Below are 261,627 nucleotides of genomic sequence, written 5' to 3'. Positions count from 1 at the left end.
AGAGAGGGGGAAGCAGGCTCCCTGCTGAGCAGAGAGCCTGATGCAGGGATTGATCCCAGGACCCTGAGACCATGACCAGCCAAAGAAGAGGCTTAACACACTGAGCCACCCAGGCACCCCAAGGTACGAGAATAATATATGTCAATTACTTTCCTATATGCCATCAATGAACAAGTAGAATTTGAAATTAAAAACACAGTACCATTTATATTAGCACTCCCCCAAATAAAGTACTTAGGTATAAATCTAACAAAATATAAATCTAGCCAGGTGATGGGTATTAAGGAGGGCACGTGTTGTGATGAACACTGGATGTTATAAGCAACTGATGAATCATTGAATACTACATCAAAGACTAATGATGACTAACTGAACATAATAAAAAAAAATCTATATGAAGAAAACTAAAACACTCTGATGAATTAAAGAACAACTAAATAAATGGAGAGATATTCAATGTTCACAGACAGAAAGACTCAATATTGTCAAGATCTCAGTACTTTCCAACTTCATCTCTACATTCACTGCAATTCCAATCAAAATCCCAGGAAGTTATTTTGTGACATTGACAAACTGAAGCTAAAGTTTATATGGAGAGAGAAAAGGCACAGAATAGCCAACACAATATTTAAGGAGAAGCACAAAGTTGGAGGACTGACACTACCTGACTTAAAAACTTAATATAAAGCTACAGTAATCAAGACAGTGTAGTATTAGCAAAAGAAAAGACAACTAGATCAATAGAACAGAATAAAGACCCCAGAAATATACCCACATAAATATAGTCAACTTATCTTTGACAAAGGAACACAGACAATACAATGGAGCAAAGACACTCTTTTCAACAAATGGAACAACTATATACCCACATACAGAAAAATAAGTCTAGACACACACTTTATAACCTTCACAAAAATCAACTCAGAATGGATCATGAACCTAAATGTAAAATGTAAAATTTTAAGACTCCTAGAATATAACATAGGAGAAAACGTAAATGACCTTGGGTACAGTGACGTCTTTTTAGATACAACACCAAAGACACAATCCATGAAAGAAACAATTGATGAGCTAGACTTAATGAAAATTAAAAACTTCTCTTTGGTGAAAGATCATGTCAAGAGAATGAAAAGACACTTCATAGACTGGGAGAAGATATTTGCAAAGACATATCTGATAAAGGACTATTATCTAAAATATATAAAGAACTCTTCACACTCAACAATAAGAAAAGAAACAACCCAGTTAAAAATTGGGCTAAAAATCCTAACAAACACCTCATCAAAGAAGATATCCAGATGGTAAATAAGCATAAAAAAATGTGCTCCACATCATAGAGCATCAGAGAAATGCAAATTAAAGCAACAATGTGATACTACTCCACACCTATTAGGATGGCCAAAACTGGGAACACTGACAACACCAAATGCTGATGAGGATGTGGAGCCACAGGAACTCTCATTCCTTGATGGTAGGAATGCAAAATGGTGCAGGCAGTTTGGAAGACATTTTGGCAGTTGGATGCTGCTTATAAAACTAAACATATTCTTAACCATACAATTCCACACTTGTGCTCCTTGGTATTAATTTACCCAAATGAATTTAAACTTATGTTCACATGAACACCTTGCACACAGATGTCTATAGCAGCTTTATTTATATTTGGCAAAACTTGGGAAACAATCAGGATGTCCTTTAGGAGATAAATGGATAAAGAAACTGTGATACACCAGACAATAGTATATTATTTAGCACTAAAAAGAAAGGAGTTATGGAGCCATGAAAATACATGGAGGAAACTTAAATTTTTGTTACTGAGTGAAAGAAGTCAATCTGAAAATGCTGCATACTGTAGGACTCCAGCTATGTGACATTCTGGAAAAGGCAACACTATGGAGACATTAAAAAGATCAGTGGTTGCTAGGGGTTGAAGGTATTGGGAAGGATGAATAGGCAGGGCACGAAGGAATTTTAGGGCAGTGCAAATAACTCTGCATGATGCTGTATTAGTAAATACATGTGATTATACAATTGTCCAAACCCATAGAATGCATGACACCAAGAGCAAACCCTAATGTAAATTGTGGAGTTTGGGTGATAATGATGTGTCAGTGTAGATTCACCAATTGTAACAAATGTACCATGTGATACAGCGATAGTGGGGGAAGCTGTACATGTGTGAGGCACGGGTTATAGGGCAAGTCTCTGTATTTAGGTTCAAATTTATTTGAACCTAAAATTGCTCTAAAAATAAAGTCTTATTTTAAAAAAATTTTAACTTAGACTCTGAAATCAGATCTGCGGGACTTCAAACCAGGCTGATATGGCCTTGTAACCCAGTGCCTCAATTTTCACATCTATAAAGCAGAGATTATACTAGCATTGACCCACAGAGTGGTTGTGAATGTGTATAAGACAATGCATGAGAAGTACGTAGCCTCGAGCCTGCTGGGAAAGGGAGCTTTAAGTTACTTAAAACTAGTCTTTTGAACAGTCTGAACCTGTGAGGAACAAACAGGAAGTGGCTTGATCTTCCTTCCACACTGGCCTTCCGGTACGTTCTTTCACATCATCCTTCCCTTGACAACATCTTAGTGAGCCAACCCTCCTCAGTTTTCCAGGCATTTTTATTTTTATTTTTTTATTTTTTTTTAAAGATTTTATTTATTTATTTGACAGACGGAGATCACAAGTAGGCAGAGAAGCAGACAGAGAGAGAGGAGGAAGCAGGCTCTGTGATGAGCAGAGAGCCCGATGTGGGGCTCGATCCCAGGACCCTGGGATCATGACCTGAGCCGAAGGCAGAGGCTTTAACCCACTGAGCCACCCAGGTGCCCCTTCCAGGCATTTTTAATGGTAAGAACAAGCCTTGTTTCTGTAAAGATGGCTCACTTTCAGGGGTTCAGCCCAGTCCACTCCAGTCCAGTCCAGTCTCAATCGAAATTTGAATCTCACATCCAAGCCAAGCTCTGCCCTGGCCCAGACAGGCAGTGGGGATGGGCATCATGGGTACTTTTCCTAGTTCTCTCTCTCCCTTCCTCTCCCTTTCCCAGCTCCTTTAGGTTTGGGACAAAGGAAGTAGAAGCTTAAAGGAAGGGAGCAAAAATTCTTTTTTCTTTTCCACGTAACTAGTTCTGCTGCCACGATCTTCATGTGGCAATCCTCTAAATGCCGGCTCTCTTAAGGACCATGTTTTGTGGATTCTTTAGAGGCTCGCTGGGGACATACACGCTGCATAGTGTCTTAATCTGAGAGATCGTTTTTGGGCAATCTCTTGCTCCTTCTCTTTGCTATTAATCTCCAGGGCACTCCCTCTCCTTCCTGATCCATACCTCCTCTTTCTCTGTCTTCCTCTGTGATCCAGAGGCTGACTCCTGGAGACTACACCTTTTGGGCTTCCTTAATGATTTCTGGGTTCAGCCGATGGAGGCCCCAATGGGAGAAGAGAAGGTGAAAGGAGAGAGGGATTTCCTACTCATCTTTGCCTCAGGGATGCCCCCGGCAGTAGTGTGGCCCTCATGATCGTAACTTCAGCTGGGCTGCCCCACTTCCTCGGCTCCAGCCCTCACTGGGCTCAAGTCATACGATTTCATCCCCTTGAACTTCATCCTCAGAGCACGAAGAGCTCCCTGCTGTCACCAGCCCCAGGTGCCCAACATCCCACCTGAAATGGCACCTTCAGAAAAATTCTCAAAAAAACAACACATAGACTGAGAGATAGCCATCAACATCATAGAAGTCTGACAGAGGACTGGTTTACAGAATACATACTTAACCCCTACACACCGATAAGAAGAAGACATAACCTAACATAAAAATAAACAGAACACTTGAATCGACACTTTACAAAAGAGCATATCAAAACAGCCTCTTCCAGGGGTGCCTGGGTGGCTCAGTGGGTTAAGTCTGCCTTCGGCTCAGGTCATGATCCCAGGGTCTTGGGATCGAGCCCCGAATCGGGCTCTCTGCTCAGCAGGGAGCCTGCTTCCCCTTCTCTCTCCGCCTGCCTCTCTGCCTACTTGTGATCTCTGTCAAATAAATAAATAAAATCTTCTTAAAAAATAAATAAAAATAAAAACAGAAAACAAAACTACCCTCTTTCCATGTGTTCCATAAACATATAGAAAGGAGTTCAAACTTGTTAGCCATCAGGAAATGGCAAATGAAAAACTGCAATGTGGTATCACTGCATACTCACTAGAATGGCAAAAATAAAAATGGTGGAAAATGCCAAGTGCTGGTGAGGATGTGGAGCAGCTGGAAACCTCCTACACTGCTAGAGGGGTTGCAAAGTGGTGTGAACATTTTAGGAAAGTCTTTGCTGTGTCTGATAAAACTGAACATACACAAAACCTATACCCCTGCAATTCCGTGCCCAAAAATACATCCAGTTAAAATGTATGTTCACTATGTTCACTACTCATTAAAGTCCCAATCTAGACACTACACACATGAGTATTAACAAAAGAATGAACAAATGAATTGCGGTATAGTCATTCAGTGGAATATGACACAGCAGTGAGAATCAGTGGTCTATAATGGTAGGCAACAACATGTATAAATCTTACATATATGGAGGGTGCCTGGGTGGCTCAGTTGCTTAAGCCTCTAACTCTTGATTTTGGCTCAAGTCATGATCACATGGGTTGAGAGATCAAGCCCTACGTTGGATGCCCCACTCAAAGGGGAGTCTGCTTGAGATTCTCTTTCTCCTCTCCCTCTACCCCTCCCCCTGCACTGTCTCTCTCACTCTCTCAAAATACATAAATAAATCTTTTAAAAAAATTTCCTTAATAAACAATGAAATCTGGAACACCAAGAAGAAATTTAAAAAATAAATAAAAATTTTTTAAAAAATTAAAAAGCAAAACAAAACAAACAAAAAATCTCCTTTAAAAAAAACCCAATATAATGTTGAGTGAAAGAATGCAGATTAAAAGATGTCTTACATAATTACATTTATACAAAGTTTAAAAATAGGCAAAACTAATATCTGTTGAAAGTCAGGGTAGTGGTTATTAAGGATAGGATGGGGCCAGTGCATAGCGACTGGAAGGGAATAAGAGGGACCTTCTGGGGAGCTAGAAATGGTCTGTTTCCTGATCTGGGGGCTGACAACACATCTGTTCAGTTTGTGAAAATTCATTGAGCTGTATAGTTATAACATATGTGCTTTTCTGGAAGTATTTTATTTTTCAATAAAAAGGGACCCTGTTCTTTCCAGTAAATGCTGTCCTAACAATTGGACATCCATTTGGAATGAACCCCAACCCTCCCCTCACACCATATTTTAGAATTAACAACAAATGGACTGTAGACCTAAATGTAAGAGCTAAAACTATGAAGTTTTGAGAAAGAATGACAGGACAATAACTGTGTGAACTTGCACCAGGCATAGACTTATTAGCTACAACACAAAAAGCACCAAATACAAAAGAAAAAAGATTGATAAATGGGACTTTATCAAAATTTTAAGACTTTAGTTCGTCAAAAGACACTTTAAAAAATGAATAGACAAGGTACAGACTGGGAGAAAACATCTGTAGAGTACATATCTGACAAAGGACTTGCAGCATTTAAATTATGCAAAGAATTCTTTAATCCAATAAGAAGATAAACAACTCAAAAATTGGCAAAATATTTGAACAGATACTTCACCAAAGATATATAGATGGCAAATAAACAGATGAAAGGATGCTCCACATCATTAGTCACTAAGTAAATGCAAATTAAAACCTCATGAGATACTACTACACACCTATTAGAATGGCTAAACTTCAAAATACTGACAATACCAAGTGCTGCCAAGGAGGGGGAAGAAATGGAACTCTCATATACTGTTGACAAGAATGCAAAATGATAACAACCACTTTGGGAAAAAAATTGGCCAGTGTCTTAGGAAGTTAAACATACCCTTACCTTATGATCCAGAATTTCCACTGCTAAATATTTATACAAGCGAAATGAAAACATACATACATACAAAGACCTGTAAGTGAATATATATAGCCATGTTATTCATTATCACCAAAAGTAGAAACAATCAAAAGTCCTTCAACAAATGAATGGATAAACAAAGTTACATCCATACGATAGAACGCTATCCATTGACTAAAAAGGAGCAAACTACTGACACATGCAATAACATGGATGGATCTCAAAAACATTATGCCAGGTGAAAGAAGCTAGATGCTTCTACATGAAAGGCTACATGCTCTATGACATCATTTACATGGTGTTCCAGCAAAGACAAAACTGTAAGGACAGAATACCTGCCATTGGTCGCTAGGGACTGGAGGTAAGAGGGAATTGGCTGCAGGGGGTCATGATGGAACTTTTGGGGGCAATATACATGTTCTATATCATGTTTGTGATGATGGTTACACGACCGTAAACATTTAGGAAAGCTCATTAAATGATGTATCTAGAAAGGATGAATTTCATTTTACATAGATTTTACCTAAGTAAACCTGATTTGTACAAATCCCTTCATGCTAACCATCTTGGGCAAATTTCTGCTGGGACCCTGACCAACAAACACAGTTCCCTCACCTCCTGCACCTGGTGGTCTCTTCGGAGCTTCTGCTGGAGTCCCCTTGTTCCAGGAAACCACTCCCTGAGATAAGGCACCTTCAAGATTCCTCGAGCTGGACACCTTCTATGGCTATCCACAGTTTCCCACTATATCCAATGGCCTGAGTTTGGACTGTCCCACCACTGCCTGTTGCCCTCGCCCTGCAGTCTTGGGCTGGTCCAGCCAGTCTCTCAACCTTGGAGTTTTCCAAGAACACCATTCCCTCTGCTCATTTCCATTTTCAGACACCAAAGCACACTTATCAAATATATCAGAATATCTTCCACCAGGTACAGCTTTATTGATTGCACCCAGTGGGCAAACATTTAACCAGAAAATGCAATGGCCATCTATCTCCCCTTTTGGCAAGCACCCCAATCTCTAAAGAGTCTCTTGGCACTACTTAACATGGTTTGAGGGACTCCTCTCAGCACCCCCTGGCCAGGTGATGACCCTACCACTCCTATCAAATCCCTCCCTGACCCCATTTCTCTCAATTCTCTATTGTTTGTTGCTGGTGCCACAGGGACAAGGCCTGCAACACCAGTGTAGACTTAGCAAATCTCAGAATGGATTTCTGGTAGCTCTTTGGTGCTCTTTTGAAATATGGGAGGTGATTCCTTCCTGTTGTCCCCAGCTTTGGGGCCTTAGCCTAAGTTCAAACACTCCAGGGAGCACCTTCCCTTAATGGTGAGTTGTGTGCCCTCATTTGCTCCTACCTGTTGATACGTGCACAGAGGCTGGTGTGACACAGTCAACAATTGTTAAGCAGTTTTCAAAAATAGCTCGTTGGTTGGTTGAATCAGACCAGACAGCTTTTTCTGGTGAGCTGGCCAGGGAATAAATAACCACAGTGCACCTGAATCAAATCCTCCCCGTTTCCTGCCCAGCTTGGAGGGCTCGCGAGGATGAAAGAATTTGTGTGTGTAACATCTCTAATGCGCCCACGGGACAGAGAGAGAAAGAGACCCCTGATTCATGCAGAGCATACTCTCCTAAGAATATTTATCCTTTGTGGTCACAAGAGTATAATCCTGGAAAAGCTGGCTTTTTATGCCATGGCAACATTACGGGAGGACTGACATTTTTAAGAGTCTCATGCTCTACCAACTGAGCTAGCCGGGTGCTGACTGGCATTTTTTAAGCTGAAAACATCTGACCACTGGATCCTCCATGGAAACTGCTTTTAGTAGGGTGCTGGGAAGAGAGAATTACCAAAAGCTGGACTTTGTTACTTAAAATCTTTGTCCCTTGCTGTAGTGCCAGAACCAATGCTTTCTCTAGTGGGGTTGGGCAACCAGCTTCTGGTCATACACCCAAAGATTGTGGCCAAGCCAGAGAGAAGGCTGAGAACAGGTGTGGCCACTCAAAGAAGCATCCATTCAGAACCCAGGTGCTGGAGTTAGGGAGAGTGAACTGAATGCCCATATCTTGAGGAGCAGCGAAAGCTTTTCTCAGAACCACACATTGGTAGCAACACCCAGCTGCCTGGAGATCCCGAGAGTCTATCAAGTGAGTGAGAGAAGCCTCAGTGGGATTCACAGAGTGGCTGTTTCAGCCACACGCACCCATCAGTTGACTTTTGTGCCCCGGACACCTTTCCCTTCACAGCTGAGCTGGAAGTATCTGTCTTGTTCTTTCCAGGTATGACCATTGGTCAGATATACACAGCATCCTTAAATGCTTTTAAGGTTCATTGGTAGGCTGATCCACTTACAATTTTCAAGTATTAATAGAGAGCTCGTAATGACCCAAAATAAAACTTCTTCCTTGGCCAACCCTCAGCTTCTCTCTGGCTCTTCCTGGAATTGGAAGCTGCCTGTTGGCAGATGGGACAGACTCTCTGCCATCAATGCTTGTCCTCAAAATTCCTGCTGCTTCCTCCCAATTAGGACCTGGGCTTGTCCCAGTCAACACATTTGCTAGTTAACCAGTTCTCGACAACCTCTTGTATAACTAGCCATTTTGATATAAGACTGAAGCTTCTCTTTAAAGTGTAAATACTTCCTAGTAGGAGATGAATTCCAAATGGCATGTAAAATCAAACAGCTTAAACCCATAGGGATTATAGTTCGATTCAGTTTCCATTCCCTAGGATTTCCAAAGCCAGGGAAGTGAGGACCAGTCCAGGGAGAAAAATGACACATTGCCTCTCCAGTGGCTGATGCAAAGCCCTCTGTGTTGTCCTCTCCTCAGCTACTGGAGTAGCTTTTGGTTTGGTTTGTTTTTTTTTATCACTGGTCTGATCACACCCCACCCCCTCCATCCCTAATTTTGGAACAAAGTCCAACCATCTCAGTAGCGCATTTGAAACTGTTGACAAGCAGACTCAGGTATGCTGATCCAACCCAACCATTCATCCACGCCCTGCTTACGTCCCCACCCTTGCCATGCATGCCCACCAAGGGAATAAAATGTCACTCAGGAACTGCCCATGAGGTGAGTGCTTTCCTGGGCCCTCTGCCTCATGACCACTCCCCTCTATCAGCTTTCTCTGTCTCCCTGAGCCCCACTATTAGTTCTTCTGGCACCCTGCTTTGAAAGGAATCCCTTCAAATTCCCTTGGGATTAGAGTTATGCCCTTTTTTGTGTGCCTACAGCATCTAGTACATTCTTCTGTGAAGCCTGAGTGTCAGCTGAGGTCACCCCGTCCTTTGAGGTTCACAAAAATTCTCTTGTGCCCCACCACACATTCTATCCAACATTGGACACTCTCCCCAGGGGGTTGTGTCCACACCTGCTTTATTTATTTATTTACACATTTATTATGTTTACTTAAATTCAATTAATTAACATATAATGTATTATTAATTTCAGAGGTAGAGTTCAACTATTCATCAGTCTTATACAACACCAGTGCTCATTACATCACGTGCCCTCCCTAATGCGTCACCCAGTTATCCCATCTCCCCACCCCCCACCCCTCCAGCAACCTTGAGTTTGTTCTCTTATGGTTTGTCTCCCTCTCTGATTTCACCTTGTTTTATTTTTCCTCCCTTCCCCTATGATCCTCTGTTTTGTTTCTTAAATTCCCCATATGAGATCATATGATAATTGTCTTTTTCTAATTATTTAGCTTAGCATAGTTCACCCATGTGGTTCCATCCACGTCATTGCAAAGGGCAAGATTTCATTTTTTTGATGTCTGAGTAGTATTCTATTATACATATATACCACATCTTCTTTATCCATTCATCTGTCAGTGGACATTTATCTCTTTCCACAGTTTGGCTATTGTGGACATTGTTGCTATATAAACATTGGGGTGCAGGTCACTGTATCTGTATCTTTGGGGAAAATCCCCAGCAGTGCAATCGCTGGGTCGTAGGGTAGCTCTATTTTCAGCTTTGTGAGGAACCTCCATACTGTCTTCCAGAGTGGCTGTACCAGCCTGCATTTCCACCAACAGCGTAATAAGAGAGTTCCCCTTTCTCTGCAGCCAGCATCTGTTATCTCCTGACTTGTTTAATGTCAATGTTAGCCATTCTGACCAGTCCACACCTGCTTTATAACAGGGCCCTGATTTCCTGATCCTGAGCGGTGATTCCTCCTGTCACCTGCTGGACCCGTTCTTCCTCTGTCCTGTGTGGCCCCAGCGGTGAAATACAACCTCCTCTCTTTGGTTTTCTTCACTCAGGGGATCTATGCCTTGTAGCTGTCTTTGCTGAAATTGTGGACCAAGGTCAGGTTTATACTGCATTGTTTATCTGAAATTCAATCCAGATCAAATGTAGCCAGTGTCCTGTTTCTCCCCCCACTAAATCTGGCAACCCTGCTCCCAAGGGATGCCAACATCCCCTCGTTTTAGTTCCTGTGAGGAAGAGAAGTTCCTCCTGCCCGGGAGGTACCAGGAGGCTACTCAGACTTGTTCTTTCTATACTTCTTGCATTCCCCTTCTGGATGACCGACCCACAGGTCTGAGGGCATATGATCATTCTCTCTGGAGCTTGCGTTCCAGTCTCCGTTGTGCTGCAACTAGGGCAATGAGCTAAACTCCCATGTCCACAGACAGGACACTGTTGAGAAGCCTTTCGAAAGCTGAATAAGACCCATTTCCAGCAGATGAGAGCTGAGTCACTCAGTCTGCTCACCCTTTTTTAAATGAGGGCCTACGTGCAACCTAGCAGCTTTCACAAGCGTTATTTGGGGTCTGTAAGTTACACAGAGCCATGTCTGGTTCCATGGATGATATGCCATGTTTGGCAAAATGGTGGCCCAAACCCTTGCCTCAGCTTTGGGGTGACTTCAGGCCTGACCCAGCCCAGAAGCTTTTCAGAAGAGGATTTCATAACCCATCACCAACACGGTGTATTAAAAATGGAGTTGGCCAGCTCATTGTTTATAAACAGAAATTCCCCAGAAAGTTCTGTGTCTATGTTAAGGTTTTAATGTTATCTTTAAATAAACAAACAAGTAAATAAATGAGTAAATAAGTAAGTAAATAAATAAAGTGAGAAGGCGCATAATTCTCACTGACTTGTGCTACTCCTGAGAATTAGCCTCAACTTCCAAATCATTATTCCTGGTCTCAGTTCCCTCATCTGTCCAGTGAGGATAAATCATAACACTGGCCTCATGGATTAGGGGCTGGGTGAAGTGAGAAAATCTCTCTGTAAAGTGCTTCTTTAAGCACTGAAAATAACAAACACTCAGCAAATGGTAGTGGTTGTCACGGGGAGGACAAAATAAGGCCCACCACCACCAAAGATGTCCATACCCTTGGTCCCCTGTGAATTTGTTAGATCACAGGGTAAAAGTGGTGTTGCAGATGTAATTAAGGTTAAGGACGTTGAGATGGGGAGATTATCCTGGATTTTTCAGGGGGACCCAAAGTCATCACACAAATCCTTAGAACTGAGGAACCTTTCTCATTTGCAGTCAGCGGAAAGCTGTGCCTAGGGAGGGAGGCACAGAGAGGTATAATGATGCTGGCTTTGGAGATGGTTAAAGGGACAAAGAACTAAGGATTATGGCCAGCATCCAGAAGCTGGAAAAGGCTAGGAAATGGATTATCCCCCAGAATCTCCAGAAAGGAATGCAGCCTGCCAAATCCTTGGTTTTAATCCACTGAGACCCATGTTGGACTTCGGACTTGCAAAACTGTTAAGGTAATAAATGTGTCTTGTTTTAAGCCACTTTGCTTGTGGCTATTTGTTATAGTATCCAAAGGAAACTAATACAATCAAAATTATTATTAATAGGACTATTATCTCTTTAGAGATCAGAGCCACATATCATATGTCTTTTGGACCCTCCAAGAAATATGGATGTGCAGTAAATATTTATCTGACTGAAAGAGAACAAATGTCATAACACAGTGGTTGGGACTACAGAGGTGCCAGAAAAATGAAATAATCAGAGTGTTCATGACAATTTTTAGTTTTTTTGAAAAGACTTTCTCTGGTGCATGCGTGCATGTGTGCACACAGTCTACCAAATAAATAAATAAAATTTTAAAAAAAGAAATATCACAGAAAGGAGTAAAATAATTCAGTGTCAATGGCAAAAGAATTTTCAGAGTAATTTTCAATTTAAATGCCCAACAATAGTGTGCTTGCTCAGTTGTAATAATCCAGAAAATAGAATACTGTGCAGTCGAAAGTATTAATTGTAACTTATCCATGTAATAGCATGGAATTTTCATGATATTGAATGAAGAAAGTAAAATGTATGACTATATGTTGGAAATAAGCTCATTTTTCTAAAAAAAAAAAAAGAAACTAAGCAGAGGCATAATACATACACGGAAAAGCCTCTGGAAGGGTAAATATCAAAAGCATTGGGAGGGATTTGTGTTTTGGCTTGTTGCTTCCTTATATTTAGAATGTTTTCTACTACGATCTGTAATACTGTAGATTTGAGGAAGCATTTAGTACAAAGGGGCAATCCCTAAGAGCTACAAAGAGAGGGTCAAGCAAGGTCCCTTGGTATGTGGTGGAGAGGAGGGTTCCTACTGGAAGAACTGTTGGAAGCTGGTCCAGAAGGGAGGGGCATGGAGCATTCCTTTTTGGGTCTTCTGTCCTGGGCCCCCTGAGTTGGGAAAAGGAAATGATGGAGTGTCTGTGGCACATCTTGCTGTAATTGGTGTTACGGATTGTTCTAAACCCTGAGCAGAAGAAACTCCGAGAGAAGGGACATCTCCGCTGCCCCTTTTGGAGGCCAAAATGCTGCAACAGGGGTGCCAGGCTGCAGGAGTGTGTCCCTGAGGGCTTTCACGCTCAAGCGCCTCACTCTGAAGAGCTTGGTTTAGTGATTTTCCCCCTTAAAACGTGCCTATGTCCTTGTGTTCTCTTCTCTATATCCACTCTGCCTCCTTCAGCTGATACTTAGGTCATCTCCTTGCTATTCAGATCATACCCATTCTCCTGGAGATTAAGTTCCCTGTGGAAGCAGCCCGATCTGCAGATTGTCACCATGTTCCAGCTCACACACAAGGGGACTCCGTTTCCCCCAGCCCCCAACACCCAGAAATAGGAGCCAATGCATGGGGGCACTGAATCTGGTCTTCTCAGGCTGTTCTGAAGGAATAAAAGGGACCCAAAGTCCCGAGGCAGAGCTTGTAAAAGGATGAAACTCCCTCTTCCCTTGGTTTCAGAGGGCCCCTGCAGCAGCCATGGGATTTTATAGTTCCCTCCTCCACAGAACTCAGCAGGACGACATGGACTCTCCCTTTATTCAAAAGATAAACAGGCTTTACTTGTCTGGGTTGCCTTGTCCTCAACAACTACCACCAAGGTAGGTGAGAAGTCTGGTGCCACTCTAGATGCCTCTCCCCATCCCTAGAGTCAAGAAGAGCCGCTGGGTGGGGGAGGGGTAGTGCGGGTGGGGAGTGGCCGTGGTGAGTGTAAACAGATTGCTGTTCAGGCTCCTGGGGAAGTGCTAAGTGGTCATCTCCTGCCGCTGTTGATTACTGTCTACCACCATCTGCCTGGCCCTGTAGCACAAGCAAATGGGGCTACAGCTTGGCCAGAATCTCAAGCCCTTGACCCTCACTTAGCGGAGGAGGCTATGCTACATCAGAGTCACCATTTGCACAAGCTGCAGTCTGCTGGGGACCTCATGTGTCCTGAGCCCTGTGCTCCAACAACGTCCTGGGGTGCAGTCACTCCGCACCTCAGAAGGCCAGCTGTGTCAAGTCTGGGGAGAGTCATCACCGCCTGCCCAGAGCTCACTCTTTGCATCTTAGCTGTGTCACATCCCCTGACTGCTTCTCACAGATCTTCTGCACCCCCTCCTACAGTCAGAGTACTCCCTTCTGCCACCGATGTGTCCCCCACGACCTCTAAAGGCTGGAGGAGTCTACCTGTCCAACGGCTGGGTGGGCATCCAGGCTGGATTGTGTCTCCTAGTCTCAAGGGGGAAACTTTCTATATCTCCTGGTTAAGTTTGATGTTTGCAGTAGGATTTTTTGTGGATACCTTTTATCTGATGAGAAATTCCCTTCTATTCCAAGCTTATATACAGTTATCATTAGGAAGAGGAGTTGGATTTTCTGAAATACTTTTTCTTCACACTGTGAGATACTTATAGGACTCTGTCCTTTATTCAGTCAGTGTGGTGAATTACATTGCCTTCTTAAATGTTAAACCAACTCTATATTCCTGGAATATCTTTTTATATATCAAGGACTTGCGACAACGATTTGTAATTTTATTTTTCTGTGACAATCTTGGCAGGTTTTGGTTATCAAGGTTATGCTTGCTTGATGGTAAATTGGGTACTATTTCCTCATTTTCTATTCTCTGGAGGAATTTGTATGAGATTGGTATATTTCTACCTTAAATATGTGGAAGAATGCACTGGTGAAGCCATCTGGACCTGAAAAGTTTCTTTACAGGAGTGTTTCCTAATTATACATTTAATACTTACAAGATTATTCATATTTTCCATTTCTTCTTGTGTCAGTTTTGAAAAGTTATTTTGGGGTATGATTTGTCGCTTGCATCTACATTTCCAGATTGATTGGCATAATTTCGTCCATAAAATCCTCTTGCTTTCTTTTCAGTTCTCCACAGGATCTTTAGCCCTGTTTTCTGTTGTGTTCCTGGCAGTGGTAATTTGTGACTTTCTTTATCTTTTGCTCACAAAGCAAAGAGCTATCTAGAATCCTCCATCAGAAATGAGGTGCTTCCCCCCCCACCACCCCAGCCGAAGCTTTGAGTTCTGGTGGCACACAGCCCTCTACTGTCAGCCCCCTCTGAGGGCTGCCTTGACTGAAGAGAACCTCCTTACCCAAGGCCACACACTCTTACTAGGGTGGCAGGGAGGCCACAACTGATCAACATGGGATAGAAAGATCCGGCCCCTAGTCCCAACTTGGGACAACTCTTCAGTCATTTCAGCTTCACACTGGCCTGGATGTTTGTCTGGGGATTCTTTTGAAACTAAATTGCAGCTCAAGTTTTCCCTCTGCCTGATCCTGGTTTCCTACCTGACCTTCCTTTCCTCAGGCCTGGTTCCCGAAAGCACTCCCTAATAAATCTCTTACATGCTAATCTTCATCCCAGAATCTGCTTCCTGGGAAACCCAACTTGCTGTTGATTTTATCACTCATTAAACAAACAAACAAACAAACAAACCAAGAAAACAACTATAAAAACAAACTCTAGCTTGTTAATCACCTCTAATTATAAATTTGTTTTCTGTGTAGTTATTTTCTGCTATTATATGTGTTATCTATTTCTTTTTATCTTCTTTTCTTCTTTAATGCTTACTTTGACTTTCTTTTTTCCAACTCCTTGAGATGGCTGCTCAGCTCATTAACTTAGAACTTTAAAAAAATGTGGTAAAATTTATATAACATAAAACGTACCTTCTTACTGCCTGAAGTGCACAGTTCAGTAGCTTTCTGACATTGACCTTGTTTTCCAACCATCACTACCAGCCATCCACAGAATTCTTTTCCTCTTGCAAAACTGAAACTCTGTACCTATTAAACAACACCTCCCCCTTCTGTTCCCAGCCCCTGGCAACCACCATTCTACTTTCTGTCTCTATAACTAGGACTACTCTAATTCTAGGTGACTCATAGTGCTGGAATCATGCAGTATTTGTCCTAGGTCATTAATTGCTAGCTTTTTTTCCTTCTCAAACATACCCCATTCAGCATAGCTGTAGTTTCACCTCATAGGTTTTGTTCTGTCCTATTAATTATCATTCCATTCAAGTTATTTTCCAATTTTCATCATGAGTTCCTCTTTGACCTTTGGAATATTTAGAAACATATAACTTAATGTAAAATTGGGGATTTCTAGTTGTTGATTTCTGGCTTCACTTACTGTGATTAGACAATACACTTAACATGATTTCAGTGATGGGAGATGTGTGAGATTTGCACTGTCCCAGATTATGATCATATTTAGCTACTATTTCATGTGCAATTAAAAACAATACACATTCTGCAATCTGGGAGTGTGGAGTTCTGCATGTATCCATAGAATCATTTGCTAAATTTGTTGTTTTAATCTTGAATATTATTACTGACTTTTTTTTTTTTTTTTTTTGGTCCACTTGTTTTTTCAGTTACTAGGAGAGGTGTGTTTCTCTCCCAGTATTGTGGGAAACTCATTTGGCTGCATGTTTTCTTTCATTTTTCCTCTGTCAATTTTTGTTCCACAATTTTGAGACTATGTTGGAATTATTATGTCTTCACAGTGGATGATCTTTCCTCATTATGAAATGTCCTGTAGTGTCCCCAAATCATTATTATCATTGTTGTTTTGTACAGTTCTTTGTACAGATCTTCATTTACCCACATTCTGTTTCTTTCTTTTTTTTTTTTTTTGAAGATTTTATTTATTTGACAGACAGAGATCACAAATAGGCAGAGAGGCAGGCAGAGGGGGTGGGGGAAAGCAGGCTCCCTGCTGAGCAGAGATGCCAATTGGTGCTTGATCCCAGGACCCTGAGATCATGACCTGAGCTGAAGGCAGAGGCTTAACCCACTGAACCACCCAGGTGCCCCCCACATTCTATTTCTTCTTATTCTTTCCCTGAATCTCTATTCTTTCATCTATGATCATTTTCTTTCTACCCCTTAGTAGTTACTGCAATTCCCAATAGTTTCTTTAATGCCAGTGCCCTAGTGAAAAACTTAGTTTTCACTTGTCTGAAAATGTCTTCATATCATCTTCACTTTTGAACAGTATTCTTTCTGGACATAGAATTCTACGTTGGCAGAAATTTATTTTCAGTACTTTGAAGATATGCTTCTATTGTCCACTAGCTTTCATTGATTCTTTTGAAGAAAATAAGGCTTTTATCCCTCAGCTGCTTTCAAGATTTTCTTGTTGGTTTTCAAGATTCAAGTAGGTTGTGTCTAGGTGTGGTTTTCTTTTCATTTATATTGCTTGGGCTTTATAGCTCTTCTTAAATATGTGGCTTTCTGTCTTTCATCATTTTTGGACAATTCTCACCCATTATCTCTTTAAATATTATTTCTTGCCTTCATTCTTTTTCTTTCCTCCTTCTTGGACTCTAATTATATATATTTCTATTAAATTATTTTCCATATTTTTATAGGAATTCTATTTCTATATTTAAAAATTTTTTCTCCTCAGCCCATATATATTTTTTCCTAACCTACCTTCACTCTCATTTATTTTTAACTATGTCTAATCTTTAAACTTAACTCTTGCCTTGAATTTAGCTACCATACTTTTAAGTTCTGAAATTTTCATGGGTTGCTTCCAGGATGCTACTGAAAATATTCACCTTATCACTTAATTTCTAGAACATATTAATATCAGTTATTTTAGTTTTTCAGAGCCTGATAACAGCAATGTCAGGATCTCCAGTGGATCTGTTTCTATGGTCCACTTTTTTTTCTCTTCATGTAACCTTGCCCTTTTCATACCTGGTTATTTTTTATTGAATGTTGGACATTGTTAATGATAGTTGCAGAGTAAATTTGTGTCCCTGAGTGATATCTTTCTCCAGAGAATATTTACTTGTGCTTCTGGCTGACATCCAGGAGGAGGCAGATTACTTAATCGAGTTGGGGTTGAAGGGTTAAGTTGGTTTGAAGCTGGGCTTCAATATTAGTCTCAGGATGAATTGAGGGTAATCAGTTTGCCTTGGACCGAATGGCTTTCTGGAGCAAGAGACTTTCAGTGCTAAAGCTAGGACAGTCCCAGACAAACCAGAAGGGTTAGTCATTCTAGGTAACTCTTCAGAGCTCCAAAGTGAAAGCCTGGAATGCCCACCTGGACTCTTCCTTTGTATATCCTCTACTGCATTTTGTCCCCCGTCCTATGAGACTGCCAATCATTCTGTTTAATTTCTTAGGTTCTCGGTCACTGTTGATCAGCTTCTCAATCTCTCAGCTGCTTGTGAATTGGCAAATGCATCAAGAGAGAAAGAGGCACTAAATGTCACGTTTATCCTCCTGTGTTTCCTTCTCTCCAGGATCTTGACCTTACAAGTCCTAACTGTCTTGGGATCACTCTAGTGCTTTCAAGCAAGTGTTTTATATATTCTTGTCTACTTTTCCAGTTATTCTTAATGGAGGGGTTAGTCTGAACCAGCTAGTCCAACACTGTTAGAAGTATTGGTGTGCATAGTTTAAAGGCTTTTAAAAATACTTCCAAAGTGCCTTTCAGAAAGATGGCAAAAATCTTTGCTCATAGTTGCAGACAAGAAAGTCTGTTTCTCCACATCTCACCAGCACTGGGTGTCAGCAACTGTACCAATGGCATCTTATCTTCAACTCTTTTAAAGTATACTACTTTTAAAACGGCATGGAGTTTTAGATGCTACCTCTCTTTGACCCCAGAGAGGTGGAGCCTTACTTCTTATACTTATTGGCCATTACTCAAAAGAATGTTTTTAGTGTAAATGTTCACTTGAGCCATATATATTAAACATTGCCAAACAGAACTGATGGGTGGAAATTGGAAAGCTGTTGATGAATTTACAGACAGTGATCTCTCTGTCACAAGTTCACCCAGTGACCTGATTCATTAAAACATTTCCAAACCATCAGTGTTCACTCCTTGTAAGGACCCCAACGTCAGTGTCTTGAAGGACAGATGTGAGCTACTTATTTGAGCCTGTTGGGCCCAATGGAATCCTGACCACAAAGACTGGGTCCTGCATGAGGGGGTGCCAGATTCTGAAGGAATCAAGGACTCTGTAGTAAATGTAGTGGCAAAGGAAGAAGCAGGGTCAACACTCAAAATCCTGTGGGGAAATGACCCAGGCCCAGAGTGGGAAACTTTGTGGTTTCCACCGGTTTTCCACTTCCATGGCCATCATCACAATGGGCAAAGAAGCGCGTTGCTTTTGCGAGATTATTTTGGCCAGACTGCATCTCGTGCCAAGCAAAGAGAAAGAGACCTTTCTGTCCTCAATCCCACAGCAATTCTCATTGGGCTTTCTTGTGGGCACAAGGACAGCAGTGCTGGGGCCAGATCTGGGCATCCCAAAATGGGAGGTTCCAAGAGGGGTTTTCACAGTTAATGACCCCCCAGGTAGCTTCCATATGTTTATCCAGTCAATGTGTAATTGGGAGTTCCTGCTTGGGGACTGGAGTCTCTGTCGACAAGAACTTGAAGGCCAGCTTCCCACTGGTTCTAAATGGGCTTTTATAGCAAAAACTCCAGATACAGGGCTTTTTTCAAAGGCTTTATACAGCAATTAATGGCTGTAAGCAAATACCCAAACCTCAGATCCTGACCGAGTGCCAAATTCTTCACTGCGAGGGGGAAACTCTAACAGCACTGTTTGTTCTCTTAAGTTGCCCTAAACAGGAAATATTTCACAGCTGTAAATAACTGCTTTTGAGGGGGAGGGGAGGACAGGTGAGCCACAGCAAGATATAGTTGTTTTTGTTGTTGTTCTTTTTTTTTTTTTTTTTTTTTGTAAGAAGAGGAACAGTAAACTTATTATGCCTCAAGAAATTTCCAAGGATGTCCCATATATTCCTTGCAGGAAATACGCTGTAATTTTCCTGACTTCCATGCCAATTTTCCTCACTTTTTATTTTAATGATGGAGGCTTGCGGCGAAGCCATGTTAGTGCGCGTCTCTGTAACATTTTTTCCATATTGTTATTTGGAGCCTGGCTTTCCCAGCATACTTCTTTCCACCCACACACATGGTCGCTTGCAACTGGCTGTCCAGACAGTCTACATGGGCAGGGGGGCCCGTGACACTGGGGCGGGGGTGGGGAGGCCCAGGCCTCTGGCCACAGTGGCTGAGACGTACAGAGCAGGACAGACTCCCACGGGCCTGAACCCACATGAATGGACATGGGGTGGGATATCAGACCCCCGCTGTCTTCATTATTAAATAAGGCTTCCTTGTTATCTCGCCAGGAAGTGGAGAACGTTCTGTGCTGCCCGTTCTCAGCCTGTGTGATGGCCCCTGAGGCGCACGGGCAGTGCTGGGGGAGGTGGTGGAGACAGATGGGAAGTAAAGAGTTGGCAGAGAGTGGGCGGTGGGACTCCTGGGTAGTGACACGTTTGTATTAACTGAGGACCTCACCGGAAATCCTTCTGGCTTCAGGCACTGCTGTCAGGACCAGGGCTGTGGACATGGATGGGAACTTTTGCCAAGACTTAGTGTTTTGGGGTTCCGGGTCATTGTTAGAATCCCCAGTTCCTGTTGGATACTGAATACTGTTGGCTAGACTCCTGGGGATTCAGGGGGCCGGGGTGGGGGGGAGGTCTACACAGGACCACAGGAAAATAAAAAGGCTACTACTTGCCATGGCTTCTAGACTGTTTCCTTTGTTGAGGTAAATAAGAACTATCCAGCCCCAAGCCCTGGGGAATGTGGAGTCCCGGTGTAGGGTGTGGGCTCCTGTGTCCTCACCTTGGCTACTGGGCCACTGGCCTTCCCGAACTTGGTGTCCTCACCTGTGGCAAGGTGGCTGTGCCCACACTGTGAGGAGTGAGCAAGCATCAAGGAAATAGCCCGGCCCCCAGTCCGTGGCCAACAGATGTCGCCTGTTGCTACTGGTTCACTTCTTCACACGAGAATCAAGAATACGGCCTTGATTGGACACGATTCCTCAGAGGTAGGAGAAGGAGGGAGGAGAGGGGGAGAGGAGGTGGGGAAATGTGGAGGCGGGACCAACACAAACAGGGCTGGTGGGGCCCCCAGCGGCTGCTCCCTGGGAACAAGAGGGAGGAATGAGAAGAGCCAGTCCTTCCTGCCCGGTTGGTTCTGGGTCCAGTTCTGAGTCCTCACTCAGGTCTACTCCTTTCCATCCCTTTTCACCGGCTCCTGCCCTTCAAGCCCCAGATGGGTGGGGTTGCCCTTCATGCCCTTTGCTCTTGTGGGCAGAGTTCTTCCAGAACCAACCTGGACTGGCCTGGCAGATACTTGGCCCTAGACCTTGGCCACGTGCACGGACAGTGACCACGGTTAGGCCCCCGGGCTTGTGTGGCAGAGCAGGTGCTCTCCCTGCAAACCTGGGTTGTGGGCAGTGGGGGCTGTGCCCACGTGGGCCTGGACTGAACACAGCCCTGGGGGTTTAGGCCCAGGCCAGTGCCCAGCAGAAGGAGGGGGTTCAGGAGGAGCAGGGAGGGGGAGGGAAGGAGCAGCAGGGTGAAACGGGGGCCTGAGGTGTGCAAGGAAACTAGCAGTGGATGGAAGGAAGGAGGTCCAGATAACCCCCAAACTTGGCAGCTGGCCTCAGCCTGTCCTGTAAGGGCCCCAGGTGTGCACTGGGCTGTCCGCCCACCCCCTTCCTGCCCATGGAAAGCCTACCCAGAATCTCTGTGTGTGGTCTCCTCACACCCACCCGAGAGGCCCATAACCCGGCCAGCAGAGACACCTCGTTCAGCCCATTGTTGCTGTCTGCAGGATTGAACCTGGCTATCGCATACCTGTGGCACTGAGCCCTGCCTCTGCCCAGCAGTTGGGCACTGAGCTGGCAGCTGGGCTGGGGGGTGTGGGGGGAGTGTCTGTGGACAACAGGTCCCTGTCCCTGCCAAGATGACAGCCTAGAAGGGAGATGAATGACAGCAGACAGGTTCACTAGACAATTTCAGAGCATGGGCAGAGCCATGAGAACAAGAAACAGAACAATAAATAGGACAGTGGGGTGGGGGTGACCTTGACCTAAAGTTTGGCCTGGGCTAAGATGGGCATGGTGAGAGGGCAGAGAAGGGGCTCAATAAGGGGATCAAGGGGGAACTGGTGACAATGGGCAGGACTTGGAGCCTCAGCCTTTTGCAGGGAAACTGCCTTCTCCACCTGTGCCTGTCTCCTGGTACCCACCAGGTGCTCCCCTGCAGGGACTGGCCGGCATCCTGGTCCAGGATACAATGATCCTGATCAAAGGGGAATAGGAGGCCTTCTCAGGAAAGGATGAAGAGAGGATGCTTGAATCCAGGCCAGTCTCTATACTAGACTATATTAAGCCCAGTGACCTGATCAATGGGGACCAGAGTGGTGGATATGCATTCTTAAAGTCTTACCCCCTCACTGAGGTCCCCAGTGCCCGATTCCTAGGGGAGAAGAATGCATGAGGCTTCACCTGCCTCCTCTGAGGCCCCAAATCCGTGCCCTATGAGGCATAGAGACACTAAGAATGAGGTGCTGGACTCAGAAGGAGCGGGGGGGGGGCAGTCATCGAAGGACGAGGACACCACATGCCACAGGTGACCCAGCACCAGCATGGAAAACCCTGTCCCAGTCTTCTTCCTGGGGAGGGGCCCAGGAGCATCCCAGTGGTCTTGTCTTGGAGACCCCTAGCCCTGTCCTGTCCTGCTCTCTGCTCCTTAACCCCCCAAGGGTCTGGTGGTCTCTTTGTGCCCTGTTCCATCAGGCTCTTCATCCCCAAAACACAACCTGGACCCCTGGGCTTTCATCCAGTCTATCCTCAGAGACCCCAGGCCACTTTGTTAGGACCATTGATGTACATTTGGGATTGCTCCGGGGCCCCACTGTAAGAGTCACTGGACTTTTGCAGTGCAAGGTAGGAGTGGGTACAAGGGTCCCGAGAATTCCAGTTGTGAGTGGGCAGCCATTGGTGGGCTGACCCCAGCCAGCAAACTCCTCCAGTTGTCCCCGTAGCCCACCTCCCTGTCCTCTCGTCCAGCAGGCCAGCCCTGTTTTGGTATATTCTGGTTTTCCAGTTTCTGCCCCGGAGTACCACCGCCAATGCAGATCCAGGCCTACTTGGATCTGGATCCCCAGCCTCTGAGCTAGCCCTGGGCCCCCACTGAGCTCCAGTTCCCCTGGTCCTCTGCGGGGCTTCTGACGCCCTCCTGCCTCAGCAGCCCTGTGCTCCTGCCCCAGGGTGGTCCTGACCCAGCTTCTGCCTGGATGGGCTGCAGGGCAGGCTCCCACGGTCCCCTGCCACGTCCCTGCCCTCTGCCGGGGAGACATGCCGGGTGGCCCTTCCACCGTCCTCCCCCGCCCGGTCGGTGCTCTTGTGAACAGCAGGCTGGCTATGACTTGCCTGCAGCCAAAGGTGGGCATTCTTGAGCCCTCGCTGCCCTCCCCCCGCCCCCGCATCATTCCCTGAGACAAACTTGTGGAGCCTCAGGTAGAAACCAATAGGAGGACGATCCCCTAGACTCCATGTTTCATCAGGTGTGTAGATCAAGAACAAAACCCACCCTGACTGGTTCGGGGTTTTCAGACAGTCCTGGTAAATAAATAATGATGGGTAAAGAAGGAGGGAGAGGAAAGAAAGCTTTAACTCCCCCTGTTTCTACTGAAATCTGAATCCCAAGCCAAGCTGTCTTCCTCAGCGACAACCGCTTTGAATGGGGAGCTATTTTGAACCTTAAACACTGAAGAAAGAGGACGGTTTAAGGAGATTTAAGAAATGGGAGGTGGGGGGAGGGAAATGGAAAGGTGCACACCACCACCTTGGTTTAAGGGGAAAAAAAGGGTGAGGGTGTCTCTGTCCCCCTTGTTTCGCCAGACGCTGCAAGGCAGGCCTGACCTTGACGTTCTCGCTCTGTGGCCAGGGACGTGCGGAGCCCACTGAATGTGTGTTAAAGTCTGTTTGTCTCATCGTCTGGCAATATACATGCCGGCCATTCAAAATGTGGGCGTTGATATGAATATTTGAATAGTGTTCTTAGGTGCAGCATTTGAAGCACGTCTCCCGAATTAGCTTGATTTTTGGAAGGTGTTGGGAGAGGAAGAGGTTCGCCAGGAATACGTCATTGGCCCAGCAGGAGCCCCGCCCACCCCCACACACGCACATGCGCACCGTCCCTTCCCTTGCACGCTGAGCTCCCACCCGCGAACACAGGTGCCGGAGGCTCTCCTGCTGCAGCCGGGGCTGCTTCACTTCTGCCGGAGCTCATTCTACCCTTGGCGGCCGGACTTGCCCCCCGTGCCAGAAGGGCAGTAGGGTGCTGGCTGACCTCGCATAACAGCCTTGAAAACAAGTCCTGTTTCCACTTGAGAAATTCATCCATACTGTTTTAAGTTTGCTTTTCATAACATGAATGATGCCACCTTATTTACAGAAACGCTAGAAAATGAGAAAAGCAGTAATTGCAGAGCAGCTCCCATCCTTCCATTCGGATAATCCGCAGTGTCCTCCAGGGATATGCACAGACACCCGACCAACCGTTTCTAGTCATGATGGCTCTGGTCTGAATGCTTGTGTCTATCGAATTCCTAGGTTGAGACCAAATCCCCAGGGTGATGGGATTGAGAAGCCGGGTCTTTGGGGGGTGATTAGGTCGTGAATGGGAGTTGTGTCCTGACAAAAGAAACTATGGGGAGCTCCCTCGTCCCTTTCACTGTGAAAGGACACGGTGAGAAGTCACCATCAGTGAACGAACCAGGATGTCCTCACCAGACACTGAATCTGCTAGCACCTTGACCTTGGAATTCCCAGACTCCAGAAATGTAAGAAATACCTGTTGTTTATCAGCTACCCAGTTTGTGGTATTTTTGGGTTATAGCAGCTTGAACAGACTAGAACAGCCATGTAACAAATTATTCCCCAAATTTAATGGTATAAAACAACCGTTTATGATTCTGTGGTTTGGGAAGGGAATTTGGACCAGGCACAGTGGGGATGGCACATCTTTGCTCCCTGATGTCTAGGGCCTCCTCCGCTGGAAGACTGGAAGCCTGGGGGCTGGAAAGTCGCAGAAGGCTCCTTCATTCCCTCACATTGCCAGAAGTTGCTGTTGGCCTCTTCCAAGTGTGCTGGACTTGATGGCTGTGTTCAAGGGCATGTATTCTGAGAGATGGAGAGAGCCAGGTGAGAACGGCTTTTCTGACCCAGCCTCAGTAGCTACCTGGCATCACTTCCAGCACATACTAGTAATGGAACCAATCACAAAGACCTGCCAGGTTCAAGGGCAGAGGACATAGACTCTAACTCCAGATGGGGTTCTGGAAGAGCATGCAGGAATATTGCTATTGCCATTTTGGGAAAATCCAATCTGCCACATTAAATTTTAAAAATATTCATACTATACATACAATTTTTGCAGAACATTTAGTTTGCTACTTTTTTTTTCATTGAGGTATAACATTTGCATGGTGACGTGCTCTAATCTCAACCATGCAGCTTAATGATTTTGTTAAGTGTAGACAACTATGGACCCAGCACCCAATCAAGATAGAGAACATTCCCAGCAGCCAGAGGTCTCCCAGGGCCCCTTGCTTGTCAATTACCCCCACACCCTCCCAAGAGGTAGGTATCCTTTATTCTGACGTTATCACCAAAGATAAGCTTTTTTAGCTAGTGTTTTTCCCAAATGTATTATTAATGGCTTCCCATGCCAGCATTCACTTTGGAAGGCTACACAGTTCACAAATTTATTGAAATATTATATTTTCTTTAGCCAATAACCTGTGGTTGGCCACTAGGGTTTCCACGATTTCCACCAAGTAAAATCAAATGATCCTGGGCTGAGAACCTGCTCAATGCACTATTACCCTTGACCCAACTCATGAAAAGCTGGATGCCCTCACCCCAGCCCCAGACCTTTTGGGAGACTTCTCTGGGGTTGACCAGAAAACTCTGGTTATGAATGGAGAGAAGGCTTTTGGCCACGTGGATCGACCATCTTAAGGTTGGCCCGAATGACCCAGAAGGAGAATTTCTATCTCTGCCACCATTTTAGCATCTCTAGAGTAACGGAGCATGAACAGCAGCCCCGAAGGCTGAACATACGGATTTCCACTGTAGCTTGCTGGTCCCCTTTTCATACACGCTCTCCCCTGTTTCTCTGCTTGCTCGGAGTGGATGGCATTTCCTACCTGTGTGCATCGCTTTCCGAATGCTTATGCTGAAATATGCTTTGTAATTAAGTGGCAATGTCTCTTGCCTTATAGACTGTCATTGTCTGAGGGTACTAAGTGTTTCCTCTAAGCTGTCATCTTATTGCCCACAATCACCAAAGATGACAAGGAGGGGAAGGGAGGACGTGAGGAAGAGGGAGAAGCAGGGGAGGCTTGGCAAGAGGAAGAGGGGGCCATTGTTCTCATTTTGCTGGGAGGGAAGCACAGGTTTGTGGAGTCATCTATCACCATGTTACATTTACAAATAAAGACATCAGAGGCCACGGGTGCTCAAACACAGGGTGCAGACTCTCTGTCTGCAAGTCATTTTTTTTTTCCTAAGGAAAATTAAATTCCAAAAATATTTGCACTGGCTTAAAAAAAAAAGTTACTCTTCACGTCTCCCATTTTTAGCTACATTCCTCATTTGTATTCGAGTTCAAGCTTCTCTTTAAAAAGTTGAAATAGGAACGGAAGCGTTCCACTAATGCTGAAGCCAAAATTAGAGAAAACATCATGTAAATGCAAAGAAAACACTACATGGGAAGACAGGAACAATAGAAAGGAAAGCCCTCTCTCATCTGAGTGTCACTGAAGGCAGCCCCTCGGAAGTCCCCCCACCCCTCCCGAGTAGGGCTTGTCTGATGGATGGGAATGGAGAGACAGTTGGAGGGGTGTGGTGCTGCTCTGGGGATGCAGGTAGGGCCGGCATGAAAGGGGAGCCCAGGGGATGACCTCAGAATAGGATGAGAACGCCCCCCACACCCCGCCCCTGCTAGAATGTCCCAGGGGGCAACAAGGGGCCTGGACAAAGCAAGCCTGCAGATTTTCATCCGGATGCCGTCCTTGCAGATTTGCAAGAATGGCAAGCACCTTTCAGAGAGGCAGGGAGCAGATCCATCCCAACTAGCATCCAGAGCAGGGAAGAACAGCGGGAGACAACGCCTCTGGGATCCAGGGACCGGAGCAGCTGGCTTGACAGGTGGGCCTGGGCTCCTTCCTACCACTGAAGATACTGTCCCACTGGGGTGCCTGCTGGAGTCGTGCAAGGCCACAGTGCCACTGTGACAGGACCCACCACCCCTTCTGCCACCTCTGCCATGCTGGGCGGTCACCAGGTCCCTGTCTCCCTGCAGGGGCGACCCCGATGCAGGCACCACCTGCCATGTCACCCCCGATTCAGCTCAACAGAGGTTTGCTGTGAGTCCCCAGGTAGTGCTTTGCTATCCAGTTGTAGGCGGCTCAAGGAAGTGTCCGTGGCGGGCAGGCAGCACGGCGGAGAAGACAGGGCTGGATGAGAGCCAAGGGACCCCAGCGCTGGGTCCGAACCCTCCACTCCCAAGGTGGGGCCCATAGGCTCTACCTCTTTTTCTGTCCACCCTGTGGGTGGAGAACAACAGCTCTTTTTGGCCCAAGATCCCGCTTCTTCTTGGCTACTGGAGGACATCCTTCCAGGGGGCCTCCTCCTCCAGCCCCAGCAATTTTGAACTCCCTCCTGGATCTCGTTCACCAGCTGGACACCTGTGGTTATTTCTCTTTGCTCATGTCTTAAAGATCAAGGTCGAAAAACAGCAACAAAAAGTCCTCCCTTGACTCACTTCCCTCTAGTTACTACTATCTTTCTCCCTTTTCTAGAATATTCTTCAAGGAGTTGTGTACACTTGCTGTCTTCAATTCGCTCCTCCATTCTCTCTAGAAGGCAGCTGGGCTCTTAGCCCCCTGCGTGCCAGCGGCATTGGGTTGGGGGAGGGGATGGGGGGGCGGGGCAGGGGGGCACTGCCATCCGTGCTAACCCATGGGCCCACGCCATCCTGCTCTTTCACACAGAGGCCGACCTGTCCCACTGCTGTTCTAAGTCCCCTCCATCTCCCTGGCTCATGCAGAGACAGAGCCAAAGTCCTTATAATCATGTGAGCCGACGTGACCTGGCCCTGCTCTCCGCCCCCGTGAGATCACATCCCCCACTCTGCCTGCCTTGTGCACCCTCCGCCCAGGCTTGATGGCCTCCTGGCTGTCCCCCACCTCACCACCTTGCCGTCCCTCTCAAGGCTCTCTTCACAATATTAGAGAGCCCCTACTCAGCACCCACCTACCCACCAACCCTATTTAAGTTGCAGTTTCCCCAGGAGGCACTTCCTATCCTCTTTTCCTGCTTCATTTCTCCCCAGTCATGTATCTCTCTCTGTGTATTTCCCTTAAGTGTCCTGTTTATGCTTGCCTGCCCTGTTCGAGTGTCACAGAATGTCCACTCCATGAAAACAGGGCGTCGTGTCTGTTCTGTCCACCCCTGCGTCCCCAGGGCCCAGATGGGAGCAGACGCAAAGCGGATTCCCTCTGACAGTGAGTCAACAGCAGCCCTCCCAGCCTCACCCTGCCCGGGGTAGACCCGGGTCCGGCTCTGGATGATTCCAGGGTGTCTATCTGGCTTGGGAGAGTACACCGCAGCTCATGGTGGAACCCCCCCAGAGCAGAAGTGCAAAGTCTGCGGGGCACTCAAGTCACACACAAAACCATTCAGACTGAAGTCCGAGAGGCAGGCTGGCCCCCATCAATGAGGAGAGGATGGACAAAGCGACGGGCAGCTCCACAAGCACTTCCAAAGGGAACAGTTTCAAGGACACTGTGTTCAAAGAGGTGCAAGGGGAAACGGGTGAGACTCTTGAGGTTTTGCAAGGCTGACTCTCTTCACGAGCCTGTTGCAGAAATTAGACAGGAAGTGAAGGATGGGGGGGTCCAGGTGGGGACATGCTGGGACTGCGTCCTCCCACCACAGGCTGCGTGTGCTGGTAAGTCACTTACCCTCTCTGCACCTCAGTGTTCTCATCTGTAAAGTGGGGATAGTAATGGTATTTGTCTCCTTTGATTATTCTTTCCTTTAAATGAATAAATATGGGTAGTATACATGCATGTAAATACTTATGCACACATACTGTAGAGGGACTGATCTCTCATCTATCTCCCTACATCCATAGTTTAGAAGAATGCCCGGATGTCGTAAACACCACTGAAGTATTTGCTATTAATATTATTCAAGCTTGCAAAACTATGCCCCCCAAATTAACAACAGATTCCCTCATCTTTCATTCTAAAAAGTAGCTCATGGTTGCCTATCAGGTAATTTTTTAAAATATAGGACAAAATCAAGTTTTCACTTACGAGTCTTTAGGAATGTTCACAATTGTTTCCTTTTTAAAGAAGGTTCCGGGGCATGTGGGCGGCTCGGTTGGTTAAGCGACTGCCTTCAGCTCAACTCATGATCTTGGGGTCCCGGGATGGAGCCCTGAGTCTGGCTCTCTGCTCAGCGGGGAATTTGCTTCTCCCTTTCCTTCTGCCCCTTCCCCCTGCTCGTGCTTTCTCTCTCTTTCTCTCAAACAAATAAAATCTTTTAAGAAAATAAAATAAAGAAGTTTCCAGTCAAGCCTTTTCTTCACTCTCGATTGTGGAATGTGGTCTGCCTTTAACTGGACTCACATTAGGTGACTTTATCCAGATCCTGTCATCCCCTGTCTGGCCAGGTGAGTCAGGAGTGATGGGGGTGGGGAATGTGTTCTCAGGAGAGGGGCAGAGCCAGGGGTCAGGGGAAGGAGCAGTTGTTGGGAGGTCCTTAAATAAGTGCTGAGTGCAGGCTCAAACGGGGTCCACCTGCTGCTTCATTTTATTCATCCAACCACATTTATGTGCCTTTGCCACAGCTTTGAATCCAGCTGGACTTGGTGGAGGGACAGGCATGGAAATAGTCTTCTGGGTCCAGGCAAGATGGAGACCAAGCAGGGGCTGCCCTTGCCCCTCCCCCACCACGAGCATCAGCCTTGGAGACACCTCAGGAGAAGGAGGGAACACAAAACTGAGAAGCCCTGAAGAGACCCGGGGCTGATGGGAACTGTGGGGGGGGTGATGGGGCTGCTGAGGGGACAGGCAGAGACATCAGGGCAGAGGGCAGCAGGGGAAGGGGCTGGGGGAGAGCCCAGAAGTTCTAGTTCAGTCCCTACCCCACTTTGCCTTGCGCAGGTGGGGGGGTGAGGGGGGTAGGTGGGGGTCTGTTCCTCTGAGATAGAGACCAGTGAGACCAGCAGCCCAGTCCAGTAGCTTTGTACGAGGGAAGGTCCGGTCAGGACTGGCCCCAGTGTTGCTGGGTGAGGACCTGAAGACAACCGGGTGCTCTCAGTTCAGCCTTCCTCAGACATTCCTCACCTCCTGCTCTGCTCCCTGGGATCGGAAAAGCCCACCTCCTCCAGGGGCCAGTGACATCTAGGAGTTAAAAAAAATACTGCTGGAGCAACAGCAATTAAGGGTGGTTGGCAGTAACTCTGTGGTCTTGGGACTCATCCCTCCCCCTTGCCAATCGCTCCGGGGTTGGCCGGGGGAGACACAAACACCCAGATCAGGGTCCGGGGGGCAACTCCTCCCCATTACCTGTCCCCCAAAGAAGAACAGGAGCCCAGAGGCCAAAGGCAATACAAAGTCCAAGAGGTGTGGTATCTGCCACATGAAGACTGTGCCCTGACCACCATCACCCCAGGGAACAGAATTTTCGGGCAGACCCACAATTTTAAACAAGTGTAATACATATTCTCAGCCAAGGGAGGGAATTAATAATATAAAGCAGAAACAAGAAGTCATAAAAAGAAGCAGAAAGAAAAATATAAATATGGAAAAAAGGATAATGATAGACGGGACCTGTACACAGATGTTTTTGGCAGGATTGTTTGTGGCGGGGAGGGTCTGGCATCCACTGGCATCTGTCACGGGGGAAGGGCTGAGTCAACCGTGGAGGAGCACCTGGGATTCTAGGCCCCGGGCCCATTAGAAGCAAGGGCCTAGATGCGTGCACAGGACGAGAATTAATCTTAAGGACAAGAGACTCCATGAAAGAAACCAAAGGGCCACGGAGTAACTTGTCTTACGTAAACTAAAAATTCAAATCAATGTTGTGGGTCAACCAAGGAGCAGATGACCAAAATGTGGGCTGGCCCTACAGTGGGATATGATTCAGCCCGAACAAGAAGGGAAATTCTGACACTTGCTACGACACAGATGAGTCTCGGGGACATTATGCTGAGTGACCTAAGCCGGTCACGAAAGAACACGTAGTGTGTGATCTCATTTACATGAGATGCTCAAGTAGTTGGACTCATAGAAACAGAAAGTGGTGGGGTGGGGTGGCCAAGGGCTGGGGGAAGAGGGAATGGGGAGAGAGTGTCTAAGGGGGACAGAGGTTCGGCTGGGGAAGATGAGAAAGTTCTGGAGACATACGGTGGTGATAGTGGCACACCAGCAAGAATGTCCTTAAGGCCACTGAACTGTACACTTACAAATGGTTAAATTGGTAATATTTATGTTAGGTATATTTTACCACAATAAAAAAATTAAAATAAAAAAATCTAATAAAGAGAGCGCCTGGGTGGCTCAGTCGGTTAAACGTCTGTTTTCCGCTCAGGTCATGATCTCAGGGTCCTGGGATCAAGTCCCTGTGCTGGGCTCTCTGCTCAGCAGGGAGTCTGTTTCTCCCTCTGACTCTGCCCCTGCCCCCACGCTCTTGCTCTCTCTTTCTCTCTGTTCTCTCTCTTTCTCAAATAAATAAATAAAATTTCTTAAAAAATAATCCAGTAAAGATAACCAATAAAAAAATACTGTGTAATGCACAGACACATGCAAATAAAAGGACACGCTTTGATCGTCCTAGGATGTTGAGGGCCTCGAAGGTAAGAAGCAGTATAGAGGGGACAGGAACCTGCGGCCCAGCCCAGAGAGTGGCACCCACTGGCTCACCAGGCTGAAGGCAGCCAGCAGATGGGAGGGACAGGATCGTGTCCAGGGCAGCCTCAAGAGACCTCGGAGTGGCTTGTGTGGGATGGAAGGGGCTCCCGTGTGTTCCAGCACACCCACCAGCCCTTTCAAACTCGGTCCCCACAAACACCTTTCCCACTGTTTGGGGTTCCCCCTTCTCCTCTGCAGAGCCTGGTAGCCTGGAGTCGAAACAGCAGCTGCGGGGGGAGGCCATCTGGCCACACCCCCTCCCACACCTGTCGTCGCACCTGTGCCCACTCCTCCCCGATGGCGGCAGGGTAGGGGCGCCTCACAGCTGGGCTGGTGCACAGTAGGTGCTTCTGGTGAGTGCAATGAATGACGAGAATCAAAATGGGGGAGACGTCCATTGACCTAGGCAAATGGCAGGATGTTTTCCAGCCTGGGAGCCCCACCGAATGACTCCTCACAACCCCAGCCAGATAAATCTCACTTCCAACCGCAGGAGCCTACAAATTTCCACTTTTGCTATTTTTCAACACCTGAACTTGGTTTTTATTTTAAACCTTGATTCCACCTGGCAATGGGGACTTTCTCTCAGCTAGTGGTGGCCTTGAGCTTGGCTGGGGACCCAGTCATCCTGTGTAACCATGTGTATCCTTAGTCACTCAACGAAGCAGGAGGACTATTTGCTCTGGGAGCAGTGCTGCCTGGCCCTCTAGACCCGACTAAGCCTTCAGAAAAGCCCTTTGCATACAGGGGCTAAAACAGAAGTTAGCTATAGCTCTTCCAGGCTTGCCATCCCCGTTTCAACCGCCTGTGACAGACAGACAGGAGTGTTACCCAACTTGCAGGAACACGCTGTCAAATTCCGATCAATCAGAATTTGTACCGTGTTTGTAACAAGTGGGTCCATAAGAAGGTCCAGGTGGGTGGGGGTGGGAGGAGGTGCAGGGAACGTTCTGTCTCCCACAAGCAAAGAGATGAGAAGGTGAGCATTATACCAAGGAGGCCCCTGGTGGTTTCGAGTCAGAAGGTGCCAGGACACGAGGGGTCCTCTTTCAACAGCAATATAGGGCTGAACCGGGGCCATGCTGATAGGGGCTTCTGGCTGCCAGATAGGTCTGGGTAGTCATCGGGAGATGCATTTATGAAAAGGACACCGAATGGCTGGAAAATCACTTTGGTAAAATGGTCAGGAGCCCAGAGGTGCTGGGTGACCACACCGCTTGTCTAAGCCCTTCTCCAGGACATGTGATTGCTGCCAAGCACGCTCCTGCTCCCTGTGGCCAAGGACAATGCTGGGGCAGATGCTGAGTCTGGCTCCTCTTCCAGGGGATGAGGGAGAGAGGAGCACATTTCTAGCTTTTTAGGTTTCTACAGAAAGAAGCAGGGTCTTGCCACCACCCACCCCCTGCCAAAATGGCTGATTCCTCAAAAGTGGGAACACCATCCTGGTGCTGGACCACCATAAAATAAAAATCAGCCATGAGAATGATCAAGTGACCACTCGACGACTCTAGATGTTTCTAGACTCTGCAGGCCTCTCTTTTGCTGAGAGAGGATAATTACTCACTGTGTGAGTGTTGTTTTGTTTTATCCAGTGTTCCAACAGGTTTCTAGTTTTTAGGAGTAGGCCGTGAACCCCGAAAAGCTGCTTCCAATATCTTAGACAGTCTCGTGCGTGCCACTTGTTCTCAGAGTATAAAAATATATTTGTGCTATGAAACCCAGGGCCAGGTATCTACCTAAACCTTGGCTGTAATAAACTAAAAGTTATTTTTATAAGGATTAACGTGCAGGGCCCCAATTCTCTAGAAGATTTGCCAGAGTGAGACACTGCTCTCTATTTCACTCTTTATAATAAATGGCCAGGTGTGTAAACAACCATTTGGAGAGTTGTCCGTGGGTCAAGGCCAACTGTGGTTTGGGCAGGATGGGCAGTGACACGCCAGGAGGTGCCCAGGATTGTGGGTTTACGGTTGGGCAACTTCACAGTCCATGCCCTGGATGGTGAAACAGGGAGTGTGCTTCATTCAGTTAAACCTGGCGTCCGCCACGACACGTTGGAGACCATCATCAGCATTCAAGATGGCGGCATTCCTTGGGGCCCATGTGGGAGGGAGTTGGGAAAGATCAAATAGTGGGGAAAATAAACCCAGAGGGAATAAAGTTTGAGGTAAGTGGATTATCCTTCACTCCTGGCCTGATTTATCCAGACCACACAGAACTAGTCAGGTTCCTGGAGGCCTGGCATATGAAAAAGACTCCTGTCCTATGCTCCCTGATAATAGGCTGGCTGTCATCTCTGGGAAGCAGTCGGACCTGGTGTCCCTGAAGGCTCCAGTATGAGCTGTGGGGACTTTTAAGCAAGCCGGTGATTCTTTCCACAAGTGAGAGCCTCTGTACTTGGGAGCACCTGTCCCCGGCTGTCATGTGGTGTCTGAGAGGCGGCCTTCTGGGACAGTGCCTGGGGCCAGACACGCAACCTAGCCAGGGGCTTCGGGGCGCAGCTGCCCAAACGAGGGGCTGGCCAGCTAGCCTGGAGCCACCTCCCAGGCCCAGCTGCAGGGCTGGGTTTCCTGCAAACCACGATTCTGGAGCCGGGCAGCCAACCCCATGATGCGTGTTTATGGTTTTCACCGCACCCCAGGGAGGGCCATGGGCCTCCCCACCCCTGTGGCCTCAAGGTGGAGCGGGCCCAACATCTAGAGTTGCTATGATCTAGAAACCCCGGCAGCTGCTCGTCCCCTGAAGTCTCCCGGCAGCTTTGAGCCATCTGGGATGCTTGTTCATCTCCGCTGTAAACAGTTGTTTTCCCAGTGACTGCCCAGCCTGAGTTAAATATTAACAGAGAACAGCCTCTGCGGCTGCTCACAGGGCGTCTGCTTTAAATATTTAAGTGACTGCCGCTCTGTCCCCAGTGGCTGTTTGGCTCCAGCAGCTCTGGCCTCCCTATTTGTTGAGTAGTGTGAGATGTCAAACACTTCCCTCCACTTTTTCTTCACTCTGCTTGTGCCCTCCCCTGCCCTCCATCTTCCCCCCCCACCCCCATTTCTCTCTTTCGTTCTCTTGTGCACAGCTGCCTCTCCCGCCTCCAGGAACACTAAGGGATACAGTGGGTTCTAGGGCGTTCTTCGGTGAGGTTCTGGGGGCACGCCCCAGACTCCCCCGGGAGCAGAATAACCTTCAACCCTGGCATATCTCAGGTGCTGGGCAGATGTGGACAGACAGGGTACACCCTGCTGCCCCCTCTTAAATCTGGGTTGCTGGAGTGTGGTGTGGGCCTCTGTGCTCATGAGCCCCATGGGTTATGGAAATGCCGTCCCGACACATACAGTGCCCTTCTAAGCCACTCTCCCCGCTTGCCCTCCTCATTTCATGTGGGGGTTTGTGTGCAACGTGGCAGTTTTCTTCCAGAGGCTCATAGTGAGCTCAGCAAAGAGGATTAAGAGCTCAGATGGCCAATGAACCTCACAGGGAGGACTGTGTGATCTTGGCCCCGAGGCTGGAGAAGCTCGGAGGCTTCCCCACGAGGAGAATGGCTGAGACGGGTGACCTTGAGCGGGTGGGCATGGAGCCCCCGGGGGCCCTTGGGAGTTGGGACTGTGCTGGGTGTTCCCGTCCCTGTGTGGCATTTGGTCATAACCGCAGACTTTCGAACATTCTCCTTGAAACCACAACTTTACCTCGACTCAGCTTTGAAAACTGTCGATCTAGCCCCAAATTACCCCTATGGGGGGAGGGGGTGCAAGGCAATGAGTTTCTTCAGATCCCGCATTCCTCACTGGAGGGTTGGGATGAAAACAGCACTGTAGCTCTCTGTAGAGATGGGCAGGAAAGCCAATGGCTTCCCTTTCCCAGAGGAAGGGGCAGGAACACCGGGGTCTTGAATCTAGCCCCCTGGCTGAGGTCTGCTCTCCCCACAAGGAGCCTGAGGAAGACCTCAGGTAGAAGACAGAAGAAGGGAAGACAGGGAATTATCTTTCTCCAGCTGCGGCCAGAGATTTCTAACCTCGTTTTGTGAGATTCCCAGACAATTATGCATATCCTAGAGGCTACTGAGATCTTCTCAAAGCTTAACTAATTTAAATTCTCTTTAGTTTCTCTCAAGAGCTACAGGCAAACTCTCAGAATAAAACGAACTTCAATTCACTTCAATTTCCAAAAGAGATGTTCTTTTTTTAAACACACCTTTTAAAACAAGTACCTTTTTGTGAACGGGGAGAAGGGGTCGCCATGGCTAAGTTGCAGTTCCCACTTGGGCCAGCTGGGGCACCACCTGTGTCCTGGGACCACTTCCTGTGGGAGAAGCGTCCTTCTAAGACCACAGGTGTCACGGGCCATACAGACCTGCTTGGGAGTCCAGGGCTACCAGCTGTGTGGCATCTCATGGTCCTCATTTCTAAAGGGAGAAAATGGTACTATCTCACAGTGCTCGAAGACATTGCCTTAGAGCCTGTCCTGGAAGCACGGGGTCCAGACATGGGAAGCCAGCTGCCTACAGGCTCCAGCAACAGCCCTGCCTGCAAGCAGCCTCGTCTGGGGCAGCAGGGAAGCATCCAGTATGCACAGGGGGCTCAGCAGTTCAGGACAAGCGGGCTTCCATGCAGGCTGGCCTGGACGCAGGGTCATTAGTGGTCAGAAGATTTGAACATATGATTCCGTGTGCTGGAAAGCCAACAGATGGGTATGGACTGGACAGAGGAGGAAGAAAAGCAGAGCCCTCAGCCCAGAACATTGTCAGATGGAGGCTGGGGATGGGTAGGCCCCATCCCTCACTGAACCCCAGAGGGGCACGGACTGTGAACTGACAGGCTTGGGAGGGTGGGGGAGACAAGTGCTGGAAAGGGCAGGACTAATAATGGGAAATCTGTTTATGAAGCTGCTAAGTCAATCAGCTTCCCCACCCCCTCAAAGCACAGAGCAATCATGACCTCAGGCGAAAGCAGGCTCTTTTTTAGACAAATTGAACAAACTTCCCAAGAACTAGGTTTCCAGTGTGGGCTGATTAGCTCTAAAGCGGTGCTTCTCAAAATACATTCCTCCAGCAGCAGCAGCAGCAGCAGCAGCAGCAGCAGCAGCAGCAGCAGCACCTGGGAAATAATTAGAAATGCAAATTCTCAGGCCCAACCCAGACCTTCTGAATCGGAAACTCTTCACATTGGGGCCCATCCATTCCTGTTTTAACAACCCTCCAGGAGACTGTTGAGAGCCACTGATCAGAGTAGAGCTTCTCAACCTTAGCTGTCTATTGGAATCCTGGGAAACTTTAAAAAATGCGGATGCCTGGGCTCTGTCCCCACCACCCTCCCCCACCAGAGATTCTGATTTAATGGATTCAGCATATGGACTGGGTGGGCATTAGGATTTTTTAAAAATTTACCAGGTCCAGCCAGGATGGAGAACTGGTCCAGAATAAGGTCTTCCTCATTTAGCACATACTAGCCATCTAAGCAACTGCTCATTCCAGAGCAAAGCTTCTAGTCAACAAGCCCTATCTACTTATACAAAGCTCCCTGTCACTTGCCCCAGGCAAGGAAGAGTCCTCATGGGGTACAGACCAGCTACAACCATCAGGCACCCAGAACAATCAGCCTGGAGCTTCACTCCCAAATATGAAAGAAGGATCAAGGATCACCAGACACATAAGAAGATAGCAGCGTGAAAGGGAAATATGAACATTAGCAAGCAAAACAACCAACCCCATAGGAAAAATAAATAACTCAGGGATCAGAAGATAATTCCTAAAAATTCTAATATCCTCAGAGAGATATGAGAAGTTATTGAATCTGTAAAACAAAAACTGGACACTGTGAAAAAAATAATAATTACATAATAAAGAAGAAATCTTAGAAATTAAGAGTATTAGTCTTTAAATAAAACTTTCAATAAAATTGGGAAGCTTCCCAGATTATAGGACAAAAATAAGAAAGGAACTGAAAACATGAAGGAGAGGAAGAAAAAAAGGAGTAGCGAATCGGTCCAAGATGGCCAGCATTTGACTGCGACAGCTGGAGTTCAGAGCAAGCAGGGGACACTGAGGAAAAAGAAATGATCTGAAATGTAATAGGAAATACTTTCCCAAAGCCAAGGGGTCGAAGTCTTCAGACTGAAAAGACCTATCAAGTGCAATTCTGTATCAATAATAAAATGTTCGTATTCAGACACAGTCTCTACTAAGAAATTTGTGAATACTAAGAATAAAAAGATGCTACAAGATCCAGGGAGGAAAAAAATAAAGATAGACTGCTTGTAAAGAATGAAAAATCAGACCTCCTCAGAGAGAGAGGGTTCTAGAAGACAATGGAGCAAGGCCTTCAAAGGTTTGAGGGAAAATATTTTGAACATTAAATTCTATACCCAGCAAAACAATTTTTTAAAATATTAGGACTAACAAACAAATTGTTCAGGTGACTAAGCAGTCAAAATCTGCAACATTTTCTTACAGAGTTTCTTGAGGAAGTACTCCAACAAACAAAGATAGAAACAAAGATGGAAGACACAGGATCCAAGAAACAGGAGCTCTACCCCAGATGACAAGGAATAGCCCAGGAAGGGAAGTCCCCAGGTGACAAGGATGCAGCAGGACTTGGGAATATGGGGTCTGGATTTGAGCATGATCCCAGGAGGTTCTGACATGGACGTCTCCAGGCAGGGAGAGTCAGTGTAGTAGGAAAGCATGTGGGTTGGTGTCCAGTCAAGAAAATAAAAACTCTTCTAGATATTTCCAACAGAGTGGGGTTTGTAATCAGGGAATTGCTCTAAAAAGTATTGAAAGCAACCTAGCGTTTCCAGTCCAGCACATAAGGAGCTTGGAAGTCCTCACTTCCATCTTCATAACAAGAAAAATGCTAAACTGAAAAATCAACAACTTCTTAGATCCATTGGAATATTGAGGTCACAAGCAAACCACTGCCCCAAATCCTGGAGAGACAGACAGGCAGATACAGGGCATCACAGTTTATTGGAGCAGAAGGCCAGGAGTGAAAACCTCCATGGAACCAGTACCCAGCTAGAAAACCTAAACTTGTCACTGATAAATTGCTGGAGACTCCGTGTGAATGGAATCGAGACTTAAAAGCTTTAGGAGTCCTGGTCTTAGGGAGACTCCCATGCTTTTATGAGTCTTACCTCTAAGGTTCTTTATGGGTTCTCATGGTGAAGAGAGAGAAAAATTCCCTTACGTCTCCAACAGGACAATTGGGAAAGTAAACATCTTGAGATATTCCCAGTGCATTCTGTTCTTAACAAGGCCTGTCCTCAAGAGAAACTATTTTGCTAGAGCCTAACCAACTTAATGCTAGAGCTTAACCAATATGGGAGGAGGGAAATACCCAATTCCAGTCCCTTCAGCCTTTCTGTTTCACCTAAGATGGGGAGGGTAGGGGAACTGAGGGGCACTTGAGAAGGTCACAGCCACTGGGCATAGGCTTACTAAAAGACTGAAACTTGACCATAAGACTATGGGATGCTTCCCCTCTTCTACACCTTACCATCACATCAGCAGGACTCCTGGATAATAACCAAGGAATACAGTTGAAGGAATTGCACATCTCAGACTTTATTTAAGAAGTCTCCAGGGAGACCCCAAAACAGCAAGAGACATAAAAACAAGGACACCAGAAGAAATTTTAGCCTCAGACCCCTACAGCTACAGCAAACAATAAACACAACCCAACTTCTAGCCAGGTAAACATAAAATCTCACAGTAAAAGCCTACCCATCTCAGTTCCTTCTATCCCATACATCACGTCTAGCTTGCAACAGAAAATTACAAGGCATACTAAAAGACAAAAAATAGAATTTAAAGAGGCTGGGCAAGTATCAAAACAGACTCGGATATGGCAAAGATTCTGGAATTATCAGATGAAGACTTCAAAACTACTATGATTAATATGCTAAAGCTTCCAGTGGTAGACATGGACACCATGCAAGCACATATTGGTACTGTAAATAAAGGGATGAGAACTCTAAGAAAGAATCCAAAAGAAATGCTAGAAATCGAAACACCATAACAGAAATGGAGACTGCCTTTGATGGTCTCATCAATAGACTGCACATGGCCAAGGAGAGAATTAATGAGCTTGAATAAATGTCAATAGAATCTTCAAAAGTAAAGAGAAAAGAAAACATTGAAAGGCAGAGGAATAAAAATCAGAAATTACTATTATTCGATGTATTAATTTGTTTGGTCTACATAAAAGAAACCCCCCCAGAATGGGTGGCTTAACCAGTATTTTCTCAGGGTTCTTGAGGCTAGAAGTCCAAGATCAAGGTGTTGGCATGTTTGGCTTCTGGTGAGAACCCTCTTCCTGGCTTACAGATAGCCAGCTTCTCACTGAGTCCTCACAAAGAGTTTTCTTTATGCATTTGTGCAGAGAGAGAGAGAGAGAGAGAGAGAGAGATTTCTGGTGTCTCTTCCTCTTCCTACAGGAACAACGATCATACAGGAAAAGGCCTCCATTCTTATGACCTCATTTAATCGTAATTATCTTTTTAAAGACTCTATCTCCAAATACAGTCATACTGGAGGTTAGAGCTTTAACATAAATTTTGGGGAGACATAATTCAGTCCCTAATTCCCAGAGATCAGTAGGCATAGGCCTGGAATGGAAAGTGGGGTTATCTAGAGCTTGTGAGTACTACTGCCACTCACCTGGAAGCCATGAGCTAGCCCTTTCTGCTGCTGCAGAGCGTGGAACCCACAGCTCCTCCACTATTGCCACACCTACAACCAATCCACAGATTGTGGTCACATACAGTTGCTGCCACCAGAACAGAGCAGGGGAAATGCTTTCTCCCATCCAGCAGCCTCTAGTGCCTTTTACTAACAAAACCTTCCTGGGAAATGTAGCTCATAGACCTCCAGCCCTGGCAGTACAGATGGGAATATAGAACGACAATTTTGGAGCTGTGCCCATGGACGAATAAACAACACAAATGGCAGGATTGAAAAGCTTGAGAATTGGGATGCAGGTATCCTTTGTCAACAAGAAAAAAGAAAAGCAATTAGAATATTTAGGAAAAAACCATAAAGTTGTTTACAAAAGGGACAGTTTAACAATGAACAAACTAAAAATGTAGCTCGATCTTGAGCAACATGAATCCACCTAAGAAAAAGAATCCATTTGACCTTGATGTTCAAATCATTCTCCTTTGTGTGGTCTGGAAAAGCCATCAGACCTATAGAGAAGGAAACAACTTGTCTGCTAGGAATAGCACTTACAGGGTTATAAAAATGCAAATGTCATTTACTTGTTTTGACACATAGATAAAACTTAACAAAGAAAAGAAAACTTAATTACGGTTGTCAAACAGAATATTATAAATCTTTGATATTGTAAAAGGAGAACCCAGTGGATGGAGGGAGAGAGGGAGGAAGAAGAGGGGAGATGGGGAACACTCAGCACTGTCTACAGTGCTTAGAGGTGTCAGTGTCACAAATATAAAAACTAAAATTCATGATTTGGGGGAGGTGGGATTAGCGGAAATGAATGAAATGCTTATTTTTTAATAGTGCAGAATCAGAGGAGATCGAAGAGGACAAATGAGGAAGTAAAGATAAAACATATTACCAAGAGTCATGGTGGTGAATACATGGTGAATAAAGAAGTTTTCCAGAACAGAAACAAAGCCGAGAACTCCAGAACTACATCACAAGCAGCTATTGGTCCAGAGTCCCCTGAGGGGGTTGGCTGCCCCATTGCCTCTGAACAGTTTTGTGCTCTATTTTGTTTTTATCTTTTTTTTTTTTTTTTTTTTTTTTTTTTAATTTATTTATTTATTTGTCAGAGAGAGAGAGAGAGTGGGAGAGAGAGTGAGCGAGCATAGGCAGAGGGAGAAGCAGGCTCCCCGCCAAGCAAGGAGCCCGATGCGGGACTCGATCCCAGGACGCTGGGATCATGACCTGAGCTGAAGGCAGCTGCTTAACCAACTGAGCCACCCAGGCGTCCCTATTTTGTTTTTATCTTTTGCCATTTGTTTCCAAAGGTATTTACACAGAGTTTTGTTTCCATGACCTGTACAAGGCTGCTAGGGATTTTTCTGGGCCTGTTTGTCTTACAGTAACCACCACGAGGCTGTGTGTATCTTGACAAATTAGATGTTGTTTGCTTTACTTCTCAAATTTACACTTTTGGCCAAAGGTACATTTGCCTTCTCTTTCTCGCTGGTTCAGGGCAGGGAAGTAAGGCTGGGGACAGCTTCAGATGCCCTGGGAGGAGCAAACTGGCTATTCCTCAGACCTGTGGCTCTCTCTCCTGGGCTATGACTAGTGTGCAGCTGGGTGGCCCTGGGCCTTGTCTAGCTGAGCATGGAAGCAGGACAGCAGGGGTCCCCCTAGTAGCCCATGGAGTGTCTGATGGCACCAGCAGGAGGGGTCAGCCACCATTGTCAGACACTCACATCCCTGGTAACCCATAGCCAAGTGATCCTACCCAACCAGTACCCACTTCCCAGTTTGATGGAAGTTAATGGTGCTGTGTCCTGCACAGGCACCTTGTGGGCAGCAGCCCCAACTATCCCTTGTTTGGGATTTCCTTAAGCCCTCCACCTCCACCAAGAACAGCCAGGCAGTGAAGGGCCCGATGTTTTACCCTCTGCCAGGGAGCTGGATGCTGGGCTCCCCCTCTTCCCATCTCCAGGTCTTGCTTGCCAGGACGTGCAGACACCTGTCTTGTCCTCCAACATCTGAGTTCCAGCCCATTCCCTGGCATTTCCAGTACATTGTATGCCCTGGTCCTGACTCTGTACACACTTTGCTCTTGGTTTTTCTTATCTAGCTTTGACTCTTGAACTTGCTATAACTCCAGATACTGGCTTGATCTTTCTAGCTTTGTCTACCCATTTTTGCTTTTAAGGAGTCCATTAAGTGACCCACTGTAGCTAGGCTGTGAACAAGGGGGCGGGCAAGATATCTATGACGTGACAACTTTTGTTCTCAGCAAGCACTCATTGTGCACCAGGCATTGCTCTAGACATTTGACACATGTTAACTCCTTTACCCCTCGTTAGACCCAAATTTATTTCCTTTATCTATAGACAAGGCTACTGCGGCATAGAGAAGTGAAGTGACTTGCCCAAGGTCACACAGCTAGTATAGGACAGAGAAGGGTTTGAATTCAGGCTCTGGAGTCCAGGCTTTTAACGCCTCCAACTTACTACCTCTTCCTGAGGGTTGCTGGTGACGTTGGCCTGGGGTAAAGACAAATTCCATCACGTTGTTGTCCTACCTGTTTCCTGGAATATGGAGAAGGATACAGACTACGCCTCGGCGTCCTACGAAGGCCTGGATATTTAAATAGTATTATCTGTGTTAGTTTCTGAGGGCTGCTCTAACAAAGACCACAAACTGGGTGGCTTAAAACAATAGAAATTTGCTGTCTCACAGTCCTGGAGGGTAGAAGTCCAAAGTCCGAAGTCCAAAGTTCCTGTCAGCAGGGCCCGTTCCCCCTGAAGACCCTAGGGAGAACCCATCCTCCCTCCTTCTAGCTTCTGGTGGCTCCAGATGTTCACTGACTCACAGCTGCAGTGCTTGAATCTCTGTCTCCACTGTCACCTGGCCTTCTTCCTGAGTGTCCCTGTCTTCTCCTCTTCTTAGAAGGTCACCAGTCATGTTTGATTAGGGTCCCCCCCCCCCAATTCAGTATGTCCTCATCCTAACTTGATCACATCTGCAAAGACCCTAACTCCATATAAGGTCACGTTCACAGGCACTGGGGGTTAGGACTTCAACATATCTTTTTCGGGGACACAATTCAACCCGTAGTTCAACGATCTTTGTACTGTGTTGTTCTTCTTTATGTGCTATAGACAACTAACATAATTTCCAGAATATGCAGCAATGCCACCTGCAATACATGAGCTATGTTTTTAGAAAAATTTTCTTCACAAGCTTGTCATCGTGGAACAAGCTAACACCATTCCACTGGGGGCATATCATCCGAGAAGAGGGAACAGAAATATGGAGCCTTGAATTTCAAGACTGGGAAGAATTTACCAGTTCTGCTGTCCAGCTGTGCCCTTGGAACAAAGAGGAGGTCAGAATCTCAGGTGACCTGCTCAAGGACACACAACAGTCCTGGCCCTCGGACTCCTGTGTTCTTCACCGAATGGGCCACACTAGCTCTTGGAGGCTCTCGGATGTGCCGACAGAATCTAGTCATGTCCCTGTGCCCCCAAAGATCTGGGGAGAGTGCCTTCTGACAGTGACCAGATCCTCCCCTTCCCAGCCTCCCTGTAGGTCAGGTGATCCTATTTAGCCAATGAGAAATAGGGGGACATTTGCTTTTTCCCTCCTTAATAAAAGCTGAGAAGCATTTGATGACACGAAGAACATCATGTCTTTACTGGGGCACCAACAGCTGAGGGGACAGAGTAGGAGGGTGGAAGAGAAGCCTTCAGTACATCGTGCGGAACTGAACACACCTGGGAACTACCTACCTCCCGAATTTTTGTTTTGTGCGTGTGTGTATGAATTAACAAAACGTCTTTATTACCCGAGCCAGCATTAATGGGATCCTCTGGTAGCTGGAGTCCCTGGTAGGTCCAGGAGCCTCACCTTGACAAGAGCTCCTCCTTGAGCACCGTCTACAGTTCAGCTGGCCCCATGAGAGGGCTACTCAGGCTTCCCGGTCCTCCAGTTGGTCACTCTTTTGCAGGTTAAGCCAGCTGGCTATGCTCCCAGTTCAGACAAGATGGGAGGTATTCTGTTCATTCATTCATTCATTCATTCGTTGGTTCACTCGGGAAACATGTGTTGAATAGTTACAGTAATACATAGACAAAGAAGTCCTTGCAGTGAGCTTTGTGCCTGCCTATCACACATGCCTCACCCTGCACTGGGTGGTGTCGACCCCATTGCCTGCTTCCAAGCTTGACTTGAAGCTTCCCAAGGTCAGGGCTGTGGCTTTCCCAGGGAGTTGCAGTCTGGGGTTGGCAAGGGCAATGGGCCATAGTCAGAGCTCATCGGGGTGGTATGGTGGTGTCCAAGCAAGATACATTTGCTGTCCAGCTTCTTGCTGAACCAGGTGGTCAGTGGTCGATTGAGACATGAAACTCAGAGGCTGCCACCTCAGACTGGTGTCCCCTCAGCCTGCCAGCCCATCTGACCAGGAGGGACTTGACATCCTATGGGATTCTGCCTCTCCCACATCTCTTCCCTCATCTCCCCTTGCTTTTCTCCTTCCCCCAACACAAAGCCTTCACTTATCCCAGAGGAATGCTGAAAAAGATCCTTGGGGACATCATTCCTTGTCATGTGTGGGTTTTGTGTCCTCAATTCCAGTACACTGAAGTAAATTTACTTTGACTAATTTCTGGAATTCCTGTTCCCGTTTGGGAATTTATGTAAAAAAGGATGCCCAGGGAGTGGTCACCCCTGGAGCAGGGATAGGTGGTGACTGTAAGGGGAAATGAGGAAAACACGAGCCTCCTTGGGGGCTGCTCATGTTCTGTGTTTCAGTCTGGGGGCTGTTTACAGGGCTAGATTCAGTTTATGAACATTCATCAGATATGCATACTTGTCTGCACATATGTAACATATCAATTAAAAAGTGTTTCATGGGGCGCCTGGGTGGCTCAGTGGGTTAAAGCCTCTGCCTTCGGCTCAGGTCATGATCCCAGGGTTCTGGGATTGAGCCCCGCATCGGGCTCTCTGCTCACTGGAGAGCCTGCTTCCTCCTCTCTCTCTGCCTGCCTCTCTGTCTACTTGTGATCTCTGTCTGTCAAATAAATAAATAAAATCTTTAAAAAAAATAAAAAAATAAATTTAAAAAAATGTGTTTCATTTTTGGTTTAAATAAAGAGAATAACCAGATTTGCATTTTGCTTTGGAGAATGAAGAGAACACAAATGAGTGGTTTCCGTAAGGTCCTGGGTCCTGGGTGTTTATGTTCCTGCCCTCGTTGGGTTCCCCGGTGGCTAGAAGGAACCTGTGGGGACCCAGATGTCTTTGCGACTGTCCTTGCCTAGCTTCCTGGCGCTGCCTTCAGAGACTGTCGCTGGATCTGTCTGTTTACTGCCTGGGAATTTCCGTTTTGATGATTTTGTGGGGTGGCTGCTGCAGGGCCCTGGAGGCTGATGGGCGTGTATTTCATCAAGCACAGTAATGTTAATATCCATCCATAGCTCTGCAACATTTATATGAAGAGAATTAAAACCACAGTAACTGCCATGATAAACGTCCATACCCTTGGCTCCTACCAGACCTTCTGGTAGAACTGGAGCCTGGATCAGTTCCAAAAAGGATAAACTTAATATTAATGATAATAATACTTTGCACTTGGTCTAGTAAAAATATTTTGAATACAGCGGAGGCAAGGATATGAATGTTTGCTTGGCGCTATTTATCAGGAAGTTCTTCTGCTTGTTTATTATGTTAAGGCTTTGTATACAGAAACTATTTTTTCCTCCCTCACCACCGGGGGCCATATTTCTTGCGGGTTGCTACATCCAAAGTTTAACAGGAAGTTGCTGTTCATATTTAAATGGTATGTTTTTGAAACATATCTGTAAATAGCTGAAGACAGAACAGCTGAAGGTGTGGCGTTGTTTAATATCCTCCCTGACAGATATTTTTGCACTTGAAATTACATCTCAGGAGTTGTGAAACAGGAAATTTAAAAGCACCAAGTCCAGGAGATTGTAACATTTTAATGCTTATCCATCTTTAAATCTGTGGAGGTTCCGAGACACTCAGGGAATAGAGAATTTTTTTTTTTTAATTGGAGGGTGAATTGAAGAATTACTCTTACTTACATCTAAACATATTATATGAGTGCAGGAGACGATCTGGGAGAAGCAAAGTGAGTATATTCTCTTCTACTTGTGGGGGAGAGAGTAACTTTTTATATGCAGCATGGTGGTAATTTTTTTCTCCAGTAATTATTAAGTTTTCTTGCAGATCTTTTATTTTCTCCAGGGAACATTCCCCTGATGTATGATACAGCACCCATGGGGACCCTGGCGCCAGTGAAACCACAGCACCAGAATGATGGGTTAGAGCTACAGACACCTGAACAACAGGTCCCTTACATAGATATTGCAGCAATCCCCCTCCAGGACAGGGCCTCCAATAATGTATTATTTGTGAGATAGGATCACCCAAGGACCAGTCTGCTCAGGCTCTAACTCAGACTCCAAGATGCAGCTTCAGTTTCTTTATGGGGTCTACATTGTCATAACTTGGCATTTGAAATCCTTGGGAGTCACAGATCTTGTTACAGTAAATCTGGCTTCAGATCCATCCCAGGTGACTACGCTACCCCCATAAATCTGGTAGGCATAAAGTCTGTGCATCACAGAGACATTGTGCTGGTTGGCTCAAGAATTTGGAAGGTTCATTGACTCCAACTTAGATGTTTTCCTGGGTTAAGGAAAAAGCAATTATGTGTTTATTCTGTGGAAGCTTAAGGGCTCATAAAACTAGGGGAAAACAGACTTCTGATTTAAGATGGTGGATTTTACACATGGATTTTTCTTTTTTATTCCAAATCCCAATAAAGAGGTACAAAATGCAATAATCTTCCAAAACAGGAAGGGGGGGTTAAAGAAGGGGTTATAGGTAAACAAGACATTAAAATGGATACAGGGAGATAGAGAGCAGAGGGCACAGATAACCAATGGGGCAGAGCCAAGTATGAGTGCACAGCGACATGGTGGTAGGCTCATAGCAGTGGCCAATGCTCCCAACAGAATATGGAGAGACTGTAGGATCACAGCTGAAAGTGAAAAAAGAAATCAAAGAGGATGTTTAATGAAAGGTTTGTTAACAAGACAGTTGTGTCAATCAGTCCCTTCCCCAGACCCCTCCCCATTTCACAGGGAGATACTGATAATCAGATGTTTATCCCTAGGCAAACTGACAAACTAACCAAGCAGAGGCTCTTCCTAAAGATAGTTGGCCAAGGAGATCCATGGTGCTTAACGTAGGTATTGGTGCTTCCTATTCTAATATCCAGAGATGGTCCCAAGAGCACCAAAATGCTATTTGTGAACCCTAAAGCAAAGTCTACTGATTTGCAAGGCCCTCTCCACATAGGTTGCCTCTACTCAGGCCTTTCCTTAACTCAAGAGTATGGCCTGTTAACAGACACATGAAAAAATTCTCCACATCCCTTGGTATCAGGGAACTACAAATCAAAATCACAGTGAGATACTACCTTATATCAGTCAAAATGGCTAAAATTAACAAGACAGGAAACAACAAATGTTGGCAAGGATGTGGAGAAAGGGGAACCCTCTGACACTGTTGGTGAGAATGAGAATGCAAGCTGGTGCAGCCACTCTGGAAAACAGTATGGAGATTCCTCAAGAAGTTAAAAATAGAGCTACCCTATAATCCAGCAACTGCATTACTAAGTATTTACCCAAAAGATACAAATGTAATGATCCCAAGGGGCACCTGCACCCCAATGTTCATAGCAGTAATGTCCACAGTAGCCAAACTGTGGAAAGAGCTGAGATGCCCATCGACAGATGAATGGATGAAGAAGACATGGTATATCCTATGGTATATACGGTATATATTATATACATATGGTGGAATATTAGTCATCTGAAAGGATGAATATTTGCCATTTACATCAACGTGGTTGGAACTGGAGGGTATTATACTGAGGGAAATAAGTCAATCAGAGAAAGACAATTATCATGGTTTCACTTATATGTGGAATATAAGAAACAGGGCAGAGGACCGTAGGAGAAGGGAGGGAAAACAGAATGTCCTTCATCCTAAAATATGAACAGAAGACCAAGGATAACTAGGCCCATGGGAAAGCTGGCCATTTGAAAGAAAAAGACCAAGAATACTGAAAGGAATATCTGGCTCCCTAGAAAAAAATGATAACCCAGGAACCAGAGACACCTTGACAAATCTAGTCAGTATCCTCAGAGAAATTTAGGGGTGACTTTTCCATCCACATAATCAGAAGCTGGGGGGCAGTTGCATAGTGGTAAATGTTAATAGACCAGAGAAATGTGGAACCTACAATAGCTCTGGGAAAATCCAGAAACTGAAGAGGGCTCAGGAGCTGTAAGCATTAGTTAACTCTCAATGAAGGGATTGAGAGAGGTTCAAATGAGCAAGAATGGTTGAAAATCTATACAAGAAGTAGACAGACTTCCCAGGATCCCCTCCCTCACCCTGTTACCATCATCAAATTACCAGCATCCTCCCTTCTCAGCAGGTCAGAGCTTTCTACTATGAGAAGCTAAACCATGGAAACTCTAGACTCAGGAACACCAGGCACCAAGAAGGTAAGGTTCAAAAACTGAAAAGGAGAGGTTAGGACAGAATCCACATACCAAAGGCTGAGACTTCTCAGTTCCCTTACTTGCCTCTGCTCCAGAAACACTGGTAACCTAGATACAAAAAATGCAGGAGAGCTCTTCCACTCAGTGGCCTGGGGTGATCCCTGAAAATGGTTAGCTATTCACTTGACCCAGAAAACCCTACAAAATCATGCAAATCAAGAGGTTCAAATGTCTGTATTCACTTTAAGAACACACGTGAAACTGCCCAGGCATAAAGGGTATGCATATCTGAAAAGCCACGAAGTATCTGAAAGACGTCACTTTGCAGAAGCAGTGTGTGCCATTCCATCGCTACAATGGTGGAGATGGTAGGTGTGCCCAAGCCAAACAGTGGGGCTGGACACAGGGTCAGTGGCCCAAGAAGAGTGCTGAATTTTTACTGTACATGCTTAAAAATGCAGGGAGCAATGCTGAACTTAAGGATTTAGATGTCGATTCTCTGGTCATTGAGCACATTCAGGTGAACAAAGCCCCCAAGATGCGGTGTAGAATTTACAGGGCTCATGGTTGGATTAACCCATACATGAGCTCTCCCTGCCATATTGAGATGATCCTTACTGAAAAAGAGCAGATTGTTCCTAAACCAGAAGAGGAGGTTGCACAGAAGAAAAAGATATCCCAGAAGAAACTGAAGAAACAAAAACCTATGGCCTGCCTGGGAGTAAATTCTGCACAGAATAACTGCAAATAAAAATGTTTTAAAATTTCAGGAGAATGAAGATTTTTTTTTCCTTTGGGGACTCAGAGCAGGAAAAGAGATAAGATCTCCAGATATTGACAACTGGGGCTTCCCCCAATAAAATAGCTCAACCAGGTCACCCATTGTGAATCCCAGTACTTGGCAAGCCCTGTAGGTCTTAGGGCCTCCCTCACATGTGCAAAATATTATTGCAAGCAAGCAAGGATTACTCAACATGTGAAGAAAGCCTATAGCAGGAAAGAAGACAAGCAGAAACAGAAAGAAAAATGAAGGCTGAAAAAGAAAAAAATGCAACAAGCAGAAGAAAACTTAGAAAAATAACTGAAATCTCAGAAATAAATTTATCCATCAAGCAAGATTACTGTATGTCTGTTTTGGCTGATGATTGTGTAATAGGAACATGATTTGTCTACCCTCTTGAAGCAATTGAAAATCTGAAAAAAATATATGAAACTGACCTTCAGACATTAAACATCAGACAACATTGAGAATGATAACTGAGAGAGGGGAAACAAAAGAAGTGAGCCTTCAGGTCGGCCCAGAGTACGTCCTGGAGAGAGTTTGCACAGGGAGGAGGAACTCAGATTGGGCCTGGTGGCCTCTCTGAGTTGAAGAGACTGGGATGCAAGCCTGGCAAGGTCAAAGCAGCTCGAGTTCACTGAGCAGATATTGAAGAAGAGAGAACTGCAAGAGGTAGAGGGCTTTAGAGATCTTTAAAGACCCCCAGGGATCTTCAGGTGAGTACTGATAAGTGGATGCATGTGAGGAAATGACATGAGGCTAGAAAAGAACTACCCCAAAAGGACAGAAAGAGCAACTCTGAAACTTACTCAGGGCTGGGAATAGTTCATATTGTCACCAGCCAGAGTAGAAAATCTCATGATTCATGGGGAATTGGGTAGAGTACTCAAAAAGCTATTGTCTTAGTAGTGGGGGAAAGTTTGCTCTGGTGGGGCCTAGCAAAATATATCTTAAAACCTCTAAAATATCAAACTGTTCCCAACTAACTTAACTGCATAGAAGAACAAAGTTTAAGAATATTTATATAAGTAGGACAACATTCATTACCCAATTAGATACAACTCACAATGTCTGGAATCATCTAAAAACTTACCAAACATGCAAGAAAATATAACCCATAATGAAGAGAAAAATCAATATACACAAACCCAGAAACAACCATGATGATGAAAGTAGACGACAGTTATTGTAGACATATTCCATTATGTTCAAGGAGGTAGAGGAAAGATGTAACATGCTAAGTAGTGATATCAGAGACATTTAAAAAAAGTCAAAATTCAAAAGATTAAAAATACAGCATATTAGACACTGAAAAAGAAGAAGAGCTTGAGAACATAACAAAAAATGATCCAAATGAATAAATAAATAAAACCCTGAATGTAGCATCAGTGAACCATGGAACAATTATTGTACATATAATCCCCACTTCAGGAAGTGTTGAGAGCAGGGTGAAGTGGGGGTAAGAAACAGAAAAAATATTTTAAGAAATAATGGCCCTAATTTCTCAAACTTGATGAAAATTATAAATCCAGGGGTATCCGGGTGGCTCAGTCATTAAGTGTCTGCCATTGGCTCAGGTCACGATCCCAGGGTCCTGAGATCGAGTCCCACATCTGGCTCCCTGCTCGGCAGGAAGCCCGCTTCTCCCTCTCCCACTTCCTCTGCTTGTGTTCCCTCTCTCACTGTGTCTCTGTCAAATAAATAAATAAAATCTTTTTAAAAAAAAGAAAATTTTAAATCCACAGGTCTAAGGAAGCCATTAAATCCCAGAAATATAAAGAAAACCACACAAAGGCACATCATAATCAAATTGCTTAAAATCAGAAATAAAGAGAAAGTCTTAAGAGCATCCAGAAAGAAAATACATTGCATTTCAATGAAAGTGTTAGCAACCTCTTTTTGGAAACAAAGCAAGTCAGAGGACAGTAGAGCAACATATCTAAGTACTGAAAGAAAAAAAATTGTCAAACTAGAATCCTATACTTAATGAAAATATACTTCAAAGACAAAAGCAAAATGAGGACTTTTTTGGACATATTAAAGCAGAAATAATTTATCACCAACAGACACACTCTAAGAGTTTTAAATCATAGATAGAGAAAGAGCATGGTCCTAGATGTGAAACTGAACTTGCATAAAGAAATAAAGAGCATCAGGGCACCTGGATGGCTCAGTGGGTTAAGCCTCTGCCTTCGGCTCAGGTCATGATCCCAGGGTCCTGAGATTGAGCCCCACATTGGGCTCTCTGCTTGGCAGGGAGCCTGCTTTCCCCCTCTCTCTCTGTCTGCCTCTCTGCCTACTTGTGATCTCTGCCTGTCAAATAAATAAATAAAATCTTAAAAAAAAAAGAAATAAAAAGCATCATAAATGATACATATGTGAATAAATATGACTTTTTTAAAAAATATTATTTAATTTTTAAATATGGAAATGGTAACTATAGTTGATAAAGTTTATAATATATATAACAGTTAGGAGAACAATGGCACAAAGTTCAGGAGAGGGAGAATGGAATTATACTATTACAAATTTCTTATGCTATCCATAAAATAGTATAATATGACTTTAAGTTAAACTATGGTACATTAAAGATGTATACAATAAACCCTTAAGCAATCACTAAAATAAGAAAACAAAGAGTTATAGCTAATAAGCCAAGAAAGGAGATAAAATTAAATATTAAAAATACTCAATCCACAGGCTCTCTGCCCAGCAGGGAGACTGCTTCCGCATCTCTCTCTGTCTGCCTCTCTGCCTACTTGTGATCTCTATCAAATAAATAAACAAAATCTTAAAAAAAAATACTCAATCCAAAAGACAGAGGAAGAAAACAAGAACAAAGGAAAGATGGAACAAATAGAAAACAAATAACAAGATGATATATTGAAACTCTGTTTGGGTTTTGATATGTTTTATCAATAATCACACTAAATGTAAATGGCATAAACACCCCCAATCAAAAGGCAGAGACAGTCAAAAGGGATTAAAAAAAACAACAATTAAACCATAAGCTCCCTATAAGAAACCCATTAAACTACAGACAGGAATGAGTTAAAAATAAAAGTTGGAAGAAGGTGTAAAAGGTGAAAAACAAACAAAAGGTGTATTATTGTAATGCCAACCCAAAGAAATCAGGAGTGGCTATCAGATAAATTAAATTTCAGAGCAAAAAATATTATCAGAGATAAAGAGGGTAATTTCATAATAATAAAGGAGGCAATTTATGAAGAGTATACAAAACAAACATAAACATTAATGTACATCACAACAGAGTTTCAAAATATATAAAACAAGAGTGGATAGAACTGTAAGAAGTACTGGACAAATCCAAAGTATAGTTAGATATTTCAGCATCTTACTCTCCATAATTTACAGAACAAGTGAATGGGAAATCAGCAAAGATATAAAAGACTTGCACAAGACATTCAGCCAACATGATCTAATTGCTATTTATAGAACATTACACCTAACGAAAGAATACACATTATTTTGCAGTGCAAAATTTTGCTAATATAGGCTATGTTCTTGGTAATAAAAAAATCTCTAGGTTTAAGTTAAACAAAGTATGTTCTCTGACTACATTGGAATTAAATAAAAAGTCAGTAATGCAAAGTTGGCTGGAATATACCCAGATATTGGGAATTAAATAATGCATTTTAAAATAACCCATATCAAAGAAGAAATCCAAAGAGAACTGAATCAAAATGAAAATGCAACCCATCAAAGTTTATGAGATGCAATGAAAGCAGTATGTATAGGGAAATTTTTAGTACCAAATGCTTGCATTAGAGAAAAAAGTCTCAAATAAATTACTTCTGTTTATACCATAAGAAGTAACAGAAAGAAGAACAAATTGAACTCAAAGCAGAAGAAAAGAAACAATAAAGGCAAGAGTTTAATTAAATCAAAATAGAGAATAGAAAAACAAAAAAATCAATGAAAGCAAAAGTTTTGTTTTGTTTGTTTGGTTGGTTGGTTTTTATAGAGTCAATGAAACAGAGAAACTCTTGCCAGAGGTATCAGGAAAAAAAGGGGGGAGAAGATACAAATTGCCAATATAAGGAATGAGAGAGGTGACATCACTATAGACTTTATAGATATTAAAAGAAAATTAAGAAACACTATTAACAACTTTATGTTAATCAATTCAAAAATTTAAATGAAGGACACAAATCCTTTGCAAAACATAAGCTATCAAAACCCTGTCAAGAGAAATAAATCGCTGTAATAAACAGTAAAATTCTGATATATGCTACAATGTGGATGAACTTTGAGTATTTTATGCTAAACAAGTAAGCCAAATATAAAAGGGCAAATATTGTATAATTCCACTTGCATGAGGTACCTGGAATAGGCAAATTCATAGAGAAGAATAGAGATTACCAGGGACTGGCAGGAGTGGGGGGATGGGGGAAGGTTGATTTACTGTTTAATAGGTATAGAGTTTCTGTTTGGAATGATAAAAAAGACAGATGCATAAATAGACATAGATTGTGATGATGGTTAGAGAACATTGTGAATGTGCTTAATACCATTTAATTATACGCTTAAATGTTTAAAATGGTAAAGTGTACGTTATGAATATTTTATCACAATACAAAATTTTAAAAGAAATAATCTGACTCTGAAACAGATCATCTGACTCATAAATACATAATCTGAATATGAATAGACCTATTAAAGAAATTCCATTTGTAAGTAGAAACTTTCCCAAAAAGATGACTGCAGGCCCAGATGGCTTCACTGGTATATTCTGCCACACATTTAAGGAAGAAATAATACCAATTCTACACAAACTATCCCAGAAAACTGAAGAGGAGGAAATACTTTCCAATCTTTTTATGAGGCCAGCACCACCCTGATACCAAAACCAGGCACAGATGTTACAAGAAAATAAAAATACAGACAAATATCCTTTTTAAAAAAGATTTTATTTATTTATTTGACAGAGAGAGAGAGAGAGAGAGAGAGAGAGAGAGAAAGATCACAAGTAGGCAGAGAGGCAGGCAGAGAGAGAGGGGGAAGCAAGCTCCCTGCCAAGCAGAGAGCCCGATATGGGGCTCGATCCCAGGACCCCGAGACCATGACCTGAGCTGAAGGCAGAGGTTTTAACCCACTGAGCCACCCAGGCACCCCTGGACAAATATCCTTTATGAAAATTGATGCAAAAATACTTAACAACACTGAAAAGATAAAGTTTAAATTAAAAAAAAACTTAACAAAATTCAGCCAACTCAATCTAACAAAAAATTTGAAGTACTGCATCATTGCCAAATAGTATTTATCCCAGGAATGCAATGTTTAACATTTGAAAATCAATCAGTGTAATTCATCACATTAGCAAACTAAAAAGGAGAAATCATATGACCATCTCAATTTATGCAAAAAAAAAAAAAAAAAAGGATGTAACAGAATCCAACAACCATTCCTGATAAAAACTCTCAATAAACTAGAAATAGAAGAGAATTTCCTCAATCTCATTAAGGGCATCTATGAAAAATCTATAGCTAACTTCAAACTTAATGGTGAAATCTCAATACTTAAATCTCAATGCTTAAAACAACAAACCTATTAGCATCCAAATTCAACACATTGACAACATCAAATTCTGGCAGAGATGTGAGGTAATAAGAACTCTCATTCACTCCTGGTGAAAATGCAAAATAGTACAGCCACTTTGGAAGACATTTTGGCAGTTTCTTACAAAATTAAACATACACTTATCATATAATATAGCAATTGCACTCCTTGGTATTTATTTACCCAAACAAGTTGAAAAATTATGTCCACACAGAACTTATACATGGATCTATAACAGCTTTATTCATAATTCAAGACTTGGGAGCAACCAATGGGTCCTTCAGTAAAATCCCAAAAGATTGTTTTGTAGATATTGATGAGCTATTTCTAAGATTTATATAGAAATGAAGAGGACCCAAAATACCCAAAAACATCTTTGTAGAGAAGAACAAAGGGCTGAAAAAGCTACAGAGGAAACTTAAATACATATTACTAAGTGAAAGAAGCCAAACTTAAGAGGATACTTACCATATGATTCCAAATATACAACATTCTGGGAAAAAAAAAAAAAACAACAATGGGGACAGTAAAAAGGCAGTAACAAATGTGCCATTATGGTGCAGGATGTTGATTGTGGACAAGGCTGTATATGTGTCGGCACAGGAGGTATAGGTGAACTATGTACTTTCTACTCATTTTTGCTGTGAACCTAACATTGCCCTGAAAACTAAAATCTATTAAAAAAAAAAAAAAGAAACAAAAAGGAAAGCAGGCACAGTATTGTTTCAGTATGTTGTGTTTTCTTAGAAGACTTTGACTCACCCTCATAAAGTTGCTTTGCTTTGCTTTGCTTTTTTTTTTAGAGAGAGAGAGAGAATGTGCAAGTGGGGGAAGGGGAGAGAATCTTAAGCAGGCTTTTTTTTAAGGGAGAGAATCTTAAGCAGGCTCCACGCCCAACCTGGAGCTAGGTGTGGGGCTCTATCTCATGACCCTGAGATGGTGACCTGAGCTGAAATCGAGTCAGATGCTTAACAAACTGAGCCACTCAGCCTCCCCACAAAGTTTCTTTGATGATTATTACTTTGTGCTTCTAATAAAATAATCTTTTAAATTAAAAAACCAAACAAACCCAAATGCTTTCCCTCTAAGGCTAGGAGCAATTCAGTATGTCTGCCTTTACTACTTCTAGTTGATCCTGCCCTGGAAGTTCTCGGTCATTTAATAAGGCAAGAAAAAGATAAAGGGTATCCAGACTGGGAGTTGCGGGGGGGCTGTCTTCCTTTGCAGACATAATCATCTGCATGAGTCCACACAAGTCTATAAAAAATCTTCATGAATCTACAAAAAAGCTACTAGAACCAAGAAGTAATTATACAAAATTGTAGGATGTAAGATCAACATACAAAAAAATTAAATGTGTTTTCATATACTAGCAATGAATAATTAGAAATAGAAATTACAAAAACAATACCATCAAGAATATAAACTATTTAGGAATAAGTTTGAGAAAAGCTGGGTAAAACCTTTATACTGAAGACAAGAAAATAATGCTGAGAGAAATTAAGGGAGATTGAAACAAATGGAGAGATATGCCTTGTCCTTGGATCAGAAGACTCAATATTATTAAGATGAAAATCTCTCCAAATTGATACATAGATTTAACACAATCACAACATAAATCTCAGAAGATTGTTTTGTAGATATTGATGAGGTATTTCTAAAATGTATATAGAAATGAAGAGGACCCAGAAGAGCCAAAACATCTTTGAAGAGAAGAACACTACCTGATTTTCACCACCTGATTTTAAGACTCAAGATATAGCTACAGTGATCAAGTAGTGTAGTGTTGGTGTAAAGACAGATCAATAGAGGAGAGTCCAGAGTCCAGACATAGACTCACACATACATGGGCAATTGATTTTTGAAAAGATTGCCAAGATAATTCAAGGGGAAAAGGATATCTTTTCAAGAAGTGTCATTGGATAATTAAATATATATATGCCAAAAAAAAAAAAAAAAAGGAAAAGGAAAAGGAAAAGAAAAGAAAAGAACCTTGATCATTGGCTCACATTTGATCATAGACCTAAATGTAAAAACCTAAAACTACAAAGCTAGATGAAGAAAACATAGGAAAAAATCTTTGTGAAATTGAGTCAGGTAAAGATTTCTTAGATAAGGTATCAAAAGCACAATCCATGTAAGAAAAAACTGACCAGTTTTATTGCATTAAAGCTAAAAACTTCTTCTTTCTCTTTGAAAGATGTTAAGGGAACAAACAGATAAACCACAGACTTGGAGAAAATATTTGGAAGTCCGTATCTGATAAAGACTTGTATCCAGAACACATAAAGCAGTCTCAAAATGTGATAATAAACAAACAATATTATTTAAATGGGCCAAAAAATTTAAGAAGACATTTCACCAGAAAAAAAGGAAATATATATATACATATATGTATGTGTGTGTATATATAGGTATGAAATACATGTATATAAATAGATATATGTATAAAGGAAATACATATATATGATAGAAAATAAGCAGATAGAAAAGATGTTCAGTAGCGAAAGGTATGTTAAAATCCCTATTAGATACCAATACACACCTTTTAGAATAGTTAAAATTAGAAAGTCTGATGATTCAAAATGTTGGTGAGGAAGGAGTAACTAGAATTCTTTTTTTTTTTTTTCCATTTTATTTTATTGTATTTATTTTCGGTGTTCCAGAATTCATTGTTTACACACCATACCCAGTGTTCCATGCAATACGTGCCCTCCTTAATACCCACCACCAGGCTCACCCAACACCCCACCTCCTCCCCTCCAAAACCCTCAGTTTGTTTCTCAGCATCCACAGTCTCTCATGCTTCACCTCCCCCTCCGATTTCCCCCAACTCCCTTCTCCTCTCCATCTCCCCATGTCCTCCGTGTTATTCCTTATGCTCCACAAGTAAGTGAAACCATATGATAATTGGTTCTCTCTGCTTGACTTATGTCCTTCAGCATAATCTCTTCCAATCCTGTCCATGTTGATGCAAAAGTTGGGTATTCGTCCTTTCTTATGGAGGCATAATACTCCATTGTATATATGAACCACATCCTCCTTATGCATTCGTCTGTTGAAAGGCATCTTGGTTCTTTCCACAGTTTGGTGACTGTGGCCATTGCTGCTATGAACATTGGAGTAACTAGAAATCTCATATGCTTCTTTCGGGAATGTAAAATGTAATTTCCTCTCTTAAACAATGTAATACAGTAGCATGGGAGGGCTGTCACTTCCAGGACTAGGTTATAAAAGATTGTGACTTCCATTTTGTTAACAGACTCTCTCCTCTGCTGGCGAGTCATCATATCAAAGAGGCCTATTGGGCAAGGAACTAAGGGAGGTCTCCAGCCAACAAAGAATTGAGACCCTAAGTCCAGCCATCCTCAAGAAACTAAATCCTTCCAACAACCATATGAGTGAGTTTGAAAGATGATCCTTTCTCAATGAATCTTTAGATGAAACCTCAGTGCTAGCTAACACCTTGGCTGCACTCAGCTAAACTATGCTTGCATTCCTGACCCACAAACATTCTGAGATAATACATTGTGCTATTTTAAACCTGAAAGTTTTGGGGGTAATTGTTTACACAGCAATAGATTATGAATACTGGCAATTCCTGAAAAAGTTAAACACACTCACCTACCATATGGTATAACCATTCTACTCTTAGATATTTACCCAAGAGAAATGAAAGTGTATGTCCACATCAAGTCTAGTACATGAATGGTCATGGCAGCTTTATCTGTACTAACCTCAAACTGGAAACAAACCAATATCTATCAACAGGAAAATGGATAAACAAATTGTAGTATAAGCAATATACAATGGAACACATAGAGCAATTAAGAATGATCTATTGATACATAGAACATGAGTGAATCTCAAAGTCAAAATGCTAACTAAAAAGATCCAAACCAAAAAAGAGTACATTCTGCATGATTCCACGTATATGAAGTCCTAGAAGATGAAAACTAAACGACAGTGACAGAGAGCAGAATAGTGGTTATCGGAGGATGGGATGAGGGGGTGCAAAGGGCAGGATAGGAAAGGATTACAAAAAGGCATGATAAACTTTTAAAAGTGATGAGTATGGTTATTACATTGATTGTGGTGATGGTTTCATGGGTATATCCATTTGTCAAAATTAATCACAATGTACACTTTAAATGTGGACAATTACATATTATTGTGCTTCAGTAAAGCTGATAAAGGAATGTTGCTGTATAAATGAATATTTAGAAAACAAAAATGATTTGGAATTTAAAAATTAAAAAGCTGAAATGAAGACTTTAATAGAAGCCTACAAAGAAGGCTGGGGAAATCTCCCAATAATTAGAACCATTACAACAAAGAAATGGAAAATAGAAGTTAAAAAGTTAAAAAAAAAATCAGAGTAGACGGGAAGTAGAAGAGCTTAAATAATATGACTTTCAAAAATAGAGGAGAGTGGGGCGCCTGGGTGGCTCAGTGGGTTAAGCCTCTGCCTTTGGCTCAGGTCATGATCTCAGGGTCCTGGGATCAAGCCCCACATCAGGCTCTCTGCTCGGTGGGGAGCCTGCCTCCCACTCTCTCTCTGCCTGTCTCTCTGCCTACTTGTGATCTCTGTCTGTCAAATGAATAAATAAAATCTTTTAAAAAAAAATAGAGAAGAGTGAATATGAGAGGGGGGCAATTTACCAAAGAAACAATTCAAGAAAATTTCCTGGACACAAAAGACACGGATTTCTTGACCGAGTGGTTCACCAAGTGCCCAGCACAATAAGGGAAAACAGAGTCACACAAAACACATCGGTGGAAAGTTTCAAAACACTGGGAACAAAGAGAAGCAACTAAAGCTCTGAGAGGGAAAGAATAGGTCACATACAAAAGGCTTAGTATTAGCTCTGCATTAGACTTCTCAATAGCAATGCTAAAAGCTAAATGACAATGGAAGACAACCTTCAAAATTCTTATTAAAAATAATTTCTAACTTAGAATTCTATAGCCTCAGTCAAACTCTGAACATGCTGTTAGGATAGAATGACTATCAGACATTTTCAGACATGCAAATTTTTTCAATTGCTTATGTTTTCTTCCTCAGAAAAGGAGATTTTCTCTTCTGTTGAAGAGTTTCAGGATGGATTTGTGACAGGTACATTAAAAACTAAGCGAACAAAAGAAAACATTGTAATGAAAACCAAAGAATGCAAAAGAAGGGAAAGAAAATTTTAATGTACTCTAGGGTTACAACCATAAAAATACAAATTATAAATATTAATTTGTCCAAGAATTATGACATCATTCTTTCAGAACAGGAAGGAAAAAATATATACTTAAGGGTATGGAAGTGGAGGAAGAGAGCTAAAACCTTATTGTCCATTGCCTGAAGTAAATATTTTAAAACAAACAAACAAATCAATAAATAGCAGTTTAAGTGTGCTACTTAGAAATATAGAAGCAAATGTCAGAAAGCTAAAAGCATTGAAAGTAGTGGCTTCCAGGGGATAGAAAGGAAACTGTTAGCTTCATTTTAAGACTTGTGGAACTATTTAATTTTTTAAATCATGTAAATGTACAGCTTTTATTAAAATTAAAAGAATAAAGACATGATAGAAGAAAGCTTCCCCAAACTGAAGATAGTTATTTCCAGACTAAAAGACCCTTCAAGTTCCAAGTAGGTGAAGAATAAAAGAATTATGCCTTGATTCAGACTCAAGAGATTTCAGAACATGAAACATCAGAAGAAACTCCTAGAACTTTCAGAAGAAAAGAAAAAGTTACTCTCAAAAAAGCAAAAATAATACTGGCCTCAGACATCTTATCAGGAACTTTGTATAGTAGAATAAAAAATTCTGGGAACTATAATTTAAAACCCAATATTCAATATTCAGAAAATTGTTATGCATGCAAGCAAATAGAGTTTTAGATTTATAGTACTCAGAAAATGTATGTCCAAATTCCCTTTTCTGTTACTGCAGGATATAGTCCAGCAAAAGGCTTCAAGAAATAGTATGATTAAGAGGTTCGTAAATCATGAAGATCTAGTAAAGTCATGTTTCTTTTCTTAACAAACAAAAATTAAGGCAAATAAAAATCCCAAGAAAAACAAAAAGTTATGTCAGAACCTCATGTTTGTCTAAATATGAAGGAAACAAAAATGTGACATGAGTTTAGCAACTGACTCTTCATGGAACCTATAGTTAATAACACTGGACCCACAGAGAAGGAAATAAAATCCTACCATACTGGTTGACTTTGAACGGACAATATTTACAAAGTCATAATGACATAAACAGGGTTTATTGTTTTTAGGTTTTTAGAACCATCCTGTGAACAAAACTTGAAAAAGCTAATTATGTTCATAAAATAGTACAAAAAATGATCAAATATAGTGAGGTAAAAGTTGTCATGGTACTAGTGAAAGAAATTAATATAATGTCTGAAAATAATAGAACAAGAAATGAGATTTAGGTGGGAGATTGAAACTTACAAAGATGACCAAGAGAAAAACTAAAAATAATAATTGTTAAAATTTAGGGATGATGTAGTGTAAGTCAACTAAAGCCTCATGTTTCTTAGCAAGGAGTCCATAGCTAGTGCCTAAGTTGAATATCAAGATAGAGGTATAAGTATGCCATTTGGAATTAGGATGCTAACCATTAGAAAAGCCAAATGCAGGAATGGTTCGTGGTGGTGGCCTTTGGGACTATAATATGGTAAAAGGAAATGGAAAATGGAGTGGGTGATTTTCATTTTTCATCCCATGTCCTCTTCTACCACGCATATTCAATAAAACATTTTAAAATGCTTTAAATGAATAAAATAAACGTTGAATTATGAATACCTCCATGTTCTGAAATGTGTTGATAGTGAAACACAATTTCTTAGACCTCCAGGACATGAGCATCTTTGGTATCCGTCATCTACTTGTCATCAGGCTCTAGGATGGTGGCTTTGCTGTCGGTAGAAGGGATAGTCTCTTCATCATTAGTATTTCCTACCCCCAAATTAAGGACAAACTTACAGCGAGCATGAGATATTTCTGTGATGGCCGTGTGTGTGTGCAAACACATGTACCAGGTGATTACTTGAAAAGTGAAGTGTCTGAGTTACTAGTCAAAATTGCCAAGTTGTTTTTTAATATCCAATGTGATTCAGAAGAACTAAAAAAGTCTCAGTGTAAGTGGAATCCATTATTATGACTTGCCATGATATAACCAACTGCTCCCTATTCTGACAGATTTCTACATTGGCCTCTGGTCACAATGAGAGTCCTTTGCGGGCTGGTCTTATGAAAGAATCATGTAAGAAAGCCCCCTTTAGTTTAAGAGACTGGGAAACTCTTTTTCCTTCTGTTTCCATAACCATGTAACCACCTCTGAGTCCCAACAGACAGACCCTCTGTTGAGTTGGCTATTTGACCTTCCACTTGACGTATGGAAATGGCCTCCTATTCTCCCAGGTTTCCCTCCCTTTTAGTTGTGGGAAGAAGTTCTTATTTTGTATGACTTCTTACATGCCAAGCAAAACCTCCCGTGGACTGTGTCCAACAGCCCAGATTATGGGCACAATGTCCCATTGACTCCAAAACTGCAAGCATGTGGGCATAAGCCCCCCAGAGTGATCTAACTCCCCGTGATCACACCTACTACCTCGATAGGCAATTGCATAAGGATGGTGTGGGCCAACTGGGGGACCCCTGATTCTCACTATCAGTGAATGCTCTGGCCTTCAATCAAATCTGGTGTTTCAAGATGATGGCAGAATTTTGAAGATCACTTATATATTACGCCTGGAAAAATTCTCACCTGGCCACAAATGCAGGCCGTCTTACTACTAATTCCTACTGGCCCTTTTCAGTATCATTGTTTTTGCTACTTATACTTGGAATTATACCATGATTGCATTTTTCTTGGTTTTCATGACCACTTGGTTATTCTTTCCTTTAGAACTGGGGGCTGGACATTTTGCCTGGCATCTCTAAGAAAAGCCCCAAGTGGAGCGTATTTGCAAGGAGGTCAGTGTTCTTTGAGCATCATGTAAAGAAGCCACGTTGTGTTTATGCAAAGCGTACAAAAAAGGTAAGAGCAGAATCCCAACTATGTAAGAGAATTACCGGGGCCAGGGTAGGCTATTAATGCTGGATCTAAAAGGTGCACAGACACCCATGACCCATCCCAACTACTCCTGAGGTGCTAGGAATAATCCACAGGGTCAGAATCTGGTCTGTGTCCCCAGTGATGGCTAGCTGGGAGTCTCCCCTTGCCTGATGGAGCAGAGAGAGGGGAGAATGTCATTGCAGATGCCCTTGGCTGGAAAAGCATTCAAATGACAGGCTAGTAGCAAAAGTTTGTGACATTTCGATGGCTCCTTGCCTTTGAACATGCTCATTTGGGGATGGCCCGTTACCTGCTTGATCCATCATTTTTCTCTGGGCAGAAGCACAGAATAATCGAGAATAGAATGAATTCTGGGTCCAACGATGGCAGGTGCAGCCAGCCCTCTGTTAAGCTGACAAAGCGCAGACAATTCCAACCGTGTGGTTGACACATGACTGTGTATGACAGTTACGAACGACCAATTTGCAGGTAATTAGAAACCAGATCAAAAAGATACTTTATCATGGATTCTACTTAACCTGTGACTCAGACAGCCCTGGGAGGGTCTGCAACCTTGACGTTGATGGCTTGAACATTGTCATTATTCTATAGACCCTTAAAAGGGCTGGTTAGTACTGAACTACAGTAATAGTCTACAACAGAAAAAGATAAAGAAATTGTCCATAACCCCACACCTTTCCCCTTTACCTCAACAACCTAACATTTGAAGCTAGAAGACAGTGTTGGTGACGTATTCTCTGTCGTGCTGGACTCCTCATCGCAAAGGGCAATGTGGTGTTCCCGTGGCCTCCTGCCTGGTCTGAGCTGCCCTAACAAATCTGTTCTCACACGCCAAGTGGATCTCCTGCTAAGCAAAGCACATGGGCACTGCAGAGCTCCCAATGTCCTTACCTGCTCCATCCAAATAAAGTTTACGCAAAGGTTCTACCTTACAGGTCAGAAAGGGCGACGGATTGGAAATCCACCTTGGCTTATATAGAAAGGACAAGGGTCTTGCTGACCATCAGAAAACCATCTGGGGCAGGTTGGGGGGTGAGGGAAATAAAAGCAACAAGCAAAAAAGCAAAAACATCCTTGAAAAATCAAGGAGGACAGAGAAGACGTTAAGGGAAATGACAAACAAGAGGAACTAAGAACTGTTTGGGACGGGTGCTTGTGAGTTGGACAACTGCCCATTTTGCTGAGGGGTTGACGGTGAGAGCAGAGGGGGGTGCAGAGAGGAGGGTGAGGGACAAGCATAGCAAATGGTGCTGGTGCTTGCTGTTCCTGGCCTGGGCCCCCCCAGGGTTTGGAGAATGGGCACTTCTTAATTCTGCCCTTCCTCACCAAGGAGCCCACTGAGGCCAGGATGTGAAGGCAAAGGAGTTCTTCCCCAGGTCACCCAAGCCCTTCCAGATATATCAGCTCTCAAAACTTCCCTAAGCTGTGCACAGTCTGAGTCACCACTTTCCCCATGGACCCTGCTGCCTGAGGCCCCTGAGGGTATTAGGATGGTCTCAGACGTCCCACCTAGTTGTGAGCTCCCTTCCCCTCCGTCTCTTTCTTTCTTCTTATTTATTTTTGTTTTATTTTAATCTGTCTAGATGCCTAATGGGTCACATCTGAGCTCAGCAAGACACCTTCAGGGTTTGGGTCGCCTTGCTTCTTTGCCCCATCAGAACGTGTTCTGAATTTTAAAATAAAAACCTTAGCTTAACATTTCTTTTAAAAATGTTAGTGATACACGACCCTCCCTAATTCCAGTTGGAGTATCTGACCCCTATCCAGGGTTCCCGGATTTAGCAAAGAAAAGTACAGAATAGCCAGGTAAGTTTGAATTTTAAACAAATAAATCACTGTATCAGTATAAGTATATCCCACAGATTGAATGGGATATATACTCAAAAAATTCTTTTCGGGGCACCTGGGTGGCTCAGTAGGTTAAGATTATGTATCTGCCTTCAGCTCAGGTCATGATCCCAGGGTCTTGAGATCGAACCCTGTGTCAGTCTCCCTGCTCATCGGAGAGTCTGCTTCTCCTCCCTCTGCCCTCCACCCCGTTCATGTTCTCTCTCACTCACTCTCTGTCTCAAATAAATCAATAAAATCTTTAAAAAATTTTTTCATTGCTTATCTGAAATTGAAACTTCATTGGGAACCTAGTATTTACCTGGCCACCTGCTAATTTATCCCTCAACCATTCTATGAAAACATGTAACCCTATTCTCATATGCAATAGACACATGTAGCCACGTCTATTGCCCAGCAATTATCCATGGTATTCATTCATGGTGTGCATGTCTGTCCAGTTACGTCTCAGGCAGTGAGCTCCCAAGAATACCCTCCTTCTGAGTGATACCTAAAATGCTGCCCTCATAGTAGGGGGTTCATGGTACAGATTGCTTTTGGAAGGTGGTAAGTGCACAGGAGGGGTGGGTGCAGGGCACCCACCAGCTTCATCAGAAGCAGGGATGGGTCCATGGGAGTGGGAGGTGGCTCTGATTACACGGAATTCTGGACCTGGGCACCTGGTCATGGGAGTCCCCGTGAGTCCACCTTCTCGGAGGGTAAAGGAATTATCTCCCCAACCTCCCCCACAGGGGCTTTGCAAGCCCCTCCCAGTTCGGGAGGCAGACCACCTCCCAGGCAGCACCCCGGCATACCATGTATGGAAGCTGAGCCACCTGTCACCTTACTCTTTCCACCCCACTCCATCTTCCAGCCCAGAAAGGCCCAGCTCAGAGAGGCCAACGGAGTGTCCCCTCAAGGCGGGAGTTCTGCTCAGGCCTCTGGTCTGGCATCCTGCTCCTTTTCCACCGAACTCTGCTTACTCTTGCTTTCTTTCTGCCTGCTAGAAGATCACACACACTTGTTATTTTCATCATGTCCAAAGGGACAGATGTCCTAAAGACGTGAGGGGAGACCACACAAGGGCTCGCGCGGGCGTGTTGGGGGGATGGCGGCGGTGAGCCTGGAGAAGCAGAGTGAGGCAGCTCTCGTGGGTAATGGGCATATAATTCTGACTGCCCGTTCCCTGCGGCCTGCTGGCCTGTCAAGGGAAGAGTGCAGTGACTGACAAGAGGCCTTATTTCTGCCACTGAGAGAATGGCTCATAATTTACAGCCCGCTGAGCCAGCTTCTACCACGTCAGTTGAGCCTTCTTTTTGTAGACAGTAATAAATTGTCTTATCACCAGTGCTGACATAACATGCTCCTTCTTAAGTGCACCATCATTTTTATTTTTAAGAGAATATTCATATTTGATGGCAGAGCTCATGGGCATCTGAATGCCACCCTGGAGTGAAGACTTCTTCTTTTCCTTTTTTTTTTTTTTTTTAAAGAAAGTATAATTCAATACCCCAATGCTACTGGCAGGAGTAGGCTTGACTTCTAAACAGACATTGGGGACAGGAAGAAATTTCTAGACCCTGGACAGACAGAATGACTTATCCCTCAGCAGGGAGGTATCAAAGGATGAAAGCGAGGCACTTCTAATGGGTCAGGCCGCCCTGATTCCAGCCCCATCAGAAGGTATCCGAATTTTTAAATCAAAACCTTAGCTTGGCACTTCGTTTTTAAATATTAGTGATACCTTGCCCCAATTCCAACTTGAGAATTCAATCCCCAGATTTAGCAAATAAAACTACAGGACAGACAGGTAAGTTTGAATTTTAGATAAATAACAAATCATTAGTATAAGTATATCCCACACTATGGTTGGGATATACTTCTACTGCAAAAATTTTTTTGTTTATCTGAAATTCAAATTTGACTGGGCATCTAGTATTTATCTGTCAACCTCACCAGCGAATCCCTCAACCATTCTATGGAGACGTTTAACCCCAGACTGATAGACAATGCACGTCCTCTGATGTGGCCACATCTCTGCTTCTGGAAGAGGGTGTTAGTGTATCACTTGTCTTTTTATTCCAAAGGGGCAGTCTTGCCACTACCCGAGGGACTCACTTTTTCGAGTTCCCCGTGACAGGGGGGTCTGAAGAGTGACACAGACAATCAAGGCAGCTCCTGAGTGGGCAGCCACCCAAATTGTGCCGGCGTCAGGGGCTCTGACCTCCCTCAGGGGCTTCAGTGGGCTGGGGAGTTCGGGCACCGCGTCTTCCTCCTTCTGTCTCCTCTAGGGGGCGATAGTGCAGCCTCCCTGATCCGGGGGAGCGGTCCGGAGGGACTCCATGTGCCCTTGAAGCACAGCCCCGGGATGGGGTGGGGATGACGCAGAGGGTCACCGATGGCCAGCGACTCCCCCACGTCTGCCCTCTGTTTCAACTGACCCATGGGTAGACCAGCTTCCCTTTCCCTCAGGGCTGCTTGTGCCTTGATCAGAATCCAAGGATTTCCCATGCTCTTTGGCAGGAAGAGACAAGGACCTCTGAGCTACGAGGATGCAGCTTCCTCTCTCTGTCTTTGGTCTCCTCCTGCCTTCACAACCACCCGCTCCACCCCGAGGAGAACATTTACGAGGTCACTTAACCTCAGGGGGTGGATGGCTTTAGGCAAGGCCCTTCTTCCCTCTGAGTCCTCCCTTTTTTATCTGCAGCAAGAGAGAAAGGATCACCCCCTCACCGGGTGGTTTTAAAAACAAACGAGACGCAGATGTACACACAAGTTTTACAGAGGTCTCGGTAGATAAATGTGAGTGTTTTTCTCTCCCTCAGCCACTCCCCTCTCCCCTCTTCCTCGCCTCTCCCCTTCTTTCCTATCACACACGCATCAGGAGGGAGCCAGTGCCGTGGGGGCTGTGTGTTCCGGCTAGGGCCAGTGTGTGGAGCCTCCCTTCTGGTGGAGATGCGAGGCTAGCCCCGTGGGGCCGGCCAGCCCAGAACACATCTTTGCTAACACAGCTGCACACACATACAGACCCTTCTAGCCACATCTACATTTACAAGGAGCCATCGGTTGTCACCCTACCTCTGGTCTTAAAATCATAGCTCTTCCATGACGGGCCAGACCTGAGTCAGAGTTCTTTATCTACACTGACTCATTCTAGGTGAAGACGAATGTTATACCCATCTTATGCTTGGTCGGGAAAACTGAGGCCCAGAGAGGGTAACCGATTCACCCAAGGTCACACAGCCAGGAAGTGGCAGAGCTGGAATGAAAACCGAGACGGTCCTGTTTCAAGAATCTCTGCTCGAACCGTAGTGAGTGGTGCCTCTCATAATCCCACGTGGGCACCCCTGCTCCATTCGGACGCTTCCCCTCCTATTCCGTGGGACAGAACCCGAGCATGGCCTCCTGTTGAGGGGCCTGTTTCATGCCTCGCGTCCTCCATGAGCTTTGAGAGGCACCGTTTGGCCGTGAGCGAGAAGGTTCCCAAGGGTGAGGAATGAATTAGGTTTCCCTCTTCACGGTGGTGACCCCCCTGGGACCCGCATTGCCTACCGGCTCAGGAGGAAGCACTTGGATCCATTTTACTGGTTTCTAGTGCAAGATCAAGTTTACAGGATGGAGGGAGAAAGGGCTTATGAGGAGGCAGAGAGAAAGTGAGACTAAGAGACTTGGCTCTAATCCAGAGGAAGAAGAGTTGGACACCAAGTCATCGGAGCCACAGAGCGTCCTTGGGTTACCAAATTTCCCACTTTCTAACAATGACAACATCCAACGTCAGAGGCTGGTTTCGCTGCTGGAGTTCACCTCCGAGGGAGGAACCGGAGGGACGGCAGGCTCCCCTGAGCTGTAAGTGTGGCCGGGGCTGCAGAGGGCAGGGGAATCCCACGTCTCGCTCCTTGAGGGAACAGAGTGAGGGGCTTGTTGGGGCCACGGATCCCACGGCTGCCAGAGAGCTTGGGTGGAGAGAAAACACTGCAGGAAGGATTTTGGCTGGGTTGGTGATTTGGGAGAACTTAGACTATAAATAGTGAGGGGGATGTAAAAAGCCTCAAGGGGATTTTGGAAGCCCTAAATCCACCGCGGAGATCCAAGCAGGATCCCAGGGACCATTTAGGTTTTAGTAACATCTAAATGTAACTCGGCACGGTGCCCGACCGCCCCACGCTTCTGCTGTCACCACAGCCCTTGCCAGTGTCTGCCAAACCGAGGACACACATCTTGGGGAGGTTGGCTGCCAGCTTGCGAGAGGCAAGGTCTGCCCTTATCTCGCACGGATCACCTCACTCGCTCTCTGCAAGGAGGTACCGCTTTGACTATCACAAATGGCAGAGGAAACTGAGGCCCGGGATCATAGGCGATTGGAAGTGGCACAGCCTTCAAGGGCCAGGCTGGATCCCATGCTCAGCCCAGAGCCCACATCCCCCCCGGCTGCTGCCCCACTGTGCCTCCGAGGCCAGGCTGCCGAGACCCGTCTCAGGCAGTCCCATAGGAAGTTACACTAAAATCAGCAGAAAATCAAAGCAGGGTGTGGAAAGACATGTGAATGCCTTTGTGTCTTGCTCCTTGGGGCCTCGTGGTCACCAGCCTTCTCTCGTCTACACAGACCCTGTTTCGTTTCCTACGTTGACTTGCCATAAAAGCCCCTTTGCTCCCCTGTGGTCCCAGCTCTGTCAGCCTGAAGTCTGCCCTGGTCACAGGCCTGTCCGGCGGAAACTGAGACCCAACTCTCGTGCCCATGGCCCTGGGTCCTCTGCTGGCTCCTGGATATCTGCAATTGAGTCTTCTGGTCTTGACTCTTTCAGGACCTAATATTGAGAGAAAGATAACCTAGAAAGGGTGACATTGAGTATTATAGCCGGCTGTCACATTTGTAGAAAAAAAAAATCCAGGACTCTAAATAATTTTATTTTTAAACCTATTGGATTCCCTTCACTGCAGTGTTTACCCACATCAGACCAGCCAATCCCTTCCCCAAGGTTCTGGAAGAGGAAAATACTAGATCCGAGGTCCTATCTTATTTAAACAAGGGTAGAAACAAGAACACCAGGGCTAAAGATTCAACTTACCAGCAAGGAAACCGAGGCCCAAGGAGCCCCGAGAGATGAAAAGCAGCTACTGAGACTCAACACCCAGCCGGGCCCTGATCTGGGCATGAGAGAGCCCGTGACCAGTCGTCACGGTTGGGCCACAAAGCATAAGGCAATACAGCTAGAGTGAGCAATTCTGCCTGGGGACAAAGACAGGGAGGGCTGGCGCGTGGGAGGGGTACTTTCGGTTAAGGAAAGCTTCACAGAGGAGGGGACCTGTGGGGTAGGCCTGTGAGCACGAGTGTGTGGACAGCCAAGAAAGGCATGCCCAGGGAGGAAGTGGTGAAAGCCAAGCCGCCCGGGCCTGAATGGCTAGTTAGCTGGGAACAGCGTTTGGCCCCATGGCAGGGCAGGAAGAGCAAGAAACATAGCACTGGCTGGCGAAGGCACGAGGGCTGTGTCCCTGACTTTGGGCTCCACCCTGTTGTTGGTGGCAAAGACTTGAAATGGTCGAAGGGAACTAAGCCTCGAGTCGGTGGGTTGGGGGAACCACAGGCTGGAGCCAGATTCACCAAGTGGGAAGTGATCACGATAGCCCGGGTGGGTGCCTCGGCAGAGGACCTCGGCAGGGATGGGGGCCGTGGGGATGGGGAGGAAGGAGCAGGACGAGATGTCAGAATCTGGAGGAAACTACTGAGGGTCACCGAGGGAAAGGCTCATCTGCCAATGCCACAGGGGACCTTTGAGGGCAGTGTCTGGGTGGGGTGGAGGTGAGGAGGCTGATGTAGGTCACTCCGGGTTTAAGAGGCCTGAGACAGTGAAGGCGTTGAGCCAACAGATAAAGATGTGGGAGCCAAGATATGGCCCTCTGAAGACAGAGAAAGGCTGCAGACAGATAGAGGTTTGAGAACCTCTGAGGAGACGCTGGTTGGAGCAGTGGGATCATTCCTCCTCGCCTTCCACTCTTCTTGGGATCAAATCCAGGTTCTTTTTTTTTAAGATTTTTTTTTTTGAAAGAGAGAGAGAGCATGAGGGGGGAGGTGTCAGAGGGAGAAGCAGACTCCTCACCGAGCAGGGAGCCTGATGCGGGACTTGATCCTGGGACTCTAGGATCACGACCTGAGCCGAAGGCAGTCGCTTAACCAACTGAGCCATCCAGGCACCCCTAAGTCCAAGTTCTTGCTGGGGTTGATGAATTGTTACAGCCTAGCCTCTGGCTGTCCTTCCTGTCCCCTCTTATTCCATCCGCTCTGCCTCGCTAGGTTTCCCACCACAACACTTTCCTCCAGCTTCAAGGCTTTTGCACACACCGGTCCCACCGTCGGGTGCCCTGCAGGGAGATGAGTAACAGCTGGGTAACCCAGCTAGGGATGGGGGAGACTGAGCTAATTTCAGCTTCTCTCTCGCCGGTGTCACCAGTTTCCTTCCCGCAAGTCATTGGTGTGGTTTCTAGTTTCCCACTTAGACCTGACTGATGGTCCACTCCTCTGGGTAGTTACTGGTTATTTCTTCAAGCTCAGCTTAAAAGTCACTTCCGTCAGGAAGTCTGAACCTCCTACTTCTGTGTTCTTCTAGGATCCGAAGACCCCACAGGGCGTGGTGGGGGGCAGACCATAGGAGAGCTTGGGGGCTTCATAAGGACTTTGATTTTGCTCTGCGTGAGACTAGAGGTCTTGGGAGAACTCTGAGCCACGGAGCCGCCTATTTGACCTTGGTTTTGATGTGATCCTTTCATGTGTTGACACGAGTTTCAAGGCGGCAAGGGCAGAATAGGGGGGCATTTTAGGAGGCTACTGTGTTCCTCCAGGTGAGGGATGAGAGTGGTAGAGGTGGGAGTGGTGACAAGTGGTCAGACTCGCCTCGGATTGCCAATGTAGAAACCACCAGATTCACGGACAGCCCAGGAACGAGTGTGAGTGGAGGGATCAAGGAGGCCCCCAGGCTTTGGAGCGGCCCTTCACTGCGATGGGGAAAAGTGGGCATGGGGTTGGGGGGGGAAGATCAGGAGCTCAGTTTTTGTGATGTGCCTTAGCTACCCCAGCGGAGAAGTCGTAGGCTCTCTGGAGCTCAGGAGCGAGGTCCAATCCAGGGACACGGTGATGGGAACCATCAGCATGTTAACAGGTACCCGAGGTTACGGGAATGGTGAACATCGACAGGGGGGTGAGAGTGGAGGAGAGAGAAGCTGGAGAAATGGGGCTGGAGCACTGAAGGCTAAGAAAGAAAAGTTCTTGGGGACTGGGAGGGACAGCCACTGAGCTGGGGAGGGGTGTGTCCTGGGGGCCACGGGAGGAATGCTTGAGGGACAAGAGGTGCTCCACCTGCCAAATGCTGCTGGAGGGGCTCCTAGGACAAGGACTCGGAACGGTCCCCTGGCTTTAGCAGCTCCGGGTGTTGGTGACCGTGACAGCACGTGGTGGGTGTGACCTGACTGAAGTGAGTTTGAGACAGGGAGTTACAGGAGCTGAGACAGTGGGAGAAGGCAACTGTTTTGAGCATTTTGTTTTGCTATGAAGGGAAGACAGGAAATTGAAGGGTAGCTTCCATTTTTTTTTCCAAGGTTTTTTTTATTTTTTGAAATTTTCTTTAAAGATGGCTGGAATAATAGCATGATTGTCATGAAATAGAGATAATTCAGAGGGAGAACCTTGGCCAAGAGAAGTGTACAGAGATAATTCAGCAGTTGGCACAGGGGTGTCCCATCTGGTGAGATGGGGTGGGGTCAGGTGTGACGGGAGTAGAGGTGCTCCCCAGAAGCAGGGCGTGCCCACCTACAGTGAGGGTGGGGGCGGGGTGGGGGGGCGAGGCAGAGCCACAGGGCTGGTGCGCAGGGGTGGGGTGGGGTGGGGAGGTGTCTCCTTGGAAAGAGTTAAGAAGGAAGGAAGCAAGCAAGGAGGGCGAGGACAGGTGGGAAATGCAGAAAGAAGGTAGAAACAGCCATCGAGAATGGGGGGTTTGGGTTTTCAGCATGACTGTAGAGGTGTGCAATGGGGAATGTCTGGGGAGACCCTGGGAGGTTTTATATTTTCCCCAACTGCTGTTGGTTGGTTGATTGCCCCTGAGGGTGCAGCTGCTGATTTAGGAGGGAGCTGGGTCCAGGGTGACACTCAAGTGAAGACCAAAGTGACGTTTTCCAGGACCTCACCTGAGAAGGAAGGGGGAGGGGAAGAGAGATGGCACAAAGGGGCAAGATGGTGATGGTGCCTTTGCAGGGTGAGGAACTCCAGTAAATATGCCGCTGAGGGAAAGATCTGGGGAGAGGAAAGGAGGAACAGGTCAGGAGTGTGGGCAACCAGCAGAACAAGATCCCACAGAGGGAGGGATGCCCTGAGGACCAGGCAACAGGGGAGGCGTGGCTTTGGAGAGGGGCAGGAGGGCAGAAAAGTAACCCATGTTTGTGCCTCCTGGCCTTTGTATCCTTAGAGGAAGAGAGAAGCTGGAGGGTGGGATCTACCCTCCAGGGAGGGGAACGTCCCAGGAAGAATTCTGACAGCCAATTCTGCTGCCCTCTCCAGCCAGGCTACTGAGTTTATGTCCCCTGGGAGGCACTCTCCCCACTTTCTATTTCTACACCCCTGTTCCCAAAATGATTCCTGTCGAGAAAGGACTCGTGTCTAGCTCTTCTTCTCCCTGGCCTGTGACTGCAAACCCCTGACTCCCACCTCATCTTCTGCCTCGCTCCATTTGCCGTGACTATGAAGGGAGCCAACTTCTAATTTATTCTCACCCGGGAAGAGTACTTAGGCAATGAACCTGAAACTCAGCCTGGAGTCGGAGTGATGTCTTCACAGACGAGTAGGATGTATAGCCTGCTGCTGGTGTGCCAGACTTGGGTAAAGAGCAGTGTGGTCCTGAGGCTGAGCTTGGCACGAGGGTGGGGGGCTGGCTTTGGGGCAGCCCCCACTTCCTTCCTTCTCTCTCTCCTCTCAATAAATATTCATTTGTGGTCCGCCCTGTGCCAGCAGGATCTATAGGAAGGTGATGTAATAATAGAAGCAGAGAAGGAGATAGTAGAACCTGCCGGGTGCCCAACTGCCTTCCTAGAGCAGCCTCTTGCAAACAGATCTCTGGTGTTGCTCACTCCAGCAGTAATGTTTCCACAGGAGAAAAAACCAAGACCCCTACAAACCAACCTGGGTAAGCCATTCATGTGGTCAATGATGACTTGGCTGATGGGGTGGGCTTGTGACCCAGTTCTGATCAGTAGGGCCAGAGGAGAAATGAGCCGGGTGTCCTGCCCTTCCTTCCCTGGATGCTATCTTGAGAGAACAGTGTTCCAGTCTGGGGGAGTGATTTAGGCACAGGAGGAGAAAGCCAGGCAAAATACAGAAAAGCTATCTTTTTTTTTTTTAATTAAAGAGTATATTTATTTATTTGACAGTGCACGTGCATGTGCAGACACAAGCAAGGGGATTGGGAGAGGGACAAGCATGATCCCCACTGAGTGGGGAGCCCGATGCAGGGCTCCATCCCAGGATCCCAGATCCTGACCTGAGCTGAAGGCAGACACTTAACCCACTGAGACACCCGGGTACCCCCAGAAAAGCTATCTTGAGCCCTGACATCACTGAGCTACTGAATTAACAACATAGGTTCCACCTATCACCAAATTCCATCTTTACTGTCCATGCTCCTTTTACTTGGGTATTCTAGCACTTAAAACAAAAGACATTCCAACTGCTGCACAGAGGAGGAAATAAACAATTGTGATTTACTATCACACGTGGCTCTGGGCCTCCTGGAAGCCATGGCAAAAAGGGAAACCAGACAAATTGCAAAGCTCTCGTTAGTAGTCGGGGAAGAGCTTGTCAGGGAGTTTCTGCTTTTTTGCTCCTAAATTCCTTGTTTGACACTAAATTTCCACGTGGGAGTTTATGAAAGGAACACTAAGATACATAATTGCGAGATAATTGTTTTGCAGGAGAAGCAGTTTTTACAAGGCTCTTTCTTAAGACAATGAGGATCTAGATATAAAGGGAAAGGCTAACCAGAGAGGCAAAGAGTGGGTGGGAGTGGAGTGGGCTTTGCGCTGCTCCATTCCCTTCCCCACCTCCGATGGTCAAACAACCCCACCCCTCCCCCCCCACCCCAATGAGAGGAGTAGAGTCCAACCTGAATCAGAGCCCACACGAGGAGATGACTAGATCTATGGGCATTGACACAGAATGGGAGGCAGAGCACCAAGAAGGAAGGAGAAGGGGAAGCCCCCTGACCCACCCCTCAGAGGGAGCAGCTGCAGGTGGGATCTGGGATGGATGAAAAGGAGAGAAAAGAGGAAGTGTGAACAGAAGAAAGTGCAACCGGGGGGGCACCCTGGGTCTCTGGAAACTCAGGATCGGGGAAGTTTCTCGGGGCCTGGGGTGAAGGGGCAGCAGGTATGGAGAGCTCTGATCTTTCCTAGACCCTCCCTCATCCAGGATGTTAAAATTTGAGAAAATATGCAACCAGGCATGGCTCAAGGTTGGAATGTTTCCACGCCCACACGTGAATCCCACGGAGGGACAGAGCGTGCAGCCTTGACCAGTTCATCCCGCTCACACTGGGGCTCCTGGTGGCCAGCAGCAGCATGGTCCCCACTGTCACCACTGTTGAGGCTGGGCTGGGGCTCTGTATGCATCAGCTCCTGGGGGCCTCCCAGGGCCTGGCCAGGGGAGGGCACCATGACTGTCATTTCCAGCAGAAGATACTGAAGCAAGGTGCCTGAGGCGGCCCATGACTTGCAGTGAGGCTAAGCTTTGAGTGCAGGCTCTTCTCCAATATCCTGAAGGTGGTGCCCATCCGACGTTCTTCGAGGGAGCCCCCACCCCCCAGCCCGCCCCCCCCCCCCCCCCCCGCCGGCCCGCTGGACCAAGCACAGCTCCAAAATGCAATTTCTCAGTAAAGCAGTTGTGGCTTAAACAGATGCAACTTCTGCATCGAATTTCTGTTTCAACGCACCCCAGGAGGCTGTGTGATGCCTTGAGCTGCCCAACGGTCCTGGCAGTGCAGGGCGTTCCTTGGCCCAGCCATGTAATTCTGTACTTGCTCTGAAGGCGTCAAGTGTGGGTCCAAGAACACAGAATTCAATAAGATCTTCCCAGTGATGACCTTCTCCCTCCTCTTGTCCGATTGAGGAAGATTCTAGTATAAATACCATGTCTCTGTATTAGCATTTTCTAAAACTTCTGAAATGGGGGGGGGGGGTGCCTGAGTGGCTCAGTCTGCCTTCAGCCCCAGTCATGATCTCAGGCTCCTGGGATCCAGCCCTGAGTCAGGCTCCCTGCTCAGTGGGGAATCTGCTTCTACCTCTTCCTGTCCCTCTCCCCCATCCCTGCTCATACTCTCTCTCTTTCTCAAATAAATAAATAAAATAATCTTTAAAAAACCTTCTGAAATATGACCAGACTCCAATCACCTTTCTGGTCTTACCCTCTCTAGGACTTCTGACCTGAGGGCATCAGCCTCTCACCTCCATGGACTCTGCCCCCTCCCCCCAAGCTGTGGGACCCTCAAGGGCCATCTGGAGAGCTGGAGTGTCAAGTGAGGAGGAAATCCCCCTCCCAGCAGGAAAACCAGCCAGTTTTATTACGGATCCTATCACAATGCAAGGGCTGGTACTTCTGTGACTGAGCTAATCCTGTCACCACGTAAATCAATAGGAAACCCACAAGAGGTGATTTGATTTAGGATGTTCATTTTGGGAAGCTGGTCTTCCTATAACACCGAAGCTAAGACAGTTGCCTGGGCACTTCCACAATAAATGCAAAGTTTAGCCTGAAAGGACCAGATCGGTTAATAAAATAAATTCAGATCCCACCAAATCAAAATTCAGATGCATTTTAGGCTCCTCGGTTCAGTGGGCTGAATCCCTTAATCTACCGAATTATTATGGAAAAACCCTTATCTCTGCCTGTCAAAATCACTGCTGTCTTGGGGGGACCCTCTTGGGAAGGACGAGTTGCTTCACAATAGCTAAGATTATGTGCGGTGCACCATTATTTTGAAGACGGCCACATACTTGAGGAAGTACAACACAGGATCTGGGACAGAGCCAAGACACAGTCCAGGTGACAGGGGCCAGAAAGGTGACAGGGGTTGCCCAGATGTGTTGCTGGTAAGTTACAGAGTGAGGCTTCTAATCTAGCCCCCTGACTCAGTCCAGCGTCCCTTCTCTTTGGTCAGGTAGGGTGACCTCAGGAAGAGACAGGCTGAGGGTTCTGGCTATGTGTCTGCCAGATAGGGGTGATGTGATCTCCCCCAGGGCAGCCTCGTTTACCCCAGGGCCTGGTGTTTCTTCGGTGGGTAGGGGCGGGCATGTGTCTATGGATGCAAGGGCCTTGCATTCTGCAGTGTGGGGCAGGCCTCAAGTGTCTGCCCAGGGAGCTGACCCCACTTGGCCAGGTGAAGGAAGGCTAGAGAAATTGCATCTAGGGCAGAAAAGAGAAAAACCTGTGGGAAATCAATCCCCGGATTCCAAGAGGGGCCCCTGGTAGGAGCCCTTGTGAATAAGGATTTGGCTTGTCCCTGTCGGGCCTCCCACCACACCTCCCGTTCTCCCACCTCCATTCGGGGTGACTCACGCCTGCAGAAAGGATGAATCATGTGGGTTACGAAACCCAAGGGCTCCTGAGAGGGAGGCTGGAAAGGACCTGGGGAAGCCACCTCCAGGGATCCTGCTGTCTCCCCACCCCTCCTGGCCCTCCTTGCCCAAGATCTGTGCGTCCTGTGAGCTCTATACAAGAATTTCTTCTATACACTAATATCAGCTCGGTGGTTTTGCCTTCCCACCTCAAGGCCTCCTGGGCCCATGTTTTGTTTCCTTTCCCGTATTAATCGCGGTAAAGGCTTGCTTTCCCCATGAGGTCAGTTAGGACGGACCGTTCCTAAAACTAATGGGAGAAGAGATCCTGAAGGGGTGCTCTCCTCTCATCATTTGCTCCTTCACAGTGTGAACATTTCTGTAATTCTCCAGGGTGCACCAAATAATTAGCTAGTGCATTCTAGGCTGCTCCTGGCAGCAGGGGCAAGGATGATTCAACTCACTTTCCCACTGACTGGTCCCAGCTCCGTGGGAGCTTTTAAGAGTCTGCACAAGTGAACACCTACCATGTGACGGGCCGTGAGCTCGTAAACACAAACGTTTATGGGCAGCTTATGGCGTGGCAAGAGCCGATGTCATCCTCAAAACAGCCCGGGGTAGATCCTATTGTCATCCCCATTTCCAGGTGGAGCCCCGCGCTAAACAAGGACAGCAATGTGCCCGAGATCACGCAGAACGAAGTGGACAGCTTGGGGATTCACCTGTACCCCCTGGCTCCCAAGGTGGTCTGGAGCCTGGGGGCTGCACCCGTGGGTTTCTCCTGCGCGCCCACCGAACCCGGTTCATCTGCCAGCGGTCTCGCCCCAGTTAACGTGCCTGTTCAATCAGGCCTCCTTCTGCACCGGGTCATGACTCTCCCTTTCCGCGCGGCTTCTTTCTCTTAGAACCCGGAGCCCTTGCAAGCCCACCATCTCACCGCGGGATGAGCAAAGCCACCCGTAGAGGAGATTAAACTCGACCCGGAGAATGAGGCCTCCAGGATGCCCGACGGGTGGGAGGGCGCTGGGGCCTGGGCCCACCAGTCCGGACTCACCTGAGCTGCCCCGGCGGCCCTCGGGGCTCCTGGTAGAACGCGCAGGGCCAAGGCCGCCGCTCGGGGCCGCCCCGGTCTGTCTGTCCCGAGAGCCCCAAAAGTCCGCGAGAAGTTCCCGGGTGGGGGGCGTTCCGGGCCTCCCGCGCCGCCCGGCCCGCGGCTTGCGCCCGTCCCGGTGCGGGCCGCACGAGCGCGGGCCCAGGGGCGCCACCCGGCCGCGCGGGCGGGAACGCGCCGCGGCCGCCTCCTCCTCCCTCGCTCCCGCCCGCAGCGGCGGCGGCGGCGCTTCCCCGCCGCGGAGCGGCTTTAAAAGGCGGCACCCCACCCCCCGGCGCACTCGCCGCTCGGGCGCCGCGCGAGCCTGCCGCTGCCATGCCTCCGCGCGCGCCGCCTGCGCCCGGGCCCCGGCCGCCGCCCCGGGCCGCCGCCGCCACCGCCGAGGACGCGGACGCGGGGGGCGCCGGCGGGCCCGGGCTCCGGTCGCTCCCGCCGCGCCCCTGGCGCTGGCTGCTGCTGCTCGCGCTGCCCGCCGCCTGCTCCGCGCCGCCGCCGCCGCGCCCCGTCTACACCAACCACTGGGCAGTGCAAGTGCTGGGCGGCCCGGCCGAGGCGGACCGCGTGGCCGCAGAGCACGGCTACCTCAACTTGGGCCAGGTGAGTGCGTCCGGCCCCGAGCGCCCAAAACTTTCCCGGCCGCCGGTGGGCACGGCGCGAGGGGGCGCCTCCTTCCGGCTCGCGGCCGCGCGCGGGCAGGGGTCCCGAACGGCTCGGCCCGCGCGGTCGGGGGGCGGCCGGGGCGCCCTGCGTGGAGTCGCCGGGGGACGCGGCGCCCGGGACGTTCGGCTGGGCCCACCGGGTGGCCCGCGGGGGTTGGGGGGGCGCCCACGCAGGCCTGGCGCGCCCGGAGGGGCAGTTCCGAGGGCCGAGCGGCCCGGCGCGGGCACCTGCCCGGCGCGGCGGGAGAGGGAGCCGGTCTCGGGCGCCGCGCTCTGCCCGCGGGCGCTGTCCTCAGTGCCCATCAAGCTCTTCTTGGCCTTGGAGCCCCGGCTCCGCTGCGCCGGGCCCGCGGGTCTCGACGGGCGGCGCGGGGCTCTGGACCCTGAGCGCGCGCCAGGGCGTCCCGCCGCGAGTCGGCGGTGACAGGCGCATGGCCCAGAGTCTCGGGGTCCTGGGCTCCTTCGGTGTCGGTGTCGCGGATCGCGGAGGGGAGGGAGGGCGGCTAGGTACTGAAATCTGGAAGCATCCGTCGCCGGCTTGGCTTTGCCGGCGGCTTAGGATTCTGCAAGCTCACAGGGGGCTGGAGGCAGGGGCTCCTGCGTTGAAAACCCCTCCAGGCTCCCGGAATTTCCTTTGTTTTTAGGCTTCTGTGGCTGTTCCAGTGGTAGCTCTCTACAAACTAGCTGTATGACCTTAGGCAAGTCACTTCCCCATCTTCTTCATCTGTAGGGGCGGTGTCAGTGTGTACCCGCCACAGTTTTTGGGAAGATCCAGTGTTGGCTAGCAGCAAAACCCCAGGCCTGGGCTTGACCCTGGTCAGTGAGCCCAGAGTCCTTCCACGACCTGGGCTGTCGCTATGACTGGGTTAGCAAGAGAGGACAAGCCCTGGGCAGGAAGGTGGCATAACTCCAAAGGACCCCTGAGGCAGATCCCTTTCCCTTGCCCCAATCCCACAGAGTGACCGTGGGGCAAGGGGTTGATTGACAGCTGGTGGAGGGGCTGCAGGGGACCGAAGCGTGCTGTCCCGCCAGGGGACCTTTCAGCGCAGTTAACCAATCTCCTACATACTATACACTCAGAGGATCAAGCAAAACGACAGGGAAGCACCAGCTCATAACTCAAGCTGTAATGTCAGGCAGTGTTAAATTTAGTTTCATCATTATCCGTGACAGAAGCCAGCAAAGTGTGGTGTGGCCCTAATGTAAATGACATTTCTTCTGCATCCTAAGTCTCACACAGATGCTGCTAATGTGAGATGTGTGTAGCATCTTTTCCTTCTGGAAAAGTAGATTTCTGCTGCTGGCTCTGTACTTCATGTGGTGGGTCCTAGTGTGTCTGGGAGAATGCCGTCCTGTCTTTTGTGTGGCTAGATCTGTCCATCTGTATGCACTGTTCAGGTGTCTGCAAACGTCCTGTGATTGGAGTTTTTGCCTTTGGGCAGCACTGGCTTCTTTTCTCCCCATGGTTCCGAAATCTCCCTGGGTGATGTTCCAGACTGAGGAAAGTGGTCCTCGGGCTTCCATCCCCATTCATGGCTAAGCCCCCCTCCCGCCCCCCTGCTGGCTCCTGCTACACCTCACTGCTTGGCCCAGGTGGCCTGCTAATTTGTCTTCAGGTAAAAGTGACTCTTCAGCTGCACAGTAAATTACAAAGGGCCTCCCAGACGTTTCCACGAGAGGCACACACGCAATAGATTCCCCCTCACCGTTCCTGTCCACCAGCATCAGAAATGCCAGGGCTTTGAAACAACTTCTGTCAGAGTTGAATTTCATACGCAAAGTCTGCTGTTCTCATTTTGCCTGTGCGGGAGGTTCCTTCAGGTGTGTACCTGCCCCGACCTGGGACATTCTGGGGGAGTCTCTCCACGTCTCACCAGCTCTGTCCAGGGCAGCCGCAGGGTGGACCGCACCCAGCCTGGTCAACTCAGCCTGGGAGGCGGGGGGCTGGGGTGGGGATGCCACTATGGAGACCTTTGCAAACGGAGGGGATTTGTTGGTTCGGGATCCGGGCTGTCTCCAAGGCGTGTGTGTGTGTGAGAGAGAGAGAGAGAGAGAGATTGCTCAAGGAGAGCCCAATACTCTCTCTTCTCCCTCCCTCCCCCAAGTGAACTACTAATGTGGAAAAGGCCTGGAGCATTCCACCCTCTACCTACTCAATAAGAACTCTTTAAAAACCTTATTTGCCTTTTTCAGCCAGGAGAATTTGTGACTCATAAATAAGATGTAGATATTATTAGCTTTGATTTATGGATAAGCAAACTGAGGGGAAGCAAGCCATGTCTAAGTGTCCTTTGTGTGACTCTTTCCCCAAACCCTTAATGGGCAATTAGTGTTGTGCCCGGTACCTGCCCTGACTCACAGCCCTGCTTTTCTCCTGGGCCTTTTCGAAGCTCTAACTTCTGGCTCGAATGTTTTACCCCCTCTCGTGCAACTAATAACCCGATTCCGTGTTATTTTACATGGTGCAAAGGTAATTGAGACGGTTATTCAGGTGAAAGGTTATTCACCTTTCTTGAACATGGAAGCCTTACAGATCGATCGTGGCTCTGGATCTTCTCCTTTGAAAAATGTGTATCGTCAGGAACCAGACAAACTACCTCTTTTTCACTTCTTTATTCATCATGATAGTTGAGGTCCTAGGTAATGAACCACAATGTGAAAGGAAGGAAGGAAGGGAAGGAGGAAGAGTCAAATGTCATTTACTGATAGATGGCATAACTATGCGGATAATCCGAGAGAACCTAAAGACTATTATAAGTAGTCATAGAACTGGGCAGGATGCTTGATAACAGTAGCAACCTCTCCAAGAGCAGCATTCGAGAAGAGAAAAGAAATGAGAATACGCTCTAGCATAAAAGCCGTTAGAAACCTAGGAATACGTTTTTGAAAAAATGTGAAACTTACCAGAAGATTTTAAAATATTTGAACGATGTATTGAAGAAGTGGTCTGAATAATGGAGGGATAAGCTATGTTCATGGACGGGAGGACTGATTATCACATGCCCCTCCCCCCCATTAATCTCTGAATCTCTAATTTAGTTGACGTGCCAGCAGGGTTTTCTATGGGATATGAAATCACACAAACGTATCCTAAAATTCACATGGAAGAGTAAGTTCCCAGAATCCCTGGGACAACTCTGGGAAGGGAGGAAAGGGAGGGCAGTGTATTCTGCCAGAGAACAAAACTTCCCATGAAGCTGGGGTGATCGTGACAGTTGGACGTTGGCCCTGGGGATGGTTCCTTGCAACAGCGATGAATCAACTCAAACCCAGGCAGGTGTGGGAGCTTGTATGTGTGAACAGAACTGTTACAGATGGATGGGGAAGGGTAGGCATTTCAGTCAATGGCACCGAGAGAACTGAATCGGGAAAATAATCAGATCCTGACCTCACCTCACACTACCCAACAGTAAATGCCAGCTAGAAATTACTAGAGTGGAATACCTATATGACTTTGGGGCAGGGAAGGATTTCTTAAACAAAACATGGAAAGAACAAATAAAGGAAGAGATTGAGCCGTGAAGAGGTCTGTATAACACATCATAACAGGATAAAAGCATGTAATAGACTAGAAAAAGTATTTATGGCTTATGGCACACAAGTTAGTGCGTAGATTATTTAAAAAGCTATATATCAGGGCACCTGGGTGGCTGTCAGTTAAGCCTCTGCCTTCGGCTCCGGTCATGATCCCAGGGTCCTGGGATCGAGTCCCGAATCCGGCTCCAGTCCCACATCAGGTTCCCTGATCGGGTGGGAGTCTGCTTCTCCTTCTCCCTCTGCCCCTCTATCCCACTCTCACCCTGGCTTGTGCTCTCTCTCTCAAATAAATAAAGTAAAAAGCAATCAAATCAGTAAGTAAAAGAAACGCCAGGTAGAAAAATGGAGAAGTATATGCATAGCGAGTTCAATGCCCTGTCTGAAGCACCCACCTCAAGTTCAGGTTAGTAGTAGCCTCTTGGTGGGGTGGGGTGGGGTGGGGTGGGGTGGGGAGGGGAGTGGAAACCGGGAGAGGGAAGTCAAGTGGCCAGTAAACTCGAGAAAAGCCGCTCAGCTTCCCCGGAGGGATGGGAACATGACGTGGGGCAGTAAGGAGGGATACTGCTTCATGCCATCAGATTGGCAGATGCGGAGAGGTGTTCGTATCTAGCGCTGGCGAGGATGTGGAGCCCATGGAGATTCCGGGTGCTGCTGGTGGAAGTGGAAATCGGGAGAACCGCCTCGGAGCACAGGGGGGGCACCTGGCAGTGAGGTAGAATTCTGTCCGCGGGTCCACCTCCGGGCTTCCGCTAGAGAGACGAGTTCACGCGAGGACGCAAGGAGCCCTGCAGAGTGCTGTCCCAGAGGCACTTTTTAAATGAAGGGAAACGCAGCCTGAATATCCCGTCAGTAGAAGAATGGAGAATGAAATCAAAACAGTCCCATGATAGAATGCCGTGCCGTAGTCGGAAAGGCGTATACCGGATACATGTCTACATAGATAAATCACAAAAGTGATGGTGAGCGGAATGGTGCGTCGCAGATGCATGGTGCAGGGTATTTATGGAAACTACAAAACGCACTAAGTGGTGGGAATGCAAGTTGGTGCAGCCACTTTGGAAAACAGTGTGGAGATTCCTTAAGAAACTAAAAATAGAGCTTCCCTATGACCCTGCAATTGCACTACTGGGTATTTACCCCGAAGATACAGATGTAGTGAAAAGAAGGGCCATCTGTACCCCAGTGTTCATAGCAGCAACAGCCACAATTGCCAGACTGTGGAGAGAACCAAGAATGCCCTTCAATGGACGAATGGATAAAGAAGATATGGTCCATAGGTACAATGGAATATTACGCAGCCATCAGAAAGGATGAATACCCAACTTTTGCATCAACATGGACGGGACTGGAGGAGATGATGCTGAGTGAAATAAGTCAAGCAGAGAGAGTCAATTATAATATGGTTTCACTTACTTGTGGAGCATAAGGAATAACATGGAGGACATGGGGAGATGGAGAGGAGAAGGGAATTGGGGGAAATCGGAGGGGGAGATGAACCATGAGAGACTGTGGACTCTGAGAAACAAACTGAGGGTTTTGGAGGGGAGGGGGATGGAGGGTTGGGTGAGCCTGTTGGTAGGTATTAAGGAGGGCACATAGTGCATGGAGCACTGGGTGTGGTGCATAAACAATGAATCTTGGAACACTGAAAAAATAAAGTTAAATTTAAAAAATAAATAACCGACTAAGTAATTCTGTATTATTTATGAATGCTTACGCATATAGGAAGCATCCACATCAAATTCAGGTTAGTGGTAGCCTCTAAGAAGGGAGGGCTGGGGAAGGAACTGGGAAAGGAAGGAAGAAACTTGATCTGCAGCATTTTAAGTCTTAATATACATATATGGGTACTTACGTCTGTGTCTGTAACATACAAATTATATACATAATTGTGTCTAAGCATTTGGTGCTTTTCTTTCTATCTGAAAGTGATATGTACATATGTATATATATCATATAGTGATATGTACATATGTATGCAGATATGCATGTATGTATGCACACACATATACACATACACATATGTACACATATATGTAGGTACACATGACACGTGCAAGGGGAAGAAAAGAAAAATGCACATCATACGTACCCGTCATGGCATTCCTGGATTGTGTAAAGCCTGTCTGTGGGCGTACAGGTGCCTGTGGGCCTGGCTCAGAAGCCCCTGCTTTAGACCTCCCGAGCTGGGGCCGTCTGCTTGTCAAGCAATTCATGACCTGGGGAACCAAAAGGCCTGGCTCGGATCACAGGGCTGTTTGGACAGAGCCGGACCCAGAGCGCTGGAACCGTGGTGGCCCACCAGGCTTCTTTCTCCTGCAAAGTGTCTTGGGGTGCATGTGGCCCTCACTGCAACCCACGCACGTCACAGCCTTTGACACTGATGACTCCAAGAAGAGACAAGCTGTCTACTTCTTGTCCGACAAGACGTCCTCACAAACCAAATCACGACATCTCAGCATCTGTAGCTTTCGGAAGTGATGTTTATCTCAAAAGTGGCGCTGCGACACCGTCCTTTCCCTTGCATTTTTGCTTTGCCCGGGGTGTTGAGCTAATTTGTTGGTTCTGAATCTGAACATAAAAAGGCAGGCTGGCTGCCAGGGCCCCTGAAAGATCTAAGAGCCTGAAATGATTTTGAACTTGCCTTAAATAGTTTTGCTTAAAATAGCTACCGAGTGGGACATACCTGGCCCAGAATTTCAGGTGGGCCTAAGTAATTCACTTGTCAGCAGGGGAACGTTGTCATGCCGCAGACAGCTTGTTCTTATGATTAAAAAACAACAAAACAAAAACCAAGCAGAAGCCAGGTGTGAAAATCACGGGGCAGGATTTTTCCGACCCGAGTGTCAGGAGCTCGAGGTGGACAGGGGGAGGCCCAGAATAACAGTCACCTGTGACCTAGTTATCTGGTTTTGATTTCCGGTCTGAGGTTGCCTTGCATGCACTCTCTGAGCCGGGAGTCCTGTGCCTGGCTGGTGTGGGAGTAGAGAGGGAGAGATTCTGGGCGTGAGGTGGGGGAGTACAGACGAGACTGGAACTGTGAAGCTCGTGGTCTCCCACGCTGGCATTGGACATCTTTCTTCAGACGATGACAGCTTTAAGTGGACTGGGCTTTAGTTGAGGTGCCTGCTCTCCTAAGCCACCGGGGCTGGGGTTCTGGAAGCTCAGTGACTGTGCGTGGAGCCAGGTGGCAAGGAGGAGACTCAGAGTCAGGCCAGAGAGGGTGGCTCAGCTCACTGGTCCGCTGGAAGCGTTTGGGTTTCTCTGGGCAGAAGCCAAGGACTCACGTGAGAGACAGAGTTGTGGGTTGGGGGAGAGAGCCCCATCCGAGAAGAGCCTGACTGAGGCCTCTGCCTCGCATTGGGCTTTGGGTGGCGAAAGGGCCACAGAGGACTCTTTGCACACTGGGGAACATCCCGGGCTCTTTTGGGTCTCGGAGCCTCAGTGTAGATTTTGCCCCTAAAGTGTAGTTCCTCTGATCTTCTACAGCCCAGGGCAGGTAGCTGACATGTCTCCCCCTCCTTCTCCCAGGGCCTGGCGCGTGGACAGCTTCTCAGTCATAGTTATCCTGACTGCCTCTTTCTCTCTCTCTCTCCCTCTTCTGGCTCTTGGACTGTAACTTGGCCTTGGCATTGACCCGAAGCCCTGGCACGTGCTTGTCCCCAAGCCAGCATTTCTTGTGTTAGGTGTTCTCGCTTGTGGAGCGTTGCCCCAACCCCACAGAGAGGGGTCACCGGGCCTGTTGACCCACGACGAGAGCTCAGGTCTGGTTAGGTTCTGACTTGGGCCCGTCACAAACCAGTGACTGACAGGCAAGGACACGAACCCATCCCCTCTGACCCGCCTTCCACTGTCATTACTTTGGCAGATGGCCCTCATCCCTGTTTCTCGGGTAAGCGTAAGCCACCATGCCAGAAAGCCTTTCAGCAGTCTGCTGCCATTGAGAAAGAACCTGTGTGGAGCCCACTAGCCAGTTTCTCCTTCTTTCCACCTGGCTCTCACACACACGCAAACACACACACACACACACACACACATACACACACACACACACACAGCTGCCTGTCTTCGTTGTTCTATCCAGAACAGTTTCACTGGTGCTGTCTCCTCGTTCCATCTCTCCAGGCAGCTGGGTGGCTCAGTCTGTTAAGCATCTGCCTTCAGCTCAGGTCATGATCCTGGGGTCCTGGGATCGAGTCCCGCATCGGGCTCCCCGCTCAGCGGGGGAGTCTGCTTCTCTCTCCCTCTCTTCCTTTGCCCCTCCCCCCACTCGTGCTTTCTCGCTGTCTCTCTCTCTCACATAAATAAAAAATTTTTCAAAAGAAAATGAAACTTACACCTCTCCATTTTGGAGGAAAAGAAGAAAATGCCCCAATCCCTCCGGTCCTCTGAGGATGGATGCTACCCTCCCTTGCTCAGACTCCACCTGTGGGCAACTGGACTGGTCGCCCCTGGCTGCAGACCTTCTCCTTGCCGTGCGGTCTCTGTCTGCTGAAAGGACCATCTATCCTGGTGCCTGTGCTCGAGGCCCAGAAGTCACCCCAGCCTCCCCCACCCCCGCCTCCCCTCGCCTCCTCCTCCATACCTCCCATCTGGTCTGTACCTCGCCTGTCTCCTGGGTTCACTGGACGGATGTCAGGGCCCCCCGCCTTCTTGCTGAGGTTGCCCAGCACAGGCTGGGGCCTCTGGCTTCTCTCCCCGGGCTGTCCTGCTGCAGGGCCTCTTTCTGCCCTGCCCCCAGCTCCAACTCCGCCGAACCACTTCATGCTCCTGCTTCATTCAGGTTCTTTCTACCTAGGATGCCTTTCCCACCCCATGATTAGCCCCTTGTCCTTGCCGGCCATCGACACCCCTGCCCGATTGCCCCAGCCTATCGCCCTGATGTTGCCTGCTGGTTTGTCTCTTTCTGCCCCAGGCTCTGGGCTTCCCAGCCGAGTCAATCCACCGTCAGGCCTCCAGGCTGCTCTCAAAGATCAGTTCCAGTCCTGCCATTTCTCTGATGGTGGAGGGGTCACTCCAGGACGACCAGAGGACACACACTCATTTACTCGGAACTCGCTATGTGCTCTCACTGGTGCTGGCCCCTCAGAGATAAGAGACATGGCGGAGGTGGTGAGCTCTGGGGAAGGAGCAAGGTTGCCTCCCACATCTCCACTCTGGCTGGCTGAGCCATCCCCACACACGCTTTTTAAATTTTAATCCCTTTCTTTTTGGGGTCACCCAGCAGACAGGCTTCTCCCGGGTTTGTACTTGTGTTCATGCCTGGGGACGACCCTCTCCATGTGATGCTCTAGTCTGCTTCTAGGTCAGGTCAGCAACACGGGGAGCCAGGCCCAGCAGTGGCCCGGAACCCACCACGGCTGCCTCAGACCCGATGGGTCTTGCCATCTCATCAAGTCCCAGATCTCCCCGAGGTCCTTGTTCCTCTGCTGTTGGCGGGTTTGGAAGTCCCGGCGGTAGGCACAAGGCCCTCTGTCCCGCGGCAAAGAACAGGCCTGAATAGCCATCAGCTGTTGGAAGGGAGCCTCGGGCTCCCTGGGATGGGCTCGGCAGCTCGGGTTCCCATGGTAACCAGCCCATCAATGCCCTTAGTGTCAAGACGGTACCACTGCTGAGAGGAAGAAACAGTCTCATTGTCTCCCCTTTGGTTGCTTGGGTGCAAACCAGCCATGTCCTCTGCAGGGCCCAGCAGCCTCTGGCCCGACGGGTGGCACCCCACGGCGGCATTTGACCTGCTTGCAGCTTCAGCTTCCTACCCTTCCTTGGGGCCTATGAACTGCTGTCACTGGCTGACACCAGTCACTTACAGAGTCCTTGTTGGGGAACTCTGACCTCTCGGTGGGAAGAAACAGCCCAACTGGACCAGGCTCTTGCAGCTCTGGGTGACAAGCAGGACTGCATTTGCCACAGGGATGGATAAATCTGTGTCCCACGGTGGTGGGGGTAGGGGCGCGTCTGGAAGGGCCCTTGATTCCCAGGCGCTCTCCCCTTTGTTTCAGAAACTTGTGTCCACACCACTCAGAGATGATCTACTGTGTTCATTCAACCAGAACCTCCTTCTTGCCCATTGTGGGGGGTATGGGGGTCACACCGGTGATCTTCTCAGGCTCCCCAGGGCGCACAGTCTGGACAGAGGGTCAGGCAGGGTTAACCCTCCTGTCAGGACCCGCAGTTCCCCCTGGCTAGGAGAAGGCTCGCCTTTTTCTCATTCTCTGTCCCCCAAGCTGGGAACTGGGACACATCCACGGGCCATGGCCCTGTCCACTCTGGCCTCAACCCAGGACCCTTCCCTTTTGCCAAGTGTTCCAGCCACTCCTTTGCCATTCTGGAAATGTTCCCTATACTTTGTTCTTTCTTTTGCACCTGCTGTTTGTTGCAGTCGTTCTAACCTGAGTGCCCACTCCCTGTGTGGCTCACCTGGAAAAAGTCGTTCTTCAGAATTAGTTGGAGTGGTGTTTCCTGACCTGTCTGCTGCCCCACAGACCCAAGCACAGTGTTCTAGCCTCCGTGGAGGGTCTCAGCTGGACCTCTGCCACTCACTGCATGCACAGGAAAAGCCTGGGAGCGTCTCGTGGTCCTCGTCTTTGTTCATCTCTGCCCTCGTCCCACTCACTCACTGCCCCCCACACCACCTCCCAGATACACCTGGTGACTGTGTTTCGTTAGAAGGGGTATAAGTGAGTCACTGCCTTCCAGTACCCGCAGTGTGACTACCACTGGCCAACCCCCACATCGCGGACCCTACCGATGAGGAAGCAGCGCTCTGATCATCAGCCCAGCGCCCGGGGAGTGACCCACATGAGCCCACGGAAGCTCTGAGCTGCTTGAGTGACTTACCGCAGCTCTAGTAAACTTCAGAACAAGGCTTTCAACTTGGACCACTTTGACTGCAGGCCTTACTCACAGTCAGTGCCCCTGTCCGTGTTAGGAAAGCCTGCAGAGAGCCGGAGGCACCAGTGCAGGTGGTGGAGCTTGAGGTGGGGCTGTCCAGCTTGTAAGCCCAGTCAGATGGAGGGCTGAGCCGGGAGGGGCACCCTGGGGAGGTGTCTACTGCAGTCCCATCCGGAAGGACCCTCCCTTCTCATCGGAAGGACCCTCCCTTCTCATCGGGTCTCTGGCCCGGGGCTTCACTTCAAAGGTTTATCCCTGCAGGAGGGAAGGCTGCTCACAGCATTCTTGACTTCGGACTCCGGGAGTCTCAAGGGCAGGGAGCTGTCCTTGGACACCCTCCCCCCAGCCTGCCAGAGACCCCTGTGTTTCCCACCCCGGGATGAGGTGGGGAACACTGTGCAACCAGACCTCCGATTAGAAAGCTGGAATCCCACAAGGGGAGAAGGGGCTTAGTGAGGGCCCAAGGATATGCAGAGGGTGGCACAGCCCAGTTATAAAATTGTGTCATTCCTTACATTTTCTTGCTATTATGTAAGGGGAATCCACATACATAGAATATTTGGAAAATATGAAAAAGGAAAAGAACCCCCCCCAAATCGTTTATAATCCTCCCCCGCCAATGATAACCACCATTAGTGTTTTGGACTACATCCTTTCATTACTTGTTTTTAAACTGCATGTGTGCACGTGTGTGTGCACGTGTGTGACCGTTTGTGTGCACACGTGTATGTGTACAGGAGTGTGCAGCTATGTGTGTATGTGTGTGCACACACGCATATACCCATGAACATCTTCTGTAAACAGGCGTGTACAGTTGGGTGCCTTGCACCTCCCAAGCCTAGAACTACTTACTCTATGGTATTTTTTTTAAAGATTTTAATTATTTATTAGAGAGAGAGAGGGAGAGAGCATGACCAGGGCTGAGGGGCAGAGGAAGAAGCAGACTCAGCGCTGAGCAGGGAGCCAGACTCCGGGCTCGATCCCTGGACCCTAGGATCATGACCTGAGCCAAAGTCAGGCACTTAACCGACTGAGCCACCCAGGCGCCCCTCGATGATGTCTTTTTAAATGGCTGCTGAGCACATCGTTTAATGGCTGGTCCGTACTTACTTCATCTTTCCCCTGACATGTTAGGTCAATGGATTCTTTGCAGCTCACTGGGGAGTCTGGTCTGGAATGTGAGCACCATGCAGGGAGGCAGAAGGAGTACTCCGCCTCGTCTCCTGCTGACATGTCTGGCACCCTTGGGCGCCGTGGCCCGTCCCATTTCTCCGAGTCTCCCCATCCCACCTCACTGGCCTTGGGGAGGGTCCAGGACTTGGTACCATTTGTTCAACTCACAAGGATTTTATTGGGCTTTTTTTTTCTTGTTTTATAAAGTCACGTGGGAATCATAGCAGAGTCAAACAGTGCAGATGTATGAAGAGCAGAAATCCAAAACCTCATTTCCCGCAACCCATCTCCAATGCCCTTCTTCCCCCAGATGCCACCACACTTTTGTATGGGAGTGTCTGTTTTAGAAACACACATGTATGTGAAGGTTATATTGTTTTATATTCATGGGCTCATGCTAAATATGTTTTTCTGCACCTAGATTTTCTTAGTTCTAACCTTAGTTCTAACCATATATCCTGGAAAGCTTTTCACTCTAGTACATGGAGATCTACTCCGTTATTTTAAAATCATTTTAAACTATTTTACTGGTGTGACATTTTGTTGCATCATTAACCATTAATGTTCATTGATTTGCCTCCAGTTTTTTGTTTGTTTGTTTATTTGGGGTTTTTTTTTTTTTTGGTATTATAAACAACGTTGTAGTGACCACGCTTATTCATGCCTTTCTGTGCCCACATATGAGAATTTCTGTACGGTATATAATAACAAAACCAAATAATAGTTATAACAATAAGTAATGATCACAGACACCTATCTGGCTCTTGTTATGTGCCAGGTAATTTTCCAAGTATTTTCCCGGTATTGACTCATTTAATCTTCTTAGAAAGCCTCCAAATAAGTGCTGTTATTATTCCCATCTTACAGATGAAGAAACTAAGGCACAGAGAGGTCAGGTAAGTCATTCATGGTTGCACAGGATGGAAGTGTCAGAGTCAGGATTTGAGCCAACATGGTCTGGCTCCGGAGATTGGGGACCTGCTGAGCAATGTCCATATGCACGTGTTGTGGTATTAGATATTGGCAGGTGCCTCTCCAGGGGGGCGGTACCAACCAACCCTGCCCCCAGGAAGGCATGAAGGGTTCTTCACCCATCTTGGGTGGAGATGATCAATTGTAGTATTTGCCAGGTCCTCCAGGTGAAAATGAGGTCTCGTGGTGGTTTTAATTCGCTTTTCTTCCAATTCCTGTTAAAGTGAAATGCCTTTCCATAAAGTTATTAGTCATTTTAATTCTCCTCTGAATTGCTTATTTACATTCTTTGCCCATTTTTCAATTGGGTTATTTTTCTTTTATCTTAATGATTTGTAGGTGCTGTCCCTGTAGTGTGAATATTAGTCTCTTGTTTGTAAATACATTGCACATACTTCTCCCATCTGTCACTTCTCTTCAAACACTGTTCAGAGGGTTTTACTCGCTTGTTTTCTGAAGTAGAACCTGAAGTTTCATTTGTTTGGCAAGGCTTTGGGCTCGTCACTCGGTAGAATTCCGTGATTATAATTTGTTCGGACAGGGTCCTGACCTACAACAGACAGGCACTTTAGTGAGGGACAGTGAAATTAATGAAGAGACGGGAGCCAGGTGCTTTAGGATGATCGAGGAGAGGAGAGCTGCTTTTCACCTGGGACCTTCAGGGAAGGCTTTGAGCCACACCTCACAGGGCACACGGGATTTTTTTTTTACAGAGAAACAAGGAGTGGTGTTTTTTTACAGGTGGATCCTGACTGAGGCCATCCCATTTGCATCCTGTTGGAAAATAGCTCACCTTGTTGGCTTAGGTATAGACACTCATGGGGAGCTAGTTATCCAGGTGTGAATGGGGACGGGGAACCAACAAAAGGTGTGGAGGCCCCTGGAGACCGGCAGCAGTGGGGGAGCAGCTCCTCACCTTGAACCAAAGGCGCCAAGGGAGAAAACAGACTAGCAGAGGCAGGCTGCGTCTGGCTCCGCCCACTGGCCAGCCGCTCAGGAATCCGTCCCGGTGGGCTTGTTGGAAGGGCACAGGGGGACGCAGAGAAGGGACAATAGCCAGCACGGTAAGGATAAAGAGAGAGGGGGAAAATGGGGGCATAGCAAGAGCTCAGCGAGCACCCTGATGTCTTTAGAGGGTAGAGGAATTCATCTGCCACCTCTTTTATCCAGGCTGTTTATCGGGTGTTGGCTCCAAACCTGGCCCCGTGCAAGGTCGCGGGCTGCCAAGGTGCCTCGGGCTGCTTCGCTCCCAGTGCTGGGTGCCTCGGCGCCAGTTTTAGCTTTTGCCACGTGTCCTCTAGGAGGGTCACGGCAGAGGCGTGCGGTTTCTCGCTGTTAGGCCCCACGTACCTGGATGTGTGCCTCCTTGTTCCAATCGCCGTTTATTTAGGTGTGTCTGTCTGAAGACGGGCTTGAGCGGGGAAAATAAGTCTGCTTCTGGCCACCGTTGCCCTCAGTCTAACGCACATCTTGATCTTCTGCTGTTTTCTTAAACTTGAACAAACAAACAAACAAAAAACCCTTATTTGTGTTCCCCCTGATAAAGCTAGTTTCTGCAAAAAGAAAAGAAACCTTATTTCTCTCCTGCGATCAAAGTAACCGTTCACGACTGAGCGCATTAGCAGTCTTTTAAACACACGTCTCTTAATTTCTCGTTTGCAGGAATATGACACTATTAGCCACGAACAAGAAGCAGGAATTGTTTCAGTGGCTTAAGCAAGTTTATGTACCACGACTTTGCCCGTTCGAGACCCTCGCAACCGTTTCTTTTTTAGCGCAGGAGGAAAAAGCCCATTTGTGGGAATGAATGCTTTTTGGGTCCTGCAGGGTTTCATGTTCTTACAGAAAATGAACTCGTTTGTCCTTTCTAGGATTATTTTTTGTGGGGCTGGGGGTGGGGGGGTGAAGGTGGGGGGCTGAGGGTGGGTGGGATTTACTTTTACGAGGAATGTGGTTTTCTACCTTCCTCTGAAATCTGGCCACACCAGTTATATTGTGAAACCAAATTGGTTTCCTTCTTCCACTAAATAGTCTTCAAATCCAAACAACCCCCCAAAGGTAGCTGTGGATCCGCGAACTCTAGAAGCCTCTAACCGTCTTTATCAGGCTCATATTGGGGGGCCGCCCACATAACAGTGAGCCTTGTCTTAATGGCATCCCTATTCTAAATAGGTACCTGTCCAAAACCTAACTAGGAGAATCTTTCTACTTTTCCCTTTGGATATTCACTCACGAAGAGCTCTGGATATGGTTCTGTTCTCTTCTCATGTCAAAAGCTCAGTGGCTACATACAGCTACAGAAAAGTCTGTCTTCAAGCCAATTTGTGTGCATTACCAAAAGTTGGTTTTACTTTCCAGCCCTTGGTTCCTTTCCTGAAGTTAGTCACTTACAGTGCTTTGCACTTGGTCTGTGCCCGCGGCTGGGCCCACCTGTGTTCATCTTCCTGCTGACAGCCGCTCAGCCTCCTGCACACTGACCTCCTCGGGGGAGTCTTTTAGTGACCGGGTGCTGTCACCAAGTGCTCTTTCTGTCCCCCAAGCCTAGGGGAACCTGTGTGTGCAGTTGCTACCACTTGTCTCTGCTAGGTGTCTAGATTTTATTTGAATCGTATGGTCAGGCTGCAGCAATTGAATTGTAAGTCTTAAGGCAGGCTGGTGTTTCTGCCTGGGCCCTGGGCACAAAAGTGACGCTCAACAATCATAGGGACAATGGGTTCTGCTGCGGGGGGCCGGGGGGGGGGGTCGGGGAGCAGCCATCTGGCCAAACCTGACAAGTCCATTTCAAATGGTGTGTCCTTGTCCTGAGGTCTTTTGGGGGAAGGTTCCTTAGTGTCGAGCCATTTTGATTTCCGCATCCTCTCTCCATAGCAGTGGACAGTGTGTTGACTGCCAAGGCCAGGCCTTCCTGTGGCCAGGAGGAGCCAGTGCTGTGGCTTTCCTGGTGGGTCAGGGTGCTTTGGTCAGAGAATCAAACCAGCAGGTGCTTCCACTGACCCAAGCATGTCCCCGGTCTGCTTATCCCCCGTCTGAAGTTTCTCCGTAACTCAAGGTGCTGTCTGTTGGCCTTTATTTTTTTCCCCCAGAGGATTATGAGGTGCCCTGGAATGTTCAGCTTGTTTATCATAATTTTTAAGTTTTTTAGGTCCATCAGTGAGGAGCATGGATAAATAAATGTGACATATTTATGTAATAGGCCCTTTTTACTCAGCAAGAAAGAGGAGCAGACAAGCTCATCGACATAATACAGAGTAAAAGAAACCATGCACCAAAGAGCTATCTGATCCCATGTACAGGAAGTTCTAGAACGGGCAAAACCCATCTGTAGTGGAATAAACTAATCTATAGGGGTGGAGATGGTCTGGGAACATGCATGGGCAAGCTTTCTGGGGTGCTGGCTACATTGTATTATCTTGCTAGGGCTTTGGGTTCCATAAATATAAACATTTAGCAAAACTCAACAAATGTGCAATGAGCACTTGTTCATTTCATCATATGTCAATTTTACTTCAAAGGGGAAAAGCCATAAGCAAATACTGAACCCTCCGTAATGATGTGTATGTTGAAGTCTTTAGGAGAAAAATATACTGATACGGCAATTTACTTTGGAATGCACCAGAAGTAAGATGGATGGACAGATGGAGAGAGAGAGACATGGATAGATGAAGAGAAATGTGATAGAGTAATTGTAGTAATTATGTTAATGGTAGAATCAAGGTGGTGGGTACGTGGGTGTTTGCCATCCAATTCTTTCTTCTCTGCTGTATGCTTGAAAAATTGCCTAAGAAAATGTTGGGAGAAAAAGGTTCTGAGAGTAGTGGTGGGGATATGATGGATTTGGGAGAAATCTACTGTCCTTGGAAACATATTTATAAATCTGTGTTTGGAGATGAGGATTAAAAGCCTAGAGGTTTAGTGGGGCAAATGAGGTCATTAAAGAAAGCCCCATGGAATCTGACTTGGTTGGGGGGCGGCATAGGCTTTGTAAGGTGTTTTCTGGTCACACTGGCATCTGCAAAGATGACTGTGGCTCCTTGAGCCCCTAGCTTGTGTTTTCCAGGGACAGAAAGATTCAGCCCTGGGGAGAAGCATCCCAGTAAATGTAAATGAGCAGAGTCCTGCAGTTTAAGGACCTTCCTGCAGAGGAAAGATAAGCCCGTAGCTGATACCCCTGGCACGGCCCATGGTCATCTGGGTTGCTTGCCTTGCTCGTCTTGCTCTGCAGTGTTTTTCTAGTTCCGCAATTTGAATTATTGACTTTATGTAGAATTTTCAGCCTCCCTCGCGTTGTCGAACACAGGAGTGAGAGTTAGCAGCTGTTCGTACAGAGTCCTCATGGATGGGTGTTCTAAGCTGGCCCCTGGCCCCTGTGTTCCCCGGGGACTTGTCCCGGACCAGGTGCAGCAGAGACAACAGCCATCAGGTTCTCTTACAGGAGAACCTCTGGGGGAGGAAGCTCCTGGTCCTGCTGGTAAATTTAGGGCACGTGTGAGGAGTGGGGGTAGGGAGAGAGGAGAAGAATGAAAGCATTATTCTAAGAAGCTGCTTTTATTTATAGATTCGCCTAATTCTATTAAAATGAATGCCAGAGGGATATAAAACTTGGAACACGTAGCACATAATAGAAATGAAAGGACGTTAAGCTAAAGTAGGGAACAATGGTAAAACGAGAAGAGAGTCTCATACCAAGAGGAATATGTGACATTTTTCTGAAATAAAATCGTCTTTGAGCACATGGTACGGGAAAGTGAATTAAAAGAAGGACTTGGTGAAAAGAGGACTTGGAAGGAAACATAAAAATATTTCATAATGAAAAGGAGAAAGTGTTAAACTGACTCAAGGGGAAAACAAAGACAGAGATTGCACTAATTACATTATAGAGACAAATAAATAAAATGTCACTGTTGTAAAAGGAAATAAAACTAATTAAATACTTAATATGCGTTAAGAGGAGTTGGCAAAATAAAATGTATCAAATATGATAAAATATGTAAATAGCCACAATTTGCCTGCGCCTTATTTCCTGCATATAAAACAGGAGATTTTTGATTCCCGAGATAACACATAAATGGGACAAGACACAAAGTAAGTGTCCGCATATATTAGACAGCCCGAAATCAAACAGGCGCTTTCAAATGAATGAATTGATGAATGAATGGGGATTCCTGAAAGCCAGGAGTTTAAAAACACACACTCAAAAGGGAAAGCAATGGAACTACCCTCTAAGATGAAAATCTAATGCATTAAGGCATGTAAGAAAGTGCCAGTAACCCAACCTTTCTGCCTCAGCGATTTCTACCGAGAAAGTGGAAGTTATCAGCACCTCCAACAATCAAACGCTTGGAACAACGCCAGGCCCGAAGCAGACACTCAGTACATATTAATGCTAATAATATTATCATCGTGGTGATTATTAATACCAAAAGGGAGGGGAAATAACATGTCCTTCCAATGTCAGGCATGGGAAGCAGATTAGAGATTCAGAACTAGTAAAAGGTGACCTGGAGAACATTGCAAATCGGGTACTTTTAACCTTTCATCTTTTTGGCAGGGAGAAAATTCACTGATGCAGAAAGTTTAGGATGGGAAGGGCAGAAGTTAAGCCGGGCTAAGAAGGAGCCAATGATGGGCACCCGGGTGGCTCAGTCGGTTAAGCATCTGCCTTCGGCTCAGGTCATGATCCCGGGGTCCTGGGATCGAGCCCAGCATGGGGCTCCCTGCTCAGCGGGGAGTCTGCCTATCCCTCTACCCCTACTCCCCACTTGTGACCTCTCTCTCTGTCAAATAAGTAAATAAAATCTTTAAAAAAGAAAGCCAGGACATCCCAGGCTGTAGCCGGCAGCACATGGAAGGTGCCCTCCTCAGCTCCTGGCATGCTCAGCTGGGCTTGTCCCCACCACCACTCATGCAAAAGAGAGCCCTCTTGCTTGGAATTAATTAATGATGCTCTCCTGGGGATAAATAAAATAAGGCTTTGGATTAAATGCAACTTTCCATGTCAGTTAGCCTATGTGGGCATCTGGGAGCCACACAGAGCTTACAAAGGAATAGTCTGTTGCTTGAACATGGCCAAAGATGAGCAGCTTTCCCCGGTGTGTGTGTGCCCATTAATTACAGCTGACACACGTCCACGTTCATTCCCAAAGGAGCACTGGGTGCCTGGAGATGCTGGATTTTTTACACATTTTTCCAAACTTTTCGTAGTCTGGGCATCACTCAGGAGGGATTGCACAGAACACTGATTCTCCTAATTAAATGAACCAGAGGCATAATGGGACTCTGGGAACAAGGAGGCAGGAGATGGGTTATTTTTCCTTCTCTTGCTCCCCAACCCCCCATAATAGCCAAATTTCCCTGTGATGCATGAAGACACGCGTGTTTTTCGTTTCATAGGGCTATTTTGATCTGGTACCTCTTGCGGACAGAGCCAGTGGCAAAAATACAGACTCAGGAATTAGAAGAGGGAGGTTCTAATTCCAACACTTTTTCCTACATATGGTCAACGGTTGGTGAGTCACCTAATGTCTCTGGATGTCAAGTCGTAATATTCATTCTGTAAAGTATGTCTGTAATGATCATTACCCGAATGGTGTTCTCATCTGGCTGCTGGATCACAGTGTAGACTTAAGCCTCTGTGTAACTGGTGGGGTCAGTGGTTCTCAGGGCTGATGCAAAGCAACCTCCTTCCATGGTAGACACTCCAGCCTCACACCAGCCATGCCGGGACCACCAGCGAAGGCCCAAAAGGCAGGTGGCTATCCCTGCCTTCTGAGAAACCCCTTCAGCCCTCTTCCCTACATTTTCCCTGGGTTGGTTCGGTATTGGATTTCAGAGACTCTGTGGAATGCTGGGTACTTATAGAGCCCTGGAGTGGGTGGGGTCACCGCTCACCTTCTGACAGGACAGCTGAAATTTGGAATGCTCAAAATGCTGTAAACTGATTGAAGATAATCTGTAAATTCTGAGAGCAGGTAGTTTGCAAGCTGCTGGGGAATAACACATCTTGTGCCACCAATTTCAGGGCACTATCAGCTGGTCACAAGGAATGCGTTCAATGCAATTCCAGAAGGTGGTGACCAGGGTCCGTCCTTTCACACAGCAGGTCTGGAAATGCCCTCCAGGGTTGGCGCTGTCCTGGTGGTGTCTTTCATCTACTTGGCCACTCTCAGCAGGAGGTCCCTGCCTTTGTGACCACGGCATGGCGGTTGGGTCACCTTCAGGTCTCATGTCCAAGTTCCAGACAGGGTTGGTGGCAAAAGGTCAAAGAGCGAAGGTCTTTCCCTTTTTGTTCAGGAAGGGTCACCTTCCCCAGGGACTTATGCTGACACGTCATGGGGCAGAACGATGTCCGTGGCCCTGCTAGCTGCAAAGGAGTCTCAGAAATCAGGATTTTAGATTCTCCAATCTCTCTGGAAGGGGTAGGCCCCCGAGAAATGGCTGAAAGCAGGGGTAGGATCAGCCAGCGATGCATCACAATGACTGTAGTCCGCTCCTGCTATCTTATGAATGATCAGGAAGAACGGGGGAGGAGAGAGCCTTGTGTTACCACTAGAGAGAAATTACCTCTTAATGTGGCTCAGATGAAGCAGCAGTTCAGTCAGGGGCAGGCCCTGACCTAGCTGCTGCTGTGGGGATTGAAGAGGGGACCAGGACATGCCAGCTGGTCCCATCCCTTGCTCTCTAGCAAAGGAGATGCCTGTACCAATAACCATATACCAGGAGAATGTGGTGAATTATCTAGCAGGGGTGCAGGGGATACTGGAGGACTGGGAAGTGGGGGATCACTTCCACTTTCCAAAGGGAAATAGTGAGGTGGAGGGTGAGGAGAATGATGAGGATAATAGTGGCAATGAGGATGGCGAGGGTCATGATGACAGTAATGGTTAATGACGGTAACGGTTAATGATGGTGAGGGTGATGCTATTGACCATGACAAGGATGGAAAACTCTTACTGGGCCAGAAATTCTCATTTGCTCCTTATAGCCACCCCACAACGTAGGAACCTCTCCCTGCCGCCCAGGGGCAGATAAGCAAACTGAGGCATGTAGAGGTTAAGCAAGTTCCTCAGATTAGACATAGCAGAACCAGAGCACATGTGGTCCTATTCCATTATCTTTAAAACATGTTATTTGATACACAGAAAATAGCTCCCATATGGGTTAGTTATAAAAAGCGTAATAATAGCACTTGTGAAGCCACTACCCAGTCCAGAAACTAGACGGTCATCAATATTACCTATACATTTCTCTTCTGTCTCACCACTGCTAAAAGATTAACTGAGGCATATTAAAAATTTTAAGAATTCATTTGGGCAAAAATCTGTTTGAGTCGAGCAGCACCAAACTGGAAATGGTTGGGAGTGCCCTATTGATAGGAGCGAGAGAGAAGAAGGTGCCCAAGCAAAGCAAGGAAGTGATTTGATTGGCCATAGCAGAAGTCATTACTCATTTGGAAACCCTTGTTGGCTGCTTGTGATTGGCTGTCCTCGGGTTTTGATTTCTCAGCCTTCAGGCATTTACAGGCTTAGGTTTTGGTTTGCTTCTGTAGGCTGCTAAGGAGTCAGAGTCACCTCAGTCTAATGGCCTCCTTGTTTAATTTAGCACCACCCTGCCACCACTTGTCCAGCTCCACGGAGTAACCGCTTTCCAAATGGTGTGTGTATCGCTGGCGTAGAAACGCTTAGACCATGCATTGCTCAGTTTTGTTTTGGAGCTCTATAAAAATAATGTCTGAGGTGCGTGGGTCTAGGACTTGTTTTTTTTTCCCCTCCCTTAACATCATGTTCTGTTCATTTATTTGCACTACTGTGGTTCATTTATTTTCACTACTGTACAGTGGTCATTGACCAAGAAATCACAGAGTATCTGTCCATTCTCCTGGCAGTGAATGTTTGCCATTTTTATTAAGGACATTGTTGCTAAGAATAATCTTGTAAATGACCTCTGGTGGCACCTATACCAGACTCGGGTACTTGCCTAGAATTGGGATGACTGGGTTTATATATTGTGGATACCAAACCTTTGTCTCTTACAAGTGTAGGAAATAGCATTTTCCAGTTTGTGAATGTTTAAAAAAATTTTTGTGTAGGTGTCTTCTGATTAAATTGAGTTAATGTTTATGTAATTGTATTATCAATCTTTTCTCTTTTTTATAATCTTAAATTGTAATTCATATGCCATACGACTTACCATTTAAAATACACAATCCAATGGCTTTTAGTATATTTGCAGAGTTGTGCAACCATCATTGCAATCGCTTTTAGAGCATTTCATCACCATGGAAAGAAACTCTGTACCCATTTCATCATTTGCCATTCTGCCCCACACCCCCAGCCACAGACAACTGCTAATCTACTTTCTATCTCTATAGATTTGCCTATTCTGGACATTTCATATAAAGGAATCACACAATAGGTGGTCTGGCTTCTGAAAGAAGACTGGCTTCCTCCACTTAGTGTGTTTTCAGGGCTCATTCATTTTATAACTTCATTGTTTTTATTTCCAAATTGTATTCCACAGTATGACTGTACTGGTATATGGATGCTTTGTTTGTCTATCAGTCGATGCACATTGAGGTTGTTTCTACTTTTTTGGCCATTATGAATTATGCTGCTGTGAGTATTCATGCATAAATTTTTGTGTGGGTGTCTGTTTTTACTCCACTGGGATTATATCTGGGAGCGGAATTGCTGAGTCTTATGATAACTTGGTGTTTGACCTATTGAGAAACTGCCAGGCTGTTTTACAAAATGGCTCTGCCATCTGACAGTCTAATCAGCAGTATACAAGGGGTTCAGTTTCTTCACATCCTCATGAACCCTTGTCTTTTTTATTGTACCATCTTAGTGTTCATCATGGTTTTGGTTTGTATTTCCCTGATGGCTAATGTTGAGCATCTTTTCATGTGCTTATTGGCCTTTTGTATTTCATCTTTAGAGAACTGTCTGTTCAGGTCCTTTGCCCACTTACAATTGGTTTGTCTTTTATTATTGTATATTCTAAATGCAAGTCCCTTTTCAAATGTGTGATTTGCAAGTATTTTCTCCCATTCTGCGGATTGTCTTCTCACTTTCTTGATAGTGCTCTTTGCAGCACAAAAGCTATTGTTTTTTCCACCTATTCTGCCATTCTCTTTGAATTGGTATGTTTAGACCACTCATAGTTAAAGTAATTGTTGGTAGTGTTAGAGTAATATATACCATGTTTTCTGTTTGCATTTGTCTCTCCCCCCCAACTTTCCTATCTTCTCTGATTATAATGGAGCCTTTTAGATATTTTCATCTTATCTCCTCTCTTAGTGTATCAGCTTTACTCATCATTGCATCCCACCCTCCTTGCCTTTGTCAGTTGTACCCACCACTGGCCTCTACCTCTTAGGATCTGATGGTTCCCACTGAAAAGTAGGGAAGGAACCCAGGGCCATTGGAGCATCACTTGGTTATCCAGAGGACAGAAAGGGCAGCCACCACAGAGCTCTTTGGGGATGCTGCTGTGCCTTGCCCAGGAATCTTCTTAACTTCTTGGTGAAGGAACAGTCGGTAGGGGTAGCTTAGCAGATTTCACATAACACAGCCTTCCAACATTCCCTTTCTCCCGATACCCACCTGACCACCAGTGGTAGCATCATTTAGGACCATGTCAGAGATGCCAGTTCTTGGGCTCTACGACATGCCTACTTCCTTAGAAACTCTGAGGGTGAGTCCAGAAATGGGGGTTTAACAAGCCCTCCAGTGCATTCAGTGCTTGCTGGAACTTGGAGAGCCACTGTTCCACAGGGATCAGAAAGTTCCAGCAGGTTCACCTTATCACCTGTTGATATCAGCTAGCCAATCTTATACATGGTAAACACCTCCTAGATATTTGAGTTACACATGAAATACTCTCATGGTGGGGGAAAGCACCTATGTCCTCAAATTTGTCCAGATCTGGGCTATTACGTTCTGACCCCCTTCCTTGCACCTTCATCAAATTTACTCTGATGCCTATTCGAGGCTCCTGCAGAGCACACTAGCCCTCTCCTTCCAAAAGCAGATGCTGGACCTCTAGGATCCAACTCATTTTATAGGCCTGGACAGTGAGCGATGTGGGCTAGGTTATGAGGGAAAAAGGCAGGGGTCCAGTAGCAGCTGTTGGAAGGCTTTGTCACAGAGGTCTTGTCCCTCACATGTGGCATGAGGGCTATTTATGCAGGCAAAAGATGTCAGAGTTCTCTGCTGCAGCCCGTGTCTGCCTGCATCTGAGGGGCCCTCTTCTTCCCCATCTTTAAGAATTATAAGAGACCTAGGGCTATCGAGCATTTCAACAGCTTTTTGACCCTGGAACCTTAAAATCATACTCTGGGGTCTGTCATGGGGGCCCTCTGGTTCTCTGAGTGTGGTCTTAATTGATTGTTTTTAGCTTATTTCTCTTTTTCTTATTCTCTTTTTCCCCTGTATATGCTCTGTAGGGCCATGTTGCAGAATCTACCTGACCTTACAACGTTTGCAAGTTGCTGTTGCCACACCCCATTTTCCCAGTGCCTCACCCTCCTTCTGTATTTCATTCCCATGTATCATTATGTGTAATCAAGAATGCTCTGGTTTTGCATATAATCCAAATGCTGTGGATTATCTTTATTCACACACACACCCCTGCCTTCAGCAAGGTGATAATCCCAGTGCTCTAGGAATATATGCACAATCCAATCCGAGAGTCCAATTTTGAGGATCTATCTCAAGACCAATCCTAGTAATGATGACTTTGTCTGTCAGGGTCTCAACAGGAAAGGTAGGACACATTCAAATGAGGGTACTTTGAGGAGGGTTACTAAGTAGATTAACCTTTTTCAAAGGTATGGGCATTGTTCCAAGAAGCTATGGGGGACTATTAATAGCAGAGTTTTTTCCATCCCGTGGCCCCAAAAGAATAAAGAGAGGAGAGACTGTATTGGCAAGGTGCCCTAAGAAGAGCGGAGGCCTTCAGGAAGAGATACAGCTAGCCTGAAGTAACCCTGTGTGGAGGGTCAGGGGAGTAAATAGGGCAACTTCACCCTCCTCTGCCCTTCCTTTGGTCTCTTCCCAGGGTAGTTCATTACCAAACCCAACCCACAGCCAGAGGGCAAAGGAACCCCCGGATGTAATCCATGTTCCTGGGGCAGAGAGCCAGGTGGAGGAAGTTGAAAAGTAGATTTTGAGGGGCAAATAGAGCTATCTGGCCCACTTCCATATGTTCTTCTGGAAGTTTTAGTTTTATCACACTTAAGCACTTAATCTAGCTCGAATTTGTTTTTGTGTTTGATGAAAAGTAGGAACTTAAATTTTCCCCCCACAGGAATTTCCCAGCATCATCAGGTGGTAAGTCCTTCCTTTCACCATTGATGTTCCATCATAAATCAAGTTCTGTATTTGCATAGGTTTTATCTCTCTTTTCTGTTCCATGGGTTAATTTTTCTGTCTCTGATGCAATGCCTCACAAACTTTAGTACATAGCTTTGTAATAAGGTTTGATATCTTGGCCCTTTGTTTTTCCATATTAACTTTGAGTCAATTTGACAACTTTCACAAACCAAACAAAAACTGTCAGAAATTTGACTAAAATGTTATTTATATTATAAATCTATTTGGTGCCATCTATTATATCTTTATGATATGAGGTCTTCATATCCACGAATATGGTATATTTATTTAAGTCTCCTTTAATTGCCGTTGGTAAAGTTTAATAATTTGCTATGTATAGGACTTACATATCTTTTGTCAAATGTATAGGTACCTTAAGCTTTCCAACAGTTGTTGCTAGTGTATAGAAATGCAATGAAGTTTTTTTTATATTGGCCTTATATCCAGCCACCCTATTACGAATGCCCTTATTTTTTCTAATAATTTGTCTGTAGATGTTATGGTTTCCTATGTAGTCATTTCACCAGTGAATAATGTTAGCTTTATTTCTTCCTGAGCAATATTTAAGCTAATTAGTTATTTATTGCTGGTGGTGCTGGCTACGACTTTCAGTATAATGAGCAATAAAAGCATTGCTTATAGATAACGTTCTTGATTTTACAGGGAAAGCTTTTACTATTTCTCTATTAAGATTAATACTTGCTATTTGTTTTTTATAGATAACTCTTTAGCAGGTTAAGGAAGTTACCTTCTCTTTCTACTTGCTAAGAGTTTCTCATTATATGGGTTTTTAATTTTTTTTTAATATTTTATTTATTTATTTGACAGACAGAGATCACAGGAGGCAGAGAGGCAGGCAGAGAGGGGAGGAAGCAGACTCCCCGACGAGCAGAGAGCCCGATGCAGGGCTCGATCCCAGGACCCTGGGATCATGACCTGGGCCGAAGGCAGAGGCTTTAACCCACCGAGCCACCCAGGCGCCCCATGGGTTTTTAATTTTATCAAAAACTTTTCCTAGGGGTGCCTAGGTGGCTCAGTCGTTAGGTGTCTGCCTTCGGCTCAGGTCGTGATCCTGGGGTCCTGGGATCAAGCCCCGTGTTTGGGTCCCTGCTTAGCCGGAAGCCTGCTTCTCCCTCTCCCACTCCCCCTGCTTGTGTTCCCTCTCTCGCTGTCTCTCTCTCTCTCTCTCTGTCAAATAAATAAATAAAATATTTATTTAAAAAAAACTTTTCCTATATTTCTAATTTGTTAATGCAGTTAATTACATTTACTGATTTTCTAGCGTTAAAATACCCTTGCATTTCTGGAATAAACTCAACTTGGTCATGGTGCGTTATCTTCTTTACTCACTGCTGAATTTGGTTTTCTTGTATTCCAGTTAGTAGTTTTGCTTTTGTGTTTATGGGTAAAATGGACTTATAATCTTTTCTTATACTGGCCTTGTTTAATATTAAGGATAATCTGGCCTCACTAGATTTTACCATGTCTATTCTCTGGAAGAGTTTCCGCTATACTGGAATTATCGACACCTTGATATTTTGGTAGAGTTTACCTGTAAAACTGTCTAGGCCTGTTTTGTGGGAAAGAGAAAAGATGTTTAACCAGTGCTTCAGTGTCTTTAATGGAAAGTCTGACTAGCCTTATAAGCATTTCTTCTTTAGTTAGTTTTCATAAGTTATATTTTCCAAGGATCTGTTCATGTTGTCCAAGTTTTCAAATTTGTTAGCTGAACATCATTGATAGTGCTTCCTTATTATTTTTTAATTTTCTGTTTTATCTGTAGTTGTATCTCTGTTTTTATTTATAATATTCTTTGTGCCTTCTCATTTTAAAAATCAGTGTTGCTGTGGGCCTGCCTATCTTGCTAGATTTTTAAAGAACTACTTTTGGCTTTGTTTAATCTTGTTATTATAAACTTATTTTCTGTTTTCTAGAGTTCTCCTAACTTTGTTATCTTTTTTTTCCCTCTAGTTTATTTCTTTTTAACTTTTTTGTTAGACAATTTCGTGAATGCTCAGCATGTCTGTTTCTAGAATATGAACACCTAAGGTTGACCCTTCCCTTCTGGTGTCATGGTCATTAATGCTCTGAGTTGTCATATATAGTGTTTTCACCCATTACATTTTAAGTATTTTTAAATTTCCAATATGATGCTTTTTTTGACCCATGAGTTATACATACATGTGTGTGTTAATTTCCAAATGTGTGGGATTTTTACATCCCTCTTTATATTATTGATGTCTCACTTAATCACACCATGATCAGAGACCTATGCTGTCCTGGAAACCAGTTCTTTGATACTTTGAAGAAATCAGTTATTTAGACCTGTCAGTTTTTAAAAATGTCCTGTGTGTCTGGAGAATAGTATTGTCCTCTGATGTTGGGTGCAGAGTTCTAAGTCTGCCAGAGTACGCTCCTCTGGATAGAGCTGTTCAGATCCTGTCCACTGCCATTGACTTTTTGTCTGTGTGAATCTCTGTTGCTTAGGGATACCTCTGTGCCTTATGGCCTCTGGAGTTTGAGGACTCCTTAAGGAGGAGCAGGCATTTCGACTGTCCCTGGAAGAATGAGTGGGTAGGAGGAGGGCCTAGGCGTAGGGAATAACAGAAATGCTCATGAGAAAAGGGCGTGGTATAGCCTCTGGGGAGAGGGCCAGAGGGAAGGGAGGTGACTGGGGCAAGGACAAGAGACCCTGGGAAAAGCTGCTCTTTAGAAAAGAGGCTGGAGACAGTTGTCTGAGGGGTGAAGATAAGAGAAGCCTGGGTGGTTTGAGCTGGGTGACCCTGGCATGGTAATGGTATGACTGAGTGATAAGGATGTCCTCAGCCATGCCTGGGGACTGGAAAAGCAAGGGTGACCAAAGGTGAGGGATGAGCAATCTGGGGTTCTAAAGAGAACATGGTGGTGATAGCTGTTCCAAAGGCCCAGGACCAGGTAGGGCCGGATGGACCAAGAATCCAGAGTGCTCAAGGTCATGATAAGTAAGAGGGGAGAATTATGGTGAGGGGGGAAACTGGAGTCTGGGGGCCTGGCTGGGGCCATGCTTGCAGTTGCTGGAATGGAGGGGACAGAGAGAGGATAGGTGTAGTCAGGAAATTTGAGGCCAGGGTGTTTGGAAGGTAGGTCATTTCCCTGGGTGTTAGTCATGTGTTGGTGGCAAAATGGTGACAAAGGAAGAGGGTGAGCTCCTTGATAATGGTAATAAGGAATATGGCAAGGGGCAGGAGTGGTGACAGTAATTGGTGTGGGCTTGGGAAGAAGAAACACAGTGAACCTTGAAAGCCTGGAGATGTCCTTTCCTGGGAAGATGACCATGACTATAGAACTTACCGTCCTGCCCAGATGTTTCTAAGAATGAAAATAAGAGCCATGAATATTTCCACAGGAAAATAAGGGTGAGAAAAAGTGGACACATGCTATTTATTAGGGAAAGTCATCAGGTAAGTGGGAGTTTTCAACTAAGGCAGGCATGTATAAGCAAATGCCAAAGGGGTAGAAGAGTTTTATAGTTGTTTGTTTGAGACCTTTAAGAAAAAACTTGTATGTAAAATACATACAACATAAGATAGACCATCTTCACCATTGTTCAGTGTACAGCCCGATGGCATTCATTACGTCCACGTTCTTGTGCGGCCATCACCAGCATCCATCTCCAGAATGCTTCATCTTGCAAATCTGAAAGTTTATATTAAGCACTAACTCTCCCCCCTCCCATCCCCTGGCAACCACCATTCTCTCTGTCTCTATGAATTTGACTCCTCTAAGGACCTCCTATAGGAGGAATCATGTAGTATTTGTCTTTTATGACTGGCTCATTTCACTTAGCATCATGTCCTCAGAGTTCATCCATGTTGTAGGAGTGTCAGAATTTCCTTCTTTTTTAAGGCGAAATAGTATTCCGTTGTATGTATATATTACATTTGGCTGTTGATTCATGTGTCAATGAAAACTTGTTGCTTCTACCTTTTGGCTGTTTTGACTAAAGCTGCTGTGAACACGGGTGTGCATAGATCTCTTTGAGATCCTGCTTCCAAGTCTTTGGAACCACGTTGCTGTGCCATTTTACATTTCCATCAGGAGCACACAGGGTTCTGATTTCTCCACATCCTTGCCAACACTCGTGTCCTGGTTTTTTGGGTAGTAGCCATCCTAAGGTACATGATATGATATCTTACTGTGGTTTTGATTCCCATTTCTCTAGTGGTTAGTAATATTGAACATATTTCTTACAGGCTTATTGACTATTTGTATCTCATCTTTGGGGGAAATGTCTATTCAAATCTTTTGCCCATTTTCTTTTTTTTTTTTTTTGAAAGATTTTTATTTATTTATTCGACAGACAAAGATCACAAGTAGGCAGAGAGGCAGGCAGAGAGAGGAGGAAGCAGGCTCCCTGCGGAGCAGAGAGCCTGATGTAGGGCTCGATCCGAGGACCCTGGGATCATGACCTGAGCCGAAAGCAGAGGCTTTAACCCACTGAGCCACCCAGGTGCCCCGTCTTTTGCCCATTTTCAAATTGCTGTAGTTATAGTTGTAGGAGTTCTTTATGTATTGTGGATATTAACCCCTTTTCAGATATGTGATTTGCAAATAATTTTTTCATTCCATTAAAAATTTTTAGAAAATAACAATTCCCATAGGTTCAATGGGAGGAGCTAGTAGTGGGGCTGGGTGAGGCTAATTGGAAGTGGTGGGTGGAAGAGGTAACTTGGAGAGGATTTGAGTGTAGGATGAATGTGTAGCAGTTGGTGTCTGAACTTGGGACTCACATGTAGCGGGAGTGAGTGAAGTCAGGCTATTACATTAGACGTGCAGAAGAGTCATCCAGCTGGATGCAGCAGGTGCTGTGTGAGCACCTAGCCAGCCTGGGGGGCCACCTCCCCCCCCCCAGCATACTTGTATGACTTGCAGGCCAATTAAGCTCTGGGATCTCTGGATGCTGGGAGCAAGGTGGTGACGGTTTCTTTGATTTGGGGTCAAGACAACCTGTCAAACAAGTTGGGTTTTAGGGTTTTTTTCCCCCTGATCTTTTCTTCTATCCCAAAGCCTTTCACCTTGGCTAGGAGAAGCCACATGAACAACTATTTGGTTTGAATATGTAGCATGCGGAACTACAGCCCAGAACTGCCAGTAGTAAATAGCTAGGTGCATAAAAGAATTCCCGGGGAAAGATTGCTTGGGCTTGTTGGGGTAATCACATGGAATGGAAGGCAGTTTGTGCTTTTCCAAGTGAGGCGGATATGTAGGAATTATGTAGATGCTGACAGAGATACACAAGAAGCAGCTAAACTTAGCCTGGATTTGGTAAAGAAAGAGCTTAGAAAGGCAGGGCACCGAGTAATTCGACCCATCACTGAGAAATCCAAGCAATGGTTTGACAAAGTTTGTGTCTGCACTGTCACTGGAGAGACATAGAACAGAACAGAAGTCTTCAAAAGGAGGCCATCTGCAAAGAACTCTGGAACCTTTGGGGCCGTGAAACACACTGTGGGATGCTGGAGTCTATTTCTGGCCGAGCAGAGACTCTGAGGGGGAACAGGTCACAAAATGACGATGGTTCCTAGACCGGTGAGCCAGCACTAGCTGGGAGCCTTGCTGAGGGCCACATTGAGGCCTCCCCCCACCCCCTGCCCCCCGGGAAGCCAGGCCACATGGTGATCCAGGGACAAGTAGAGCCAGCCCCCCACTGGAATGATTGTAGAAAGCTGGGATAGCTCTCAACATTTAAACCTTGGGAGATTTCAGAGAGGAGTTGGCATTTCTAGCTTCTCTTGAAAAAGGGAGAGCTAGCCCCTTGCCCCTACAGGGCCACCGGCAGGGCGAGGGGGAAAGTGACCGCAGACTACTGGTGTCCTGTTGGGTTTCATGACACACATTCCCTCTGCCCACCCTGGCTCAAGCTCCCAGCAATATCTGGGAGAAACAGTGTTCAGTGAGGGTAGGGGCAGGGAAGTGGGGATTTGGGGGTCATTCCCAGGGAGGGAGTGGACAGTGGCCCAGACCTGTCAGGTCCTCACTGATCACCCAGCTCACGATGAACAACCACTAAGCCCTCTGAGAGCAGGTGTGCAGCCATGGGGTTGCGAGTTGCCCCCCAAAATAGGTGAATCCAGCCTCCCCCGTCAAGGGGCTGTGTGTGTCATCAGGGTATCCGTAGATGAAGGTATGCGTTAGAAGTACCAGTTCTCAGCTTTAGTAAGCGGTGACCATAAATCAGAGAGAATCTCACGGTGCCTAATGAGCACGTCTCTCACTTGAAGTGAATTTATCTTTGCAGACCTGAGTGATGACATAAGGCATGGAATTCGTTTTATAGACTCAGAAGTCTAGAACCTACAAAATGTGTCAGCTTGGAATCGATCATTTATTGGCAGCTGTATTTTTTTTTTTTTTTTTTAAAGATTTTTTTTTCATTTATTTGACAGAGAGAGAGAAAGATCATAAGTAGGCAGAGAGAGCGGGGAAAGCAGGCTCCCTGCTAAGCAGAGAGCCCGATGTGGGGCTCGATCCCAGGACCCTGAGACCATGACCTGAGCCGAAGGCAAAGGCCTAATCCACTGAGCCACCTGGGTGCCCCTGGCAGCTGTATTTTGTAACTGTTGAGAGGAGGGAAAGGGGAGAGAGAGAAAAGTGAGTTCAGGGAACTGAAAAACCCCCGGACTGGCAGATGTGGGGGAATACCACTCACCAGGATGCTTAAGAGCCCTCCCCTCGGGTGTACCCTTCCCTGGGGGTCCAGAACACAGCTCCTGTTCCCACATGATCTGCGGGCACAGGCCTGGCCAGCACGGTGATACCATTCATGTTGACCTTTTGGCTTCTGTCTAGGAGACATTATTTTCCCCATGGGAACCACTGATACAAAAAAGTCCACTTTTTTTTTTTAAATTAGAATCAAAGGGCAAATGGGATTTGTTCCTGAATCGACTTTGCCCGTGGCTTTGTGGCAGGTGAGATGCACTTACATTCTTTTCTTCAAGAGATGATGTGAAAAGAGTGATCTGCGTGACTGCTTGCCACATGCCAGCCCCATTTACCCTCCTGACAACCGTGGAGGTGGGACCGTTAATCCCCATTGCACGGAAAGGGAATGAGAGGGGCAGAGAAATTAAGGGCCTTGCCTAGAGCCTCTTTTCAATCAAACAGAGGAGCCACCGTTCAGATCTGGGCTGCTTGAGTGCGAGGCCCAAGAGGGCAACTTGGAGTCCCATCAGAATGTCCCCTACAGTCCAAGCAAGGGGATGACTGGGGTCCCTTTGCCCCCTCCCAGCTCGGCCTGCCATCCTTTCCCAGTGTGTCCCTCTTCTCTCTACCTGGCCCCATCTTTGCTCGAAAGCTGGGTAGAAAATGCTCCACCAGCAGGACACCAGGCTCTCAGAAGGCAGGTGTGGGTTTCTGTCTTGGTTTGGGTTCGCACAGGTCATTACTCAGTTTACCATTCGAGCACTGGCTGGACAGAAGGGCTTCCTTTGGGTCTGCCTTCCCTTGCCCTACGGGACTCCCTCCTGTTGGCCTCTCTCCTGGAGGCAGATCCTGTGGTGTAGGTAAGCCCTACTGGATCCCGCCCCATATCTAGAATGGTGCCTGGTGCAGGAAGGTGGTCAGACACTTGCTGAGAATGAAGGGGTGAGTAGGCAGCTGCCCAGCAGGCCGTGTAGGCATCACTAGGAGTAAATACCCAGCAGGGTCCTGCCGAAGAGCTGGCCACCACGGGTGTGTGGGTGTCTGTCCGGTCCCCCATTCACAAGACACTGTCCCAGTGAATCGTGGTCAGAGGTGAGAGGGCAGCCTGGCGGTGTGTTCTCCCGAGCTCCTTCCCACAATGACTCCTCACCTCTGAATTAGTGCGGCTGGAGTTTTGCTTTGAATGCAGAAGTTCTATCGAAATTTTTTTTATCGCCAAATATTCCATAAATCCTAATGTTGGCATGAAAGGGAGAGAAAAGCGAATGCAGCCCCTCCCTTGAGAGAGGAGAAACTGGGAGCCCTCGAGGGGCCAGAGACGGACAGTCATCTGGGTCCCCTGAGTCCTTAGCACGGTGGCTTGCACGAAAAGTCACACGTGCCCCAATGAGAAGGTGAATCCTGAAAAGGATGGCACCAAGCCCTGTTTTGAGTTTACAAACCAGGATGTGCTTTGCAGCTGGGAAAGGGTGGCCCTCAAGTTGGGTTTTGGTGAAGTCATGACAGCTGCCTGCCTCATCAGGAGCTTCTTCATTTTTTTAATCACTGGCTTGGGGTTGAGTCACAGAAGCCAAATGACAGAGCGTTTCCCTGTACGTCTGTTTTTAATTGGCATCACTGAGCTCGGGCACTAAAGCGGTTGGATGAGAGTTTTCCCTACCTTCGTGTAACGTCAGCTGCCTGTCTCAGGAGGGCAGGCCCCCAAGAGGTCAGCCTTGGGGGTTGGTAGGAGGCTATCTGGTCAGCAGGCTTTTTTTTTTTTTTAAAGATTTTATTTATTCACTTGATAGAGATTACAAGTAGGCAGAGAGGCAGGCAGAGAGAGAAGAGGAAGGAGGCTCCCCGCGGAGCAGAGAGCCCGATGCGGGGCTCGATCCCAGGATCCCGGGATCATGACCTGAGCCGAAGGCAGAGGCTTTAACCCACTGAGCCACCCAGGCACCCCGTCAGCAGACTTTCAAGGCCATCCCTGGGGATGGACATCTGGAGAAAAGGAAGCTGGGGTGATGGGGTCGGGTGAACTTGGCCTGTTTCCAAGAGCATTGTTATCTCCTCCCCGGTATCCTTTTCCCCTGGAAGGGAAACCACATACTAGAGAGAGACACGGGAGGGGGTTGAGCTGCCTGGAGCCCAGAGTAGTTAGTAATTACAGCTGGGCAGCCTTGCTGTCCTCTTCTGTCTGTTCTCCGGCCCTTGGGGCTGGCTGCACGCTCTCCCTCGTGCACCTCCAGATGCCTCTGTCACTGGGGCTGAGGTCCCCAGGACCCCACGTGACACAGGAGAGGAGTCACTTTTAGGAGCAGTGGGGAGAGAGTGTGGAAAAGATCTAATTTTACTGGGTGAAAAGAGTCATAATAAAATTTGCCATCTTACCATTTTTAAGTGTAGAGTTTGGTGTCATTAAACACATTCTCGTAGTCCACCATCACTACCATCCATGTCTGGAACTTTCTCGTCCTCCTGAACCGAAACTCTGCCCACTAAACACCAGCTCCCCATTCCTCCTCCCTTAGCCGCTGGCAACCACCATTCTCCTTTCCGTCTTTATGAACTTGACCACCCTAGGTGCTTCATCAAAGTGCAATCATATGCTATTTGTTCTTTGGTGATAGGCTTGTTTCACCGAGCATAATGTCCTCAAGGTTCACCCATATTGTAACGCGCGTCAAAACTTCCTTGCTTTCTGAGGCTGGATAATACTCCATTGTCTGCACAGACCACATTCATCCATTGACGGACACTTGGACTGCTTCCTCCTCCTGACGACGGTGTACAGTGCTGACACACACAAGGGTGTACCAATATCTATTCAAGTCCTTGCTTGTACTTCTTTGGGGTATAGGAGCTATTTATTTTTAAAGGGAAAAATTTGAAGATTAATTTCTCTAAAATCCTTTTTAATTTCCCCGAGGATAACTGCTCTCCAGTGAGAGTGTTTTAGATATTAAAGTTTGAATTTTAAACATATCTTTCATAAGGACAAAAATCCTTTCTTTCTCCCCCACTCCGTGCAGCCTTCTGACCTTCCTCAGTTAAGTAGCCCCAAATGACAGCCCAGTGCTGGCCTCTCTTTCTGGAGATTCCCCGAAGGACCCCAGCTGGTTTTCTTGGGTGCTTAGTGTCGCTTTGCTCTTGGATCTTCGGTGTAAGCAATGCCAGGTGTGCTGGTCATGACCATTGGTGCTGAAGGTCACAGCCATGCTTTGCTCCATTCACAAGCCAGGATGCTTTTTGCTAAGAGCAAATCTGAGCATGACCCTGGTGCATTTTCTAGGTGAGACTTTCTGACAATAAGGCCATGCCCTTATGTCTCGCATACTCGGAAAGACAAAAGTAAGCAGCAGGCCTCCTAGAGTGAGGGAAGTCTGGGCCAAAGATCTGGGTGTCTCTATTGCAGGGACCATGGGATCCCTGAGGCCTGTAGGCAGCCCAGTGGTGTTAATGTTTTAAATTAGTTTCTGATATTAAACACTTGGGAGAGCTCTTGTAGAATCTGAGTATTAGCTTCTCTAGAAGCGTTCAGGAGATCTGGCAGAACTGGGTCCCCTGAGTTTCCACCCACCTACCTCCTCCGTCATGGGGTTCCTGCCTGGGTCCTGTGGGCATGGAGAGTACCTCTCCCAACTGGAGTCCAAACATGTCACAGAGCAGTTAGCAGGGACACATGGCACGAGCCCGTCCTCACTATCAGATTGCCACACAGGCGGTGGGGAGCAGCCTTGGGGGCTGGGGTGAGGAGCTGGTCCCCGGACATGTGGAGGGCAGCCTGGGGGGCGGGGCCAGGCCTCAAGCAGCCTCTCAACCCCAGTGGTCATCTTCCCTGGAAATAAACCCCACTGGCCTCTTGTCTCTTTTGCAAACTAGCTGTGGGCCCGATGGGTTCTCCTGTCACGGAGGGAGGAAGGCCTGGTTCCAAGGACCAGCTCACCAAAGAGATGGTTGTTGAAGTGACTCAGGTTTTGTCTTCAATTCTAGACTCTAAGTTCTTTAGGCTTTATTTGGGAACAGGTGGGGGGCGGTTCTAGTTTCCTTGTATTGTGATTAAAATATTCTCTTTAAAAGATCCCTTAATCACAAGTTCTCAGAAAGAGCTGGGAGTGTAGTCTACACTCCCACTGGAGAGCACATCACTGAGCTGACCACATCACCGCTCATCCCTCTTCACAAACAGGGCTGGTCTCTACAGAACTGTGGTACCGTGGAAGCCAGGGGCTTGTGGATGGTACCTCACGCCTCCGTCACTATTGCCAACTGCCCAACAGTGGTCTTCACAGGAAAGGGTCCCGTTTGGAGTCAGGGGTTACACGCAGCTGTCAGGGCTCTATCGTGGGGTCAGGCCCAGGGTAAGGAGGGGGCAGGTACTCACCTAGGGCACAAAGCCTCAGGGATGGACGCCAGAAGGAAACTCAGTAGTCAAGGTAAATAACATTTTAATGCAATGTTTTAAAACTTGAAACTAATAAAATCCGCAGTGAGCAAAAGGTCAAAAATTTAAAGAAAGCTGGGCTCAGCATCACTGACTTTTCCTTGGCCTCGGGCTCTAGGATGGCTTCACACAGCACTGTTCCTAACTGTCTTGGGGTCTAGAAGGGTTCCTCAACGTTCTCTTGACTTTTGTGACCGTGACACTTGCCAGGGCCAGGCCAGTTATATTGTGGAAGTTCCCTCCATTGGGGATTTGTCTGCTGTTTGCTCATGGTGACATTTGGGTTCTGCACTTTGGGCCACCGTGTCCAACCTCATGGCCCCCCTTTCAGTTTGCCTCGTTGCTGGTGGCATGCTTGCTGATCACCTGGTTAAGGGGCTTTGTCTGCCTGTCAGGGTTCTCTTTTCCCCTTTATACATCAGGAAATATTTTGCGGAGAGGTACTTTGAGACTATGTAAAAATAGCCAATTTGTATAAAGCTTGGGTTGTTATTCAATATATCTGTATGGATTCATGGTTTCCTATTTTATTCGTGGACTGTAACCTACCAGAGCGATTATTTATTTTCATTCTTAGCTGGTCCCCGGTTTGGCCTGTGGATACCTTTCAAGTCTGGCTCCTGCCTACTGGGGATACGTCTCCAGAGTTCTTTGACCCGTTTCTCATTCTCTTGCCAAAATGTGGTACTAGAGATTCTTCTAGCACTTTCCCTGCCCTGATTCTTGAGTCTGCTGTTTCTCCAAAAAGCCCCGGTTCCTTTTAGTACAAAATGGTATTTAGAAGCCAAGACCCGGGCTCTGGGTGGGTTCACTGCTGCTGGGGGCTGTTTGCTGCTCACAGGCCTGTCCAGCGAGCAGAGATGTGCATGTGTCTGTCTGTCTATCTATCTTGAAAACTAAATTCACATGGCTATCTAATTCCAGTCCCACACCACAGAGTTCTGTCCAGTTTCCTTCTCCAGCAGTGAGAAGATGCTCTCATTGCCCCACTGTGTTAACCGTATTTGATCCTTCTCCCGGTGGGTAACCAGGACGCATGTGTTCTGTCTACATCTCACTGTGTAGACCTGCTTCTCCCCCACTTGGGCTCTGACACCCAGACTGGGCTGCCCCCTCCCAGCGTGGACACCTTCCCTCCCCCCCGCCCCCTGCTCTGGCCACCCCAGGCCTCTCTCCATGCCCTCCCCACACGCACCCGAAGCTATACTGTGCCCCTCATGGCTTTAGGATTGAATTTTTTTTAGGAACAGGAATCTGACTTTTTATTTTTCAGTCAAAATGAAGCAAAAAATAAATACAAAAGGAGGGTTGGGCTCAGAAATCTGGTAAAATGACTAATTCCAGACAGCTGTAAAGAAACCTTTAACCAGGAAATGGTTTAAAAGGAAGATCTTCAGAGTCGAGATTGCAGAGTTTTTCAGATGGCTCTTTGCGGATGCTACAGGTAGAGGTCAAGGTGTATAAATTAGACTTCCTCACAGGAGGCCAGACTGTTTCGTTTGGCAACTTCAGGGAAGAGAAAAAAATGAAGGTCGCTAAGTAAAAATTAATGATTTTTCAGGAATTTGTAGGAAGTTGAGCGGCTTAATGGCAGGATCTGGGTGGATGTGTGTTGAGGAAAGCAATTTTAGGTGACTAGGAAATTGTGCAATAATCTTAACTTGGGTCAGAATTGTAATTATTGCAGTAACAAAATGTCGCTATGTGTATTATGTGACTGAAATGGGAAACAGGCTTTTTTTTTTTTTTTTAATGCTTAAAAAATAACAACAAAATGTTCATTCTCCCTCTCTGGACTTCCTTCATTATAAATACCAGGTAACTCAGGGCTAAACATAGGCTCAGTGGCCATCTATATTTATAACTTTCTTCAGGTAGGAGTCACCAGAGCAAGACAGAGTTAATTTCATGTGTAGGTTTTTATAGGCTCTCATTAGGTACCTTTTCCTTAAGCAGACCAAGGGAGATCAGTAATATTATATAACTGAACTCTGATGCCTGTGACTTTGAAACATAGACCCTTCTCCCCAAAGCCAAAGACTCCCCCAGAAGATGTTGGCCGGGAAGCCCAGCAGCGCCAGAAGCCGGCACGTGGCAGTGGCGAGAGGACGGGGCTTGGAACATCTGTTTCCAGCCAAGGGCAGACTCTGGGAGTGATAAAGTGAAGAGGTTTTTTTTTGTTGTTGGTTTTTTTTTGTTTGTTTTTTGTTTTTTTTTGCAAAGTCAGAAATCTCCTCTATAGCCCATTCATTTCTGAGACCTTGAATTGTGACATTTCGTGGCGGCTTATCAGCTGTTCCCGAGAGGCGGATTTAACCGTGGGAGCCTGGGGAGGTGGGGTGGCATTTTTGTGCACTGACCAAAGCATGCACTTAGCCAACTTCCCCCCCAGCCCAGCTTGCTGACTTGAGGACTTAGGGAACTGCACCTGTGTCTGAGGTCACATTCACTGGAGGGCCGAGTGGGCGGGTAGACCTTCGGAATAATCCGATGTCATTTGGGGTGGATTTGGCGTGCTCCTCAGTGACTTGCTGCAAATCAAATATAATATATTAGATGGGGCTCTACAGCATGCCTTAGGAGCTGCAAAGAATGACAGTGACAGGTCGTCCTTTTCTTCAGGAAGGCAGCGTGCCTCTCCTCCCTTCCAGCGCCTGCAGAGCCCTCGGACCTCACACCTGCCCTATATAAGCGGTGATTTGAACCTAGACACACTCAGATTTACAGGGGAAAGAAAACAGGACACGAGAGGCTCTTCCTATAAACATCCCCAGCCCAGGCCTCTCCCCCACCACACTTGGCTTCTGCCCCTTCCTTGTTTGGCTTTGCAAGATGTTTACCCTCATCCCACCTGTAGTCCTTGAGAGGCTTCCTCTCTGAGGCCGGTTAGCTCGCCATGAATGAAGGGGGCCGGCCAGGCCACTTGGATAGAGTGCAGAGTCCTGCGTGGCCCGCCCCTCTCTGCCTGCACCTGTGGGAGCTCAGATGAGTCGCCTGGGGCCCGGCCCAGGCCACACAGCTGGTAGATGGTCTGCCTGACTCACAGCCTCAGGACCGTCCTGGGAGTGGGGCTAGAGAGAGCCCTAATGACAAGACAGCAGTGGCGCGGCTGGGAGGCATGGGGTCTTAGTTGGCCCCAGGGCCACCGTGGACAACTATATATGGGGGGGAAGGTGTGTGTGTCCTTCCGGTGTCACTTGAAGTCTGTTAATTTCACCAAACACTTTTTGAGTTCCTGCCACCCTCCTACATTGCCAGCGTTCTGAGGTTTTATAGACAAAACTGCCTTTGAGAGCTTACAGCAGAGGGATGGAGGGAGGGTGGGTTATGGCAGCAACCAGGGCAGACCTGAGCCCGGGAGGTCTAGGAGGGCTTCCTGGAGGCAGCGATAGCTCAGAGGATGGTTGAAAACATCCTCTGATGTGTGAAGGGTGTGAAGGGGCTGGGACAAGCCGGCTCAGAGGTGTGAAACAGCAGGTGACAGCAGAATCCCTTACAGCAGCATCACCGGAGGACAGAGGTGATGCTGGTAGGGCCCAGCCCATGGCCAGAGAGGTGGCGTGGCCCAGGGGTGGAGATCTTTATGTGCCCCGTAGGGGCCGAGGCTTCCTCCACTGAGAGGAAGCAAAACCGGGGTGGGAATGGCAGTGTAATGGGGAGGAAGAGAGCCAGATGCCAGGGACCTGCGTAGGGCAATGGGCAACGTACCTACATGGCCCAAGTAGGGAAATGGGGTTCAGCCAGGCTTGAGAACCCTTCAACAGGTCACCTGCAGAGGGCTCGGTGGTCCTGGACACACATGGAGGAGATGATGCCATTCAGCAAGATAAGGGACTCCTCGGGAGGAGGAGCAGATCTGGAAGAAGGGGGGGGGGGCGGGCAGAAGACCCTGAGCCCAGGATGGCTGCTCTCGTCGAGTCATCTGGGACCCGCACATCACTGGGGCTGCCCCCCCACACACACACACCCTGCCGGGAACAAGGAGATGAAGATGGCCAGGGTCTGGCCTGGGCCCCCAAGCACTCAGCCTATAGAGCACAGGTGCTCGGGACCCATGCGGGTGGGAACGGCTTTGCAGAGGAGCCAGTGCTCAGCTGAGTCTGGGTCAGTGGGGATTGGCCGGGCAAGGGAGGCGCAGCCTTCTGGAAAGGGGTTCGACACAGTCCCTGGATGCAGCCCCGCATCTCCCAGGGAGAGGTTTCAGAACCCACATGTGCAGCGGCAGCTGGAACCCCGAGAAATGGAAACTTCATCTGGTGGGGGGCCGGGGGCTGGGCAGGGGGCTGGACCTCGGCTGCTGTGCTCAGGCTGTCAGCTGACCCTGACCAAGGTGGTGGCCACAGACCCAGACCCAGGACTTCTGAATTAGGGCAATTAGCAGTGGGCTCAGGAGTCCACGTGGCTATAAGGGCTGTGGGAAAACCGAAGACTTTCATGGTTGTGTTTCAGAGCCGTTTACTGGGGAATCTTACATACACACACCCACACACATGCATACACACTCCTACATCCATATATGTACACACACACACACACCTGGATACATACATATGTACACACAAATGTTCACATACATGTACATGCATGTGTGTGCACATATTTGAATACATACATACACGGACTCACATTCAGATACATAAATGCTCATAGAGGAGCACAGTTGGTTAAAGCCTCTGCCTTCAGCTCAGGTCATGATACCAGGGTTCTGGGATCGAGCCCCACATCGGGCTCTCTGCTCTGCGGGGAGCCTGCTTCCCCCTCTCTCTCTCTGCCTGCCTCTCTGCCTACTTGTGATCTCTGTCAAATAAATAAATAAAATCTTTTTTTAAAATGCCCATAGTAATACATAAGCACACATATCCACATGTACGTATGCACACTTACACTCACATGTGGGTGTAATGGGATGGATACATGCCTGGAATATTTAATATCCCTTGAAATGTCCTTGAAATTCCATGTCCTTGAAATGAAGGAAAGTGGACGCTGGTTGAGCCATTTGGCCCTGTGCGAACAAACCCGCTGCTAGGGATGAGAACCTAGGCAAGTAGGGTCCCCCATGGCCACTGCTGCCGGAAATGTGTCAAGAGGCGAAGGGGTGATGGTTGTGAGTGTGAACTCTAAGCTCAGATCCGATGGTGCTACTTTCTAAAGATGTGGTCTTCCTTAACCACGCGGTGCCTCAGTTTCCCCAAATGCAAGGTGAGGATAATCACAGCATCTACCGAATTGGGCTGTTGTGAGAATCAAACAGGGGAATGCGTCGGAACTGTGAGCTTCCTGCCTGGGACGCAGGGAGCGCTCAGCAGGGTCAGCAGCTCCTGCTGTGAGCCAGGGGGCATCCGGTAAAAGTCGGGGACCCCCAGTGGCTGGGAGGCAGGAGAAGGAGGGAGACTTGCCATTCCCTGTGAACTCTCTGCGCCTTTGTGTTGTCCATATTTTGTACCGTATGCATACATTATTAGATTTTTTTTTTTTTAAGTCTGATAGAGTACCCTGTTAGGAGAAACCATGCTCCACTCTTTTCGCTGTGGGTTCTTTGATCTCATTTCTTGCAGTGCTCTGGCCCAGAACATTTAGCAGGGTTTTTAATGATGTTTTAATGATGTTACCAATTTTATCAACTAATATGTATAATTACATATCACTGTTGAGTGAAGAGACATGAGCGTTCCATATTCAGCAGACTGTCATTTTCTTGGATGGGGCACTAAGGGACTGGCTCTAATTAAGGCATCGTGAAAATACACGGACAAGGAAGAGAAAAGGCACTTATGGAAATTTTATGTTATGCCTTGGAAAAAAGAAAAGACCCCTTGTCGACTAGAGATCAGCTTCATCGATGGAGAGCCGGTTGAGGGTCTGGAAGTGCTCAGAGCTGAGCAGGACAGGGAGGCAGACTGCGATGCTGGGGGAAGAGTTTCTCTTCTGTTCTCAAGTTGGGGAAGGAAGTGGGGTCCGCCAGGGCCCTCAAACAGTGGTATTCCCTGGGAGCCCCTGCACGCCCGTGTTCATAAAGGCAGGCTGCTTCCGTCCCGGCTCAGGACATGGTCACAGAGCACGTTAGCGGTGATCACCGAAGCATGGAAGTTCTGGCGTAAACACCGCCCCGGGCCATAGCACGGCATGGCAGCGTGGGATGGCCAGGCCTGCCAAGACTAGAGGATGAGCTACGGACTCTCAGTGCAGAAATCAAATCAAAATAAGGATATTCCCTCACTGAGGAGATTACCTTGGGTTAAAAAAAGTTTATGCTGGGGTGCCTGGGTGGCTCAGTGGGTTAAGCCTCTGCCTTTGGCTCAGGTCATGATCTCAGGGTCCTGGGATCGAGCCCCGCCTCGGGCTCTCTGCTCGGTGGGGAGCCTGCTTTCCCGCCTCTCTCTCTGCCTGCCTCTCTGCCTACTTGTGATCTCTCTCTCTGTCCAATAAATAAATACAATCTTTTTTAAAAAAAAGGTCTATGCTGCCCCGTTTTTCTGTTCATTCTTAGGATTCTCGCTCTTGCCATTTTGACCCTTGAAGGTGTATCAGAAGCATTGTAATCGTTCTAAACCCCAATTTGTGTATCTTTAGGTCATTTGGTGTCAGATCTGGTCACTTACTGATCTATGGGCTGCGAGGGGAAATTGCTGGTCATTGAGGATAATAATTGGGCTTCACTCCCTGGGCCTCTTTTCCCATCTGTAAAATGGAGCCGTGCCCGTGGTTCTTTCCCATACCCTTATCTGTAGGTCAGGGCCACAGAACAATCAGGTGTCCCTCATGTTGAACCAGGCCAGTGGCCATGTCCCCAGTGACGCTGCTCGAGAATGGGGGCTTTCCAGTCTACAACCCCACCATCCTGAATGTGCCCGATCTCATCTGATCACGGCAGCTCAGCAGGGTCAGGCATGATTAGCGCTTGGATGGGAGAATGGGGGCTTCCCAGCCATCCTGTCCTCTTAGCTCCTGTAAGCACCCAGCAATCTTAAGGAGCAACTCTCCAAGTTGGGAGGGGCAGACTTGGGTCAACCCTGCTGGGGCAGGGGAGCCAAGGACCAAAGAAGGACTTCGATGGGATGGGGGGCGGGGAGAGAGGAAGAAACAGCTATACGGTAAATGCTGCATCAGCCAAGCCGCAATGACTTTCGCTGGGCAGTCAGGTGCACCCATTTCCTGCTGTGTCACTCCTTGATCCTTTCTGACCTTCTGCCTGTGATGAAAACCTCATATTCCTGACCCATGCCCTATGCCAGGGGAGGGCCATGGCAGAGGGCAGTAGAGCATGAGTCAGACGGATGAGAGAGACCTCCTGGGTCATCAGACAAGGAGGGTACCTGGAGAAAGGTCAGCTCAGTGACCAAATGAGGTGCTGCTGCTGGGGGGACAGCAGCTATGCCTGTGTTTCTAAGCAGAGCCCCTCGGCATGTGGCCGGGTGGTCCCCCACCTATGGAGAAGCCATGCTCATCATCAGAGCCTTTACTGGACTCCCAAAATACGCCCAGCAGCAAATGCTCTAGATCATAGGTTGGCAGACTTTTTCTATGAAGTCTGCGTGTGAAATGTTTTAGGCCTGGGGGCCAGAGGGTCTCGGTAGCTACTCCACAATTCTGCTATCTTAATATGATAGCTGTCACGGACAGTGGGTCAGTGAATGGGTGTGGCTGTGCTCCAGTAAATTTTGATTGATAAAAACACAAGGCATATATATGGCCCAAAGTATTGAAAGCAGGGTCTTGAAACACATGTTTGCACACCCATATTCATAGCAGCATTATTCATGATAGCCAAAGGGAGGAAGCAATCCATGTGCCCATTAATGGATGAATGGATATGCAGAATGTGGCATACACAGACAAGGGAATATTATTCAGCCTTAAAAAGGAAAAAAGGGGCACCTGGGTGGCTTAGTCATTAAGCTTCTGCCTTCAGCTCCAGTCATGATCCCAGAGTCCTGGGATCAAGCCCCGCATCGGGCTCCCTGCTCATCAAGAAGCCTGCTTCTCCCTCTTGCTACCCCCCTGCTTATGTTCCCTTTCTTTCTGTCTCTCTGTCAAATAAATAAAATTTAAAATAAAATAAAGGAATGACAGATGTCATGGCCTGGATGAGCCTTGAGCACATCACATTTAGGGAAATAAGCACGTCACAAAAGCACAAACAGTTCTACTCATACGAGCTGTCTCAAGCTATTAGAAATTAGAATGGTGGGGAGCAGGAAGTAAGAGTTAGCGAGATGGGTGCCGGTTCAGTCTGGGAAGATGAGAACGTTCTGGAGACTGATGGTGATGGCGGCCACACCCCACCGTGGACGTACTCAGCGGCACTCAGCTGCCTACATGCTTAAAAATTGTTAACGTGGTCAACGGAATATGTATTTTACCGCCCCCCAAAATAAGATAAATAGGAGGTAGACCAGATTTGGCCCATGGGCCATGGTTTTCCGCTCTGTACTATGAATGAATTGGTATTTTATTAACCACAGCATCTCTACAGGCTTTGGGAGGACACTTGTAACCCTACCTTGGGAGCATCGCGTTAATCTGGTCTGCAGACAGGGCACGCTCCCTAGGGAGTCAAGGCTCTTATGATGTCAAGATTCCCTCCTGAGGATCTGGGCTCCTCTTCCTAACCTCATGGTAATCCCAGTATCAGGTGACACTTTCTGTCCCACGCAACCCTGAATTACACTCTCTGGCCTCGAGTCTTTGGTTGTGAGGAAGGAATATGGCTGTTCCCCACCCCCTCAATCCTACTCCGTAAGGACCCAGAGGGTGGACAGAGGCACCCAGAATCACAGAGGGACCCCTCAGCTGCTTTCAGATTTATGAACATTCAATGCCCTGACCGCCTTGCCTTTTTTTTTTTTTTCCTGAAACACAGTCCAGCTTCTTCTGCGGCTAGCTTTGTAGGGACAGGAGGACAGCCTTGGCTGGTATCCCCTTTTCCTCTGCATGGGGAGTGGTCCTTTCCAGACCCTCAGCCCCCATGTTGGGCTGGACATAAGTTTCCAAACAGATGCGGCCTTGGTCACTGCTGCCACTTGGGCCGGTCAGTACTATGGGGGAGTATCTCTCCTTCCAAAGGATTGCTCAAGCAGAGTGGCTCCCATTAGCTCAGACCCTTGGAGCCGTTGCTAAGGGTGGTCACGGTGGCTCAGAGGCAGGGAGCTGGCTGGCCTCAGGGTTGGCTGCCTCTGGCCTGGCCCGGTTGCTCTAAGGCCAGGTGCCGCCCCGAGAGGGCTTTGCTTAGGGTCAGCAGCTCTGCAAGCCATCCATCCCTTTGCCAGCAAATTTGATTCACCCCTGAGTTTCTCCACATCCCTGAATGGGAATTGACTTGAATGCCCGGAGTTAAAAGACCAGAAGTTGTGAAACATCTCCCAGGGATGGAGGCAGCTTAGAAGCAAACAGGCTGATTAAATACAGCTTGAAGGTAAGACTCCATTATTGCTTCTGGTTCTAAATCACAGCTCTGGCGTGCATGAGGAGGAGCCTTTGACATATATGGCAATTAACTTGGTTGAAGAAGTGAGTGAGGTGAATTATCTATAGGAGAAATAGAAGTGCTTTTGTGCCAAACAGGGCCAAAATCATGAGGTTTATGATCGCTGAAAAAAAAATGCCTCGAGGTAGAAAATGAAATGAGAACGTGCATTGCGGAAAACCATTGACTGAACACTTGCTACCTGCTGGGCAGTCTGCTAGCTCTTTCTAGATTTATGTCATTGAAATCTTAGAACAACCCTTCAAGGCAGTAGTTACTGTTTTCACGAGGAAGCTAAGACCCTGAGAGGGTCTTATGCCCAGGTCACCCTGCAGGAGGAGGTTGAGTAGGAATGCAGACGCAGATTTGGCAAAATCTTAAGCATCCTGGTCCCAGTCTCCAGTTGCCATGGAGAAGAGCAGCCAGAGAATCCCACCCAGCTCCCCATACCAGCCAGCGCTGGTTGAGACCCACCGTTTTCTAGGCACAATACAGATGATAACCTATTTAATCCTCACGATTATCATAGTTTTCCATGTTCCATAGTCGTAAGTGACAGGAACACATGGGAGCGAGCTTAAGTGAAAAAAGAGAATTTTTATTTCAAGGTCAAAGGGCTGTCTCCGGCCACTCAGGAACAAGAGGAAGCCAGGCTGCCCGGGAGGGCTGGAAATGAGGGCGGAAGTGCTGGAGGACTCTGGCCTTGTGGAAAGATGTGGAAATGGCCACTCAGAGCATCCACATCCCTCTGGGTCTCTCCCCAGGACGGTCAACCCTCATGGGGTCAGGTCGCAGCAGACACAGTGGCTTGAGTGGGGCAGGTATAGCCAAAGGTGGTTGTGAGCTGCGCAGACTTTAGTGATTCTAAACTCCAGTGGTTAGGCCGTTTCATCCCCATTTTACACAAAAGGAGTCAAGATTCAAGGGGGGCGAATGCCCTTACCCAAGCTCACATGGCCAGTGCTGGTGAAGGTTGGGGGAGGACAGGTTTGAACCAGGTTCATCTCAGAAGCACCACGTATGTGCCGCTCTAGAGTACAAATTGTCCACAATTCGCCCTTTGACCAGAATCTGGAAAAGAAACTAGGATGGTTTAGGCTGAGAAAGACAACTCGGAAGTCGGTGTAATATTCCGTCCAGCCTCGTTTAAAAAGCTCTGCTTTCAAGGACGGTGACCAGCAGGCTAGTTCCAACAACCAGGGTAAGTCCGAACAAGAACAGGTCTTCCGAGAACAATGTCCTGATACTCGAGGGTCACTGAGGTACGAGGGCCCGGCTGTCCCGAAGGCCACATCCATTGCTTCTCTTGGTTATGTCCAGCCCTCAAGCTGGAATCTGTCTCGGCAAACCACCCCTGGCAGAAAATTGGGACACCCTAGGGGTTTGGATGTTCTCATCTGACCTTTTCACAATCCCCAAGCAGATGGACCCGCGTGTTTCCTTTGGCTCCCTTGTTGCGCTTGGGAGCAAACGTTCATTCTTAGATATTTCAGTTTACCCGTGGGGTGGGGAGGACGGAGTTTGTTTATAAATGAATATTTTGGTGCAGGCCTGACTTGACACTAACTTCAGGGATGCTTGACCCTAAATGAACATTAATTCTTGTCTACAAACCTTGGCCAAGAGAGTACACATTTTAAATGCTACGAACTCACCACAAGACTTGGAGGGGCGTGTGCTTCATTGGAAATACTGCCCTACGTTGTTTATCCCAAAAGGGGTTATCTAAATCCACCTTCGTGTTTGTAAACACTGAATATAGGCCAAAGAGATGAGTGGGGAAACATAATGGAGCATGTGTTTCCTTTGGGAGCAGAATGAGTCGCCCAGAGAAGAGGAAGATTTTTGTGGGATGGAGGATTTTTGAAGCTGGTTATCAGACGGTATTAATTAGGGGCACCTGGGTGGCTCAGTCGGTTAAGCATCTACCGTTGGCTCAGGTCATGATCTCAGGGACCTGGGGTCGAGCCCTGCATCAACTCTCTGCTCAGTGGGGAGCCTGCTTCTCCCTCCCCCTCTACCCCACCCCCTGCTCATGTGCTCTCTTTCAAAGAAATAGATAAAATCTTTTAAAAACATTAAAAATTTTTTTAAAAAGACTGTATTCACTGATAATATCCTGCTTCTTGTTTTGCAGATTGGAAACCTGGAAGATTACTACCATTTTTTTCACAGCAAAACCTTTAAAAGATCGACCTTGAGTAGCAGAGGCCCTCATACCTTCCTCAGAATGGACCCCCAGGTACAGATCTCGGCTCCCCGGACAGGACCCTTTCCTAAGGCCTGGAATGTTGTTTGCTTTTTGTTTGGGTCTGTGGTTCTAAAAATAACTAAGTCTTGATTTTTAACGTGATGCTACGTAGTCATTAGTTTTTCTTATCTGCTTTGAATAAAGCAAGACAGATGTGCAGCAACACATTAGACCGTCTGAATGCTCAAAAGATCTGGTTTCTTGTCCGACCGGAGAATTTCGACTCTGGACTTCAGTTCAAAGCAACAATCAAATGGGTATAGATCTATTGATATTTTAAATCTTTAAAAAATCAACAAAACACACAGTAATCAGAGGAGATAAGTATATGAATATGACCCAGCAGAGCACAAAGACTAGGCAACCGAACCTAGTGTTTTAGTAATGAAATTAGAGATTGGGCCAATGGATGTTTTTGTGGTTGTCATAGCATGTGTCTTAATGGTTACCATGAATTTAAAAACTTGGGTAGTAAATATAACTGTTTTCCCCTTAAAAACTCGTGTGATCTTTGAGATTAGAGCAAATATAATTTGCAAAGAGCCTAACAATTTGTTTTCATAGAATTCATGTTTATTGGGTCATTAAGTACAGTACGTCCTCTCTGCGTAGGGTTGAGACTAGTGCTCCACAAATGCCTGTCAGCCGATCCTTGGGAAGCTTAAAAATTCAAGATGGTCGAGTTAGCTTTCGAGGACTTACTTTCATTCAGCAGGTGACATTGGGATAAGCAGCCACGGGTCAGGCTGTGGCCCTAGTGGTACCCTTGGAGCAGGTGGTCAGGCTGACAGAAAATGAAGCAGGAAGTAGAAAAATATGTGATCTGTCACAGGGTGATGAATGCTAGGAGGGAAAGTGAAGTTCACGTGAGAAGCAGAGCGACCCCAACAAAGAAATGAGGCCATTGGTACATCGTAGTTTTTGAACGTGGAGATCACCATCTCTTAAAAGCAATGTGCTAAATGTTACTTTGGGCTTCCAAGCTGACACACGATACTATTTCTTTTTTCCCAAAGAATATCTGTAATAAAGTTTCCACGGAGAAATGAGTTCTCGGTGTTGTCTCAGGCTACCCCGCGGATGGTCGTGGCTCCTTTTGTAATGGCTGAGCTGGGGGCTGGGGGTGGGCGGCTGGAGAGATGGTTTATCCCTGAGCACAGCACCTGAAACACCCTTCTGCAGAGTGTCACTTTGTGGTGGTCTGATTTCGAGCACGTGAGAAGGTGGTCCTCATGGAACTCGTTCGTGTAACTGGGCTGGGACAGGCAGATGTGTCTTGTATGTATTTCTGAATTGATTTTATAGGCGGGTGGATGAACGGATAGATGGATAGATAGAAGGAAATAGATACAAAGCATTATGCTAACCCCCTTACTCCTTCCTAGCTAGGAAAAGAGTCTGATGTTTATTGAGGGACTACTGTGTGCTGGAGCATTTTTATATACCTCAGCTTGCCTGGTCCTAGGGGGCTATTATTATACCTATGTGTGTTCACACCATGGAACTGGAAGGAATGTTTTTCGAAGGGGCTGGTATAGTTTTTTCCCCTCTGGGAAGCAGAGCCAGATTGTAGTTGCTGACTCCGACAGAATGGGGCAACCAGAGAAGGCTGAGCAGACCCAATGCTTCTGCTGGTGTAAAACTGAGTGGAAGGGGTACTGTGTGCTTGGTCACCAAAGAAACATGGATTCTTGGTGGTTGCAAGGTGGCGGTGGATGTGGTGGTGCTGAGATTCACAGCAGCAGCCACTGTCAAAGCATCGAGAAACTTCCAAGCTAGGAAGGGAGCTGCTGGTAGACCCTCCACAGTTTCACGTCCAAGCAAACAGTGCGCTCCGTCTTGTGAGGACGACATGCTCGTTCTTCATCACAAGTCTTCAGAGTTGTTAAGTCGTGACTGCACAGATAGTTACAACGAAGGGCAAGCCATCTGAAGGGGGGAGCCCCTGTCCCCCCGTGGAAGCATGCGATGAGAAGACAATGGGGCAGTGCATTTCTTGGCCCCTTTCCCACAGGGTGTTCTAAGAATTAAGCTGTTCCTCCATTGTTAGAACTACAGCAGAGTTGAAACAGGACCTGTTGTTTTTTTTAAGCGACTGAATTTTAAATCATTTAAAGGTATCTGGAGCACCGAGGTGGCTCAGTGAGTTAAGTGTCCAACTCTTGAGGGGCGTGAGATAGAGTCCTGTGCAGGGCTCCACACTCAGTGTAGAGTCTGCTTGAGACGGTCTCTCTCCCTTGGCCTCTGCCCCTCCCCCTCCATGCTCACTCACTTTCTCTCTCTCTCTCTAAATAAATAAATCTTTAAGGGAAAAAAAGCAAAAAAATAACCCCCCAAAATTCAGGGGCACCTGGGTGGCTCAGTGGGTTAAGCATCTTTTTTCAGCTCAGATTGAGCCCCATGTCGGGCTCTCGGCTCAGCGGGGAGTCTCCTACTCCTTCTTCCTCTTTAGTAAATAAATAAAAAAATCTAAAACAAAAAATATTTAAAGGTATGCAACTTGACTGCACTTCCTTTCCTTCCCCAAGTATTAATTGTGCACCTGCTGGATACCAGGCCCTGGGCCCCAGGGGAGGCAGTGATGCCCACCCAGCTGGCCTCTGCCCTGGGCAAGCCTGCCGTGGAGCAGGGCATGGGAGTCGGGCAGGAGAGGATTGGAGGCAGCATCTAAGGTGCCCGGCTTGTTCCTTTGAGATGGTCCCAGAGTATTCCGTTCTGTTTGGGATGGAGGCAAACCATTCCCAGCGATCCGCTGTGTCCTTGAAGGCAAGAGAAGGAAGGATAGACCTCCCCTTAGCAAAGGCTGTGGCTGTTACGTTTTCCCAAATACAAGTCCTTTTTACACAAGACCTTACTAAGCTCCTGGCAGGGCCGCTCTCAAAGCTTCGTGCCACTCTAGAAGAAAGAGAAAAAAGGTAAACAGTCTGCAGAGTGCCGTCCCGCCTGTGACTTGCGTGCGATTGGCTGCTGCCTTCTCGCAGTGCTAATTAAATTTGTAGCCGCAGGAAAGCAGCGAGAGACATCTGAACCAATGATGAATTCAGAATCGCAAGCGAAATACCCCTGTTTAAGTCAGTCTAGTTGAATACAAACCAGATCAATTAGCCATCAGTCTGACTAACTAATATTTACTCGGCCTTGTCCTTCTGATGAAATATCGAGCCAAATTACCCGTTTCACACAAGTGCTTCGTGTCGATTTTTCTCGCAGCCCTCCAGAACGCTTTCCTATGTCGGCGAAGCATTTCTGCAACACCTAGGCATTTGGAGAGGCTGTGATTAGTATTCTTAAGGAAAAGACGAGATGAGTTAATGTTATTCAGAGACACTGGAATGCGAAGTCACCGTTGGGTCTGAATGACCAAACTGGAAATGAATGTTACAGGGCTTCGAGTACAGTGCAATCGAATGCAGATGGTATTTTACTGTAATTAGCTCCAGTCCCTATTGTAGAAAAAGTGCTTTGATAAGGGATAGAATTTACGATCCATCCCTACCTCGCGAAAGAGTGGACGGAGCGTACGTTTGTTAATATCAAACAAAACAAAACACGAGCGGGGGAGTCAATACTGGAGACTCCATCCCGCTGCTCACACACGTGTGCCCACGTGCAGACACACGCACTCACTAAGCATCTTTTTTTTTTTTTTTTTGCGCAGATCCCGTCCCAGAATTGTGCTGTCATTTTCTTTATGTTCTTAATTACCTTTGCTTGATGTTTTCTTCTAACCTCCCTTGAAAAGGGCCATTTTGCTCCGAGCGCTTTGTGGATCTCCTCGGGAGAACAGCCCGACTGTTCTCCGTGTGCAGTATCAGTCCGTGGGTTTTTCCAGGGGCTGTCATTGAAGCAAACTGAAAGCATTTGTTTTTAACTTGTTCTTTTGCCAAAAGTCTGGAGAAGGGTGGATGTTACAGAAGCATCGGCCAATGGCTGCTAGGGCTCACAAATTTTTTTTAAATTACTCGTTCTGATTTTGTTCCAAGCTGGCTTATAGTTTGGCGTGGCTGGCTGCCTCTTCCAACCCCTTACATTTTAGTGTGATGACTGTGGTTCAGCCCTTCCCTTCCTTTCCGTTCTCAGCCAGATTGATGACGGAAAGGGAAGGATAAAGATGTTATCAAGCAGGCCCTCCATGGCTCTTTCTGGGGGCTGTGGGAGCCTTCCGTCGGAGGCCTCATGTCAGTGCTTGAAGCTCTGAAGTTGGAAATGGTTTCTAGGACCAGAGTAGGCATTCTGTTTTGTAGGATGGGACTTTGCCCCCAGAGTTTAATCAAAGCTCAGGTTTCTTTCCAGCAGTGATGCAACGTTTAAGCAGATCTTTCCATTAACCACAGATGGAATTTTATCTGAGAGTTTTGTGTGCTAGAACCATTCGAAGTGCAAACAAAAAGTTCCTGGCACATTCAAGCACACAGACAGTAAGTGACCAAGTTGCTCTCAGGGTCAATGAACTTGTGGCTGGGGGCTGGGGGCAGGGGAGGGCCGCCTCCCAGGGTCCCCTGGATTTGTCCATCTGGGGGCAGGAGAAAACTCCAGCTGTCTCTTCGTATTTTCCCAACAACCCAGCTGGGTCGAGTGGAATGGCTACTCTGAATTGGTAAAAAAAAAAACGGTCATTTAAAAAAATACTTTAAAAGACAGAGCTTTATTATTTCATTAGCATGTTTGATGCTTCTGCCTAGATGCCTCACAGACATCTCAAAGTCTACACGTTCCCCAGCCCGGCTGACCGCCTCTGACCCCACCTCTGTCTCAGAGAGACAGCAGCCTCCCTTGCACCACACCTGTCCCACCTCCAGTACAACTCCGTGCTGCCCTTGTCCCAAGTCGCCCCATGCACCCCTGCCCTCCCTCACCTGGACCACTGCCCTGCCCTCCTCACTGGCCTGCCATGGGCTTCCTCGCCTCTCACCAGTCTGCACGCCACCCTCCTAAGAGATCCTGTGACACATGTGGGACGCTGCCACTGGCCCTCGAGAGGTCTGTCCCAGACCCTTCTTCCTCCGCCAGACCCCAGCCACACTGGCCTTTCCAGCCCTCCTCACATGGCATTGGCTCTTCCCCACTCCAGACTGCCTTTCCTCCCTGTGTCTCTTCCTCCCTCGCCTCAGCTCCTGTGTGCCGGCCACCAGAAGTCAGCTCAGCGCCCTCTGACTTGACTTGCCCTCCCTACCGTTATATGTTTATATTCTTGACTTGTGAGATTTCCTCACTGGGTTCTAGGAGTGGAGGGGTTGTGTCTGTTTATCTCACCACTCTGATCCCAGTCTGACCCTTGAACATCGTAGGGGTGGGGCCAGAGAGGGTCTAGGTGGGGGCTCCAAGTCCGGCCTTCCTTCCAGGCTGCCGGTGGTCATGGGCAGGGTGCCATCTTGAAGGGCTTAGTGGTCCCATGGATGTAGGAGAAATTGTGTCGTCTCAGTACACACAAGAACAGGAAAGAAGCCTGTCCTGCTCTGCAGCTGTTGGATTTACTTGACCATGGCCTCCTCCCTTTTGCTCCCATAAACATCTGTTTCCTGGCCATTCTGGAAGTCGTGCCAAGGTCATAGGCCCAGGTGGGAGCACACAGGAGCACATGGCAGTGTTTGGTGGGAGTGATGAGTGGTTTAGTGCACCTGGGATCTGGTAAGCGACAGGGCCGGGCTTGGCGGGAGCTGTAGATGGTTCCCCCGGGCGCCGGGAGCACGAGGCTGGGGAGAGTGCGCAGTTTTCCAGACCCCAAGGAGAGGCGATGGGAAGGTGATCTGGCCTGAGGTGGAGGAGCTTACAGAGGGAAACACAGGAGCCCATCTCTTGCCAGCAGACCATAACGTTCTCGAGGGCCAAGGCCACATCTCAGTTGTTTGTGTTGCCTTATGAGTTTAGCAGATACCCAGGAAATAGTAGGCAGACACTTAGTCAACGTTCATTGAAACATAACTCAGTCGCATAGAGTGGGTTCACATAATCCCGTTGTATCTGTTATCATTTGCTTATTCCCTTCTTTTTACGTAAAAACATCAGAAGCGAATCGTGGCCTGCCTTCATAGCATGATGACAAAATTCCGAAAAAGGGCCTGGATGAATGAATCACGCTGTATCTTGTATGGCTAAAGCCTACAGTGATGACAGTAGTGACGGTATAGCCGGACGCTGGATGTGGTCACTGGTATCAACTTGGTGAACACTGGGGGGCAGGGGGGAGGGGCACTAGGCTCTGGCCACCTGACCTGTTGTCCATGAGCAGTGACAAGTGATACTGAGGTGCGGACCAGGCTACCTTCTCTTTCCTTTCAGCAGAGTAAGAACTAACTAACAAGAGAATGAGGAGAGTCAGTTTCCCAAAGTGCTCTCACACTTCCCCGTCTCCGAAACAGGCAGAATGAGTACTGTCCTCTCTCTCCTTCGTGAAACAGCTGTGTCCATGTGGTTCAGCTTGGATGGCAAGGGTTGGAGATACCCTACACGTCATTTCAGCACTGCTGTGGCGAGGAAGTGGATTTGGGGCTAGGCCCCAGTTGGCCTCTGTGATGTGGGAAGGGAGAGGAGGTGGGGTTCTGTGCTGAGTCAGGATACCCTTTATTTTCTTGGTTCATCTTCCTTCTCTTCTCCCTCATCTACTACCTTGGTTCCTGGGTTTTCAGATAAGCCACTGCCAGAGCGGCCTAGCATCCCCCACTCCGCCCCAAGTGATACTCTCAGGGGGGCTCGGGTGTCTCACTGGGACAGGCTGTAATGAGGCTGTCCAGTCATTGCTTGCTTGCAGGCCTGGTCCCTCTCCCTGCCGACCCCCAGGAACATAAGTGTGACTGCACGTCTCCATTCCTCACATGGAAAGGCCTGATCCACTTTCTAGTCTGTGAGCCTAGCTGAATTCAATGGTTCGTACCCATTTTGGAATCACAGGTCCATTTGAAAAGCTGATGAAATTTCTAGATTCTCTCTCTCTCTCTCCAGAAAGGCGGGGGGGCCAGAAATCATGTGCTCATCTCCATACCGCTTTGCCTCTAGTTTCTGGGCTTCCTGGGACTTTTGCCTATCCTTCCATTCTTGAGGGACGCTAGACCCTAGGGGAAGAAGGCCCCAGCCTAGCCCCCTGGCTCATTTCATGTGTGCATTAACCATTGCCTGTCCTAAGACAGGCCACCTTGCAAGCTGTAAGGTGATTTGCACTTGTTGGGGAGTATTATTTTTCTTTCTTTCAATTCTCCACCCCATGGGTTGGCTTCCTGGTTGAAAGTCGGTCCAGCCTGCATTGGGAAACGGGCTGATCTGACCCCCTGACTTCACAGCTTGGAAGCCCAGGCAGGCTGCCGAGCCTCCCACAGGTAGAGTGAGACGGAGGGTTATCGTCTACATTCCTTCTGGTGAGCTTGTTCTCTCCTGGAGGAGGTCTTAGGATTTGGTGGCACCTGGGCCCTCGGGGGTCTGGCCCCTGACTTCTTCCACAGTTGTTTCCTGGCCGGCAGTCAGGGCTGGCTTACTCACAAGCAAACAGCAGAGGCAATTCCCTGTCCTTCGGCAATTACAGAAGAAGCTGCCCTTCTCTTTGATGATGCTAAGGGAGAAGCAAAAAAGAGAGCGGGCAGGAGCTGTCTCCCACGCTCTGGATACAACCGTGCATGGAACGTTGAACCCACAGAGAATTAACTCTCCGTGAACTGAGCGTACCGGGGGCATGTCAAGGGAGTTTAGCAGCTTGATTCAAATGTGTGCTCTTCCCCTGGAGCTAGAGGATGTGGGGACAAGGGTCTCTGTGAATGGCCTTTGTTGTCGTAGCTCCAACTCAGGGCAAAGACTCTGGAGCCCCCTTCTAGGACTTTCTAGCTCCTGCCAACTTCCTGAGGCTTCTGAAGCCATAGGGGGGCCCCCATGAGCAATGAGGGCTTTGCAGCAGGACATGAGCACATGGAAGGTTCGGGTGGAATTGAGCTGGGCTTTCATGCTCTCACAGCTGACCTTGGCTCATGGGAGGAAGCTACAAAACAAACCCTTTGTCACTTGTTGAGCCCATGACTGCTGTGCTAGGCCAGCTTCTGGTCCGGCAGCATGCCTGCGGCCCACAGGGAAGAAAACGTGACCAGGGCTGCCCAAGGCCCACCTGCCAGAATGCCACTTGGACAGTTTCATAGTTCAGTAGCATCGATGACCCGTGACACCCGCAGGCCATCTACTGGGATCCTGCTCATTGATGTTACCTCTTTACACGCATCTTTGCATTTTACCGTATCTACAGAATGGCATTCACCAGAGGCCTAATTTTAATCTGACTTCAAGAAGAAATATGGGGGGTTGGCACGCCTGGCAGAAGAAAGCATTGCTATTCACATAAACTGGAGAAGATGATGAAGTCTTCCGCATGCCTAGAATTCTCTCCCCCAGAGCAAATAACTCTCTATGATAAATATGCTGTATGTTTAGCAAGAAACATACCAAGAAAAACATAAAAGGAAGAGGGTCAGCGTGAAGTTCCACCTTCAAAATAGGACTTGGAAGAAATCAGGACATTTTATGCAGGCTTATACAGGGGTGCTAAGAGAGATGACTGGTGTTTGGGCCAGACGTGGCATTTGGCAAACGTTGCTCTTGCCCCAAATCACTTATAGTTGATCTTCCACAGAAAAAAAATCAGTCAAGGTCATCAGGTGGTCATTAAGACTCCATCGCATTTTCTCCTCTGAAATGTGTTTTTTAAAAGTCATTTGTAAAAAGAAATGTATTCATTTAACTTCACTCCTGTGTTCAAGAAGCATTTAGTGAGCTCTTTCTGTATGCCACGCAGTGCTGGGTACACTGAAATACAGTGGTGGGCAAAACCCAGGTCCCACCCACAGGCCAGTGGGGAGCAGAGGGCGATCAGATGGGCCCCCAGATACAGCCAATCGCGGACCGGCTAGTGCCAGGAGAACCAGGGGCGGGATGAGCCGTCGGCTTCCGGCAGAGTCTCTTTAAGTTTGTATTCATTCTGTGTCCGTTTTCATCTTGCCTTTTCCGTAAGAAAGAGGATGCTTGTGGTCCAGCAGAGCTTTGCCCATCGAGGACCTATCACAGGACAGGTGTTTGCTGAGAGCTGGGGAAACCAGGGTGACCTCAGTCATCCCTCCTCTGGGAGGAAAGAAGGGCTAGTGGGCACATTGGGGGGGGTGAGGGCAGTGGTAAAGAGACATGCAGGGGAGCCTAGGAGCTCTGAGGGGCACCCCCTCAGTGGCCGGCCTGGACATCAGAAAAGGTTTCCAGCATGTGTGAGGCTCAAAAGATGAATATAAGTAAGTGGCCCGGGTTGAGGGCAGGTGGGGGGGGACACACCAGTCAGGAGGCACAGAGCCTCGTGGCACAGCCCAGCCTGCTGGTGGTGGAAGACCGGGGGGAGTGGCCTGGGCATAGAGTGAGGTTCAAGGGGGAAAGGTGTGCAGTGCCCTGTGACCTGGCGGGGGGCGGGGGGAGTGGTTGGGGTGAGAGCTACAGGTCTGTGCAGGAAGTGGTTCCAGCCAGAGCTGGCCCCAAGAGCCACTGCCTCCAGCCTCTCTCCCCAGCCCAGGGCCCCTCCCAGAGCCGCCTCAAGCCACCGCAGCCCCTCCTCTGGGGTCCTATATGTTCTCGTCTCCAGTGAGAGAGGGGAGGTCGGGCGAGCTGGAATCCCAGACCCTCCTTGAGCAGGACAGCCTCAGGGATTCTTAAACGTGGACAAAGCTCAGCCCTGATTAAAGCCACTGTTGAAACCTGTGTTACCGTCTGAGGGCAGCTGTAACAAATGCCCACACACTGGGTGGCTTGAAGTAACGGATATTTCTGACGTCACCGTCCTGAAGTCCAGAAGCCTGGAGTCAGGGTATCCACGGAGCAGTAGCTCTTCTTGAAGGCTCCAGCTGAGAATCTTTCCTTGCCTCTTCCAGCTTCTGGTGGCTCCACGCATCCCTTGGCTGGCGGCTGCCTCCCTCCCATCTCTGCTTCTGTCTCTGTCTTCCCAAGGGCTGTCCTCCTGCTTTCTTGCATGGGGACACATGTCATTGGAATTTAGGGCACACTCAAATAAATCACCCAGGTAATCTCGTCTGGAGATCCTTAACTTAATTACTTCTGGGTGAACATACCTTTTGGGAGGCCACCATCAACCTCCTATAAACCTACGGAGGGGGTCTGGGGCGCTTAGTCGCTTTGAGCATCTGACTCTTTGATCTCGGCTCGGGTCATGATCTCAGGGTTGTGGGATCGAGTCCCATGCTGGACTCCACACTCAGTGTGAAGTCTGCTTGAGATTCTCTGTCTCCCTCTCCCTCTGCCCTCCCTCCCTCTCTCAAAAACAAATAAATGAATAAAATCTTAAAAAAAAAAAAAAAGCCCGTGGGGAGTGAAGTAGAATGAGCAGGCACTTTCCTGTGTGCGGTATTCCCCCTTCCTTCAATGCAGTGATCTGAAAGTTTGATCCACGATCCATTGTCTTCATAAGGACGACGGGCTCTACCCTCACCAGGCATATTGAGGCACTAAATGTGTTTTATTCTGCTCCAGGCCCACTCCTTTGCAGACTTACTTGAGTTCAAGACTGATTTTCTGAGTTCTGCGGCCTTGAAAGGTAGACTGTGTCTACCACGGTCTCTTCCCCTGCATTTTTCACCAGGAGAAAGTCTGAATGCCTCCTTGGGAAGCTGGGAAATCCAGACAGACCATGAGTGAATCTTCAATGTAAAAGGGCAGTCTGGGTGAACTTCCAGAGAAGTATTATGAAGAATACTTGAAACCCCACAAAGGATCCTAGGTTGCCTTTTCTCAGAAAGATAATCACACGCGTCAGGAATCCCCTTGTACTTCCCTACACTTGGCTGAGAAACAAGGCAATGACTAGAGCCCAGAGGGGGACGATGGCAAGGAAGCCCTGACCCAGGGACCACTGGCCCAGTCAGCCTGCGACAGTGAGGGCACCTGTGATTCCATCTGGATAATTTGTTATATTTGGTTCCATTGGCCTGCCAGCGCTCGCCGGTTGTCAAAGACTTACAACGACCTGTCCTGGGAGGGAGAGCTGCCCCTGAGACCAAGCTAGAGGGAGATCCCCAAACTGTGCCGTGGACCTGTGCCATGACAGCCCACCCTCAGAACTGTGTGTTAGCGTTGGGTTTTTACCCAGAGTCCAGCCATGACTGGGGCCACTTACATCCCACTAGGGGACTGTTTTGTGACTTCTGGTCATCTCCCTGGTGACCCACTCAAGCTTGGGAGAAGAGAGTTCACCTCCTTCTCCTTCGTAACTGGATGTCCACAAGAGTCGCAAGGTGCTGGATGTTAGTAAGATGGGTGGTGAGTCAGTAGGACAAGACGGATTGGGAACGTCCCCGGGGAGCTTGGAGCCATTAGTGGTACACGCAACGCTCTGTTTTGTAATTAGGGTGTTTAGCAGATTAGGAAATATTGTCTTACCTGTTGTCTACCAAGTAAATCTTTCTGGTTCAGGCAGTGATTTATGGGGAAGTTGCAAAATGCCATCGGAGGGTATTGTTTACAAAATATCTCACTGTATAGTTTTATTTTCCATGGAAGTATCTATTCACGGCAATTATAAATTATCTAGGACCTGGGGCCGAGGTTCGTTTTAGTGCCTAGCCCCAAACTGTTGTTGAACTGTTTGTGGTGTTTCTAAGGAACCTGGGTGTCTCCTGGTGTTTCAGGAACAAAGCACATTGGTAGTGGGACAGGCTGTGATACTCCTTCCTAAGCACTTTTTCCTTTTGATCCATGTTGCCTTTTCAGATCAATCCCCGCCCTTAAATGTGAGGCGGTATATGGGGCTGTTCTGCTCTCCTTCCTCAGGACAGTGTGGGGAAACGGAGGCCAAGAGAGGTTTGAGGGAAGGCATTTTGCCCCTCTGCCTTTGGTGGCCTTTTATTCCCTTCCAGAGTTGCCTTCGGTGGCTCCTCTGGTGGCTTTGCCAGCCTTGGGTCTGAGTCTGAGGTCACCCGCCTTGCCTGGCGTCCACCCTGAGCCCCCACTGCTCCAACCCTTGAAGTTCCCATCCCCCACTCCTTCTCCTCCTCGCCCCACTTTCCCTACCTGTCTGCTACTTCAGAGCCTGTGTCACACTCTGGGCTTGGTGGGGGGACCCCCACCTAAAGCGCAGACTCCTGAGAGCAGAGCCACAGTGCCCTCGTCCTGCGTATCCCCATCCCAGCTCCAGACGGAGCCCCAGAGGGAGCCATTACTGAATCAGGTGGGACCACGGCAGCAAGAAAATGCTTTGCTTCAAGGCGTGGGAATTCTTTCCCCCATGATCTTTTAAAAGTACAAATGAAACAAAATAAATGTCTTCAACTTTGAAAAACTCTCTCTCTCTCTCTCTCACACACACACACACACACATGCTGAAGTGAGTGCTTTCTATACACTCCTTCATACGCCAGTGCCCCCTCAATGACAACCCATGATGGTGCCCATTGTACAGACAAGCAAACTGAGGCCAGGGAGGTTACTGGACTGCTCTCGGTCATACAGCTGGTGAGAGTGGGACTGTGTTTTGAATCTAGGCAGCTAAGCCTCCTGGATTCCTGCTCCAAAGTATCACAGATGCTCCCTCGCAACCTCTTTTCCTTGGTTGTGAAGGCAGATCATGCCAACTGAAAATTTATAAAAACCCTGAAAATAATTTAGAAATTTTATTTATAAAGATTTTATTTATTTATTTATTTGACACACACAGAGAGAGAGAGAGAGAGAGAGAGAGAAAGTGAGAGCAGGAACATAAGCAGGGGGAGTGGGAGAGGGAGAAGCAGGCCTCCTGTCTAGCAAAGAGCCCAATGTGGGGCTCGATCCCAGGACTCTAGGATCGTGACCCCGAGCCGAAGGCAGATGCTTTAACAACTGAGGCACTGGGGGCCCCTAATTTAGAAATTTTAAATAAGCAATAATGTACCACCAAAGAATTGCAGCTCTTAATATTTTGCCACATCTCTTGCTGGATTTTTCTCTGTGCTTATTTTGGTGCCATGTTTCCAGTGGCTACTAAAAATTCCAACGTATGGATTACTGTGATTTACTGGTTCCTGTCCTCTCTGTAGAATGTCTTGCTTCCAACTTCTAATAACCGTTTGATCAGTTTCTCCCCTTTTCATAGTCCTCACACTTGTAGCACCGACGGAGAGGCTACAGACAATCATGAGATCCTCTTTAAAATAAATAGTAACTGCATGTCTCCCTGCCAGGTGAAATGGCTCCAACAACAAGAAGTTAAACGCAGGGTGAAGAGACAGGTGCGAAGCGACCCGCAGGCCCTCTATTTCAACGACCCCATTTGGTCCAACATGTGGTACATGGTGAGTGGGGTGTGGGCCTCTCCGCCCTCTGGGCATTTGCACTGCCATGTTGCCGAGATGGGTTCATTTCTCCCAGCAAAGCTAAATCCTCACGGCAACTCCAAACAGACGCACTTCCTATCATTGTGAAATCCCTACTTCAGTGCTGCGTAGCACAGATGTTCTTGTGAAAGTTTTAAGAATGATGCAAAACCTCCCTGGGGTGGGGGGTGTGGAGTCTTTGAGCAGGGCAGTGAATTCATGCAAGCTTAGGACTAATTAAGCAGTGAAAAGTGAGAGCCCACAAAAGGAGATAATATCCTAGGAAAATGATAGATTGCCAGGTGTAGGAAAAGCTCGGGGAGCACTTCCCATTCACTCTTCCTGGGAATGGGTGGGAGAAAGAGGTCGTCTGCTCTGTAGGGCGCGGGGAAGTGTTTCCTCCTTATTTACTTGGCGCATAAGAGCGCCCCTGCTGGGTTTACTTACAGCAAGCTGTGGCTGCAAGGAGTCTGTGCTGGGGGCGGGCTTTGTGTCTTCTGTGCCTACAGCACTGTGGTGACAAGAACAGCCGCTGCCGATCAGAAATGAACGTCCAGGCAGCATGGAAGAAGGGCTACACTGGGAAAAACGTGGTGGTCACCATCCTTGATGATGGCATAGAGCGGAATCACCCCGACCTGGCTCCGAACTATGTAAGTCAAGCCTAGGAACATGCAAAGATACTCAACCATGCTAGTCATTCCATAAATACAAATTTTAAAAACCGTAAGGTAAAATAAATAAATAAATAAATAAATAAATAAATAAATATAAATAAATAAATAAATAAATAAATAAAAACCATAAGGTGCCATTTCTCCCCTCCCACCCCATTATATTAAACAATACAGAAAACCATGTTGGGGGGGGGCTTGGCGAAATACACTTCCTTCTGTTGTCCTGGGGCTGGGGGTTGCCCAGAGGATTGGTCCAGATGTTTGAGGAGTCACATGTATTCCCAAGAATGGGTCCTAAAGAATTCAGAAACAGGTGTGGAGATGGTCATTGGACTAACGCAAGCAGCATGAAATATGACACAGTTCAAGCCCGGGCTCTGAACCCAGCTGCTTGGGGTTCTGTTCGGGCTCTGCAGTTCACTAGCTCTGAGACCTCGGGCAAGTTGCTTCGCTTCTGGGCCTCAGTGTCACCATCTTGAAGTGGCACCTCATCAGGTCATTGCGAGGACTGAACGTCTTCGTAAGTGAAAGGAGCGAGCCTGGCACATAGCGCATAGGAAGACGGCATTCAATATTCTAATGTACTCTAACGAACCTGCGTGTGTAACGAAGGTTAAGCTCAAACATGCCCTGTCTGTTGGAGAGACAATTACACAGCCCTTAAAAATGGCAGTTTTGCAGTCAACAATCCGGGAGAGCTTTTCTGAAGTGTTTTAAAAGGAGGGTGTGAAATGATACGAGTACTGTAACTATGAGTGTCTAAACAAAGACATGAACATTAGACATATAAGGTGATGGACAGTCTGGCACACACTGTAAACGGGTGAGCCTTGAGGACATTAAATGGAAGATGCCAATCACGGGGAAAAAAAAAAAAAACCCAAATTCTGTATGATTGGACTTAGAAGAGGCACCTAGGGGAGTCAAATTCTTGGAGACAGAACGCAGAATGGGGATTGCCAGGAGCTGGGGGAGTGGAGAGAGGGGAGTTAATGTCTGATGGGTGCTGAGTGTCAGTTTTGCAAGGTGAAGAGGTCCGGGGGTGGAGGGTAGTGATGGGTGAACAACAGTGTGAATGTACTTAATGCCATTGAACTTTATACTTTAAAATGATTAGGAGGGTACATTTTTGGGGGGTGTATTTTACCACAATAAAAACGTACGTAAGATAGTTCTAGGACAAGAGTACCAAATGTATGTTTTTCTCTACTTTCTAATAGAGGCATAAAAATTATTTAAAGCACGCTGTGCCATTTCTCTTCATCACTGAGATTTCCTTTCTTAGGATTCCTACGCCAGCTATGATGTCAATGGAAATGATTATGACCCGTCTCCGCGCTATGATGCCAGCAATGAAAATAAGTACGTCACTCTATCTCCTCCTTCCTTGCTTCCCTGTCCCTCTCCCTGCAGAATCACTATTGAACTGGGCCCCAGCAGGGATTCCAGAAGGATGATGGGGCTGCCTGGCCGGTGTCTGGGGCTTAGCCAGGAACCAGAAGCCAGTCCCAGCACAGCCCTTCAGGCACAAGACAGCCTCTGTGCAGTTCGCCTCTTCCTTGGGGTGTCAGCTCTGCTGGTCAGCTAGAAACGGATGTTTGACCAACATTGTTTCTGTTTCCAACCTTGTCTCCATGACCAGTTGTGTTACGACGGTAGTTTGGGGACACCTGGGTGGCTCAGACAGTTAAGCCTCTGCCTTCAGCTCAGGTCATGATTTCAGGGTCCTGGGATCGAGCCCCGCATTGGGCTCCCTGCTCTGTGGGAAGTCTGCCTCTCCCCTCACTCATGCGCGCTCTCTCTTTTTCTCAAATGAATAAACTTTTTTAATAAAAAAAAGACAGTGGTTTGGCCTAGTGGAGCACAGAAGTCACATGCCTGAGCTTTTTTGTCTTCGTCCATGACTTATGGGAGAGGTAGAAGGACCCTGAGTGATGTTGGATAGATCTGGGTTCAAGTCCAAGCTTTACCACCCCCGGCTGTGAGGCTCCATCTCAGTCTTAAGATACTTTCCCGTGGAGACGATGCTCCCTACCTCCCAGGGCTGTGGGCGGACTGAACAGACACGGGAAGAAACCGTGGGGGGTGCTGTCTAGGTAGCTGTTTTCATCATTTTGCAAATGAAGACAGCTGGTCTAGAGAGATTAGATGACTTGTGTGCTGTGAAGTGACAACAGCCCTGTTGCGGGCGGAGTCAAGTCCAGCTTCGCAAACCTGGCCCTGGGACTTCATTCACTGTGTCCTGCCTGTCTTTTCTCTGTTGGCATGCCCCATGCCCTGAGCTTGTACCATTCCTCCAGAAATATTAGTGGAAAAGAACAAAAGCCCTTTCTTTGGTCTCCCAGCTGACACAACCCTTGCCAGGGTGCCTTCTCCCTCCCACATAGTATTTTGCTTTTCTGTAGATTCCATGGTGAGGTTCAAACATGGGTGCCCATGCCGTGCTGTGCAGGGAGGCTCGGCCAGGCTGATGTGTTCAGCACAGCAGAGCTCAGAGTCCCCGGAGCTAGCAGAGGCCCCAGCCCTGAGGGCTGCTTTCCTGCCTCATGTCCCAAGGTCATGTCCCGAGTGCCCTTCCTGCTCAGCCACGAGTACGCCTCGGGTGCAGGGTGCCTCATTTCCCAGCCACACATCCAGGGGGCTGGGAGGAATGATCCAGACAGGACACAGTGACCCGTGAAGGGCAGGCTTGAATCTGGGTGGGACATGGAGCTCCGTGACACTGGGGACAGCCCTGGCCCCGGGGGGGGGGGGGGGTGGCACGAGATCCACAGAAGGACGGATGACTCCCTTCCAGAAGGCTAGCACGCAGACCCGGGACTATTTTTAAAGGTGGTTTTAAATTTAAATCAATGATTCTAATCCCCATGGACTCTCTCAGAGATGGGCTGTTGAAACTTGCCCATATTTTGGCCTCTCTGCAGAGGAATTGCCTCCACGAAGCACATTGGAAAATGGGGTCATTACTGAGGAAAGCAATTTGTTTTTCTGGTAATTTCTTCGCACTCCCTCCTCCGCTGTTGAGTGTTCCAATTTCAAGCGTTCTTCCTCGGCTCCTGCTTAAGTGGCCGTGGAGGGGAGGGGAAGGGAGGGCTGTCCCGAGGTGAGCATGGGGGTGGCAGGGGCACAGGACACCCATTCATTCTCCCTTCCATCCTGTCAGCCCCACGGATGTCTACGCTGCCCCTGCAATGTGCTAGACAATGTGCTGTGGGTGACCTTGCAGGCATAGTTCGGGAGGAGGAAAGCCCCAGACCCTGGGTGCGGGGAGCAGAAGCCCCTCACGTCATCCTGGGGCTAGGGGAAGTGCTCGCTCTGTGCAGGGGCAAGACTGCCCCGGGCGTTGGGCAAAGCCGGGCTTGAGGCTCCCTCCCGGGGGAGCAGCCGGCAAGGGGTGGGGTGGGGGGTGGGGGGGCAGGACAGAGGCTAAGTGACGCTCCTCCTTGCAGGAGGCCTGAGAAATGCCCGGGATGTGCTCCCGATGGCCGGGCGGAGCCCTAACTTCGTTTTCTGCTTTGCTTCAGACATGGTACTCGCTGTGCGGGGGAGGTCGCTGCTTCAGCCAACAACTCCTACTGCATCGTGGGCATAGCGTACAATGCCAAAATCGGAGGTAAGGTCCAGGGGCACGCAGCCGGGGAGCTACGGGGCCCGCAGCAGGGGTGTCCCACCAGGGGCAACAGCTTTACCTCTGCTGGCCTCGGCCGGCTGTGTCAGATCTGCGCACCCCCTACTCCCCCCAGCCTGCAGCCTGGTGGCAGGCAGCCAGCACCCCATGACCGGGGCCTCACCGCCGAGGAATTGCTCACTGTGTTGCCCGAAAAGCCATCGGGAAGGCACCCCCTTTCTCTTTCCCCGCCCTGCTAGTCTGACTCACCACTGTCAACCAGACCGCCCCTCAGAAAAGGCCACGCTGGTTCCCTCCTGCTCACAGCCCTGCCGGGGCTCCCTGTCACTCCCACGATGAAAGTCCTTGCTCCAGTCTGCTGGCCCACTTCTCCTGCCCCTCAGCTTTAGCCAGGGGACCTTTGTCATAGTGTCCCCTAGTCACAGGTTGTCCTCCCAATTTTGGCCTTGGCTTGCAGCCTTCCTTCCCCTCACCCCAGAGCCTCTTCCTGCCTCTCCCTTTGGCTCCATGCCCACTCTGCTCCCCTCGGCTTGTTCACCACGGCCGGTGGGGGACCAGGTCTTCCGGGTCCCTGTAAGGAGCAATGCCTGACCCCAGGTGTTTCTGCCTCTCCTGGTTATCTTCTCTATTTAGGAGTCAGGCTTCCCTTGCTAGGAGGAGGATTTAGAGCAAAGAGTCCCATACCTTCTTCCCCGCCTGAGCCTGGCAGTTTGACAGTCCCAACTGGCAATCAGCAGGTACTCCGAAGTAGCAATTAGGGGCCTTTCGCTGAACTGGGAGCCGAGCAGGTGCGTGCTTTGGGCATGAATGGTCCTTGAGCATCCAGCTGGCTTTGGGGTGCCCCCGTCCTCGCTGGGGACTCTCTCAGTTTGGAGATGCTCATGCTCACTCAATGGGCCTTCCAAGGCACTGCCTTCCCTGCTGCTTTGCCTTTGCTGGAGTGATTGTAGCCTCTCAGGTCTGCTATGGAAAGGTTGGGCCATGGGTTCCCTGGATCACCCTGGAGGTTCCAATGGATAGATACCCCTAAGAAGTCTCGCCATAAAATGTAGGACCAGCCTGACCTGGGTACCAATCCCAGTTCTACCACCCATTAGCTGTGTGTCCTTGGACAATCCATGTAACCTCTCTGAGCCTCGGTTCCTTCATCTCTGGAGGGAGAACAGCAATAATTCAGCTGACTCCCCAGGTCTGTTGTGACCATGAAGTGAGACGCGCTGTGTGTGGAAAGCACTGGCCGAGGGCTAAGTGCAAGGGGACTCTGAGCAACTCCATCCCTCCTGCCAAAATTCAGAGGCAGAATAAAAGTGATTTGTGTTGCCTTGAGTTAGGGCTAGACCCCACCTTTGGGATTGTCTGAGCCCTGCTCCCCGAAGACCCTGGACTGGCAGCACTGACATTTTCTGGGAGCTGTTAGAAGTACAGAAAATCGTAGTGTCCCAGACCTCCTGAGTCAGGATCTGCATTATATCAAAATCCCGAGAGGGTGTGACAACCAATGTCAGTCTGAGAAGTCCTGGTTGAGAGGGTTCTGGAGTCAGGCAGGTAGGTGACACCCACTCTGTGGGCTGTGATGAGCAGCCAGAGGAGTTAAGGAGTAGAGAACCTCCAGAGAAAGTGCCCGTGGGTGTGGTTGGTTCTCACTCTATACTCCATGCAGAATTGTTACCCCAGTTTCCCGAATTCGGAAGAGATCACTTCTAAATGACCGCAGGGCTTGGGAAGAGGAATATTTTTTAATTAATGTATATCGTATCTTTACTGTACGTATAATACTGTGCTAGCCGCTGAAGGGAAGAATAAAGATAAGACAGATACAATCTGCGACCTTCTAGAAGCTTCGCATGTCTTTGGGATGAACCGTGCAAGCATGAAAGATGGTATAAGACCAAGTACTGAAGTGACAGGCAGATGGGGGGTCGTGGCCGGGCAAGCACTCAGTGAAGGCAGAAGCGTGAGGCTGAGGCACGAGCTCAATACAAGAGAATTTGACTGGGAATAGGAGAAGTGCTGAGGGGAAAATAGGACCCTCAGCATGGAAGCATGCCACGTACGGTTAGGGACAGGGTGGGGCTGGCCATGGAGATGCCAAGTGTGGGATTGGAGGCTGGCGTTGACCCAGGGGACCTGTGACAGCTGGGTCTCCGAAATTGCTTGTACAATGCTCCAGCCCTGCCACACAGGCAGACACCTCTTCTTCCAAGCCCAGCCCTGGACAGGACAACCCTCAGGCACCCCTAACATAGCCTCTCTGTCTGAGTGAGCTAACACACAGCAGACGCCCATGGAACTGACCGTGAGCGTACCCTTTAATTTATTTTTATTTATTTCTTTTAGCTTTTGCTCAAGAGATTGAAATGTATCTCTAACTTATTCCAATCTATCTGGAAGCACTCTTAAACTATTTCATGTATTAGACATGAACCTAAACCAGATTATTCCAATCGACACTCATCCCCATGCTTTGTGCTGTTGTTTTTTTTTAATTTTACTACATATGTTATAAACCCATAGGCATTGTTCTTCTTCTTCAAACAGTTGACTTTAAAATCCTAATGGAAAGGTATATATTTACCTACATATTTACCATTCCCGGTGCCTATCCTCACTTTCTAGCTTTGGATTTCTATGTGGTTTCCATGTTTCTTGAGCCTGAGAATTTCTTTTCATATTTTTTGAAGTGCAGGTGTACTGATGACAATTTATGTAAGCATTTATCTGAATGTGTCTTTATTTCAACCTCATTTTTGAAAGAAATTTTCCTGAACACAGAATTCTAATGGGACATGTTTTTCTTTGAACACTTTAAAAATGTTCTTCCATTGTCTTCTGGTGTCCATTGTTTCTGATGATGAGTCATTTTTAATCCACATTGTTGTTCCCCGTTTACATAATGTGATTTCTTTTTTCCATCTGTGCTTTGCCGGTGAGTATGGTGTCTTTGGGTGTAATTTTCTTCATGCTTATCTGGCTTGAGGTTTGCTTGGCTTCCTAGTGGCTTACTCTTATTTTTTGGTCTAAGTCAAATGTGGAAAAATTTTTATCATTATCTCATTTTTTTCAACCCTATTTTCCCTGTCCTCTCTTTGGGTACCAGTTATAGTTGTTAGATTCCTTGATATACCTTACAGATTTTTGAGGCTGTGTTCATCTTTTTAAGTCCTTTTTCCCTCTCTGTGCTTCAAATTATATGATTTCTATTGCACTGTCTTCAGGCCCATTAATGCTTTCTTTTGTGGTGTCCAACCTGTTGTTGATTCCATCCAATGAATTCTCTTTTTTTTTTTTTTTTACTTTCAGATCTCATGCCTTTCTGTCCTGTGATTTCCACATTTTTTTTAATTGTTCCCACATCTTTTCTGAGATTCTTCTCTTCACCCATTATTTCTATCTTTTGTTTTAGATTCTGTAACATATTTGTAAGAGTTACTTTAAAGACTTGTACTAATTCCAGTATCTTGGTTATTTCTGAGTGCTTGTAATGCTTGCTTCTTCTTTTTACAATGGGTCATATACTCCTGTTTCTTTGCACATGGCTAGCAAATTTTTGCTGTGCCCTAGACATTGTTGTGCTACATTGTAGAGACTCTGGATTCTGTGATCTTTGAATGCTGTTGAGTTTCATTGCAGCAGTCAGTTCAGTTTGAACATGTGGAGGTTTGACTCTTCATTTTTTATGGTTGATCTCTTCCTGATTTGCCTTTAGCCTCAGGGAAGATTCTTTATCCCAACCACATGGTCTTTCCTTTTAGACTGTGACTCTTTTGGCATCTCAGGGGAAAGATTGAAATGTTTACCAAGACCTCTAACTTGACAAGAGTCAAAGTCCAAATTGACTCCCCTGCAGTGGGCAGCGTCTGAAATATCCACTCAGCTCATTCAGCCTCCAGCTGGTCTTTTCCTCTTGAACTTCTGAGAGTCTTGCCCAAAAGTGTTTATTAGTTCAGGGGTCATCCAAGTGTTTGAGGGGAGTTTCTGTGTCCTCTTCTGTGGCTCTCTCCTTTCTGAGATTTATCTCAATTTCCAGCAGCTCTAGCCGTCCCAAACTCCATCCTATGACACCCCACGAGAATTAGATTGCATTTTTCCTCCTTAAGTTCTAGTCTCTCTATATACCAAGAGAACTGGGGAGTTCCCATAGAGGAAAAGTTATTTAGACTTGCGTCATACTAAATATGGCTCCCTTCTTTCAAAACCTGACTCCCCTGCCTGCCTCTGCCTTCTTCTGTGTGCTTTCCAATGCCCTTATAAAGTCATATTTCTATTTAATACATCTTTTGTTGAGAATTTATCATTATTATTTTTTAGAGTCAGCGTGATGGAATCTACTCTGCTGTTATTAGAACTATAACTTGTGGTTTATGTTTCTTTACCAAATAGATGATGTTTTTGGTACTATTGCTGCATGACAGTTACTGCAAAATGTAGCTGCTTAACCAACAAACGTGCTACCTAGCAGGGATCATGGCTCAAGGTCACTCATAAGTTTGCAGTTAAGCTATTGGCTGTGACTGTAGTCTGAACGCCTGACTGGGGCTGGAGGATCTACTTCCAAGATGGGTCACTTATTTGGTTATTGGCTGGAGTCCTCCATTCCTTGCTGGCTGGTGGCAGGAGTCCTTTTTCCTTGATTCCTCACCATGTGCAACCCCCTGTAGAGTTCTTAGAGCATCGCCATAACATGATAGCCAGCTTCCTTTTTTTTTTTTTTTTTTAAGATTTTATTTATTTATTTGAGAAAGAGAGAGAGAGCACAAGCAGTGGGGAGGGAGAAGCAGGCAGCCCATCCAGCAGGGAGCCCGATGTGGGGCCCGATCCCAAGACCCTAGGATCATGACCTTAGCCGAAGGCAGCCATTTAACCAACTGAGCCACCCAGGTGCCCTTATTGGTAGATAACTTCTTTCATTTAAGGTGAATCAAGAGAGAGAAGGAAAAAGCAGCAATGTGTATGACCTAGTCTTAGAAGTCATGTACCATTACTTCAGGCAAATGGATCATTAAGTCTAACAAACACTCAAGGGGAGAGAAATTGGGCTGCACCTTTTGAATGGAAGAGTGTCAAAGAATTTGTGGATATGGTTTAAAGTCACCACAGATAGGGTTCCTAAAAACTTGATTACATATTTATATAAATGGAGTAATTTTTTCTACCCACTTGCTTTGTAAAATTGTCCGTTTCTTATATGTTCTATCACATTAAAACAATTAAATCAAATGAAAGAATTAGTAGAACTGTCCTAATCCTATCTTTAAAGTGATATTCTTCCTGGAACATTACTAATAAGTCAGGATAGCTCCCAGATACATGTAATGGTTTAATCAAAGGATGGAGGAATATGGAGAAGAAGGTTAAAATATCTAGGTCCTGGTGAAAATGAATTCTTATTTTTAGTATTTACTGAATATTTGCCAGATAATAGGCACTGATCTAAGGTCTGTGTATGTATTCTTTTATAAGCTCCATAAAACATTGTTATAGATGCTGTCCTTATCCCCTTTTAGTGATGAGAGCCAGAGAGGTTAAGTAATTTGCCCCAAGGTCAAACCAACCTGGCTCTGGCCCCAGCTCTTTATATCTACTCTTTAACAGGAATCTTTAAACCATATATACAGAGGGATGGATGGATGGGTGGGTGGATAGATAGATGAATGGGTGGGTGGGTGGGTGGGTGGCTATTATTTCATTGACATTTGATCATACTATACTTGTTTTTAGTAAAATATATTAAGATTAATTGTATGCACCTTAACATGAGAAATTAAATCAAACTGAATAACTGCTGAACTCCAGATTTAATTTTATGTTTTAACTTTATTTCTTTGTTTATCATTTAGTTTTATGCTTAATTTGATTTATGTGAATGTAACAGAAGAAAAGGAAACTTAACTTGAAATGAAGACATTGCTGAACTTAACATAAATAGTTCATTGTAATGAAATATTTTCTCAAATAGCTCTTTAAGGTTATTAAAAACAAAACAAATCCCAAGATTGTGAAAATCTTTCAGAGGCCAAGGTTACTTTTTTAATGTCTAATTTGACTTATGTGAATTCAACAGAAGAAAAACAAACAAGTTGAAATGAGGGAATTGCTGGGCGTCACATAAATATTTCACTATGGTGAAATATTTTCTCAAATACTCCTCTAAGATTATTTAAAAAAAAACAAACCAAGATTATGAAAATCTTTAAGAGTCTAGAGTTACTTTTTTTTTTTTTTTAAATTACATGTTTCCCATACTGGATCATTAGATAATTAGCACCTTTTCACCCTCACACCTTGACTCCAGACTTTTGTCACTGCCGTTACATTGTCAGGGTTCAATGGTAATCATCTGTCATGATGATTCTCACACTTAACTTGGTCTTGGTTCACCACCATCATCTGCAGTACAGCTTTTCTATACCCGAGTTATTTACTTTGATTTATCTCTTAGTTCCCTGGATTTCATCACTGAGGAATTTTCTTCAGGAAAGGCTAGCAGGTGCTGTATTTTCCTAGTTCTTTCATCTTTGAGAATGTCCAAAGGTTGCCTTTAGACTTGAATTAGATCTGTGTTATCTGTTATATCCTTACAAAACTTAGCAAACATCACCTTGTTTGTCCCCTGGATTCACTGTTGCTTGGAAACTAAGCTTGAGGTCAACCTGATTTTTTTTTTTCCCTTTGTGGGTAACTTAACTTCTTAGCTTGTATAGAATTCTTCCTTTAAACATGAGGTCCAGTAGCTTTGCTGGGCCAACTGTGCATGAGGATTATTCAATAGCAGCTGTTCTTGGGATTCAATACACTTGAAAAGATCTGGGTTTTTTTTTTTTTTTTTAATTTCAGGCAGATTTTCTTCTGTTATTGTTTTGAACATTTTGGGTTCCATATATGCAGCTCTATTCGTCTTGTGTACCACTTATACATATATTGGATGTCTAGTTCCTGACTTCTGTATTACTTTCTAATCATATTTAACTTTTCATTTCTTTCCCATTTATTTATTTATTTATTTATTCAGTTTTTCTCAAGCCTGTCCTCCATGTCTTCGGCAGTTTCACCCATGTCTTTTTTTCCTAGAGAAAACCCTAGTAAGGCTTTTATTTCTAAAATTGTTTAATGTTTTCCTTCCATTTCTGTCCTGAGGATGAACACACTTGGGGCCTCTTTCTGTTGCCTCATCATCTCTTCATTGAATACTTGTATATCTTTGATCTCTTGCTTCAGAGAGAAATTATATTTTCATTCAATTATACAGAAATGTTTATGTTTTCATCATTCTCTTGTACTCGTTATGCCCCAGCTTTCCTTGTTTCTTGTAGCATTGTTGCATAGATGTCATGCTAATCACTTTCTGGTTATTATTAATGACTGACTGGAGAGGAGGTGAAGGCTTTCTCTCTAGGCCAGTAAGGTGCTAGAAGATGGGGGGTGAGGGATGGGGAGGAGAGGAGAGGGAACAAGGCTACAGGCACCGAGGACTTTGGTTAACAGACCCAGATCTTTCTCTTCCGCCAGTCTAGTAGCTTTAAGAGCTCCTCTCCCCTCACCAGTGAATTAGCATGAATTCATGTTATGCTCCCCACAGTGGGGATGGGGCAGAGCTGATTGTCACTTACTTTTTCTCCTCCAACAAACCATGTCACAAAAGATGCCTGTTCTTTAAAAAAAAAAAAGTTTTTTATTTGAGAGAGAAAGAGAGCACAAACTGGGGTGGGGGCAGAGGGAGAGGGAGAAGCAGACTCCCCACTGAGTGGGAAACCTGCTGCGGGGCTCAATCCTGGGACCCTGAGATCATGACCTGAGCCAAAGTCAGACACCGACTGAGCCACCTAGGTGTCCCAAAATGCCTGTTCTTGGAAAGAACAGTATAGTTCTTGGTCAGACCTCACTGTCTCTAAAATAATAGACTTTTCACTTTTGCTGTGAAGACAATGCAGTGTGGCAAAGAAACAAACCCTCCCCACAATCCCCTGGCCCCCCGTCCCCTGGTCATAAGGTCCTCAGGTGCACTGCCTAATTTATGGAGAAATTACACACCCTAGGGAATCACAGAGCCATGTGTCATCTTTATTGTTTCCAGAGAGGAGAATGGGTACTCGGTGTTTAACTGGAAGTCTCTTTCATTTCAGAGAAATTTTAAATTTTTTACTAAGTTTGTAGAGCTATACATGGATGATTTGTGCCTTTTCGCTATGTGTAATATTTCTGTAAAAATCTGTTTAAATTTTTTAAATTTAAGTTTATTTTTTCAGTGTTCTAAGATTCATTGTTTATGCACGACACCCAGTGCTCCATGTTTAAATTTTTTTTTATGTTGTTAGATTAGTCAATCATTTCTGTGACTCTTAGATTTGGGATCTTGCTTTATTATCCAAGATAATAAATCGATTATCCTGTATTTCTTCTAAAAACATACCTTTACAAGAATAGTTTGTCTTAAAGCTTTTACGGTTTTATCGTTTGCATTTAGCTTTTTAATCCATATGGAATTTATTTCTGTGTATGATGTGCAGGAGACATTTAGCTTTATTTTTCCCTTCAGGTTATGTTTACTGATCTGCACACGCCACCTTTATCCTCCATTGTTTCATTAGTTTCATTAGCTTATTTGTTTTCAATCCCTAAACAAGACTTCACTATTAGTTATTATAGTTTAAGAGGATTTTTTTTAATAACGTAAAGGACAAACTTCCTCTTAATGGTTCTTTTTCAAAAATTTCTTGGCTATTCTTGCACATTTTCTCTTTCAGATGAACTTGAGAATCTGCTTGTCAAGTTCCATAAAAAATCCTATTGGGATTTTGATGGGGATTGCATGGAAATTATAGATTATTTGGGGGAGAATTGACATCTTTACAATATTGAGTCTTCCCACGCAGGAACATGGTATGTTTCTCTTTATTCAGGTCTTCTTTGACATCATTTGAAAGTGCTATCACTGTCTTCATATCGATCTCATGCATTTCTTGTTGGGTTTATATCTAGGTCAGTTTTTAAAATTGTATTTCTGATTGGTTATTATTGAAATGGATATATAGGGAAAATATTGATTTTTGTGTGTTGGGTTTTTGTATCTGTCCACCTTAGTTTTCTGGACTGATGCATATAAAAGCTCTCTGTAAAAGTAATGGTGGTTTTTATCTCACTGATAACTCTCATTTCTTTTTCCTGTCTAATTTCAGTGTATAGGGACTCCTGATGAGTATTAAATAGTGGTGATTTATAGGTTTTGTTGTTTTATTTTCTGCTGTATGTTCCTAGTATTCTACCATTTGTAGATGTCTTCCGTTGGTTTTCTATAATTACTTTTTACTAAATTAAGGAAATTTTTATATTCCTAGATTTCTAAGAGGTTTGATGGGGGATGAATGGATCTATTGAATTTTATTAAATGCTTTTTAAAAAGCATCTATTGAGACAATTATATTGCTTTTCAAGTTTACTATTTAATCTGTTTAATGTAGTAAATTATAGTCATAGATTTCCTAACAGTGGAAATTTCATTCTTCCATCCTTAGAATAAATTCTGTTTGATTATTATGAGTATTGTTCTTTTAAAAACTGCTTGCTGTGTTCAATTGTTAATATGTTATGTATGGTTTTCGAATCTTTGTCAGATAGTTTGAACTACAGTTGTTGCATTTTGTGATGTCCGTCTCCAGTTTGGGTATCAGAATTATGCTGGTTTTGTAGAATGAATTGTGAAATTTTCCATCTTTTACTGTGTTCTGAAATAGTTTGTATACTGTGGACATTGCCTGCTTTCTTAATGTGGGTAGGGCTGATAAATCAATTTGACCAGACAGGATGACTCTTTAAAGGGCTAAGTCTATTCAGGTTTTCCATTTCTCCTTGAGGAAATTTTGGTAGTTAAATTTTCCTACAAAATTATTCATTTCTCCAGATTTTCAAATATATGGCCTATAAATTTAGTTTTGTATTCTTATAATTAAAAAGATATATCCTTCACATTTATACTTATAATTATTCCTAATATTATTTGTAGCATGTCTCCTTTTTTTCCTTGATTAGATGAATGAAAAATTTGCTATTTTATGAAACAGGTTTTTTTTTTCTGAGAACAAGATTTTGATCCTTTTTCATTATTATTATTTGAATTCTTTTGTTTTCTAATTCATGAATTCTACTTTCCTTTATTAATTCTTTTGGCATTTTAATTTTTATTATTGTTTTTTCCTAGCTCCCTGAAAGGAAGGCTTAGTTCTTTATATTCAGGCTTTGATGGGCTCTAATAAGTAAATAAGTGTTCTATATACTTTCCTCCTGTTACCTATCTCTGGCTTAATTATACAGTGTTCTTATTGTTATTCATTTCTGAATAGTTTTTATTTGAGCTTTGATTTCTCTCATTAACTCAAGAGTTATTTATAAGGAAGTTAAATTTTTTTTCCAACTGGGTAGATTTTTTGGCACTTGTTCTGTTGCTAATTTTTAACTTCCTTGCCTTGGGATCAGAGGCTGTGTTCTTTATAATTTCTGCCTTTTGGGATTTGTTGAGTGTGTCTTTGTGGTCTAATTCATGTTGAGTTTTTGTAAATATCCCAATGGGTTTTTGAAGAGTATTTTTATTCTATGCTATTGAGTACAAAAATCGTTATAAATTAGATCAGAGGTTGCTACAGATGGTTTTGTGTGACCCACACAAATGTTTTTTTTAAACTTACGCAAACAGTTACAAATCAAGGGATTTCCTATGAAGATATGCGTTTCTCTTGAAAAATCAGGAGCTCTCGCCATGCTGGGGCCTCAGTCCTTCATGGTAACAGCCAGCTGGGGCTGCACAGTGGCTCCTCCTTCAAAGAGCCGTTCATCTGTGCCTGCTACTGCCTGGTTTGATCGACGTGTCCCCTTCAGCCATTTGTCCATCAGTGTGCCTCACCTGTGGGCCTGACCAAGCTCTTTCAAAAGTTTGGGAGTCTTGGTTTCGCTCTGCCTCATCTGTTTCTGGGAAGGAATATTGGTCTCCATAATGATTATGGCTTTGTTGATTTCCCTCAAGCTTTGGTGTATAAATTTCATAGCCGTGTTACAAGGGGCGCAAAAGTTATCATCTCTTGTTGGTGTGAGGAATCTTTCTTTAATCAAAAATCCTCTCTTTCATTCTCTTTTTGCCTTTTGTTGTTCTTTTTATCATCATTTTCCTCATATATTTTTTTATTCCTTTACTTTGAGCCTAAATTTTGTAAGCAGCCTGTCTCTGGCTTTATTTACTTATTTTTCTTGGACAGTTCAAGAATTGCTTCAGAGAGGGAATTTGAGATCTTCACACCTGTTCTGATTTCAGATTTATTTAGGTTAATCTCTGTGACCCTATTTTGCTTTCTCTTAATTGACTTAGTTTACTGAATTTTTTTTACTGTTTTTTTCTTTGTTTCTTTTACTTCTCTGTCCTTTGCTAGACAGATGTAGTTTCTTCTGTCTTCTTTGTTTTCTTTCATTCTAATGGCTTGAAATCTTTACATTCCAATTCTGTCTTTCTAATCCCCTGAGGCACACATACTTGAATTTATATTTTCCGACACCGTTCAGCATTACTCAGTAACTATCCCCTTCTCCTGAGCAAAAAAAGAACCTTATCAGAGTTCCCCTTCCCTCTGCCGTCTTCTCTTCTCCTTCATAACCTCCCAAAATTGGGGCCATCCAGGATTTTCACTCCATTTTGTTATGAACAGTTTTACATTAAGCAATAATAGTTACGTTGACTGAACCAAAAAGATGGACCATTTTCTTTGGTCACCATTGTTTCTTTGATTCTATGTCTTTCTTTATGCTAGATTCTTTATATTACAAGGTTGTCTTTTTTTATTAAATCATTCATTCTTCTAAAAGATATTTTTGAGTTTCCTATTCAGGTGGATGGATATATAGGCAATAACTTTTCCTAGTTCCTGGGGGCTTTATTTTCTCCCAACAAATTTGGCTGTGTTGAGATTTTAGGTTCAAAATAATTTTCACTCAGAATTTTAAAAACATGGTCTCTCTGATGAGGGGTCCAATGCCGATATTAATTTTTGTTCCTTTTCAGATAACTCATTTCTATCCTACAGAAACCTTCAGTTCTTTTCTTTTTCATTATTCTGGGACTCAACCTCTCTTTGTCTGGCTGTGAGTTTGTTTTCATTTTCTTGCCTGGCTCTCAGTGAACCCTTTAAAGACTCCATATTGTAATTAACAGTTAATAGTTCGATAACTATGATATGATAACCATGATATGCTTCAATAACTTAAAGGTGGACCAGTTTCTTTGGTCACCACTGTCTTGGGTGTTGGAAGAATCCCTTAAAATCAGTCTTCTGGCTCTCTGATACCCTATCTACTCAGTGTGTAAATTCTGAAAATAGTTTCTCATCTATGACTTCTAGTTGATGTTTTCAATTACATTTTTATTTGAAATAATTGGTAGATTCACATGGAGTGTAAGAAATAATGCGCAAAGATCCAATATATCCTTTACCCAGTTTTCCATAATGGCGCCATCTTGCAGAACAGTAGTGCGATATTACAACCAGGATATTGACATTGATACAGTGAAGATATAGGATGATTCCATCACCAGAAGAATCCCTCATGTTGCCCTCTTAGAGAACGCATACTCCCACCCTGATCCTTCCCTAATCCCTTGACAACCAACTACTGATCTCTTTCTCATTTCTATAATTCTATCATTTCAAGAATTTTAGATAAATGAAACCATATACAATTGGTTTTTTCACTCAGCATGATTCCTTGCAGAGTCATCGAGGCTGCTGTGTATGTTGGCAGTTGGTTCCGTTTTATTGAGGTAGTATTCCGTGGTATGGATGTACCACAGTCACCCATTGAAGGATATCCAGGTTATTTCTAGGTTTGGGCTATTAAAATAAAGCACCTAGAAACATTCTTGTATAGGTTTTATGTGAATATACATCTTCATTGCTTTAGGATAGATATCCTGGAGTGCAGTTGCTGGGTTCTATAATAGTTTTATGTTTAGTTTTTTAAGAAACTAGCAAATTGGGGATGCCTGGGTGGCTCAGGCAGTTAAGCATCTGCCTTCTGCTCAGGTCATGATCCCAGGGTCCTGGGATCGAGCCCCGCATCTGGCTCCCTGCTCAACAGGGAGCCTGCTTCTCTTTCTCCCTCTGTCATTCCACCTGCTTGTGTTCTCTCTCTCTCTCTCTCTCTCTTTCTCTTCCTCAAATGAATAAATAAAATCTTAAAAAAAAAAAGAAAGAAACTAGCAAATTGCTTTCAAAAGAAGCTGTGCCATTTTACATTTCCACTAGCAATATATGAATGATCCACTTTCTTTGCATGCTTGCCAGTAATTGGTAACATCACTTTTTAATTATAGCCATTCTGATGAGTATGTAGTGATATTAATTTGCATTTCCCCAAGGCTAGTGATGTTGGAAATCTTCTCTTGTGTTTATTTGCCATCTATATATTCTCTTTAGTGAAATGTCTCTTCATGTCTTTTGTTCATTCTCTAATTGTAATGTTTGATTTTTTAACTGTTCAGTGTTGAGGGTTTTTAATATATCCTACCTACTAGTCCTTTGGTGATTATGTTGTTTGTGAATATTTCCTCCCATTCTGTAGCTCGTGTCTTCATTCTCATTAACAGGGTCTTTTGCAGAGTAAAAGTTTTAATTTTGATGAAATCCTTTAATAAATAAATAAATAAATTTTGAAGATATTTTGTTTTTTTCTAAAAGTTTTTTATGGGTTTAAATTTTGTATTTTGAATTCCATCTTGAGAGATCTTGGGTTGCTTCTGTGTAAGGTGTGAGACTTACTTAGGTCAAGGTTTTTTTGGTTTGTTTGCCTATGAATGTCCAGTTTTTCCAGCACCATTTGTTAAAATGCCCATCTTTCTTCCATTGATTTTCTTTGGCACTTTTGCCAAAAATCAGATAGGCACATTTGTGGGAGTTTATTTTGGGGTTCTCTGTCCATCCTATTGTCTGTTCCGTCCCTCTGCCCCTGTAGCACAGTCTTGATTACTGTAGCAATATATCAGTTGTGAAACAGGGTAAACTGATTACTTCCACTTTGTTTTTCTTTTTTCAAAATAATTTTAGCTGTCCTACATAGTTCTTTTGCCTCTCCATACAAGTGTTATCATTATCTTGTCAATGACTACAGAAAAGTCTTGCTGGGCTTTTGGTAGAGATTGTGTTAATCCTCTCTATCAGTTGGGATAATTGAGATCTTTACTTTGTGGAGTCTTTTAGCTCCCCCACTGTATCTCTCCATTCATTTAAATCTTTAGTTTCTTTACCAGCATTTTTCTGAACTCGCTAATTTATTCTATGAGAGATTCCTTGCAGTTTATACTTGATAATGTCATCTGCAGATAGGGGTAGTTTTATTTCTTCTTTCTGATCTACATGCATTTGATCTTTTCTTGACTTATTGCCCTGGCTAGAACTTACAACCGAGAGTAGACATCCTTATCTTGTTGCTGATCTTCAAGGGAAAGCGTTAAGACTCCCACCATTATGTTTAATGTTAACCTACAGAGTTTTGTAGGTGCTCTTTAGGAAGTTGACAGTGTTCCCTTCTATTTCTAGTTTTTGGAGGATTTTTAAAAAATGAATGGATATTGAATTTTGTCACTGCTTTTTTTCCTCAGTGAGTGATATGAGTATGTGAGTTTTCTTCTTTAGCTTGTTAATATGGAAGGTTAGGTTGCTTGATGTTTGAACATTGATCCAGCCTAGAATCTGTGGAATAAACCCCACTTGGTAATGGTGTTTTCTTTTTCTATATTATCAAAATCTCTTTGCCATTATTTTGTTGAAGATTTTCGTGTATATATTATATTCATGAGGAGTTTTGGTCTGTTATTTTCTTTCTTTCTTTTTTCCTATACTGGCTTTTATTTTATTTTATTTCATTTTATTTTAATTTTTAAAGATTTATTTATTTGACAGAGATTGACACAGCGAGAGAGGGAACACAAGCAGGGGGAGAGGGAGAAGTGTGCTTCCCACTGCACAGGGAGCCTGATGCGGGCCTCGATCCCGGGACCCCAAGATCATGACCTCAGCCACAGGCAGACGCCTAATGACTGAGGCACCTGGGATGTCCCTCCTATATAGTCTTTTAGTTTTTATATCAGGGTAACACTAGCTTCAGTAAGTAAAATGGAAAGTAATCCCTCATCTTGTATGTTCTGAAAGTGATTGGGTAGAATTGGTGTTAATTCTTTAAAAGTTTAATTTTTTGAGGAAGTGGTCCATTTTGTCTAAGTTGTCAAATTCATGTGTGTGGAGTTGTTTGTAATATTACCTTATATATACTTTTGATGTTTGTATAGTCCTTGGTAATATTCTCTGTTTCATTCCTGATACTGGTAATTTGTGTCTTCTCTTTTTTTCCTTTGTCATTCTTACGAGAAGTTTATCAGTTTTGTTGATCTTTCATAAACCAGTTCTTTCTTACATTATTTTTGCCAGTGTTTTTCATTTTCGATGTCATTGTCTTATGCTCTATCTATATTATTTCCTTCCTTCCCCTTGTTTTGGGATTGCTTAGCTTTTCTTTTTCCAGGATCTTAAAGTGGATGCTTAGGTTATTGATTTGAGACTTTTCCTCTTTTCTAGCATAAACAATAGTGCTATAAATTTCCCTCTCACAGTAGTTTAGCTGTGTCTCCCATATGTTGTCTTTTCATTTTTGTTAAGTTCAGTGAATTTTTTTTTAAAGATTTTTTATTTATTTATTTGACAGACAGAGATCACAAGTAGGCAGAAAGGCAGGCAGAGAGAGAAGAGGAAGCAGGCTCCCTGTCGAGCAGAGAGCCCGACGCGGGACTCGATCCCAGGACCCTGGGATCATGACCTGAGCCCAAGGCAGAGGCCCTAACCCACTGAGCCACCCCGGTTCCCAGTTTAGTGAATTTTTTTTTTCCTTGAGACGCCTTCTTGGACCAATAGATTATTTAGAAGTATTTTGTTTTCTTTCTAAGTGTTTGGAGATTTTTCTGTTATCTTTCTGTTATGGATTACTAGTTTGATTCCATTGTGGCTGGAGAACACATTCGGTGTCAGTTCAATTCTATTAAATTTGTTGAGGTTTGTTTTATGACACAGGATCTAATCAATTTTGGTGTAAGTTCTGTTGGCACTTGAAAAGAGTATTTATTCTCCTATTGTTGGGTGGAGTGTTCTAAAAATGTTGATGACGGAGCACCTGGGTACCTCAGTCTGTTGAGTATCTGTCTTTAGCTCAGGTCATGATCCCAGGGTCCTGGGATTGAGCCCGGCATCGGGCTTCTTGCTCAACCAGGAGCCTGCTTCTCCCTCTCCTCCCTCTGCCCCTCTCCCACCCCACTCATGCTCACTCTCTCCTCCCAAATAAAATAATAAATAAAAATAAAATAAATAGGGGCACCTGGGTGGCTCAGTGGGTTAAAGCCTCTGCCTTCGGCTCAGGTCATGATCCCAGAGTCCTGGGATTGAGCCCCACATCAGGCTCTCTGCTCCGCAGGGAGTCTGCTTCCTCCTTTTTCTCTGCCTGCCTCTCTGCCTACTTGTGATCTCTGTCTGTCAAATAAATAAATAAAATCTTTTTTAAATAAATAAATAAATAAATAAATATAAATTATAAAAATAAAAATAAAATAATATATAATATAAATATATTGATATAATTCATTGATATAATATATAAATAATTAATCATATTAATTAGTAAATATAATAATATAAAATAATAAAAATTAAAATGTTGATGAGATCATTTGTTGAGTTGTTGAGTTCTTCCATATACTTCCATATACTGGTTATCTGTCTAGTTGTTCTATTAATTGCTGAGAGAAGAGTATTGAAGTGTTCAACTATAATTGTGGATTTATATATTTCTCCTTTAAGTTCTACCAGTTTTTGTTCACATATTTTGCAGCTCTGTTGTTTGGGGCTTACACTTTTGGATTACTAACTCTTGGGGCGCCTAGGTGGCTCAGTTGGTTAAGTGTCTGCCTTCGGCTCAAGTCATGATCCTGGGGTCCTTGCGTTAGCCTGGATAGCCTGTTTAGCTTTTTAACTTGGTGGTTCTCTTTCTTGACATTGGTTTTCCTCCTAATTGCTGATTGGTGGTCCACTCGTGTTTTGTGCTCACAGATCCTTGTTTGGTTGTGGCGGTTGTCAGGCCTGATGGCAATAGTCTGTCTGTGATGTGAGGGGTGGAGGGACCTGCTGCTGGATAATGTCACCTCTGGCAGGGTGGCGCCTGGATTTCCTCTGCCCAGGGGAGGCACTCGCCCCCCTCTCTAGCAGCGGGGCCCTCTTGACTATGTTAGTGTTTGAATAAAGCCTGCTGCTACTTCCTGCTCTCAGCCTGGAGGAGGAGGCAGCTAACCTCCTTCTTCCTTAGCTCCTCCCACCCATGCCTGCTCCTCCCATTCTGACAACACCAGGCCTAGGGATGTCAGGCGCTTCTGGAATTCTTCCTGCTGGCTGATCCTATCTGTTCGCTGTCTGTCCACCATTCCTCGAAAGATCTCATCTTCTGATCTTGTTTTCCAGGGCTGTTCCTGATTTGTTTTTTTTTTTTCTTCCGTTTTTCATGTTATTTCTGAGGCTTTGGGCCCTGAGGAGAGGGAGACAGAGCTCTCAGTTTTCATCATGGCCCAGTCTCCTTAGTGTTTTTCTTGTGATGACAGTAACAGCTCTCGCCAGTTGCTGTTGGCACCTCCTGCGCAGAACGATCCTGAGTTGGAATTACTACAGCCTTTTCCTACCCCGGAAAGCGATAATGAGAAGTTACCTGCCCCGCCTAGGCTCACACCCCTACAAGGAGGCAGAGCCCAGATGTGAACTCAGGCCTGCTGACTTGAAGCCTGGCTTTTCCCTTTGCGGTGGTGAGGCCAGATGCCACCAGGCTCTGTGAGCAGGATCAGAAGCAAAAAGGAAGTTTCCATGGTGCGCATGTGTATTCTTTTCCTTGACCGAATTCATATTCCTTCCAAACACAATTCCCGCCTTGTTTCTCTCTCTTAGCCTTGAATATAATAAACCAGGCTTTTCAACCTCCATCTGATAATGGCAATAACACAGGAGGACACAGACAAAGGATAGTGGTCATCATTCCCAGCCTCTTTTCTCGCTTAGCCTTTTGTTGTGTGCCCAGCCCAGCCCACTGCTAGTGATGCTGTCATTTGCTGTGTGCCCCAGGTGAGCTTTGCACAGACTTCTCTCCCCTTTCCAAGCCAGCGTTAAAACTGGACCGAACCCTGGGGTTCTTCTTAGGATTGCAAGACACTGTTCAGCAACAGACATCAGGAAACTGAAAAACAGAGGTTTATCACTGACCCCCTGGAAATGACACAGCTTGGGGGGGGGGGGTGGTCACAGAGCAAGGTCATAGGTACAGAGAAGAGAGGATACCATGCCCAGGTGGTGTGTCTGAGCGCTGGGGCTCTGTTTTATTTGGGGTTGAGGGTGGGGACCTAGGGTTTCATGGACCCACTCCATCAGTAATTGAAAATAACAAGAGTGGGAATTTAAAGTGCTGGGGAGAGAAAAGACAAGTGGCCCAAATGGTCCCTTATCAAAATCAACCAAGATCTCTAAAACAAAGCCTGGGGGGGGGGGGGGAGCTGGCTCTTTATCTACCAGGGTTGTCAATTTGTTTATTCGAGATAGATAGTCTTTGAAGTGGGTGCCTCTTTGAAATGGATGCCTTAAGCAAAAGCTTAATCAGGCACTTGCATTACAAAAAAAAAAAAAAAAAAGAAAAACCCAAACCAGTGAACAACAATGAAAACAACCTGTCTGAGCTTTACCGTACACCTTTCTTTGCTCTCTATTTTTTTTCTTTTTTTTAATTTAAATTCAATTTTGTCCAATGATTCATCAGTTGCTACGACACCCAGGGCTCATCACTTTAAAAAAAAGTATATCGGGGGGCGCCTGGTGGCTCGGTGGGTTAAACCACTGCAGGTCATGGTCTCAGGGTCTTGGGATCGAACCGCACGTCTGGCTCTCTGCTTGGCGGGGAGCCCGCTTCTCCCTCTGTCTCTGCCTGCCTCTCTGCCTACTTGTGATCTCTCTCTCTCTGTCAAATAAATAAATAAAATTTAAAAAAAAACGTATATCGGCCCTATGCCTTGTTTCCCTCTGTCTTGTTCTGGGTAACCCTGGCTCTGTCCCTCTTCACCCCTTCTGCTTCCCGTGGGCCTGGAGGCTGAGAGGACTCCCCACCTGGCAGATACTCAGAACAGCTCCCCTGCTCGGGCCTCCACAAGTCCGTGCATCTTTTCAGCCTGTGTTTACTCCGGTTCTGAGAAGGAAAAGTCAAAAAGCAACAGCCAAATTTCCGTGGGTGTTTTTGTTCCATATTTTGATTGGGGAACTGAATCATGTTTTTCCTTTCGTAAACATGAAAATGTTAAGTACATAACGGGCTAAATTAATCCAGGCTCATAAATTAGTTAATTATGTTAATTCAGAGTCACAGAATTCTCAGTCTCATTAGGGTTTCCATTAAGCCATTTAGTCTTGTGAGCCTTTTAAGAGGACAGTTTAAGCTACAGATTAATCTTCAAAGGCTCCAAGTAGATGTTCAACTGCAGGAGGATTTACAATGCACTGGGGAGGTGTGGGGGATTTAGTGAATGTGGGCAGTTTGTAATTAGGAGCTGTGCTCTCAGGGAGCTGGGGATCCCCCCCACCACTCCTCACCCCCATATTGTCATCAAAGGCCCCTGCCTGCTGGGTCTAAGCATCCCTAGGCTCAGGAGCCATAGGAAGGAGGAAATGGACAAAAACCTGTGTCTCCTAGGCGGCCATGCCCTCCCAAGCCACCCTCCTGCAGCCACCCCAGAGGGCAAATAACACTGGTTCTTGAATGTCCTGGGGTGCACCCTCTGACTCCCTGAGATTGCCCTCACAAAGGCTGAATGAGGAGTAGCTGCTTCCCGGGGTCTGTGAGAAAGAGAGACAGACAGGGAGAGGGCGCATTCAAGTCTAAGTGACAGGTGAGCCGCAGGTGGCCTTTGTTTGTGGCAGTGTGAATATCTTATTTTTACCATCTTCAGAGGCCAGTGTGGGGCCTGTGCTCCCCTACTCGGTCACAGGCGCACATCCTGGCAGGGTTCCTTGCTGTCCCCACATGCAGAGGGGGTAATATGGGCGCCCCATCTGGCTCAGATGCATGGCGTCCTGTCCAGTGTCCCAGGCAGCCAACTGTCCCTGAATCTCTTAGCGCCCCCCTAGATGATCCACTGTTATTCTCTGGACCCTGTTGCCTGGGCTGGAGACCAGGAGAGCCCGTCTAGATCTCAAATCTGAAGAGAGTGACTGAAGCTCTTCTAGTTTTTACCATTCTTCGAAAAATCACCAGAAGCTGGTGATGAAAGAGGGACCTGCTTTAAGCTATAGCTTTTATTAGTATTTAGGCCTGGTGAGGTCAGCAGATCAGGAGAGAGTGGCCTTGGAGCAGAGCCTGTGACTCACAGTTCGCAAGAGGAGAGAGTACTCCAAGCCATGGAGGCCAGGAGGGCGAGCACCAGGGTTGGTCAGGAGGCAGAGGGAGCAAGGCAAGCCGTGGGCTGAAGCCTTTCCAGTGGTTTCTGGCAGAAGGAGCGGGCATGGCAGAATAAGCAGGGTTAGGATTGGCTCATTTGAATAACTCCAGTGGGCAGGGTTAGGATTGGCTCATTTGAATAACTCCAGTGGGCTCTGGGGCTGAGTGGCGGTCCTTAGTTGTCTGGTTCCTGGTTATGGGGTGATTAGGGCAGGTGGAGGGTGGTCCAGAGCACCAAGACATCCATAAAGGAGGTGGTTGGAGGTGTGGGCTCCAGACTGATTGGTTTGTACATGGAAGACATGCCTCCTGGGAGCGTTCTTTACTATTTTGAGGAATTGGTCAGCCCTGGGGTGGGAAGGTGAGCAGTCGCTTCAGAATCAACAAGGCCCCGAGAGGACAAAGCATCAGAATCACAGAAAATAAAAGACATGGTGAATGCCATACCCTTGCTGCCATGGGCCTCGTCTCACTGACCCTGGGTCCTTAGTAGGACATGCCCAGGAGTTTACTGGTATACCAATGGTATACAGCTGCATTTCCACTCTGGAAGGAGATGGCCTGGCTCCATCTGGAAATCAAGAACAGAGCAGGAGACCAAGAGAGACTTGGCTTGGTCATTGATCAATGGTCCCTAAGGATTTCATGTCACAACTGCAAACGTAGATGTGCCTTAACAACTCGGGAGACCACAGCTCCCCAGGGTTCCTAGAACAAGGCTGTCCTATGTGGCCACATTTAGAGATTGGAGAGTCCAGTCACAGTCTTAGGCAATGAGTGGGGTTGACAGAAGCCTTTCAGATTTGTAACATTTCTAAACAACTGTTGAAACCTCACTTGGCCCAGAATGGCTGCTGGTAGAACAGAATGTACTATAGTCTTAGTGGAAAAAACAAAACAAAACAAACAAACAAAAAACCCAAAAAACAAACAAACAACACCAACCAAAAAACAAAAACAAAAACAAAACAAAACAAAAAAACCCCAAAACCAGTTCTCTGTGGATTTACTAAAATAAACTTAGGATCAATGAGCAAAATGTGTTGGGGAGGCCTGTTTGTCACACTCAGGAAGCTACAATCTAATGTTACTTGTCACAGTTCATTTGCTGAAGGCAAAATACATTGCTTTTCAATAAATAAAATGTCCTGCTTGCCTGCCTTCCTCCAGAGGTCAACAACTGGGGCTGATAACTGACTTCTTGTATTGAAGGGTGTGTGTGTGTGTGTGTGTGTGTGTGTGTGTGTGTTCTCCTTGCTCCTCCCCCACCTTTTTTTTTTCTTTTAGCTCACCCACAGAAATTTACTTCCTCTCAATTCTGGAGGCTAGAAGTCCAAGATCAAGGTGTTGGCAGGTTGGGTTTCTTTGGAGGCCTGCCTCCTTGGCTTGCAGATGGCTGCTTCTCGCTGTGTCCTCACACGGTCATCACTCGGTCTGTGTGTTGTCTGTGTCTGAATTTCCTCTTCTTATGAGGATACCAGTCATCTTGGATTCCGGCCCACACAGATGGCCTCGTTTTCCCGCAAATACCTCTTTAAAGACCTTATCTCCAAATCCAGTCACACTGACCTTGCCAGTCTTTTAACGTGGAGCTTCCTCAGAAAGTTCAGGGTCAATGCGGTGTCTCCAGGGCACGTCCACACGCCTGTAGTTTGGAAAGTTGTACTCTAAATTAATGGGGGGGGGGCGAGGGGTAGGCAGAACAGGTCACTCTGATAAAAGGGCTGCTGGTTGTTGACACTTGACCAAGAGACTTGTAAAATTGTTCATTTCAGCAAGTTCTCCAGGGCATGTGAAATATTGATTGGGTTCAGGGAGTTTTATAGGAATGCCTGTGTTGTTTAAAGCGAGGCAAGCCTGTGAGGTTTGCTCCTGGATGTGGTTTCTGTGCTCACCAGAGCTGTCTGCTGGGGGTTTGAGCCCCCAGAGCACCCTGAGCTGTTCACCCAGACACAAACTTGTCTGATCCTAAAGAGCACCATCGTCCTTCTCCTCTGTGCTCCTCCCACAGACAGGTCCTCAGAGTGGACAGTCAGGCAGTCGTCTGTCCTGCCACCGTGAACCCGCCAACCACCTGGGGCTCATTTGCCAAACAAATGACTGGCCCCCATTTTTTTTCTTTTGGTACCTGACCATTTGTGGTTAAATGGATCTTTCTTTTTTCATCAGAGAAATAATGACTGTTTTCTTCGATTTGGCGTTTCCAGAGAACCATTCACATTTAAGGCTAATATTGGAATCGCAGGTTTCCACTGAAAATATTTACCTTTTCTTTGTTGGCAACTTGTCAGTGTTGGGGGGAAATAGATGCTTCACTAAAATCTAAATACGTGATGCTTTCTTCCTCACACAACAGTTACTCTTCTTCCGAGATGAAAAGCATCATGAGAGGTGTTGAGAAATTATCCTAGTTGTCTGTTTTTACATATTTTTGATGTCTCCCGGCATCTCATTCTTGTTCAAAAGTAGGCACGAGCACTGAGCATCATAGAATTGTTGAAAGCCTGTAGTGTACACCAGAAGCAAATAGAGCTCTATACACTAATTATACCGAGGTTTTTTTTTGTTTTTGTTTTTGTTTTTTAAAGTAGGCGTTCCCACACCTATAACTTGCATGGAGAAGTCTAGAATAACAGGTTACATTTCGGCCCTGGAACATCAGAACTGGCTTTGGTTGCTTGTGTGGCTGGCTGGGCTTTCTCCTGCCCCAGCAAGCCCACTGTGGGATATAAGGGTCCATAGAACAAGGCCACCATTTCTCCAACAACACCAGGTGCTGTGGCCTCAACAGATCGAATCCTCTTAACTACTCTGCCAGGTAAATATCGTGGACGACAAGGGCTCAGAGAGTTTGAGATCCTGGTCCAAGATTAGAGCTGAGTATTCCCACCCCCGGACTCTGTGACCCCTATTCCCTTACCCCCCTGCTACGAGCTCTCTTAATCATGCCTGAGGCCTCAGCTTTGCCACACCCCGTGGCTAACGTCCCTTACTGGTTATGGCCCCTATCTCTGGGCTGATGGCTGAACAAGCACCTGGACCCTGTGTCTCTGACACAGAGGGAAGCCCTGGGCTCACAGACCAGTGACTGGAGAGGAAGAACATTTCACATCACCCTGATTCCTCTTGTCCACCCAGAAATCAGAAAAGAGGAGATGCGCTCAAGTGATGGGACAACCCCACCTTTGAAAGGGAGAAAGGACCCCCGTAAGATATGTCAGTGAACTCGGACAAATTTGGCCCCCATTATAACTCCCTTGGTCTTCAAAGGGAAGTTGTTCTTACTCAGTTGAAATTAAGGATCTCTGTCTACCAGAAGGCACCATCAGCAAAGTGAGAAGACAAGGCATCAACTAGGAGAAGGTATTTCTAATGTGTATAACCAACAGAGGGTCCATTCCTGGTACAAACCAAACTTAGCGATGTGTAGTTTAAGCAAGCATACAGTTGTATTAACACGCTAGTTTTTTTAAAGGCAGTGAGACAAATCATCCAAAATCCTGAGCCATTTTCTCTGTGTGTGTAGAACCCCCAGTGGGTCATGTTTATATTTGCAGTGAATGGATGAAGAGTTCGTGGGTGTCAATCGTTTTTTTAGGCTTTACCACTAACATGTGGTTACATATGATCCTTCATACATATCAAAAAGTGTATGTTTTTAAAATAAAGGTAAAGGGTCGCCTGGGTGGCTCAGTGGGTTAAGCTTCTGCCTTTGGCTCAGGTCACGATCTCGGGGTCCTGGGATCGAGCCCCACATCCGGCTCTCTGCTCAATGGGGAGCCTGCTTCCTGCTCTCTCTCTGCCTGCCTCTCTGCCTACTCGTGATCTCTCTCTGTCAAATAAATAAATAAAATCTTAAAAAAGAAAGGAAAAAAAGAAAAAGAAGAAAATAAAGGTAAAAAGTAATTCGTTATTGTTAACAACCCCGGAATTTGATGTCTCTACTCCCATTTTTACAGATGGGGAAACTGAGGCTCAGTGGGTTCACACTAGCCACTGACATGCACGTTGGGGGCTTACTGTCAGGCGCTTGACCTGAATCAACTTTTTTAGTTTTTCCGGCACCTCTGTAGGTACTATAACTTTCATCAGGAAATGGAGGCCTGGTTGACATGAGGTAGACTGTGAAGGGAAGCACTGCCTGGGCCAGGGTGTGCGGGAGGGGAAGCTGCAACCATTTACAATCGTGTCTTAGAAGAGTCTTAAATGGTGCAGGGAAAATGGTCTATATGAAGTTCTGTGGTAAAAAAAAGAAAAGAGCTCGGAGAGAAAGTGCATGCTGGAGCCAAAGAAAAGTACTGGAAGATGGCTACCCTCTCTGTGTCCTCACATGGTGGAAAGAGACAGAAGAAGTGAGCTCTCTGCTGACTCTTCTTAATAAAAGATGCTAAGCCCATCACGGTGGGGGGGGGGGCACCCTTAGGACTTATCTAAACCTAGTGACCTCTTAAAATTCCTGCCTTCATCACACTGGGGGTTGAGGCTTAAACATGGGAATTTGGGGATTGGTCCAAACATTCAGCCCATCACAGGTAGTAAAGAGAGGAAAGGAAATGGACTGGAAGCCGGAAAATAGAACAGACAGGGTTGGAGTTAAAATGTATTTCTACTTCTCATTTTTAAGGCCTTCCGGCCACCGAATGATGGTTCTTCCAACGATTCCAGGCACCACCCCCTCTCTCACCACCAGTGCCTGTTGGGTGGACACTCCTGAATGGCTTTCAGCACTGTCATTGAACTCCAGTCCTCAGTCTCTACTGTTGTTTTGCTATAAATTTCTCTGACACGGATTTTGAGTACTATTTCCAGACTTTTGGAGCAGGCGTTTCCAGTTGACTTGTAGTGTCCCACCCAAGTGGAGGGCCAAGATGGCGCGCCTTCCCTCTCGACTGTCCTAGTTAGCCTACCAGGGACCCCGCCTGACCTTTTCTCTCTCCGCTCACAACCGGGCAGATGTTAAGGAGAACACTTCAGGGCAACCTGAACTTTCAAATCCGGGCAGCATGAATCAATAGAGTAGAAGAATTTACTACATTTCAGTCATCTTCACGTGCTCTGTCGGTAGGAAGTCTCTCGCCCTGACAAATCATAAACTACTTTCGGTTGTTCGTCTACAATCCGTGTGTTACTGGCTGAGAGATTGGGTATCATTTGGCATTTATGTCTGGGGGATCTCTGCCTCTCAACCCTCTGTCAAAAGGGACAGCAGAGCGTCTCCACAGTTAAGAGTATAAAGGGGCGGGACAGGGTGATTTAACGGACATAAAACATCTGTCCCTGAGCCCCTGGGGAGGACGTCCCCTCAAAGAGTCTCCGTCCCGTGGTTCTTCCTGCCTGAGCCCTGTACCGTCTCTTTTCATTCTGGGGAAAAGTCACGGTTCTTTTAAAATCGGTTGTATTCAGAGATTCTATTTTTGGTGTGCCCGCCAGTGTGGACGCAGGTGCCGGGATGTGGCATGAACAGATCCAGTCCAGGCTGGGGAGTAAGGGGCCTCTGCTCCGTGAGGCGAACCTCAGAGGACGCGCTGCCCGGGCCAGGGTGCGCGGGAGGGGAAGCTGCAGCCATTTACAATCGCGTCTTAGAAGAGTCTTCAATGGTGCAGGGAAATGTTCTGTATGAGGTTCTGTGGTAAAAAAAGAACTTGGAGAGAAAGTGCATGTTGGGGCCAAAGAAAAGTACTGGAAGAAAATAAGCAAAATATTATCACTAGTGACTTCTCTATTTTCCAAACTTTCCGCAGAGAGCAGTATGTGATGCTTATAATCAGAAAAAGTCCTCTTTTCTGTTATGTCTTAAGTAGCTCAAGATTTTTCAAATTCATTGGCACGGCCACCACACACGTGGGGCAGGGCCTGGTGGAGGAGGGGCTCCTGGGGGCCTCTGAGCCGGGTGGCTGTGGGGACCAAGCAGAGTCACCCAGAGTGCTGATCCAGGGTCGGGTGCCCCCAGCTTTCTGAGTCTCCCTCTGAGAGGTCCGATTTTATGTATCTGCTACTGTCCAGGCAGGAGGTGCTGGTTGGCTGTCATTACCGCTATTTCCCTACCATGTGCCAGTAGGGTGGGTCCTGGGGACACCACACCTGCTCGATGCAGACTGTGATCAGGAATGGAGATAAAGGCTGGACATGGGGTGGGTGGGGACCCCCCCCAGCCGAGGACGTAAGCACTGGGAGAGGCTCGTGGCTCCCTCCCTCTCTTTGAGGGGTGCTCTTGAGGAAGGGGTACCCCCACCACCTAAAGACCCCTCTGGGAAACACAAAGCCTGAACACACACTGTGATATAACAAGCCCTAGGGTGTGGCTCTCTGTCTTCCAGGTGAAAAGCTCCTAGTTACAAATCAGAGATGGGAGTAATTAAAAAAAAAAAAAAAAGAAAGAAAGAAAGAAGAAAGAGAAATGAACTGTTGACAGCAGGGAAAGTTGAAAATGACTCCAGAGTTCTATTATAGAAATAATCGTCATCATCATTCTATTATGTTCCTCTTTTAAGTACCAGAGTGACAGCGTGCTACCAAGGAAACGGTTTAAATCCTATCTTTTCCAAACAGTTCTGTTTCCTGTGCTGCTGTCCCATGCTTGGGGACGCTGCAGCGTGGCCCAGATGTCATTTGAATTCCTTCACACCGGCCAGCACAGGATGGGGAGAGAGGTTTTCCAGAATGCAGCTGGAAGATTCCAGAGCTGGGTGGGGGGTGGGGGGAGGCCTATCTGGCTGTGCTCCGGCAGTTGCGGGGTCCCCTGTGCCCCGGGGTCGCGGTCTGTGCAGCCCTGAAAAGTGCAGAGCGGGCGTGCACAGGCCCTCGTTGTATGCTTTCAGGCATCCGCATGCTGGACGGCGACGTGACCGATGTCGTTGAGGCCAAGTCGCTGGGGATCAGACCCAACTACATCGACATTTACAGCGCCAGCTGGGGGCCAGACGACGACGGGAAGACGGTGGATGGGCCTGGCCGGCTGGCTAAGCAGGCCTTCGAGTATGGCATTAAAAAGGTGTGAGTCATCTAGGGCTATGGGGGATCTTGCCGGGGTGGGGGAGAATCGTTTAAAAAAAATTAACATTTAAAAATTAGAGTGACACAGGCCAGAGTCCCCCAAAATGGGGCCAGGAAGGCCCTGCCGTGCCGTGACCAGGGTGAGGGAGAAGTCATTTCGGGGCTCAGGGGAGTGACTGTCTACCAGGCAGAGCAGAAGGACTTCACCTTGTCATGGAGTGACATTCCAGCAGGTGCCTGCTGGTCACCCACCAGGCCCAGGACTCTGTGGGTGAAGCCTGACAGCCCCCGGCTCACCCCAGCTGAGAGGTGTGGGCAGGTGGGCAGTAGGTGTCTTGGTCTAACTACCTGGTCTAACTACCTACCTTGGTCTAACTAACCTAACTACCTTGTGTAGGTGGGAGGGATGTCCTGGGCCTCGGCGCCCCCCACCATCCCTGCCACCAAGCAGGAAGTCTCGGCCTTGTGGACCTGCTGCCAGCACACAGTTTAACATGTTTAGGATGTCTTGGGTAGAGCCTCAGCAGGGACCAAACAGAGCAAACTTCCTAGTGCAGGTTCTCTGCTGACCAGCCGAGGGAAAGCAGAGGAGGCTGGCAGGCTGCTGCTCCACCGGCCAGGAGGCCCACCCACAGTCGCTCTGTGATCATTAGTCCTGGATCCTTGGGAGTCAAACATGCAGGGGGAGGGCGAGAGGGGCCTGGAGATGACCCAGTTCTTACAAGCCAGCTGGTGAGGCCGATTTCCGGGCGAGGACAGCTTCTTGGAACAGACAGATGGAGCTGCGGTCAGTGTCCGGGTGGCCCCGGGTGGCCCGACAAGGCCCAACCCGGAGTGCAAGGTATGGCCTGGTGATGCTGGTGGGGGTTGGGCAGGAAGTCCAAGCATGCCCCGGGCCAGCGTTCATACTTCCGACTTCTCTTATGGGAGGCAGGACAGCAGGGCTGCAAATGGGAGGGTGGACGGTTCAGTTTCCTTTTATTATTTATACTTCAGAACGTTTTTTTAAAAGTCTTCATTTTATTATAACCCTTACACCATGATTAAAATGTGATTAATAAGTAGTTAATGAACAAATCAAATATTATCAGAGGATCCGATTAAAAGCAGCCTTTCTTTGTCTCCCCATGCCCGTCCCCTAGTCCTACCCCATAAAGGAGCAGTTCTTTTTTTTTAAACTCTCTTCACTTTTTTCTTTCTTCTAAATAATAGGATTTGATTGCTTTTCTGGATGTATTGAGTTTGGTCATTTTCTAGGACCTTTTTATGGGGTCTGAGTATTCATCTCTTAGCATGTCCCCAACCTCGCATTTGACCTCATGGTCATGCTTGGGACACTACCCAGCTTCCTTTGTCCCCTGTGACTCCAAGAAAATGCAAAGCCTGCTTTCTGTCAGGCTGCTGAGGCCTTGGGCTGTGCCAGGTGCTGGCCCAGGGATGCTGGAAGGTTCAGGCGTGACCAAGTCAGCTGCTGCCTACAAGGGACTGCCAAGTAAAACTATCTTATCTTCCCCGTGCTTGGCTCCTACCACCCACTAGATCACATGGATCTCACTCTCGATGACAAGTAGGGCATCCTAAAAGTTAAGCTTTAATTTAAGCTTTCCATTAAAGATCGCATCTTCTGTGGGGAAGATCCTGCTCAGAACGGTGTTAATCAGAAACATGTGTCATTCTGTGAGGTGATTTCGAAGGATCTGAGGTCTCAGGACAGGGTCCCCCATTTCCTGGAGAGGCCAATGGTTGTTTTCAAATGATTGCTGGGTATCTCAACTTCACTTGGCTTTGTGTCGACTGAACCCATGCGGGACTTTGGAAAGTCCAGAGCTGCAGAGAAGGGCTCTTTGCATTCCGGATTCTGAGGAGCATCAGCGTTATTGGGCTGTCAGGGGAGTGAAGAAGTTTCAGAGGGCACCATGTGCCTCCCCGTCATTCTTGTCGCAGTTTCTTGAAATACTACAGCCATTCCATTTTTCCCTCCAGTCATTCTGAAGTAAAATATGTCATACAGGGAGCCTTAAATCGTAGCTGTCTGAAGTTGTCACTGAAAATCCTCCTGGAAAGTTGATGATCTCAAACCAGACCATGCCCCCGCCCCTCCCCCCCCCATCTGTTTTTCTTCCTCGATGCCCCGTTTATCAGCTACAGTCTTTTCTGTCAAGTCTGACTTCATCTCTGGTACATGATGGGGTTTGATGGTAGGAGACTTCGGAGACCACCATTTCATGTAGAGATGTGCCTGATGTCGGTCCTCACGAAGCCCTACCCGTCACACGGCTGGTCATCCCAAAGGGGAAAGGCAACACCGCTGAGGCTAGGAACACCGTCCTTGTCCAGACGCCGGCCATTTGCAAGTCCTCAGGCACGGTGCTTTGGAGTTCACAGCTGAACCTTTCACTTCCCAGGGGAGGTACTGAAATAGGTTTGGATTGGATTGAGGTGGTGACTTTCCCTGAACAGAAACACAAGTTCACGGCTAGGGTGAACTGTTGCCCTATAGCTTCTCTCCCTTGGCTTCCAAGAGCTGGGAAGTGAAAATACAATCCTCAGAGACAGCTAAAACCTGTCTTCACCCCTCAGATCTGGGTGTTTCCTCCACCTCAGTCTCACATCCCCCTCAGGAAACTTCGCAGGAGGGAGAGAGGGGCTTGATGCCTTGACACCTTAGAGAACGGATTGGTCTAAGAGGTACTGTGCAGCCTAAGGTGGAAGATGGGGACCTTTGGCATTTTGGACCCTTGTTCCTCAGAATGGGGTCTAGAAGCAGCCATGCAGGCATCACCTGGAAGCTCATTAGAAATGCAGAATCTCGGGGCACCCTCCCCCGGACCTACCGAGTCTGAGTCTGTCGTATAGCAAGACCCCCAGTGACCTGTGTGCGCACTCATGTATGAGGAGAGCTGTCTGGGGGCGTTCCCTGTGCTGCCGGAATAATAAGGTTGTAGCCTCCACTTTGCAAAATGACAGCCTTTCGTAAATAATTTGGAATGGGGTAGGGAGCATCTTAGAGATGGTTCTCATGGACTAAAGATGGACTCTGATGGATTAAATACCTTGCCATTTTGATTTCAGTTTCTTTGAACTAGCTTCCAATTAATCTCTCCCTGTAGGTAATTATATACACAGACACACCAATTTCCACGGTACTTGGTGCCTTTCTTCCAGAAGGTTGACCTTTTTGGCTAAATGTGAGTAACCTTTCTGTGGAGCTCTTGGCCGTGCAGACAGGTCCACCTGGGAGACGTGGAAAGCCGAGTGAGTGAGGTAGCCTTGAGCAGCAGGACTGGGTGAACACGAGGGACCTCCCATGGGTTCTTTTGAGAGCCTCAGGTTAGAAACTGGAGGAAAGGTCAGAGTCATGACAATTGCTCACAAAAGAGCAAGGGACTGTCGTCCATTTGGGCTACGAAGTGGAGAGTCATGGGGCTTTCCAAGCAGGTGGGTCCGCTGAGCCTGGGGTGGACTTGAACCCTGGGTGAGTGTAATGCTATCCAAGTCAAAAGCAAGGCTTCCGTCGGACTCCATGGGGACTGCAGAATTTTGTTGTGAGTTTTCTTTAAGTTGGCCAGTTCTTGAGCATGAGTGTCATTTTTCTCCCACGTGTTTGGAAAGGAGGGTCCTTGGCAAGGATACCAAAGTCACCAGCCCTGTGGGTTGGATTTCGTGGAGATGGGTGTTGGCGCTGCTCTCTGGGGCTGGCTGGGCATCACCAGCAGGTCCAGCCACTCAGACAGAATGGGTCAGGTCCCTCTGGGAGTGGTTTATCTTTAACTAGTGTTTGGGACTGGGGCGAGCACTTGGTTGAGTCAGAAGTCACTGATTCTGTGGGTGTGGGATGAAATAGAGCTACAGGAACTGACCCTGACTGCCACTGTCTTTCAAAGACTTGCTTTCATGTGTCTGTTCTGAAAAATGAAAACCTACACACAGTGAAGCCTCTGGCTTCGATTGGCGTTGACCATCTGACGACTTTATTTTTTTAATAACATTTATTTATTTGAGAGAGAGAGAGCGTGTGAGTGGGGGGCGGGCAGAGGGGGAAGCAGGCTCCCTGCTGAGCACGTTGCCCAACACCGGGCTCGATCCCAGGACCCCGGGATCATGACCTGAGCCAAAGGCAGGCTTTCAAACAACAGAGCCACCCAGCCAACGCGTACCCGTGGCCGACACCTTGGGGAGCTCTCCTAGGATGGTCCCCAGCAGCCATGGCCATCATCCTGGATCATGACCCTTTTCATCTGTTCAATCTTCACCCAGAATTCACAGTCCCACCCCCACTTTGCAAAAACCAGCCAGTTCTCTAAGACATGTGCTGCTTCCATTGGGTTTTCAGGAACATTCTCCCTCCACCCCACAGGACCGGCTCTTTCATTCCCCACAGGACCGGCTCTTATGATCTCGAAAAATTAATGTTGTAAATTCAGCCATCAACTTTCATCTCAGTAATTCCTGTGGCGCTGCTCACTCTCTGCGACAAGAGGTCATAATGATGGAAACCAGACATGGATCCGGAGTTAGAACAGCTCCTTTGGAGGGGTGAGGGGGGAGCTTGATTTTCCCCTAAAGAGCAGAGAGGGCTTTCCGGGCCATGTCCTCAGTGTGATCCTGGGATTCTGCTGTTGGAAGGCTGTCGCCACAGGCGGGAATGCTCTACGACAACGAACCAAGAGCCCACAGAACCACGTGGCCTCCATACGGTCTGAACACACCCTTCTCAGACCCTTGGGAGGGACATTCGGAAGGAAGGACTCCCGGCGGGCACCCGATCCAGCCGGCCCGGTTCTGGCTGCCCGGGGCCGACGCCCTGTTCTCTTTCTTCCCCTGTAGGGTCGGCAGGGCCTGGGCTCCATCTTCGTGTGGGCATCCGGGAATGGCGGGAGAGAGGGGGACCACTGCTCCTGTGACGGCTACACCAACAGCATCTATACTGTCTCCGTGAGCAGCACCACCGAGAACGGGTACAAGCCGTGGTACCTGGAGGAGTGTGCGTCCACGCTCGCCACTACCTACAGCAGCGGCGCATTCTACGAGCGGAAAATCGTGAGTTCTCCCGGCCAGGTGGACAGCCTACATGCATGCTTTCGGCCTTCTGGGGGCAAGCTGCTTTCCCTCCTCCCAAAAAGAGAAGCCGGCTTGAGGCCCATCTGGCCGGGTCCCCAAGTACCGACCTCACCCATCGGGGAACGGGTTGTGCCTTGAGGGAAACCCCAGCCCCTTGGCTGCCACCCGCAGACCCTGCCTTTCTAATTTTGGTACAAAACACCAATTAAAAGCCTGTCTTAACTTTCAGGATCCAAAAATAGCATTTAAGAATGGGGTACCTTCTCAGCGCCATGCCTCCTTTTAGCTCTCTAAATTTCTGTGGTCACATCGCTTAGGATCCAACTGCCTGGTTCAGTTTCAACGTGCCAGATGCAGTGAGAGAAAGTCTTGGTTTTATACTGAAGCCTTTTAGAGATCCAAGTGTCCTTCCCCGCACTTCTTTCCCCCAACAAAAGGACTTTCACCGCACACTTTGGACAGAGTCGTGGTTTCCATCTGTTCCATTCCCTTCGATGAACACCAGTGTGATTTCTCTCTTAAAAAAAAAGGGACTGTTTTTCTTTCAGCATATGGGTGGAATGTGTGCTTTCTCCCTTCCCCACAGGCTTTCCTACGTTAAGGAAATTAAAGAGGGGGAGGATCTCGAGCCGAAATTCATGCAGAATTCAAATGCACAGTCATTAAGTTGGTTTTGAGACGTTTAAAAAATGAGACCGTGGAGCTGGCCAGACATGGTTTAATTTTAAAGCAAGCTCATGAGGCGTCTTTTTATTTCTCCTACTTCTGAGCCATATCCCTAGAAATTATTTGCAAATTTATGTTTTGCATTTTTTTTCGGTGGGAGCCGATGGGCTCCCTGTTGCCTGCGTTGCCCCACACCGGCTGAAAGGTCAGCTGCACGGCTGCTGGGCCACCAGCCTGGCCGTGGCCCGGGCTAGTTAACGAAGGTATTCATTTATTTTCCTTTTCTACCGAAGCACGTGCCCCTGGGACAGGCAGCCGAGATTCTGAACGGTGTCCTGTTCATTTAGGAATCTAGCTCATTTGAACACGGGCTTGCTGGAGTCTCGTTAAACACGCCTGCTGGCTGGAGGCATACGAGGCAAAGGTTGTGTCATTGAACACTTTGTACCAAAGGCTTTGTTCTGGGACGGCTGCGTCTCCCATCCCTGGGAGCAGGGCTTGCAACTTTATTTGCTTAATTAATTACACTGTGTGTGCGCACACCTTGGGTACAAAATGCCTTAGTTCTTTTTTCTTTCTTTCTTTTTAAAATCTCTTCTTTGAGCAATAATATACGGTCAGAAAGGTGTACTTAAGAGGAGGATAAAAGAGAAAATCACTTAGTTGTACTTCCTGGGCTGGGCTGCTTGTCTGAGAGTATGGATGGCATTTTTGTTGGGTTTTGTTTGTTTGTTTGTTTGTTCTTGGTTGCTGTTATGGTGGCTGTTTTCAGCTCGATTAGAGTCAAGTTTTTGCTCTGAGTCCTCCAAGCGAACCTACAAGGGGATAGACTTCTCTGGATGGTTGGCAGCTTGTCATCTGTGCGGTTCAGGCAGGTGTCAGCTAGAAAGCAAGGCTCCGTCCCACCCTGTACTCTCTGTTCCTCTCTGTCGGGTGACTGCCGAGCGGGCGTTCGCCTGGAGGGAGGGATTGCCGGAGCTGACACATGACTTCTCATAAAAGGAGTAAGCCTGGCGTTACTCCTCACTCATTCGTTCTCTGGCTCTTTCTTCCATTCACTGAACTCGAGCAGCGTTGCCCGTATGACGTTTGGTCTCAGGAAGCAGGGACCTCCCACCTTGGTTGAGCCATCCCCTCCTTGCGTGGAAGCCCCTCTGCTCACTCCCTAGCAGCCCTCTCTCAGAGGCTGGAGAGCCAGCCACGGACCTCCCCTGCTCTTGGCAGCATGGCCGCCTCCCCAGACAGCCTCAGTTTCCCTCTCCGGCCACCATTTACTGAATGTAAGTATGTTTCAGGCACCGGCTGGGACCTTCACCAGAAACCTTGGGAAGGTCGCATACTATGCCGATTTGCAGGGGAGGGTCCTGGGGTCAGAGGTTGCTTCCTTGTCCAGACTTCCCTGCCCTCAGCAGCCCTTCCTAACATCCGGATGCCTTCTGGGGGAGGAGGAGGCTGGTCTCTGCCACAGCTTCTGTCCAGTCTTCCTGGGTGTGCGTGAGACAGGCTGGATCCTGTCTCTGGATGTTTGTCAGCCCAGCCGGGATGTGATCGAGGAAGATGCTCCATTGGGTCAAGAGGGTCTAGATTGTGAATTCGTTCCCCGGGGTTATGCAGATCGCCTCTTGGAGACTTGCTTTTGCTGGGGGATCTGTTTCCTTTTGCTCTCATAACAAATTATCCCAAATGTAGCAGCTTCAAAGAATACAGAGTTACTATCTCAGAGTTGGTCAGCAGGGCAAGTGGGAGGCCTGTGTCTCTCCTTTCTGAGCCTCCTGAGGCTGAAATCCGCGGGCCGGCCAGGCCGTGTTCCTTTCTAGAGGCGCTACTGGAGAATTTATTCTGCGCTCATTCAGGTTGTTGGCAGACTTCGTTCCTTGTGGTTATAGGACTGAGCTCCGGTTTCCTTGCGGGCTGTCTGCGCAAGGCTGTTCTCAGCGCCTCCCGGCCGCCCGCATTCTTTGGCTTACGTTCTCCTCGCTCCCTCTTCAAAGCCACGGGAGATGGTTTGGGTCCGTCTTCTGCCTCGGCTCTCTGACACGCTTTTCTGCCTCCTTCCGCTTCTCAGGGGCTGGCGATGATGTCGGGCCCGCTGGACAATCCAGGCTATTCTCCCTGATTTAAAGTCCGCTGGTTAATGACGTTCATACCCCTGCAGGGTGCATGGGAGTAGCTTGACCGCCAAAATCCCATCTAGCACAGTAGGCGTTGGCGCAGCTGAATCCCATGGTGCTGCTTCTCCACATCTGTTCAAAGAGAAGGGACAGATCAGGCTGGACACTAACGAGGTCCCAAATCAATAAGGCCACCCAGCTCGGAGTCAGTGCCTCTGAGGAAGGTGTGCTGAGCGCCCTTGGTTTGCAGTCAGCTTTGCCTTCCCAAGGAGAATGGCCAGCTTCCTTGCCCCACACAGCAGGCCCTGTGAAGGTCACGAACACTCCAGGTTCATCTGTTGCTGTAGAGGGAACTGGGTGCTTTGGGACCCTGTGTAGAGAATGATCTGTGACCTTCTGTGACTGATCTCTGATCTTCTGGGGAAAGGCAGGGATGGTCTCTGGGCATCCTCCTTAACGGGCATCCTCCTTAATGCTGCCTGTGTTTCCAGCTGCTCTTGATGTCAGGGGTAAGTTGGAGGTCGTGAACATGGACTACGGCAGGTGGTCTCACTGGGGGACTCTGCCATGGAGGGCCCCTCTTCATTTCCTTCTCTTACCTTTGTGTCTCAGCACGCAGGTCTATGGGGTGAGGTTGTTTGAATTCCTACCGCCTGTCTGCCCTCTGCCTTATCTCCCCGTTCCCACCCTGTGATTAGCTCACTACCTGGGGTGGGGTGGGGGGATGGTCCCTGTTCTATGTATGAAAGCAAAGCAGGGAGAAGCAGACAGAAACCTCAGTTGCGGGGGTACATCTGCGTGGTGCCTTTTCCGTCCCTGGGACCAGGGGCCACACCTAACCAGGTGCAGCATCCTCGGCAGCCTCCTGACCTCTGACATCTTCTGAGAGCCAACTCCGCCTCTTGCCACCCTGTCACGCAGGTCACCACGGATCTGCGGCAGCGCTGCACAGATGGCCACACCGGGACCTCGGTTTCAGCCCCCATGGTGGCGGGCATCATCGCCTTGGCTTTGGAAGCAAAGTAAGTTCCCACTTGCCTCCCTGTCTTCTCCTTTGTTTTCTGTAAGTTTTTATTAATGGTAAAATACACATAACCTAAAGGCGACCATTTTAACCATTTTTTAGAAAAGATTGTATTTATCTATGTGAGAGAGAGAGAGAGAGAGAGAGCGCGCAGGAGCAGGGGCAGGAGGAGGGGTCGGGGGAGAGCGGCAGAGGGAAAGGGGGAGGCAGACTTCCTGCTGAGCTGGGAGCCCAACCTGGGGCTCCATCCCAGGACCCTGAGATCACAACCTGAGCCGAGGCAAGTGCTTCACCGACTGAGCCACCCAGGTGCCCCCCATTTTAATTATTTTCTAAATGTTCATTTCCTCAAGCACATTCACCTTGTGTAGCCATCCCCACCGCCCATCTATGGAACATTTCCATCATCCCAAACTGAAATCCTATACCCAGTAAGCAGCAGCTCCTGGAGTGGTCAGCTCGGTTTGCCACAACAAAATACTACAGACTGGGTGGTTTGAACAACAGAAATGAATGATCTGACAGTTTTGGAGGCCAGAAGTCTAAGATCAAGGTGTCAGTGGGATTGGCGTCCTCTGAGGCCTCTCTCCTTGGCTTGTAGGTGGCCACCTTCCTCCTGTGTCCTCACACGGTCTTCCCTCCGTCTATGTCTGTGTCTAGATTCTTTTGTAAGGACTCTGGTCATCGTGGGTGAGGGCCCCCCTAATGAACCCATTCGACCTGGATTACCTCCTCACAGACCCTGTCTCATTCTGAAGGACTAGCGTCGAGGGCTTCAATCTATGAATTCAGGAGGATGCAATTCAGCCCATAAAACTCCCCATAACCCTTCCTCCAGGTCCTGGCAGTCACCAGTCCACCTCTTGTCTCTGTGACTTTGCCTGCTCTAAGTGCGTCGTGTAGGTGGAATCCCACAGGGTTTGGCTTTTTGTGACTGGCTCACGTAGCACGGTGTCCTCGAGGTTTGTCCATCCCATAGCAAGGTTCAGGATTTCCTTCCCTTTTTTTTTTTTTTTTAAAGATTTTATTTATTTATTTGACAGACGGAGATCACGGAGAAGCAGGCAGAGAGAGGAGGAAGCAGGCTCCCTGCTGAGCAGAGAGCCCGATGCGGGGCTCGATCCCAGGACCCTGGGATCATGACCTGAGCTGAAGGCAGAGGCTTTAACCCACTGAGCCACCCAGGCGCCCCGTGGATTTCCTTCCTTTTTAAGGCTACCCTTAATGCATGTGAAGGGACTCCTTCCCTTCTTTTTCCTTCCTAAAGCTCACTGTCTCCTGCCCTTTGTAAGACCAGAACCCCAAGCCTACCTCCCATGCTGCGTCACCTACCAAAATCTCACTTCCAGGCGATCTGGGTGCCCTTTAGAAAGAGAAACTGACGAGACAGTGATGATATTTAATCTGTCGCAAGCCAAATAAAGACTCTGGAATTGTTAGTGTCCAGATGGGTCAGAAAGAAAAGAGAGTTTACTACACAGGCAACCGAGACGCCTGGGTGGCTCAGTCAATTAAGCTGCTCAGGTCATGAAACCAGGGTCCTGGGATCGAGTCCAGCATCGAGCTCCTTACTCAGTGGGGAGCCTGCTTCTCTGTCTCTGCCTCTGCCTGCTTGTGCTCTCTCTCTCCCTCTCTCACAAATGAATAAATAAAATCTTTTTAAATAATTAAATAAATAAGAAATACCACACAGGCAACTGTGGTGTCAAAAACAAATTTAGAGTAGACGTCAAAACTGGTTCAGAACAACTCCACCATTTGAAGTAGTCAGTTGTCGCCGATGAGGTTTTAAATGATTCAAAAAATCATATTTGGGTTGCTTAGATCCTTGCAGTTACGGATGTTTGCATGTTGGTTTGTCCAAGGCAAAAGAACTTACAACTCAAATGCTATCAGTTTCACAAAGGAATAGCTCAATAGTTTTGATTTTCAGGCCAAAATGTTGGCTTCTGTGTCCCGAGGCTCTTTAAAAAAAAAAAAAAATCTGAGGGGCACCTGGGTGGCTCAGTGGGTTAAGCCTCTGCCTTCAGCTCAGGTCATGATCTCAGGGTCCTGGGATCGAGCCCCACATCCGGTTCTCTCCTCAGCGGGGAGCGTGCTTCCTCCTCTCTCTCTAACTGCCTCTCTGCCTACTTGTGATCTCTCTCTGTCAAATAAATAAATAAAATCTTTTTTAAAAAATTTTTAAAAATCTAAATAATTACTTACTTGTGCAGAAAGTGGTATTCACATACTTAGCGATTCATTATTTAATATTTCCTTCCATTCCTTATTGGAAGCTTGTAAGGCATTTTGGTCATCCGAACTAGATAGAAAACAAGCTTCGTTTCATGCCAGCTTGTCCCATCAAACTTGGCCTGTGGACACATGAAAATTCTGGAAGTCGTCTTCATCTCCCTTCTAGCTCCTCCTCAGGAATTTACAGGTGGCTAAGTCTGAAACAGCGTCAGCTCAGAGCATTTAAACCTGCAGGACTGGTCAAGGAAGGGACAGGTTCTAACAAGGGATCCTGCGTGCCCGAGGTGAGGAGATTGGAGACTGGGATAGCGCAGGTGTCCGGGGAGCAATCCTGCTACTCCCGTGCCCAGCATGGCCTTTAGACTCTGTTCACTTGGACTGAAGTGATCAGGCAAAACCAGATCGTCCTGGGTGGACGAGGTCTTGGGGGTCAGGGAGAGCCTGTGGACAGCACGTAACAAAAATAAAGACCCTCATGGGTAAGAATTGTGCAGAGGTTGTCCTGGTTTGTGGCCATCTTGGGACTTCCCATCAGTCTCATCTTCGTTGAAAAAACATTTCCAATGCCATTTCTTGGCTGTGTTTCTCATACAACTACATTTCTGATTTTTTTACCAGAGTGTAAAATAGAATGGATGTCCTCCTAATGAGAGGGTTTGTAACATTCCCCTTTTCTGTACCCATTCTGCCCCATGCTTCCTGGCACCTTCTGCTGGAGCCATCCTCAACAGGCTCCACAGTAATTTGTGGGGTCACACAGGAAACAAGGGGTACAGCCCCATCCACTCAGGTTGAGCTCTAAAGCCTGTGTCTGTACAGGAGAAGGTGAGGCCTTGGGTCATGTGGGGCCTCAGAATCCCCCCCTGAACAATGAGATTGGCCATGGGCCCTCAGGAGGGGCAGTATGGCAGGGGAGGAAAGCCAAGCAAAGTCCTGGAAACGACTGATGGACACAATGCGGGGGTGGGGGTTGGCCAGGAAGCCAGTGAGGTCACTGGCACAGCAGCAAGAATATGCTGGAGAAATCGAGAAGACTGGGGCTCGCACCCGGAGAGTGGGCCCCAAGGGAGGAATGCACGTGTGCCCCAAGACTCAAACCACAGTGAGGTCCCAGTGGACAACAGGCAAAGAGGTGGGGCCAGGGCATGGTGCGGCCGCCGTGGGATTCAGGGCGGGAGTTCCTCAACAGCTTAAACAAAGGATTATTGTATGATCCTATAATTCTACTTGTGGGTATATACCCAAGAGAGCTGAAAGCAGGGACTTGAAGAGCTCCTCGGACACGTGTGCTCGCAGCAGCGTTACTCATGGTAGCCAAAAGGAGGAGATGCCTCAAGTACCCATCAGTAAACGAATGCGTACACACAGTGTGGGCCAGACAAGCTTCAGCCTTTAAAAGGAAGGGAATTCCGACACCTGCTACATACGTGAATGGACCCGGAGAATGTCGTGCTGAGTGAAACAAGCCAGTCCCAACAGGACACGTACCCTGTGGTCCCATTTATATGAGGTTCCCAGAGTTGTCACGTTCATAGATCAGAAAACAGAAGGGTGGCGGCCAAGGGGCTGGAGGCAGGAGGAAACGGGAAAGTAGAGTCTAGTGGGGACAGGGTTTCACTTGGGGAAGAAGAGAAAGTTCTGGAGACAGGTGGTTTGTGATGGATGTTGAGCCCTGTGCAGGTACTAGGGGCTCTGCCTGGTGCACAGAAAAATGGGGAAGCTGGTAAATTTTCTGTTACGTATATTTTTAAACACAAACAAAGATTGGGTGCCTGGAAAGGCAGTTGTAACCACTGTGGGTGTGATGCAGGCTACACCAAGGGTACTTCCAGCCTCTGCCTGTAACCCAGTGTTGATGCTGTGAACAGAGCGGGTTATGATAGAGTATCATTAGAAGATGGAACCTGGTTTTGGGGGGGAGGGGCAGGACAATGTATCTTAGACTCAAAAAACCCTGATCTGTGCATTTTTATTAGTGCGCATGTGTTCTTTCAATAAAACGTTTCCACTTTGTACCAAAATCAATGTATTAAAATCTAGAGTTATGAAAATCTTGAACTACAGTTGGGGGTAGGTGGGGCCACACTGGGGGTGGGGGGGGGTTCTTGGCAGATGAAGGCTGGAGTGTGCTTTCCCACACCATAGCAGTTGCTCGTCCCGATGGCAGAATAGCCCCTGGGACTTGGAAAACCCATGATGTCCCACTGTCCCTGCCACAGTTTCTTCAGTAGCCCTTGGACACACAGGTACATCTTGGCAGTGGGGCTGGGTTTTGAACGCCACGGATTTTAGGTCGCCTGCTGCACCATTTTTAGCTTAGGGTTTAATCCCTGGAAACCATTCTTTACAAAGAGGTTATGAAATAAACCCTCGCTGAGGAATGGAGCCTGTGGGGCTCCTTCAAGTCCCGACTTGGGGCTGGCTCCTGACGCATCACCACCCATGGGCCTGGGCAGCCGTCATTTTGACCCGTACGGGTTGGTCTGTCATTGTGTCGTTGCAGTAATCAGTTAACCTGGAGGGACGTCCAGCACCTGCTGGTGAAGACATCCAGGCCAGCACATCTGAAAGCCAATGATTGGAAAGTCAACGGTGCCGGTCATAAAGGTGCGGTGGCCGCTCCCGGTGGGCTGGGCAGGGACCCATCAGTCTGTCCCAGAGGGCCCCTGTGTGACCAGCTAGAATCCTTATTAAAGGGGGGCCAGGGGCTTCTCAAAAAGAATCCTCAAAGAATAACAAGAGTCAGAAATAGTAGCTAGAGATTTAAGAAAAGTAAGTTCACACTGAGATTAAGAAAAAAGCCTAAGAGCCGTAAGAATTCAGGCTTCCCAAACATCACGACTTTTGCCATCCAGAGACCACCTGTACCAAGTATTGATGTTATAGTTCTCTTTACCTTGACTTGCACTTTTTTTTTTACATAAATATATTTTAAAGGGAAACTGCATTATATCCAGTTGGTCACGGCTTTGATTATATTTTTATTTTTTTAATATACATCCAAACAAATCCATGACTATTATTAATATAGTTTGTGTGCCACCTAAAGGCATCTTACGTTCTTAGTCCTGAGTAGCTCTAGGATTTGGAGATGGGCCTTCAGTTACCTTATTTGTACAATGAGAATACTGAGATAGTTATGTAAGTTACTTTCTAACCACAAAATTTCTGTCTGTGTTATAGAAGTAACTCACAGGACAGCAAGGCTTCTTCCCCCAACCCAGCCTGGTACGACTGAGGTTCCATGAAATCAACCCACGGTCAGGGCTTGTAACCCAGATATTTGGAGCCTCTTGAGCAGATAATTATAGGACTGTGCCACTGCTTGTTCTGTCTGGCTTCCTACCAGAGATACTTGAAGAAGATTTACATTTGGCCCGGGTATGTTAGGGAGGACTTCTTTTTCTTTTCTGAAGCTCAGGCCCAACTATTTCAACACTGTGCCTGATACTACTATCTGTAAAATACAGGACAGTGTTGTCACCATGAGTTCCAAGGGACATTCCTTTTAATAAGAAAGCCATTGAGCAGACCTAATGCATTTTTGTCTTGCAAGAATGTTGGTGGTAGTGGTGTGCTGTAACAAGACCTGACCTACATTTCAGTGTTGGCCTAATTAAATAGGAAAATAGATTGTATCTCAATCTTGACCCTGCCTCTTAAATTAAACCTTGAAACTCTCCTACCATGGCCAATAAACGCTGGATCGGGCCAACTCATAAGCGCTCATGGTCTGAGTTCTGAGCAATGCCACTTTCCCAGAATGCCCTGGGAATTGAGTAGGCCAAGAAAATAGTTTAAAAAAAAAAAAAAAAACCAGAAAAACAATAAACAACCCAGCCTTGCTTTCTGGTTTATTACACATCGTGGCCACATGAACCAAAGGGTTTCAGGTTTTTGTTTCTCTGGTCTGGTTTATGATTCAGGGAGCTCAGATGCTGACAAGTCCCTACGGTTGGGGGAAACCCATACCTGCCTTGCAAATAGAAAATGCTAGGCTCTCTCTCAAAACTTCTTTCCCAACTCTGCACCAAAATGGGCCACATTTCCTGGCCCCGCACCGCTGACCTGAAGGAGTCCAGGTCAGGGAGAGGCTAAAGCAGCTGGGATCTTGGAGTAGTCCTCAGAAGGGCTGAAGGCTGGGGTTTCCGGGAGATGGCCCACGTTTCTGCCCCCCATGAGTGGTGCTGGTGGTCTGTCCCAGGACCGTGGCAGTCATGGATCTGGGGCCCTGCGTGGGAGCCAAGCAGAGTGTGAGAGCCGGGTCTTGCCCCATTCCCGGGGGTGGTGGGGGGCAGTGCAGGGGGTTCTGAAGCCTCTGTCTTTTCAGTCAGCCATCTCTACGGATTCGGCCTGGTGGACGCAGAAGCCCTCGTCACGGAGGCAAAGAAGTGGACCGCAGTGCCCGCCCAGCACATGTGTGTCGCCACCACAGACAAGAGACCCAGGTGAGGCTCAGCTCGGGCACCACGTGGCTTTTCAGGAATGTCAGCGTGGACCCGACTGTGCGGTGAGGTACTGTGGGGGGAGGTGTGCACGTTCGCGTTCCTGTGCACATCAGTGGGCACATATGGGTGGGGGCGGTGTGTGTGCGTAGTAGTGTGTGTGTAGACGTGTCTGTGTTTTCTCTTACGGATTCTGGGGCTGGAAGAGAATTGCTCCTTAAACTGTGAGTCTTTCGAGGCCTTTTGCTGTAAGTTTTAGAAATCGCCCCGTAGGAGAGAGATGGACGCCCCATGGTCCCTCATCCTGGCAATTCTTGTCCAGAATATTTAGCATAGCTGACCAGAGCGGCGATCAGTCCTGCCCACTGGGGTGAAATGGGCAGCAGTGATTTGTGTCCTCTCTGTCTGATGGGAGCCCTGGCTCCAGCCCAGCCCCACCTGTCCCAGGAGCCCGCAGTGGGACTCCACCGGCCGTGAACAGGAGGGGCAGCATCTGCCCCTCCCCTGAGGCCGAAGAGAGTTTATGAGCCAAAGTGCATGGCCCTTTTCCTCTGTGTCACTTGAACCTGGACTTTAATAACCTTCTAGAGGTTTAAGCACCAGGAATTTTGTAACAAGCCTTCTCCTTTTTCCACGGTTGGGACACTCCCAGCATCGCCCTTGGTAGTGAGCCGTTCTAAATCAGATACATTTGTCCATTGAAATTTTTCTTAAAAAACAAACAAACAAAAACAGCTGCAAAGTAAATCAGATAGCAAGAACCCTACTCCATTAGGAGAGGAAATCAGATCATTCTTTCGAGTTCTGCCATGGCTGCTGTACTTTTTAAGAAAGAGAATGGTGTTTCTCTAGGCCTCAGTATCTGATAAAGAATGGAATGCTTTTTTTTTTTCCCTAGCTGTAACTATTTATTACCTTTGGAAAATATGCATTTGGAAAAAGAAATGTGGGTGTGATTAAGAGTGACCCTTGCTTTATCAGCAAATGCTGCTCCCTCCCTTTGACAGTGCTTCTTCTTTGAAAGTACCTACCTCTTATAGTATGTTCTTTTTGCCATAAAATGTTGAGAAAAATGTTTCTAGCTGATGCCTGGCCCATGGTAGGAATTCAGGAAGTGTTTGTTGTGTGAGTTCCCCGGGAAGGTATTTTTGAAAAACCCCATTTGCAGGCTGACTGCTGGGTGAGCCCTGCCAGGCCTTACGGGCCGGGCTGTAGGCAGGCACCAGATCTCAGTCTTCACAGTTTCAAGCATCATCTTCTCCAAGGCGCCTTAGCCTGTCAATTCAGAAGAAAGAGGGAAGTTCTCTGAGATCAAGAAGGCTTTTGCTTTCTTTTGTTTTGCTTGTCGGAAAATGCCCGGCACATGGAGAATCAGACTCCGGGTAAGGTGATGTTGGGCTCCTGGGAGCCGGGTCCTGCCCCCCGAGGCCACGACGTCCAGGCCCACCTCCCTCCCACTGGTCTCCGCATCAGGGCGGCTCCTGAATGAAGCATTCTTCTCCTGCCAGAAATAGTTTTAAGATGGTAGCGTGGTGCCTAGGTGGCGAAGGGTTGTTTTTATTTTTATTTTATTTTGTTTTTTAAGTGAAAGCACACAGAGTCTAGACAGCTGAGGCAACCGGCCGTAACATACAGTATGACATTGTTCCTGTCCTTTGAGGGAAGAAAGGACTCTGCAAATTCCAACAGAAGGGAAGAATCAGACTTCTGTTTCAGAAGAAAAATTATCTTTACGTTTAGCGGTTTGAGGCTCTTTCTAGAATATTCAGCCAACCCGCTATCCCGAGCGCTTGCTTCACTGCACACTCTTGTTCCCAAGGGCATAAGGGCCTCCGGATAGAGAAAGAGAGGGAGACGGGGAGATTGAGAGAGAGAGGGCCAGCCTCTTTATCTGGCCATCCCGTGTGTGTCTGTGTGTAATGTAAGTGGTATGTTTACCTCTTTCCTCTTGGGGAGAAGGGAAGGGCCACCCCGGTGTGATGAAGGTCAGGGAACAGTGTTCACAGAGCATCAAGGATGACCATCCTCGAGGAGGTGGTGGCCACGTCTGTCATTTCTACAGTAATGTCCCACAGAGTCAGAGGACCTGGGTGTTGGTGGTCACATCCCAGGGCAGAAACTAAGAGCGGTGGCCTCTCCGTCCTCTCCTGGCCTTCCGCCCCGATCTGGCCTTCCACTCCTGGGATAGGTCACGGCTCAGGAATCCATGGGCCACCCTCTCTGCAGAGCCCACCTGCTGCTCCAGCCTGTGCTTGGACACCAGCGTGTCTCCCACTGGGCCCCAAGGGACCATCCAGGCCTCCGTTGGTGTTCCTCCTCCTGACTACCCTGTCTGATGCCACCTCCACCCCGAGTCACACTCAGGCCAAAAGCGACAAAAAAGCCAACAGCGCAAGGAAGACCACAGTGGAGGGAAGCTGGGCTGCCCCTGCAGACACAGGCAGGAGAAGAGCCCCGTCAGGAGGCAACTGTGACTGATCTCTTTAATTTAAAGAAAAGCCACCTAGAGACTCCAAGGACTAGTCTGGACACTGTACCTCTGAGGACTGTGGGGTTTGCGGGTCAGCCTGTCTCTGTCTAGATCCTCCTGCTAAGAGAGAACTAGAAGTCCCTCGGAGCATGGAGAAGGTCAGGGAGCCTGCCTGGAGAGGCGGGATGAGAGTGGACCGCAGGGGTGGGCGTGGTGAGGACTGAGAGGGCCCAGGCCCCCTGCTCCAAGGTGCAGCCAGATCTCGATGAGTCATCTCTTCCCAGCCTGTCACCCCCGACCCCAAAACAGAGTCTGGCCCAGCTCTCCCATACCCATAGCTCTCCCTTACCCATCATAGAAGCCGTCCATGAATGTTAATCTTAATGCAACAGCAAGGGGGAAATCAGGGAGACTTGGCAAGCACTCTCGCACCAGAGAATACCTGGTAACATTCCAGCGCTTGTAGGAGAGCTCCTTGTCTCATCTTGGGCACAAACAGATTTCAGTCTACTTAGAACTTTTCTGTTGCCTGCAAAAATTATTTATGTCTGTGTGTCAGAGTAGAATAAAATTGATACTTTTAGAACCTTTCTAAAAGTGAGAAAGAAAAATGAAGGTTAGTATCATTCCTATGAATGAGAAAAAGGAAAAAAAGGTGGGGGCAGCTATTAAATATCTCCTTTGACCCTTAGCATGTTTCTAGCCAGCAGTTCCCTTGTGTCTTGAAAAAAAAAATCCAGGCTCCCGTGAAACATTTTCTGACATCCCTGACTCTCTACTCCATGCTGGAAAGACAGCAACAATGGCAGAGTCTCTCCAAGCAATAAGACCTTGTCCTGTGCTCCTTAGTTTTCCTAGGTGCGGGGAGGTCACCGTCCAGACAGTTTACAGCTTCGTGTGGTTGGTCTTTCCTTGAAAGAACTCACACAACCCAAAAATACACTTCAGTCCTGAAGGCTTTGAATATTAAGAATCATTTGTAGACCAGACCATATATTTATAGATGTTCCAGAATTAACTGTGGATTAACCGCATTAATTTCATTGAACCAGACCCCCTGTGGGGGTCACTTTCGACTTCTAAATGGATAAGGATTATCAGGTGCTTACTGTGGCCAGACATTGTTCTCAGCACTTTCCGTATACTCATGCATTCAGAACGCCCACCAGGGGTGTGGAGTTTGGGCACAATTTTCCCCCCAGTTTTCCATTGAAGAAACTGAGGCACAAAGGAGGCTAGGAGTAGCCTGGGGCTGAGTGGCAGCGGGCCGAGCTCCTGCCCCAGGCTGCCTGTCCCCAGAGCCTACCTTGCCTCCGCTTGAAGGGATGCATCATGGGAACTCAGGCAGGACCGAACCAAGTGGAGTGACCTGCCCATTGTCCAGGAGATGCCTTCCCTCTCTTCCCTCTGCGTCCCCAGCAGGCTGGGCACACTGGCCCTGAGGACAGGAAATCACTGTGACTCTGGCTGCCGGGAGGTTCCTCCAGCCCAGACCAGCTGCCAGTCCCCAGAGGCCAGACCCAAGTGTCTTATCTGCAGCAGCTTAGCTAGCTAGGCAGGCGGGTAAGGCCACACAGCTCCTGTGTCCCCATGGGGAGTGCTTGTGTGGCCGGGACCCACAACAGCCCCACTGCACACAGCCTGGTTTAGGATCATTTTAAAAAGCTAAAAGCCAGGGGGCGCCTGGGTGGCTCAGTGGGTTAAGCCTCTACCTTCGGCTTGGGCCCTGATCTCGGGGTTCTGGGATCGAGCCCCGCATCAGGCTCTCTGCTCGGCGGGGAGCCTGCTTCCCCTCTCTCTCTGCCTGCCTCTCTGCCTGCTTGTGATCGCTCTCTCTGTCAAAGAAATAAAAAAGATTAAAAAAAAAAAAAAGCTATTTAAAAAGCTAAAAGCCGGGGCACCTGTGTGGCTCAGAGGGTTAAGCCTCTGCCTTCAGCTCAGGTCACAATCTCAGGGTCCTGGAATCGAGCCCCACGTTAGGCTTTCTGCTCAGCGGGGGAGCCTGCTTCCCCCCCGCCCCCCGCCTGCCTCTCTGCCTACTTGTGATCTGTGTGTGTGTGTGTGTGTGTTAAATAAATAAAATCTTTAAAAAAAAAGGCTAAATCCCCTCTCACCTTTGGGTTTTTATCTGAACTGGGCAGGTTTCCCCCACACCCCTAGATACCATAGGAGGGAGGCCCTTGCTTCTAGCTTCTTCCTCCGTCATTCTTACGCAGGGCGTGGCTGGAAGTCCTAAGAAAACTCGAGCTCTGCTGTCCTGCTCTGCGGGGCAGGGGGTGAACATACCTGGGTCTTGATATTTGTCCTGCCTCCTGCCACCCCTGGAGACACTGGAAAATCTTAGTAACCTACCTGTTTTCCTACAGCCCTTGCCCTCCCAGCTTACTTTTTGCCGCAAACCTTTTTCCCCCAAATTATAAATGCAACTTACTTCAAAAATTCCCTTTCGAATTTGACTGATCCAGCCAGTTCTCATTAGGGCCAGTAGTGATGTTCTGTGAAGTCACCACAGACACTGAATTTGCAAAGACAGAACCATCCTGCTGGGGACATCCAGGGTGAGGTTCCTGCGAGCCTCTGGTCACAGCATTTTCATCCACTGATCCATACGTAACTTTGCTTTATGCATGTTTTCATTTAAAAGCATTTTATTTCATGTATGTTGCTGATTAACATTGCCCGTAAGGCCAATAGCGCTATAACTCAGGTCTGAACAAAGCATATCCAGCAGACATGTTTTCTCTAGAAGGTGCAGCTCAGCCTTCCAGCACTTAGGAAACCAGACGGCTCCTCGGCGGTCAGTGAAACTACCAACAAAAGAAAGAAAAATGTGAAAGATGTGCCATGAAAAATAGATCATTGGAAGGATACTTGTTCCCAGTATGAGAGCTGAAAACAGAAGACAGAGTGCCTCCTTGTTTGGCCTCACCTGGGAGCGTGTCTACGGGGCAACTCAAATAGTGTGCCATTCTGCACGTTCCCACAAGCGATTGCAAAAGCACCACAGTATTGATCTAGGTGAACTTGCGAATACGGAATCGCGAATAATGAGAACTGACTGTGTATCGTATTGTCTTTTTCAGTCCCCGTCAGATCGCATCTTAGGGCTGGAAGGGATGTTTAGAGTCAGCTCATTTAGCCCCTTGTTTCACACAAAAGAAAAATAAATGCTCAAAAATAAATTGAAACCCTGTGTGTTAAAACACCTTACAACTTAATCATGGACAGCATGTCTAGATTAACGTACTGGGTTAGCCGCCTTTTCTTTTTAAATCTTATTTCCAGCCTGTATGATGTGCTGTGGTTTCATGATCAAAAGGAATTTCATCTCAGGAAAACCCGAAATGTCAGCAAATATGAGTCAGATGTATACAGTATCTATCTACCCTCAGACACTATGACCGTTCTGGTGAGAACGTTCATCCTAGAACATAAATCTAAGAAGTGACTCTGAAGCTTCTTACTGTCCCCGTTCAGATGACTCTGTCGTCCAACAGACCGAGCTGCTCTCGTACAGCTTAATTTGACAAGTCTGTCCCAATTTACCACTCTCCATGCTACTCACTACCCTTTAGGAGGTCTGCAAAAGGGTCTCCTGGTTGACCTCCTGGTTCTTTCCACTGTAATCCTCCTGAACTCTGCAGCAGCCTTATTTCCCCAACACAGATACCAATTACAACAGGGGGAAAGGAGCCCCTTCCTTCCAATTCTGGTGGGTGTCCCACTCGGCGTGATCTCAGAATTGTCTAATGAGGACCTGGACGGCTCTCACCTCCAGCCCTGCCGCCTGGGAAGGAGGCATTACCCTGGAAATGCTCTGTGCCAGAGCCCAGATCTGCCCTTGTAGCTGAGCTGGAGAGAAGTCTTCAAGCTAGGAGTGGCAATATTGGATTGTCCTGGGTTCCCAGGCAGGCAGGGCAAAAAGACAAGTGCAACAATGGAGGGTAAGCTCCAGTAAGCGCCAGATCTCCCTCCCTCCTTGCTTTCTCTGTCCACTTGCTTTGTAAGTATCCCCCACTTCTGAAAGTTCACCTTATACCACTTGGCTTTTACAAAAAGCCTTAGTATCTTGAAGAAACTGAAAGAGGATTTCTGCTTTTACCCAAAAAAGGGACAGAAAGCAAAAATAGTATTTAGCATGGGTTTTGCATTAAGTCCTGTGTGATAAAGGCAGCATGTGCCCTGAGAAGTGAGAGCCCCCCAGCCCCAACACCATCCCCGGGAACTACACCCAGCATCTCAGCATCAAGCCGCCAGAGCTTTGAACAGTGTCTGTGAGCATCTGTGCTTTATCTCGATTTATTTTGTGCCTCCATTAGCCAGATGTGTCTGTCCTAAGGTATCAGAAAAGCCAAAGAGAGGTGACTTTTGGGGTCTGGGAATGCTCCCACGTTTTTTTTTTCCCCATGTAAATGAATAAATGAATGGTAATTGCTTCTTTGCTTTATGTCTTTGGTCTCAGCTGGAGGAAGGTTTCATAGGAACGATCTACTTTCAAAGAGCAGGGAAAACCCGTCCTTGAAAATGTTTATCTTTGGCTCTGGATTTCACTCTGATGCTCTGAGATTTGGCAAGGGCACTGACTGGAGTAGATTGGGATCTTGTTTCTACATATTTACAAGACACTAGATGCTGTTACACATTGGGGAGAGGCAGGAGGTGAAGGAGCTTTGATCGGGAGTTAACTAGAAGTCACTGTCAAGACTGCCTGTCGTTGGGAACCCTCCACCCCCTCAGGAGAAGGGAGCTGTTTAAGAGACTTCAGGATGAAAGAGGAACATCTGGAGTATCAGTAATTAAGTCTGAAATGTGGTTCAACAGGAAGTGACAAGTCTGTCCTCAGAGACCGGTTCAAAGTAGGGCAGTCTCCATAGTTTAAATATCACTGGGTCTGGAGGTAGGTCTTGTGGGATTTTTTTAACCCCTTGGGTTCCTCTACGGTCCTAGGAGGATGGCCTTGGGTACACAGACAACAATTAACAGAATTTAATCACAGTGCGACATTTTTAGTTACAAAGATAATCCCTGCGCGTTGTTTAAACTAAAAAATAAACCAGCTTGGCGGTCAACTTGCATTTTCTGTGTTATCTTTTTTTTTTCTTTTTTAAGATTTTATTTATTTGACAGAGACACAGTGAGAGAGGGAACACAAGCAGGGGCAGTGGGAGAGGGGGAAGCACGTTTCCTGCTGAGCAGGGAGCCCGATGCAGGGCTCGATCCCAGGACCTTGGGATCATGACCTGAGTGGAAGGCAGGTGCTTTGAGCCACTGAGTCGCCCAAAGATACAGTTATCTTTGAAATAACTGTAGGATGGGGAGAAGCTTCCCTTTTCTTACCCATCCCCCACCCCATTGATGGTTTCACCTTCCGCCTAAGAAGAGTTAATCCTTACAAAGTGATGACTTGATACTTGGCTTCCCTTCTTTCTTCTTTCTTCTCCTTCCTCTCTCCTTCTTCTCCTCCTCCTTCTCTTTTTAATTATATTATGTTAGTCACCATACGGTACATCCTCAGTTTTGGGACTTTCCCCCTTCTCCTTGGTGTTTCTATCTGAAATACAGAAAACTTTCAGCTCGAATATCCTGAAAGATTTTCAAGTCTCCCTTCATCCCTCATCTGTTTCTTTTTAAAGGAAATGTAAAAGCTCCTGATTTGGAATATTAGGTTATTTGCCCCAGCAGGAGCAGAAATAAAATGTGGAGAAGGCTAACTGCACGTAAGGAGGGGGGGAACAACTCACTGTCCTTGGGTGGCTGTCCTGGCCTCCCCTCCCTCCCCTAGAACTTGCACAAATGAGGGGGATCTGGTGGCCTGTAACTGAGATTTCCAAAGAACTAATTGTTATAATTAGATTTGTTCCCTGGAGGAAGGGACTCCTAGCCTCCCCCACCTACCCCCCCTCCCCAGCTGGGAGTAATGGCTTAGTTTTGAAAATCTAACCGGGCTGGGCTTTAATACCCAAAGGGACCTGTGGGCCCTTCACACCCAGCCAGCCGCACCCTGGGCAGCTGCGAGGCAGACTCTGTGTATTAGACCAACCAAGCTTTCTGACCTCAGGGGTGGCCTAGAAGCTAGAGTCCCTCAGGAAGAATAAGAGTGGCAAATGCAAGAAGCTTTTAATAATGTCACAGAGTATTTAATACTCCTTGAGATGCTTTTTTTTTTTTTTCTTCTCGATGTCAACAGAAAGGCCAAGCCACAGGGAGGGGACCAGGTGAGGGTGGGGTTTCGGTTTCTCGTGCCTGGTTCCCATTCTCTGGAATCCTCTGCCTTATCCTTAGGATTAAGGATTCCTCAGTGGGATTTCAGGTCTATTTCTAGATCCATTTCAGGTCTATTTCTAGGTAGGAGTGATTGGTCCTCCCCATTGACCAAAGGTGTGAGAGGGATGGGGCAGGTTTTTAGAATTTGGTGATAGAGTTTGTTTCTGCTTTCACTTGATCTTCCTCTTGGGTCCAGGAGAGGTTCTGCATCTGCCACAGTGGGGGGCCCGCTGACCTATAAACACAGACGGGAAAATTTGGGAGAAGGTGGTGAAAGAAGTCAGCATCTCGAAATCAATTTATGATGCAGGCAAATCGTGTTTTCAAATATTTACAGAGTCTCCGAGGGAATTACATCACTGTTTATAGCTGTTTTGATTGTTTTTTATGACTCAGGCCCGGGAGAGCCAAGCGATGTAATTCCTGAGAGATGCTGAGCCCACGCTTCAAGCCTCCCCTCCTGAGCAGAAAGTCGGGGCGAAATGAGCAAAGCGCTCCCTGTGATAAACCAAGCGCTGGCTGAGCAGTGGGGAATTATTAATGTGCTGCTGGGCGGTGGGAGATTTTCCCCAGTTTACTCGTGGTGGGGGCGAGCCCCGATGGCCCAGACTCGACGGGAGTGCCCAGCCTGGATGCAGGTGCAGGCTTTGTATCTACCTCCTCTGGGGAGTGTTAGAAGATTCTGGTGGAACTAACTTGTGAATGATTGGGACTCGATGCTTATTCTCAGATTTCAGCCCATATGGTAAAAACTGCCTTGACTTTATTAAGAGAATTGTTGTCTGTTCCGATCAGAGGACAGGAGAGGGAGGGGACAACACTATCCATGCATGACTGGGGAGTGGGGTCCCCAGTACTCCCAGGTAGGGAGTGGACTAGCTTCTGTCCTTCTGCCGTGACTCTGGTCCAGACATTACAGCCTTGTGCAGCTGGTGCATTCAGCACAAGAGCCCGGCTCTGACCCCGGGTACCTTGTTGATCTCCTCTTCCTCAGTATCTTGAACACAAGTATGGACCCACACCAGCATCCTTGAGGGACAGTGTGGCACAAAGGTGGAGGCAGTGAGCTTGAGCCTCGTATCCCAGCTTTGCTTCGCAGTAGCTGTGTGTGACCTCTTTCTGGATGTAATGGATTAATCCTTGTAAATTCTCAGATGAGTGCCCCCTCTATTGCCCGGTATGCCGTCTGCTCAGGGAATGTTTGCTGTTATCATTTGGCATCGTGACTTGTATTATCAAGGCTGGTCTTTGAAACAAAGCGGTAGGGTTTGAAAGCTTTGTTGACCCCTAGCAGTTGAGGCAATGAGCTGATCATAGGCTACTTAGAAGCCAGCTCCTGGGCACTGAGGAGGCTGATCACTGGGTGTGTTAGCTGAGTTTGTATGTGAAGCCATTCTTTAAATCTCTAAGCAAGTTCCAGAAGAGCGAACGTCTTCTGGCTGGCAGGATAGCTCCAATGGGAGCATCCAGGAGGGGTTGGAGCTGTCCCTGGGGGTCCTTGGGAGGGTCTCAAAGCACTGCCCTCCTGCTGAGACTTGGAGCCTCTGGTTTCAAGCCCTGAGCCCCTCCCTCATCTCCCAGGAGCATCCCCGTGGTGCAGACTCTGCGGACCACCACCCTGACCACTGCCTGTGCCGACCACTCAGACCAGCGCGTGAGCTACCTGGAGCACGTGGTGGCTCGCATCTCTATTTCCCACCCACGCCGGGGAGACCTCCAGATCCACCTCATTTCTCCCTTGGGAACCAAGTCTCAACTATTGGCCAAGAGGTAAGGCCAGGCTGGCCTAGCGGGGCTGGGGCAGGGTTGCTGGGGCTTATCAGGAGGGCCCATCCAGCCGGAGGTCACAGCATCCCTGTGGGGCACCTGGGCGGGTTGGTACTGCCAGCAGCTTCCTCTTGGAGACGTTCACATGTGCCCCCCACTAACCGGAAACCTGGCCTTCAGAACCATCCTGGGGAACTTTCGTTTCCAGGCTGGGGTGACGAGGGTTTTTACGACTGCTTCGTGTAACGGAAAGATTTATGGAATTCTGGCTATGACTTCATTGCCCTTCGAAGTGCGCTGAAGGTCATTGTTCTCCTATTCAACCGGCATCTGAAGTGAGCTCGTGTATCAGAGGAGGACTATCTTCCTCCCAAAGCTCCCGCACGGCCATCCGGTTGTACGTAGCGCCGTTGAACTCGTGTGGGCAGGAGGCTCTGCTCTGTGGGCGACGCGGCTCACGTGGGGCGCCCAGAGGCCGCTCGGGGCAGGATTCTCATGCATGCGCCTGAGAGGGTCCCTGGTTAGCTGAAGGCCCCAGAAACGGGCTCCGAATTCTGGAGTTTCACATCATGGAAAGCCATGGAGCCATTTCTTCCACAAGGTCAGAAACAAGGACAAGTGCTTTGATGCGTCTGTGTCGCTGGCAGGTGAATGGCCTGAAGGGATTTGGGGGAGTTTGGGGGAAGGGGAGAGGCATTGGGACTTCTTTGGGGCTCCCTTGGCTAAGAGGCAGAGGGAAGAGAAGCCAGCATTTCTCTTGAATGCTTGTCCAGAATGCTGGACAAGGCAGCATTTCTCTTGAAAAATAGCTGACAACCAAACTGTGTCCCCCCCCACCAGGAGACCCCCTACGACTCCCTACCCCCATCCCCTGGGCTGTGGCCCTACTCCCCGCTTGCCCACACTGGGCCCACTTGCCTCACTTGGGTTACTTGCCTCGGGCAGCAGCCAGAGTCAGGCTGTAGGGTTCAGAAATGAGGGTCGCGTGAAGGGCTCCGTTCAGGACCGGGCAGGACTTGCCCTTTCTCTTACCCCCTCCACCCCACCCCTACGTGACTAAAGACCAAGAGATTGGCCTGCTGCAGGGACAGGCAGATGCCAGCCTTTGTCTGAAGGAGAGCGGGCATCAAGCATTTGCGGTCGGTGCCCTGGAACCAGCCCTGGCACCAGATCCTGGCTTCATGGGTTTGCAGGGCTCGGCCATCCGGCCCAGGCCCTCCCTACCAGGTCAGGTGCCAGCCTTATAGCACAAGAGCCACAGGGGGCATCTGTCTCCCAAGGCCCGGACCACCCTCTGCCTTGGCCCGGAGGTGACAAGGCTGCGAGCAGTCTGAGGGTACCAGCCGGCCTGCCACGCTGTTAAGCTCTTTTACAGCCTGAGTTGCAGTTGTTGTTCCTGGAACTTTGAAAGATTCCATCTAAAGGTCCGGACTTCTAGCATTCCTTGAAAGATCGGAAGTCCTCTGTGGTGCGTGCTCGTTCCCGGTGCGGACTCCACAGATGGGAGCTGGGCTGATGGGCAGGTCGGCTTCAGGCACCCTAGGCCACGCACAGGCTCCTGCTTTTCTGGCTTCCTTCGAGGTCCCCTCCCTGGAGCCCCGTTTGCTGCAGGCTGGACACACCAGGAGGCTTCCGAGGGGGTGAGCCCTGAATTCAAGACAGGAGCCAGGTACGAGCACCAGAGGGTGACCTGGGTGGACCGAGAGCCACCATGAGGCTTGGAGGTTGGGGTGACCGGTCGTAGGCCAGCAGGACAGCTGTGACCTGCAAGGACCGACACCCAGATGGGCTTTGGCGCCAAGAGACTCCAAGGAGCTGCTGCTCCTGCTCCTTCACTTCCTGGCGGGGCGCCCAGGAGCCAGCCACTTCTCTTGTCTTCACTCGTCACCTCCAGAAATGTCACTTGACTCCTGTCACAGTCGGGATGGCTGCAGGAACTGGATATGATGATGCAGGTGAAAATGCCTGGCCTGGGCGGCTGGGTTCCCATCCTGTCCCTCTCGCATCCGTCTACCTGAGCTGGAAGAACGTTCTGGCACCCCAGCATCTCCCCACTGGCTTCCCCGCTCTCTGTTTTTCCCTTCCCTTCTAAGCCCCATCCTGCTCAGGCCCAGCGTGAGCCCCTGAGATGAAAGAGAGCGGGTCCTGCCAAGTTCGTTGGGTTCACAACGACCTGTTTGCTGTTCCTGTGCCATCAAGCCCTTGAAACCTGCCTTGCGGCCACTTGGCAATCCTCTCCGTCTTGGGAATGTGTTTTTTTTCCACGGCACAGATTTTGTGATTCTATCAAGAGTGCGTGTCTGGGGATCTGTTACTTTCTCCTTTCTTTCACATTATGCTCCGTTGGGTAGCTTTTTCAGATTGCCAGATTTTTTTTTTTTTTTTTTTTGAGAAAGAGTTAAGTGAACTTTCATTAAGTCTTTCAGCCCTTAAAGGACCGTTTATCTTTGTCCTGTCCCGAGTGCGTTGCGTTCGGCTTGGCATCATGTGCGAAAAATCAGCCTTGACCTTTGCAGGTCCTTACTAGAAAGGACAGGATGTGCCCCCTCCCCCTCTCTCTCCTCCACGCAGGGAATGTTCTTGCGATAAGCATGTTTATGCATTCGTTGGATGTTCAGAGAACACCCAAATCACGAATCCAATCTTACATCACACAAAACGTGCATTTGAACTTCTGACGGGCAATAAAGAGCTCTCGGGTTAAGACCCAGTCCCAAAAGAGAGATAGCAAAGTTAGAAGGGGTAGGAAGAGGAAGGGAGAAGAACCCGAGACTGTTCGGGGGATATTAGAAGAAAGAGGGAGCCCATGAGTTGCTTCCTGTTTCCTGCTCAAGTCAAACGAGAGAAAAATGGATCTGGGCTGAAATCACAGTCTGGAAAGACCATGGGCTTTGGAGGCTCCTCAGAACCTGGGAGGGGGAGACCGGTGGAGGGGAGGGAGTTCCTGCGCCTACCCGCGCTGCGTGCAGAGGTGCATCCCCCACACACTGGAAAGCAGCCAGTCCCATTAGGTCATCTCCCCCAATGCACCTGTTGAAGCACCCTTAAGACCTGGAAAGTTGCACATTTTCCCCTCTTCGTATCTTCTGGAGAAGACCACACGAGAGCTGGCCCTGGGACCAGGGTGAAGGTTCCATTCATTCCACAGGCTGGCATCTTAGAAAGGCTTGCTTCGTGATGCTCCTGGGGCATGTGGTCTAGCCTCGGTCTTTGCATACTGAGGGCTTGGTAGATGGTCTCTGGAGGATCACTGCTGGCATTTGGGGTGGGGAGGTTGGAGGGCCTTCTTTGGTAACCTCTGAAACACTTCTTGATGCTGGAAAGAACAAGGACAGGGGTCAGAATGCCCTTGAGTGAGTCCCAGCTCAGCTGGTTACTGGCTGTTGGACCTGCCACTCATCACGACACGTGGACTCCCTCTGTCTATAAATGGGGATGGATGGCAGGAGGGAGACCATCGCTGGCTGAGTCCCTATTGGGCCCCCTGTGAGTCCTGCCAGCCTGCTTGCCTCTCAGAATATTTGGGGGACCCAGTAGGATGATGGAGGTGAAGCTGCTGGCCAGGGTGGGGTCATCAGTCAAGGGTTTGAAAGCATCCCCAGCTTTTACCTCGCCTTCATCCCAGCTGAGAACCAGGCGTCTTTTCCTTCCATTCTCAAAGCTGCTGCCCTTGAGATGCTGTTCAGCGGGATCGTGCCCATCACCTAAGGAGTAATTCTGAGCCAGGAGACAGCCCCCCTCAGGCCTGGCCCCCTACGCACCACTCCTTTCCCGACCCTTTTGTGTTCTCACCCCGAGTCTCCAATTGCAGATTGCTGGATCATTCCAACGAAGGGTTCACCAACTGGGAATTCATGACTGTGCACTGCTGGGGCGAGAAGGCTGAGGGGGAATGGACCTTGGAAATCCAAGACATGCCGTCCCAGGTCCGCAACCCGGAGAAGCAAGGTCAGTGGCTCTCGGAAGTTTCACACACCACTTTGTATCTCAGCCCTTTTGTTAACTCCAGACTTTTATTTAACTGTAGCGTCTCTGGTAATTTCTTTTATGGAGGTATAATTCACCATGGAAATGGTTTTTAAAGCATGTAACTAAATGGCCTTCAGAACATGCACAGTGTTGGGCAATCGTCACCACTTACCTAAATCCAGAACTTTGTCATCACTCCAAAGGGCTGCCCCTTACCCATGAATCAGACACTCCCCATTCTCCCACCCAGCGGCCCCTGATCAACTCTCTGTCTCTATGGATTTGCCTCTTCTGGACATTTTTCGTTAACAGAATCACACGATATGTCGCCTTTTGCCACTGGATCTTCCAGTTAGCATAATGGTTTCAAGGCTCATCTGTATTATAGTATGTATCCATACTTCATTCCCTTCCCCAACTAAATGCAATTTAAGTGTATGTATATGATTTTATATATAACACTTGGTTTATCATTTGATGAGTTGATGGACAGTTGGGTTGTTTCTACTTAACGGCTGTTGTGAATCACGCTGCCTTGAACATCCTCATGTAAGTTTTTATGTGGGCGTACATGTTCAGTTCTCTTCGTTGTGTACTTAGGAAGGGAATGGCTGGGTTGTATATCAGTGCTATGTCGGACTGGTTGAAGGACCGTCAAACTGTTCTCCGCGGTGACTGTAGCATTTGCCTTCCTACCAGCACGATATGCAGATCTTAGTTTCTCTCCATCGTCATCAGCATTTGTTTTATTATTTTCATTTTCTTCTCTTTATAACCATCCTAGTGGGTGTGAAGTATATCTCATTGTGGTTTTGATTTGTACTAATTTCCCTAATGACTAATAACGCTAAGCATCTTTTTGTAGGCTTATTGGACATTTTTACATCTTCTTTGGAGAAATCTCTATTCAGGTCTTTTGCGTGTTTTAAAAACCAGGTTGTTTATCTTTTATTAGTGGGTCGTAAGAGTTCTTTCAATATTTTGGATACCAGATCCTGACCAGATACCTGATTTGCAAATTTTCTCTGCCATTCTGTGAGTCATTCTTTCACTTTCTTGGTTGTACCCTTTGATGCATCCCCAAGTTTTCAATTTTGATGAGATTCAGTTTATTTTTTCCTTTATACCTTGTGTTTTTAGTGTCGTATTTAAGAAACTATCGCCTGATCTAAGGTCAAGATTGAAGTCTGTATTCTTCGAAGAGTTTTATAGTTTTAACTCTTACATTTAAGACTTTGATCCATTTTGAATTAATTTTCTAACAATTTCTTTCTTTTTTTTTTAAAGATTTTTATTTATGTGAGAGAGAGAGAGAGAGCATGAGAGGGGAGAAGGTCAGAGGGAGAAACAGACTCCCTGCTGAGCAGAGAGCCCAATGCGGGACTCAATCCTGGGACTCCAGGATCATGACCTGAACCGAAGGCAGTCGCTCAACCAACTGAGCCACCCAGGTGCACCCCTTGAATTAATTTTCCATATAGTGCAAGCTGAAGGTGCAGAGTCATTCTTTTGTGTATGGCTATCCAGATGTCTTAGCACCATTTGTTTAAAAAGCTGTTCCGGGGGGAAAAAAAAAAAAAAGCTGTTCCGTCCTCCACTGGTATACTTATTTTTGGTATATTTTGGTATACTTATTTTTGGTGTACTTATTGAAAATTGATTAGCCATAGATGTATGGAGTTTATTTTTGGACTCTTGGGTTTCTTTCACTGGTCTGTTCACCTGTGCCCAGGGCAATACCACTCTGTTTTGGTTACCATATTTTGGTAGCAAGTTTCAAAATGGGGAACTATGAGTTCTCCAGCTTTGCTCGTCTGTTTTGAGATTGTTTTGGCTTCTCTGGGTCCCTTGCAATTCCATATAAATCATAGGATCCTCTTGTCAATTTCGGGAGGGGCAGAGAAGTAGTTGGAATTGTGATAGAGATTTCACTGAATCTAGTTCAATTTGGGGAATATTGCCATGTGAACGATATTGAGTTTTCCAATCCATGGGTACGAATGTCTTTTCCTTTATTTTGATCTCTTTCATTTCTTTCAGCATTGTTTTGTGGTTTTCAGTCCACATATCTAGAACTTCCCGGGTGACATTTGTTCCTAAGTATTTTGTTATTTCTGATGCTGTTGTAAACAGAAGGGTTTTCTTAATTTTGCTTTCGGATTCCCCCCCCCCCCCCCCGGGAAGGTAGCCTTTCATCACTCTCTTTTTGGTTCATAACCATACCTTGAATCGATCTTTATTGAATTCCTACTTTGGGCCAGGCATTGATGGAGATGATGGGGCTACACCAGGAGAGGAAATGAGTATAATCATTACGTCTTCTGCTGTGGTCACCGACAGCGGTCTCTGACGTCTTCATATCTCTGTCTGTTGGATTCAGACTCATAGAGAAGGGCGGAGGTATGCTCCCGGCACTTATCTGTGGAGACCTTTCCCTGAGTTTTGCTTTCATTTTTCTTTTGTCCCCAGGGGCTGCTTCTTGATCACCCTAGAACCTTCCCCTGCCCTGCTGCTTTTCTGAATTTTTCATGAAGCCCTGTTTTGGGGGATTTTTTTTTTTTTTTTAACCAGGGAGAATAAAAAAGCATTGACTTGCCTTATGTAGAAAATTGACTTTAGGGGCACCTGGAGGGCTCAGTGGGTTAAGCCTCTGCCTTTGGCTCAGGTCCTGATCTCAGAGTCCTGGGATCGAGCCCCACATCGGGCTCTCTGCTCAGCAGGGAGCCTGCTTCTCTCTCTCTCTCTCTCTGCCTGCCTTTCTGCCTACTGGTGATCTCTCTGTCAAGTAAATAATAAATAAAATCTTTAAAAAAAAAAAAAGAAAGAAAAGAAAATTGACTTTAAATGATCAAGTCATCTATAAGGTTTCCCTGCCCCCGCCCCCCAAAATCATTTTTTTGCCTTTAGGATAATAAATGACCATCTTAAAAAGACATTATGGTAACAAAGTCTCAAAAGACAAAAATGCAAAATTTTAAATCACTTGAAACTCACATATTTTCAAAGTAGAAGCTCCCGTTTTCCTTTTAAAAGCTCTAGAGTGCCCTGGCTTGCTGTTAGAAGTTAAGGACCAATGTCTCCTACCACCTGCATCCTCAAGCATTCCCTGCCGAGGGCACCAGGCGGACGTCCAGCGTCCGTCAGCGCCGCCTCATGCCCGGGAGGTGAGCACGACGGAAGCTGGCAGCCGCACTGACACGGACCCGGGCATCTGTGGGGCTGTATGTTCGTTGGCACAGTCTGTCCGTTCGAGGCCCGTGTCTCTAGTGGCAAAGAGCAGGCACACAGCTGTGATTCTGGTAGGTGTTTATTTACACTTCTAAGAACTTTGCAAGTCAGGGTCGTGCTCTGGGCCTCCATGTCCTCGGCTGGGAAACAGAGCAGAGCGAGGTGCTCTCTGAAATCTAAGAGAGGAAGTGCCTGTCTGCAGCTGTGGCCGGTGTGGCTCATCCACATCCTGGAGGGGGTCTTGCTGGCCCGAGGTTACCCCTGTCCTCCTCCTCCTGAAGGGGTTGGGTAGGTGGTGAGATCACAGGCACCCAGGAGATCCCAGACGTCCCAGCGCCAGCCCTTCCCGTGGGTGGCTGGATCAGCATGCGGGTGCTGTTGGGGTGTGTTGAGTGGTACCCCAGATCTTGCCAGACCAGATGGCACCGGGCTTTGTAGGCCATCACAAGGATTGAGGGGAAGCCACTGGGAGATTTTAAGCAGAGGAGAGAGATGATCTGAACTTTTGTTACTAGGCTTCCTCTGATAGCTCGGTCAGACTACCCTCAAGTGTGGTCGGAGGGGGGCAGAGGCAAGGAGGCAGGGAGACCAGAAAAGAGGTCATCATCACAGTAAGAGAAAAGGTGACTCAGACCAGGGTGGGAGCAGTAGAGATATTCGAAACAGTCAGATTCTAAAAGTCGTGTTGAGAGGACGTGCTGACAGATCACATGTGGGCTATGAGAGAAGAGAGGGGCCATCGAGGACTCCAGAAGTTTTGTTCTGTGCAGTGCAAGAACGGACTTCACAGTTTCCCGGATGAGCGACATTGCGGGGCTGGGGACGCTGGAGAGGAGATCAGGAGCTCAGTTTGGGGTGGGGGAGGTTACCTGTGACAAATGTTCTAACTCTGGCCTTCCGTGGCTTATTTGAATTTGGGGGATCGGGACACACTGTCACAGAGTCTGCACATTCCTGCAGCTGTTCCTGCAAGCGGTTCATTTGCACAAGATTTACCCCTTAGGGAGGTGCCGCTCCTGAGCTGACCTTTCCAGAAACAAGTGCAGGCAAGCGGCCTCACTGTTGCTCCTCCCCCAACCCTTCTTTCTGTGCATGAGCAGGATGGGTGCCTCTCTCTGGGCTGCCCGCTCAGCACACCCAGGCATTAGTGCCTCCTCCCTCTGCAAGAGGGGGACTTGGTCTTGGTTCCAGCAGCATCTCTCCAGGGCGGAGGGAGGGAGGGAAAAAAAAAGAGGGAGAACGAGCTTTCAACCAGTCTGCCTTTCAAAGCAGGGATATGTCCAGCGATGACATGTTCGGGTCAGTCTGCTGGTGTCTGTTGGGGACCTCAGCCAAGAAGGCAACACCATTTGGGCAATGTTTCCCACTGACTCCAAGATTCTGGGGCCCAGCAGAAAAGCGGGCCTGAGAGCTGCCTGTCAGTGTCGTCAGGGCCCAGGGCATGAGCAATCCCAAAGCACATGTCTTTCCCTCCCTCGTTGTCGGGTCAGGGTGGCCTCTCATTACCAGGTCACTGCCAACCTCAGTGCCAAGAATAATGCAGCAAATACAAAGACAGGCTGGCCAGAGAGAGCAGTGCTGTTCTCATTTCTTTATACTGCTGCTGAGATGCTGTTTCGGGGGCAAAGGGTGCTTCCTTTGTGGTTCATTTCAATATCCTTCAAATCTCTGCAACTCACTTAATTGCTAAAGCCAGTGAACCAACTAGTGCAGGCTCTGGAATAGTACTGTAAAATCTCAGTTAAGACAAGGGTTTATTAAGTAACTGAGTCTCCCCAGTATGCTAGCTCAAGCAATCCTCACCCCCTGTCCGAATAAACCCGATTTATGGCGTTCGTTTTAAAGCTATTCTTCAAAAACCAGGTAGCAGATTAGTCATTCCCGTTCCTCTTCAGTTCCTGGGCCAAGGGAAGGGTGTGTCTGCTCCCAGGATCACTCTCCTCCAGGAGACAGGCAAGGAGTGGAAAGGAGTGCGCACATCCTGATTCACAGCTGCATTGCGTTTACAAGTGGCTTTTCATTCATTTGTGCATTCAGCACACCTTTATTGAACTTTGCTAAGTGCTGGATGTGGGCACCCTGGGACCTTGCCCCTCAGTGGGAAGCAGGCGTGGGCCCGGGGGTAGGAGGGTGGGCTCCACAAGGAGCTCCGTGTCTAGGGTGGGCTAGCGAGCGCTTCGCAGACCACCCCAGTTGGCCATCCAGAGCCTGTGAGGCCTGGGCCAGGGAGCCGGGGACAGTGGAGCCAGAGCAAAGATCCCACCTTGCGGAACATCTTCTGGAGAAGTATGGCTGCATTTCAGAAGGTGTCCATCTAGAATGCTCAAAATTTTAAGTCTGGGTGTTTCTGAACACAGGAAGTTTCAGTCCTCTGGGAAATGTGTCAGTTTCAGTCCTCGGGGAAACCGTGTGCCTCAGTCCTCTGCAGCTGGTCTGGAACAGTCCTGGGATCTGTTGGATCCTCCTGCCTCTGCTCTTTCCAAATCTCTGATGTGTTAGTCCATTCAGGCTGCTGTACCCAAGTGCTGGTGACGAGGTAGCTCTCAATAGGATAAATTCATTTCTCACCATTCTGGAGGCTGGTTAGTCTGAGATCAGGGTGCCAGTGTGGGCGGGTTCCCAGGAGGGCAGTCTTCCCCATCACAGGCGGTCACCTTCTCCTTGTCTCCTTGCATGGCAGAAGCTCAGCCAGCTAACTTTCTGGGGTCACTTTAAGTAAGACACTGACCCCATTCGTGAGGGCTCTACCCTCCTTCCTGAGGCCCCACCACCTAACACCATCCCACTGGAGGCAGGTTTCAGCATGTGAATCGGGGTGGAAGGGAGGCAGGGGGCACTGCGTTAAGCATCTGCCTTCAGCTCAGGTCATGATTCCAGGGTCTGGGATCAAGTCCCACATCAGACTCTCTGCTCAGTGGGGAATCTGCTTCTCCTTCTCGCTCTCGGCTCTCCCTTTCTCTCTCCCTCTCAAATAAATAAAGTCTTAACAAAATAAGAAGATAAAATCTTTAAAAATATATATATGAATTTGGGGGAATACAAGCTTTCAGTCCATAATGATACCTGCTCTTGGTGCTGCGCCTCCTCTCCTATAAGATGAGGATGAACAGGCCTGGCTAAAGATTTGTGTAGAAGGCAACAACCCAGGCCAGGTAGCTTAGGCTCGCCCCCCACCACCCTGCCCTCCTTCCTTCAGAGCCCACACTGATGGTCACACCTGGGGCACAAGGCAAAGCACACTCAGGCCAGCCCTCCTGCCCAGGTGGGCATCCTGCATAGCCCCCTGGGGCACAGGGAAGCCCCCAGGACTTCCTTGTGACCTGAGGCTCTTGTAAGCACCTTGATGCACATGACGCTGTGGGTCCTGCCCTGCTCAGCTGGAAGTGACTTTGGCCTTGAGCGGCACCAAGAGTGTCTTTGCATGGTGCTTCTCTTGTTCATCCAGCATCTGCTTACTTATATTGCATATGGACCACATGCCAGTTCCGCTGGGCAGGTGTAGGTGGAAGCATGCTTCTTCGTTCTTCTTCTCTGCACCCCACTCAGCCCTGAGGGCTCAGCTCCGTGCCCTGCACGGAGAGCTTCTCCAGGGCTGTGGTTGGTCCCTGTCCCGGATGCACGCTTCCTTCACAACCACCTAAAGAGCTCCAGCACCTGCCTCCCACCCTCTTCCCCCGTGAGGGGAGCTGTGAGGCATCGACTCGAAATGGAAAGTATCATCAGGCATGTTTCCAATCCTCTTTCTATAATCGACACCATGTATCTAGCCCATGGCTCCGATGGGCTTCAGTTTCACGAAGTTGGTATTCACAGAGTCATAAATAGACTGTCTCAGACAATTGATGGCATGTTTAAAACTTCTATGTCATTTCTCTTGAATGCAGAGAATTCACTTTTTTTCTGTGATTGAAATTTCTCCGCCCCTCCCCCGCCACCAGTCTTGCCTTTGATTCCAAAAGAACAGCAACCCACTTGGGCCAGGTTTTTATTGGTTCCACCAGCATTTCCAGATTCCCACTGATCTAGGGGAGCAGGAAAATGTATCAAAGAGGGGAAAGGGATAATAATGCTTCTGTATTGCCCATCAGGTACTGGTGTCATTTGATCTCTCATGGCTAAAAGTCAGCATAGAATCAGAGCAACTTGCAGTCCTAGATGACGATAAGGAATTAAGGTTGATGAAAAAGAAAGTTCTTATCACTAGTGTTACAGATGATAGTATTTACCAGTGAAGTATTAGGGCGATCTAGGATTTGCTTCAATTTTTTTTAAAGATTTTATTTATTTATTTGAGAACAAGAGTGAGAAAGAAAGAGAAAAGGAGCAGAGGGTAGAGGCAGAGGGAGAGAGGGAAGCAGACTCCCCACTGAGCAGAGAGCCCGATGCAGGACTCGATCCCAGGAACCTGAGATTATGACTTGAGCCAAAGGCAGATGCTTAACCTACTCAGTCACCCAGGCATCCCTAGGATTGCTTTAAAATACTTCAGGGAAAGGGCGCCTGGGTGGCTCAGTGGGTTGAAGCCTCTGCCTTCGGCTCGGGTCATGATCCCAGGGTCCTGAGATCGAGGCCCACATCTGGCTCTCTGCTCAGCAGGGAGCCTGCTTCCTCCTCTCTCTCTGCCTGCCTCTCTGCCTACTTGTGATCTATCTCTCTGTCAAATAAATAAATAAATAAATATATTTTAAAATACTTTAGGGAAGTGACATCTGGCTGCTAGTCAGTGGAACATGTGACTCTTGATCTCAGGGTCAAGCCCCACACTGGGCGTCGGGGGGTGGGGGGAGTTAGGGCTTACCTAAACAAAAAATTTTTAAATAAAAAATAAATACTTCCGGAGATGTGGGGTGGGAGGAGTGAGGAGGAGATAGACTGAGAAAAACGGGCGGAACACTGGTGATTGTTGGCACTGTGTGATGGGGACATGGGAACTCACTGTATTGTTTTCTCCATTTGGTTTTTATTTGAAAATTTGCATCATGAAACTGGGGGAAAAAATACACCTTGGGGGAACATTTCTTCCCCAAAGGTCAAGCATGAAAGACTGTCCTAGAGATTCAGCTTGTACAGTTAAATAAGATAACAAGGATAAAGTTGCCTGGGAGCAAATATATATTAATTCACCCATATGTGTGTGAGGAACGGAGGTTCAGTACGCCATGGGAGAGTTAGCTTCTTTGGACTAGATTTGGATTTTCTTTACCCTGAAACCCATCTAGCAATAAGGCAGGGCATCAAACTGTGTGTGTGTGCAGGGATTGGAGTGGGTATTGTGTGTATATGTATGTGTACATGCGGGTGGATATGTATGTATGCATGAATGTATGTATCATGTGTGTGGGGTGTGGGTGGGTGCTTATATATGTATGAGTGTGTGTGTGTGTGAATTTGCTTGTGGGTTTTTTTTGTCGTTGTTTTGTTTTTTATTTTATTTATTTATTTATTATTTTTTAAAAAGATTTTATTTATTTATTTGACAGACAGAGATCACAAGTAGGCAGAGAGGCAGGCAGAGAGAGAGAAGGAAGTAGGCTCCCCACCGAGCAGAGAGCCCAATGTGGGGCTCGATCCCAGAACCCTGGGATCATGACCTGAGCTGAAGGCAGAGGCTTTAACCCCCTGAGCCACCCAGGTGCCCCTTGTTTTTTATTTATTTGACAGAGATCACAAGTAGACAGAGAGGCAGGCAGAGAGAGGGGGGGAAGCAGGCTCCCCGCTGAGCAGACCAGTGCTGGGCTCGATCCCAGGACCCTGGGATCATGACTTGAGCCGAAGGCAGAGACTTAACCCCCTGAGTCACCCAGGCACCCCTGTATTTGCATATTTTTAAAGAACCCGTATACTGCAGAGGTTCTACTCTGGAGCCAGCCTGTTCCTCAGGTCCATATTCTGCCACTTGCCAGACACGGCCCCAGACAGGTCATTGCCATTCTCTGAATCCCGGTCCCTGTTCTGCATAAGGCTGTTGGAAGGGTTAAATTTAGAAGTCTGGGTCAAGTGCTGGATATTTCATTCTTAACATGACTCCTCGTGGCAATCTTATTGTGAGCGTTTTGATCCTCATTTTGTGGGAGAGGAAGCTAGTGCCAAGCTACACCAGTGACCTTGACCGAGCTCAGGCAGCCACAAGGGCAGAGCCTGGACTCGGTGACCACGGGCAGCCTTTAGTTGATGTTTCTCTTTTTAGCCCTGTGGCCAGTGGTTTTCCTCTATCTGGGCGTTAGGATATTTTCAGTTGTTTTTTTTTTATTTTAAGTGTCCTAATTATAAGATAAAGATCAAATCAAATATTGGAGTCTAACAGGTACCCTGTACCAGGAGCATCTGCTGTGTGCTATGGTCATAACTTCTAGAAAGTGTTTCTCCTGAGAGGCTGCTTCACCTGGACTGAGAGTCAAGTGAGCATAGGTGCGGGCCCAGCCCTTTATTTATTTATTTTTTTGACCCACCAGAGCACTTGAAACACAATAGGCACTTAGAATAGATGGCTATTGATTTTTAAAGGGTTTTCCTCTGACTGTGTTTCAGGCTTCAATATCATTGAGATAGTCATTTTTCACAAGTCTACCATTTATTATTTTTAAAGATTTTATTTAGTTACTTGAGATAGAACAAGAGCAAGAGAATGAGAGAGAGAGAGAGAGAGCGCGCGCAGAGATGGAGAGGGAGAAGCTAACTGCCCGCTGAGCAGAGAGCCCAACACGGGGCTCAATCCCAGGACCCTGAGATCATGACCTGAGCCAAAGGCAGCTGCTTCACCTACTGAGCCACCCAAGTGCCCCACAAGTCTACCATTTAAAGATAATCTCAATCAATATCACTGTGAAATTAAGCGGGTGGGAGGAACTTAACTGAATGACTATAAAGCTCATCTGGAAGAATGAGCACAGAGAATAACAAGAGAACTTCCCCCCAAATTAGATGCAGGCATTCAAACATACAGTTGACCCTGGAACATCACAGGGGTTTGGGGTGCCAAGCTATGGTGCAGTCTGAAATCCACATGTAGCTTCTGACTCACAGGACACCCATGTGGCTCAGTCGGTTAAGCATCTGACTCTTGGTTTCAGCTCAGGTCATGGTCTCAGGATCCTGGGATCGAGCCCTGAGCCCCGTGTCAGACAGGGAATCTGCTTCTCCCACTCTGCCTGCCTCTCTGCCTACTTCTGATCTCTGTCTGTATCAAATAAATAAATAAAATCTTAAAAAAAATAAAGTAAAATAATGAAAACAGTATGACCCTAGTGCTGGTATAGACAGAAAAGTCAAGGGGAACAGAAAAGAGAGTCCACAAGTAGACCCATCGAGAAACACTAAGTATAACATTTCAAATTGGTGGCAAAAAGAATGAGGGGCTGAATAAAAGCTCCCACAATCGGCTAACCATTTGGAGAGGAGAACATGATTTCAGTATATTTATACACATAAAATTAGAAACTTCTGCTTGGCAAAAACCAACAACAACAACAACAAAAAAAAAACCCTAAAATTAAAATAAAAATATTTATAAAATATTTTGGTTGAACTCAAGTCATCCACAGATGGTCTCTTTCACTTCACTCAAGCCTGATGGTTGCTAACTTTTTCTGTAAACGGCCAGATAGTAAATAATTTTAAGCTTTCTGGTCTCTGTGACAAGTGCTCAGCTCTGCCATTATAATACGAAAACCAGGGGGCACCTGGGTGGCTCAGTCATTAAGTGTCTGCCTTTGGCTCAGGTCATGATCCCAGGGTCTTGGGATCAAGTCCCGCATTGGGTTCCCTGCTCAGCAGGAAGCCTGCTTCTCCCTCTCCCACGCCCCCTGCTTGTGTTCCCTCTCTCGATGTGTCTCTCTCTGTCAAATAAATACAATCTTTTTAAAAATAATAATAATATGAAAACCAGCATAGGAAATATGTAAATGAACGCATGTGCTATGTTTCAGCATCATTGTACGAAGTCAGCTGGATCCATGGCCATAGTTTCCTGCTGTGTGCTCTAGATTATTTAGAAATTGCAGGTCAATGGAGTGCTCTGTTACCTTGTAATTAAGAGACACGTTTATTTGGGTGTTGTTTGGAGTCATTTACCCACATTGCCCTATGTGCATGGTAACAATGAGCACTCCGGGGGGCAAGTATTTATCTATGTAAGTGTGTGGGTATGTATATATGCATGTGTGTGTGCAGTGGTATAAATTTTGCTGATACAGAGTATGCATAGCACGCAGTTTGCAAATGATAACAAAACACACTCTTCACATTGTAAATTACACCTAGCCCATTGACGCCGAGACAATGCATACATTGATTTTTGCCAAGCTCTTGTATCAATAGCCAGTCCGTGGTTGCAGTTGATAAACAGCTGTCTTTTGGCATAAACATAAGTTGGAACATGTTTGTCAGTGACGTGGGCGACCTCACTGCTGAATTGGATGATAGTTTTCAAACACCAGAAGAATACTGCCTCAATTTTTAAAGCTGTTGCCAAGGTAATGGCTGGCTACAGATAAAATGCACTTTTAAGTTTAATCTGCATTATGCATATTTCCTCCTTCATCACTTTCTTAAGTCTAGAAGATCAACAGTAGATCAAGCCCTGTTTTGTAGCATTTATTGATTTCCATGTGTAAATGCTCCCACCAGGGCTGATTTCAAGCCACCAGTGCTACGTCAGAGATACACAGTAGCCACGTGATAGTATTTCTACTGTATGAATGGAATAAATGTAAGTAACCCACAAAGCATGGATAATGACAGAATCTAGTAAAATGATTAGGAAGTGATGATTTTGGAGTATCTGTTACCTTTGTTTTTGATATAATTTGTTAAGTATAAGTTTATATCATTTAATTTTTAATAAAGGCTGTATTTATCCATCAGTTCACAAAGTTCCTGAAAATGTTAACAGTCAATACATCAAGCAAACTGGTCCTAGCACACCACTGCTTATTGGGAATCATGTAGGGAGTGGACTATCTTTTGGGATGGGTATCCTTTAAGGGAGATGTATTCCATGTATGACCAAGGCTCAGGCCTTATAATGTTCTCTGTCCCCCAATCCCCATCTCTGAGTAGAGCCTTGCTCCCGCCCTCAGGACTAGACATCATAATCAGGGGCTCTCATTTCATTGGTTTATTTCTTCTCAAGACCCACTCAGAAGGGTAAAGGTCTAATTGCCATTGGTTTAGCTGCTTATTTAACAGATCAAACTATTTTTCTGCCTAAATGTTGCAGTCAGTAAACAGTTATCGTTTGAATTTTCAATATGCTAAAAAGTCTCTTTTCCAAGACAGGGAGTTAAAAAAAACAATATTTGGTATTAAAAAAAAATTGCAGTGCACAGGCAGACACCTTCTTTATCTCTAGCATCTCAACCCCCATAGTTAGATGATAGCAAACAAAGCTTTATACCATCATAGCCTTTATATATGAAGAGTGCTTGCAAATCACTAAGAAATATGCCGAGCATCCCAGTAGAAAAATGAGGAAAGAGCCTAAAAAGACAGTTCATAAAGAAAAAATATAAATAACCAGTGAACAAAAGATTTTCAGTCTTTGTAGTATTCGAAGAAAATATAAATCAGAACATGGGAGGGTAAATACTGCGGTAGCAAGCCAACAAGCAGAAGTTCCAGAGACTGCAAAACAAATGTCCGTGGTATTCTGCACTCGGGATCATGGTGTGATTTGCTGAAAAGAACATGAATGTTGAAGTAATACGGCCTTGGACCTGATACTGGATCCACCAGCTACTGGTAGCAGGGAGTCTTGTGAGTAATAATAATTCTCTCATAGCATGTTGTGAGCACCCGATGGCAGTGAACTTTTCTAGCCCAACCTGGCATATAGCGGGTTGTCATGGAAACTCAGCTTCCCCTCCCCACTCCCATCGGCTTGCCATAGGCATGGGTTCTAACCACAGCCTTTAGGAAGTGGTTCATTTGCCCCCCTGGGGAAGTTCCAGCCCGGAGGTCACTGGCAGAGACCAGTCTCAGTGCCTTTGAGGAAAATGAAATTGGCTCTGCTTTTCTGGAGAACCCAGGAATCTGGAAACAGCAGAATCCTGGGCTGCTGTGCTGAGGGCAAGCTGGATCACCATCCAGTCAAAGGCCTGAATGGAAAACTCTTTTCAAGCCTTGAACTCAGCAGGTACATTCCTATTCTTTCTTCTTCTTAAGCGATGTTTTTTTATTCCCCCCAACAAAAGAAACCAAAGCTTGCTAACCAACAGCTTGCTTTTGAAGCTGCTATGAGGAGATCTTACCCCACAAACTGACTGGCTTTTCAGTGGCCTTTGTGCGCGTTCCCTGGGGCCAGAGCCATTTAAGAAATTCTCACACATCTTGGCTTTCTTTGGAGCCCAGCCCAGTTACACCCAACTTCACCTGCTGGCTTCTGTGAATCCCATCTTTGCTTCCCTCCTTAGCACAAACGTGAAAGTTGAAGCCAGGGTGAGATCAAAGAAGTTCAGTGCTTTTGCTAAAACCTGCAGAGTATGCTATAGGGGCACAGACAAGCTGTGAAGGTCAAGCCCAAACCCACAGTCCAGTTGACTTGCCCGTGACCTGGTGGGTGACAGGAGGAAGACCAGGCTGCGACGTAAACTGAGGTCAGGGCACAGGATTCAGGTGTTGGGACCTGTGTGGGGTGAGCCCAGAGGAGGGTGTCTGGCGGCTGTAGTCCAAGTTCCAACAAAGACACTTGCTGGCTTGGTCACACAACCTCTCTCCACCTCCATTACTGCACGTGTGTGATGGGAATTACAGTACTTAGGAATACTATAGAATTATTACTTCTTGAGCTTGGATGATATTCAAATGTAGGAATATTTTATATGAGAAAAATACTTCCAGAGGATTTTTTTAAAGATTTTGATCAGGGACGTCTGGGTGGCTCCATCAGTTAAACATCTGCCTTCAGCTCAGGTCATGATCCCAGGGTCCTGGGATGGAGTCCCGCATCCAGCTCCTTGCTCAGCGGGGAGCCTGCTTCTCCCTCTCCCTCTCCCTGCTGCTCCCCCTGCTTGTGCGCGTGCTCTCTCTTCCTCTGTCTTTCTCTGACAAATAATAAAATCTTTATTTAAAAAAAAAAAAAGGTTTTGATCGGTGTTCGGCCATAGTGCCTGAAATATTAAAAGCACCAACACATATTTCTCGGTGGCAAGCCATCGTGGAACCTATCTGTGTGTCTCCGGTGCCCAGTTCTGCGAGTCTCCCTTTTACTGTTATCTAGTATCTTACAAAGGTTCTATGCTCCCTTGAATGGGAGGACAAATATTGCTCATGCTCGTTCATGCCTTCTACCTCCAAGCACGTGTGATGATTGCATTTTGCTCCGTAAACGTCACACTTGACCTGTTATGTACTTCTCCAGAATGGCTCAGCCCCTCTGCCCTTGGGCCTCGCCTCTTGCCCAGTAGAGAGATCTGGCCCCCAGCTTCTCTCCTCAGCAGCCCCAGGTGAAGGCTGGCCCAGGGCACAGTGGTTCCCACAGGTAGAAGCTGCAGTGGCCCTAGGGAGTCAGGTCCTTCCCAACAGGACTTGGGGATGCTGTGGCTTTTCCTTCCACTTCCAGAGGAGGCTTGGCACCTGGGCTCCCCAGCATCCAGCTGCCTGGAGGGGGGCAGGGAACACACCGGAAGGGCACAGGAGGTTTGCCCAGTGAGAGCCAGGAGATAAGTTCCTGCCCTTCCCCCACAGTCCCCCAAAGCTCTTTGGAAGATGTCCCCTGGCCAAGCGCCCTGCTGTTTGGTTGTGAAGCTGGGCCAGCTTGGTGTCTGTTCCCCACCCCCAACCCACCTTCCCCCTTTCTCCTCACTCCTGTTGCCCCAGGTCACACCTCCCAATAAAGCCTCAGCCCTCCGCCCGCCCGAAGGCTTAGCCCCAGACTCCCATTTTCTACGGAGCCTGGGCTAACGCACACACTCAGGTTGCCGACCGAACACGAGCTTTAATAATCTGTAGGAAATAATGGAGAGAAAGAGACGATCAAAAGCATCGTGTTTCGAACTGGTGCAGTGCGACTCCGCTGTCAGCAGACAGAGTTTGCCTTTGGGGATTCAATGCTAAGGCTTTTTGTCTCTTCCCTGGCCCCGATGCACAGTCGAGGAGGATTTGAGTGACTGAATGTGCGTGCATCCATGAACCTTCTTTAAATCAAGAGCTCATATAATTTTAATCAACCCTGTTTTCGGCTGTGCACACTCAGTAAAACATTTAATAATCGGTTAAAAGTGGAAGAAATTTGTCTCTCTTGTGTGACTGTTCCTTTCCTTTTTTTTTTTTTTTTGAATTATAAAAAGCTCCCTGGTTTTCTGATTTCCTTTCAGTTAGTTAGCTGTTGCATGCATTTCTTTTTTTCCTAAGAGCAAAGCTTTTCTCATTTTATTGTTGTTTTACAGACTTCTCTTTAATTGACATCTGTTTTGAGCTCATCTCCGTTTGCAGGATGAGTTGAAATTTGGCAATCTGTGATCAGCGACTCAGTCTATCTTGTACTGGCGGCTAGAAAGGAAGTCAAATTGAAATCACGAGCCTCCTGTGTCGGCTTTCAGATTTGTCACTGAACTCTCTCGTTTCTGGAAAGTGCCATTTGAGTGTACCACTCCTGCTTCTCTTGAAATAGAAGCCGAGAGCTCAGTAAGGTTTCCAAATGGTCAGCGCATGCCCGGCTATCCGAAAGTCTCACTTCTAACCCTCCCCCCTTTTAAAAAATATTTTATTTATTTACTTGACAGACAGAGATCACAAGTAGGCAGAGAGGCAGGCAGAGAGAGAGGGGGAAGCAGGCTTCCTGCTGAGCAGAGAGCCCGACATGGGGCTCGATCCCAACACCCTGGGATCATGACCTGAGCTGAAGGCAGAGGCTTTAACCCGATGAGCCACCCAGGCACCCCCAGACTTCTAACCCCTTTTGCTTTGATAGGATTCAAGTGTTTCAGTATGTTTTTTCACGTCCCTTCTACTTGTCCAAGGGACCACAAAGAGTAACCCCATTCCCCGGGTCTCAGTTCAAGAAAAAAAGGAGGGTGGATTCCCACTGAGCTGGTGAGGGTCCGACCCCACAGTGCGGTGCGTGGTTGTGAATCCTGGCATTCTCAACTTGGTTCTGTGTCCCCCGATGGTGAGTGTAACAAAAAGAGTTTTCTTTACTATCATACTGTTGCAGATAAACGTCTAAATGCAGTTGAAAATGAAAAATAAAATGATGTGGAGAAGAGAAAGAACTCTCCTAAAACCCCTTTCTGAGGTTCCTTCAGAAGGTGTTAGCAGTTAGGTACAGAGGGACCTCGAGGTTCATGCTGACCGCGCTGGTCAGAGTTCTGACAAACAGATCCACCATCAAATGTTTAAGTGCATTTAATTTTTGAACATTTGACTTTACTCCTTTTTTTTTTTCCAGAAACATGTCATGTTCAAAAATATATCTGTAATTCTATTTGGTCTTTTTTTTTTTTCCTGACATTTTACAGAGTTTTAACCATACTGCCTTCATAACTTTGTATTTCTTTTTATTACTTGCGTATCAAGTACTTTTTAATGTTATTATATATCCTTTATAAGCAGCGTTTTATATATTTTTTTTAATAAAACTTCACTGAAGTGCCATAATGTATTTAAGCTGTACATTTATTGTTGGACATGTAGTCTGTTTTACTTTTTTTTCTTTTTCTTTTTCTTTTTTTTTTTTTTTTTGTTGTTATAAATAGCTTAGTGCAGAAAGCTTTCTCCTAAATTTAAAATTATTTCCTGGGGATCATTCACCAGAAGTAAATCACTGGGACAGATAAGAGAAGGAAGCCTATATCTACTTTTTGATGCATATCACTGATTTGCTTTTCAAAATAATTGAACCAATTTACAATCTCACCAGGCACACTCACTGGCCAGCTCTAGAGAAAACCAAGGATATCTTTCCTTAATTTGCATTGTGATAATTACTAATGAGGATGAGTACCTTTTCCAAACATTTGTGGAAAAATATGTTTTTCTTTGGAAAATTGTCATTTCTGTTTTTGTCTCAAGGGGTCTCAGTCCTGTCATCATTAGTAGGCTGAGAAGTACTCCAGGTAAAAATACAGTGTAATAATGCAGGGTGTGTCATAGTTCCTATAAATATTTTTTCTGGTATGCTAGTTGACCTTTAATTTTTTTTATAGATAATCTGAAATTTTCCTCCAGAGTTTTGATAATTCTTTTTTTTTTTCATTCCTAGATTTTTAGGATTTGATTTTCTCCATAATGTTTTATTTTTTTTTTTCTTTAGTGTAAGGTAAATATGTTTTCTTTCTTTTTTTTTTTAATTTTTATTTGTTTATTTGACAGAGAGCTTGAGAGCACAAGTAGGCAGAGAGGCAGGCAGAGAGGGAGGGGAAGCAGGCTCCGTGCTGAACAGAGAGCCCCATTTGGGGCTCGATCCCAGGACCCTGAGATCATGACCTGAGCCAAAGGCAGAGGCTTAACCCACTGAGCCACCCAGGTGCCCTAAATATGTTTTCTAAACCGCTAACAGATTATCCTAAATCAAAGACAGAATTGAAATATTAATAGATGTTCTAGAATCCTGCCTCAGACCATAGGAAGACCAAGGGTCTTGCCTGCCCACAGAAGGGAATTTTAAATGCTGATTGAAATGTTGACAGTCAGATCAATGGAGTGATGATGGTGGCTTGTGTCTTGGGGTATTTGCTGGATCTGGGGAGCCCCCCCAGAGAGTTTTATAGCAGCTGCATAAAGCTGGGACCTCAGAGGCACAGAAAGTTAAGGAAAAAAAAAAAAAGGAAAAGAAAAAGAAACTGGCGGCAGAACACGCAAAACAAGTCCAACTCAGTAGTTACATTCAGGGTAGATAGTGCATTGGCTTCATTTGAGAAGACAAAAATTGTCATAGTAGACTTTTTAAAAATGTCTTTGCTGATGTATCAGGTGTGTTTCTCCCGCCCACCGGCCCCATTCTCCAATCTTCTCCCCTCCATCCCGTTGTAGGAGGCCGGCCTAATCACAGACTCTCTGCCTGTGGCTTACCGTTTAGTTCAGCCAAGGGGAAACGCCACAGGAGAATGGGGGGAGGAGGGAGATGTTTATTTATGGGGTTTTGTTTTGTTTTGTTTCCCTCCAGCTGCCCCCAGTAGCCAGCATCCGTCAGGGTCACAGCCCTGCCCTCCATTCGCCAGGAGAACATAGTACACGTAAGGGCTTAACACACTTTCTGTTGCTAGCCCCAATGAACCCCACTCCCCAAAGTTGCCGCTTTGTTGTGCTCCGCTCACACCTCTGTAAACAGCGTCTTTATTAAAGTGCCCTTGGATTATCCCAATTTAATTATGCTGTCTGCATCCTGCTGGGACTGACCCCTAGAACTCTAAGGAATGCTATCTGAGACAGAAAACACACACACACACACAAAACCCAGGAACATTAAAAACTAAAGCAGATGGGGAGAGACATACCAAACAAATACAAACCCAAAGAAAGCTGGTGTAGTTTTATGAGCGTCGGACAAGCAGAAATGTCAGGACAAAAGGCTCATCTTTAGAACGGAAGAGTATTACTACATCTTGATAGAAGATTTGGTTCAATTCTGACATGGCGTCACAATATAGAAAGCAGAAAACTGTTAAAACTACAAAGAAAGGGACGCCTGGGTGGCTCAGAAGGTTAAGCCTCTGCCTTTGGCTCAGGTCATGATCTTAGGGTTCTGGGATCGAGCCCCACATCGGGCTCTCTGCTCAGTCGGGAGCCTGCTTCCCCCTCTCTCTCTGCCTGCCTCTCTGCCTACTTGTGATCTCTGTCTGTCAAATAAATAAATAAAATCTTTAAAAACAAAAACTACAAAGGGAAAAAAAACTCACACACAATGTAGGAGATTTAATATGCTCCAAATATATTTGATGTTGCAACTGACAAGTCTAGTCTAAGGGGCCTGTTGGAGCACTGTACCCACCATCCGAAGAGTACAATTTCTTTTCGAGTGTTAAATGGAATATTTATGAAAATCGGCCACACAGTGGGCTCTTTGGCAAGCTTCAGCCTATGGGAGTATATAAACGCCGTCCTCGGACGTTACACTTAAGTTAAAAATCAAAATAAAAAGATAGCTAGGAAAAGCCCATACATTGGGAAATTGAAAACCGTTTCTAAATAACTCATGTGTCCAAGGAAAAAGACCATAATTTAAATGAGAAAATATGTAAAACTACGTGATGATAAAAATAGCACATGTGCAAACAAGTGGGATGCCAGCATGGAGTAATGGAGACAGAGAAGTTTGATGTGGTTTTGGGAATATAGGTGAGGTTTGGTGGGGTGAGGTCTGGAGCCAACGACCAAGCAAGAATTCTTGAGACGTCTTTGATGCAAAATTGTGGTTTTATGAAGCCACAAGGGACAGGATCCCTGGGCAGAAAGAGCTGCTGCCCCCGGGGTGGGGATGGAAGGGGTCAGGGGAGGGGGAATTGAGGGGTAGTTGATTCTATACTTGGGAGTTGGGGGAGATGAGGGAAAGGGAGGTTTCAAAAGGATTTTCATATGTTAAAGAAGACTGGCAGGATATCTAGAGCCCTTGCCATTGTCACATTCAGGTTGTTTTTCCCTCTAACAAGGTATTAACATTAAGATAGTTGGGAATTTCCTGGAAGGGTGTCACACGTGTCCACCACCCCCCAACCCAGGAGTGGAGGGTAGGAGGAGTTTGCATGGTGTCCGGTTGTGCTTTGTCCTCAGCCAGCCTTCTGTTCCCTCATCAATTTTTGGCCCTAACTGCATGTATTAGGAAGGAGGAAAGCCTGGAAATTAATGTGCTAAGCATCCAACTTAAGATGGTAGAGAAAGACCAGTAGCATCAATGCAAAGAAAGCAGAAAGAAGGAAATGTTGCTAAGAGCAGAAATTAATAAAATAGAAAACAAAGATATGGAAGAGAGAATCAAGGAAACCATAAATTGGTTCTTTGAAGAAACGAATAAAATTGATAAACCTCTAGGAAGACCAGTCAAGGCAAAAAACTGAGAATATATCATTATAGGAATGAAAACGAAGAACGTTATTATAAATTCTGTATACATTAAAGTTACTGGGAGAAGGTATGATAAACAACTTTGTGACCAAAAAAAGAGAGGAAGAAAGAAAAAGAAATTTGAAGGGAAATAAGCAATTCCAAGAAAAAAAAATACAACTTGGTAAAATTGACACACACAAAAATAAAGATTAAAATTATCCTCAGAAATTGTTTCTATAATTTAAAAGGAAACTCCAGGCTGGATAGATGAATTGGCAAATTCCACTCAACATTCAAATGGAAGAAATAACATCAATATTCCATAAACTCTTCCACGCAGTAGAAAAAAGGGAAACAGTGTATCCTTTATGCCAAATCCCAACAGCACATGATGGAGAATTTTCAGCCAGTCTCCGTCAAGAACCTATGAAAATTCCAAGTTCAATGTTAAGCAAAATCTGACAATATTTAAAAGGCTTCTCTTTGGAGAACCTGGGTGGTTCAATCAGTTTAGTGTCTGACCCTTGGTTTCAGCTTACGTTGTGATCTCGGGGTCATGAGATCGAGCCCCCTGTTGGACTCTGTGCAGGGCATGAAGTCAGCCTAAGATTCTATCTCCCTCTCTCTCCCTTCCAACCCTTAAAAAAAAAAAAAAAAAGTTTCTCGTTTCCTCCCTTTTTTTTGGAGGAGGGGGATTAAATAATTTTGAATATTTTATTTTACTTCCTTTATTGATCTCTTAGCCATATTCATGTGGTTACTCTAAGGATTACAATATGTATCCTTAATACATTACAGTTTACTTTGAATTATCATCACATGGCTTCACACTTCACAAATGTAAGAGCCTAAGGACAGTGTCTTTCTGTCCCCCCTCAACTCCCAACTTTGCACTATGATTGTGTCATATATTTTACTTCTGTATATATTACCAACTCCATTTTATAGTGATATATTTGCTTTAAGCAGTCTTTGTCTTTAAAAGAAAGTAAAAGAAGGAAAACCACTCTTTTTTGTGTATCCGCGTATTTCCATTTCTGGTGCTTTTTATTCTTTTCCGCAGATCCAGGTTTTTATCTGGTATCATTTTCCTTCTGCCTGAAGAATATCCTTTTTCATTTCTTATCATGTTGTCATGCTGGCTATGAGTTGGCCCAGGCTGGGTTTATTTCAGAATGTCTTTATTTCAACCAGTTTGATTTGTTTGTTTTTAAAAATGTATTTGTTCATTTGTTGGCACATTGAGTTTGACTCTGTTTTGAGGCAATCCTTGTGAGGTTTCCATGACTCCACCCAATCTTGAATGGTATTTTCACTGGATATGGAATTCTGGGTTAGCAGTGTTATTTTCGTGTTTGTTTTTTTTTTAAGATTTTATTTATTTATATATTTGGGAGGGAGAGAGACTGGTGGAAGGGGAGAGAGAAAGGAGAAAGGGAATCTCAAGCAGACTCCATGCTGAGTGCAGAACCCCACCTGAGGGACTCAGTCTCATGACCCTGAGACCATGACCTGAACCAAAATCAAGAGTCAGAGGCTCAACCCAGGCACTCCAGCGTTGGCAGTATTTTTTAAATGTCAGATTTCTGGAGTCCTGGGTGGCTCAGTTGGTGAAGTGTCTGACTTTGGCTCAGGTCATGATCCCGGAGTCCCAGGATCGAGCCCCACATCTGGCTCCCTGCTCAGCGGGGAGTCTGCTTCTCCATCTCCCTGTGCCCCTCCCCCCACTCGTGTTCTCTTCACTCTCGCTCCCTCTCCCTCTCTCAAAATAATAAATAAAATCTTTGAAAATATATCCGATTTTGGGCAACTGGGTGGCTCAATTGATTAAGCGACTGCCTTCAGCTCAGGTCATGATCCCAGAGTCCCGGGATCGAGTCCTGCATTGGGCTCCCAGCTCCACAGGGAGTCTGCTTCTCCCTCTGACCTTCTTCCCTCTCATGCTCTCTCTCTCTCTCTCACTCTCAAATAAATAAAATCTTAAAATATATATACATATATTATATATATATATATATTTATACACACACACACACACACACATGATTTTAGCACTGTAAAGATAATGTATTTTCCTCTGACCTCCATTGTTCTGGTGGGAAGTGTTTACGTTTACTGTGTAAGCCATGTTTACCTCTGAGCTGCCTCACATATTATGATAACATTTCTTTTCTCATATTGTACAAGCCAGCAGGTTTGCCATATACAAAATGAATGAACAAACAAAACGTACGTTTCCATATTCCAGCACACAGAGTTTCCAATCAGCTTTTGAGTACCTTACTACTAAATATGAAAAGACCCCCACGAGGACCACCAGACATTTGAGGGAATTATCCAGCATTAGAGAAGACACTTGGAGGGGAAAGAATAAGTCAGGCAGCAAAAGAAAACTTTAGAAAAACTATAATTGGTCGTATAAAATAGAAACATTCAGTTATTCCTCCCCCGAGTAGGGAAAATTCTAGTTATTCCCACTGTGTTTTCCTCCTGTGTATCTCCTTTACTATTCATACAGAACATTTCGGCTCTAACACTTCTAGTCACCAGGTGTGTGGTTTGGACCCACAACAAGCAATTCTTGGTCACACCCACCAGGGTTCCTACAATTTAACTCAATTCTGCCACCATCTACCCAGAGATAGTGTCCCATCCCACAGCTTAAGGGCTCAGTCCCACAAGACTGCCCACCACACCTACGCACTCACATCCCCTTCAGATGTCAGTATCAAGTTCAGGTTATCACCATTGCTTTTGACCCACCAGTCATAGATCTTTGTTCTAAAGAGCTCCTCTTGGGAGTCAGTCATAAATCTCAGGGAACTTACTTACACTCAACCAGTTCATTAAAGGAAATGATAAAGGGTACAGATACATAGATGAAGAGATACATAGGGAGGGTGAGGACTGGGGGTGCCCGGAGCAGGAGCTTCCATCCCTGCACATTTGGGGTGCATCCCCCTCCTGGTGTGGGTTTGTTTGCCCACCCACAAGCTCCCCAAACCACATACTATTAGGATTTTAAGGAGGCTTTCTCATGTAGGCATGATCAATTACTGACTTTATTTTTAGCCCCTTTCTAGAGAAGTGAGGGACGGGGCTAAAAATTCCATGCTTCTAATCATAGCTTGGTCTTTTTGATGACCAGAAGCCCACCCAGAGTCATCTCCATAGAACAAACAATGCTTAGGAATGTACAAGGTTTTAGGAGTCCTGAGTCAGGGACAGGGTCAAAGACAAATATTATAACAAGAGATGCTCCTACTGTCCTTCTCAATTAGGAAATGATAAGGTCTCAGGAGCTCTGTGCCAAGATCTGGACCAATATATAAATTCTGTTATCTCATAGGTATCCTCAGGAAGGATAAGAGGAAATATCTCATCTATAAAACAAGAACAGGTTTCTGCATTTTGAGAAAAGAGCATTGGGAGAACCAGATCAATGCCTTAATAAAGATTACAAACATGAGGCAAAAATTAGAAAGTCAACAGATAGCTTAGAAGACCTGAGGAAATCTCCCACAACATGAAATTGGAGTGGATTGGGGAAGAAGACACTAAATACCGAGAAAGAAATGGTGTTAACAGAGTGTTGGGGATACAGGAGGGGATGTGACCGTGTCCTAGGGAGGTTGTCATTGGATAGTGACTAATATTGAGAAACTAGGACATAGCACATGAACATTTATTTAATCAAGCTTGAAGTGTGAAAAGGTGACATAAAGGACTTCTGTCTTGGTCTCAACTGTGTAGCATTACTTGACTTGGCAAACTGTTAATTCATGACTTTGAAAAGGGTTAAAAATGTTTTAAAAAAAAAAGGTGGTATTTGAGCGTTTTCCTATCTCACCTCATTGATGCCATTAAGGAAGATGCTATTTTGTGCATTGCCGTGCAGGACAACGATTTTTCTTTACCAAATGTAGATTTGTTTCTACCTTTCACCTAAATGAATGCTGGAGCTTGGATTCTTAGGTCGTTTTCCTAGTACTGAAAATATCTTCTTTAATGGTTTTTATGACTACAAGATCGTAGGGAAGATTCTCCCATCTCCCCTGTCTTACTTTGGGCTCTGAGGGTAAGCACACACCACGGGGGGGGGGGGGGTTCCCCACACATGTGTTCACTCTTCCTTGTCCTTTCCAGGTAATTTCCTATATTCCCTTTATTTTCCTTTATTTTCCTCTTAGTTGCCATAAGGTGGACCTAAAGTGAATTTTTAATTATGTGTTAAATTTATTGAGTAAATGTTGGGGTTTCTCTCCATGTGTGTATAATACATACATATGTGTGTGGATAAATACATATACAGATACAGTATTTTATATAATAGCTTTATTGAAATATAGTGAAATAGAATCCACATACCATAAAATCCCCCTTTAAAGTGTTTTTGTATATTTTTATAAACAGAGGGAGGTGAGCCTTTTTTATTCCTTCCACCAAAACCTCTTCATGAAACTTTGTAAACTTTCTAAGTCAGGTTCCCTGGCTCTTACAAGGAAAAAAAACCTTTTACTGGGGGGTGGGGGGGGTGGGAAGGGGGAGACTGAAAAGTATTTCTTGATTTTTTTTTCTTTAGACCTCTCTTTCTTTACTATGTTTTGACTAAAGAATCGCTCCCTGCATGTTTTCAATGTAAGGGGTGGGAGGGAGGATTAATAAATTCTTTATTGTTAATAACTTCTTATGGCCAAAGAAAACTCAAGAATTGAGAAGTATTAGCTCAGAGTCCTTAGCCTCACAAAACCTTGTCCCCACTTCTACCCTCTTTTGTCTCCAGTTGTAAATTCCCTTCTGGAGGATTTCTAACGAGGATTTCTAACAAGGATTTCTAACGCTTGATTCAAAACACCGGGCAAGAAAAGCTTTGTGATGGCTGGTGCTTTCCTATTGGCAACTTCGACCCTAGGATCCCTTAATGCTGGTTCTTCCTTTGAATAATGGGAATAATCCTGTTTGTTCATTACCAATTCAATTCTTTGAGGGGAAACGCTGCACTGAAGATAGTGAATGATGATAAAGCCATTTATTGGCATTAACCAGGATTACCGTCCGCCTCTCCCACAATTATTGTTGCCCGGGCCTTTGCTGGTGACATCTGGAGACAGAGTCCTGGCAGTGCCCGCCCCAAGTGGTTAAGCAGGTGGATTTGTCATTCTTTCTTCTACAGTCTCAGGAATCTGATGGAAAAAGAAAAACCAAAGAATTTGGATTTGGATGTCTTTGAAGACGCCCCCTCCTGGAAATTAAGGATTTAGTGGTACTGGTTGGGTGTTTGTCAGGGTAAACTTGAACAGGCATGTCGGGTGTCTTGAATAGTAAATAATAGGTTCTAGTTAAATGCTTTGACCAAAGCAGACTGACATTTTTAAATCCTCCTGCCTCAGAAGGCAGTTCCGTTGAGGGCTGTCCTTCTACTTTTCTGTGGTTCTCTATACCCATGTGAGTCATCTCCCCAAAGTGAAAGCAGACTCGGGATGGTGAGCATGGAGGGAACCGGCCCTGGGACCTGGTCACCCATGGGGACTTCTTTTTATCTCCCTGGGTCCCTCTTCATGTGACCAAGGTTATGGCACTCTTTGTAATTGCAACCTGGAAACAACCTAAATGCCCATCAGCTGGGGACCCTCAAGTAAATGACTCAGCATCTCTCTGATTCAGTGATGGGAAGGTCACCAAGATGCATTGTTAATGGAAAAAGCAAGGTGCGGAAGGTTCTATCAGGTGTGTTAAAAAGGGGGACAGGGCAGAACATATGCTCCTATTTGCTTGGCTCAGTTGGTTGAGTGTCTGCCTTTGGCCTAAGTCATGATCCCAGAGTCCTGAGATTGAGTCCAGCATGGGTGGGAGGATGGGAGGGTTCCTTGCGCAGCAAGGAGCCTGCTTCTGCCTCTGCCTGCCGCTCCCCCTGCTTGTGTGCATTCCACTCCCCCCTCTGACAAATAAATAAATTAAATATTTAAAGAAAAAAAAAGAATAATGGGGTACCTGGGTCACTCAGTCATTGAGCGGCTGCCTTCAGCTCAGGTCATGATCCCAGGGTCCTGGAATCGAGCCCTGCATCAGGCTCCCTTTTCCCTGCTCAGCGGAAGCCTGCTTCTCCCTCTCCCACTCCCCCTGCTTGTGTTCCCTCTCTTGATGTGTCTCTCTCTGTCAAATAAATAAATAAAATCTAAAAAAAAAAAAAAAAAGAATAAAATGCCTCCGGAAGGATAGATACATAAGAAATGAGTAACGGGGTCACCTGTGGTAAGTGAGACAGTGGCCCGGGGATGGGGCTAGAGGCAGACTGCTGTATTCCCTTTCATACGTTTGGAGTTTGAGCTATTTGTATTTATTACTTATTCAGAAACATAAACCAAAGCCCTGAGTACCAGAGATTTTTAAAATGTTTTTTTCTTTGACTATACAGCCACTTTTTTTTTTCATTAAACTAAATTTCTTCTTAAATTATATATGCTGAAGCAAAAAAAAAAATCAAATAGTCCCCAAGGGAATACAATAAAAAGTGAAGTCTCTTTTCTGTTCCTGAACCCTAGCCTCCCCAGCAGTGTCTACTGCTGGTTTCTTGAAATTCTTTTTTTGTCTTATCCTTTCAATTTATTGAGATATGACTGATACCCAGCAGGGTCCAAGTTGATCCGCGTACAGAATAAGGACCTCACTTACCTCTACTGCACGATAGTTATGATGAAGTTTTAGAATATAGGTGAGGTTCAGTAGGGTGGAGTCCGTTGCTGATGACCGAGAAAGAATTCCTGAGACATCTTTCGTGCAAAATAGTGGTTTATTAAAGCACAGGGACAGGACCCGTGGGCAGAGACAGCTGGTGCCCTGGGGTTGTGAGGGGTGGCAGGTTCTGTACGATGATGCGGTTGGGGGAGGTAAGGAAAAAGGGAGGTTTCAATAGAACTTTCCTAAAGAGACCTATAAGATACCGGATGCCTTGAGACCTTGTCATTGTCAAGATTTTTCCCTCTAACAAGGTATTAACATTAAGATAGTTGGGAGATTCCTAAAGAATGTCACATTGGGGGGCGCCTGGGAGACTCAGTGGGTTAAGCCTCTGCCTTCTGCTCAGGTCATGATCCCAGGGTCCTGGGATAGGGCCCCGCATCGGGTTCTCTGCTCAACAGGGAGCCTGCTTCCTCCTCTGTCTCTCTCTGCCTGCCTCTCTGCCTACTTGTGATCTCTGTCTGTCAAATAAATAAATAAATAAAATCTTTAAAAAAAAAAAAAAAAGAATGTCACTTATGTCCCACCCAGGACTGAGGGTTGGGGAGGTTGCCGGGTGTCAGCCTTTTGCTTTGTCTTCAGCCAGCCTTCTGTTCCCTCATCAGTGACACACTTAGAGAAATAATAAGTTTAGTTAATATCCATCGTCTTATAGAGACATGCACACACACACCAAAAAAAAAAAATTTTTTTTTGTTTTTTTTTTTCCCCTTGTGATGAGAACTTTTAGGGTCTACTATCTTGGTTTCTTGGAATTCCTTCCACTCTCCCTCCCTGTGCTGGGTGCGTGCTGATCCTGAGCTCAGAGTGGCCTCTCTTGTTTGTCCTACCAAAGCTATATCTGAAAATGCAAATCTAATTTTAGTGGCAACACCCCTTGGTGGGTGTTTCTGGAGCCACGCTAGAGGGTGGAAACAGATCTTGACTCCAATGACAGCTTACAGAGCCTTGCTCCCTATGTGTGGTTCTCACGCCTCCCTCCCCCTCCTTCATCAGTTCCTTGCCCTGCAGTTAACGTGCCCAGCTCCTGTGTGGTTTGGAAATCTGGCTCCAGTCTTGTCTCCGGAGGTTGAGGACGGATGATAATTCGTAACCAGGGGCAGTGTTCACACCCACACCCATGCCAAGTACTTCTGGTGGCCTATGGACTATGATAGGAACGCGTTAGGGAAAGGGCCAGGGAGCGTCTAGAAGAACCAGGCCCTTTGGAAGTCGGTGTCCTAGGAAGTAGCTTAGGAATGTGTTTGCAATTTAAAGGACCTGCCTCCTCCAGCCCTGGCCAGGCCAGGAGAGGCCCACGTGGATGCAGGGCCTAACTTGGGACAGCTTGAGGGCTGCAGGCTTCGGGGCCTGGGACCTTGGTTGGCTAGGGTGTGACTGTGTGCCACATGGTATAACCCAATCAGCATCACACACCACTTAGAACAGCATGGCGGGGGGGTGTGTGGCCTGGTATGCGCAGGCCCCTTCTGCCTCTGGCCTCCACTAGCACCTTGGACAGGATGGATCACAGCCCATAGGCTTCTGGAGTATGTGCGCAAGCAGGAGCCACCTGTTCTAGGATTTCAGGAAAGTAAGATATTCCTGGAATTCAAACAAAAGATCCAAGTTATACCAGCTGAGCTGCCCATGTTGCAAAGATAGCATATAGGGGCGCCTGGGTGGCTCAGTGGGTTAAGCCTCTGCCTTTGGCTCAGGTCATGATCTCAGGGTCCTGGGATCGAGCCCCGTATCGGGCTTTCTGCTCAGCAGGGAGCCTGCTTCCCCCTCTCTCTCTGCCTGCCTCTCTGCCTACTTGTGATCTGTCAAACAAATAAATAAAATCTTAAAAAAAAAAAAAGATAGCATATAGCCAGATATCTAAGGACAGATGGCCCGCCATTCAGAGCCAAGAAGCGAAGTGATAGGAGCAGAAGTGACAATAAAAACACAAACCAACAGCGAAGAATCAGAGCTCATTTCTCTCACCTAAAGCGTTCTGATGGCCAAGAGCCCCAGAGATAGAAAATAAGGAGGAAAGACAGAGATTTGTCTCTGTCTGACACAGACGTGGAACTGGCAAAGCCACTGTCCTCAGCTTGGGTCCCAATGGCCGGTCACGAGGGTTTCCTGGAGGGGCTCCACAGCTGGATGGCTGTGTGTTGGGCTGGAACCATGGTGAGTCCATGCTGGCCACAGTGGACCCCAGCCGCTCATTTGCACAGGAGGGACAGCAGTGATCTCCTCCACGTGGTCTCACTGCTCTGACCATTCAGGGACGCAAGAGTGAAGCCGGAGAGGCCAGACCTCTGGCCTGCACCTGGGCCGGCCCTGCACACCAATCTAATTTGGCTTCTGACCTACTTTTTAATATCCCAGGTTTCACCTGCACACTGCAGTCGAGGCTTCTCACTTCTCTTTACCCCTGGGAAGACCTAGCAGCACAGGCCATCATTCCCACGTGGAGGTGGATGGCAGGGTGGGGTCCCTGCTGCCCCCGCCCCATCTCTCCACCCCACCCCATACATGCTCCATGTACCCTGTCCTTCCCATGCCTCTCATCTCCCCCCACATAGTCTGGCATCTGTGCCATTCATCCTGCCATTTTTGAGGATGTCCTCCCTGCACTCGGTCTCTTGGGACATTCGGGTTTGCACTACTACTGTCACCTCGTCCCCCTTCCCTGCCCACCTGGCCGGGCTACACAGGAAGGAGTCCAAGACCAATCTTCCCACGGTCTGCGGTGAGGGCTCCTAATAGCAGGACTCCTTGGTGTAACCCAGCTGTCCCGTTTGGAAGCAGATGGGGCAAGGCTCAGGGCCAGGCCCCAGATCTGCTCTCTGGGGATGGGGGGAGACCAGTCGAGGGAGGTACAGTGAGACCTGGGGACAGAGAACACGGCCTGGGCAGTCATGGTGCATCCCTGGTCATCGGGTGACTAGGAAGGAAGATGGTGGGTGCAGAACCCTGTAGTGGGAGCCCCATGCCTCGCACTTGGGCCAGGCCCCTCAAGAGCTCTCTGGGGGAGGTTTCAGGCTGGCCAGTGACTCTGGGCTTGGTGCCTTTCAGGGAAATTGAAGGAATGGAGCCTCATCTTGTACGGCACTGCTGAGCACCCATACAACACCTTCAGCTCCCATCAGTCACGCTCTCGGATGCTGGAGCTCTCGGCCCCTGTGCTGGAGCCCCCCAAGGCTGCTCTGTCCCCACCCCAGACCGAGGCTCCTGAGGACGAAGAGGACTACACAGGTAATGAACTTGTAGCCAGAGGAGATGGCCAGGACAGCCTCTGAGTGTTGGTTTTCCACTGTGGCTCTTAAAGTGTGGGACCGTTCCTGGCAAAAGGTGGGGATTGTGATGGTGGGTCTTTCTTCTTTCCTGGAAGTTGTAATAATGATGGTAATTTGCACTCACACAGCTCCTTCCACCCACGGCTCTCCTAATATTTTACAGACCAGTAAGTATGCTTCAAACCAGTAAGTATTCTCCAACCTTCTCAGGCCGGGAAACAGAAGGTTCTATATGCCCAACCAGAACTGGGACTTGCCCCCTGGCTCATGGGCCTTCTCCTGAGGTCCCATCTCATCCTCAAAATCTCTTGTCTCATGTCTCAGCCTCCTGACCCTCTCAGGTCCATCCACTTTCTGTCCCTATAGCCAGAAGGTGGGAAGGATGCAGGTCTTACTAGACCCGGGAGGGTTGGGTTGAATGAACATAGCCAGGAAAGAAGCTAGCCGTGCAAGTCTTGACTGCCCTTGAGGGCTGGGATGATGGCCCAGGAGAAGGTCTCAGGACCTTATGTCAGTAGATACCAATGTCACCAAGAAGGGGTTAAGCATCTCACAGGAAATAAAGATGCCTTGCATGAATCCCCCTTCTCCAGCCATACCGTTGTCAGCGGGGGAGCCCCTTGGCTCTGGACCTCCAGCCCCCTGCACGGAGACAGCAGCCTGGAGAATGGCTTCAGACTTTCGGAGCCACTGGGCTGGGCACAGTCGTGATTAGCATGTCAGTTTCCTTTCCCTCTGAACCATCCCACGGTGATTTGTGAAAAACCAAGTATTTCTGGTTGGGCATATTTCCCTTAGCTAAATATTCCAGCTGCTTGATAAATGATGGGTGATATCTAAGGATATTGATGTTTTGAGTTATCTAATAGCTTCTGAAAAAAGAAAAGTAACAAAACAGAGAATTCCACTGATACATGCCGAGCATAAATTACGGTTGATTCAATTTTAAATTTCTTCTGCCGTTCCTTTAAAATGGAGCATTGAATTATGTATGGACTAACCTGCTGTTTCCCCCTGTGATTTATAAGTGGTGGCAAGAATCAGTAATTATTAATAAAGGTCTGATTTTTTTTTCTTAAAATCTGCTACTGACTCTAACCTTACACTATCCTGGAATCTCACAAAATAGGGTGCCCTGCGCCACAAGCGACTTGTGTTCCCCAAGCCCCGCCTGGATGGATAGAGGGCATCTCCGTGGGAATAGGATGTGTTCCAGACTCTCAGGGAGGGTCCCTACAGTCTTGGGGCAAGTGAGACGGGCAGGCCAGTCACAGCAGGAAGAGCCAGAGACAGGGAAGGGGCAAGAGAGGGATGAGATCAGGAGGATGCTGTGGTGTGGAGGTTGGTGAGAGAAGAGGAGGAGGGGGAGAAGAAAGGGGGGGAGGGGTGGGGGAGGGGGACGGAACAGCCGTGTTAGATACCGCCGTCAAGGGCTTGTGCAATGGGGCTGCCCATCCGTGGCTCTCGTGGAAGAAGCTGCGTCACTGATGGGCCCCAGTGCCGAAGCTCAGAGAAAGAGAGGGTGATTTTGAAGTGTCCCCATGATTATGATGAGCTTTCTGCAGTTTTAGCGGAGGTAAGATGGGTTGAAGCAGCAGTTTGCAGGGGTGCTCACCTGGGGGGAGAGGGTTCCCAAGGAATCTGAGACCTGGCTGCAGACAGAGGTGCGTGGGGATGAGGAGCACACCCTGCTGGTAGCCACTACCACCCCCATCCCCCGACCGAGGGCCCATGCATTGGGAAGGAGTAGGGAGGTCCGACGGAGCAGTGGTCCCGGGAGACAGCAACAGGGGGTCCTGGACAGCCCTACAATGGGGGGCAGAGATGGGGGGCCGGTGCTCCCAGGGACAAGAGATGAAGGACGGGAGATGAGCAAGGGGCAGAGACAGAGTCCAGCCTCCCCGACTGCCGTGACGGTGATGGTGTCTGGTGCCTGGTCAGAGCTGGCAGGAGAACCACCCTGGGAAAGGGCGGCCATGATGCCGACGGCCGTGGTCATATTTTCAGTCAACATCGTCCCTGGGAACGGGGATGGAGGAGGTGGCCATAGGGATTTCCCCGGGGCCATGGCAAGTGGAAATCCACAGTAGTGGTGGAGTCTGGGATTCCTGAAGTCAATGAAGGTATGGAAATCCAACAGATTTTAATCTTTAAAAGGTAGGGCTAGGAGATAGAGAGGCTGGAGGGTCCCCCGGGAGGGCAGGGTAGTAGCTGCATGGCTGGGTAAGGTGCCAGGGAACCGCGAGTGGCTGCGTACTTAAAATGGAGAACCTGTGGTGATGGCCTGCCTGCTGGGACATGAGCTGGAGGCCACTGGAGAGCACCAGGCATGCCAGTGAGGGGGGCCACCCCAGAGGCGGCTTCAGCAGGTCTGGGGCAACTTGGAGGCTGTGCCAGGATGGTGGCAGGCCACAGGGATGGGCTTGGGCTGCTCTAGGAGAGTGGCCTTGAGGGAAGGACAGAAGGTCGTGAGGAGGAAGGGAAGCCTCAGTTTCAGGAAGGGAGGGCATGTGGGCTGAGGACGGCTCAGGACAGTGTAGTCAGTCACGCAGCGCCGAGGGGAGCCAGGAGCCCCCGAAGCCTCTGTCTGGACGCATTCCAGGACAGCTCAGCGGGCACAGGGGAGTTGATAATCAGGACGCATGGCATGGCCAGTGCAGCACTGTGTGGGTCACAGACTTGGGGCCATCTGCGCTTACCTAGCAGAGCCAAGGCCAGGGTCACAAGCTGTCAGGAGGGCAGGCTAGACCTGCAGTGAAAGGGGTCTGTTAGTCTCTTCCTCACCTCCTGTCTGCAGTCAGCCACCCCCTGCCCCTTTCCTCCACCTCATGTCCGGTGGTTTGCCGGCGAGGTCCTAGCACACTTTTCCTGGACGACACGAATGGCAGGGGACAGATCGGGATACCTAGCAAGTCCTCCTGTTCTGGATACTGGTCTAAGCACCACCTGATGAGAAGGGCCTTCTAGAACTCCCAAGCTGCTTTGTAACATTTGCTTGTGGGGCTTTTTGACTTCTGGATTTTCTCCCCAAAAGATTTAAGGTAGAGATTCCAAATAAGCCTGTGTCATCGTAACACCCATAACACCGTGTAGCCGGGCGACCGAGGCTAATCAGCTCGTGAATCGCTCTCCCCTCATTATCTGGAGCCTCGGGAATATATGCTCACCCAGGGAACGTGCTCCAGCATTCTGAAAAAAACACGGGCAATCTTAAGGGTGATGGAGTGAGTAGGAGAAGACAGCCAAGATGATTGAATCCAAGAACACTTCATTAAGAGGCGAATCTCAGGGGTGCCTGGGTGGCTCAGTGGGTTAAGCCCCTGCCTTTGGCTCGGGTCATGATCTCAGGGTCCTGGGATCGAGTCCCACATCGGGCTCTCTGCTTGGTGGGGAGCCTGCTTCTCTCTCCTCTGCCTGCCTCTCTGCCTGCTTGTGCGCTCACGCGCGCTCTCTCTCTCTCTGACAAATAAATAAAATCTTTAAAAAAAAAAAAAAGAGGCGAATCTCGATATTGGGCTTTTTTTTTAAAGATGTTATTTATTTGTCAGAGAGAGTGAGCACAGGCAGACAGAGAGGCAGGCAGAAGCAGAGGGAGAAGCAGGCTCCCCACCGAGCAAGGAACCCGATGTGGGACTCGATCCCAGGATGCTGGGATCATGACCTGAGCTGAAGGCAGCCACTTAACTAACTGAGCCACCCAGGTGTCCCACGATATTGGGCTTTTTGAGACAACTCAAGTAGACAGCCAGACTAGAGGGAGTTTATGGAGACTCATCTAAGCATCCTGCCCTGGGCAGTGTCTTACCAAGCTATTCACCGGGGGCTGCACACAGCCGGTCAGCTAGACCCCCGGTCGGGTTTTGTTGCCTTCACTGTTGGGTTGATCCCAGCCTTGCACGGGGCTCCCTTGGGTTATTAACCGACCTCTCCACCACAGAGGGCCCGGGAGGGAGGGAGAGAGTGAAGTCCAGTCCACACACACCATGAACCGGGCCTTCCCCAAGGCTGTCCCTCTCTTGGGACATTCTAGAACATTCTGTTTGTGAATATTTCCCAATTTCCACCCATATTTCTTTTTTCTTTTTTTTTTTTTAAATTTATTTGACAGAGAGAGATCACAAGTAGGCAGAGAGGCAGGCAGAGAGAGGGGGAAGCAGGCTCCCTGCTGAGCAGAGAGCCCGATGTGGGGCTCCATCCCAGGAACCTGAGACCATGACCTGAGCTGAAGGCAGAGGCCCAACCTGCTGAGCCACCCGGGCGCCCCTCCACCCATTCTTCTGTTATCCATTCTCTCACTCTTTAGCCACCCAGCTGATATTGATTGGGTACCTGCCCTATGCCACACACCTCTCTAGGTGCTGGGAATATAGCAATAAACACCCTAATCCAGTCCCGCCTCCTGGGGCTCCTGTCTCCCATGCCAGGATAGAGTGGGGAAATTGTTCCCTCTCCTCCCTGTCCCCTGCCAATGTCCTTAAGACCGCAGACATTGTTTACTTCATCAAGCAAGACAGACCTGCTGGTTCCCTTGGATTTCTGGGGGAGAAATCACTGTGGTCCTAAAGGTAGTATCCTTGGGGCCACTGTAGGAGGGGCTGGGTGGGAAGGGCAGAGCCCAGGAGTCCAGTTCCTCTGTGTACTCAGCGCTGTGGGTCGTAGAAAACAAGGCAGCAGGAAGCAAGGCTTTCTGAGGCTCTCCCCCGTGAATGACCTGGAAGAAGGTGGGCAGGAATCAAATCAAAGGAGAATTGACTGCAAAAGAAGCCCAGCAGTCTGGAGCTGGGGAAGGAAGGGGGGTGAGGGTAGGCTCCGTGATAAGCTTCGGGCACGGCAGGCCGAGTGCTTGAACTCAGACTGGGGCCACCGACTGCAGAGCCCTCCCCAGCCCAGCCCAGCACGAACACAGCCTTGAAAGGGGTTCACAGTGGGACCCACAATGAAAACTTTGGAAATATCAACAACAGTAAACCTTCGGGGAGGGAAGCAAAATAAACCGGGTCTAACACTAGGAAGGTCTGCAGGCCCTTTAAGGACGAATGAAGAGGGCTTTGTGCACCTCAGCAAAGACCCATTGTGGGCGGCAGAGAATGGGGACTTTTGTCTCTGCCTGCATCCCCATGAAAACGCTGGTGGCCAGCAAATCACCTCTTCTTTGCTTCTGAACTCGCTCCCCACCCCTTCCAACAACTCGAACCTTACAGAAGGCTTTTTTTTCTTCTAAAGACTCAAAAGCCTTCATAATACCCTGCTGGGTCCCTCCCCACACGAGGAGGGTTTCTGGAGCCATTGCCCAGAGCCGGGGGACCGGGGTCAGGGGTAAAGTGGCGGAGGGTCCCACCACAGTGCTGTTCTGCACAGGCTGTGGTCACGTTCTTCAGGCAGGGTGAACAGGACACCTGTGGACCTGCCCCACCCGGGCCTGAGGGCACTCGGCATTTCCTCCCGCCAGGCTTGCTAGAGGGCTGCAGAGCTCCCCGCTTGGCTCTCCATCGCAGGCCCCAGAGTCAGAACGCGGGGATTGCGGGGACTTGGGGGGAAGAGAGGGTGGCCCACCGCAGAGGCCAAGAGGGAAGGAAGCTGCAAAGGTTTGCAGAAAAGGGCCCATCCCGTCCCCGCTGAGGGACAGCCGCACCCCGTGGCGCTGAGCTCACAGATCCATCCTGTTCCCACCAACGCACGCAGGGAATCCTCTTCTCCACCCTTCTTGCTTAATTGCCTTCCCATCATCACTGCCTGGTGGCAGCTTCCCTCATGCCCTTGGCGCCCCATCCTGCGTTGCTTTGTCCTCCACCGTGGGAATCAGAAGAGATGGCCCCAGGTTCATGACTGCCCATGCCGGGAAGTGCCTTAAAAAACAGTGTCCTCAGCCTCTCTCTTGCCGTCACACCCTGCTCTGCTCATGCATCCGGGTCCCCAGATGGGTCTCCCTCTTCTGTGGGCTGCCTTTGGAGTCATCAGACCCTCAGACGCTGGAGCCTGGGGCCAGGCTCAGCTCTCAGTCGTAGCCCCATTGCCTTGGGGTGGACGCTCTTTCCAGTGGGGTGGGCTCTTTCCGCAGCCCCACCACTCTGGCGGGAAGCTTCTCCCGCCCCTCCTAGGCTGTGATGCCCTGACACAGGCTCTTAGGGGACTGCATTGGGTTGACAAGGCATCACTCTGGGTGAAAGACAATGCTTGTTTCTTTAAGGTCTGTGCCATCCGGAGTGTGGGGACAAGGGCTGTGACGGCCCCAAAGCAGACCAGTGCTTGAACTGTGTCCACTTCAGCTTGGGGAGCGCGAAGACCAGCAGGTAAAGGGCTGGGGCTTCTGACCGCATGTCCTGGAGCCCCTCAGACGGCCACCAAGGTGACCTGTTTCCGGCTGTGCTCTTAGTCCCCCCACAGTCTCGTACCCTCCTTATGACGTCACGTCATACCGTCTCCCCCCAAAAAGGAAACCCCACAGAGATTGACTGCTTTGGAGTTGTATAAGTTTTAGTCACTTCTTGTCCTCGTCACACAAGTAATTCATGCACATGACAGAGAAATCACAGGGTGTGTGGCCTTAAGGTATCTGTGCTCATAAACCATCTTCTAGCCATTTTGTTAAGCAGAAATGGGTCAGACTGAGTGAACCAAGGCTGACCGCTTGGGAACTAGAGACAAATGTCATTTTAGAAGACAGGACTGTTCAAAAAGCACCACGAGCCAGGTCTGGGGAGCTCCCACCCCCCCGAGGGTCTAGTCAGCGGCCATGCAGGGCTACAGGCGTGACGCACATGGGCTCCTCAAGCTCCCAGACACAGACACACTCACCCTGCGCCGTGCAAAGGCAGTGAACCTGCTTGCTGTCTTTGCTCACTACCCGTGAGACCAGCTCCCCAAGGGAGGGTGGTGAGGTTGCACCAGAACTAAAAAAGTCAAATGCCATCACCCAGGTGCCATCGAACACCTCTTCTGGGGAGACCGAAAGGCAAGCCTTCCTGGGTTCTGATCCAAGTCCAGGACCCTCTCCTGCGTACTTAGGAAGCTCTCCGCGAGGCTCGCCAAGTCCATGGGCATACATGGTTTAACCTTCACCCCGGGCCCTTTGTTTCCCTCTGAGTTTTGCTGACTTGGGGGGTGGAGGGACAGCTAGAATTTCCTCTCCAGCTAGGCCCTCTGCCTTAGCAGGACCCAGCAGGGCTGCAGGCTTGCAGGGTGGTGGTGGGGCCGGGTTGGAAATGTCCTCTGTGGCTCCTGCTCCCACAGGAAGTGCGTGAGCACGTGCCCTCTGGGCTACTTTGGGGACACAACAGCAAGACGCTGTCGCCGGTGCTACAAGGGGTGTGAGACCTGCTCGGGCAGGAGCCCAACCCAGTGCCTGTCCTGCCGCCGTGGGTTCTATCACCATCAGGAGATGAACACCTGTGTGACATTCTGTCCTGCTGGATTTTATGCTGATGAAAGTAAGTGCATATCTGTGTGCACAGGAATGACGAGTTAGTCCTCCCCCACTGCCCCCCCACCCCAGGCTGGGGTCCCCTCTCCTGGGAGAATTTCCCCAGGGAATCTGGCACCAGCTTATGGCCCTGGTAGTTGACATTGGGAAAAAGCCCTGGCTAGGAAGAGCTCCTGAGTTGAAATCAGGATTCGAGTATGGGCAGAAGGTTTCCAGTCCTTCAAAAACAAAGAGGAGCGTTAATTGGGCTCAGAAGAGGTGGGTTAGTCTTTGTGGCCCATCTTACAGGCAGTGACCACACCCCTAAGAGGGGGGTGACGCTTTCCTGGTCTTGCAGATGGGGGATCAAAGCTGAGAGGTGGCACCAGGCCCACAACTAGTAATGGCACAGGTAGGACTTGAACTCAGAGCCACAAAACCAGGTGTCCTGCCGTTCCACCAGGCCCAGGAAGGTGGGTGGATGGGTGGGGCTCTGAGGCCCAGGTTCCCATGCCAGGGTTTCACCAATGCACGTCACCCCAGAAGAGGCTAAAGACAGGGTCTGGGTTAAACAGACGAGGATAGTTCTCAAGTTCAAAGAAGCTGGCGTTTTGACGTTGGCGACTTGTGGAGGTCAAAGCCTTCCCACAGAGGCCCTTGCTATGTGGGAGGGATCGTTGAGCCAGCCTGTGACGGCATGACGGTTCCTCCTGTGGAGAAGGAGCCAGGAACCCTTTATAGACGTAAAGCCATCCAAGAACCAGAATCCCTTTAGAGGAAAAAGCCATCCTATCGCAAGATGCATTTCACAGCCTTTGCAAACACCTGCCCGGGGCTGCCAGCCAGACCCGTTTTCCAGGTGTAAGTTCCTTCATCCCCACCCTGCTCCCAAGGCGTGAATGAGCCACCCTCGATGACCCAGCGTCCTCCCTGAACACCTGCTCCATGTGTGTAATGCCCCCTGTGGGGCCCCAGGAGGAGGCACAGACGTGTAGCAAGCAGCCCTGAGCTTCCGGGCCCAGACGCCAGGTGGCGATGATGAGGCACCAGGAGAACAGGCAAACGCTCCTGGGGTTTGCAGTGACCCAGCATTTCCCCAGGAGGTGTGCTGGGTGTCCTAGATGTATGTCTTAGTCTTTGTAACTACCAAGTCTTTGATAAGGTCCCCTATGAAGGCACCAGAGAGGGCAGCTCTGAGGCCTCTTCAGGCTCCAACTCTGTCCTATTTATTTATTTGTTTGTTTGTTTGTTTGTTTTTTTAATAAAGACCTGATTAATCTCTGCTCAGACAGCCGGGAACTGGTTTCAGTCCCGGTTGAAACAAACAGAAGCAGAGCGTGTCTCCTCTGGCAAGCCCCCCCGCCCCCCTTCAAAGCCTCGAGGTTGTGCAAGAGCTTTAATTTACTCCAGAAGGGAGAGGAGAGAGACCTGTGATCCCACACGGGGGCCTGCGGTCTGGACATGGCCTCTGGCTGGTTGATCACTCCATCACCGCTCCTGGGGGCTGACACCGCGGACACGTTGTTCTACCAAGCCCGCTTTGAAATGCCAGAGTCGTCTTTGCCCAGGATTGATTCACGTCTCTGCTTCTCCTTCTCTTCTCATCTTCTTTTTCTCCAGGTCAGAAAAATTGCCTTAAATGCCACCCAAGCTGTAAAAAGTGCGTTGATGAACCAGAAAAATGTACTGTGTGTAAAGAAGGATTCAGGTAAGCCCGTCCCTTCAGACCTGAGTGTCGGAAGCAGAGTGTCTATGCTTTTTTGTTGTTTGTTTCTGTCACTGGCTTACCAAGTTTGGGCAACTTTTTCCTAAAAGATAAAAGCAGAGGCCCAAAGCCCTTGAGGGTAAACACTCTTGAGTCTATAGGAACCAGAGTTCCACTTGGAGACTGATGTTTAAAAATAGAAAGTTAGGGGGCGCCTGGGTGGCTCTGTCGGTTAATCATCTGCCTTCCGGTTCAGGTCACAATCCCGGGGTCCTGGAAGGGAGCCTGAGCCTGGCATGGGACTCCCTGCTCAGCGGGAAGCCTGCTTCTCCCTCTGCCTCTGACTCTCTGGCTGCTTGTGCTCTCTCTCTCTCCAAATAAATAAATAGAAATCTTTAAAAAATAAATAAAAAAATAAAAAGTTAGGGGAAAGGTAAAATCTCTACCTTTTATGTAGTACTTGGGGAACTGGTGAGGGCAACCCTACCATATAAAGTGGGCTGGCTGCTGGAAAGGTAAGGAGCTCCCATCTTTAGGCACCAGTAAGGGTATCCACTCCCATGCCTCTCCCAGTCTGGGCAAGGGCTTGGGGGGCGTTGCAAAGCCCACCCTCCCTCCTCTCCATTCGCTGCCTTTTCTCTCTCTCTCTCTCTTTTTTTCCCAGCTCTGATATCTCCTTCCTGCTCTGGGAGCTTGCCCCCAGAGGATGCTTTTTTAGATTCCTGGTTTTCCCTCTCCCACCAAGCTCAGCACACATCTGCTTTAAAAACATTTTGCTGAGTTAATGATTTTTATTGGAATCTGTTGAAATGTTCATTTAGCCCATTGAATGCAACCACATTGCATTGAATGCAACCAAATAGACATTACCTGTTCCTCCAAGTTACTGTCTAGCTTAGGAAACATTCTGTTGGAAACTGTGCTGTAAACATTCCCATAGTCCAGGGACTAGAAGAACCAGGGTCTGCACGTTATGGAAGAAAGGGAAGGATGAGGAGAGTGGTGCTTCCCTCTCTGCAGTATACCCAAGGAGTCACGGGGGCTTCCGTTCAAATGCAGATTCTGGCCTAGCAGCTCCCAGCAGATCCCTGGGCTCGGCATTTCTAACAGGCTCCCAGGTGAGGAGGATGCTGCCAGGACTGGGATTCACCAGTAGAGCTGAATGTTTCTGGAGTAGGTACTGATAAGAAAAATTTTACAAGCCCCTTGTTCCAGGTGCTGTCACCAATAATGCCTCATTTAAATCTTCACAGCAACCTAGGATGTGGGTATTATTTTTTTTAAGATTTTACTTATTTGTTTGAGAGAGAGAGAGAGAGAGAGCATGAGCAGGGGGAGGAGCAGAGGGAGAAGCAGGCTCCCTGCTCAGCGGGGAGCGTGATGGGGAGCGTGATGTGGGCCTCAAGTTCCCAAGACCCTGAGATCAGGACCTGAGCCCAAGGCAGATGCTTAACTGACTGAGCCGCCCAGATGCCCCTAGGATATTCATAATACTGCTCCCATTTTACTCACTGGGGAAACTGTTCGCCCAGGAAGTGCTGCCTTCATGAGGTTCCCCTTAGCCTGCCCTCACTCTTCCAGATCAGGGAGAGGAAGATCAGGAGAGAAGAGGGTGCACGGCCCAAGCTCCCAGGAGTCTGGGGAGAGGAAAGGGAAGCAGGACCCCAGAGTCACACATCACACCTGTAGTCCTGTAAACGTGTTCGGCGGACAAGGCAGGATTAACAGTGGAAGGATGAAGTGGTCAGGGAAGGGGATCCCCAAAGGGAGAGGTGGCATTGAGCTGGTGGCCACAGCTGGGGGCCTGGAACAGGGAGCTATGCTAACCATTTCCCACCTGGGCTGGGCTGGGCTGACACCCAGGCAGGTGTCAGCAGTTGGGGGCTTCGGGGGAGGCTCGGTGGGTCCAATTCATTAGAACTTGCTTCCTGCCTTGGGAGCACTGGGGGAGTCCCAGGGAGCTGGCTTCTGGATAGTGGGAAAGAGGAGGTCAGCTGCTCAGGTGAGGAACAGGGTCACAGACAGAAAGCCCCTGCCAAGGAGGAACCACACGGACGGAAGCAACGGTGCCTGCCATGACAGGCATTCAGAGAGGCACGCAAACTCGGAAAACATCGTCAGCCGTAATCCACAGAAAGCTTCCTTTTATTGCCCAATATCCTTTTAAGCTGTGGTTTCAAATCATCGCTGTCACGTTAAAGCGGTGAGAGCCGCCGAGCTGCTGATTCGCGGCCATCCATCTCTTTAGGGGATAAATGCAGGAAGCGTTCGAGGGGAGACATCAGTCACTAAGCACTTGATTTAACTGCCAGTCTCGGGCGCTCTGGAGTCCCGGAGTGGGCACCCACCGTGGATGCAGGGAGGTTTCCGGACCCCTTGGCTTCTCCCCACGAAATGTAGGATTCTCTAAATCTTGCCAACATGCCAAAGCCCTTCCTTGTCCTCTGTGCCTGGTGGCACACAGCTTACAACGTGCACATCCCACACAGCGTAATCTTGCGAAGTGAGGAAATCCCCATAGCAGACACACTACCGTGTGCCAGACAGCCGTGGCAGGTCTCACGAGCCTTGGCTCATTTAATTTAAGCCAAGCTTGTCCCAGTGCATAGAAGAGACAGGTGAGGGGACAGCCGATGCTGGCTTACCCCGGGTCGTGGTGGCAGAGCTAGGAAGTGGCCAGGGCAGGGTCCCAGAGTGGGCAGTCCAGCTTGAGAGACGATTCCAGAATCCACACACTGGGCTGCATCACGAGATGAGACAGGGAGGCAGGAACCGTATCAGGTGGGGCCTCTCCAGTCCCAGGAGTGGATTTTATGTCCAGATCCTCATGAGGCACCGAAGGTTTCAAGCAAGGCAGAGGCAGGTGTGGGTCAGGCTCTCAAAACCTGTCTGGCCACCGCCACCCGAAGTCACACATCATCAGCACTCACACTTCGCCACGGCGGGCTGGGACCAGCTAGACTGAGCCAGCCCGCCACCAGGGGGGACCCACACAAGCTCACTTTCTCCTCTCGAGGCTTGGCTTCCAGTTTGGTTCATGAGCCATCACAGACCAAGAGAGAACCCAGGGACTCAGCCCCAGGGATTTGGGGAAGGAGCCTGGAGCTTCCGGCAGGGGAGGGGGATCTGGGGCATCCCTTCCTGGGGGACCTCCAGCTGGCTTCGGACCACTCTTTCCCTGCTTTCATTAGCTTGGGACCTCAAGCGGCACAAAGAACCATGCTTTAGCAACTTTTCTTTCCTCTCATGAAAGGCGATTGAGAGATTGTAATTTCATTAGAATTTTGGGGGGGGGTGCGCCTGGGTGTCTCAGATGGCTAAGCGGCTGCCTTTGGCCCAGGTCATGATTTCAGGGTCCTGGAATCCAGCCCCAAATCACATCGGGCTCCCTGCTCAGCGGGGAGCCTACTTCCACCTTTCCCTCTGCCTGCCTGTGCCTACTTGTGATCTCTCTCTCTCTCTCTCTCTGTGTCAAATAAATAAATAAAATCTTTAAAAAAAAATTTCGGGAGGGATATGAGAAAACACACTTTTTTTTTTTCCTTCAACAGCTTTGCGAGGGGCAGCTGCATTCCAGACTGTGAACCAGGCACCTACTTTGATTCTGAGCTAATCAGATGTGGGGAATGCCATCACACCTGCCAGACCTGTGTGGGTGAGTTCGCAGCCTGCAGCGGCCTTGCTTTCGCTATGCCAGACGGTTGGAGCCTGGGTCACTGACTCTGGGTGAACTGTCTCGAAGCCAGGAAAACCCTAAGACTCCCTGGGCTTCGTTGGGTATTGCAACATTCAATCACAGGGGCCCTTGCAGGGGAGGGAGTTGGGAGAAGAGGGGGAAATTAGTGTTTAATGGGTACAGAGTTTCAGCTGGAGGAGTTGAAAGAGTTCTGGAGATGGATGGTGGGGACAGTATTTCATGCCACTGAACCATACACTTAGAAATGGTTACTATGGGAAATTTCATGTTCTGTTCCTTTCCTTTGCCGTTTTAAAAATTCAAAATAAAGAAAACCCATAAGACCTCACTTTGAGTGAGCCAGCCTGGGTCTCCGGGCATGAGAAGCCCAGCCAGGCTGTGGATGCTCTGGGGGCCGGGGAGGGATGGTAAGCCGAGGGAGGAGGGAAGCTAAGCCCTCAGGAACTGCTCTTTGCCTGGGGCTCGGCCCTCCCCGAGGAAAGGCAAGACTATAAAGCTTCAGAGAAGGGGCGGCAGAAAGTGAAGGAGGCTTTCTCAAAACACAGCCTGCCTTCCTGGTACCTAGCCTCCCTTATTTTGAACATTTTATTCAAAGAGGAAAAGGCTTCTATAAACAACTTTATGTGTATTATAATTCCCCACAAAGATGATAGCACAGATGTCTCCCAGGCACCGTTTTTATGCAGAAGAGCCGAGAATGGGTTCGTTTTATGGGGTTTTCTGTTGCAGAGTTATTTGCACTAGATGTTGAAGTGCATTATGAGTTTGTGGGCTCGGAATACACTTCAGGTTAAGTCTTCTCCTCCCGACCCAGCCCTTGGCAGGAGCGGCACAGCCCCCCCCACCCCCACCCTGCATCACACCCCCCCCCAGCAGCCACGTGGCCATGTGAGCCCCGTGTGGGCATCAGCTGTGCTCTCCAGGTGTGGACGTGCCACAAGAAGGTGGGCTATGGTCAAGGCCAGCACCTCAAAGCCTACAGGGGATGTGTCCTCCGGGGACAACCCCACAGCGGCAGGAGCTCGGCATGTGGAAGCATCCTCCGCGCCCCCCCACCCCCCTCGGTTCAGCTTTTTTTCCTACCCATTTGCTCTCTTATTTTTTTGCTCTCATGTTTATTCTTTGTTTTCTTTGTCTCCTCGTTTAGCCCAGGTTGATTAAGGAGCATTGCCAATGTCACTTATTGAAATTTCATAGTCACCCGTAATCCATAAAATTCAGAAATGTGCCTTTACACTGCTTTTGATTTCAATAATTCGATTTACTTTTCTTTCTTCGCGTCCCCAGACTGCCTGTTGGCAAACAGCTTTGTAGAGATGCTCATAGTTTCTCTCATCTCAACACGGTGACTTCTCTGTCCCTTCAGGCATTGAATTCAATGGTTTGCAGGGCTAAGGCTGTTGCTGATGGGAGGGGGGGTGTCTCTCTGCCTCCATGTGCCTGCCTGCCTGGCTTCTTTCTAAGCTCCTAAGATGCACGCATCCAGTCCCTGGCAGCTGCTCGGGAGAGGACCTGCTTCTCTGCTCTGAGTGGCCTAGAGGTTTCTTTGCTCCCTGTCAGATGTGAGTCTGTGTCTGGAAGTTGCTGTTCTCAGCTGTCAGCTCCCCTCCCCCTGGAGGCCCCTGGCCCACCTAGCCTTCCCCTCGCTGCCCCAGCTCAGTGATCACTGCTGCCCATCCCTGATACAGAGGCCTAAGCATGGTCATGGGGAGGGTTGTGGTCAGGGACAAGTGCAGGGTGGGACATGGTGGCATCTGTCTCCACTCGGGGCTGGCAGTGCCCCAGGGCTTTTGGACAAGCCTCTTGCCCATTCCTGTTCCAAATACCCAGAGTCCTGATATAGAGGACGTGACCCCTTAGGGTTGCCTGCCAGCTGTGGGTTGCTGTAGGGGACCCATGGGACAGGGAGGTGCCTGGCTCAGCTTGTTCCCAGTTGGGACATGGCCCATTGGTCAGGACTGCGCAGCTGGTAAAGCATATGCATGACAAGTTGAGGGGTGGTGCCTCAGGTCCGTGTGAGGGTCGGCCCCCACTCATGGGCATCTCTTCCTCAAGCCCAAGGGAGAAGGGCATGAAATAGCAGATCCCAGCTCCATGACAGCTGGAAAGAGAGATTGCAGAAGCCAGGAAAGGGTGTTATACGTTATGCACTTAATGGCACATTTTGCCTGCGTTTGGAACAAGGACCCCACATGTTCACTTTGTAGTAGACCCCACAAATGATACATTGGGTCCCGAGTAAGCAAACCCCATCTTAGGGTGAGGATCTGGGGGTGCTTTTCAAGTGTCTGAAGCCTGCAGAGACTTGTAACTGCATAGAATCCTTAAGAGACTTTGGGTTCTAAAGTTCATAGATTGTGGTAATTGTGAAAATGGTCAGTCCTGAAAATTGGTGTTTAATCAGCTTTTTTATTATTGCGGCAAACTACCCTTATCAAGTTTGCCATCTTAACTGTTTTTAAGTGTACACTTCCCTGGTATGAAGTCCATTCCCATCATTCCTCTCCACCATCCATTGCCAGAAATTCTTCCTCTTCCCCCGCTGAGTGTGCTTCATTCCCTTTAAAGTTTAGTAAATTGAACTTCTAACTAAATACAATTGACCCATGGGACGCCTGGGTGGCTCAGTTGGTTGGGCAACTGCCTTCAGCTCAGGTCATGATCCCAGAGTCCCAGGATCAAGTCCCGCATTGGGCTCCCAGCTCCATGGGGAGTCTGCTTCTACCTCTGAGCTTCTCCCCTCTCAGGCTCTCTCTCTCTCAAATAAATAAATAAAATCTTTAAAAATAAATAAATAAATACAATTGACCCTTGAACAATGTGGGTTTGACCTGCATGGGTCCACATAGACACTGATTCTTTTTTCAATACATACAGTAGAGTAAATATATTTTCTCTTCCTTACGATTTTCTTAATAACATTTTCTTTGTGTAGCTAAATTTATTCTAAGAATGCGGTATATAATATGTATAATGTACACAATATGTGGTAATTGTTTATGTTATCAGAAAGGCTTCTGGCCAACAGTAGGCACTTAGTAGTTAAGTTTTGGGGAAATCGAAAGTTACATGCAGATTTTCGACATCATGGGGGGGTTGGTGCCCCAAACCCTGTTGGTCAAGGTCAACTACACAGACACAAACAAGTGTTCTCTCCCACCACAGAAGCTCCTTAGGCATCAAGGACCCTACTGACTAAGGCAGGAGAATGTGGGTAACAGTGTTCAGCAGGGGAGGCCCCAGCAGGGACAGCCATAGGGACCGCACAGCTCCTGAGGCCCTGGGCTTCCAAGGGCCAAATGGCCAATGCCAGATGCTCCCTAAGGATTAGTGATGGGGTGGGAGAGGCAGAGCACAGGAGTAGTCTTCCATCTAGAATGACATAATATAACTGGACAGAAACCCTACATGTCTGCAGGGCATTGTGGTGAAGGAAGGAGGACATCCATGTGGACACTGTGGGTGGGTGGGTGGTGTTGATTATGAAACCCCCCCTCCCAAAGGCTCCTGCTTCTGCATCCCACTCTCAATGCTGGATGAGCTCAGAATTCCCTTCCAGGCAGAAAGCTGTAGTTCTGAGCGATGAAACCAGCTGCCAGAACACTGAAACTTGGGGCCAGTGGGACCACGCAGCAGACCCCTGTCTGTAAGGGGGTCTTCCCTTGACACAGCCAAGAGGCCCCTTCTAAGTCCAGGAGCCACTCCAGGAAGAGAGCCAGAGATCACTGCCTTAGCTGCCAGGCCTCGACCAAAGACCACAGCAGAACTAGAGGAGGAAGTTTAACAAGGGACTGTGATCACCAGAAGCATCTAAGATGACTTCTTCCCCATGTTCAACCCCCTAAGCTATCAGCCAGGGGCCACCTCGCTGCCTCTGATGCCCCATCAGAGGCTCCTCAGCGACATTTGACACAGAGTAGACTCTGGAGCTTACTGGTTGTTAAATGAGTGACGGACAGACGGATAGCAGTTTCTTCATTCTGAACCAACTTCTGCTGCAGGCTGATGAGTCCACTCGGGTTGAGCTGCAGGTTCTCCCTCTGGACTCTTGGTCCTTCCTTCTGAGCTTTGGTCTCTTGGGGTTGCCACTCCCCACTCCGTAAGCCCTTAGTTGTTTGCTCTCTGTGGTCAAAAATGGCCTGATTGTCCACACCGACTGCCAAAATCTCTTCCTTCACTTTTCCCACTTCCTACAAGGTCATCCATCCCAGAGAAATAGGTGAGCCGCTAATGTGAGCCACTGATACAATGTTACATTTCCTAGAAAAACAGGCAGAAATAAGGCTAATAGCATATCTTATTTAACCCAGTGTCCCTAAGATATTATCATTTCAACAAATAATGAACATAAAAATCAGCACTTTTTCATGCCGTTGTTATGCGAAGCATTTGGAATCCAGGGTGTTATGGATTCCGCACTTGCAGTAGGTGCAGTAGGTGTGTTTGGTACAAACACACTTTAAGTGCTCCAAACTATACAAGGCGGCCACCAGCAAAAAGAAGCAAGACCAAGGGCTCTTGGCAAGGAAACGTTTGGAGTCAGGGCCATCAGACATGGCCCAGGCAGTGGGAATTATGCTGAGCCTAGCTCATGCCTCCACGTCCCTCCCTGCAAAATGGGGACGTGGGCGAGGATGGCCTGGGGCAGGCAGAAAGTGGGCAGCTGGGAACCCTAGCTGCGGTGGTGGACGTGGGGCATCTGGACCATTCCCCAGGTCCCCAGGGCTCTGTGCCAGGCCCGGAACATGGTCATGGGCAGGCCGTTCCTGACATCTGCTTCTGTCCCATACCTGACCAGGGCCCAGCAGAGAAGAATGTATTCACTGTGCAGCAAACTTCCACTTCCAAGACTGGAAATGTGTGCCGGCCTGTGGCGAAGGCTTCTATCCAGAGGAGATGCTGGGCTTGCCCCACAAAGTGTGCCGAAGGTACGCAGTCCTTTCAGATGTCTTCCTGGCTCAGACCAGGATTGTGGGGGAATGAGTGGGGCTCCTGGGTGGCTCAGTTGGTTAAGCACCCCACTCTAGATTTTGGCTCAGGTCATGATCTCAAGTTTGTGAGATCAAGCCCCCCGTTGGGCTCCACGCTCAGCAAAGAGTCTGCTTGAGAGTCTCTTTCTCCCTCTCCCTCTGCCCCTCCCCCTGCCCTTTCTCTCTCTCTCAAATAAATAAATAGATGTTGGGGCACCTGGGTGGCTCAGTCAGTTAGGCATCTGCCTTTGGCTCAGGTCATGATCCCAGAGTCCTGGGATCGAGTCCCACATTGGGCTTCTTGCTCAGCGGGGAGCCTGCTTCTCCCTCTGCCTCTGCCTGCCTCTCCCCCTGCTTGTGCGCGCGCTCTCTCAGTCTCTGACAAAGAAATAAATAAATCTTTAAAAAGTAAACATAAGAAAAAGATTGCCGGGGAATGGTGTTTCCCTGTGCCAGCAAAGGGAGATTCCCTGGGGCTGGGGGAGGGTGCCATGTCACATCACTGTAGAGGGAGCTGTAGGTACAGTGGGGGTACCAGAACCCATTTAGAGTGGAGGGACCCCTGTAGTTGGTGATTACCAAGGTCACAAGTTTGTTGGTGGCTTTCATTCCTTTGTTCATTTAATGAGTTTTGAGTGCCTGAAGCTCTGTGGCTGGGTTGGGGCAGGAGGCAGAGTGACAAGGTGCCTGTCTGCCGATACTCATGCAGCCTTGGCAGCCCCCACGGGAGCTCCTCCTGTGCTACAGCCCCGGATGCAATCACACTGGTGGTCACTAGGGAAACCATGTGTTGGGCTTCGTTTGGGGATTTTTTTCTTTTCATTTTACATTAGATAGAGAAAATTTAGGTCCAGACAATGTCCTCATTCTAAAGCCATTCCCTACGCAGTCAGTGAACATAGATTGTAACTCGTTCTCCTTTTCATGTGTGTCTGTGTAGCGCACCATTCTTTTTGATGGCTTCTAGCCCTGTAGTGTTCCTTACCTTTCTCATTGGACATGAGCAGTGGAAGAAGAAGCCATTTCTTGGGTGTCCTCTTGTCTTGCTAAATAGTTACTGCCTTTTCCTCAGGACTTCATAACCTAGATCCCCAGACAGGCAAGGCCGCCTTTCTTGTTCAGGGTGAGAGCAATAATGAGATGTTGCAAGGTGGCCTTGATGATAATGATGGTGGGGTGGGGGAGGGGCCTTCCTTCTGAAATAAACTCAAAACTAGGGAGCCCTAGAGACACATAGTACAGCTGGGCTGGGGAGACCTTGCCCTGTCTTTCAGCTCACAGCTGGGAACCCACAATGGAGTTGGCTCTCTGGGCTGTGTTTGAGAACTGCTCTCGTTTCTAATGTATTTTCTTAAAACAAAAACAAGCAGGGCACCTGGGTAGCTCAGTCAGTTAAGCATCTGCCTTCGGATTGGGTCAGGGTCCTGGGATCCTGGGATTGAGCCCTGAATCGTCCTCTCTGCTAGGCAGGAAGCTTGCTTCTCCCTCTCCCTCTGCGTGTTGCTCCCCCTGCTTGTGCTCTTTCTCTCTCTCTGTCAAATAAGTAAATAAAATCTTTAAAAAAACAAAAAAACAAAACCAGAACAAAACAAAAAGCAAACAAACAAAAGAACCAACAGTCACCCAATGAGAGACCACCAAGTCCTTGCGCTTTTTGGACTCCCAGAAGAAGGTTCCGAAAGGTTATATATCTGGACAGGGGTCAACCCCCTCTTTTGAGCTGGTTTGAAATAGGAGTCTTGCCACCTTCACCCATCCTCGCTGAGTCCTGCGTAGGGTCCTCAGCATGGGTGTCTGAAGTAAGCCTTTCATTTTAACCAGCCTGCTGGTTCAACGATAATTACACTAAGTATGGCAGCCCAGGGAGAATGTGGAATTAAACAGTGGTAATCACTTCCATTTGTCAGATGCCCAGGATCCCACAGGATGCTGGGCATCCCCATGAGCGTGGCCACCCACACCCCACGGGGCACCCAGAAACTATGGCCTCCCCAGCCCAGGAGGTAGGAGTTAGGCAGCCCCACCCCCGAGCCCCTCCTTGACATCAGAAGACAGCAGTTTCTGTCTTCCCTCCACAGGAGGGAAAGCTTTCAGCCCCAGAGGGGAGTCCAGTGTTGGGGCTCACACAGCAGATCTTGGAGATACACCCCCAGGAGAAGCCCCACACAAGGCGCTGAGGTGGTAAAATGCCAGCCTTTCAGGAATATTTCATCTTCAGAGTCCCGTGGCTCTGAACTCCCCTTCTGCGTGGATTCCTCCTGAAGGAAGAGCAGTCTTGGTCTGCTGGGTTGTGCAGGGCCTCTCCCCACTCAGGCGCTCGAAACTTTTAGGATTCGGCCTCCTGCAGGCCCCAGGGTGCTGTGTGGTGCTGGACCTAGCCCCGGCTGGTGGGCCCTGGCTGCTCTGTGGGAAAGCCAGGCCAGGACTCAGGCCTGCTGGCTTGGCAGCCAAGAGGCCAAGAAGACCCACAAAGCGAGGCCCAAAGTGGAGAAGAGTCCATGATGAAGATCTCAGAGGAGGGGCTGGACACCCCCCAAGGTGTAGTAAGAGGACCCAGAAGTGCAAGCAAGGACCTCTCTGAAGACAGCAATTCGCTGGGGTGTCTGCCTGAGGGGTGGCTGGCCTATCATGCCCCCAGGCCTCCCCACTGTCCTCTGCTCCCTCCGCCCCTCCTGGGTGGCCAGCGGGGCAGAGACCATGCCTGCCTTCTGCTTTGTTCTGTGCTCAGACTGAAGTGCGACAAGACTTGCTGTCTGACGCTCACTGGGAACAGCCTAAAGGCAAAAGGAGAGAAGAGGACCTGGCCCCTGCATTGGAGCAGGGAAGAGGGGAAGAGGGGCTACAGTGGGCAGGCCCATTTCCGGAGTCTGGCAGGACAAAGTTGCCATGGTGTTTATGGGGGAAGTAGGTACTGTAGAAAGTGACAGAACCAGAGGTGTTTGGAAGCCCCCCTGCCTAAGAGGACTGCCTGTGGGGCAGAAAGGAGGCCACAAGGCTCTTACAGAGAAGCAGGGACCTCAAGGCCGTTGGGTTTTTTTTAAGACTTTATTTATTTATTTATTTATTTTGACAGAAATCACAAGTAGGCAGAGAGGCATCCAGGGGGGTTATGGGGGATGAGCAGGGAGCCAGATGTGGGGCTCGATCCCAGGACCCTGAGATCATGACCTGAGCCAAAGGCAGAGGCTTAACCCACTGAGCCACCCAGGCGCCCGCAAGGCTGTTGGTTGAGGGGGGCATTGAGCAGTCCCTGGAGGGACATCATCCCTCATGATTCTGGATTCTTCCCCTGAGCTGGGGCCTCCACAGCCAAGCCCAGGCTAGCCCATTCCTTGACCCGGGCCTTGTGAGACCCCAAACAGGGAGCTGCTCAGAGCCTGCCCAGGATTCTCTGCCTGCAGGACTGGGAGGTACTGACTGGTGTTGTGTTAAGCTGCCGGGTTTGTCCGAGTCTGTTACACAGCCCTAGAAGACAGACACACCTGCATTCCCACGGGGGCGTGGGGGGGCAGGGAGACTCCTGAGCTTGGTGGAAGAAGTCTTTCTTCTTACCTTCTTCTCCAGATTCAAGCAGGTGGTTCTCTACCTTCGCCTGCCCCACTCAGTGTTCCGTTGAAGCCGCCCTCAGCCACGGGCTGGGAGTGCTGGCCCCAGGCCTTTGGGACCACTGACCTCCCGCTGAGCAGTGAGGAGAGGCCCTAGTTCTGGTCCTACGGGGCTGGTCGGTAAAAGAAGCAGGGATCCCCGGGGGAAGTCATCCCTTGGGCTGTGGTATCGGGGTCTCTGGCTGAGCCACCCCCAGGGTGCAGCAGGACGGGGGCCAGACCCTAGCGGCTTCCCCAAAGTGCATAGAAACAGGGTCCCACGCAGCAGGCCCCGCCCTAACCCCCGGTTGTCCAGCGGAAGGCCGCGTCGGGGAGGGACCATCAACCGCCCCCAGGTTGTTGATGGCGTCTAGCTGCGGACGCGGCAAGTGGCATGAGTCCTCAGCAAAGAACTGCCCACACCGGGCAGAGGCAGGAGTCCTCGGAACCCGGCTCCCGCTCCAGATGCCCCGCCCACCCCGCCTGGGCTCCTCCTGCCCCGCCCGCCCCGCCTGCGCGCCGCCTCCGGGGCGGTTCCGCCTGCGGCGGGCATCCGCGGAGAAGGAGGGTGACGGGCTGGAGCCTGGTGAGACCCTGGCACCAGGAGCTGGACTCAGAAAAGGCAGCGGGTGCGGCCCACGCCCGCACGCAGCCCAGAGCGGGTGAGGTGCGGATGCAGGTTCTGGGGCGGGGATGGCGAGCTCTTTCTCCTTTTAGAGGGCCTGGTGGTCGGTAGTTCGGGCTTGGCAGGCCCTGCGGTCTCCTTCCCAGCTATTCCATTCTGCCCCCGCAGAAGCAGCCACAGGTGATCTATAGATGAGCGAGTGACTGTTTCAGTACAACTGCTGATGTGGCCTGTGAGCCGCTGTGTGCCACCCATCCCCTGGGGTCACGGTACTCTCTAGTAGAAAGAGCCCCGGGTCCCATCTCTGGGGGCAGGAACTGCAAGACCCTTACCCGGCCCCCCCACCCTGGGGAGAGGCTGGCATCACCGTGAGGGCCGCTCAGCCTCCTGGGCCGCAGCAGTCCCCCCCGGGCCTGCTCTGGGATTGGGTTTGCCACATCCCTGTCCCTGAGTCCCAGCGCTATAGCTTGAGCTGGGCAGCTGCCCAGGGGTGCGTGTGCTGATGCTGCTTGAGGAGCCAGCTGTGGGGCAGGTGCCACAGTGCCCAAGAAAGTGTCCAGGTGAGCCACAGGGAGTCCGTGAGCCACTGGGGCCTGGGTCCATCAGCCCCCCGGCAGGCTCCTGCCCTCTGGCCGTGACCGTCTTCACCCTTCCCCTGGGCGATAGTGCAATCAGGCGGATGGAGGGATGTGCAGACGCTTGTCTGGGGTTTCAGGCCGTCACAGTTGCAGGGCGGGCAGGAGGGTAGGGGGGCTCCGGGAGGGGTGCGTGGAGCGCTCGGGCCCCTTCCCGCAGCAGCGGCATGAACCTGTGTCCTCCGGCAGGTGTGACGAGAGCTGCCTGAGCTGCGAAGGCTCCAGCAGGAACTGTAGCAGGTGTAAGACGGGCTTCACGCTGCTGGGCAGCACGTGCATCACCAACCACACGTGCAGCAACGGTGAGCACCCGCGGGGCTGCCCTTGGAGGAGCCCAGCTCGTGGCTTGTGGCCAAAAGAGAAAGGAAAAGGAGATGCAGGCACAGCAGCCCTTCTGAAGGGTGGGCGGGCCACCCCTTTGGGTGACCATCGGGGATCCCTCTCATTCTCCTGTCCCTTTACGCCTCTGTCATTGATCAGCGAGGCATCCTGGCCACAGGCTACTGCTGCTCTGTTTGTTGGGTGACTCTTAAAACTGATTTTGTGCTTGTACTGTTCCCACTCTCATGCCGTGAGCCCCAGTGGCCTGGGTGTGGTGAGTTCTCTTAGGAGAGGCCTGACCTCGGGGCTCCAAGCCAGGGGGCCCAGACGGTCTCAGCCTCAGAACCCAGAGTTGAGGCCCGCACATCCCACAGGGAAGCCCTGCGTCTGAGCTGTGGGAGATCCCTGGTTCTCGAGGTCCCCTGGAGACCAGGGAGGGCCATGAAGGCATAAACTCTGGGGGAACCCAGAGTCCAGTTTGGGGATTCCAGGCAGAGGACTCTGGCCTGGAGACGTGGTGTGGCAGGGTAGATTCCGTGCTCAGCTGGCCACCAGGAGGAACGGTGAGGGCCAGCTCTGGGCACTATGAACTGGCTTACAAGAGAGGAACCTGGCGGTCCCATGGAGCCATCCCTGGCCCCGCCCTGGCTGAGCACAGACCCGGAATGTCCTGCAGATCTCAATGTGGCCTCCTTGCCGTGGTGTTTGGTCATTTCTTTGGTTCGCAGAATTGTGCACTTTGAAAGGCTAGGAAGCTCCCTCTTTAGGATGACACCCACTCAGGTTATAGTTCCAGCCCGAGAAAGTGAGGTGGTCACAGGAGGGTCTTCCCGGTCCTGTCAGTGACCAGGCAGCTCCAAAAGCGAGCAGCCAGCTGGGATGGGCTGGCTTCCCTCCCTCTTCCCCTTCGCCTTTCCATTAGCCCTGACAGCTCTCTCCTTCCTGTCCCGTTTGGTTTGGAGTGCTCCCAGGACACGGGAGCAGCTTCCCTGCCTGTCCCTTCCAGGCCTGTCCTCCTACCCCACCCCTATCCCACCCCCAGAGTCTTCCTACTAAGTTTCCCACCACTGCACTTAATCTGGAAAGACAGAGGCACAGGAACCCTGAGGCCTGGCTGGTGCAGCCCTATCTACCTTCCTTGCCACCTCGAGCCCCCCACTCGTCTATACCCGCATGAACCCCTGCAAGCTAGGTGCCCCCTCTGCCATATTCAGGCTTCACATGTCACGGGAGGACAGTGAGGACCACTCTGGCTGCTGCCCCCACTTCCTCTGTGACTCCCGTCCCCTCCCAGCCCATCATGGGGCCCAGGGAAGGGGATGGTTGGAACCATCTTAACAGGCCCCAAAGTGTAACGTGTCCCCCCTTTCTCTTTCCTGGTGGGACCCCAGCCGACGAGACATTCTGTGAGATGGTGAAGTCCAACCGGCTCTGCGAACGGAAGCTGTTCATTCAGTTCTGCTGCCGCACGTGCCTCCTGGCTGGGTAGGGGCACCCCAGCCGACCGCAGAGGGCGGGGCCCCTCCTGTCCGTCCGTCCATCCGCCTTTTCTCCACACTGTCAGCCCAGGCCTGTTGCAGGGGTGCCCCGCGTCCAACAGCTTTATCTCCCTAGGAGCAAGGTCCTTCTGCAGCATCTCTGAGCACCCGGCCCCCATGGGCGGTGGCCTCCAGGAGGTGTGCCTCTCCAGCTCTGCTTGCTGGCTCCGTTCTTCTGGCAAACCCCGAGCGGGGACAACAGGAATTCCGGGAACCCACAGCTCCAGCTTTGGAGCGGCTTCTGGGACCAAAAGTTTACTGAACCTTCAAGACCAAAGCAGAAAGGCAAGATGCTTGGCTTCACCCATCACTCTTCTCCCCGTGCTCCCTGCAGCCTCAGTGAATCTCACCCACCAGGCCCCGGGCCCATCTCCCTGTGCGGGGTGCCCAGCCGAGCGCGCGCCTGCTCCCCCACCTGCCACAAAGCCGTCTGGGGACGGTCCGGTCAGACTGTAAATAGAATAGACATGGGGCCGTGAAATACATGACCACTGGGGATGGAGCATCTGTTTCTCCACAGTCAGCTACTTCTGGAACTGCCGCGAACGTCCTGTTCCAAGTCTGGATGGGAAGACCCTTCCTCTCTCCACGGCACTGTCCTGTAGGCGAGCCGAGCGCCCCTCGTCACCACGTCCTGTCGTGTCTCCAGGAGCCTCCTACTCCGAGTGATCATCTCTTCCTGACGCAGAGCCTCCTGAGGACGGTCCCCAGGAAGCATCCCGGGGGCCAGCCACAAGGAGCCCCGGTGACTTACGCAATTCCTCTTACCAAAATGGAAACCCGGCCCATGAGTCATTAATCTGATCACTGCCCATTTCGTGGAACTGCTTTTTTGAAATACACTTGGCCTCTGCTTGCCGGGAGACTTGTTCTGAGGCGGTTGCTCCTGTGTCTGTGTGTACTATGAGCCTAATGACACAGTTGGATTTATTTCTGCCAAACCTGTGTAGGCATTTTATAAGCTACATGTTCTAATTTTTACCGATGTTAATTATTTTGACAAATATTTCATATATTTTCATTGAAATGCAGATCTGCTTGATCAGTTCCCTTTAATATGGGAGTGACATTTGCCTTAAATTTTTTCGAGCTCGTTCTCCATTTGGTCCTGCTCCCCTCTTGGACTGTAATGCATTTGCCTTGTCCCCTAGGAGCTGGGGGAACCCAGCTGTTGTTTATTGAATCCACAACTTCAAAAGAGAAATCCACAAAGCAAATACAGTGTTAACCCTAAGTTAATAAAAGAGTTAACATCCCATGACCACGAAGTCCGTATTTCTTTCCAAGGCACAAGAATGAAACGTGGGGATTGACTGATTTGTGAAATGGCTTTATTTATGGTCTGGGACCTCTTTGATGTCACTAAGCGGAAGGTCTTCCGGCTTGAGCGAATGTTCGGGTAATGAAGTCATGGGGGAAATCCCAGAGTTCCAGGCCCAGGGTGTCCTTTGGTAAATGACCTTCTTCGTGCCACAGAACCCCAGTTGGTTCTAGGGGCTGGATTTAGCGATGCCCACTGCCTGTCAAGGGGGCGCCCTCCGCAGCCTGGACCACGTGCTTCTTCACCTATAGCTGTCGAGAGGGACTTAATTAGGTCACAGCTTGTCTTTTGCACAGTGACTGAAATCCCTGTACCCGCGGGTTTTTTGGGATTTTTACCATGGCCTCCCTTTGAGCTCAGAAGCTTGTACTTGCTGGGAATCCCACAAATTTTTGGTGTCTATTTGCACCCTTTATGGCTACACATAAAGGGAATACACCAACTAGAACCAACTTACGGAAAAACAAAAGTGGGTGAGGGGCCCTGTTTTAGGGATCCAGGGTTGGGGACACCTGGGTGGCTCAGTCGGTTAAGCGTCTGCCTTCAGCTCAGGTCATGATCCCGGCGTCCTGGGATTGAGTCCCACATTGGGCTCCCTGCTCAGCGGGGAGCCTGCTTCTCCCTCTCCCATTCCCTTTACTTGTGCTCTCTCTCTATTAAATAATAATTAAAAAAAAAAAAATCCGGGGTTGACTCGGAATTTCAGGAATGGTGCAGCTGGGCCTTGGGACCCCTGGAACGCATTAACTGTGACCTGGACTCTCATTGCATTGTAGCCTGTCCTCCTCGCCTCTCCAGCTGATAGGACAAATGACAAGACCACCGACATCTCCCAAGCAAAACCGGTACAAATCAAGTTTTCTAGGCAAGCTTTCTGAATCTGCTTCTTGGCCCCGGTTCTCCTGCTTCACTTCAGTGTTCATCCAGCCCCATCCGCTGTGGCCACAGGAACAGCTGATCTAGCAAGACATGGCTGCAGGGAGCTTTCCAGCCAGAGGAGGGGAACACCGTGTAGCTCTCAGAAGGCGGGGGTAGGCCACAGAACCCAACAGCTGCCCGCCATGAGCATGAATCAACTGGAGCTGTCAATGCAAGACAACTAAGTAATGAGCGAGTGTGTTCGGGAGATAGTAACCAGGACTAGGGCAGAACATTGGTAAGGGTTCAACTTCCCCCATGAGATAGGCATTGAATCAAAACCAGCAATTGCTAAGTACTTCTGGTGCAAGGTACTATTTTAGCCCCCTGGAGCTTTATCCCCCCAACTGAGAGCTAGGGTTGAACATGTTTGGGACCAAATCAGGAATAAATTCCTTTTATTCCCAAGGGACACTAAGTAGGAGATGCCAACCAGGCAGCCTCAGAGCTCATGTCTCCTCATAGTAGTGGCTGGGCTGGCCGGTCCTGGGGCTGCTGAGGGTAGTGGCAAGCTGAGAATCTGTTCACAAAGTCCTCAGGACAAAATCCCACCTTGTTAAAAAGGACCGACCACAGAAAATGCCTGTTCACACATGGCCCAACTTTAAGGATACTTGGACTCAGCAGGGATGGGACATATTAGTGAATTTTGTTTTATGTGATAAAGTCATAGATCATCTCCCCTAAATCTGTTGTTTCGTGGACTGAGGCTCATAGAGGTAAAGTGACTTGCTTTGGGCCACACGCTGGCAAGGTGCCTCCCTTCCTGTCTCTAGGGAGGGAGGCTGGCTCTTTGTAGGAGGGGGAATTAATTTCACAGTTGGCCAAATCCAGCCATGATGCATTTGTTTTAACCTGGCTTTATTTCCAGGAGATGATAGTTTTCTGACCTTGTCCCCAAATTCTTTGGCACCTCACAGTGGTCCCCATGGGCTCATCTCCATCCCTCCCAGGCCACTGCAGACATGATACTTTGTAACTCTTGAAAGGGTTGGGGCAAGCTGCACTTTTTATAGAAGATATACCTATAATGGAAAGGGGAGGAATTGAACTTTAAAGAACCAGGACAACATGGTGTAAATGGGGCCAGCCATAGAGTGCACTTGAATTTGGAGAGACTGTCCTCCACTGCATTTGAATCGCCATAACATGGCTGAAGAGGGCTGTATGCTTCAATGCTTAAGGTATAATGGTGCCCCTGGGAGCAGGTGAGGGGCGGAGGTCCAGATCCGAGGTTGGAAAGGGAAGGAGGTGGAGAAGTGGAGCAGAAAGGACATTTTAATGAAAACAAACAGGGATAATGGAAACCAAGGCCATTCTCCAGCATCTTAACGTTCTGCCTGTTATGCTGGGAGGCATCTGGGTTCTGGCTACTGTGGGAAAGGAGTTTGTATCCTACCCCAGTCGTTTCTGCTGCTTTCTTTCCTTGAACCCAGGCCTTATCCTTCCTGGCTGGTTGCCCAAGGCCAGGCTCTGTGGTTTGTCTGTGCACAGAACAGCACCCCTGGGTGATACAGCACTGAGTACCTACCAGAACCCAGGGTCTTGGGGCTCAGTTCCCAGCACCCAAAGTTCCCCCTCCCCCCACCCGCACACTGTATCAGCCACACTAGGAGTGATCAGATACCTCTTAGGCTCCCTTTTGAGCAAGAGGAACCAAAGTGCTCAGAGCAGAGACCATGCTGTTTCCAAAAACAGTGGTTCTCAACCTGTTGGTGATTTCTGTCTCCTAGGGGGTATTTGTCAATGTCTGGAGACATTTGTGGTTGTCATAACGGGAGGTATGTACTGACATTTTGTGAGTAGAAGCCAGGGACACTGTTAAACCTCCTGCAGTGCACAGGACAGCCTCACAATAAAGAATTATCTAGCCCCAGAAATGTCAACAGTGCTGAGGTTGAGAAACCCTACCCAAAAGAAATGAAATTTCAAAAAAAAGGTAATCTCAACTTCATAGGGATGTCGTACAATGAATAAAACCACCTATAGTTTATGTCTCTGTTCACGTCCTGAAGCAAGGGAAATCCATGCAATTTTCCTTTTTCGGAGTAAAGAAACTCCTTTTAATCCAGAAAAGGAAGAGCCAAGTAAAATTAGCTCTCTTGTCTAAGGCCTCCACCTGGCGGTCCTTTCTGGAATTAAGTGTTCTGGATTATCTTGATTTCACTTTTTTATTTTGAGACAGTCTCAAAGTAAAATTATAGAAAAGTTGCAAATAGAGTACAGAGCAATGTTTTTCTGAACAATTTGAGAGTAAATTGTTGATATGATACCCTATTACCTCCAAAATACTTTATAGTCTTTTCCTATCAACAAGGACTTTTACACAGCCACCAGGATCCGGAAGTTCATATCTAATCCTCTGACTG

General features: G+C 47.6%; 1 protein-coding gene and 1 pseudogene across 3 annotated transcripts; both read left to right on the top strand.

The window, feature by feature from the left end:
- Positions 1–48,959: 48,959 nt before the first annotated feature.
- Positions 48,960–49,543, top strand: LOC308346583 (large ribosomal subunit protein uL22-like; annotated as a pseudogene). The gene has a single exon. The product of its transcript is annotated as a large ribosomal subunit protein uL22-like (transcript).
- A 29,532-nt stretch (positions 49,544–79,075) lies between these two features.
- PCSK6 (proprotein convertase subtilisin/kexin type 6) lies at positions 79,076–258,280 on the top strand (the record flags this gene model as incomplete). Of its 2 annotated transcripts, XM_080808818.1 has the most annotated exons (22): positions 79,076–79,357; positions 127,077–127,181; positions 140,363–140,473; positions 141,004–141,147; positions 142,457–142,533; positions 144,696–144,784; positions 172,144–172,316; positions 177,146–177,358; positions 181,078–181,178; positions 185,922–186,025; positions 187,749–187,866; positions 198,179–198,367; positions 202,176–202,312; positions 232,325–232,504; positions 232,674–232,712; positions 238,733–238,835; positions 239,776–239,972; positions 241,565–241,652; positions 245,201–245,304; positions 250,145–250,274; positions 255,350–255,462; positions 256,873–258,280. In XM_080808818.1, 22 exons carry the CDS (start codon positions 79,076–79,078, stop codon positions 256,968–256,970), a joined length of 2,895 nt encoding a protein of 964 aa, XP_080664944.1. In that variant the 3' UTR covers positions 256,971–258,280. The 2 variants fall into 2 exon arrangements, with proteins under 2 accessions (XP_080664944.1, XP_080664945.1); XM_080808819.1 differs by lacking the exon at positions 232,674–232,712.
- Positions 258,281–261,627: the final 3,347 nt, after the last annotated feature.

Source organism: Martes martes (assembly GCF_963455335.1).
Source record: "Martes martes genome assembly, chromosome: 7".
Taxonomy (NCBI): Eukaryota; Metazoa; Chordata; class Mammalia; order Carnivora; family Mustelidae; genus Martes; species Martes martes.
This window is presented reverse-complemented; position numbering and strand designations above follow the sequence as displayed.